A 205,277-nucleotide genomic window follows, 5' to 3' on the forward strand; every position below is an offset into this window, starting at 1 on the left:
GGGCATTCCAATCTTCCAGTCCGAGTGGGACTTTGCTCTTTTGCTGGCTGAGTAGCAGGTTTTAGACAGGAAAGAGCCACAAGCTAGGTCCACGCCATACATTTAAAGGACACCCCGCACACCCCACTCCCATAGAGAATCCTGGAAACTATAGGGTTTTTTAAGGCGCTGGGAATTGTAGTTCTCCGAGGGGGTGAACTACGGTTCCCGGGGTTCTTGATGGAGAGGAGATGCACTTTAAATGCACGATGCATACACAGCCTGGGCAGGTGCAGTTGAAGCAGCTGGAAGTGTGTGAAGCAGCGATGCTCCCATCTGTTCCCCGCAGCGTGTTTCTCATTTTGCTCTATTTTTAGTGGCGCTTCAGCACATCGGCTGCTCAAATGATGCTCCGGTGACTTGCGGCCCCCCCTCCACGCCGCCCTCTGGCTTAGAGAAAGGACAAGAGGCACTGACCGTGCCAAAAGAGAAGCCCACCGAGGCCCACACTCTTGTGTCCCTCCTTACGTAAGGCTTTGGCAAAACAGGAAAAAACGATGAAGCAGATGAAGGCATTCTTCCTCTGCCTCGGGGCCATGATAACCAGGCGTGTGCCAGGCATGCGTCTCCTCGGGAGGAGGCGCCCCAAGTTGTTTTCACCACTGCTCACCCTGGCTCGCTAAAAACAATCATTTAAAAGTAATTGAACTCTAATGGAATTAAAATAATATAAAAATAATATTTAATAATATTTAAAAAACCCAGCCTATTGAAATGTAGGTGATGAAAACAGCACAGTACTATTTAAAGCCCTTTAAAAAAAGAGGGGGGGGGGGAGCCAGTTCCCAAAGGCCTCTCGGGATAAGAGAGTCTCCACCTGCTGGTGGAAGGACCACAAAGAGGGAGCAGGTCTGGCTTCTCTAGGGAGGGAGTTCCAAAGTTGTCTGGGAGCAGCCACCACCGAGAAGGCCCTGTCCTGCGTCTCTGTGAGGATGAAAGAAGGGCCTTCCCTGAAGACCTCAGAGCCTGGGCAAATTCCTGTGAGAAACTATGGTCTTTTGGATAGTCTGGACCTAACTAGCACTTTGAATTGCGCCCAGGAACTGATCGATAACCTGTGGTTACCTGGCCTGTTCCTTACCCAGCCAAGAGATTGGCCTGTTTCTCCCTCCGGGATGCGGGGAAAAAACAGATCCCCCTTCGTTCAAGAGCAAAGATTGAACAGGGAGAATTTACTACAGTGTTGCTCGTGCCTTCCCACGGACAGACACTGACGCCATCTGCTTATTTACCATGCGCATGAATGAGACACAAGGGGAATCTGCGCTCTCCCCCAGAGCTGCAATCTGCGTCCAAACGGTTCTGACGTCGTGAAGAAAACGAGTTTGTTGATATCAAGGCTCATTTTACAAGGAGGAAGAACACAGGGGCAGGTGGGAAGAGGAATCTCCAAGAGCGCCGTTCCACCAAGCTCTGTGAGAAACCGGGTGTGCAATTGCTTCCGTTGGAGTTGTGATGGCCTGGGACTCGGGCTCGGGCTCGGAACCAGAGAAGTCTCAGTCTGCGCCGGATCCTTTGCCTCAGGCATCATCTGAACCAAGTCTGGGGCCTGATCCTGAAGAGTCCCAGTCTGCACAGGTTCCCCTGCAACAAACACCAGCTGGGCCGAGTCAGGGGCCTGAGCCTGCCCTGGCTCCAGATGCGGGGATGACCTCGTTGCCTCCAGCTGGGCCATCACTCACAGCTGCTCCACTACCGGTTGGGTCAGGGGAGGCTGAGGCGGCCCCTGGGTCTAGTAACCCACCAATGTCTCCCAAGCTGCAGAGACTGAGGTCCGAGAGAAGGAGAGACTTGAGTTCTTGCAGGAGGAGTGCTCGCCTTTGGATGAAACAGGGAGGTGAGTCACCAGGGGATCAGGACCGGCAGCTACCCCAACAAAGATAAAAGGCTGTCAGACCTTGCCCCAGGTTGCGGGAGCAACATTGCTGTATGCTAGATCCTGCCTGAGATCCTGTACCTGCCCTTGCCTGGTATCCTGCCTTGACCCTGTCGGACTGACTCCTAGCAGAACCTTTGGATTCTGGTCTGGTCCTGGACTGCGTTTCATGGGTTACCCCCGGGGCCAACACAGGAGTTTTGCTGCTGAAAACAACTGGGGAGAATTACCTCCGAGCACGGATGGTGTTCGTTCACCGTCCTACCAATTAGCTACAGGCATTGCGGACATATTAGGAATTTGGAAGGAAGTCCACGATGCACAGCTGTCCGGGGGTGTGTGTGTGTGCGTCCATCCTGCCTCCTCTTGTGGCTGCTACGCCGCTTGATCAGCAGAAATCAGCAGGCAACATTTTGCACCACTGTTTTATACTTTATGATAATTTAGAATTTAAATGTATTTTCATGTAATGTTTGATACTTCCAGCTGATGAAGGTAAATACATCGAAACACGGCCCTGTCCTGGTTTCTGATCTATAATTGACTTCTGGTCAGTGATTGAAACTAAGATCTTCACGTCAAAACTGACCATGGACTAACATGAACTTATCTCTACTCATAAACTCTTATCTTTAATACTGTAACGAATTATTGTGTTATACATATCTTTATGAGTTTGGGTTTGTAATCTCTATTTGAGTTTGAGTCAGAATACATGCATTTGAATGGATTAGTTTTTGTTACAATTGACTATGCAGGGACCGCTCCCACTATTGAAACTTATATCGGCCAGAGTTCTTGGTGTGCTTTTTTCTTGGTATATTTAATAACAAGAACTCCAACTTATTTAACGACATGGGAGATCAGCAGGATCAGCTGCTGATGCCTGAAGTTCAAGCCGTGGTTGATTGTATTTGTATTTTTTACATCGCTATATCACCTTTCCCTTCCAAGGTGTTGTACGTGCTTCTCTCCTTCCCCATTTTACCTTCACAACAACCTGGTGAGGTAGTTTGGGTCAAGAGACAGGGACTGGCCCAAGGTCACCCAGTGAGCTTCATGCCTGATCTCCGGTGGTCGAACTCTGGTCTCCCAAGTCGCAGTCCAGCACTCGAACCGTTATGCAACACTGGCTGTCTGGTAAAGACGCAGCCACAGGCAAGAGTCAGAAAGTTGGAAATCATCGGAAGAAGGCTTCCATGCAGGAAGGTGGAGTATCAAGACTCAGCTCTGGTGACCCTTGTCAGAAATTCACCAATACCTTCAGCTGTTCCCTTACAAGGGACGCAGGTGGCGCTGTGGTCTAAACCACAGAGCCTAGGGCTTGCTGATCAGAAGGTCAGCGGTTCGAATCCCTGCGATGGGGTGAGCTCCTGTTGTTTGGTCCCAGCTCCCGCCCATCCAGCAGTTTGAAAGCATGTCAAAGTACAAGTAGATAAATAGGTACCGCTCCGGCGGGAAGGTAAACGGCGTTTCCGTTCGCTGCTCTGGTTCTCCAGAAGCGGCTTAGTCATGCTGGCCACATGACCTGGAAGCTGTACGCCAGCTCCCTCGGCCAATAAAGCGAGATGAGCGCCGCAACCCCAGAGTCGTCCGCGACTGGACTTATCGGTCAGGGGTCCCTTTATTCCCTTACAGGGGTTCCTTACAGCAACCCCCGATAACTCAGTAGGTAGAGCACGAGACTTCTGATGTCAGGGTCGTGGGTTTGATCCCTGCGTTGGGCAAAAGATTCCTGCATTGCAGGGGGCTGGACTTAGGTGACCCTCGTCGTCCCTTCCAACTGTGATTCTATCTGCGATCATATTTTACAATGAGCTTGCCGTTTACTTTGGCCGCTCAGCCTGGATGCTAATGTCCATCCTGCTCTCTGGTTGTTTCAAAGGCCTGTTTGTCTTGCTAGCGGAACAGCAGAAGAGGCTTCTCTCAGGGCTCGGTTAACAAACAGGCAGCCACTGTTGCTGCAGCTCAAATAATAGAGCTCAGTCCCAACATCTGTGGCCCTTTTGCTTTAAAAATAAGATTTAACTCAGGGGCAGGGGACTTCTGGCCCTCTGGAGGTTTAATGGACTCCAACTGCCCCAGCAAACTAGGCCCACGGTCAAGGATAGGTATAGGTAAAGGGACCCCTGACCGTTAGGTCCAGTCGCGGACAACTCTCGGGTTGCGGCGCTCATCTCGCTTTATTGGCCGAGGGAGCCGGCATACAGCTTCCGGGTCATGTGGCCAGCATGACTAAGCCGCTTCTGGTGAAACCAGAGCAGCGCACGGAAACGCCGTTTACCTTCCCGCCGCAGTGGTACCTATTTATCTACTTGCACTGGTGTGCTTTCGAACTGCTAGGTTGGCAGGAGCAGGGACTGAGCAACGGGAGCTCACCCTGTCGTGGGGATTCGACCTTCTGATCGGTCAGGGATAGGGTTGCAGTATTTCAAAAAGTAAAATTCCTGACACCCACAAAGTTGTTGAGCTTCCCAGTGCTTTTCCCATCACGTTGCCTTGCAGCCGTGTTCCCCCTGACATTCTGCAGATTCGGCAAAATTCCCCACGACGCCTTTTTTACACCCGAAAATCAGGACGTGTCTGATTTGGACAGGCATCCTGGAGTCTAGCAGGCTTAAAAAAAACTAATTAAAAAACAAAACAACTTTGAGTATACATGCATAACACAACCTAGTTACAGACACACATTATATAATGCCTTCTACAGAGTCAGATGAGCTTGCAGCAAATGATTAAATCAGGCATAGGCAAATTCCGGCCTTCCAGATGTTTTGAGACTAAAATTCCCATCATCCCTGATCGCTGGTCCTGTTAGCTAGGGATGATGGGGATTGTAGTTCCAAAACATCTGGAGGGCCGGAGTTTGCCTATGCCTGGATTAAATGATCTTAGAAGAGTCGTTACCAGTTTTGTTTGATTTTTATGCATCTGTGCAGCCCCTCCAAAGTGAGGCACAGGTGTTTGGAGGGCCTGATCATTTTTTAGTCCTTTTTTAAAAGGGGAAATAATAATAACAAAACACTTCCTGGAACTGATCTTTCTTTGTTTCACCTCTGACTAATCCTCTGCATTGTGAAAGATGTTCAGACAAGGCTATGTCCCATCACTGAAGAAACATTCCTCTTTAGGGAGCGTTGCACATGACTTCCATTGCTGAGCCGTCTGAGAATCCACCACCAATAAAACGAGGCAGGTTCTTTGTGTTTAACTGTTGGACTTCAACATCAACTTCGTTGGACTGGTCATGTTGTGCAGATGCCCAGTTATCCTCTTCCAAAGAAACTACTCTATTCCGAACTGAAAAATGGAAAGCGTCATGCTGGTGGTCAACAAAAGAGATTTAAAGACTCTCTCAAGGCAAATCTAAAAAAATGTAATATAAACACCAGCAACTGGGAAACACTGGCCTGCGAGCGCTCCAGTTGGAGAACAGCCTTTACCAAAGGTGTCATGGGCTTTGAAGACACTCGAACTCAGGACAAAAGGGAGAAACGTGGGAAGAGGAAGGCATGATTGATGAATCCACACCGTGATCAACTCCCGCCTGGAAACCAATGTCCCCACTGTGGAAGGATGTGTGGATCCAGAATTGGCCTCCACAGTCACTTACGGACTCATTGTTAAAGCCGTGTTTATGGAAGACAATCTTACTCGGCTACGAGTGATCACAGAAGAAGAAGAAGAAGAAGAAGAAGAAGAAGAAGAAGAAGAAGAAGAAGAAGAAGAAGGGTAATTATCTCACATTTGATGTTGCAATGAATGTTTAATATTCGTGCATTGATGTTCTAGTACATTTTTAGAGTACATGTGAAAAGGGTCGCAGTGGTTCTCAACCTGTGGGTCCCTAGAAGTTGTTGGACTACAACTCCCATCATCCCTGAGCTCTAGCCTTGCTAGCTAGGGGTGATGGGAGTTGTAGTTCAAGAACATCTGGGCACCCACAGGTTGAGATAGGCTGGGTCTTAGTAGACCACATGTTTCACATGAGTCAACAGTGTGATGCAGCAGGAGTTCTTTGTCCAGTTATGGGCACCATAATTTAAAGAAGATGTTGACAAGTGGGAACGTGTGCAGAGTAGGGTGACCAAAATGATCAAGGGTCTGGAAGCCAAGCCTGATGAGGAACGGTTGAAGGAGCTGGGTATATTTAGCCTGAAAAAGAGGAGACTGAGAGGGGCTGTCACATGGGGGATGGAGCAAGCTTGTTTTCTCCTGCTCTGGAGGGCAGGACTCGAACCCATGGCTTCAAGTTACAAGAAAGGAGATTCTGACGAAACACCAGGAAGAACTTTCTGATGGTAAGAGCTGTTTCCAGTGGAGCAAATTCCCACAAGAGGTGGTGGATTCTCCTTCCTTGGAGGTTTCTAAGAAGAGGTTGGGTGGCCACCTGTCTTGAATGCTTTAGTTGAGATTCCTGCATTGCAGGGGGTTGGACTAGATGACTCTGGAGGTCCCTTCCAGCTCAACAATTCTACACTACAATGACTCTGTGTTCTTGACAATATGTCTGTCCCAGCTATGCACTGCAGCTATTTTTAGTTCCCACCCTGTCAGCTCAGTTTATGCTCTGTCATACCTCACTGTCATGCTCAGGAGACAGCCTGAGAGTTATTCATCCTAATGCCTTAAGCATTAGAATTTCACGCCAGCAGTGAGATTTTCTATACTTTTGGGTCCATCTTGCCCACCAGGACCGGACCAAAGATACCAGCCAGCTGCTCAGGCCAGCAAGAGATTGAGAAACAACAGCCAGGAGGTTTAAGTCTGAAGCTTATCCCAGGAACCTGGTGTCAGGGACGTGGAGTCAGATTCCTCTTCAGGTGATGTATACCACACACAGAGAATAAGATCATTCTTCTTTGGCGATCACTCATAGCCAAGTAAGATTGTCATCCATGAATGAGATCTTAACAGTGAGTCCGTAAGTGACTGTGAAGGCCAATTCTGGATCCACATGTCCTTCCACAGTGGGACGGGCGGGAGTTGATCACGGTGAGGGTTTGCAAAATGTGCCTTCCACTTTTTCCCTTGCGTCCTGAGTTCGAGTGTCTTCAAAGCCCATGACACCTTTGGGAAAGGCTATTCTCCAACTGGAGTGCTCACAGGCCAGTGTTTCCCAATTGTTGGTGTTTATACTACATTTTGTTAAATTTGCCTTGAGAGAGTCTTTGAACCTCTTGTGTTGACCACCATCATTACACTTTCCATTTTTAAGTATGGAATAGAGTAGTTGCTTTGGAAGATGATCATCAGGCATCCGCACAACATGACCAGTCCAACGAAGTTGATGTTGAAGAACCATTGCTTTGACACTGGTGATCTTTGCTTCTTCCAGTACAGTGACATTAGTTCGCCTGTCTTCCCAAGTGATGTGTAAATTTTATTGGAGACCCAGTTGATGGAATCTTTCGAGGAGTTGGAGATGGCGTTTATAAGTGGTCCATGTTTCACAAGCATACAGTAAACACACACCCACACTCACACCCACACACCGGTGCTTATGACTCCAAGCCTTAAAAATGAATCCCCTGGTTGAATTATTTATAGTCAATCAAAGCCTGGCTTGATAATAAAGTTGTTTAATAACCACTTGGCAACTCTTAAATACTTAAGCCCTCTATTCCAGGCAAGCAGTCTCGCTATCTAAAGCTTCCCCCCACCCATTTTGTGCGCTGACGGGACTTGCCAAGTGAAATCGTCAGAAGGAATTAGGTTAACCCTGCGACATAACCAGTTGATTACAAAGCGGGATGCGCGTGTGTGTGTTATCTTCTGCTAAGGGAGGGCAGGCAAGCCTCTAAACATGCCAGCCTTTTGCACGGCTTGGAATTAAGCGAAGTGCTGAGCTCCCCTCCCCACCCTTAAAGCGAATTTATAACAATAATTAAAGTCGCTCCCTTAGGCAAGGAGTGCGGAAGTTTTAGCAGGGTTTTTTATCTGCTCCAGTCTATCTGCTGACTATTAGCTCAAAACTCAGCAGGGATGTGGGCTCTGCGGTTGGGTCCAATTATTCTCAACCGTCCTTCCTCTGCCAGAATTGCAGGTTTCGCTTAAGCGCTGCAATAAGTTGTTCCCTTAGCAAAGGGGCCACAAGCTTTACCGGCCATGGGCAGTGTCAGGGAACTGCCATCAGCTCAGAGGAGAGAGGTGGAAGGGCAGTTGCGTTACAGAGAGCCTCGGAAGATCTTGGGAAGCTGTTCCTCCTCTGGCGAGGAGGAAAGCCCCACCTCTAGTGGAGAGGAGGTGCAGCGACCAGGGGATGCTAGGGAGAGCCCCAACACTGAACCTAAGCAAACCGGAGAGGAGGGAAGTCCCCCTTTGCCAGCGCCCACTCTGCGCAGGAGGTCTGGGCGCAGAGAGGGGAGGAGAAGGATGGGGGTCAGACAACTGTTATGCTGGGGGAGGAACAAAGACCGGCCACGCCCAGATTCTGCTAGCGACTGAGCAGGCATGGACTTGCGACACTCTGCACTGTAAATACCGTATTTTTTGCACCATAACACTCACTTTTTTCCTCCTAGAAAGTAAGGGGAAATGTCTGTGCGTGTTATGGAGGGAATGCTTACGGGTGGCATGCCTACGGATTTTCCTCCTCTAAAAACTACGTGCGTGTTATGGTCGGGTGCGTGTTATAGAGCGAAAAATACGGTAGTTTGTATTGATAATAAAGCCTGGAAAAGACAGGTTGGAGTCTCGCCTGTTTGCTCTCGAGCAACCACAACAGCATCTGACAGGCAGGATCACTCCCACGGAGATTGTGGGCTGGACTGGCGCAGCGCAATGCCAGAAATCGCTTCTGCGCATGCCCAGACGCTGAAAATCGCGCCTGCTCAGAAGCAATTTTCAGCGTCTGGACATGCGCAGACGCCATTTCTGGTATCTGTGCATGCGCAGACGCCATTTCCGGCGCCACTATGCGAGTCCCCGCGCTGCGACGCGCTACTTTAGCGCAGCGCATGGAGGACTTGCTGAGCGGGCGGCTTGGTTTGCAGGCAGCTCGTGGGCTGGTAAAACAGTCTTGGTGGGCCACATCCGGCCTATGGGCTGCATGTTGCTGACCCCTGCCTTCGCACAGCTTAGCCTTTCTCAGCCTGGTGCCCTCCAGATGTTCTGGATGCTAGTTTCCAGCTCTGCTGATGGGAGTTGTAGTCCAAGATTCTTGCATTTCAGGGAGCTGGACTCACGATGCTGGAGAGAGAGAAGGAAGGGGTTAGATGCTGCCTCTGAGGGCCTTCTGGCGGTTCCCTCGCTGCGAGAAGCCAGGTTACAGGGAACCAGGCAGAGGGCCTTCTCGGTGGTGGCACCCGCCCTGTGGAACGCCCTCCCACCAGATGTCAAAGAGAAAAACAACTACCAGACTTTTAGAAGACATCTGAAGGCAGCCCTGTTTAGGGAAGCTTTTAATGTTTAATAGACTGTTGTATTTTAATATTCTGTTGGAAGCCGTCCAGAGTGGCTGGGAAAACCCAGTCAGATGGGCAGGATATAAATAATAAATTATTATTATTATTATAGAGAGGAGCAGCAGCAGGGAGAGAGCGACTCAGGAGCCCCAGTGGGTGGGGTGGGTTTGTGTCTGTGTGGGGGGCAAAGAGAGGAAGGTGGTGGAGTCTTCCTTGGAACCAGAGAGACCCCCAGGAATAGGGACAAGGCCAATGGCATTGGGCAGCTGGAGAGATGCAAGATGGAGCCAGGCAGAGGTGTAGCGGTTGGAGGGCTGGACTAGGAGGACCGGGAAGAGGAGAGTTTGAATTCCCACTGAGCCATGAAGCTCCCTGGTGGACCTTGGGCCAGCCAGGCCTACTTTGCAGGGCTGCTGGGAAGATAAAAATTGGTGGCAGGGAGAACCATGAAGGCCACTTTGAGCTCCTGGGAGGAAAGTGGGCTAGGAATGTCCTAATAAAAGCGGATGATGAGAGGGGAGAGAAATGGGGAAGGCAGGGAAAGAGTGTGGAGGAGCTGAGCTCTCTGGAGAAGACAGGCCGGGTCAATTTCCAGAGAGCCAAGACTGTGCAGGGGACCCCAGGACTCACCCCCCCAGGGGAGCAAGAGAAAGGGGAGGAATCCTACTTACAGCCTGCCCATTTTGTCCAGGAAAAAATCCCACCCTCCTCTCTAAACTAGCTATCTAAAATGCCCATCCAAGCCTAACTCTGACCCCAACCCCAACCCCAGCCCTAAGCCTAACCCCAACCCGACACCTAGCCCTTACTACCCCTCTATGTACAAAATATATACCAAATATATACAAAATGTGCACAAATGTGCACAACATAAACATGTAAAATAAAAAATATTAAAATAAAGAACAAAAAAATAAAATTTAAGTGTTAAAACAAAAAACTAAAATAATAAATCAAAATGAATCAAATCAATCAAATAAATGAAATCAAAATAAGAAACTGAGAAAATAATCAACTCAACAGCTCTCCTAATCTGCCAACTGCCACCAACTCCTCTCTCCTCCACTCGCCTCACTCCTAACCCACAATGGCCTCCTGCAAGTCGGTGGCTTTTAAGGGAGAAGCAAGAGAGGTCACAAAGGAGGGCCGGTCCTTGTTACCGTGGCAACCCCCTCCTACCTGGCCCCTCCCGAGAGGTGATGCTCCTCCTTCAGAACTCGGAGGCCCCTGCTGTTCCGCCTGCAGCTGGGCTCCATCTTCCTCTCACATCCTTCTTCCTGCAGCCCCATTCCCAAAGGGAGGCCAGCCCCACATCCTTCCAGGCAGGCTAGGGGTCTCCATAGTGCAGGATTGGACCACCTGCTTTGCATGCAGGTCTTCTGTCCTGGGCGGCATCTCCGGGGGGAGGGGGCTGGGAATGCCCCCCCGTCTGAAACCTTGGAGAGCTTCTGCCGGTCAGTGCAGGTGCTACTGAGGTCGATGGGTCACAGGACTGTGTCCAAGGCAGCTTCCTAGGAATGCAGTGGATGCTCGGGTTGCAAATGTGATCTGTTCGGGAATCACGTTTGCAACCCACAGCGTTTGCAACCTGCAGCGCCACGTCTGCGCATGCATGGGTTGCGATTCGGAGCTTCTGCGCATGCGCCCAAACCTGTTCTGGTAGTTCCGGGTTTGGCGCGGTGCGCAACTTGAAATCGCGCAACCCGAAGCGTCTGTAACTGTACAGCGATACCTTGGTTTACAACCATGATCTGTTCCGGAGGTCCAGTTGTACAGTGGTACCTCGGGTTACATATGCTTCAGGTTACACACTCCGCTAACCCAGAAATAGTGCTTTAGGTTAAGAACTTTGCTTCAGGATAAGAACAGAAATTGGGCTCTGGCAGCGCAGCAGCAGCAGGAGGCCCCATTAGCTAAAGTGGTGCTTCAGGTTAAGAACAGTTTCAGGTTAAGAACAGACCTCCAGAACGAATTAAGTACTTAACCCGAGGTACCACTGTAAACCAAAACAGGTTGTAACCTGAAATATACTCAGAGTCGCAAAGTGATTTCATGCTCTTTATTCAGCTCATAGTGGTGAGGAGGAATGAATGAATGTCCCCTCACAGTATCTGCTTTATATACATTATTTACACAATGGGCTGCACATGATTGGCTAATTCTGGAATTCTACTGTAAGCCAATCAGGTTGTGGATTCACTTCTATCTGGAGCAGGATTGGGTGGTTCCTGCCAACCAATCATACTGCTGCATTGTTCTAGGACCAATCAGACTGCTGCATTCTGAATCCTATTGTTCTAGGACCAATCAGACTGCTGCCTTTTGGATCCTATTGTTCTAGGACCAATCAGACTGCTACAGTTTGGATCCTATTCAACTCAGTACATAACACCCCTCCCCTCTAAGTTCCAGTCCTGCCCGGGAGGTCGCATTCATAGTCCTCAAGGTATGCCGGCGGCCTACGTGTGCGTTGTGGCCTGGGGTGTTCCCTGGTCCGGGCTCCGGGTTCTGGCTCGTGTTCCAAGGATGCTGGCTGTGATGCGGCTGTTTGGTCTGGTGCAACCGGCTCGCTCAGTCGTGGTTCTGGTTCCGGTGTCCTTTCGGCCTCACGGGTCCTCTCTGTATTTACTGATTCTGCCTCTCCTGCTGGCCCCTCCTGCTCTATGGGCCTCACTGCCCCGCTGTTCCCTTGGGACTCCTCTGACCTGTCCTCCTCCTGGTTTTCTCCCGGGAATCGTCGCCGTATCTGGTCGCAGTGGCGGCGCCAGCATTGCCCCCCATCCGTTAGCACCTCGTACGACACGGGGCCAGTGACCCTGGTGATTGTGGCGGGTACCCATGCTGGGCCTGCCCCAAAATTCTTTGCATACACTGGGTCCTGGGCCTCGAAGGTCCGGGGGTTCCTGCCTTCCCCCACCACTACCTCATCCTGAGCTCTATCGGGGTGAAGGCGGTCCAATCTGATTGCAAGGCGCCGACCCATTAGTAGTTCAGCGGGGCTCCGGCCAGTCGTTGAGCTGGGGGTGCTGTGCTGTGCTAGAAGGAATGTGGCAAGGCGGTACTCCCAGTCCCCTTGCGTCATGCGGCGAAGGGTGTCCTTGGTGGTCCGCACCATGCGTTCTGCTTGGCCATTGGTGGCAGGGTGGAACGGCGCCGAACGGATGTGGCGGATGGCGTTCTGCGCTGTGAAGGTTTGGAATTCTCCTGACGTAAATGCAGTCCCGTTGTCTGAGACGAGAGTGTCAGGGAGCCCGTGGGTTGCAAACAGCCTGCATAGTACCCGGATGGCTGCGGACGTGGAAGTGGACGGTACCAGTGCGACTTCCAGCCATTTGGTGTAGGAGTCCACCACTATGAAGAATGTTTTCCCCTGAAAGGGGCCAGCGAAATCCACATGCAGGCGTGACCATGGTGCTCGGGCGGACTCCCAGGACTGGACTGGGGCCCTTGGGGGATCTGGGCGGGATTCTTGGCAGGCCTGGCAGTGTTTGACCCAGGCCTCTATCTCTCCATCGATCCCCGGCCACCACACATAACTCCTGGCAAGGGCCTTCATTCTTACTACCCCTGGATGTGTCTCGTGTAGGGCTGTGAGGACCCTTTTGCAGAGGGGCTGGGGAACAACGACTCTGCTTCCCCATAACAGGCACCCCTTGTGGGCCGACAGTTCATGTTTGCGGGTTGTGTAGCCGGCGAATTCTGGCCCGGGGCTGCTGCTGGGCCATCCCCTCCACACCCAGTCCAGGACCCGGGAGATGACCCTATCTTTCTTGGAATGGTGTGCAACTTCTTGTGCCTGAATGGGGCGGTCGGGAAGCAGCTCCAGGCTCATAACCTCTTGTGCAGGTGCTGGGTCAGGGCCTGTTTCCGGTAGTGGTAGCCTGCTGAGGGCGTCCGCATGGCCCATCGCCTTCCCAGGTCGGTGAATCAGTGCATACTGGTAGCTGGCAAGGAAAATTGACCACCTGAGGACGCGAGGAGACAGCACTTGGGGGGTCTGCTTTTCGGGGGCAAACAAGCCAAGCAACGGCTTGTGGTCAGTCACCACGGTGAAGGGCCGCCCGTACAAGAAATCATGGAATTTTTTTACTCCCTTTACGATTGCCAGACCCTCCTTGTCGATTTGCGAGTAGTTCCGCTCGGTTGTGTTGAGTGTCTGGGAAAAGTACGCCACCGGTACCTCTCTTCCATCCGGGAGTTGGTGCCCCAGGACAGCTCCAATGCCATAGGGTGAGGCGTCGCATGCTAGCACCACCGGCAGCCTCTCGTCGAAGTGTGCCAAGACCGAGTTTGAGACAAGCAAGTCCTTGACTGCCTGGAATGCGGCCTCCTGGCGCTGGCCCCACACCCAAGGGGCCCGCTTGTCCAGGAGTCTGTGTAGGGGCTCCGCTACCGCCGCCTTGTGGGGAAGGAAGGAATGGTAAAAGTTCAATAGTCCCAAGAAGGCCTGAAGTTCAGTCTTGCTCTTGGGCGCTGGGGCATCACAAATGGCCCGTACCTTGTCCCCAGTCGGGTGGACCCCTTCTGCGTCCACCATAAATCCCAGAAAGTCCACCTGAGGCACTCCTAGTAGACATTTTTCCCGCTTCACCTTGAGACCCGCCGTCTGGAAACGGTGCAGAACGGTGCGGAGGCGGTCCTCAAACTCCTCTGGTGTGGGGCCGGCAATCAACACATCATCGAAGAAGGGGGTGACGCCAGGAATCCCTTTAAGGAGAGAGTCCATTATATTCTGGAATATGCCTGGTGCCACGCTGACACCGAATTGCAGCCGCTTTACCCTGAACGCTCCTCTGTGCGTCACAATCGTCTGTGCCTCTGCTGTGGCCTCATCTACTGGCAGCTGTTGATATGCTTGGGCCAAGTCCAGCTTGCCAAAAATTTTCGACCCAGCCAGGGTGGCAAGGACATGGCTGACCACTGGCACTGGGTATGCGTGGGCCGTGAGGGCCTTGTTTATGGTACATTTGTAGTCTGCGCAGATGCGGACCGAACCATTAGGCTTGACGGGTGTGACGATTGGGGTTTCCCAGGGAGCATTAGGCACCGGCTCCAGCACTCCTTGCTCTACGAGTCGGTCCAATTCCTCGTCTATACGGGGTTTCAAGGCGAACGGGACCCGGCGGGCCTTGAGCCTGACCGGTCGTACTGCGGGGTCAAGCTGTAGCGCAATGGGGGGGCCCGTATACTGTCCCAATTTCCCATCGAAAACCCCTGGAAATTCCTTGCATATGGCGTCCACGTCCACTTGTAAGCTAGTGTGGTTCACCCCGGTGACAGCTAGCCCCAGTGGTCCAAACCATGCCAATCCCAGTAAGCTAATGTAGGGGCCCTTGACCACAAGCAAGTCCAGTTGCCGCGTCCGCCCTCGGTATTGCACCCTGAAGGTCCCCACCCCCATTGTGGGGACCTTACGTTTCTGGAAGTCCCGGAGGGTGAATGGGGCCGGCCTGAGTTTGGGACCCCCAGTGGGACACAGTTTCCTTAAGGTCCTTGCCGAGATTATGGATAGAGTTGAACCCGTGTCAAGCTCCATGCGGCATGGGGCCCCCTCTATCTGTACCTCTACATAAATTTTCTCTACGTTGGGGTGGGGCAACTGGTATACCTGGAAGTCCGTGAGCTCCGTCGAGTTGCCTTGGTGCGTTGGGCCCCGGGACCTGGGGCTCTTGGATTGGTCATCTGATGCCTGGTGTCGGGTGGGCCGAGCCCGACACACCCGGGCGATGTGTCCCGATTTTCTGCACTGCCTGCACTCTGCGTTGCGGAAACGGCAGGTCCTCCTCTCGTGACTCTCCCCGCAGCTTGCGCAGTTCCCTCCTTCTCGTCGAGGCAGCTGTGGTCTGTGCGCTGCTTGAGTGCGCTGCTGTACTCGGTGCACCTCCTCCCTGTCGGATCCTGAGTCGTCGGTGAGGTCTTCATGGTGGACCCTCGGTTGGGATGGCAGGCTCGGCCGTGCCTCTTGGGTCGACCTCTCGGCAGCTTCTGTTGCCAGGGCCTCCTCCAGAGCGACCTGGAACGTTAGGTCCTTCTTAGCGTAGAGGCGTCGTTGCAGCTTCTCATCCTTCAGGCCACCGACGAGGCGGTCACGAAGCATGTTCTCCAGCTCTGAGAAGTTGCAGAACCGGGCGGCTTGGCGGAGAGAGGTCACAAACCCAGTTATGGTTTCCCCAGGGGCTTGCCGCTTTGCGTAGAAGGCATTTCGACGAGCCACCACTGAGGGCTGCGGCGAAAAGTGCCCCTTCAGCTGTTCCATTATTGTTTTGTATGGAACAGTAGCGACGTCTTCAGGCGCAAGGAGAGCCTGGGCGATTTCAAACGTCTCCTCTCCGCAGACGCTGAAGAATATCGCCCTCTTCTTGGCGTCTTCTTCGTCGGTGACCCCTTTGGCTTCTAGGAGGAAGGTGAAACGGGAGGCGTACGCTTCCCAGTCTCCAGATGCTGGGTTGAATGGCGAGAAGCTGCTGTTGGCTGCCATTCTGAGTTCCTTGTGCCCCGGAGCTGAAGCCTGGATACACGGTGCGAGGCAGCGGTGCGGCAGTTGGCGGTGCTGCGGTGCTGTGTGTGGCAGTCAGCTCAGCGGGATCCCATCCTCGTCGCCAGTGAAATATACTCAGAGTCGCAAAGTGATTTCATGCTCTTTATTCAGCTCATAGTGGTGAGGAGGAATGAATGAATGTCCCCTCACAGTATCTGCTTTATATACGAAATAGAAAAATTCCTTCCTGTAGCACCTTAAAGACCAACTAAGTTAGTTCTTGGTATAAGCTTTCGTGTGCAAGCACACTTCTTCAGATACACTCAGGTGTATCTGAAGAAGTGTGCTTGCACACGAAAGCTTATACCAAGAACTAACTTAGTTGGTCTTTAAGGTGCTACAGGAAGGAATTTTTCTATTTCGACTATGGCAGACCAACACGGCTACCCATCTGTAACTGCTTTATATACATTATTTACACAATGGGCTGCACATGATTGGCTAATTCTGGAATTCTACTGTAAGCCAATCAGGTTGTGGATTCACTTCTATCTGGAGCAGGATTGGGTGGTTCCTGCCAACCAATCATACTGCTGCATTGTTCTAGGACCAATCAGACTGCTGCATTCTGAATCCTATTGTTCTAGGACCAATCAGACTGCTGCCTTTTGGATCCTATTGTTCTAGGACCAATCAGACTGCTACAGTTTGGATCCTATTCAACTCAGTACATAACATAACCCAAGATGCGCTTTCACCAATGGGGCCTCCAAAAAAAAATTGGTTGTAATCCCAAAAAAATGGGTAGTAATCCCAAAAAAGGGACACATACTTCAGGGTTTGACGCGATTGTAATCCAAAACGGTTGCAAACCAAGGTACCACTGTATTCCTCTTAAGTTACAGAGCTGAGGAGGAGCAAACTAACTTCTGCACAAGACCGACCATCAATTCCTTTCTTTAAGAGACAATATGGAAAAATCTCTTAATGCAAGTGCAAAAGTTCTGAATATAGGAGGAAGCTGAATTCCTCCCTCCCTCTGCAATAAAGCCCTAGGCCAAGGGATGCCCCCCCGGTGGACTAGATGACCCCCAGGGTCCCTTCCAGCTCTACCATTCTCTGACTCTGTGATCACAGCAACCTTCACTGGTGCACAGTTTGGGGGAGCACAGGAGCATGGGCAAGAGCACATAATAATAATAATAATAATAATAATAATAATAATAATAATAAATAAATAAAAAAATAAAAAATAGTGTATATCCTGCTTTTCTCCCTGCCAGGTACTCAAGGCGGCCTATATTTGGGATAGAAGCAGCTAAACACATTGGAAAAAAGTAATAAATACATATGAATATAATTAATAGAGAAAAACAAAACACAAACTCAGAGTCCCCTAACTTCTTTTATGGAAAATTATCAAAAATTCCAAAAATTGCCCGACTGTGAGGATGAAGCTTTGAAAATGATAACAATACGCATGCATGGAGTGGGTTTCTGGCAACGGGCAGTGGCCGGATTAAGGCCCTAAGCAGTGAAAATATGTTGGTGTCCCCATATATCTATATATTTAAAGAAAATTAGGGGTTGAGAATTTCTATTTCTAGAATCTTAGAGTTGTAAGGGGTTCGACGGCCATCTAGTCCAACCCCCAGCAATGCTGGAATCTCAGCTAAAGCATCCACAACAGATGGCCATCCGATCTCTGCTTAAAAACCTCCAAGAAAGGACAGTCCAGCATCTCCAGAGGGAAGCCATTCCACAGTCAAACAGGCTCCAGGAGGAAGTGAATCAGCAACCTGATTGGCCTGCAGGAACAGTCCAATCAGGCTCCAGGAGGAGAGTTGAATCAGCCAATCACACGGGACCTATTGTGTAAAAAATGTATATATAGCCAGCGGTTTTGGGAGAAAGAACTCACTCACTGTTTACCATGAGCTCAAATAAAGAGCATGAAATCAACACTCAACTCCGGGTATATTTCACCCTCCATCCCCACTTTTGTTGGCGAAGAAGAAGAAGAATAGTTTGGATCTGATATCCCGCTTTATCACTACCCGAAGGAGTCTCAAAGCGGCTCACAATCTCCTTCCCTTTCCTCCCCCACAACAAACGCTCTGTGAGGTGAGTGGGGCTGAGAGACTTCAGAGAAGTGTGACTGGCCCAAGGTCACCCAGCAGCTGCAGGTGGAGGAGCAGGGAATCGAACCCAGTTCACCAGATTACGAGTCCACTGCTCTTAACCACTACACCACGCTGGCAAAGGCGAAAGGAGGAGGGCCTCAGGAATGCAGAACTCCCAAGCAGGTCCATGAAGCTGTTTGAGATACCCTGATCCCAGGTCATTTCGGGCTTTCTGGGTAAAAATATGATACCCTGAGCCATTTCCTGTTGCAAGCCAATGAAATTGATTTAATATGGTCCGTCCTGTCGGCCGCAGAGCACGCATCTCGCTGTGGCCTTGCCTCTGCTGAGGTCAATGCTTGCAGAGTAGGACCGGCCAGAAACCAGACCGTCATCAGGGATCTAAAACAAAATATCAGTTTCGTCCAAGAGAATGTGGAATTTATGGACCAATGGGCACTTGCCTCAAAAGGGCACGTTTGAAACAGGGCAATAATGGTTTAAATCAGAGGGTTCAGGAGCCGGTATCACTCTTACTATATCCCTAATGAAATGATCAAGTGTTCCATATTTTATGAAGCCTTCTTTGTGCACAAATCACATTTTTTCTCTCCAAAGGCTGGTGTTTTCACATCAGCAAAGCTGCTAATAGTTTGAAACAAGCGCACTGCCATTTCTGGTGTATCTAAATGGTCGTTTGAGGTTAGCATCTAAATAAATTTGCATGCACATTTAGGGATGTTTGTGCAGGCAATCTTTTTTTCCAAGGCCGCTATTAGCATTTATTTATTTATTGGGCTTATTAGAGCACACAGAGAACACAGTCGGAGCAGCTCAGAAAATATATTCCGGAGACAATTAACACAGGAAGGGAAGCCAGAAGAGGAAAGCACTTCAGATGACTTTGCAGCCTCTCACTTAATAATAAAAATACTTGTCTGGGAGCATATGCATATGCAGTATTCAGACTTCCAACAAAGCTTTTGCGTGCTTTAAAAGGTTAACCTGAGATCAGTGGATCTACAACATGGGTAGGCAACCTAAGGCCCGGGGGCCGGATCCGGCCCAATCGCCTTCTCAATCTGGCCTGCGGACAGTCCAGGAATCAGCATGTTTTTACACGAGTAGAATGTGTCCTTTTATTTAAAATGCATCTCTGGGTTATTTGTGGGACCTGCCTGGTTTTTTACTTAGAATATGTGCTTTTATTTAAAATGCATCTCTGGGGTATTTGTGGGGCATAGGAAATCGTTCATTTTGTCTTCTTCAAAATATAGTCCGGCCCCCCACATGGTCTGAGGGACAGGGGACCGGCCCCCTGCTGAAAAAGTTTGCTGACCCCTGATCTACAACAATAAGCTCCACTCCCAGTCACCAGTCTAGCTGCTGCATTCTGGATTAGTTGTAATTTCCGAGTCACCTTCAAAGGTAGCCCCACGCAGAGCGCATTGCAGTAGTCCAAGCGGGAGATAACCAGAAGGAACAGAAATGAAACTCATGCTGCTTTGCTGAGGGGAGATGAGCAACCTGGAGCTCACCTATGATGAGTCCATCTGCCTACAACGGGAGAGCAATGGCTTCACTTTTTGAGCATCTGTTTTTTAACACCTTGTGCTAACAAGTCGCCTAAGAAGCCAACTCTTTCACGCTCTGCGACGCAGGAATCTCAGCTTTAAAATCCCTGACAGAGGGCCATCCAACCTCTGTTTTGAAACCTCCAAGGAAGGAGAGGCCACCACCTTCTGAGGGAGCCCATTCCACCATCGAACGACTTTTCCCTCAGAAAGTTCTTCCTGGTGTTTAGCTAGAATCTCCTTTCTTGCGTTCTACATAGGGCTGCCTCCAAAGACGGTTCGGAAACTTCAGCTGGTGCAGATTCAGCGGCCAGTTTGCTCACGGGAGCAAGACGGTTTGAGCATATTACACTGATCCTGGTCCAACTGCACTGGCTACCCATTAGTTTCCAGGCCCAATTCAAAGTGGTTTTAACCTATAAAGCGTTAAACGGCCCAGGACCGCAATACCTCAAAGACCGCCTCTTTCCAGATGAACCTACCCAGACCCTGAGATCACCTTCTGAGGTCCTCCTTCGTGTGCCTCCTCCTTGAAAGGTCCAGAGGGTGGCAACACGAGAACGGGGCCTTCTCTGCGGTGGCTCCCCGTCTGTGGAATGCTCTCGCCAGGGAAGTTCACCTGGCACCTTCATTACACACCTTTAGGTGCCAAGCAAAAATGTTCTTTTTTAACCAGGCCTTTGGTTGATCTTATTGACATCCTATGCCTTTTTAAAATGCAGTTCTTTTCTGGGCGGGGAGTGTTATTGGGTTATTGTTTGATGTTGTGATCTTTTCTGTGAAACGCCCTGGGACCTCCAGGTATAAGGCGGAATAATAATAATATATAATAATGATAATGATAATAATAATAATTAAAAAAAAAATTACACCCCGCCCATCTGGCTGGGTTTCCCCAGCCACTCTGTGTGGCTTCCAACAGAATATTAAAACGATTAATCAAATATTAAAAGCTTCCCTAAACAGGGCTGCCTTCAGATGCCTTCCAAAAGTCTGATAGTTGTTTATTTCTTCGACATCTGATGGGAGGGCATTCTACCGGCGGGTGCCACCACTGAGAAGGTCCTCTGCCTGGTTCCCTGTAACCTCACTTCTCACAGGGAGGGAGCTGCCAGAAGGCCCTCGGAGCTGGACCTCAGTGTCCGGGCAGAACGATGGGGGTAGAGACGCTCCTTCAGGAAAACTGGGCCGAGGCCATTTAGGGCTTTCAAGGTCAGCACCAACACTTTGAATTATGCTCAGAAACATACTGGGAGCCAATGTAGGTCTTTCAGGACCGGTGTTTTGTGGTCTCGACAGCCACCCCCAGTCACCAGTCTGGCTGCTGCGTTCTGGATTAGTTATAGTTTCTGGGTCACCTTCAAAGGTAGCCCCACGTAGAGCGTGTTGCAGTAGTCCAAGCGGGAATATACAGTGGTACCTCTGGTTGCAAACAGGATCTGTTCTGGAGGCCCATTCGCAACATGAAAAGAGCGCAACCTGCAGCGGCACATCTGTGCATGTTCGGGTTGCGATTTGCCACTTCTGCGCATGACATCATTTTGTGCTTCTGCGCATGCGGCAAACCTGGAAGTAACCCTTTCCTGTACTTCTGGGTCGCCGCAGGACATAACCTGAAAGAAGGTAACATGAAGTGGACGTAACATGAGGTATGACTGTAAACTCAATAAAAAATAAAATAAAATAAAATAGGAATAATAATTGTCATTTGAATTTGTTGGTTTGGCTATATATAACTGCCCTGGCAACATCATGAGCACGAATCATCACAAATGCACCGTAAAAAGGACTCCTGTAGCACATACGCAATCTGAAGAATAGCTATGGTGAACTAATCCACAGCAACGCACCGTGGAAAACATCACCAAGGGCGGAAAGCTTGTTGCTCCAACCGTTCTGTCCATGCGCAACTCCCTCCTTCCCATCGGCAAATCCTCCTGCTCTTCCCTGTTTGAGGAGTGGATGCAAGCAGCAGATGTTTGTGCCCAAAATGAACCGGGCTTGCTCTTGTTTTGTTCAGCGAGTAATGGCTCCCGCAGGGTTTCATTTAAATATTGCATGCCTGTTGCTTTATAAAAAATTCACACAAAGGGGGGGGGGAACATTCTTGGAGGCTACGAGCCACAGCGTGGCGCACTTAAATGACTGCTGATTGTCCTCTGTGTCTTTGCCAGGGAAAGCACCCCTGGAGTCATGGCTCTTCGCTGGTAGCGGGTTTCTTAGCAGTAAATATTTGTATTAGGAGAAGGGGATCTGATCTGCGAGAGTCACGTGTCTCCCTGCCACCACCCTCTCCATTGCACATGGTGCTGGATAGAGAGGGCAAAGAGATCTGAGAATCACAGAATTGCATAGTTGGAAGGAACCTCAAAGGTTCTCTAGTCCAACCCCCTGCAATGCAGGAATCACAGCTAAAGAATCCCGGACAGAAGGCCTCTGCTTAAAAACAGCAAATGAAGGAAGGATCACGACTAGATCCACCACTACATCCTTCAGAAGAATCTGAAGAAGGGCCTTCTCGGTAGTGTGGAACGCCCTCCCATCAGATGTCAAGGAAATAAACAACTACCTGACTTTTAGAAAACATCTGCTTAGGGAAGTTTTTAATGTTTGTTGCTTTATCGTGTTTTTAATATTCTGTTGGGAGCCGCCCAGAGTGGCTGGGGAGGCCCGGCCAGATTTATTATTATTATTATTATTATTATTATTTATTACAGTCATACCTCATGCTACCTTTGCTTCATGTTACGTTTTTTCAGATTGCGTCCCGCGGCAACCTGAAAGTACTGGAAAGGGTTACTTCTGGGTTTTGCCACTCACGCATGCACAGAAGTGATAAATTGTGCTTTGTGCATGTGCACAAGTGCCAAATTGCGCCACGCAGCTGTGCAGATACAGCGTTTCAGGTTGCGGGCTTTTCATGTTGCGAACAGGCCTCCAGAATGGATCCCGTTCGCAACCAGAGGTGTTGTTGTTTAGTTGTGTCCGACTCTTCATGACCCCCTGGACCAGAGCACGCCAGGCACTCCTGTCTTCCACTGCCTCCCACAGTTTGGTCAAACTCATGCTGGTAGCTTCGAGAACACTGTCCAACCATCTTGTCCTCTGTCATCCCCTTCTCCCTGTGCCCTCCATCTTTCCCAGCATCAGGGTCTTTTCCAGGGAGTCTTCTCTTCTCATGAGGTGGCCAAAGTATTGGAGCCTCAGCTTCAGGATCTGTCCTTCCAGTGAGCCCTCAGGGCTGATTTCCTTCAGAATGGAGAGGTTTGATCTTCTTGCAGTCCATGGGACTCTCCAGAGGTACCACAAAGGTACCTCTATATTATTATCCATAGCAAGCACAGAAACTGCCTCCTTGACCATTGGTCCCACTCTAGGTCTCATCCGCTCCATCCACTGGAGCTTGACTTCACATGCAGGGGGAGTCCTTAACTCACAGAAGGTTTGAGATGAATTGGCTACCCTCACCTGGTTTAGCTGTCCAGTCAAAGCCTTTCCCAAAGTGTGGCCACATGTTGGCAGCTTCCAGGAGCCACACGTGAGAGCTGAGTGGGCAAACTGGCAAACCCCTGAAGGAGAACAATGTGTCTCCCATCAGAGGTTCTATGCCCCCCCAACACCCCATACATATGGACAGCAGTATAATGCAGAAATATTTTCAACAAATTATCAATCATTTGTCCTTAAGGAGCAGGTGGACTTGAACTGGCAGCCAGCCTTGTGAGCTTTGAACCCCCTTCAGCAGGCTGTAGTCCACAAATACCTTGTACGCTAGAAAGGTTTAAGGTTCCACAATACCTTGGTCAGGGCCGGATTTAGGTTTGATGAGGCCCTAAGCTACTGAAGGTAATGGGGCCCTTTATATGACTAGCTGTCCTTTGTCAACAACAAATGGTTGCTGTTTTTTGTGTGGAATATATGCTAGATGGTAATTTATGGACCTAATAGGTATCTAAAGACATCTGCATATGATGCCATGCAAGCAGTCCATGCAGAATGTAAAAAGGTAAAGGTAAAGTTATCCCTGACCATCAGGTCCAGTCGCAGACGACTCTGGGGTTGCAGTGCTCATCTCGCTTTACTGGCCGAGGGAGCTGGTGTTTGTCCACAGACAGCTTCCAGGTCATATGGCCAGCATGACGCTTCTGGCGAACCACAGCAGCGCACGGAAACACCGTTTACCTTCCTGCCAGAGCAGTACCTATTTATCTACTTGCACATGACGTGCTTTCAAATTGCTAGGTTGGCAGGATCAGGAACCGAGCAACGGGAGCTCACCCCGTCGCAGGGATTTGAACCGCCGACCTTCTGACTGGCAAGCCCAAGAGGCTCTGTGGTTTAACCCACAGCGCCACCCGGGTCCCATGCAGAATGTAGGCACCCTATATATAGAAATGAGTAAACCAGTGATATTTTAGGCAGCAGGCTAGCAGGTGGGGACCATGACTTACATCATAGGAGCCTACACAACACAAAACACTGTTGCTGCATGTAGGTTTATTGTACATATTAGTTTTTTATCTTCTATTTTGGAAATGTACATCCAGTTTTTTCACCCTTTAATTTTTGGGGGGCCCCCAAGAGAGTGGGGCCCTAAGGCTATAGCTTGTTTAGCTTACACGAAAAACCAGCACTGACCTTGGTGTTTCTGCTGAAAGACTCGAACACGTTCACCAGTCAGGAAACTGATTTTTTGTTTTTGTTTTCATTAGCCATTCACTGCTTGCAGTTCTCCCCCCGCCCTGCCAGAATGCATGTATCAGCTGAGAGCAACCCTGAACACATCTTGCAAAATAAATATATTCTTCCCCATAGAAAAAACTCTTGCAGCAACTAACCCGTTAGGGTTAACAAGACTCTCTTTCCCCCCATCTCCGCCGCGATCTGACATCCTTTGCTCCTTGCTGCCGCCTATATTCTTTGTCCATCAGCCACCCAAGCAGATGAGAGACTACATTACCCAGCATATGAGGAAACCTTAAACTAGGAAAATGGGTGGATTATTCCAACTACATCTCCCATCGGGCTCTGCTCGTGGGAAAGCGCCTGAGACCACATTGGGTCTCTCGCTTGCAGCCTCTGCAGCCGGTCCATTTTATTGCATTTCAGGGCTCATTTTGAGATGCTTGCAGCAATGCTCGCAAGTTGCAAGGAGGGCAGCTCGCCACCGCTCCGCTGCCAGAAAAGAATAATGTCTTATTTATTCCTCCAGAGCCGCGCAGGGGCATCGTTTTGCAATGTTTGCAGCAGGTCCCAAACGATGGAGCCTCCGCGCAAGTTCATTTCTCTCCCCGCAAGGCATTTTCAGCTCCTGGAACATTAAAAGGTGAATAGTTTTCCGCCTAACCTTTTCCAGGTCTCGCCTCCACAGCAATTATTATTTTTCCCAGACGTTGTTTACCGTACCCACTTCGCAAGGCTCGAATAACCCGTCCTTAGCTTCCACGCGACCAGGCAGCCGCTTTATTATTAATATTATTGTTATTATTTGCATTGCATCCTCCGATTATTAATATTATAGAATGGTTCTCATTGCATGCTTTGAGCCGAACTGTGGAGCCTTCGGTCTGAAAAGCGGCAGGGAGAGAACAAACCAACCGCTCAGATGACACGTTTCGCTTATATAATAATGATAATAATAATAATAATAATAATAATCGATCTGCACAGAAAACAATAGAAGTAACGTCCTTTATCAATTCATATAAATACGAACAATATTTTCCAATAGCACTTCCTAAAAGCCAAATAAGGCTTAATTAATGAGCACCATAGAGATGTAAAAGATGTATAATAATGATAAAAATATGGATAAATGTGCAATGGTGCGACGTGGAGACTGGCAAGTGCATCTCTCTCTGTGTGCGTCTCTCCGGTCTTTTTAGCGCCAGTGAATACCATTTTTTATGATTCAAGTAGACTTTTAACTGCGTTTTAAATCTCGACTTCAAACAATTTCACGGAGCCTGGCTGCCTTTCCTTGCTCATTTTCTAAACAACAACCACAACAACGTTGTGCTTTTCACATTTTAAGCCGCCCAGGAAAACCTATAATGACGGCGATCGCCATCACCGGCGATGTCGCTTCGTTTTATTAGCTCTCCCAGCAGCTATTAATAATCTGTGATTCGCCTACTACAACTCCCAGCATGCCCCGCGGGCCCCTTCCCGCCCCTTTCCGCCGAAGCCCAAGAGGAGGAGGCGGAGACGCCTCGGCGACTACAACCCCCGAGATGCCCCGCGGCGAGGCGGGCGCCTCGCGGGGCTGATCCCTGTGCGCGCGGGGCATGCCGGGATCTGTAGTCTCGCCGCCCTCCCGGCTCTCGTAACGGCTCTGCCGGCTGGCGCCGGCCCCGCCCCCTCCTCCCTCTCCGGCTCCCTCCTCCCTCCCTCGCCCGCCTCAGCCAGGAGCCTCGGCGCTGCGCTCCCTCACAGCCCCGCTCGCCCGCCGCTCGCCCACAAAGCTCCGCGTCCTTGGCTCCCTCGCAGAGGCCTCCTGCTCCCCCCTCGACGCCGCCGCCGCCGCCGCCGCCGCCGGAGGACGCTGCTGCTGCCGCTGCTACGCGAGGGGAGGCTGGAGCCCCGGAGCCCCGCCGACGAGGAGAAGCCGGAGGCGACGAGGACGAGGAGGACCCCTGCTCCCAGACCCGCAGGTGGGAAAGGGGGGGCGAGGGGGAGGGGGACACCCCCCGCCAGAAAACCCCTCAGCCTCCCCCTCACGCGTCGTCGAGTTCCCCTCCCCCCTTCGCTGGGGGGAGGGGAGCCCCTCGAAGCCCCCTCATGGACCCCCATGGGGCCCCTCGGTAACCCCCCTCGATATCCCCCATAGACCCCCTCAGCTTCCCTCATAGACCCCCTCGATGACCCCCCCTCAGAGCCTCCCTCATAGATCCTCATAGACCCCCTCATAACCCCCCTCGATATCCCCCATAGAACCCCCCTCAGCCTCCCTCATAGACCCCCTCGATGACCCCCCCATAGACCTCCCTCAGAGCCTCCATGATAGATCCCCATAGACCCCCTCGGTAATCGCCCCATGATATCCCCTCATAGCCTGCCTCATAGATCCCCATAGACCCCCTCGGTACCCCCCCTTGATATCCCCCCATAGACCCCCTCAATAACTCCCCATATACCCCCTCGGTACCCCCCCTTGATATCCCCCCATATACTCCCTCAATAACTCCCCATATACCCCCTCGGTACCCCCCTTGATATCCCCCCATATACTCCCTCAATAACTCCCCATAGACCCCCTCGGTAATCCCCCTTGATATCCCCCCATATACCCCCTCAATAACCCCCTCGGTACCCCCCCTTGATATCCCCCCATAGACCCCCTCAATAACTCCCCATAGACCCCCTTGGTAACCCCCCTTGATATCCCCCCATATACCCCCTCAATAACTCCCCATAGACCCCCTTGGTAATCCCCCTTGATATCCCCCCATATACCCCCTCAATAACCCCCTCGGTACCCCCCCTTGATATCCCCCCATAGACCCCCTCAATAACTCCCCATAGACCCCCTTGGTAATCCCCCTTGATATCCCCCCATATACCCCCTCAATAACCCCCCATATACCCCCTCGGTACCCCCCCTTGATATCCCCCCATATACCCCCTCGGTAACCCCCTTGATATCCCCCCATATACCCCAATAACCCCCCATAGACCCCCTCGGTAACCCCCCTTGATATCCCCCCATATACCCCAATAACCCCCCATAGACCCCCTCGGTAACCCCCCTTGATATCCCCCCATATACCCCAATAACCCCCCATTGACCCCCTCGGTAACCCCCCTTGATATCCCCCCATATACCCCAATAACCCCCCATAGACCCCCTCTGTAACCACCCCCTTGAAACACCCTCATAGCCACCTTGAGTTCCGTCAGAGAAAAAGGTGGGAGATAGATAAACAGATATAATATGATAATATATTAAATATATATAATACATTATATTATATCTATATGTATGTATCTATCATCTATCGATCCGTCTATCTGTCGCCCCCTTAGCCTCAGAGAGTGTGGGAGAGAGGGGAAACCCTAGCAGGGTCAAGTGTAAGGGGTCTCCTCGGTTTTCTCTCCCTTTTTCTGTGCCCCCCCCGCCAAGTTCTTGCAGTCGTGGGGGGCGGGGTGTGTGTCTGGGAAGCTAATGTGGGGTCGGGCTTGTTAGTGGTTTTATTATTTCTGGCCTGCAGTCTCAAGGTATTGGCGTGTTTAGGGGGATGCCGAGGATGCTGGTGGTGCGTATGTGAAATGTGTGTGGGGGGGGTGTGCACAAGAGAGGGATCAAGGCAAGTTTTTTGGGGGGGGGGCGGCGGTGCAGAATCACTGAGGAGGGGCTGCCTCAGAGTGCTTGCTTTGTTAAGGTTAAAGGATTGTTTTTTTAGGTGGGGGGGAGCAGAGGCAATTTGTGCATGCGCATGTATGTATATGTATGTATATATATATATATATATATATATATATATATATATATATGTGTGTGTGTGTGTGTGTGTGTGTGTGTGTGAGAGAGAGAGAGAGAGAGAGAGAGAGAGAGAGATTGTGTACTCTTATTAATTTGTATGCACCCTTTAAAAATATTTTAGCCGGGAGATCTGGGAAAGAGATGCCATGCTGCGTGAGGACAGGGTTTGTGGGTCTGCGTTGGGACCCCTGACCTCTAGTGACATGAAGGGTGGGAGAAATTGTCAGGAGTGTGTTGGGGTTCATTTGTGTGTTGATGGCTCAGTGCATAGCTGTCAACTTTCAGATTTGAAAATAAGGGATCAGCAGCCTCACCTGTCCCGGACGGGATATCTAACAATCCGGGATAGCAGCAGGAAGCAGCGGGAAACGGCGATGGAATAAGGGAATTTCCCGTAAAAAAAGGGAAGGTTGACAGCTATGGCTCAGTGTGGTGTGGAACATGCATCCTTGCACGTGAATCCTTTTGTGTGTTGTGAGACGGTGGCGGCGGTGCAATGGGAAAATCCAGAATGGTTGACTGAGAACCAGAGAGGCTCTAGGTTCAAATCCCTGATTAGCCACGAAACTCGCTGCATGACCTTAGGCCAGCCTCTTGGCGCACACCTGCTTCACAGGGTTGAGGATCACCTTGAGTTCCTTCGAGGTGGAGGAGAATCAGGATACGTATAAATTTAAGAAGGACGGAAATGTCAAAAGGCCTTTACAGTAAGCATTGGGGGACATAGCATGTTAGCATTGGGTAGGGGCAGGATAATAAAAGGATACTGATCTCAGTGGGGTTTGGGGGTGGGTTGATGTAGATGTGATACAGGGTTTGGCAAGATGTTTGGAATCTGGCACTTCCACAGGCTGGTTGTCTTAGAAAGTGGCAGTATCCCATGGGCAAGATGGCTTTAACAGGTGGCATTGGTGTGCCTGCGATAGGGACAGAGGAAGTCCCTGTTAGAGTTAAGGGTTGGGACGAGGCAGATGATGGCAACAGGCACTGAGGCAATGGGAGATGGTAAAGGGCATTGGCTTGGCATTGACACAGGGCCCTGATATCTGGTGTAGCAGGGGCAAAGGAACATAGCAGGAGTGGGAACGCCGTGTGCTGGTACAGGGGTATCACAAAAGCCCTGGGTTTGGGAAGGGGAAATGTGTTTGTGGGTGAGACAAAAGGTATAATTAAACAAAAGGGATAATTAAACGGATTTGGGATAATTTCTGGATGCTTGCTGGGCGTTATGGAGGAAAAGCAAGATGGTAATGTGTTGCCCATAAAAGCTTTAAGGTAGACGGCTTTAGAACACTGTGGATTAGTACAGGGCCATAGCATGAAATGGGGAATCTTTCTAGGTGCTTAGCAGGATGGACCAAGAAACACTGTGGTGGAAATCATGAGGGAATCAAACAGCATGCTTTGGGGGTGGATGAGGGGGATGCACCAAAAGCCAGGGTGAGCATATGAAAGGAGTGCACAGGAACTAGGGATTGCAAGCCCGCATGCCGGCAATAAGTTTTGAAAGAATTCCAGCATGGTGCCATGAGTGAACTTGATTATGGCACTAGTATAGGTACGATATTGGCCACTGGGAGAGAACTGGATGGGCACATCATGTTTTCTGTCTTAATGAAGCCGTTGTTTAATATGATTGTTTAGGCAAAGGGTAAATTGGGGTATTGCTGATAGTGAGATAGGTAACAGCAGGTGAAGGTAGCGAGATAACAACTTGATGGGATGGGTCTGGGATGGGGTATCTAAACTTGTTCATACTCAGCATGTATATCCTGCCATCAAAGGTTAATATTTGGGGAAGAGATTGGGAGAAATTGGTGTTCGAAACTCGCATTGTTCTGCGACAGGGAATTTCATTAATGCGAGCAGTTTCTGAGCTCTGGGCGCAGTACTGAGCCTAAGATTTCAGATTGAAACTGCCACTTCTGGAAGAAAAGGAGGACCTTTTTCTGCCTCCCCACATCCAGCCACTCTCTGAAGACTGGAGAAGGGACCCTCAAGAGAATATTAGGGGGATGGGCAGGGAGAGGACTCGACCATGTGAAAAATGAACATAAGATTTTAGCTGCAGTTCATTCATTTTCAGCTTTGTATTCTTGTTATAGAAAAGCGTGCATAGACACTCCATTGCAGTGCCCATAACCTCGGTTTAAGGTGCCATTCAGTTTCTAACACTGGGAAGAATGCCTTTTGGAGCGAGGGTGGCAGTGGCAGTAGGGAGAGGACCAAATTACAGGAGTGGCTGTGAAAATAGGGAGCGTGTAAAGATGGCATACATCCAGCTGAATAGTGATCAGTGCCGTGTAATTTTGCCCATGCCCGCTCAAAAGTGCCCCTTGAGTTTGGTGGGACTTACTGTCAGCTAAGCGTGTATGGGATTGCAGCCTAAATATATGCTTCCTCAGCTGAGCTTCCGCAGCAACGTTTCATAAGCATAGCACCTCTTAAGCGTCATGAATGTTCAATGCAGAGTATTGGAATGTGCACACTTAGAGAATGACTCCTATGTGTACTATGCCAGACTGATCTGTGATGAGGTGCTGTGGGAGTTACATGCACATTTTAGATAGAGGAACGCTGCATTTTGCAAGAGCGTGGGGAAGGTAAGAACTGGGATTCTAATTTACCTCCCCTCCTCTTGGGAAGGAGAATTAAGAGCACACATATACTTGCTTAGCATCACTGCAGTTCCTGAACGGCAAATACTCTGAACCTTTACTACCTCGTCTGAGCTTTGCAAAGGGCAACTCTTGGAAGTTACTCCGGGGCTGTGCAAGAAGGATTCTTTTAGAGAAACTGGGGAATGTGTGTGTTCTGCAACGTTCCTTTTTTGCATGTAAATCACTTTGGACATTGTGTGGATGGTAGTGGCCACATAAAATAAAAATCGGCATCAGTATATTTGCCTAAAATGTAGCTAGGGCTGCCCTTGTACGTACTGGGAAAAGCAAATGGATGGGTGTTGTGTAACCCTATGTAGTGGGGAATGAATATGGTTTCTGCCTTGTCTTTAATGATGTGCTGGAACCCAAGCTTTGGATTTGATGTGATTGAAAATGTCATCATGTAACATCCGTGGGCTGAAAGCAGATATATTGCAAGACTGAGAAATGTTCAGCTGCATTAATTTTCTATGATGAATACAGGGCTGGAATGGGGATAAAAGGTTTTTTATATTTAAAGAGATTGCTGCTAGAGTTCATTTATTGGGACAGCAATAATAAGGGCAATTAAGTTTATCATTATATTGCTGATTAATAGTGTTGAGTTGAAAGTAGTCCTGTGTTCATCCTTCTTTGTAAACAGTCATGAAATATGGCAAAAAACCCCTATTCATTGCTGAAAGGCTTTTTTGCTCTAGCAGTTCCTCCCACCCCTGCCCTGTTTGGTGATAAGCATTCAGGTTATAGCTTGTATTTCCTGTTGATTGAATTTCATCCAGAAGGAATTCAGTTTGTGCTGAAAACTGTCAAATGTGGAAAAATGAGCAGGTTGAGTTTTTCCTCTCATCTGTCTCCCTGCCTTCCTTCAGACAAAGGCATGTTGTGTTAGCCAACGAGGGGGAAAGGCAATTGGTTCCATTTATGTTTTAATCAAAATATGATTTCAGATGCAGCAGAGTATTTGTTCTCACTGAGAAGTTGCGATGGTGAAAGGAAGGGCATTTCTTCAAGAAATGCAGATGATGAAAGCATCTTAAGGGAAACATTTTGCTGGGCTTGATTGAATCAACAGTGTTATTTGGTGATGAAATGTTAACTGTGAAGTGGCTGCTGATTATAGTCTGGTTAGAGCCAGAGGGGAGTATAATGAGGCAGAATACAGGCTGCAGACCAAAAATCATTCTGCCATCAAATCACATCTTGGCCATCTAATTTTTTCCCCAATTGCCACCTTTTTTTGCAATATCTGCCTGGTTTATTAAATTATACATATTAACTACTTACAGATGTTGGAACATGTATTTCAGTTACTAATGAATTCATAGAGAAATAACATTTAATATTTGTAAACAATTTTCCTGAATGCAGGTAAGCTTAATAACTCTGTGTTAATCCCTCAATAAACAATATTAATTGTTGATTGGCAATCCAGTTCTAATCTACATAATTATTTTTAACTCCTGTTTGAATCAGTGGAATTTGTTCCTGGTGATAACATGACTTACGATCATAATACTATTGGGAAGGGGGTATGGTTGAACCCAGGTTATCTGGTTCAGTAGCCTTTGTTCAGTGCTAAGCAGTTACCCTATAGCAGACTGCTAAATAGTTGACTGGGGGTTTTTTGGGCTTCATTTTGCACCTGGAAACAATTCACTCCTTCCTGGCTGGTGTTAGCTGTTGATACTATACATTCTGCCAGCTAGCAGTAGCTGGGACCTCCAGTCTCCTTTACTGCCCCGCTTTCTCTGCTTGCATCCGTGAGGCTCCAGCTCTTTCTGGTCTTTGGTGTTGCAGTCAGCCTTTCATATTTTCTGAATGCAAAGAAACAATCCCAAGCTGTTCCCTATGTGATAGTGCATAGAAGGACCCCATTTCAGGACCTTGACCCTCTGTACAGACCATGGGTAGGCAACCTAAGGCCCGGGGGCCAGATCCGGCCCAATCGCCTTCTAAATCTGGCCCGTGGACAGTCCAGGAATCAGCGTGTTTTTACATCAGTAGAATGTGTCGTTTTATTTAAAATGCATCTCTGAGTTATTTGTGGGGCATACGAATTCGTTCATTTTCTCTCTCTTCAAAATATAGTCCAGCCCCCCACAAGGTCTGAGGGACAGTGGACTGGCCCCCTGCTGAAAAAGTTTGCTGACCCCTGGTATAGACCTTGGACCTTATGATTCACCTGCTATTGTAGTATGCCTCTTGGCCCTGATCCTGCAAGGCTGTTCATACTCTAGCCTCTAGCAGATTAACTGTCAGGATAGCTAACTGATTTTCGTAGGTTGCACCTGTAGCAGAGGGTACTCTGCTGTGTCCCGTCATTGTGCACTGGGATTTTCCCCGTCTTCCCCAATGCCTTCCCCAGATCTGCTCCAGAACAGATTTTGGGTGCATGCTGGGGGTCGGGGGAAACACTCCTTTGTGAAAGCAGAAATCCTTGCACTGTCGAAACTTCAGGCGTAGTTGTTGTTGTTTAGTCGTTTAGTCGTGTCCGACTCTTCGTGACCCCCTGGACCAGAGCACGCCAGGCACTCCTGTCTTCCACTGCCTCCTGCAGTTTGGTCAAACTCATGCTGGTAGCTTCGAGAACACTGTCTAATAATAATAATAATAATATCTTTATTGTCATTGCCCCCTTCGGGGACAACGAAATTACTTGACTGCTCCCTAAAAACACTAATTAATCAATACAGTATAATACAGCAAGGGAGATTAGATGACTTTCAAAGTCCGGGCTTCCCATTCAGGGCTGAGATCGCTCTGGAGAAGAAGCTGTTCTTAAGACGGCTCTTTCTTGTCTTCATCGTCCTGTATCTCCATCCCGACGGCAAGAGCTCGAAGAGACAGTGACCAGGATGCGATGGATCTTTTACTATGTCCAGTGCCTTCCTATGGCACCTTGTGGCATAAATCTGCTCTAAGGTGGAGAGTGGGCAGCCAACAATGCTCTCTGCTGCCTTAACAACCCTGCACAACCCCATCCTGTCCTGGGTAGTACAGCTTCCGTACCACACACATAAGCCATAAGTGAGCACGCTCTCAATGGCACAGTGATAGAAGGCAAGCAGCAGTTTCTGCGGAAGATGGTTTTTCCTTAGTATTCTCAAAAAGTACAGTCTCTGCTGCGCCTTCTTCACAAGCCCCCTTGTGTTGACACTCCAGGACAGATCCTCTTGTAATTCAATGCCCAAAAATCTGAACGTTGTTACCCTCTCCACACAGACCCCATCAATCAAAAGTGGCTGGACGTTGCTCTTCTGTCTCCTGAAGTCCACCACAAGCTCGTCCTCTGTCGTCCCCTTCTCCTTGTGCCCTCCATCTTTCCCAATATCAGGGTCTTTTCCAGGGAGTCTTCTCTTCTCATGAGGTGGCCAAAGTATTGGAGCCTCAGCTTCACGATCTGTCCTTCCAGTGAGCACTCAAGGCTGATTTCCTTCAGAATGGAGAGGTTTGATCTTCTTGCAGTCCATGGGACTCTCAAGAGTCTCCTCCAGCACCAGAAATCAAAAGCATCCATTCTTTGGCGATCAGCCTTCTTTATGGTCCAGCTCTCACTTCCATACATTGGATTCCACCCAGACTGTGTTCATAGGCTTGAGCTGCAATCATCAAAATAATAGAGGTAGGGTTACCGTATTAATGTATATGTTTGTCACATTTACATACTGCTTTTTCACCGGTTTCCATTTAAAAGAATGGGCACACGAGAAAGGGAGGAAGAAATTAAAGCAAACCCATACCATGGACATTGAGGGGAGAATCCAGATGGCAGTTTATTTTATTTTTACATTGATATTCCACTTTTTTTCTCCAAGGAGCTCAAGGTGGTGAACATGCTTCTCCACCTCCCCATTATATCACCACAACAACCCTCTGAGGTAGGATAGCCAAGACTGTGACTGGCCCAGCGTAACCCAGTGAGCTTCATAGCTGAGTAGGGACTTGAACCCTGGACCATGTATTCCCCCCCCCCAATAATAATACTGGAGTAAGCAGATTCGAAGGGGGAGATTTCGTTCGATTAATAATTTGTTACTAATTTGCTAAGAAATAGCTCTTGGGAATAGCTTAAATGTTAAATCTGAGCAACACTATAGTTATGATGTGAAATGTCTATTTGATTATTTTTCTCTAGTGAGGCTGAATAATGCACCTGTCAGTTTCTTTATTCAAATGCTGCTGTGTCACTTGTCGGATTGAGCTTTGACTAAAGTACATCTAAAAAGAAAAACTGCCTGTAATGAACTTTTTTGTGTGTGAAACATATAGTGGTTGGTATGCCCCCCTCCCCCAAAAGAGAGAACAGCATTGATGGCCCTCTATACTTTTCCGACAATTGAGAAATCCCAATGAGGAATAATTGCTGTTGTCCGAGAACACAAAACATCTCTTAGGCAACAACCCAGGATGTTTTAGAAAATTGTCCCTGTTCTGACTCCCTGCAGTATTTCGGCTCAAGCATAGCAAAATTTCATCTAATCAGTCTTGGAAATGCAGGTAAGCCCTGAAATGGCCACAATTGCAGAGGCACCCTGCTTAGGCAGCCTGAGTACCCTTCAGCCTAACAATTGTTTCTGACTCATTTTTTAAAATGCTACAATCATGGTTGGATATTTTATCTTCTTTCATAAAATGCTGGGTGGCTGGAGATGATGAGCTTGTTAAAAGGGAAACACTGTTTATGTGCTTTCCCTCCCAAGCGCTCTGTCTGCCCTTCAGTCCAGTTTACAATCTTCATTTGTCTTCACTTAATGCCTTTCAGCCTTGATTATATCTGCTGGAGCTCTTGATTTGAGCTCTTTTCCAGCCCTTTTCTATGCGTCCCAGGTTTTCCATTCGGAGATCTTGCTCAGCCGAGATCTTCTTTGGTTTGATGGCTGGAAGTGAGCTGGCCCCAGGTTTTGTGGGCGCTGGGATGCAGAAATGTTTTCAACAAATTATCTATCATTTGTCCTTAAAGAGCCGGTGGACTGGAATTGGCAGCCAGCCTTGTGAGCTGTGACCCCCTTCAGCAGGCTGTAGTCCACAAATACCTTGTACGCTAGAAAGGTTTAAGGTTCCACAATACCTTGGTCAGGGCCGGATTTAGGTTTGATGAGGCCCTAAGCTACTGAAGGTAATGGGGCCCTTTATATGTCTAGCTGTCCTTTGTCAACAACAAATGGTCGCTGTTTTTTGTGTGGAATATATGCTAGATGGTAATTTATGGACCTAATAGGTATCTAAAGACATCTGCATATGATGCCATGCAAGCAGGCTAATATGATGACTACAAACATCATATTACATGTACATATTGTTTGTGGTCTTAACATAGGGTACTGTTTATTTGATGAATCACTTCCCATTGAAGCTTGAAGTGATTTCATAGTAAAAACAGTTCCACTCAGGGAAGAGTGGGGCCGTAGAAATTACGTTTTAGAAATGTGTCTGTCTTACATATAGACTACAGTTTGTAGCAGGAAAACATTTTTCAGTAGGATGACTGTGACCTGTAAGCAACAAATCTTACAGGGCTGTGTGAGGACAAGACGTGTCTTTCACCCCAGATAGTGGATGCGCTCATCCTCAATGATAGGAATCACGTGTGTGCCTCTGCATGTAGACAGATGCATTACCTGCCCCCCTCAGTCTTAGCAGCTATACAAATCATCCCTATATGTGCACACGCACACTCACCCCACTATAACGACAAACATTTTGCTAGTACTTAATTTTATTAACAAGGGACGCGGGTGGTGCTGTCGGTTAAACCACTGAGCCTAGGACTTGCCGATCAGAAGGTCGGCGGTTTGAATTCCTGCGACGGAGTGAGCTCCCGTTGCTCGGTCCCTGCTCCTGCCAACCTAGCAGTTCGAAAGCACATCAAAGTGCAAGTAGATAAATAGGTATCGCTCCGGCGGGAAGGTAAATGGCGTTTCCGTGCGCTGCTCTGGTTCGACAGAAGCGGCTTAGTCATGCTGGCCACATGACCCGGAAGCTGTACACCGGCTCCCTCGGCCAATAAAGCGAGATGAGTGCTGCAACCCCAGAGTCGGTCATAGCTGGACCTAATGGTCAGGGGTCCCTTTCCCTTTCCCTTTAATTTTATTAAGACACATTTATTTCCTTACCTTAAATGACAGCTTGGGGAAAATAGCAGGGAACTTGGTCTTCACCCTAAATCAGTATTTGCTCGAATGGGAAAAGCATAGACTCGAATGGTGCAGGTTAGTGCTGTAACATTCGTGTTGGCATTCACGCTTACTGGGAGCGTCGAACATTCCTTTACAGATGTATTAACAATGTTGTCATTTAGTCGTTTAGTCATGTCCGACTCTTCGTCACCCCATGGACCAGAGCATGCCAGGCACTTCTGTCTTCCACTGCCTTCAGTTTGGTCAGACTCATGTTGGTAGCTTCGAGAACACTGTCCAACCATCTCGTCCTCTGTCATCCCCTTCTCCTTGTGCCCTCCATCTTTCCCAACATCAGGGTCTTTTCCAGGGAGTCTTCTCTTCTCCTGAGGTGGCCAAAGGATTGGAGCCTCAGCTTCAGGATATGTCCTTCCAGTGAGCACTCAGGGCTGATTTCCTGCAAATGGATAGCTTTGATCTTCTTGCAGTCCATGGGACTCTCAAGAGTCTCCTCCAGCACCATAATTCAGAAGCATCAATTCTTCGGCAATCAGTCTTCTTTATGGTCCAGCTCTCACTTCCATACATCACTACTGGGAAAACCATAGCTTTAACTATACAGACCATTGTCAGCAAGGTGATGTCTCTGCTTTTTAAGATGCTGTCTAGGTTTGTCATTGCTTTTCCCCAAAGAAGCAGGCGTCTTTTAATTTTGTGACTGCTGTCACCATCTGCAGTGATCATGGAACCCAAGAAATTAAATCTCTCACTGCCTCCATTTCTTTCCCTTCTATTTGCCAGGAGGTGATGGGCCCAGTGGCCATGATCTTCGTTTTTTTGATGTTGAGCTTCAGACCATATTTTGCACTCTCCTCTTTCACCCTCATTAAGAGATTCTTTAATTCCTCCTCACTTTCTGCCATCAAAGTTGTGTCATCTGCATATCTGAGGTTGTTGAATAGGAATACAGTATTCATTTGCCCTTGAAGCGTGGTGATTCCTGTCTAGCGTTGTGATGAGCTTAGGTTTTCTCCCCCGCCCCCCCAAAAAATATTATTGGGACTACAAAAACATGCCTTGAGTATGAGACATCATTAATCAGCCCTTGGTAATTAAACCCAAGTAATTCAGATAGCAGAATGCTAATTAACATTTTTTCCCCATAAAGCTTGACAATTTCAGAAAGAATGCAAAGTCTGACGTCCCAAACACATTTGAAATTTGGTTGTGATCTTCGGGGTTCATCCCACTTCTCCACACCCCTGGGGCAGGAACATCTCTCTCAAGGCATAGAATCTGAAAGGGGGCTTGTGGGTCTTAGGGAGCCTGGGGCCAGGTGACTGGTTCCAGGGAAGCAGCTTGTTGTTCCAGATCAGGGGTCAGAAACCTTTTCCAGCAGTGGGTCGGTCCACTGTTCCTCAGACCTTGTGGTGGGCCGGACTATATTTTGAAAATAAAAATATGAACGAATTCCTATCCTCCGCAAATAACCCAGAGATGCATTTTAAATAAAAGAACACATTCTACTCATGTAAAAACACTGATTCCCAGACCATCCACTGGCCGGATTGAAAAGATGATTGGGCCGCATCCGGCCGTGGGCCTTAGGTTGCCTACCCCTGTTCCAAATGATAGCATAACTTCCACAGCTTCCCTTCACTAAAGGGCCGATAAACCCTTGAGGTGATGATCACTTCCACTGTAGTGTCTCTCCACTCTTTGAATCCCTGTGATAACAAAGATGCACTACAAGTGTTCCCTAGAGAGTCAGGAATAACAGGCTGTTTCATTTAGGAGGTACCAGCCGATCAGAAGCTCGGCGGTTCAAATTCCCACGACGGGTGAGCTCCCGTTGCTCGGTCCCAGCTCCTGCCAACCTAGCAGTTCGAAAGTGCGTCAAAGTACAAGTAGATAAATAGGTACCACTCCGGCGGAAAGGTAAATGGCATTTCTGTGCGCTGCTCTGGTTTTGCCAGAAGCGGCTTAGTCATGCTGGCCACATGACCCGGAAGCTGTACGCCGGCTCCGACGGCCAATAAAGCGATATGAGTGCCGCAACCCCAGAGTCGTCTGCGACTGGACCTAATGCTCAGGTTTCCCTTTCCCTTTCCCTTTAGCCCTTGAAAGCAAGTTGATTGGACTATGTCAAGGACTGCTAACTGGACTTTTGAGAAGATTGTCCAGTAGCACCTTAGAGAGCATCTAAATTTGTTCTGGGTATAAGCTTTCATGTATATGCACACTTCTTCATTAATCTTCAGATATCTTCAGGTGCTACTGATCTGAAGAAGCGTGCATGCACACGAAAGCTTATACCCAGGACAAACTTAGTTGGTCTCTAAGGTGCTACTGGACAATTTATTTTATTTTGTTATTTATTTTGACTGCGTCAGACCAACATGGTTACCTACCTGAATCTGGACTGTTGAGGAATAGGACTTTAAGATAAATGGGACACTGTTTTTGTTAGATTTCTACTAATGATTAGGCTTTCTTACAAAGGGATACTGGGGGGGCGGGGGGCGGGCACACTCCCACACAAGAAATCCATATTTTGGTTTTTATAGATCTGGTAATTGAAAGCCATTAGGTGCAGGTTTGAAACTGTTTTGAAAATACAGAGAACAATAAATTGCAGTTACGTTCAAGGAAGGATTTTAGGTTAGATTTTTTTTAAAAAAATGTAAGTTAAATGGGTGTCTTAATTTAGAAATGGGCCTTTCAAAGCAGCTAGTGAAAATAACGATGAAAGGTACCTAAAATACAAAACACTAAAATTAGCATAAAAAATAATGTTGCAAATAACAAAAATGAAGTGGCAGCCACAGTGGCGCAATCACATCTTCCCTCTGCCTTTTTCTGTTAATTGAAATGGAAGTGAAAAATAGCAGAGCTTCAGATGGCAGACTCTTTATTTGTTTTATAACACTTGTATCCTGCCTCTTGGTAAGCTCAAGGCAATTCATGACAGGAAAAAAGCATCCCAATATAATTATTAATAACTCCTTAATTACATAGGAAACCATAAATATAACACACTGTTAATTATAGCACCCAGCTCCAAAAGCAGCAGTAAAGTTTGAAACCTCCCTGCAATCTCCAGACGTTAAGCAGTGTCAACGAGCTTTATAGAGGTTCCTCAGTGAAAATACTGAGGTAAAATTTTGCAGCTCAACTCAGGGGCCACTATTAAGAAGGTCATGCTAATTCCCATCATGGTCCTTTCTTCTCTTAAAGTTAGTACTTGAGCAAGCACTTGCTAAATTATCTTATTCTCCAGCACAGGGGAGGCCTAAGAGGTCAGCAAGCCTCAGGCCATATTTAAATATTGCTTTTGCCCTGTTAAATATGATTATTTTGACCATGTAGAAATCCCTTACTAGCAAGGTTAGTGGTACGTAATTTGAGTAGTGTTTTTCCTAGGGATTCCTAAAACTGTGAACACTTGACCAGATCAACATTTCCCCCCAGGCTGATTGACTCTATACCCCATAGGACTTTGCCTGCTTATCTGTATGTCTTAATAAGCTTTCTATTTTTATCTCTCTGGGGTTTTGGTCTGTGTAGTCATGTAAAGCCTCAAGCCAGTTAATTTGTCCATAATCCAGTTAAGAAGACGTTCTTAAATTTAAACAAAGTTAAAAACTAATTGCCTGATCCTGCCATGTTAATAGAAGCACCTCAGGGTAGATTTTCCTGGTGCACACAGAACATCCACTTTATCAACAGAAAGAGTGATATGTTTGTCTACCCATTTGTTTTAGCTTATAATGAGTTACAACGTACAGAAATTACCACCTATATACCATAAGTAATATAACAATATGGGTATCTGAGTTTTCAAAATCCTAGAGTTTATATTGGATTAGAGCAGCCTTTCTCAACCTTGGGTCCACAGATGTTGTTGAACTACAACTCCCATCACCCCTAGCTAGCAAGGCCAGAGCTCAGGGATGATGGGAGTTGTAGTCCAACAACATCTGGGGACCAAAGGTTGAGAAACACTGGATTAGAGTAACATATTTATTTATTACGTATATGCCTTACCTCCCCTTCACCCTAGAGAAGGCTGGGTACAACAGTTTGAAATGGGTACACCTGGCAACCTGTAACCACCTGGGCTTCAGGTGACAGTACTGTATCAAGGACCACCCCAAATAATGCCCCTGTGCAACCCCGTCCACACCTGGTAGTATTCCTACTTCCTGTGCTCAAGAACCCCAAATACATAGCACGTCTATCTTGTCTGGATTCAGCTTCAGTTTATTGGCTCACATCCAGCCCATTATTACCTCCAGGCAATGGCTCAGCAGCTCAACTGCCACTCCTGATTCGGATGGAACAGGTAGATCTAGGTGTCACCAGCATATTGATGGTGTGCCTCATAAAAGTACATTGCCCCTCATAAAGCACATTGGAGTGGTCCATCCCTGAAATTACCAGGACATGGATAGCTGTGGCTAGGCTATCTGTACCCAACAGGGGTCAAATGCACACCATGGCATGTGGAATTGTGGATCCCCTTTTACGTATATGCATCTCTCCTGTGTCACCGGTGAATGTACCAGCCATGGAAAGCAACACACAGACTCTTGTCTTAGCCCTACAGAGAGCGGCAAAATTGTACTTGCTCTGAAGGGAGCAAGCACAGCTTCCCAAGAGCCTAAATGGGGAGTTGGTAACCATATCCCAAGAGATCTTGGCTGCCTTCCTCTCTGCCAAATTCCCTCAGCCTGACCCCTCTGATTTGTCCACAAAACAACTCTTATGGAGGGACTGATGAGATCAGAATCAAGATGTCCTTTTGTATTTACTGAACATACTAAAAAGTTTAAAGTGATATAATCTCACTTTGTAATTATTTTATTACTAAACTTTATTATGTAGGCTCTATAGATTTCTTGCACTTGGTTTTGTACTGCAGAATTGCTATTAATTTTGCAATCTGTATCACACCGTTCGCGTCACATCTGAGTGCATTAACAAATCATAGCAGAATTAAGCCCAAGGAAACAAAATGATAATTGTTTTCAAATGGGGATAAGTGATTCTCCCAGCCCTTCTTATCAAAGTTGATAATGCCCTCCCAGATATCCTCGAAGGCAAATTATGCTGATGTCTTGTATCATAACCTAGAAGACTACCAAATGTAGTCTTAGCATATTATAATGTGGAACTGATAATGAAACAGAAGTATTTCCATTGAAAATGCCTTGGCTCTGTCTCTGATCAGCCTCAAATGCAGCAAGCTGCCATTTGCAAAAGTACAGTTCTGCTATGAGCCGACTTTGAGCTACCTGATAAACAGATGGGGACAGGACAGCTGAAACTGCTGTACCAAACCCAAGAGTTTGATCTCCCATGTTCACTCTGTATTTATCTAGGAGGAGTGACTTTGAGTCATAGAATAAAGTGTAAAATAAAAACATTCAGTTGTTGGTGCACCCAAGGGTTTGCACGGCACCAATACAAGATGGGTGACACCTGGCTTGAGAGCAGTACATGTGAAAAGGATCTAGGAGTCTTGGTTGACCACAAACTTGACATGAGCCCAACAGTGTGACGCGGCAGCTAAAAAAGCCAATGCAATTCTGGGCTGCATCAATAGGTGTATAGCATCTAGATCAAGGGAAGTAATAGTGCCACTGTATTCTGCTCTGGTCAGACCTCACCTGGAGTACTGTGTCCAGTTCTGGGCACCACAGTTCAAGAAGGACACTGACAAACTGGAACGTGTCCAGAGGAGGGCAACCAAAATGGTCAAAGGCCTGGAAACGATGCCTTATGAGGAACGGCTAAGGGAGCTGGGCATGTTTAGCCTGGAGAAGAGGAGGTTAAGGGGTGATATGATAGCCATGTTCAAATATATAAAAGGATGTCACATAGAGGAGGGAGAAAGGTTGTTTTCTGCTGCTCCAGAGAAGCGGACACGGAGCAATGGATCCAAACTACAAGAAAGAAGATTCCACCTAAACATTAGGAAGAACTTCCTGACAGTAAGAGGTGTTTGACAGTGGAATTTGCTGCCAAGGAGTGTGGTGGAGTCTCCTTCTTTGGAGGTCTTTAAGCAGAGGCTTGACAACCATATGTCAGGAGTGCTCTGATGGTGTTTCCTGCTTGGCAGGGGGTTGGACTCGATGGCCCTTGTGGTCTCTTCCAACTCTATGATTCTATGAAATAGTCATAAAAAGGCTTTGCCTGGCACTGGAATGATGACAGTGGTGCCAGGCAGGCCTTCCTGGAGAGAGCATAGATGATGATGATGATGATGATGATGATGATGATGATAAGTTATTATTATATGCCGCCTATCTGATGGGGTTGCCCCAGCCACTCTGGCCAGCTTCCAACAGGACGGAGAGCTAATACAGAAAAGGACCATAATCTTGCTGCTGTCTCCCAGGCCTCCCTTTGGAGGTGATGTGCAGAGAGGGGCCTCGAATGATGATCTTGGGGTCTGGGCCGTAGGTCAAAGCAGCACTCTGCATAGGGCCCAGAGAACAGATTGTCAGCCAGTGCAGTTGGGCCAGAACCAGTGCTAAATGTTCATGCCTTCCTGTCCCAGTTAACAGTCTGGCCACCATCTTCTGCACTATAATTTCTGAACTCTGTTCAAATGCAGCTCTATAACACATTGCAGCAGTATAACCTAGAGGTTATTTGAGCATAAACAATGGAAGCCAGGATCTCCCTGCTCAGACAGTGTTGCAGCTGGGTTACAAGTCGGCTCTTTTTTCCAGACTTAGAAATTCTATCTTATGAAAACACAGGCATTGATACAGTAAAATAAGCCCTAACCGTTGCAGATGCTGTGTCATAAGAGGATAGTTTATGTATGTTGCTGTGCAATTTTTCTTCTTCTTTCCCATGGACTATATATCTGCACATCACAAAGGGAGTAATAAGATGGAGGTTTGAACTGCAATTTCCTAGAAATTGCTCCTTCTGGTAAACGATCATTCAGTCTCAAGCCCTCTGCTGCCGTGGATGGAACAATAAATACAATAATGCTCTTTTATCTTACAAATAGTTGCTTAAATGGGTTGTTTGTTTTTAATGATAGTATGATCCACAGGACTCATAAATGCCTGTGATTTTATTCTCATGGAAATAGCTCGCATATTTTGGCTCAAAAGTCTCCTGTTGTGGTTAATTTCTATAATATGCTAGCTAATCTACTCTTTTTATCCTCTGCAGATCTAGTCTAGTGTTTCCCATATGGTTTGGTACTGTAATTAGCCCAACATACAGTCCATTCTCTTTTGCTTTGGGCTGCCAGGTGGTTACTAGGTAACTGGCTAGTCTCCCTGAGTAAGAATTCATGATAGCCCTGTGATTAAAAGGTTGAGTTGCAATTTAGAAATGTGTGTTACTGTTGCTCTTGGGAAGTCACGAAGAAATATTTGCCAGTAGCAAAGGCCACCTTACATATGTCGTATGTATTTTGCTGCAGCAACTTTGCATAATTGAAGTGTCCTGCTGGTGCCAAATTATGGTTGATAGATCTGTTAGGATAGACCTACCGTTTGGGCTCTGTGAAAGGGCCAAGAGGTGGCCAGGAGAATACCTGTGCCGCTATCACAGTTTGCTAGAAAGACTTTAAAAACCTATATGTATCTGAAAAAGCTCTAAAAATGTCTATATTTTAAGAGCCTTTCCAGCTGTTGTGGCAAACCACTGCAGCAGGACAGGTGATGCCTGGCCACTTTACCCGTAATGCCAGCCTCTGAGAAGGATCATCTTGGCCAGGCATCCCCAAACTCAGCCCTCCAGCTGTTTTGGGACTACAGTTCCCATCATCCCTGAGCACTGGTCCTGTTAGCTAGGGATGATGGGAGATGTAGTCCCAAAACAGCTGGAGGGCCGAGTTTGGGGATGGTTGATCTTGGCTCTTTTGCAGAGCCCAGGCAAGGGAGGTGGTGGTGAAGAAACTGCCAGTGCTACTGCTCAGATAAAGCAGGGAGGACAGAGGTGAGCAGCTGCTGCGGATGGGAGTCTGGCCCAGTGGTGAGTGAATGGGTGGCAGGTTGGGCCAGTGAGGGGTCCTCAGCAAGTGCCCTCCATGACTGAATGCCAGTCCTGGTCCTGGTCCTGGTCTTGACACCTCGCCATTGTGAATTTCCCCTGGAAGGTGATAATGGGGAGTTGCTCATAAAAGGCTTTCTGGAGAGGATTTGCAGAGAAGTTACTTCCTTTCATGTTTATAGGGTGAATTAAATAAATGTTTATCTCCTGTGCTCTGCATGATGTGTTGGGCTGCAGCTGTTCAGGGTGTGCCTTATGTAGTCCATTATCTAGCCCGCAAGCATCTGACAGCAGTCGAGGCAGCTTAAGTCCTGAGTGTTTCAAGAATTATGTCCCCGAGATACTTTCTCCTGCAAGTCTCTTCCATTTCTCAAAGTACTGCATGCTTTGAAAAGATCATGTTCCTTGCCGTCTCTGAGGAAGATGTTGGATGCTCTCTGATCTGTGTGTTATGTAGAAAAAGAAACTAAGACTCTTTGGTTGTATTTGGTAGGCCGTGTGTAAATATGCATGTATAAATGTGTGTGTGTGCAAGCTGTTTAGTGTATTTTAATGAAACACGAGTGTTGCCTGTTTTTGTTTTTTTCAGGATAGGGTGAGCAAGAATTTAGGAAATGTTTGTATAAAGGAATGCTAGGGATTTGCCTCGCAGGTTAGGCGCCTAATGTTTGCGTGCCACTTTCCCTATTCATTTTGATTGAGTTGAACTTTTTCACGTTTTGGGTCTTTCAGAAGCATTGCCTTGCCGGAGGTGTTTACACAGTGGAAGAACAGGATGATGTAGGTTTGCTTCGAAGGATGTGTATGTATCTTACTCCTCCGTATATGCCAGTAACAATTCAATTTCTCCTGTGCTTTCTCTTATTGTAGCAAAAATGGCATTGCACACAAATAAGAAAATGGTATCGGAAGTGGCGCCAGGGTTTGCAGAATACAAAGAAATCTGCAGGCAGGGTGGGGGGAACCCCAAGGAGGATGAACTGCCTCATAAAACAGCCCCACAATAACTCAAATGGTGTGGGGTTTTGTGTGTCTGGGAGGGAAGAAACTGTCAGTGGGGAGAGGCAGGAACCGGGATAGAATGGAGGCGTTAGAATGGAACCAAAAAACATATAGATAAACAAATCTAACCCGCAGCCCTCCAGATGTTGGACTGCATCATCTTTGGTCATTGCCCATGCTAGCTGGAGCTGATCCAAGGCCATTTGGAGGGCCACATGTTAGCCAGTTTCCAGTATATGGAAAAGTGCTTAGCAGTCTGGCCATAACCGTCTGGAGCAAACTACCAGTCAACATATTATTGCAGGTCCCCCTTGCAAGCTTCCTTGTAGTAAGGGCCGTCTTACCCATAGGCGCTAGGGGTGCAGGGTGCCGGGCTCTCAGGGGTGCCAGGCCGAGAGTCCGGGGCCCAAGAGTTGAGTCCAGTGAAGAGTCTGCTCATCGGTGGAAGCACCATGACTGGCTCTTCTGCTGCGGGCGGCTCTGCGCCGCAAGTTCGGGCCAGCCAGCGAGACTGGGCAACCTGGGGGTGGGCGCCAGGCAGATCTTTGCATCCCGGCGCCGCATAGCTGCTTGTAGTGGTTGGTTGTATGATCATTAAGATTATTTAAGTGTGTCTGTATCATTGTTTTACCCGCCGGAGCCTAAGGAAGAAGGGGATGCTGGAGATTTATATAAATACATAAAATCAGATTATCTTTGGGGGCTCTCCATTCCTTAGAATTTCCAGGGCCAAGTAATAATTCCTTCTAGGCAAGTAGCTTACCTGTTCCTTCCTAATCTACTACATGTATCCATGGACCACAATGCTCAGGCATCTAATCCATGAAAGTCTGTGCCATAATAAAATTTGTCTGACTTTAACATGCCATGAGACTCTATTCTGGCTTCAACAGACTAGGACAGCTATCCCTCTGGAGATTATATTGTCTATATTTCAATGATGTGGCTTATTTTTTTATTGGTCATAGCCATTATTTTGCCTTGAATTCCTCGTGTAGCCTATTTAACGGCTGAACATTGCTGAGAGAAATATAAGCCTCTCAAAAGAATTGCCTTCACAGAGTACTCCTCCTCTGGAGTTAATTGTGTGCCACCTTGAGTGTTTTTAAAGAGGAATAAATTATCTAGTCAGCTGTCTTGGGCTCTGGTTGAGATAGTCACATGTGTATAGGCTTGTGGAGGACTTCCTTATTAATTAGGAGTGCCTCTTTGGTGTCATTACTTAATTGGGTGCCACAGGAGCTTGATGCAACAAGTAATGCTCTTAATTAGGGGAGGAGCCATAGCTTAGTGTAGAACATCTGCTCTGCACGGAGAAGGTCCCTGATTTAGCACTGGGCATCTCTTGGGTATCAGGACTGGGAAGAGTGAGACAGTGGAGGACTGCTGTCAGTTAAGGGAAACAATATTGGCTTAGAAGGACCGAAAGTATAAGGCAGTTCTGTATCTAAGAATCCAAATCCTTTACAGGGTATACAATAACTGGTGTGTATTGCTCAAGCCTAGTATTTTAGCACCTAACAGCTGTGGTCTTCTGTGAGTAAGATCTGTTATTCTGTTTGCTGAAGTGCTTCTCCTGATAACAGTTGGCTTCTCGGGTCTTTCACCGTCTAACATTGTGCAGTTGAATTTAAAGTGTGATTGTCCAGCAGTTGTACCGCTTAGCACAGGGGTCAGCAAACTTTTTCAGCAGGGGGGCTGGTCCACTGTCCCTCAGACCTTGTGGGGGGCTGGACTATATTTTGAAAAAAAAAAAAGTGAACGAATTGCTATGCCCTACAAATAACCCAGAGATGCATTTTAAATAAAAGCACACATTCTGCTCGTGTAAAAACACCAGGCAGGCCCCACAAATAACCCAGAGATGCATTTTAAATAAAAGGACACATTTTACTCATGTAAAAACACGCTGATTCCTGGACCGTCCGTGTGCCAGATTGAGAAGGCGATTGGGCCTTAGTTTGCCTATTCATGGTTAGCAGAACTGACTTTATCAAAATTTTAGCACACAGCGTTCTAAGGTTAGACTTCTCTCTGGTATGTTTGAGAATGTTAGACTCTCTAGAATATGTGCAACGTATGTTACACTAAGGACGCGGGTGGCGCTGTGGGTAAAACCTCAGCGCCTAGGACTTGCCGATCGCATGGTCAGCGGTTCGAATCCCCGCGGCGGGGTGCGCTCCCGTCGTTCGGTCCCAGCGCCTGCCAACCTAGCAGTTCGAAAGCACCCCCGGGTGCAAGTAGATAAATAGGGACCGCTTACCAGCGGGAAGGTAAACGGCGTTCCGTGTGCTGCGCTGGCTCGCCAGATGCAGCTTGTCACGCTGGCCACGTGACCCGGAAGTGTCTGCGGACAGCGCTGGCTCCCGGCCTCTAGAGTGAGATGAGCGCACAACCCTAGAGTCTGGCAAGACTGGCCTGTACGGGCAGGGGTACCTTTACCTTTATCTTTACCTATGTTACACTAAACCATGGTTTACTGCAGGGGTTGGGAAACCTTAAGGCCACAGGCTAAATGTCACTCTCCAGGCCTTGAGGCTCTACCTAGGCAATGCCTATGTCCAAGGCCACACCCACTCCTTAGGCCACACCCCTTACTAGCCCTGCCCTCTGCCTTCCTCAGGGGCTGCAAAGTGTTCTTGAGCTGTGTTAATGCCTCTTACTTGCCTGGATGGAGAGGGTTTGTGTGGGTGTGTGCATATGTGTAGAAAAAACACTTTTGCATGGCTGAAATGTAGCCCACTGTACAAAGACAGCAGGCACATCCATTGCTGCACCCACTTTATCCTCTTGCCCCACCTACCATTGGTATGTGGCCCCCAGAAAGCTGCCCACAGTGGAATGCGGCCCTTGAGCTGAAAAAGGTTCTCTGGCTCTGTTTAGTGCTATTTAGAGGAGCCTGAGCGTAGTCTTGGCCTCACACATTGTGCCCCCTCCCAAAAACGAGTACAGTGGTGCCCCGCAAGACGAATGCCTCGCAAGACGAAAAACTCGCTAGACGAAAGAGTTTTCCGTTTTTTGAGTCGTTCCACAAGACGAATTTCCCTATGGGCTTGCTTTGCAAGACGAAACGTCTTGCGAGTTCTTGCGAGTTTGTTTCCTTTTTCTTAAAGCCGCTAAGCTGTTAATAGCCGCTAAGCCATTAATAGCCGCTAATAGCCGTGCTTCGCAAGACGAAAAAACCGCAAGACGAAGAGACTCGCGGAACGGATTAATTTCGTCTTGCGAGGCACCACTGTAATGAAGCTGGCTTGTTAAACCAGCCATTGTTTGAAACAAGGCAGAAGCTTTAGCCAATCTACTGTTTTTCTCCATTTCAACCCCCACCCCACCCCCGGCCTGCGATATAAGGCTAATACTGACCTACAGTACCAAATTGTCGTGTGGATGTCAAACTTTGAACAGTGTAAAGAAGTCTGGAAATCCCACAAGCTCGTAGCAAGCATGTTGGTAGCCTATGTGAAATTCCATTGTGTATGCCTTTGTGGAACTCATGGTCATGCACCAGGTAAGTTGTAAAGTTCAAGGCTTTTCTAAAGTACTCTATATTTTAGTATTGGCTGGAGCTGGAGCTGGAGTTAACCGTTCCACTGAGTATTTCTGTATTCTTGTTCTCCAGTTAAAAAGGGCTAAATTCTGTAAAGCTTCATAGATCTAGGGTATAGATCACCCCACTAATATTGGGGTGATGAGCATTAGCGTTTGCAGATTTTGCAATTACATAAGAAGGAAAGGAAATGGCATGACGTGTTACAATTATCAACAGATATAAAAATGTTAACAAGTATATTATGGAAATACTAACATACCATGTCAGAGCATCTGTTTCGCTGATCATGTTAGAGTTTCAAAAAGAGAGGATGATAGGGAATTTTCCAGCTTAAACCTAGTTTGCTTTAACTGCTGGGAAATATACTTTTAAGTTAAAGAAATCAGTGATTCTGATTCTCTTTTTCTTTTACTACCAAGGAGAGATATTTACAAGAGATAATCTCTCCACTGCAGTGATTGATTTGTGCCATGCAAAGTCTTATTATTCCTCTGAGGAACTCTGTTGAAGACATCAACATTGGACTGACTAGTGGATGTGAATATAAATGAGCATTAGTGTTGACATAAAATCCTGCACGCAAAAAACGCAGCATTGCTACAATGACAGCAGACCATAGGCAGTCCTAGAAGTAATTTTCTCGGGACACAGAATAGCTTTCAGGTGATAAACCTCTGCGTGGATAACACATGTTGTTGCTTTATGGGGCTTTTGTCAAACTTTGAAAATAAATCAATATACAGTACTTAGTGGGACATGGACAGGTAGTGTCAAGATGGGCAGGCCTTGAATTTAGGTACTGTGGTACCTTGGGTTAAGTACTTAATTCGTTCTGGAGGTCTGTTCTTAACCTGAAACTGTTCTTAACCTGAAGCACCACTTTAGCTAATGGGGCCTCCCGCTGCTGCTGCGCCGCCGGAGCTTGATTTCTGTTCTCATCCTGAAGCAAAGTTCTTAACCCGAGGTACTATTTCTGGGTTAGCGGAGTCTGTAACCTGAAGCGTATGTAACCCGAGGTACCACTGTATTTGTGTTTCTGCAACAATCCTCCTTGCTGTTGAGATCTAGCCGTGCACAAAAGCTGCATATTAAGAGAAACTGTTTTGGGCAGAAGACAAAGAGCTTTCAAACTTTTTCTATCTGCTTCAGTTCCACTTTGGTGTTACCATTTTCAGTACTAAATACTAGAAGCGTAATGGTTGGTTGTTGCTTGTTCAACAGGAAGATCCTCTGCTCTTTTGTTCCCAAGTGATTTTGTCTGTCTCAAGTTCCCAACCTGGTGTCTCCTATTTCCATCTCTGCTTTATGTCTTCCCCCTTCCCCCTTTACTTTCCAACCCTGTGTGCCTGCCCTGCTGCAAGCTTGTGACTTCTAGCAAAATGACCCTGTCTTCCCCCCACTGCACTGTTGCACCGACCTTAGACGCTGCCGCTTAGAGGCTGCAACCTGGCACTTTAGCCTGTTGAACTTGCCACTGCTGCTCTGATAACCTGGTTTAACATCTGCCTTGGCAGCTCTGTGAATAAGCCTGGACAAGTTATTAGAATGCACCATTTTTACTAGTCCTTTTATAGACAGAGCAGAATTGCAAATTGTGTACAACACAGAAGTTAATTGCCACTTTATTCACTTGGACGAAACCCTCCTGGGATGGGATGGGAAAGTGCGTGGCTAGGCACTAAAGGGGAGGGGAAGGAAGGACTAGGGATGGAGAGAACCAGAGTCTTGATTCTTATGTTGTTGTTGTTTAGTCGTTTAGTCATGTCCGACTCTTCGTGACCCCCTGGACCACAGCACGCCAGGCACTCCTGCCTTCCACTGCCTCCCGCAGTTTGGTCAAACTCATGCTGGTCTCTTCGAGAACACTGTCCCACCATCTCGTCCTCTGTCGTCCCCTTCTCCTTGTGCCCTCCATCTTTCCCAACACCAGGGTCTTTTCCAGGGAGTCTTCTCTTCTCATGAGGTGGCCAAAGTATTGGAGCCTCAGCTTCAGGATCTGTCCTTCCAGTGAGCACTCAGGGCTGATTTCCTTCAGAATGGATCAGTTTGATCTTCTTGCAGTCCATGGGACTCTCAAGAGTCTCCTCCAGCACCAGAATTCAAAAGCATCCATTCTTCGGCGATCAGCCTTCTTGATGGTCCAGCTCTCACTTCCATACATCACTACTGGGAAAACCAGAGCTTTAACTATACGGACCTTTGTCGGCAAGGTGATGTCTCTGCTTTTTAAGATGCTGTCTAGGTTTGTCATTGCTTTTCCTCCCAAGAATCAGGCGTCTTTTAATTTCGTGACTGCTGTCACCATCTGCAGTGATCATGGAGCCCAAGAAAGTAAAATTTCTCACTGCCTCCATTTCTTCCCCTTCTATTTGCCAGGAGGTGATGGGACCAGTGGCCATGATCTTAGTTTTTTTGATGTTGAGCTTCAGACCATATTTTGCGCTCTCCTCTTTCACCCTTGTTAAAAGGTTCTTTAATTCCTCCTCACTTTCTGCCATCAAGGCTGTGTCATTCTTATAGCCTACATCAAAGATTCCTCCTTACCTGCATTCAATTCCTTATGGCTATCACCTGAGTGCTTAAGTGCAGTAACTTGTATGCCATACCTCTAGCTGAGAGTATGCTGTCCTGGACTAGATCCTTTGATGACCAATTGCTTAGCTGCTGCTGTTTAATTTTATTGTGATTGTGTGGTTTTATTTTTAACCATTTTTCCTTATGATGTTGCAAATGTGTTGTTGTAATATATTGTTGTAAGTCAGCTTGCAAGGAAGTTTCCCCAAAAGGCTGGATGTAAATTTATTAAATTAAGAAAGAAATAAATTTCTCGTTGCAGCAGAAAGTGGCAGAGCTAGTAAACAAGTTTAAAAATCATGGTTTTCTGTTGTACTCATTACAGTGCTAGAGGGAAAATTATATAGAAGGATGGTTTGTTTGGACTGTATTCTAGGTACAAACAGAGGCCCCTAAAGGGAGAAGATCTCTCTGTTCTGTGTTTTATCAATAACAGACTGAAAATACATTTAGTGCCTTATTGGAGCTGGGTTTTTGTACTTGCAGGTGGAGGATGAATTAATAATTACAGAGAAAACTGCAATTTTTTTTCATTGTCACTGTAATTTATAATAATGGTATGGCACACTTTAAAATATTGCTGAGAATGCATAAGGGATAATGATGCCTAAAACCATCAAACAATCAGTTGAGAGAACGAGCCTGAGGAGATCTGTGTGCAGAAAACAGTTGAGTTCCAAAATGAGGTTCTGATTAAGAGGGGTGACTTAAAGGATTGGCATCTTTTATGGATGACAAGAGTCTTCTCTATGGTGCTGGAGGAGACTCTTGAGAGTCCCATGGACTGCAAGAAGATCAAACGTATCCATTCTTAAGGAAATCAGCCCTGAGTGCTCACTGGAAGGACAGATTGTGAAGCTGAGGCTCCAAGACTTTGGCCACCTCACGAGAAGAGAAGACTCCCTGGAAAAGACCCTGATGTTGGGAAAGATGGAGGGCACAAGGAGAAGGGGACAACAGAGGACGAGATGGTTGGACAGTGTTCTCGAAGCTACCAGCATGAGTCTGACCAAACTGCGGGAGGCAGTGGAAGACAGGAGTGCCTGGCGTGCTCTGGTCCATGGGGTCACGAAGAGTCGGACACGACTAAACGACTAAACAACAACATGGATGACAAACTTTTCTTTCTACATCATAAACTTAAGCAATGGAAATGGTTGGAAATTTGTTGTGATGAGTAGAGAAAACACCTATAGCTCTGTTAATATTTCAGAATATTAAAAGACAAGGAAGGTTTTATGGTTGTGTTGTACAACTGTTCCATCTTAAGTAAAACACATGTTTTATTTAAACATTGGACTGCCCTCCCTTCCCCTCCTTTTGCTTTAATTGTGTATTCAACACAACAGTGGTTTTCTAAGTCCTGGATGTTCTCACTTGGGAGATGAGATTAATATGCAGTTGTAATTTCTGAAGCTGTCCGTTGGTACTAACTCACGGGTTGCATTTACATGCAGTGCTAAACCATGTTTAGTGTTAAAAAGATGAGGCTGTGTGTGGGTTGCGTAAAATTCAGAGTGGATCCTATGCTGTAGTTTGGGTATGGGAGTTGAGTCCCTGGCCTAAACAAACACATAATATAACACTGGAAATGAAGCTGTCTCTGTACATGTCTAATGCCATTATTAAAAGAACAGCAAGTCCTAGAAGAAAAGTGTGTGAGCATGTGTGTGAGAGAGAACGTATTTCTGCTTTGACTGCATTTCTTTCTCTGTCACCGGAATGTGACCACTTTGTGTAAAACTGCAGTCAGTGTATCTTTTCATGAACACATAATATATGCTCTTTTGAAGTGCTGTGTTCTGATGAACAGAATGGCCTTAGCTTTCACCTAAAACACACCAGGGTGAGTTTTTGTTGAGATTTCTGCTGCCACAACCGTCTCCTGCTGCAGATGGAAAATAAGAGCTGCCGAAGAGCAAATAATTTGGTACAACATTCATTCAGCCATAGTGTGCATTGTCTTGCAGCCCACATTTCAGGGGCTCATTATTTCTGGGAGTATGGGGTAGTGACCACATGAAAGTTAGCGATTTTTTCATTGAGATGGGCAAATTGGAATGGCTTGGAAACAAGTGGTGCTCTTCCCTCAAAAGTCAGAAAAGGCTTGTTTTTCTGAGCCAGTTTTACTCTGGAAATTGCCCCTCCATCCCTCACATTCCTTCTCCCCTTAAACCCTCTCCTCTCATCCCTTTAAATTATACTTACTGAGTGAATAGGAGAAAGATGGCGTTCAGATGTTCTTATTTCCCTCTCTGGTTACATGCGGTGGATAAGCTTGGAATTCTTCTCTGGTTGGGATTTTATTCCAAGCTGGAGAAGAATTTGGGAGCTTGAGAAGCTCTCCTCTCCTTTGAGGTAGGTTTTTAATGGGCCACAGAGCTCAAATCTGAGTCAGAGCTTTCTTTGGCAATTTTTTTGGACATCTCTACTTTTTAAGGACATTGGAAGAGCCTTCTGGATCAGACCCCTGTTCCCATAGTGGCCAGTCAGATGCCCGTAGGAAACCCGCAAACAGGATCCAAGCACAAGAGTAGCCTCCTTCCCATGGTTTCCAGCAACTGGTTTTCAGAAGCACTTGCACATCCGATTGTGAAGGCAGAGCATAGCCAGCATGGCTAGTACACAGTACATAGTATTCCAGATGTGGTCACGCCATAGATTTATATAACAACATTATGATTTGGTCAGCTTTATTTTTAGTTCCTTTCTTAATGATCCCTAGAATGGAAGTTGCTTTTTTCAGAGCCGCCACACTCTGAGACTGATGTTAAGTAGACTTCTTATTTATTATAACATTTATATCCCTTTCCTCATGGGAGCTCAGGATAGTGTATTTGGGCCCCCTTCTATTTTCATCCTCCCCATAACCATGTGAAGGAGGTTAGGCTGAGAGATAGTGGCCCAAGGTTACCCAGTAGTCTTCAGAGAATTAGAGAATTGTAGAGTTGGAAGCACCATTTAGTCCAACCAGCCTGCAGCACCCCCCATCCAATTTGAAACCATATTGGGCACCGCTTAGCTTTGCAAATGTACCAACAGTTTTATTACGAGGAATTCAATGGTTCTATGATTTACACCATGGTTACCAGACGACCCCGTTTTCCGGGGACAGACACCGGATTTACAAAGCTGTCCCCGGGCAAAATGCATCCCCGGAATGTCCCTGGATTTCATTTAATGTCCCTGGATTTATATTTTAAGTGCTGTAGATTTATTAGTAGCGAAAGAATGTTGCGTGATTGGTTCAACGGCACAAGACACATCATATGGGGACTTCCGGCAAGGCAAAATGGCGGGCACCACTGCCAAGGGGGAACCGGGGACACGCGGCGTGTCAGCTTGGGGAACCATTGACACACACACACACACACACACACACAACGGTGACCCAAATTGAGCCAGGAGAGAGAGCACCCGGCCACCAGGCTGACTGCCCAGTGGTGCTCCGGGGCCACGAAAACCCCGGAGCCAACGCAGGGAGAAGGAGGAGAGGAGAAGGAGAAGAAAGAGAGAGAAAGAGGAAGGAGAAAAAAGAGGGGAGCCCCAACCTTGCCACGCTGCTGCTGCCGCTGCCGCTGCTGCTGAGAAGAGGTAGGAGAGCACCAGGAGGGCATGGACTTGTGGCGGAGCCCAGGTCCGACCAGAGCCTACTCCATGGCAGCTAGCGCTCCAAGAGAGCAGGCCGGGCCCAGAGGAAGGCTGTGCAACAGAGGAGATCACAGAAGAGAATATATTACTTCTTTAAATTTTTTAAAATAACTTCTTTTTAAATAACTTTTTTTTTCTCCTTTCCAAAAAAAAAGTGTCCCTGGATTCTTTGGAAAAAATCTGGTAACCTTAATTTACACCCAGGTCTCCTCAGTCCTACACCAACACTAACTACTACATCTACATCTGGCAACTGTGATTGCCACAAACCATCCCTTGGCTCCAAGTCAGAACTGGCAATCTATTTGAAACCATGGTTTCCATTTCTGGTCCTAAGGCAGGTTATGACACTGGGGAATTTGGTTCACAGCACAGGGACAAGATAATGCACAGCACTTGTCTTCTAAATACCCTTATTTAAATACCTTTTGTACTCTTGGAGAACAAGTGTATTATGGTGAATATTTTTAAGCTATGAACTAGGAGGATGAGAATTTTTTTGGATTAAAGAGTACGATAGCTTTTCAGTCTCAGCCAGCAACTCAGCCACTCAGCTTCCTTCCCAGTTGCTAAGTTTCTGCGCTCAATTTAATGCTTGCATTTTTTCTCCAGTGTTGCAGCTTTGCTTGGTTTCCATGATTCTGAGCTGCATGTGTTAACATGCAAATCATCTGAGGGCACTTTCCATAAAATAGACTTTTATCCTAGTTAATATGTCCCTGGGTGTGTCACCTCTGTCCTTCCCCTTTGGTATTATATATTTTTTGTTCTCATGCGTGCTCTTCTTCCCCACCCCCAAAAGGAGTCCCTTAACAAGTGCCTTTTCATCCTCCTCAACGTGCCAGCCTGCTTCTACTGGCTATAAATCTAGCCAGACAGCATCTGTGGGAAAAGTACACATCCTCAGACTCTTGCCAATAATCGTGTCCACATCCTGCAAGTCGAGAAAGGAATTTCATTAAATTGCAACCCCCCCCCCCAAAAAAAAGCACAGGTGAAGAAACACAACCAAATCAAATATCCTTCCAGTAAGCAAAGTTTATTGCTGCCCCTGTGGAAGGTGGGGCTCAAAGGTTCAGTTGTGTTGAAGTTGAATCTTAAGTTCTCCTTGTTTAAAAAGAAAGGGGAGGATCAAACTTGGATTTGAAATTCAGTTAATATTTCCCAGTGAATGTATGCCACACAAAATACAAACCCAGAATGGCTTGCACTTATTCAGGGGTAAGCAACCTAAGGCCTGGGGGCTGGATGCGGCCTTCTCAATCCGGCCCGTGGATGGTGCGGGAATCAGCGTGTTTTTACATGAGTAGAATGTGTCCTTTTATTTAAAATGCATCTCTAGGTTATTTGTGGGGCCTGCCTGGTGTTTTTACATGAGTAGAATGTGTCATTTTATTTAAAATGCATCTCTAGGTTATTTGTGGGGCATAGGAATTTGTTCATCCCCCCCCCCAAAAAAAAACATAGTCCAGCCCCCCACAAGGTCTGAGGGATGGTGGACTGGCCCCCTGCTGAAAAAGGTTGCTGACCTCTGCACTTAATATTATTACTACTACTACTATTATTATTAATAAACAAATGTATACTTCATAGTATAAAGCCTTCAAAATGGTGTGCAGAGTAAAAACAATAAAGCTGTAAAACAATAAAATTAATTCAACAAACTCTAAAACAATAAAACTGTCCATACAAACTCTAAAAACGATGAAACAGTTTTATCAGATATAAAATTGGTCTTTCACAAATGGCTGGGTTACACCTCAGGGAATGCCTTTGTAAACAAACATGTATTCAGTAGATACCCAAACACCATCATTCTAGGTACCTGCCTGATTTCAGCCTCAGCTGCAACACTAAAAGTCTGGTTTCTTGTACAGGCTAAACGTACCTCTGAGGCTTATGGTCCTTTGAGGTTCCCCATAGCATGGACAAGGCAGTCCCTTGGATATCCTAATCCCAAGTTGTTTAGGACTTTGATTGCTAAAAGCAGAACCTTGATTTGTGCCCAGTAACAGACTGGCAGTCATTGGGACCAGTTCACTAAGAACTGTTGAGCTTACTCAGGAGTATAGTCAGGATTTTGTACAGTGAGCCTGCGTTAATTTGAAAATATGGAAAAATCCATACCTCTTAATGCTTTTTGACAACCAGGTTGTGATGACAAACAGAGTTAAGGAGCAACCTGCCGATTCGGTAAATTGAGTGATGGGTCCTAATTTGTGTGAACGGATGTGAGAACTTGCTTCCTTAAACAGTCTTGGCTATGAAAGGCAACAAGGTGTATCATGCAGGAGTTGGGATTTCATTTATTTATTGAAAGCAAGAGAACCCAGAAGACAAGGCTGGATGATAGGGGTGAAACACTGTGGCCAATGGCCACATAATATCTGTACTTTTCTCCTTCTGTGTCTTCTAAAATCACTAGGCTGCAGGTATTGCTGTCTCTCCACTGGAAGAGGAAATAACCTTCCAGCAGGCATGGGGGAAGAATAGATTGAGAAGAGGTGTGTTGTGTGTGTGTGTGTGTGTGTGTGTGCACGCGAGCATGCATGCCAGCTAGTTTAACAGATTTTAACATCAGCCTCTGCCATGAATTATTTGATGGGGAGACACTTGCCCATTTCACTTCATCTTATTCTTAGCTCTCATAAAAGCATAGGTTTCCATTCCTGCTGTGTTAGTGATGAACCTTCATTCCGACAAGAAAAAAAAGGAAGCTCTGAAAAAAAGGCATTTTTTTGCCACCCATTAACATATGAAGCATAGCTACTGACAGGCACCACAGGCTATTTTTACGTTCTTATGTAAGCTAGGAAACAAGGTCTGTTTGTGGCACAAGAAAATCCCTCCTCTGAAAAGGAGACTCTTCCCCTGGTGACACAAGAGTTGGGTGATGGGTCGAGATGTGCAAGGGATAGTGGTAGTGTGCATGATGGGGCTGAGATTAGAGGCTTAGGTGAGCAGGGCCACTCAGCTCCCTGGAGATGGTCTAGGCTCTCCTTCTCTTTGGCCTGGTTATTTTTGTTTTGTCTCTATGAGTGCCTTCAGATTATGTGTTTATGTGATTAATGTTGAATGCAGTTGTGTCCTTTCTGGTGAGCTTTGATGGGGCATTTGGCTGGCTGCTGCTAGGAATAGCATGTTGGACTAAATGAACATTGGTCTGAGACTGCAAGGCTATATGGAATCATCCCCCCAGGCCCTGAGTAATGTTGGAAAATGTCTGGAGTTGCTGAGCATCACCTAGAACCTGGGTGGCCAGAGTTGCAAAATCAACTTGGAGTCACCTGCTGAAGACTTCATAAGGCTAAGAAACAGAAGACATGGAACTTCTCCCTGTCAGCCATCTCACAATCCTTTCTCCTGCGGGTGGCGCTGTGGTCTAAACCATTGAGCCTCTTGGGCTTGCCGACCAGAAGGTCGGCAGTTTGAATCCCCGCGATGGGGTGAGCTCCTGTCACTCTGTCCCAGCTTCTGTCAACCTAGCAGTCTGAAAGCATGCCAGTGCAAGTAGATAAATAGGTACCACTCTGGCGGGAAGGTAAACAGCATTTCCGTGTGCTCTGGTTTCCGTCACAGTGTCCCGTTGCTCCTGAAGCGGTTTAGTCCTGCTGGCTGCATGACCCGGAAAGCTGTCTGTGGACAAACGTCGGCTCCCTTGGCCTGAAAGCGAGATGAGTGCCGCAACCCCATAGTTACCTTTGACTGGACTTAACCGTCCAGGGGTCCTTTACCTTTACCTTTTACCTTTCTCCTGCTGCTGGTACCACCTCTGCTCTCCTAATGAATCCTCCTTCACTTCTTAATCCATTCTTGATGGTGTTATTTGTAGCCCATTCTGTCAGTGTTCCTCAGCAGACCTTTTGTATCTTGATCAAACACCAACTGATTGATCTTCTTTGGCAACTAGATCCTTGTCCATGTATTCTAATTCATGCCCACCTCTGTGCTTTTGCATGTGTTCTCTCTTTCACTGCAATGCACCCGGCTACATATTCAAATATGTAACCTTAAACCAAAGGAAATGGAGCAAGAGTGACAGGTTATGCATTACTTCATGATCTTTCACATAAACTTCATCTGAGTCGCTTAGTACTGGGCTGTTCAGGCAGTTTGTTCCAAGAGTCTTGGATGTGAGCCTGTGTCCCTAGTTGCCTCCGCAAATGTGTGCGCGCGTTTGTGAAACAAACTTAATAAAATGAAGTTGAATAACATTAGAGATGGCTTTCTGAAATTAGGAATGCAACTTGGAATGAAGGTGCCTGAAGGGAAATATGCCAAGACATCACAGAGGGTTGATATGATGGTGTTTGCCCAGGCTGCTGCCTGTGTTTATGTTACTCCTTGAAAATGTTGTTTGGCAGTTTGTGTGCATGTGCACAATTTGGATTTTGGGAAGTCTTTGGACTGTCAGCAATACAGTACCTGGAGTCTGGGATGCGGGTAGCGCTGTGGTCTAAACACTGAGCCTCTTGGGGTTGCAGATCGGAAGGTCAACGGTTCAAATCTCTGCGACAGAGTGAGCTCCCATTGCTCTGTCCCAGCTCCTGCCAACCTACCAGTTTGAAAGCACACCAGTGCAAGTAGATAAACAGTTACTGCATCGGCGGGAAGGTAAACAGCGTTTCTGTGCACTTTGGTTTCCATCACGGTGTCCCGTTGCTCCAGAAGCAGTTTAGTCCTGCTGGCCACATGACCTGGAAAGCTGTCTGTGGACAAACGCAGGCTCCCTTGGCCTGAAAGCGAGATGAGCAGCGCAACCCCACAGTCGCCTTGGACTGGACCTAACTGTCCAGGGGTCCTTTACCTTTTTTTACCTGGAGTCTGTTAGTGCAGGTGCTGTGATTTATCTTTGTCCCATGTTAAGATTTTTTTTGTTAATAGCTGAGATCTGCCCTACTGCACTGCTATCCGAAAATATCTATTTTATTTTCCATATCATATTCATTTTACTGGAGTTAGTTTTGGACATAATTTGGTTGGCTGAATAGTGAGGTGCTTTTTTAGTAGCCTTGATTTTGAGTCTGAAGATAAACGTGGGTTTGAAAGCAAGTGATCTTGACCAGGCTGCTTCTTTGATGCCTAATGAACTTTCCGCCAAAGTTTATTTCCACCCCCCACCTCCCAGACATTTTTTGTTTTGCAGGATCTTCTATGATACTGCTTTTATATGGGAATTTGGGAAGCTGCTACTGGGCTGTCACCAACTGGTCAAAGTCTTTTTGAAAATAAGTTAAAAAAAATACTGGCAAGATTCTCCTGCTTTTAACAGTTGTATAAGAAATTCCGCAGCTGATGCTTTTCCCAGTGTGGCGATTCAGTCATGAGGAAAGTTTTTTGGCTATATGGGGAAATAAGCTGGAAAGGCTACAACTAAAAGGCATCAAACTGCTCAAGATGGTTCATGTCAGATGCTGCCTGGTTTTGAAGAAAGACTCTGTGTCAGGGAACTGCAATCAGTGCCGGAGGGAGAGAGCAAAATCCAGAGGGATTCTGGGGAGCGTCCCGGGATTGGGAGAGGCAGCCCATCTGGGGAAGAGAATCAGTGTAGCACCAGTGGAGAAGGGGGGCAGATGGGGAAAGCGGCGAGGCGGTCCCATGACTCCTTGCCGGGGACCAGCGGGGAGAGTAGGGGTCCTCCGCTGCCTACGCCCTCCTTGCGCAGAAGGCTTTCACGCAGAGAGAGTAGGAGGAGACTAGGCGTCAAAGAGCTGCTTTGCTGGAAGAAGTTTAAGAAACGCCCACTGACGGATTCTGCCAGCGATTGAGACAGCCACGGGTGAGTGGCTGTCCGGACAGAAAAGGTTCACTCAGGCAACCCAGCCAGGTGTTTGCACCGGCTTACGCACGAGCAACCCCTAGAACCACTACACTCTGCTTCATGCTTTTGCTGTTATCTACACTGTTAGATAAATTTAACCAATCGCTCTTCACAGGGCCATGTCTTGCAGCAAGTTATGGGCGTGTTTTCACCTCTTCCTTTGTTGTTTGCTGTTTTAGAGTTGTGGAATGCTGTGAAGACTTCCCTGGCCCCACAGTCATAGACGAAATACGTTTGGAACTATTTTCAGCTGAAGGATATCTTTCATCTATAAAAGGTACCAAACTTTATCCTTACTGCCTCAACAGACTTCATCTTTGTTCGGAATTTCAACCAGTTTTTCCTCCAGATCCTAAACCACACAATAGAACGTATATCTGCAGAGAAGGGCCTTGTAAAACTCTGGTATTAACTGGGCACTTTGCAGAGATTTTGAGATTATAACATGCAATAAGATTAAAACATTTTAAGAACCTAAGAAGAGCCGGACTGATGTCCAAGGCCTGTCTAGTTCAGCATCCTCTTTTCATGGTGCTCAACCAGGTGCCTACAAGGCAAGTCGGACAGGACAGCTCTCTTGCGACTTGTGACTCTCAGCAGCTGGTATTCAGATGCATACTGTCTCCAAAAGTGGTTATAGAACGTAACCAGCATGGCTAGTAGCCATCAATAGCCCTCTCTTCCATGATTTTTTCTTAAAAATATAAAGTGATGTAGAAACGAAATGAAAAACAGTAACAATCTTCTTTTAAAGCCATCTAAGTTGGTGGCACTGTGGTCTAAACCACTGACTCTAGGGCTTGCTGATCGGAAGGTCGGCAGTTCGAATCCCCACAGTGGGGTGAGCTCCCGTTGCTCGGGCCCTGCTCCTGCCAACCTAGCAGTTCGAAAGCACACCAGCGCAAGTAGATAAGTAGGTACCGCTCTGGCAGGAAGGTAAACGGCATTTATGTGCACTGCTCTGGTTCGCCAGAAGCGGCTTAATCATGCTGGCCACATGACCCAGAAATACTGTCTGTGGACAAACGGCGGCTCCCTCGGCCAGTAAAGTGAGATGAGCGCCGCAACCCCAGAGTCGTTCGCGACTGGACTTAACTGTCAGGGGTCCTTTACCTTTATGTTGGTGGCCAGCAGTGCCCCCAGTAGGAGTGAGTTCCATAGTTTGGACTATGTCCTGCTCAAATAAGTACTTTATTTTATCTTGTCTTGAATATTTCAACATGCAGCTTCCTTGGATGTCCACGAGTCCTGTTGTTAAGAGAAAGGAAGAAAAACTCTGTCCGTTTATTTCAGGATTTTGAAAAATGAGGGTTATATAAAAACACAAAAATACATAACATAGTGACAAACAAACAAAAATAGCCCACCCCCATTTCAAAAGGCCACAGATTGTTTAATTATCCAAAGGCCTGGCAGAAGAGAAATGTTTTTGCCTGGCACCTAAATATATTTCACTTCTTGGTTCTTTTTTGAAGCTCAGGAGACCATTCTCTGTGAATTTGAGATTTTGAATCTGTGAACTGAATTGAGCGTCGTTATCTTTCTATGGTTGGAGAAGACCTCTTGCCCAGGGACGGGCATGAAATAAATAAACGGGTTAGGATCACAAAGTGAACCAGGGGAGGCAGGCAGAGGGTCTTCTCGGTAGTGGCGCCCGCCCTATGGAACACCCTTCCATCAGATATCAAAGAGATTAAACAAGTACCTGACATTTAGAAGACATCTGAAGGCAGCCCTGTTCAGGGCAGTTTTTAATGTGTGACATTTTAATGTATTTTTAATCTTTGTTGGAAGCAGCCCAGAGTGGCTGGGGAGGCCCAGCCAAATGTGCGGGGTATAAATAATAAATTATTATTATTAGTATTATTTATTTGGAAAAGAACAGGAAGCCAGTGGAGCAGCAGCTAGACCACTGGTCTCTACTGGGGGATTTTGACACTTGCTGCTAGGCAGATGGTTGAATATAATATCCTAGAACTTCATGTATGGGAGAAGTAGGGGTCCAGTGTTCCTCCAGACGTTGCTGGACTCCAGTTTCTATGAGCCTCTGCCAACTTATCCAGTGATCCGGGATTAACGGGAGCTGTGGTCCAGCCATGTCTGGAGGGCCACAGGTTTCCCACCCCTGATTCATGGCTTTCTGGTGCCCAGGCTTTTCTCTTTAGCTCTGCAGGGAAAATGACTTCAGCTTAGCTCATCTGTTTGCTCTTCAGATCTTGCTCCTGAGCCTCTGTAGATCACGTGATTTGGTAGCTACTGCTCAGCGTGAAACCAAACCCTCTGAAGCAGCTCCGTCCTTTCTCTATGCGGCTTTTGAGCAATTTGCTTTGTGATTTTTTCTTCTGAAAACGAAACATTTGAAGCATAAGATTGTCTGATGGGTTTTGGCAAGGATTGGGAGAAGAGCGCGGTCAGTCCAAAACTTGAGTACATAAATATCTTCTCAAATCTAGTGCAGAATGAAGGATGCTGAGAGACCTTATTGAATAGAGCCTGGTGGGTGACCAGCTTAGTGATTTCCTATTTCCTGGAAAAGTGCAGCAGGCTTCCCAGCAGTGGGAAATCTTTAAGTGGCTGGGATGAGATTAGAACAAGAGGTTTGCTCGCTTGTACCTGCTTTTTCATGGTGCCTTCCCACTGAGCATGTCCTACATAGTTCTGCCTTCAAAAGCCTGGCTGGAAGTAGCAGCTCTTTATTTCTGATGTATAATTTACTGTGTTTTTCCTGGCGCGCCAGCCTTGTTTGTATTGGTAAGTGTGTGTTCTCTGCGTACAGCCTGCTGACAATTTTGTAGGCTGAACATGCTGTGCTTGAATATACCTGGGTCTTTGTGAAGTGCTTTTGAATCACAAAGTTGAGTTAATAAGCTGGGTCGTCTTAGTCCATAAACGCTTCCTGTTTCCATTGGCCTTACTTTTGTTAAATAGATACCAAAGTTGCAAGTCTGGTTTCCTTCAGGTTAGTCCCATGGACATCGTATGACATTGCTATCTTGGTTAAAAAAGGGAAAAAACCCCCACGAATTCTCTAAAATAAAATCCAAAGCCAGCCTCAGAACAAGGTTTTGGGGCTCCTTATAGCTTGTCATTCTTGTTTTGTGGCGTCTTTTAATGCCAGGCTGTCATGAAATCTGAAAGTTTCTGAGCCACTACAAATTATTGTGATTAAGTGCCTCCTCCAGACATGCCCCATAAATGCTGTGGGTCAAAGAAACAAGCCTTTGTTATTTAGTAAGAGGCAAATTAAGATTTCAGCTTTCTTGGCAAGTCCTAATTTAAATTTTAGACAGCTTACGTGGGAGAGCCACTGAGATGCGTTGCCTGAGAAAGACAAGCAAATGCGGCAGTGCCTGTGAGAGATGAGCGAATGCTGAAGCTTGAGTCAAGGGTGGGGAACCTTGTCCCATCTGAGGGGCACATTCCCTTCCAAGGAAGCTTCTGGGGGCCGTATGCCTGTAGTGGGCAGAGGCAAAAAGTTGGTAGGGGCTGTGATTTGTACAGTAGACTGTATTGCAGCCATGAGTAATTCAGGTTTCTACACCCGCCCACCTCTTTTCATCAAGGCAAGCAAGAACCACTATCACGTTATTAGAATACATTCTTGCCTGGCAAAAGCACCTGAAGATGTGGAAAATGACCTTTGTGGCCTCGGGATACTTCCAAGGTCTGACTAGAGAGGCCTGCATTTGGCCCCTAGGCCTGAGGTTTTCCACTGCTGTATCAGTAAATAAACCTCCTGTCTGGGAGCAAAACAGTAGAGCGGGCAGGAAAGACTTTTGGAACACTCTTGGCATCTTCTGTGGATTTTTAGATTGCTCTTTAGGGCCAAGTTTTGACCTGGGTTCGCATTCCCATCACTAAGTGCTTTGGAGGCAGGTGCAGGTAGGTAAAGGTAAAGGACCCCTGGACGCTTAGGTCCAGTCAAAGGCGACTATGGGGTTGCAGTGCTTGTCTTTCTTTTCAGACTGAGGGAGCCGGTGTTTGTCCACAGACAGCTTTCTGGGTCATGTGGCCAGCAGGACTATACTGCTTCTGGCGCAACAGGACACCTTGACGGAAGCCAGAGCGCACAGAAATGCTGTTTACCTTCCCTCCACAGCAGTACCTATTTATCTACTTGCACTGGTGTGCTTTCGAACTGCTAGGTTGGCAGGAGCTGGGACAGAGCAACAGGAGCTCACCCCATTGCTGGGATTTGAACCGCCAAACTTCTGATTGGCAAGTCCAAGAGGATCAGTGGTTTAGACCACAGCGCCACCCGCTCTGTGCATGCTCACGCAGGCAGACACAGCACCTAACTTACTCCCACATTGAGTTTTTTGGAGAAGGCAGGATAAACTAAATACTCTCTCATAATATATATTTTTTAATAGGTAAGACACTAAGGGATATAAAACAGGAGTCATCTCCAGACTGACCTCTGTGGGGAATTGTGATCTTCCTGATCCTTTTATCAGGAAATGCTGGGGATTGAACCTACATGCAAAGCTTTGCCATTGACTCATGGTCCAGCCAAGAAGGCTTATGGCCTCTTCACACACACACACACACACACACACACACACACTATGCAACAGCACATCCATCTTTTATTCCACAGGGAAATGAGGCCAATCCCAGCTTTTGGGTTTGAGTACTCCTATCACATATCTGTGAGCATCCCCCCCCCCATTTTTTAGCTATACGTGTAAAGAATTTTAGGTATCCGCCTTAATGTGTGCAGCAACCTTAATGATTTGTGTTACGATATTTTGGGAGGTGTGTGAAAGAGACAGAGCAGGTAAACTGTTTAAGCTCAGGGTGGATCAGAATACGCTTTGCTCAAAAGTGGACTTTGAGGGGAGGCTTAAGAAGAGAGAAAGGAAGGCTGCTGTAAAGAGACTGGAATTAAAGGCCGAGACAACTGGAGGAATCTGAAGTAAGCAAGAAGGGATGTAAGGGGAAGGAAGGGACACAGAGGTGGAGAGGCTTAAAAGTAAGCTGATGGGGAGTGACACGATCATAGCAGGAGCAGAGAGGTGAGCTCAGAGGCATTCTGAATGGATTAGAGATGTGGGAAAGGCAGGAGGGAAGACCAGGCAGAGAAGATGTTGCAGTGGCAGAGTCAAGAAGAAGTTTGTGGGAGGAAAAGGATTCAGCAACATGAGCAGATTTCCGAGAAAGTTTGGGCTGGAGGAAACATTTCAGATCTCTGGGTTCCAACAAGAACTTGTAAGATGCTAGCAAGGAAGAAGCCATTTAGGGTTGCTCCGGTAATGGTCCAACCAATGAACCGGTTCAGGACAGAAGGAAGACAGACAAAGGGAATATCTGTGGTATGGTATGAATGGTGCCAATACTAAAGGGATACCATTGCTTTTGGTTGATTACTACAACAAAATGAAGAGATGCATGTGGGTGAAGAGATGATTTTTCTCTTCTCACCCCTCACCATCCTTTCTAAATTGCCCTTCTTCAGAAAGTGCCCAGGGCAATGCACATCAAACTTACGAACAAAGCATAATAAAACAGCACTAAAATGCATGCATGAATTATATCTTAGTAGGTAAGTTAAAACAGAAATACATACAGTGATAAATAAGAAGTGTATTCCTCACCAGCAAACTGCAAAATCGTGGGCAGCTGTTGTCAGTTGGTGCCTGCTACCCAACAGTACCTAGTCATTTCCAACTAATTCCTTTCCAGCCAAATGAGCCCAGTCTTGCCAACCTTCAAACTCAATTGTCCAATGGCTCTGGAAGTCCATCTGTCTCAGGCCCACACCTCTTAACTCAAGGTAGTTGGGGAGACTGAGCTTGGGGTACCATGTACATGCATAGCAAGGATCCTTCCCATTCCCCTTTAACCGTTGGATGTAAAACAAGAGGTTTAGTGCTAAACCAGAAAAGTATCTAGAAGAGCTGATTTGCATGAGAGTCAGTTCAGTGGAGTTTTGTGGGGCATGTCTTAGTAGATCAGGAACATTCTGAAATAAATTTTCTAACCGTTATGCATTCCATATAGTAGATGAGATAGTCTTTGAAATTGCTCTCTATTTTTAAGCCTTAGGGCTTTTCGGTGTAATTTCCACTGTCAGCTCAACATTCTTAATTGTCGTGGCTCCTAGGTAGGAATATTGGGGTTTTTTGTAGACCTTTTCTTCAGTCTCCTAACAAAGTAGCTATTGGAATTTTGCCAGGTTGTTAGCCCCAAGTGTCTTAGCTTTCACGTGTAAGAAGGAATGGCACTGTCAGATTTGTTTAATCCCTATTTTTAGCAGACAAAGAAATTAGTTCTGTCTAGACTCTAGGGCTCTAAAGTTGCAGCTTTTAAGGAGTGCCATAATTTGGGGAATCCCCTCTCCTCATTCTCTCTTCTGTAAAGGGGCTTTGGGCTGCCAAACCTGTTCTGGCTGTATTAAGGCTCTGTATCTTACCTATTTAATAAGAATAATTTATTCTGCCTTCCCAGGTAGCAAAGCTGCTTTTAAGGCCACTAACAACATACCAGTGTTTCAACATTCAAACAACTAAACAGGTGCTTACATATGCACACACTCCAGCATGGCAGATAATTAAAACATCAGAGCTGTTGTAAAATACCAGTGTTATTAAAAAACATTGAACACAGTTATCTTCTTTTAATGGTGAAAGCCGAAAAGGAAGGAGCCAAATGCACATGGCGCTGTAGAGAACCTAAGAATGTCTTGTTCCATTCTAAACAACTATGAGGTTTTCAACCTTTCGTTTGCCCATAATGCTGAAGTACATAGGATGATGCCTTATACCAGGGGTCAGCAAACCTTTTCAGCAGGGAGCCGGTCCACTGTCCCTCAGACCTTGGGGGGGGGGGGGACTATATTTTGAAAAAATAATAATGAATGAATTCCTATGCCCCACAAATACCCCAGAGATGCATTTTAAATAAAAGGACACATTCTACTTATGTAAAAATGCACTGATTCCCGGACTAAATCCGCAGGCCGGATTTAGAAGGGGATTGGGCTGGATCCAGCCCCCGGGCCTTAGTTTGCCTACCCATGCCTTATACTGAGTCAGACCACTGGTCCGCCTAGCTCAGAATTGTTTACATTGAGTGGCAGCGGTTCCCTAAGGTTTCAGAGAGATGCCTTTCCCAGTCTTCCTGGGAGATGTTGGGATTGGACCTAGGGCCCTCAGTCAGCCGTACGGCAAGCTGCTGTATAGTGATGGCATAGCATGTAGCTGCAGTTTGTGCGTCAATGCCACAGCTATGCCATTGGAGCTGCTTTCATGGTTTCCTGGGAAGGCAGAATAAATTATTCTTATAATTTCCCCCCACTTTCATGGTTTCTCCCCATCTTGACAGGAGGGTGGTGAAGACGGGGGAATTTATCCTGCAAGTGGTTCTAGCTATGTAGTTCTGGAATTTGTGGAGCTCCAGTGGTGCTGTGGGTTAAACCACAGAGCCTCTTGGGCTTGCCAATCAGAAGGTTGGCAGTTTGAATCCCCACGACGGGGTGAGCTCCCATTGCTCGGTCCCTGCTCCTGCCAACCTAGCAGTTCGAAAGCACGTCAAAGTGCAAGTAGATAAATAGGTACCGCTCTGGTGGGAAGGTAAACGGCGTGTCCGTGCGCTGCTCTGGTTCGCCAGAAGCGGCTTAATCATGCTGGCCACATGACCTGGAAGCTGTACGCTGGCTCCCTCGGCCAATAAAGCGAGATGAGCGCCGCAACCCCAGAGTCGGCCACGACAACTTAATGGTCAGGGGTCCCTTTACCTTTAACTGCATGAGATCTCAGCCGAGAAAGCTGCTCCTGTTCACCTGGAGGCCAAAAAACCCCAATGACCTCAATCCCAAGGTAAAAGGCAACTCTGGGATTGCTTACACCAGGGTTGGCAAGTTTTACTTCGCTTGGACCGGTTCACTCCAGTGGAGATCGCTCCGTGGGCCGGATTGCATCTGCACAGAAGCGATTTTCGGCATCTGCGCAGATGCGATTTCCGGTGCTGTGGAAGTGAGTCCCTGCTCCGTCGGTTTAACACAACAGGGACTCGCCGAGCAGGCGGCTCGGTTCAGGGGCGGCTTGTGGGCCGTTTAAACGACCCCAGTGGGCCGCAGGTTGCCGACCCCTGACCTACACAGTCAGGATACAGACAGGCTCCTCTGGTGAGTTTTTTCTCCGAAAGCTTCTCCCAACACCCATCTTTCCATAGCAAATTATTTCAAACGATGTAAGAGGACTGAGCTTGTTGCTCCCTGTTCTGCTCAGTTGGAGTGGAAGAGCAAGGTTCTGTTTCCGCTCTTCCTGTGCAGCTTTTGCAGACACTAGGGAAGCCTGGCTAGTCTGCCGGCTGAGTGCAATGCATCCCTGAAGTGTTTGACTCCTGTTGCTGTGACTTTTGGTATTAAAGTCAGAAGGGAGAGGGGCAGAGTCTGTGGGTGTCAGTGCCTCAGCACCTACTTGCCAACCTCTATGCTTACCAAAGGGGCAGAGAGGGAGAAAGTACAGCTGGCTGCCGGCCCGAGAGTCCTTCTGTGTTTCCTGATTGGGAAGCTCAGCAGGGTACATCTAGTGATTGCCAGAGGGGCTGCAGCCGGCCCGTGTTGAGCTGTATATCTGGTTACAAATGGTGCAAGAGCACTGCTAGATGAGCTTCACGGTTCCAGCTTCCTGTGTCCAATGGTGTGTGCTCAGATTATTATTATTTTATTTATTGCTCGCCTTTCACTGCAAGGCCCCAGGGCGGCTTGCAATATTAAAAAGAATTTCAAAACACATCCACAAGCATATTAGCTGTGATTTCTGGAAGATCTGTTTCCCTGCCTTGCTGGCCTTTTCCCACCTGGCCTTGCAGAGTAGGGCCCTGACTGACTCCAGCTACAAAAGCTGAGGCTCCTGAACAGACGCTTGCTGTTCTATTGCATAGGGGTTTTTTTGCTGAGGAGGTGTTGTTGCTGTTATTCATATAAATTGATATTCATCCATTGATGTTTGATTTGATGATTTAATTGGTCAGTTTACTATACCTTTATTTTGTACCTTAGTCATGATTTATGTGGAAACTACAGTGGTACCTCAGGTTACAGACTCCGCTAACCCAGAAATAGTACCTCGGGTTAAGAACTTTGCTTCAGGATGAGAACAGAAATTGCACGACGGCACCGCAGCGGCAGCGGGAGGCCCCATTAGCTAAAGTGGTGCTTCAGGTTAAGAACAGTTTCAGGTTAAGAACGGACCTCCAGAACGAATTAAGTTCTTAACCCGAGGTACTACTTTGTTCAATTTGGTTGTGTACTTTTTGATGTTTTATTGTTCATGGCTAATTGTCGTGTTTGAAATTGGCATATTTTTTCATGTCGTCAGCCTCCCTGAGCGTGGTTTTAACTGTCGAAAGGAGGCATACAGATAAGATGATGTACGTGTGTAAAAACAAGATGCATCTTATGAGCCCACAAGCAGCTCACAAAGGCAGCAACCACCTCCTTTTTGTCTGCCAGCAACTGGTATCCGATCACAGGCTCGAGGTAGGATGTCCTGTGGTGGCTTGAGCCTCGCAGGGGAAGCTGACCACAGCATGCGCCATATCTGTGGTGCCAGTGGAAGCCCTCAGGAAGCAGTCTGCATTGAGGTTGGTGATGGTTCCAGAGTGCTAGCCCAGGAGGTGGACAAGCCCATTTTACCAATTCCTTGAACTGGTTGCTTTGGGCCTCAAAGCCCAACTGATGCAATGCAACCTCTCGGAAGGGAAGTGTTGGGGGTGTTTCTCCCGTGGCAGCTTGTATCCGTTCCGTTGTCTCCTGCCGGGTTGCCCTTGGTTTGAGCATTCGCTCCCTCCCGGGCTTGTGTCTCGTGTCATGTCAGCGCAGCATCCTCGGCGTTCCTTTTCCCTTTCAGCTCCGTGAAGGAACGACCAAGCTTTTCTCCTCAACGTCGCGTTTGTTTCCTTCCAGAGAACCTCGCTGTAATTCAGTTATGAATCATTGCTTTATTTGTCATGTCAAGCTCCAGGAGGATGCTTTAAGTGCTTCTAGTCGGCAGTAATTTGAGGCACTCTGCCAAGCCGTGTTCAGCTGTTGTCAGGCCTGGCAGTGGCTGCAGCTGATATGGCGATAAAAACACATTCTGACTACAGATGAGTTTGGTTGCTGCCTGCTCTGCTCTGTTCTTTTTTTCTTTTTCTTTTTGCATGTGGCAGGCAATAAGTGCTAATTAACAGGCATATGAATTGGTGCGGCTTATCCTCTGGGATTATGGAAATGCTGGGAGCTGGGAGAATGATAGTCCTGTGCTTTTTATAAAATGGCATAAAAATGATTGTTTCCCCCCAGTGTTATTTCCTTCGCGTAACTCTTTTCTTTCAGCCGAAAAAGTTGTCAGCATAATGTATGTCTCTGGAGCATTTAGTTTTCAAAAGTATTCAGAGAGAAAGAGAGCTTATTTAAAGCATTTTTACCTCGCTCTTCAGGTCACAGAATGGTCTCAAGAGTTATAATAACAATAATAATAATGATAATAATAATAATACATTTTTATTTATACCCCGCCCTTCCTGGTTCAAAAACCGGGCTCAGGGCGGCTAACAACAAATTTAAAACACTTAATTATAAAAGCAGCGTAAAATACAGTATAAAAACATGAATAACAATAAAATTCAAAAATCAAATATCAATTTAGGGGAAATAAGCATTAGATAATCCCCAGGGCTAGCTGGCTGAATTGGTCCTACTTGGGCCAGCGAGGAGGCCAGGGCAGAATTAGCTGTGGGGTCTCAGAGCGGGTGATCCTCATAAAAGGGGAGGGGGAGGGAAGAGAAGGGAAATAAAAGATCAGACTGAATTCAAATTAAAGGCCAGGCGGAATAGCTCCGTCTTACAGGCCCGACGGAAGGAGGTTAAATCCTGAAGGGCCCTAGTCTCGTGGGACAGAGCATTCCACCAGGTCGGAGCCATCTCTGAAAAGTCTGGCTTCCTTAGGGCCTGGGACCTCTATAACTATGGTTATTCGTGGACCTTAAGGTCCTCTGTGGGGCAGACCAGGAGAGGCAGTCCCCTAGAAATGAGGGCCCTAAGCCACAAAGGGCTTTAAAGGTCAAGACCAGCACCTTGAACCTGACCCTCTACTCCACCGGGAGCCAGTGCAGAGTTGCAGTCAAAAGTACCCTACACAAAAGAAGGAAGAGGGATTGTCAGGGAGGAGGAAAATAGAAAACTGTTTCTTAGTTACAGTTAAGAACATAAGAAGAGCCAATGGCCCATCTAGTCCAGCGTCGTGTTCTCACAGTGGCCAACCAGATGCCTGCAGGAAGCTTGCAAGCAGGACCCGAATATAAGAGTGCACTCTGCTCCTGGGGCTTCTAGCAACTGGTATTCAGAAGCATTGACAGCCCTGTGGAATGGCTGCTGTAGATGTAGCCTGATAGAGCTGACCTTCCAGCTGAGTGAATGGAGACGCCCTGCAGTCCCGTATCGCTCGCTTTCCTAGAGCTTGATGGAGCAGCTGCTGTAGATAATTTCTTTCCAAGAAAGCAGCTGAGCACAATGTAAGGGAGATTTCAGGGCGCTTAAACAAACAAACAAACTTACCTGGAAGTTCATCTGTGCGCATCCAGATGCTATGCTTAGGTGACAAGCCCCCTCGGAATTTGCTGGCCAGAACGATTGCCTTCAGTTTGGCGTTTAAAGGGCAAGTTGTTCAGAAAAGAACTGCAGTTCTCATGGGGCCTAACATTTTACTTGGAGAGAAATCATCTCATTACTACACCAATATCTGTGTTTGCACCGTGTAAAATTAGATGATTATTCTTTTGTGCTGTGTCCTTGTAATTTGGTTCTGCCGTCTTAATTTCAAAATAATAAAATTTTAAACAGGCCAGCTATTTTTATTTATACTTGATATAGGCTAGAGGATGGTAACACTTCTTAAATGCACGCTATGATAAAAGAATAAGGAAGAGGGCTGCAAGGGTTTATGCAGATGGTAGAGGTCTTTTGGTAGCAACTATATGTGATTTGTACAAACATCACAACCTTAAAGATGTGTTAGCAAACAGCAGTGGTAGCAATTGACTTCTTACTTTAAATAAAGAGCTTAGGAAGCCCACTCCCCCGACAAGTGTCTTGCGCAAAGGTTGTCCCACTGATCTTTGTGGCTAATTATCAACGTACAATAGGACGCGGGTGGCGCTGTGGGTTAAACCACAGAGCCTAGGACTTGCCAATCAGAAGGTGGGCAGTTTGAATCCCCGCGACGGGGTGAGCTCCCGTTGCTCGGTCCCTGCTCCTGCCAACCTTGCAGTTTGAAAGCACGTCAAAGTGCAAGTAGATAAATAGGTACCGCTCCGGTGGGAAGGTAAACGGCGTTTCCGTGCGCTGCTCTGGTTCGCCAGAAGCGGCTTAGTCATGCTGGCCACATGACCCGGAAGCTGTATGCCGGCTCCCTCGGCCAATAAAGCGAGATGAGCGCCGCAACCCCAGAGTCGGTCACGACTGGACCTAATGGTCAGGGGTCCCTTTACCTTTTTATCAACGTACAAACGGCAGACCAACCTGAATCTAGGCCTGGATAGTTTTTAGCTCGGGGGTAGAACTTGAAGGTCCTATGCTGTTGACTAGAAAAGGATATTTGCACCCAGCCTGGCCGATACATAAGCCATGTGGTGATTCTAAGCCACACACCCTTATCCTCTTCTGTGCCTGAAATGTTCTCCAACTGCTTTATACTGTGTAAAAGGCTGGATCCCAGCCTCAGATTCCCAGTTGCAAGCGCTGAGCTCCCTGGCACAGCAAGATGTGCACACAGCCTAAAAAGGTAAAGGTAAAGGACCCCTGTATGGTTAAGTCCACTCAAAGGTGATTATGGGGTTGCGGCTCTCATCTTGCTTTCAGGCTGAGGGAGCCGGCGTTTGTCCGCAGACAGTTTTCCGGGTCATGTGGCCAGCAGGAGTAAACCGCTTCTGGTGCAATGGGACACTGTGATGGAAGCCAGAGCGCATGGAAACGCCGTTTACCTTCCCGCCGCAGTGGTACCTATTTATCTACTTGCACTGGTGGGCTTTCGAACTGCTAGGTTGGCAGGAGCAGGGACCGAGCAATGGGAGCTCACCCCGTCGCGGGGATTTGAACTGCTAACCACCTGATCGGCAAGCCCAAGAGGCTCAGACCACAGCGCCACCCGCATCTCTAACACAGCCTAACTGTCTTGTGTTGTGGGAGGAGGATGTAAGCAGGTTCACACTGAGCGCCAGGCTGGATGTGATAGAGCAGCTCCGTTTCTTCATGATTGTGCCCGATTCAGGCGTAGAACAGGGTGAGGGTGAAGTCTTACTCAAGCCTCAAAAGGGGTTCCCCTGCCTTGCTTTCCTTTGCTCCCTCAACCTCAGCCTCTTTCTTTCAGCCTGGATCTATACCTGAACGGATGCTAAGCCTAGAGCAGAAATGATCTGAAGCAGCAAATCATGAGGAATTGAAGGTGGAGTGGAAAGACAGGGCTGTCCTTATGCGACCCTTTTGATGCTGCAGCAAGATTCCCTCATTTCATACGCAAATAGGGCAGATACAGGGCTTTTTTTTCAGCCGGAACTCACCAGAATTCAGTTCCGGCACCTCTCAGGCGGGCGCCATTGCTGTTACAAGAGAACATGGTGGAAAAACAGCACCAGGCAGATGTATTCATAAGGTGATACAGTAATAATAATAATTTATACCCAGCCACTCTGGGCGGCTTCCAACAAAATATTACAATACAATAGTCTTTGTTGTTGTTGTTGTTTAGTCGTTTAGTCGTGTCCGACTGTTCGTGACCCCCTGGACCAGAGCACGCCAGGCACTCCTGTCTTCCACTGCCTCCCGCAGTTTAGTCAAACTCATGCTGGTCGCTTCGAGAACACTGTCCAACCATCTCGTCCTCTGTCGTCCCCTTCTCCTTGTGCCCTCCATCTTTCCCAACATCAGGGTCTTTTCCAGGGAGTCTTCTCTTCTCATGAGGTGGCCAAAGTCTTGGAGCCTCAACTTCACGACCTGTCCTTCCAGTGAGCACTCAGGGCTGATTTCCTTCAGAATGGATCGGTTTGATCTTCTTGCAGTCCATGGGACTCTCAAGAGTCTACTCCAGCACCAGAATTCAAAAGCATCTATTCTTTGGCGATCAGCCTTCTTGATGGTCCAGCTGTCACTTCCATACATCACTACTGGGAAAGCCATGGCTTTAACTATACAGACCTTTGTTGGCAAGGTGATGTCTCTGCTTTTTAAAACAATAGTCTATTAAACATTAAAGCTTCCCTAAACAGGGCTGCCTTCAGATGTCTTCTAAAAGTCTGGTCGTTGTTTTTCTCTTTGACATTTGGTGGGAGGGTGTTCCACAGGGCAGGTGCCACTACCGAGAAGGCCCTCTGCCTGGTTCCCTGTAACTTGACTTCTCACAGCGAGGGAACCGCCAGTTGCCCTATCATCCCTGCTGCATTGTACCTTAGCCTTCTGTTGCATTGAAACTGCCCACTGGCAATACTCTGGGGCATGGGTAGGCAAACTAAGGCCCAGGCGTTGGATCCGGCCCAATCGCCTTCTAAATCTGGCCCACGTACGGTCCGGGAATCAGCGTGTTTATGCATGAGTAGAATGTGTCCTTTTATTTAAAATGCATCTCTGGGTTATTTGTGGGGCACAGGAATTCATTCATATATTTTTTCCAAAATATAGTCCAGCCCCCCACAAGGTCTGAGGGACAGTGGTCCGGCCTCCTGCTGAAAAAGTTTGCTGACCGCTGCTCTGGTGATTTGACACTGCATTTACTGGGCATTAAGGGCATGTGCAAACGGCATATTTACTTTGGACTACTCATGTAGTTAACAAATCAGTCATCACCCGTGCACCCAAAATCTAATGGATTAGTCTTCGGACTTGGAGGATACATAATTTATAAACCTGCCTTGTAGAGTATTTTGTGAAATATGAGCTATTCTTCTCCTGATTACCCCATCAGATCTCCTTAAGCTTTGGGTGGGTGTGGGGTGCATGATGCGCCATGTCCAAATGAGACAGATGCTGCTTATACAACCACTCTGTTTTGCTGTATCTGCTGTTAGTGGAACAAGAACACTGCTGAATGGTTGAGAATTCTGCAGTATCATCACACTATTGCTTGTGCAGTTCTAAAGAGATCTCTTTTCCTTCTCTCCATTTATCCGTTTAACAAAATTTATGTATCACTGGATTGTAAGAGCAACGGTCACGTGCAAGTAGAACGTAAGTGTGTCGGGGGGATGCTTGGATTGTAGTTACTGGTAAGTGGTATATGAATTGTTTAAATACATAAAACAATAAATACATTTCATTTAAAGAATAAATACATTTTATTTTTTTAAAAATCTTATCTCAAAGTGATTTTTGCGTAGACCCACACACAACCTGCTAGTGCTGTTCTTGTTGAATGCAGGTTCCTTTTTTCCACAGCTGAAATGTTCTTCGAAAAAAGTGCTTGCCAATTAAGCCTTGCATTAGTTTTGCCTAAAGCGTTAATGGCACTGGCTTTGTGTGCCTGCCTGAGTTGTCAATGACCATGTTTATTTTATTTTGGTCTTTTTTGGGGGGGAGTGCTCGCTTCCATATTAGGAGAGCTCATATTGTTGGTTTTGCTTGCGTAAAGGATTATCTGGTGTCAATTAATGTATCTCAGATTACAGCTTTGCACATTTGTTCCTGTCCAGCAGCAACTGATGGGCCTGATAGATATATATCTCTACTTTCCTGAGCGCTAGTCAGGCAAATGCTCAATTTCACAGAGAGGTGAAGTTTAAGCAATGTTGGTTGAAGAGGAGATAATGTCTAAGTAGAATGAAATAAAGAATATATGTGTGTGTGGGGGGGGGAGACTGACATTTCCCCCTCTAGCACCAGAACTCCATCTCTTATTAGCAGCCTGCAACCAGCATGGCTGATGGTCAAGGAAAATGGGATTGTACACCAGGTGCATTCACAGGGCACCAAGTGGATTATCTCTAGCTCATCTTGCCTCTAAAGTAAAAGTAAAGGGAGCCCTGACTGTTAGGTCCAGTCGTGGCCGACTCTGGGGTTGCGGCGCTCATCTCGCTTTATTGGCGAGCATGTGGCCAGCATGACTAAGGCGCTTCTGGCAAACCAGAGCAACGCACGGAAACACTGTTTACCTTCCCGCCAGAGTGGTACCTATTTATCTACTTGCACTTTTGACGTGCTTTTGAACAGCTAGGTGGGCAGGAGCTGGGACCGAGCAATGGGAGCTCACCCCGTCGTGGGGATTCAAACTGCCAACCTTCTGATCGGCAAGTCCTAGGCTCTGTGGTTTAACCCACAGCACCACCCGCGTCCCCATCTTGCCTCTAGTGAGAAACAAATCTAAAAATTTAAAACTCTACACGAAAACAGCATCTGATACAGCTAAAATACATATTTTTGAATATTTTTGTTTTATTAAGGTGATTTCAGTTAAAAGAAATAAAGTGATACAGAAAAAAAAAATAACGAAAAGTGAGAGGGAGAAAAACGACAACAAAGATACATATTAAAGCAAAAAAAAAAATGCAAAAAAGAGATCAATATTCCCATACATTCTTGTATAAATTGGTATAGTGTTATTGTCCTAGTGCTTATGTAAATGTTAATAGCCCTACTACATTTTGTATAAATTCATTCCAATTGTTATCGTATTTATCCATGCAGAGTCTGTGCCTGTAAGCAGTCCGTTCATAAATTGCCAGTGATGTCATTCCATCAGTCCATTGATTGAAGGGTATCATATTTATTTTTCCAATTCCGCAATATCAATCTCTTGGCGGCCACCATTAGGGCACAGAAAATCCATTTCCATTATCCCGTTGATAATTTCTGATACGCTGGAAGAGCAGGCGTGCAGGTGCTGAAGCTGGTCTCCCAGTGTGTGGTTTCGTATCAGTGGCATTTTGTCCGGCAGGAACCGCTTGGCGTTTCCCATTTTTAATTTGGAAAGGCAGGATGGAAATGGCGCACATAGGGAGGATTGCTTGCACCTGTAATGAGCCCCACCCTCTCCGCCCCTGAAAACCCTCTTCTCCATTTCACTGCCTGCAAATTGGGTGGCGAAATTGGGACATTTTTGTTCAGCCACATGTGTCTGACATCCTGTGAGCAGCTTGGGAGGACCAGTTTTTTCCCCCCCCTGGATGAAGCCTCCAGAGGAGTGCCATTGAGGCTCCTAGCCTGTGTATGTGTGTGTACACAAATGTGCATGGGTGTGTGTGTGTGTACCAAACTGGGTCTTGGACCCAGGTGAAAGAAAGCCTGGTTTCAACCCTGCAATTTGGAGTAGAAAAACAGGCTGGGGGAAGGAGCAATTGTCCCCTATTGACTTCCCAGACACCTGACCTGCTGATAATAATAAGAAGAAGAAGAGGAAGAAGAAGAAGAAGAAGACGAAGACATATATAAAAACATAATTGAACATTAAAAAAATTTCCCCAGACAGGGCTGCCTTTAGAGGTGTTGTACAGGTTGCATAGTTACTTATCGTCTTGGCTCGGGGGTTGCATAACTCCATACCTTCCAAAAAAAATCCAATGAAAATAATAACTAATAATAAAAATAAAAATAAAACAACAACAACAACAACAATTTATTTATACCCCATCCATCTGGCTGGGTTTCCCCAGCCACTCTGGCCAGCTCCCAACAGAATATTAAAAACATGATCAAAGAGCAAACATTAAAAACTTCCCCAAACAGGACTGCCTTCAGATGTCTTCTAAAAGTCAGAGAGTTGTTTATTTCCTTGACATCTGCTGGGAGGGTGTTCCACAGGGCAGGAGCCACCACCGAGAAGGCCCTCTGCCTAGTTCCTTGTAACCTCACTTCTCGCAGCAAGGGAACCACCAGAAGGCCCTCGGAGCTGGGCCTCAGTGTCCGGGCTGAACGATGGGGGTGGAGACGCTCCTTCCGGTATACAGGACCCGATTTCAATTAAAACATCAATTTGGTGCAGTAAAGTATTGGTGCAGGCATTTGCAAGTAGTACAGTGTTACCTGCTTCTCAAACTTAATCCATTCCGGAAGTCCGTTCCAAAACCAAAGCATTCCAAAACCAAAGTGGCCGGGGAAGCCCAGCCAGATGGGCGGGGTATAAATAATAAATTATTATTATTATTATTATTATTTTCCCATAGAAAGTAATGCAAAACGAATTAATCCGTTCCAGACTTTTAAAAACAACCCCTAAAACAGCAATTTAACATGAATTTTACTATCTAACAAGAACATTGATCCATAAAATAAAAGCAATAATCAATGTACTGTACTATAAAAGAAATAAGACAGTATTGTAGATGATAAACATGAATATTTATTTTTTTTCTTCCCTGCACTGATGATAGTCATTGTTTGGATGGGGGTCTTTTATCCATTTCTGCAGTCACGCATACAGTCAGTAGCTGAACTGGGTTCCACACAGTCACAAAAACAAATGAACCAAAAAAGCCTCAAAAACGCAAAATAAATAGCAATAACAAAAGCACCAAACTTAATCCATTCCAGAAGTCCGTTTGACTTCTGAAATGTTCGAAAACCAAGGCACAGCTTCTGATTGGTGCAGGCGCCCCGGAAAAAAATATGACAACTGCATCAGATGTTCACCTTCCAAAAATTGTTTGAAAACTGGAACCCTACTTGTGGGTTTTCGGAGTTTGAGAACCAAAGCGTTTGAGAACCAAGGTACCACGGTATATTGCTTTCCCTAAGACTCTGTAAGTCAGCCTTCCCCAGCCCAGTGACTTCCAGGTGTTTTGGACTGCAACTGTATAGCTGACTAGAGCCGATGGGGACCTGCAGTCCCTTAATTTAATGTAGGAGGACACGCAGTTTGCAGAAGGCAAACCCATGTCCCTCTTTCAAATCCTGACCCATGAATTCCACTTGGCTGGCTTTGAGCAATCCAGGTAGCTTCTGCCTCAAGTCTCCTGCCTGCAGTGTGTATATGACGACAATGACAACAACAACAGTTTTATTATTTATACCCCGCCCGTCTGGCTGGGTTTTCCCCAGCCATGCTGGGCAGCTTCCAGCACATATAAAAACATAACAAAACATAAAAAATGCTGGTGATGATGGCGACATTTCAGGGCTATTACGATGCTTGCTAAAATAACAATGCTACACATAGATAATATTCAGCAACTGTACAGTGTACAGTGTACTGTACAGCAACTGATTTTATAATGAAATGATTTTAGAATGTTGTATCATTTTACTGTTGTTAGCTGCTCTGAGCCCGGCTTCGGCTGGGGAGGGCGGGATATAAATAAATAATAATAATTATTATTATTAGTTATTTATGTTTGTAATAAAAATTATTTTAAGCCCTTTGAACATTGGAATGGCTTATACTAATGCTAAGTAAATGATGAAAGTGTGCTAATTTACTTCTTCCATTCCATTAAGTCATCCCAAGTCTCGCAGGTTACAATATTTTTCTCCTGGTTGTTAAAGAAGAGGTTTCGATCCCTGTTGGAGTAGCTGAAACTGCTAGCTCTATAGCAATTCAAAATAATTAGACCAGCCTCTGGCTCTTTAGTTTTGAAGTACAGAAATAACTTAGAAGGTTTTCTTGCCTCATTTCTTTGCGTCTGTAGCATACCAAGGTGAAGGGTTTCAAGGTGGTGATTTTTCTTCCGCAAGCATGAAATCGGCTGTGATTGTTCTCATTTAGGAAATGTGTCCATTCCAACGAACTTTGCCTGTTTGCTTAATATTCCCAATTTTTGGCAAATGCTTTTTGTTGAGATCAATCAATATTCAGCTGTAAAATCTTCCCACCTGTTTTAATAAGGCTTTAATGCTTCTTTAATGAAAGGACACAATGATGTGGGAGATGAACATCTCAAGAAATTCTCCCCTTTTCATCTTTTAAAAAGCAGGTGTTTATTGATATTTATTTATGTGTAGAATTGGCAGTCTTCCAAACTTCGCAAGACATATTGATGTTCCTTGCCGACATAAGCAGTTTTTCATAAAAAAAGAAAAATTGTGAGACAGTTGCCCTATATTTGTCTTGTATATGAGCAAATTCCCCACCTCAGACTGGTGTTCAGGTAATCGTTAAAGAAATTGGAGTTCTTGTTGAAACTACACTGAAAAGGATATATCAAGAACTCTGGCCAAAAGTTTCAATATAAGGAATAATTCCTACTCAAGAGTTGAAATGAAAAACGTGTGTATTCTGCTAAGAATAACAGTTTGAAGCTAGTAGTAGATTTAAACACAACGTATAAGTATGATAGTTTTAAAGTAATGGTAAGTTTGGATACAACGTTTAAGTGCAGAAATAATGTCGTTTCAAATATACAATGATATAGTACAAAGGTACATGAAATACCAGTGCACAACAATTGTTTTATACAAGTCTCAATAGCAGTCAAAACGAGTCCACATTATATAAAATTAGAATAAAGAATAAAGAATGAAGGATCAAATGGGGCCAAAAAGGAGTATCCGGAGTGTGAATCAGATGTACGGTTCAGTGGTGGTAACCAGGACAGGGCCCTGTTTCGGAGTACACGCTTTCTTCAGCTCGGTTTTTTGACGACTATAAATCTGTTGGAAGTCTGTATCATTTAGTTCTTTTATGTTTCTATTTCGACATGCGTCTTAGATAATTGCATCCAAGTTTTCTTGCGTTTCTCTGTGCGTTTTCAACGTTACTTATACGTTGTGTTTAAATCTACTACTAGCTTCAAACTGTTATTCTTAGCAGAATACACACGTTTTTCATTTCAACTCTTGAGTAGGAATTATTCCTTATATTGAAACTTTTGGCCAGAGTTCTTGATATATCCTTTTCAGTGGTGTTCAGGTAAAGCAAAGCATTAATCAGAACATTAATAATAATAATAATAATAGTAAATATAGCAGAATAAAATACAGAAACACAAGAACAATAAATCTTTTAAACAGACTCTGAAACAATAAAACTGTCTGTACAAGCTCTAAAAACAAGGAAACAATTTCATCAGATGTAAAAGTGAGCTTTCACAAATGACTGGGTCACAACTCAGGGAAAGCCTTCCTTAAGCAAACATGTCTTGATTCTGGTTTCTAGAATACGTGGTACTCTGAGCAGTGCTCCATAATAGTGGGCAAGGCCGTCCATTAGATATCCTGGTCCCAAGTTGCTCAGGGCTTTGAATGCTAAAAGCAGAACCTTGAACGATGCCCAGAAGCGTACTGGCAGTCATTGAAACCAGTTCACATAGACCTGTTGAGATTACAGAGGACCTGGGGCCGTCCATCTGTCTTGTCTGGCGTCCCCATAAACCCCTCTGACTCTGTCCTGAGCCCTGCCTTGATCCCTGATTCTTCCCAATTATCCCCCGGGTCTCGAGAGCAAAGGTGGTAGTGGACCCAACAGGAACCTCAGAGTTGTTGTTGGGTGGCCCAGTTGGCTGCCAAGCCGTTGTGTTGCCAGGTGTGAAGTTGGGAAGAAGGGTCTATTCAGGCAGTGACCCAGTTGCAAGCAACGGTCGAGCTGAGGACCAAGTAGAATGGGAGTTTAAGTGACAATGTGTTTGTGCCTCTGTTTCAGTCTTTTCTGAACATTTGCTCAGTTAACAGATACCTTTTCAGCTCATTAATTAATGTCCAGTTCGTTTTCTCCTGCACTGCAGTTCCCTGGCTCAGCTCCTGCTCTGACTTTGGCCTCCGTGCCTGGTGGTGGCAATGGGCTGAATGGTAATGTTTGTAACAAATTTATTTACTGGTTACTTCCTAACATACGAATCAAGTCCAGGATGTACACCATATACAATCCTTAAGCAAGGTATATAACCTATTTAATTAAATCCAACCTATTTAATTAAATCCAATCCTTTCTTATTACATTCTTGTTTGAGTTCATATATTACACAGTCCTCAAATGTGGTTAAGGAAAGCTCCCCGGAAGAAATATATCTGGAAATCTGCATTCAATTTTCTGTATCTTTCACTATTTCCCTCGCGTTTTGCTTGCTTTCTCTCCCCCACTATTTGTAAGACCTCGTTGGACAGCCACTTTGCTTTTTTGCATTTCCTTTTCATTGGGATGGTTTTCATTGCTGCCTCCTGTATAATGTTACAAGCCTCCATCCATAGTTCTTCAGGCACTCTGTCCACCAAATCTAAATCCTTAAACCTGCTCCTCACTTCCACTGTGTATTCATAAGGGATTTGATTTAGATTGTATCTTACTGGCCCAGTGGTTTTTCCTACTTTCTTCAGTTTAAGCTTAAATTTTGCTATAAGAAGCTGATGATCTGAGCCACAGTCAGCTCCAGGTCTTGTTTTTGCTGACTGTATAGAGCTTCTCCATCTTTGGCTGCAGAGAATATAATCAATCTGATTTTGATGCTGCCCATCTGGTGATGTCCATGTGTAGAGTCGTTTTTTGTGTTGTTGGAAAAGAGTGTTTGTGATGAGCAGCTGGACCCTAGATGGTATTAATGAGCAAGATGGCTGCCCAGCACTGCTTGGTTGAGAAATCCCCCTCCGCCTTAGTACCATTGACACGGGTGGCACTGTGGTCTAAACCACTGAGCCTCTTGGGCTTGCCAGTCAGAAGGTCAGTGGTTCAAATCTGCGTGACAGGGTAAGCTCCCATAGCTCTGTCCCAGCTTCTGCCGACCTAGCAGTTCGGAAGCACACCAGCGCAAGTAGATAACTAGGTACCGCTCTGGCGGGAAGGTAAATGGCATTTCCGTGCACTCTAGCACTTGTCACGGTGTCCCGTTGTGCCTTCTTGGTAGTGGCACCCTCCCTGTGGAACACCCTCCCTTCAAGATGTCAAGTAAATAAGCAACTATCTGACTTTTAGAAGACATCTGAAGGCAGGCCTGTATCGGGAAGTTTTTAATGTTTGATGTTTTAGTATATTCTGATATAGGATGTGAGCTGCCCAGAGTGGCTGGGGAATAAATATTATTATTATTATTATTATTTAATTAATTTAATTAGTGGTCTAGTCATGCTGGCCACATGAACCGGAAAGCTGCTTGTGGACTCCCTCGGCCTTAAGTGAGATGAGCACCGCACCCCATAGTCGCCTTTGACTGGCTTTAACCAGCCAGGGGTTCCTTACCTTTACCTTTTTACCTTACCATTGATTAGAAGAGGATTGTATACTTTTGGTAATATCAACACCATTTTCTGGAATCTAGTGAGATTCCATCTTTTGAAAGCATCATAAGAACTTTATTAGTTGTTGAGTTGGGAGTAGAAATCATGCCTTAAAATGTTGGGACTGAGAGAGGTAGAAATTCAGATAATTCTACTGTATGCAGGCAATCCAGATCTTGTAGTACCCGTGTTTCCTTTCCAAAGACGTTAAATGCTTAAAGGTACACATCCAGCTACCTGCTTCCCTATGGCAAATGGATTGCCTTAGGGTGAAAGTAAACTGTTGCACTTGGAAGTCTTTTAAATTACCCCCAGATAGCCTCCAGACACATTACAAAGAACAATTCTTTGCTTGTTTTTAAGATCTAGAGCTAGTAAAAATTAATACCTGCATGCAACTTTCATCATAGATATCTGAGTATCTAATCTTTAGAGTTAGTACCTTTCCAGACACTTGTTTTTGGGGAGGATAACATGACTTACCTCTTAACACTGTCCTAGTCCTAATGGTGTAGATCAATGTCCATTAAATGGGAGGAAGCAGAGGTGTGTGTGTGTTGTCTGGGGGGTGGGGAAGGCTAAGCACACATTGTCTGATGTAAAAAAGGAAACAAATTGGGAGGCTATTTTAAAATTGCAAAAAGAGGCTGGGCAAGGACTTGTGGCATTGGTGACTGTCCCCCTGCAGGAAAACATTGCAGAAGTTTCCGATTCTGGGTTGAGAATCACCTTTTGCCAGTAACAGCAGTTGCCAGTGCTGGGCTCTGGGAAACTTAAGTTACTGACTACGGCTGGGTTCAGGTGTGATGCTGAACTATATTTAAATATAATGCACACAAACTCTGTGCTCATGCATGTCTCTCTCCTTCAGTGCAGCCATGACCAAGAAATCAAATGTTTTCACTTCTGTTTTTCAACTTAGCATGGTTTGTTATGTGTAAACCAAGAACTATGGCTAGCCTCAACTATGACTTAGTGTAGACTTTCCCAACCAGCAATTTCAACGGTCAAGGGTGATACATTATGTTATGGTTTCTTTATATACTGCTTTTTGGCCTTAAATTTTTCAAAGCAATCCTACAAAAGAAAAGAAAGCAATAAAACGGGTGATGGGAATTCCTGTCATATTTGCAGGCAACACACAAAACTGGGAAGGATAGTTCACATATCAGAAGAAAAGAATGAAATTCAAATGAGCTGGATGGATTGGAAAATTGGGCTGAAACTAACACAATGAAATTCAACTGAGACTAATGCAAAGTTCATTACTTGTATGGGCAGAGGGAGGGAAATACTCAGGCATAGGATGGGGGACAACTGGCTTGGCATTGTGGTCTAAACCACTGAGCCTCTTGGGCTTGCTGATTGGAAGATTGGCGGTTCAAATCTACATGATGGTGAGACCTCTCATTGCTCTGCCCCAGCTTCTGCCAACCTAGCAGTTCGAAAACATGCCAGGGCAAGTAGATAAATAGGTACCACTGTGGCAGGAAGGTAAACAATGTTTCCGTGCGCTCCGGATTCCATCACGGTGTTCTTTTGCACCAGAAGCGGTTTAGTCCTGCTGGCCACATGACCCAGAAAGCTATCTGTGGACAAAGGCCGGCTCACTCAGCCTGAAAGTGAGATGAGTGCTGCAACCCCATAGTCGCCTTTGACTGAACTTAACCGTCCAGGGGTCCTTTACCTATTTGAAAAGGCTCTCAAAATTCCAGTTAGTCAGAAGCAGAGCACGAGTTAGCATTGATGCAACTGCATAAAAAAAGGTCTAATGAGATTTTAGGCTCCATGAATAGGACCATAGTTTCCAAGTCACTGGAAGTAATAGATCCCCTTTATTCTTCCCCGGTCCAATTTTCTCTGGAGTGCTGTGTCTAGTTCTGGGTGCTGCACTTTAACAAAGATATAGACAAATTGGAATTGATTCAGAGGAGGGCAACTGAGATGGTCAGCGATATGGAAAACCGGCCCTATGAGGAAAGGTTGAAGGATTTAGGATATTTAGCTTGGAGGAGAGAAAATAGAGGACTAACATATAACACTTTTCAAATCTCTGAAGGGCTATAATGTAGAAACGGACAAAAGTTTATCCTCTGCAGCTTGAAAGTCAAGACTAGATGTAATAGGCTTAAATATCAGAGAGTAGATTTGGCTTGAATATTAGGAGCAACTTATTGATGAGAAAGAGCAGTTTGAAAATGGAATCAATTGGCTAGGAAGGTGTTGGGATCTCCCTAACTGGAGGTCTCCATACAGAAGATGCTCTCTCTTGTTATGGATTTCCTGTACTGAGGTTACTGGGGTTAGACTAGATCAACCTTCACCAACTTGGTGTCGTCCAGATGGTTTGGACTCCCAACTCCCATCAGCCCCAACCATCACTGTTGTTTCAGAGTTGAGAACAAAGAGAGAGGAATACATCATTCAGAAGTCATCTGCTTGTGTGAACAATGTTAGTGTGGGAGCCCTAAACTCAGGGGTTTTTTTGGGTTTTTTTGCTGCAGTATGCTAGGAATCTTTAGCATACTTCCTGTATTCTGGCACCAGCAGCTGTTGTGTGTGTGTGTGTGTGTGTGTGTGTGTGTGTGTGTTCCATGTGAATGGAGACCCATGCCAGTACAGAGTCTTGCCCATAGGATCACATCCACGGGCAAAAATAATATTTCTATATTTAAATTGTTAACCTACCACATCTTATGCTCATTAGATTGTCTCCAAACAAAAGCCTAGCTATAAAAGATGAACTATCATGGATCAGAGGTGTAACATGAAGAAATTATGCAGAGGATAATTAAGTCTTTCTAGACACAATTATTACTTTGGCAGCATGTGTGAAAGACTTGGAGTAACCTATTGATTCTAATTATTAAAACTAGCTGAATCACCGAATTTTTCTAAAATTGGCTTCTGGTAATGGGGATTAATATGAAATTAAGCCATTATATTGAAAAGAAAAGAAATTGACCCCCATCCGTGCATAGCATCAGAATCTTTGATTTTTAAAAATCACTGTTGAATTTTTATCACTTGTAGTCACTTGTAGCATTGAGGACTTTGCTAGAAATGATAGTCAGATCTGTGAACTAATGAGATTTAGGTGGTTTTTGATGGTGGTAGGATTTGGGGACGATACTTTCACTGTATCGTTTGACAACTAGGCAGATCAGCTCTCTTCAAATTTCAGACAATGCCTTGTTAGGAGTGTTCCAACAGACCTTACGTTTTTATAAGGCTTATAAATAGCTGTTTGTTTCACCACCTGTGGCAAGAAAATATTCCTCCAATCTCACCTTTCCTTAAAAAAAAAAAATGTGTGTGTGTGTGTTCATTGACTGGGGAAGCTTCTGAACCCTTTAAGATTATTTGATCCACTCTTATGGCCTTAAGTCATGTGCATCTCTCTATGTGTAGATCTGCATCCTGCCCCTTATATATAAGACCTGCAGTCTCACAAGACTGTACAACATGATTCCAGGGGTTCTGAAAAGCATCATTGGAAGTGAGGTGTTTGGGGTGAGAAGCTGATAGACAATCCAGAACTGTTGCAGTGGAATTTGACAAAAGAAGGAATAACATTATTTGAAACTTAACTCTTACGTTAAGTACTGAAGCAAACCATCTCCCTGTTTTACTGTGAGAACATTAGCTTTGTGCTAAGTAGTAAAAATGCAGTGAAACCTGTGTGGATAAAGGTGTCAAGTCTTATTCATGAGTCTTTCAGATCTTGAAGAAGAAGCACATTACCATCCCTTTTTTCTCCCAAAGTACATACAGTGGTACCTCGGGTTACATACGCTTCAGGTTACATACGCTTCAGGTTACAGACTCTGCTAACCCAGAAATAATACCTCGGGTTAAGAACTTTGCTTCAGGATGAGAACAGAAATTGTGCTCCGGCGGCTCGGCAGCAGCGGGAGGCCCCATTAGCTAAAGTGGTGCTTCAGGTTAAGAACAGTTTCAGGTTAAGAACGGACCTCTGGAACGAATTAAGTACTTAACCCAAGGTACCACTGTACAGTCATACCTCGAGCTGAAAGCGCTTCGGGTTGAGCGCGTTCGAGTTGCGCTCCGCGGCAACCCGGAAATAACGGAGTGCGTTACTTCCGGGTTTCGCCGCTTGCGCATGCGCAGACGCTCAAAATGACGTCATGCGCGGAAGCGGCGAAACGTGGCGTGCCGTCGCACCGTCCCATCTTGCGTTCCGTTTGGGATGCGAACGGGACTCCGGAGTGGATCCCATTCACATCCTGAGGTACCACTGTACATAAGTACGAAATTTTAAATGGAACCAAGAACTCTTATTTAGAGGATGGATTCTCATTCTAGTCTCATGTTGGGTCATAGTGGCAGGTGGGGTTGTGGGTGAGGAAGAGGAAGAAGGGAGGCAAGAGGAACCATGGGGATTGCATAGTGGAAGGTGAGAATGTCACACAGGCAGCTCATGGGGCAGGAAACATTTAATAATCTAGGGAGAAGTACATTTTTAAAAAAAGATGCTTGGAAAAGACAGTCTGTTTTAGAGTTGCAAAACGAATCTGCCAGCTCCCAGACTCTCTAGAAAGGCCTGCTGTGGAAATAAGGGAGTGCTTTACCAGGCTATGCTATGATGTGTGGGTGGCCTGAGTCATGGTGACTTGTCCAAAGCCAACCTAGAGAGCTTTGTGGCTGAATCAGGATTTGAACCCAGATCTTCCAGATCTAATATGCTACTTCACAGTCCTCTTGTGTGAAGAGGGACAGAGTAGACTATTTTCAGGCTTGAATGTTGCCGGAAAGGGTAGAGAGGGCTTGGGGTTTGTTTCTCTGTGCTTTACTTCATTGTCTTCCCATCTTCTGATGCATATTTAGCGACCAAACCTTCAGGACAGGCATGGTATATTTTATGTTTGTGGAATGTAACGTTACTTCTCCTAAATCCTTGGAATAGGCTGCAGGATTGCTGAACTGACCATCCCATAGACACTACTTCCATTCATTGTATCTGTGTGACAAAATAGGCTCCAACTTGGACTAGTGTGTAATTATAAATACCCAATCACCATGTAATTTGCTTTTAATTATTAAATCTAGAGATGGAAAACTCTCTAATGCAGTTAATAATTCTTCTTATACAGTACTTCTAATTTCTATTAGAAATGGGCCCTCTCAAACAAAATTGTAGCACTAATAATACTTTATTTATATATAGTCCGAAAAGTACCTGGTATGGTATACAGCATAATCAGGAAATTATATAATATAAATCAATAAAAAGTGCAAATGCAACTAGCAGTCCATTTCTGAAAGCAATAACAAGGAACATAAAATGTGGCTAACACTTAAAAACAAAGCAACAACTCAACAGCGGCAAGGGTAAAAGATGTTACACATTTAAAAAGTGGAAGCAATAAAATGGGATGTTTTAGCGTTTTAAATGCCTGCTGAAATAAAGGGTCTTCAACTGCTTTATCTGCACATAACTTACCCTAATTGGAATTTTACAAAATTATACTTAGGCTGTTGTTGTTTTTTGGTTACCTCTTTACAACTCAGACGCTTTGTAAAACTAAAGCGTGGAGTGATGGGTGTTTAGCTGCACAGCTGTGATTCCAGGCAAAAAAATGTGGTCCAATTTAAGCTGGAGGACCAAATGGTATGAGATCCAACGGAAGATGGCTGTTGGTCATTCAGAGGCTGCAGGACCTTGGATAGCTCCAAGTCTGTTATCTTGCCTGTGTTCTTATATACTTCCCTAAGCCCCACATCATCAGACTGTGGGTTGCCTCTTAGGGCTTGGAACCTGGCACTTCTTTGGGGGGGGGCGGGCTCCAATGTTTGGGGTTGTTTGTATGATGGACCTCTGTTTGATAGCTTGGACATGCAGGAGATACCAGCTAGGGATGCTTGAGGAATTCTGACGTGAACAGGCCTGATCCCCAAATCCTGAATTTCACACTTCTCCAGATTTTGTAGTGCAGTGAAGCGGCCAACCTCAGATAGTGGATTTGGAGCAGTATTTGATGATCTCCTTCTTTTGCTGTTGTCGTTTAGTCGTGTCCGACTCTTCGTGACCCCCTGGACCAGAGCACGCCAGGCGCTCCTGTCTTCCACTTCCTCCCGCAGTTTGGTCAAACTCATGCTGGTAGCTTCGAGAACAGTATCCAACCATCTCATCCTCTGTTGTCCCCTTCTCCTTGTGCCCTCCATCTTTCCCAGCATCAGGGTCTTTTCCAGGGAGTCTTCTCTTCTCATGAGGTGGCCAAAGTCTTGGAGCCTCAGCTTCAGGATCTGTCCTTCCAGTGAGCACTCATGGGTGATTTCCTTCAGAATGGATAGGTTTGATCTTCTTGCAGTCCATGGGACTCTCAAGAGTCTCCCCCAGCACCAGAATTCAAAAGCATCCATTCTTCGGCGATCAGCCTTCTTTATGGATCTCCTTCTACCGGTCCACAATAGAAAGTGTCCTTTCATACTGCATCATGGTGTGGTGCGCTGGTTAGACATCAATGGATAGGAAGTGCCTACAGAGGGTGGTGAATACAGCACAAGATATTATGGGTTATCCTGTGAATCCACTGGATGACATCGTGGAAGAACGTTGCCTCCGGAGAGTGAGGAAAATTCTGAGGGATGATTCACATCCTGGCCGGCACTTTCTTGCTCTCCTGCCCTCGGGCAGAAGATATAGAAACATGATTAGTTGCACCAACAGGGTAAAGAACAGCTTCTATCCATGGGCTGTTAGGCTGCTGAGTGAAAAGATAACAACAGGGCAATTGACTTTTGGGTTTGGTGTGTGTGCGTCAGTAAACAAGGGGAATTAAGACTAAGAGAGCTGAGTGGGGGGTGCTCGTGTAATCTCACTGTATACAAGTTGTACAAGTGACAATAAAGTATTACAATTTCAATTTCAGTATGGTGCACAGCAAAACTGAAGACGGATTTAACCGATGGAGCATGGTTTGGCCAGGGATCTCCCCACTGAAATGAACCAGAGTTGTGCAAGAGTAGGAAATCGTCCTGGTGGATTGTGAAAGAGAAGGATTGGCGTTTATTTTCTTCTTTGCACAGCCCTGGTGTGAGGCTCTGAGAATCAGCTATGCCGCACTCCCTTGTAACTTTTCCCAAATGGTCTAAAAGCGGAGAGGCAACCGAACCTCTCTTACTGCCTTATGGATGCTCCTGGATCGCCCATCTGCACCTCTTGGTGATTGCTGAGCAAAGCTTCCATTTTATCACGCACAGCCTTTGAAGCGCACTATTGTTCAGCGAGGCGAGAGCATCCGAGTGTGACACCGCTGCCACTTAATAGCGTGGAAAGTTCAAGTTGAGTGTTTACGGTGCTTCCTTTCCCCTTTCTCAAGGCATATCCTTCATATCCACACCCTCACCTCCTCTCACCCCCTTTGACTGACACACGGGCCATTGAGTGATGGCGCGACCTCTGTGGTGTTGCTATTTACACTTCGTCTGAAGTAATTTCCTTTGCCGGCGACTGCTTTCACAGCAGAGATGCGATAGGAGAGTCACCAAGTTATGGCGGACAGGTTGTTGGAGGTTGCTCAACAGTAGGGGCCTCTTAGGATTGTCCTGCTGGAATTCTTCCTCCTCTGGGTATTTGGCAGTTTCTAAGCAAAAATAGCAATGGAGCACTTCTACTGTATGTCTTCTAGGTCTGTCTTTTCTATTATATTCAGTCTTGCTCTGTTTTTAGTTGTGTGTTGTCTGTCCATTCCTATTGTCTCTGCGGTGCAAAGCTGCTGTAATAAAATAAGTTTCTTTTCAAAAATTTTAAAATTTTTATTAGCAATTTCAACATAACAAATTATCAAACCATATAATCACATACCGTATTTTTTGCACCACAACACTCACTTTTTTCCTCCTAGAAAGTAAGGGGAAATGTCTGTGCGTGTTATGGAGCGAATGCCTACGGATGGCGGGGGGGGGATCTGCTGCAGTCGTGAGCAGAGGATCCATGGTTCCCCTTCCTTCCCTCCTCCGTGGTTACAAAGCATGGATCCACATGGATCCTCAGGATTTTTGCATTGGGCTACTCCAAACTCACTGTCAGATCACATGTCTGTGGCCACAGCATGAACCACAAAAATCATATATCCACTATTTCGTTTAGAATATTTTTTTTCTTGTTTTCCTCCTCTAAAAACTATGTGTGTGTGTTATGGTCTGGTGTGTGTTATAGAGCGAAAAGTACAGTACATTATTTTCCCCCTCCCCCCTCCCTCCCCCACCAAAGACTTCCCTCAGCTCCTCTCTCTGATTTCTCAGCACATATTATTCTCTGCACGTTACAAAATTTTACATATCCTTGCATTATCTATCTAACATGTTATCAACCAATAAATATGTGTATGTTTATTCAAAACCTGCCAAGGACCCCAGTTTATTTTGTTGTCTTTTTAGATAATTTGTAAAAAGCTCCCATTCTTCCTTAAAGCCACAGTTGTCCTTCTCCCGCAATTTGTATGTCAGTTTAGTCATCTCTGCATAACTCATCAATTTTTCTTGCGACTGTTCTTTCGTTGGGATTTCCTCATTCTTCCATCTTTGTGCTATCAAGACTCTTGCCGCTGTTGTAGCATACATAAATAAATTCTTTGTTTTTCTTGGCAGGTCTTGTCCTACAATCCCTAACAAAAGTGCTTCTTGGTTTTTTTTACAAATGTCATTTTAAACATTTTTTTTCAGTTCATTGTATATCATTTCCCAATAATTTTTAAGTAATAAAATAAGTTTCAAGCCTGCATCTGCTTTGGTGGGCTCTTGCCACAATAAAATGTGTTCAGACTTTAAGGTGTCCCAAGTTTATTTGCTGTGTTTGTTGCATTGAACTGGCACAGCCCGTCTCCTAGATTTTACTTGTCTTTCTGACTTGTTTCTTCTCCCTGCCTCTCCAGTGCCAATGTGAAGTTGAACTATGTATTTGACTAGGTAGAAGTGTTGCAGAAACTATTTCAGGCAAACCCCGTTTGGTGCAAACCTAGATTTTTGCATAAGCAATGTAATAATCAGTTACTGAACTGAGAAACAAATGTTTCCAGTGCAACTGCTTGTCCACATTTATAAAACAAAAATGATTTTGTAAATCCCGCTTTTAAATGGGTGACGTGGTCGCATGGTCTAGTGAAACCAGTGCAGCAAATGAACTTAGCATCTAAAGACCTGTATGGAATGAGCAAGGAATAGATTTGGATCTCCTAGTGCAGTCCTCTTCAACCTTGGACTACAACTCCCATCATTCACGAGCTGGCTACGGATGATGAGAGTTGTAGTCCATCAACGTCTGGGGACCCAAGTTTGAAGATCACCCTGCTGTAGATCACTTGGTGATTTGCAGTAGGTGGTTAAAGTAGGGGTGGCTAACCTTTTTGGGGCTAAAGACTACATTGACCCCAAGATCTACCCTTCTGGGGGCTGCGTGGTCAAAGTGGGCATAGCCAAAATGTGAAAGTGGGTGTTGCCATTTTAGGGTGGGCTTAGAAGATGGCATAATTGGAGCTGGGAGATTGAGAACTCAAAAACAGGGGGGTGGGGTGAAGGGAGGAGTAGAACAAGTGAACTCAAGCGCCAGTTCTTATAATGACTACTTTGGATGGGAACAGTGGAAAGCCACTGTACTGTAGTCTGGCAGTCCTGCCTCTCAGGTTGCAATGGCTGCCAATAGATCAGTTCTGGAACCAAATGGAAATGAGTTTGAATTACAATAGTCGAGGTACGTCTCCAGGTCTTCACGCATCCTGGTCAGCACAGCAAATAAGTGGTCTGATTACATAGTACTTGTAAATATTACCTGCTGAGGCTTGCAGCAAGAGGACATCCCTGCTGTGCTGCCTGTCATTGTACCCTGATGGTGTGCTGAACCCTTCTCCAACCTCGTAGCCGCTTGCTGGAATTGCTGGGTGTTCATAATTCTCAGACTTGGTTCACTGTCTCTATTATGGTAGATTTCTTTTTCTTTTTCTACTTTATTTTCAACGCAAAATTTCAACATAAAAGATAAACAAAATAATACATTAGTCAAAAAATCAAAGGGAAAAAAAAGAACAACCACAAAAACGTAAACAAACATATACTTTGACTCCCTCCCATCCTTTTGAGACTTCAACTTTTCATTTTATCTTAATTGTTGTGTTATATATATATTATGTTATTTCTAGCTTTAGACCTTTTATAACCATTTTTTCATTCCCTTGACCTTGCAAACTTCATTTATTACATACTGATACGTTAATTCCAGAACAATGTTTTTTCATATACTCTTTAACACAATCCCATTATTTTATTAATTGTTTATCTGATTGTCCTCTTAAGACTGCCATTAACCTTGCCAAATTTACGTATTATGGTAGATTTCATGAGCCCATGAGCTGAGGATTGGAGGTCCACCATGCAGACCTATGACAATGGCACTTTGTACTTTATGCAAATTTTAGCTTTCCTGGAATCTCATCTCAAGAAATTTGGGGGAATTGTAATTGCGGGTGGATAGGAGTTTCTTAACTGTCAATTTTGGGAGGAGGGGGCGTGACTGTTAAATTACTTTAACATTGCGTTTGTAGCATAGAAGTATCCATGATATTTCTCTTTGAAGTCATTCCTTTTTAAATCAAAAGACTCTTATCTTCAGCATTAAAAGATTCTATCTGCGAAGCACTCTGGTGGACAATTTTAAATTCACACCAGTCAGGAAATTGAGACTTATGGTCCCTGCGGCAAAAGTAACGGCCACAGTGCATACATATATTACGGTGTAAACTTAATGGCTCTATAAATACAGTAGCAAAAAAATACTGCAGACGGGCAGGAGTGCCAAGCTGCAAATGCTGAGAGGACCATAAACTTGGCATGTGTGACATGTAAATCTTCGGCTGCAACGTTGTGTGGTGGATGTGACTCACAGACAGGGAACACACATTCTTCCAGTTGCGAGGGGAGGCTTTTGCAAATATTCATTGATTTGGACTGTTGGAGTCTCTTTCCTGGCCATCCTCTCCACCCCCAGGTTCTTTGCTTTTTTATAGCCGCCATCTTCTCCCTCTTTAAAGGTAAAGGTAAAGGTACCCCTGCCCGTACGGGCCAGTCGTGTCCGACTCTAGGGTTGCGCGCCCATCTCACTTAAGAGGCCAGGGGCCAGCGCTGTCCGGAGACACTTCCGGGTCACGTGGCCAGCGTGACGAAGCTGCTCTGGCGAGCCAGCACCAGCGCAGCACACGGAAACGCCGTTTACCTTCCCACTATAAAGCGGTACCTATTTATCTACTTGCACTTGAGGGTGCTTTCGAACTGCTAGGTGGGCAGGAGCTGGGACCGAACGATGGGAGCTCACCCCGCCGCGGGGATTCGAACCGCCAACCATGCGATCGGCAAGTCCTAGGCGCTGAGGTTTTACCCACAGCGCCACCCGCGTCCCATTCTCCCTCTTTAGAGAGCCGCTAATACAATGCTAACTTAGAAGTGGCAGGAAAGCTAATTAATTAAGCACTAATTGTCAAGCCAGTTGTTGCTAGGCTTAACATTTGACTTGTTTACTATCTGGAAATAAAAAGGAAAAGAACTAATGATCTAACAAATTGCTCATCGCTCATAAATGTCCACATTGTTGTATGTATGAATGATTATTTTATGAAGTAAGCATCTTTTTTTTCTTTTCCTTTTAAAGGCAATCCAGAAGTGGTGTAAATGTGATGGGTATGATGTTTAAAATTGTCTAGGTAGCCGTGGAGACAAATGGTATGCCTAATAAAGCTTAATGACTGATTTTTCCCTCCACTAATCAGAGCTAAGAATGTGCTTCATTAAGATAATTAACTGAGTAGTTGCTTAACTGTCAGTCCTAGACACAAATTCCCAGGTTCCTTGCTTTTCTCTAAATAAAAGCCAGAGAAAAGAAAGATCCTGGCTCCCTTTAATCATCTTTATTAGTAAGATGATGGGCAAAAGGGTTATTAATTTTTTTAAAAGGCAGCTCTCTGCCTGGAGCTGCGACATTTCAGATAGTACATACTGTTGGTGTGCACGCCAGAAAGAATATTTTAGTTCATATGTTGGTCTGGCAACAGAGAGATAAATTTGAAGCTAGCTTTTTGTTATGAAGAGCTGAGCTGCATCCAGCCAGACATTTAACACAAGTAGGCCATCAAACCTCGGCACTTCCTCAGTGATGCCAAAGCTTGAACTATACAGCAGAGCCCAAAGCTCCACTCAGGATGCTCCCTGGATAGTTGGTTTAAATGTATCTGGAAATCTGCATCTTTATGTGATTTGATTATTTGTTCCACTTGTACATTCTCCGCCCCTCCCCAAGCTCAGGGTGGCATAGATACTGTTCTGACTTTTTAACAATAGTTCTAGTTACAGGTAGGTAGCCGTGTTGGTCTGCCGTAAAAACAAAATAAAAATATATAATATAATATAAATATCTGAAGAAGAAGTGGTTACAGGTTTTTGTTTCTTTTCACCATAGTTAGCCAATTTGGGGATCATTCTGTTTGCTTGAGAGCTCAACTCCCTTCTGCGGTGTGTTGCATCTATGTTGCAGCCATGTTTATCACTTCCCAGATTCTTTCCTAACAATGGCTTGCCAGTGGGATTGTGGAGCACTGAAACCATGATGCATGGCAGAATTTCCACCAGTCTCTATTTTTCCATGGATATTTTAGAGTAATAACTGGTGTAAGTGAAGGCACCAGGTGAGTCTCCCTGGGGAGAGTGTTCCACAAATGGGGAGCCACCCGTTCTAGTGTTGCCACCCTCCAGACCTCTAGTGCAGGGGGCAAAGAAAGAAGGGTCTCAGGTGATGATGGCAGGTCTGCCCGGGTCCCCATTGTTCTGCCTGGACACAGAGGTCCAGCTCTGAGGGCCTTCTGGCGGTTCCCTCGCTGCAAGAAGCCAAGTTACAGGGAACCAGGCAGAGGGCCTTCTCGGTGGTGGCACCCGCCCTGTGGAACGCCCTCCCACCAGATGTCAAAGAGAAAAACAACTACCAGGCTTTTAGAAGACATCTGAAGGCAGCCCTGTTTAGGGAAGCTTTTAATGTTTAATAGACTATTGTATTTTAATATTCTGTTGGAAGCCTCCCAAAGTGGTTGAGGAAACCCAGCCAGGTGGGTGGGGTATAAATAATAATAATAATAATTTATATTGGGGGGAGGCAGTCCTGGAGGTACTGTGGTTCTGAGCTTCATTAGGCTTCATTAGGTTTCATTAGGTCAAAACGAGCACTTTGAACTGGGGCCAGAAACTAATTGGTAGCCAGTGCAGTCAGGTCAGGATCAGTGTAATATGCTCAAATTGTCTTGTCCCAGTGAGAAAGTTGGCCGCTGAATTCTGCACCAGCTGAAGTTTCCGAACAATCTTCAGAGGCAGTCCCACATATAGCACACTGCAGTAGTTGCGTATCACAGCTGACCAGAACCTCAAGCCCAGTGTTCCAGCTGCTACACAATAATAGTGTAATGAATGTTGCTTTACGATATGGGTATGATTTATTTCCCGAGAAATGAATCTTACACTCAGTGTACAACATGCACCTGTGGCCCAAACGTGGTGGGGGTTTTTGGCCTCAACTCCCTGATCTGTCCTTTGGCTTGGACTCCCCCTGGTGGAAGAGGGGAATTGTTCTTTCTGATTTTTCCCAAGTACCATTTCATTGCAGTACTGAAAAACGCGTTTCTTGCAATTCTTTCGCTGTAATTAGGAGGACAGGTAAGTCACCCGTGAGAATAATTTAAGAGAATTAAGTGAAAGCTCCAAAACTTGAATAACTGAGTAAGCTGTTGTCTTTTCGTAAATACTTATCTTTGCAGATCTATGTCATGAATCGTAAACATAGTCCTTACCATCTTAACGTGAGAGTGGGAAATATTTTTCAGTAATCACTTTCCCCCTTTCTCTTTCAGAGTTTTCACGTCTTCCACAATGAATCCAGTTTACAGCCCCGTTCAACCTGGGGCTCCTTATGGAAACCCTAAGAACATGGCCTATACAGGTAAGGTTGCTTCTATTACCATGCTCAGAGGCCTAGTTCCCATGCAGGTCATGTGCCTTTTTATGGGATGTACCATTTCAGATGGAAGGTGGGGCTAATCAAACAATGCTCTTTAATACCCCCACCTCCACTCTCTGCATGTCGAAAGCTAGATCCGGGATGGCAGGTCTTAGCTGGGTTTTAGCCTTGTGATGTTCTCTCTGTGTGTGTTTTGCTTTGTACATTTGTTCCTGAGAGCAGCTCCTATTGGGAGCTTGAAGTGGTATAGTTCAGATACAGGTTTTCCACGCAGCAGTGTGTGTACCAGGCAGCTGGTTAATTCAGATAAGTTGAACCCTTCCAAGAAGTGCGTTGCTATAACCAAGTTTTGTTGTTCTTCTGGGATCTTGTTGTTACCCCTGGAGTTTCCTTCAGTGCACCAGCTTTTGTTTGATAAGACTTCTCTCCTCAGGCATGTTCTAATGTGATGCTTCAATTTGTGCTTAACATTTGGTATGTCTACCCAATGGGATCTCATCACTTATCTCCAGTCTGCACGCCTAAAAAAAGTCAGTGGTTTCTCTCTCTGCTGATGGCTGCTTCCTTCTGCATAAATAACTCTCTGTAGGTTACAGTGATGAACTTTGCCGTGAATTACCACTGATGTAACCTGTGAATATTGCACAACAAAACTCAATCATATGTTAGCAATTACATCTGCTGAAAATACAAAATGAAAAAAAAAGAGGCCCCAATCCAGTTATTTATTGCTGATGGTTTCTTGTTTTAGTTGCATGCCCGTGCCTCTCAACTTTATAAAGATTTCCTCATTAGGGTTCCTTAGTGAAAAACACAGATAAAATTTCCCTGTAATTATTGGAAGTTGTTTATTTTCTGCAACTGTATTGATGAATCAGCAGCTAGATTTGGAATATATGACTTTTTCTTTTTCTTTTTCTTTTTCTTTTTCTTTTTCTTTTTCTTTTTCTTTTTCTTTTTCTTTTTCTTTTTCTTTTTCTTTTTCTTTTTCTTTTTCTTTTTCTTTTTCTTTTTCTTTTTCTTTTTCTTTTTCTTTTTCTTTTTCTTTTTCTTTTTCTTTTTCTTTTTCTTCTGTGCCCTGTCAGCAACAGTAGACTTAGTAGCAGGGCAACACTAGTCACTCTTGGAAGGAACTGTTTTTCCAAATCCCTTTTGGTTCCAATTCAGGCCGGGTTGGGGGAGGAAAACTGCCTTGGTTGTTCTGTGGGGTGACGTTTGCTGAGAGAAAGATAAGGGATATGCGACCCTGACGATTATGTTAGACCAGGGGTCGGCAACCTCAGGCCGATGGGCCACAAGCGGCCTACAGGGGTCGTTTAACCACCCCATAAGCCGATCCCGAACCGAACCGAGCCGCCCGCTCGATGAGTCCCCGCCCGCTGCGCTAAAGTGGCGCGGGGACTCGCTTCTCAGATGCCGGAAATTGCATCTGCGCAGACGCCGGAAATCGTGGGCATGGGCGCTTATGTGCGCCCGCAATCCGGCCCACGGAGGAATCTCCGCTGTCGTGAACTGGCCCAGGCAAGGTAAACCTCTGCTGACCCCTGTGTTAGACCTTTTGATACATTTGGCCATGGTATCCTTCTGGGTAGGCTGTCTAGGTTAGGTGTGGGAGATGGTTTTTGGCAGTGATTCTCTTCCTACTTGGATGGCTGTTTCCTGAAGGTGGTGCTGGGAGCTTACTGCTCAGCCCCTTGGCTGTCATACAGCCCTTACAGTCAGAAAATTATTCCTGGTGTTTACTCGGAATCTCCTGTTTTGTAACTTGAATCCATTGGTACTGGTTCTACCCTCCAGAGCAGGAAAAAACAAGCTTGTTCCATCTTCTACGTAGCTTTTTATTTGTTGTTGTTGTTGTTGTCATCTACTTATCATTATCTACTTATTTAGTGTAAGCCACCCAGAGAACTTGATGTTATGGAATGGCATACACATACCATAAATAGGTACAGTGGTACCTTGGTTCCCAAATGGCTGAGTTGTCGAATAAATCGGCTCCTGAGCACCGCAAACCTGGAAGTAAGTGTTCCGGTTTGTGAACGTTTTTCGGAAGCCAAATGTCTGACGTGGCTTCCGATAAGTGCAGAAAGCTCCTGCAGCCAATCAGAAGCTGCACCTTGGTTTTCGAACTGTTTCGGGAGTCAGACGGATTCCCAGAACAGATTAAAGTTGAGAACCCAAGGTACCACTGTAATAGAAAATGGGGCCAGTATCTATATGTCCTAGAGCTTTTTGTCACTTTGCAGACAGGAGTGATGCTCAGCTGTTCTGGGATGCTGTTCTGGGATGCACCAGTTGCCACATTATAACAGACTATTGTAAGTCTTGCCAACAAAGGTCCGTATAGTTAAAGCCATGGTTTTCCCAGTAGTGCTGTATGGAAGTGAAAGCTGGACCATAAAGAAGGCTGATCGCCAAAGAATTGATGCTTTTGAATTATGGAGCTGGAGGAGACGCTTGAGAGTCCCATGGACTGCAAGAAGATCAAACCTATCCATTCTGAAGGAAATGAGCCCTGAGTGCTCACTGGAAGGACAGATCCTGAAGCTGAGGCTCCAATACTTTGGCCACCTCATGAGAAGAGAAGACTCCCTGGAAAAGACCCTGATGTTGGGAAAGATGGAGGGCACAAGGAGAAGGGGATGACGGAGGACAAGATGGTTGGACAGTGTTCTCGAAGCTACTAACATGAGTTTGACCAAACTGTGGGAGGCAGTGGAAGACAGGAGTGCCTGGCGTGCTCTGGTCCAGGGGGTCACGAAGCGTCGGACACGACTAAACGACTAAACAACAACAACAACAACAACATTGTAAGTCTACAACTACTATGTTGTAGATCTTGAAAGAAGCTGCCATGTGTCCTACAGAGTCTAGTTGTTTTGCTTGGAAGTGTCTTCATTGCAGCTGCCGCAGCCGGTAGCAAGAGACTGTCTCTGAAAAACCTTCCCAGTAGGAAATTAGGAAGATGGGCATTTTGACCAATGCCAGTTGGCATGCAGGGACCTAAAATATGAGCTGAGCATCTAGTGCATAGAAAGGTGACGGAATGGGGCAGCTTAAGAGGTGCAGATACCTGGGGAGAGAGAGACCTGAGGAGGAATGATGTCATGGCTGGTGATCCATATGAATTGCATAAGAGGCAAACCTGCACAGGATCTGGAAACAGAACGATATATTGGAACAGACAGAGTGTTCCAGCAGAAAATCAGGAAATGGCTATAAGGGAATAAGAGTTCAGGAGAGGCTGAGAATAAGCATTCATGCCATGTCTGAGCTTGGTTCTTTGTGTGTCTTTGTAATATGCATGAAGATAAATGTTGTTTAATAGCGTCAAAATATGTTAACCTCCTAAACGTAGAAGACAAGCTTATGGGGCTGTGATAATCTAATGTGTTCTGTAGCCAGCTGTATGAAAGAGATGCATTTAAAACTCATTGGGAAAAATAGGAAAATAGGAGGTTTTCTCTGTGGCCTTGGCTGCTGAAGGAGCAAAGGGTTTTATATGCTAAAATAACAAATAACCCTGTTGCATTTAGACTAACAAAGGTGCCACAAGACACATTTGTAGTTGACAAAGGTAGCACTCAGTCTCCTGGCATTTGTAAATACTTGTTTTCTCTCAAGTGATGCAATATACATTTTGTTCAGAGTTTTCCATGAACTATCTTCTTCTGGCTGAAGTTGTATATTGAATAGCCTTTTAAAAACCTCCTTATTTCGATGTGCTTTTTCCTTCAAATTCAGCATTATTATTCCTGCTGAATCTATATTGTGAGATAGCGTGCAGCAAAATGGCTGGAGCGATGCTGAAATGTTGAGTGAGCCTTATGTATTGGAATGGGTGATTGCCTTCCTTTTGCATGACTGCAGTTTAGCAGAAATGTCAAGCGCCTTGGCTTTATTCTGGCTGCATGTCAATGACAGGTAACTGCTCTGTCTGTCTTAACATCCGATGAATCAAATGAGCTATATGAATTGATTACCCCAAAGTGTTTTATTTGAGCTACCTCGTCTTTTGAAAGGGAAGGCTGCAGTTTTAGTAGCTGTTGGTCCAAATAAAAGGCATTTACTCACTTTCAGGACCAACACTGTTCCAGTGACATAGACCTGCTGAAAACCCTAGTGCTCTATCTAATTTGAATTGATTTAAAATAGAAACCCCCCCCCCCCCAAAAAAAAAAAACAGGGATAGAGAAGCTGGTATCCTCTAGATCAGCCATAGGCAAACTCTGGCCCTCCAGATGTTTGGGACTACAATTCCCATCATCCCTAGCTAACAGGACCGGTGGTCAGTTTCACTTTGCAGACAATGTCAGTGTCGTTTGTGCAGGTTCTCTTTGCTATTTGCTTGTGTTCTTTTGGTGGTGAGAGAAATTGGGGTTGGCCTAGGGTGCGGTTGCTTGTTGTGATTGGCTGTGGCGACCTTTGTTTTCATGTGTGAGTGGTGTGTGTGTGTTTTTTTGAATCAGGTTCGCCATATTGATTCATATGCTGTTGGTGGATTCTTGTCGTTGTCTTGTTGGGCTGTGAATGTACCCTTGGGGTCTTATGATGCAGTCAAATGTCACAATTATGTACCTTTGGCTAACACTATGGGTTCCTTGCTCAATCTTTCCAGGATTATGGAATATAAAGGTGGATTAATTTAGAAGCCATAGCAAAATGTTTTTAGGTATGTTAATATTTGGTTCCATTTTGTATTTTTCTATATCCTGCTTCTATTATTATTATTATTATTATTAATAGGGAGTGAAAAATTGGGGGATATGCTTTGATAAAGTATTGTGGGCAGTTACAGAAAATAAAACCTGATGCATGGATGCAAGCAAGCAAGCAAACACACACACGTACACACTTATGAGAGTTTATGTGACTATGCCATGTTTGCTGATTCAGGTATTTGAAACAAACACCATTTAAAAGTTTAGGTCTGTGCAGAGAGCTCTTTGCTTTCTTGCTTGACTCCGATTTGGATGAGCCCAAAGCTCCAGTTTACTGTCTTCTTCTTCCCATTCAGCAAATATTCTGTGGAGTATCAGCCATTCTGTTACCTAATTCTATTGCCATGGATTTGTGGCGGGCCAAAGGACTAACCTCATCATAATGAACTCAGAGGTGCTCCCCAGGGCATCCCATAATATAATTTAGCTCTTCTAGTAAGAGCCGCAATTTGATCTATTTCTCTTTGCCATTGAGTGGCGATAGTAATTAAATAGTGATGTTTTGAAAAATCAGTAGAGGTAACTTAGCTGGATAAAGCGTTCACCAATAAATGCACTCATAATTTTTTCCCTGTTGATGAAGTGTCTCCTTGATTCAACAGGAAAAGTATATTGACAGGGCTAGAAAAATAATTCTAGTGTCTAGGCAGTGCCACCATCAATCTTTCATGCGGCCGACTTGCAGAAGCTTGAATAAATATTTCAAAGTAGTAAGACTCAGCAGTAAACTTCTACGAGTTCACGCACCTGGGATTTTTCAAGCCTTGCATATTGAGCAACTGTGAAGTTCTTTTCTCTTTACATTGCATTAATGAATGTGTGTGGCATTTAAAGAAATATCCCAGCCTGATACTTGACCATATGTACGTGCTGATGAATTCACTTGCTTTAGGTCAGGGGTCAGCAAACCTTTTCAGCAGGGGGCCGGTCCACTGTCCCTCAGACCTTGTGGGGTGCCGGACTATAGTTTGGGGAGAAAAATGAACGAATTCCTATGCCCCTCAAATAACCCAGAGATGCATTTTAAATAAAAGCACACATTCTACTCTTCTGAAGGAAATTAGCCCTGAGTGCTCACTGGAAGGACAGATCCTGAAGCTGAGGCTCCAATACTTTGGCCACCTCATTAGAAGAGAAGACTCCCTGGAAAAGACCCCGATGTTGGGAAAGATGGAGGGTACAAGGAGAAGGGGACGACAGAGGACGAGGTGGTGGGACAGTGTCCTCGAAGCTACCAGCATGAGTTTGACCAAACTGCGGGAGGCAGTGGAAGACAGGAGTGCCTGGTGTGCTCTGGTCCATGGGGTCACGAAGAGTCTAACACGACTAAACGACTAAACAACAACAACACACATTCTACTCATGTAAAAACACGCTGATTCCCAGACCGTCCGCGGGCTGGACTGAGAAGGCGATTGGGCTGGATTTAGCCCCTGGGCCTTAGTTTGCCTACCCATGCTTTAGGTAGTGAAATGGTAGTTGTAATAGTGGTGGTAGTAGTAGGAGTAGTAGTGAGTATGTGGTTTTTATTATTAGTATTATATATATGCCACCTATCTGGGCAGCTCCCAGCCAAACTTGAACTTGAACTTACTATTTGAGCCTCTTTTGAGCCAGTCATGATCTCTCAGCCTAATCTATGTTGTGAGATACCTGTGAATAATCAGAGCCCTGTTGGATCAGACCAAAAGCCTACCTAGTTCAGCCTTCTTTGCACACAGTGGCCAACCAAAGGCCTGTTGGAAACCACAAGCCGTCTTTGTGCAACCCATTATCTTTGTAGAAAGCGTGGGCCAAATTTCCACAGTGGGTGGTTTTGTTTGTCTCTGACCAGTGTCACACTCTGGCTCCTTGGCACCAGAATCGGAGACAATGCAGGATTTAAGAGAGAGGAGATAACAAAGGATTATTCAGGAGAGGTATGTTGAAGGCTCCTCTTCAAATGTCTGCTAATTTCAGCTATTTGCAGTTGTGGGTTTATTATTTCCTCCCCTCTCCAGTGGCTGCAATCCACCTGAAGCATCTTTTGTTTTCACTAGCAGAATTGAGAGAGGTAAGAGGGTTGAGGTTTGATAGGTGGGAGAGTCAGCCTGCTAAGATGTCTAGGAATGAGGCTGCTGGCTCTGCTGAGTGCTTTTGAGCAAAATTGTATGGAATTGAGGGACCAAGTGAATGTGCATTCCAGCTAATCAGGTACTCAAATGACCTTTATTTGCCCTGCTGGAGGTCCCAGGGAGAGATGGAATCGCTTGAAAAGGAAATGGAAGGCAAATTCAAACACGGAAATGCTTAACAAGGTCCCCAGGAATGCAAGTGAATGCACAAAAGGCAGGGAAACTTAGATGTTGCCAGTGTGAGAACCCATACACAGAGCACTGATGAATCAATTGAACCACTAGAGTCCTTAGATGTTTGTCTTGGCTGCCCAGGAGGCAAAGAGTTGTCATAAGAGTGGCTTTTATTTTAAAAACCATGAAACAGAAAACTTCAGGATGGAGAAGAAAAGCCCAGGCACAAAATATATCAAAAGCTCTTCATGTCCTACCATTTTTCTTGCATGGGGTGAGCTAAATCTGAATTACAAAAGAGAACAGAACTATATTTTTTTTGTTGCCTAAAGATCGCTCGACGTTTTAATGAAAAAGACTCCCATTTATTCATGCGAGAAATATCTGTGCTGTTATCATAAGACTGTCCGTGCTGGGCCAAGGCAACAGTCCACAAAAAACAGCCCCATCAAGGTTTTTCATAACTCTAGGCTGGGTGACAGTTCCTGTCCGTTAGCAAGTCCCCAGAATTCTTAAAAACCAGCGTTTTGGAATGACAAAATCCAAATTAGCAAGGGGAGGGAGAAGGAGCACAACAGCACCAATGGCAGCAAGAGCAGGCAGAGGACTGGGAAGGAGGTCTTGGAAAAGCAGCATGTGCTACCACCAAACAGAGCCACATGCCATGCCCATAGCAGCAGCTCCCATCTACCCACCAGGCTTGGGGCCTGCTTTCATTATAGGCTGCAGCTGAGGATCATGTGGGCCAGAGGCAGAAGGCATAGTCATGGATGGGCTAGTGGTCAGACAGTGGATTTGGCAAACAAGAGGAGAGATGCAGTCAAAAGCATGCTTGTGGCCTAGCACCAGGTTGTATGAGCAAACACCTAAGTTCTAGACCAGGGGTCAGCAACCTTTTTCAGCCATGGGCCGGTCCACTGTCCCGCAGACCATGTGGTGGTCCGGACTATATTTTGGAAAGAAAAAATACAGTGGTACCTCAGGTTAAGTACTTAATTCGTTCGGGAGGTCCGTTCTTAACCTGGAGCACCACTTTAGCTAATGGGGCCTCCCACTGCTGCCGCACGATTTCTGTTCTCATCCTGAAGCAAAGTTCTTAACCCGAGGTACTCTTTCTGGGTTAGCGGAGTCTGTAACCTGAAGCGTATGTAACCTGAAGTGTCTGTAACCCGAGGTACCACTGTAATGAACGAATTCCTATGCCCCAGAAATAACCCAGAGATGCATTTTAAATAAAAGAACACATTCTACTCACGTAAAAACACCAGGCAGGCCCCACAAATAACCCAGAGATGCATTTTAAATAAAAGGACACATTCTACTCATGTAGAAACACGCTGATTCCTGGACCGTCCGCGGGCTGGGTTGAGAAGGCGATTGGGCCACATCTGGCCCACGGGCCTTAGGTTGCCTACCCCTGTTCTAGACCAGGCTTCCTCCAGATGTTTTTGGCCTACAGCTCCCATGATCCCTAGCTAACAGGACCAGTGGTCAGTGTTGCCGGGAATTGTAGTCTCTGAACATCTGGAGGGCCAAGGTTGAGGAAGCCTGTTCTAGACTATGGTCTGAAGGCCCATGAATCTAAGCAGGCCTGGATGGGTGACTGCCTGGGAGCCACATGTGCTATAAACATACAAATAACATGGAACGGTAAAGTATTAATACATTATCATAGTCTTCTTCTAAATGCATATGAAACAAAATTACCAAAGTGCTTTTTTGTTGAAACATAAACAGAAATGTGAAATTTATGAAATGTGTGGGTGGGTGTGGGTGTCTCAAGAAAACATATTTAACAAAACCAAAGTAAAAACAGGACGCTTAAAGGTGATACGACCCTCCAAAATTGAGAACAATAAAAACCTGATTAATAAAACTCAAAATGTCATCTTTAAAACCCTCTCTTTAAAAATATATGCAGAGATAGCTAAATCACAATCATGAAAATAAACTGACAATTTTTAGTGATGCATTGGACCTATTATATAAACTGGAATCAGCTGTCTGTGCAGTCAGGTACTACTAATGAAACCAGCTTTCTGAAGATGAGAGGTTGTAGCAGGTGCATTGTTTAAGCTAAATGGAACGGAATGAAGAGGTGATTTTAACCACTTACTGGTATAAAGTACCTAGAACTGAATAAATAGGCGGTATGTTAGAAAACCTGGAAACACGAAGCAGAGAATAAACAATGAAGGAGAAAATCCTACATGTGTGTTCACAGCAAAGGGAGGAAATCTACTTCATCAAGGAGTTAAACCGTAGGGTTGAAGCCTTATTTACCTAGGGATCCATCAGCCACGCCATCCCCGGACCTTGGAGGGAACAAAAGTACCAGGAAAGCAAAATCTTCTTTGGAGAAAAAGTTTATTGAAATCTGTGCACAGAGACAATATCTGTACAGAGAGACAACCAGCTGGATAGCTCCTGAAAATATACTGGCTGTAAAGCAAGACACTTCAGCAAACTTTCTTATACTCTCTGAGCACTCTTCCCCCCTCCCATACCTTCTCAAATTATTCCCTTACATGGCACATCTATATTGCTTGCTAAACACATTTTATTGCTTGCTAAACATTCCTGTCTTTCTATTTTGCTTGCTAAACACATTTTATTGCTTGCTAAACATTCCTCCCCTTTCCTTCGTACACGTGTCTTTTCTCATCTTTGCATTAGTAAGCATAAGACAGGAAAAGGGGCCTCTTTAGCAGGCCTGGTTAAATCTGCACTTTTGACCCGCCAGCCAAATTTAGTAGGTCTGGTTAGTTATTGCTAACAGCAGCGGTTTCTTGCTAGCTGGCTAGGCAGGAAACGAACTTTTGACCTGTCAGCCAAATTTTGCAAGCAGTCACTGGCGGTGTGCTAACTGTCTGGCCAAAATTTGCAGAAGTAAGATTAGCACAGGATTAGCACAGGAATTTACTGCAGATAGTATTTGAGAGCAACCTTTCTTAGGTACAGAGTTCTAAGCACAGAAAATATTGAGAGAAACCTTTTCCCATCTCCCTTTACTCCCTCCTCTTCTTTTGAACAATCTATTACTTAGATTCGTTCTGGGGTAGGGGTCTATATTCTCTCATTACAGCAATCACGCGAGGTCCCATCATGCGAGACATCATCTTTCCCATCATATTCTGCAAGCATTGCATCAAGCAGGGAATACAAAAGCAAAAAAGCAATAGAAGCATTATTGGGCCTATCACCATACTAAATATCCTCCCCATCCATCCACCATCGGGCAACCAAGAATATAACCAATTCCATGGATCACCTTCTGTAGTTTTTAGCGGGTTTTCAGCTATCATTGTTTCCATGTGGTCAATTGTGGCCGAAATGCTGACATTATTATCTGGGATAAACATACAGCAATGAAAATGAACTAGCACACAAACTCCTCTCTATGTTGAAGATGTTACCAATGGGAATTCCATGTAGCATCAAACCTGGCCATTTAGCATAAGGTGGCATGTGCATACACAGCCAATAATTGGAAAGATTTAGCATTGTGGTGAACTTCCTCAAGGGTGAGAGCCTACCGGTGAGCTGATGCTCCCACTATGTGGGTCAACTTTTCTACTAACCCTGTTGGGTGGATTGAACTCTCGTGCTGCCTCCCTACTGACCAGAGCATATGGAAGCTGAAATCCTGGGGTGGCAATTCTTACTGGCACTTGTTTAGCAATTTCAATGCACACCTGGTTAAGGCTCCCACCCCTGCAATACTTGCATTAAGATAGGTTCCGTCCCATCTAACGCCTGGATTAAGATTAGAACCTGGTCCATCAGATGAGGTTGGTATAGTAACCTCATCAAACCCCTGTTTCCAGTAGTCAATGAGCACGCCATCTCTTACCACCGGCAAGACGAACCAGTCGTAGCAGAGGCCAGCAGGCCAGTAAGGGCGGTATGGCTCGGTAGGGTCAGGGCTGTGGGGCATAGAGCAAATCAATACAGAATATAACAGAAAAAAAAGGAAAAGAGAAAGTCCTTATGAAAGTATTAAATGTCCTGGTGGACTTCCTGGATCAGTCCCGGCACGGGTTTTCACGTTGGGGACGCTGCCCGCGGGCGTCCCTCCCATCCATTTCTTCAGCTGTGCGTTGAGATATCAGCTTCCGGTGTGATATCAGCAGAGCGGTCATCAGCGGAGGGTCTGGAGATGGTCAGCCGAAGGGGTTAATCAGGATTTAACTGCACAGTTCAATCTATAGTGGTCACTCTGGTGTGGTGGACCCAAGGGGTGATGCCGGCGAATTTCACGGCGGTGGGTGTGGAGAGCAGGACGGTATAAGGTTCCAGCACGGTTGTAGCTGCGTCCGTGCCCAATCGTTTACCCACACTTCATCACCTGGCTCGAACTGATGCAGCCAACACACAGGGGTTGCGAGCCTGGGTCCACCTGTCGAGACAAAAGAAAACTCGGAAGAATATCTGGACTTAATTATTCAATTGCATATCCTGACCAGCATGTGGGGACAACATTCTGACATGGGACCGGTCTCCCAAGCACAATTTCAAAGGGTGACAGGTGGGTTCGCTTTGACGGGAGACTGCGGACCCTGAGTAATGCCAAGGGCAACATGGTCACCCAATTAGACCCGGTTTCCTGTGTCAGCTTGGACAGCTGATTCTTTAGAGTCCTGTTCATTCTCTCTACCTTTCCAGAACTCTGGGGTCTATAAGCAGTATGCAGCTTCCAGTTGATCTGGCGCTTTTGCCAGTCCCTGTAGGACTGCATGAACAAATGCTGGTCCATTGTCAGATCCTATGGACCTTGGCAATCCATAGCGAGGGATGATTTCCCTAAGCAGGCACCTGGTTACTTCAAATGCCTTTTCAGTCTTTGTTGGCCATGCTTCGGCCCATCCGGTGTAGGTGCACACTGCCACCAGCAGGTAGCGGTGTAGTCCACAACGGGGTAATTCAGTAAAGTCCACAACAAGATCTTCCATAGGTGCAGTTCCACTGCGCTGAACTCCTGGGGGAGCTAGTGGTCCGGTTCTGGGGTTATTCTTTTGACATAGCAGGCATTTCCTGGAAACCTGGGCTGCCAGTTGGTAGAGGTGGGCTATATAGAAGCATTTCTCCAGCTGCTTGGTTGTAGCATCTGGTCCTATGTGGGTTGAATCATGGTATCTCTGAGTAACCTGCCGAGAAAGGGACTCTGGAATCCATATCCTGTCATCAGGGGTAAGGTACCATCCTTCTTTGGACAATGTCAGCTCCTGAGCGTCTGCAGTGTCCCTTTCCTGCTTCGTATAAGCTGGCTTGTCAGTGGTGCTTAAAATTTCTTCTGGGACCAGTGCTCCAATAACCGAGGCGGGGGCCAGTTCTTGGGCTGCTTCCTTGGCCACTCTGTCTGCCAATCGGTTTCCTCTGGCCACTTCTCCTGGTCCAGTCTTGTGTCCATAACAATGGATAACTGCCACTGCCTCGGGCTCCCATACAGCATCCAGAAGGTTCAGCAAGGCTTGTGGGTGGGCCACCTGGCTTCCTCTGGAGGTAAGCAAACCTCTTTCTTTCCATAAGGCTCCATGGGCATGTAAAGTCAGGAATGCATACTTAGAATCTGTATAAATGTTTATCTTCTGTCCCTTTGCCAGGCTCAGGGCTCTGGTAAGCGCAGTTAGCTCTGCCAGCTGGGCCGATGTTCCAGGCGGGAGTGACTTTGCTTCGATCACCTGGTCTTCCAGGGCTACCACTGCATAACCTGCCTTCCGGTGTCCAGCCTCAATGAAGCTGCTTCCATCCATAAACCATGATGGCCATTGGGTATCTGCTTCATCTTTAAGGTCAGGCCTGCTAGAATACACTTCATCCATTACTTCAATGCAGTCATGCGTGGGCTCCTCACCTACTCCTACCGGTAATAGGGCAGCTGGGTTGAGGGTTGTGGTGACTTGGAATTTCTAACGCGGATGTAGTAGCATCTGACATTTCCTCATTTTAGCCTGGGAGAGGAAATAGGTGCCTTTCGGCAGATGGCACGCTGACTCTTTCCTAAGCGGCCTCGCCCTCCTCTTCTTCTTCTAACGGTGGGCCTCCCGTCTTCAGGGCCATCAACTTCTTTGCCTGGTACTTCTCCTTTTTTCTTCTGGGCCTCTTCCTCTCTCTGATTATAAGTGGTTTGGGCTATTTTCTAACATCCATTTCAGGGTGTGGCCCATCTGGATTTTTCGGCAAATATCGGGCGCTGCTTGGGCTACAAAGGCAGTTTTTATGATAGGGGCATGGATATACTGGCGGTAGGCTTCCTTCAGCTTCTTTAAGTAGGCTCCAGGGGCCTCCTCTGTTCCTTGCACTATTTCTCTGGCCTCCACAAAGTTGGTGGGTTTTCTGGCTGCCCTCCTCATGCCATTTAAGACATTCTGGCGATAAGTGGTGAGGGTATTTTGCCCTTCAATGGTCTGATAATCCCAATTCAGTGTAGTTTCAGGATATCCTGTTGCAACAGCTTGATCTCCTGCCCCCTGCGCTCTCATGTGTGCTCGGGCTTCAGCATGAATTCGCCTATCCTCCTCTGTAGCTAGCAGGGCATCCATCAAATATTGCACATCATAAAAAGTGGGGTTGTATGTTTTAAAAAAAATTCCCTCAAACAGCTTAATGATTTTGGCAGGGTTTTCTTCAAATGAAGGGTTTTGGTTCTTCCAATTACAAACATCTGCACTAGAGAAGGGGACATGTTGAACTGTATAAGTTCTATTGGGCACCACCCCGTTAGGTCCCGTGGGGGGCCGGAGGGTCATACACTCTATGGAGAGGCATCACTCTGGCCGCGCCCTCCTCCTGTGTTTCATGTGCCCTATGGAGGGTCACTCTTTTCACTGCCTTCCCCACTCTTTCTGCCACTTTCTTCTCTGTTCCCCTACACATCCCGCTGTTTTTAACATATGGGGACTGACGTCCACTTCTCCTGCATAAGGTTCCACATACTTTCTCAAATGTTCTGCCTGTTCTTATTATCACCTATCAACTTAACTAATCTTTTTACAAATTCCTCATCCTCACCATCCTCTTCTCGTTCCTCCCTTTCTCCATCCTCGCCCAGGTCTACCAATGCATTGTCCACGGGATTGGGGGCTGGGCCATCTGTTCCCTGTGGCGGGGGTGGTGCCAGGGCTGTTGCTGGGGCATGAGGTGGTGGGGCATCAAAACTTTTATCTTCTTCCCTCTCTGAATCCTGGAGGACTGGGGGGTTGTCCTCCTGTCTTCCTGACTGAGCAGATACGGCTGCCTGAGACTTTTTGGCAGCATGACTTCAGCCAGGAGGGGGGGGGGGTTCTGTTCCACATTGGTCTTCCATGTGGAAATGTAGGGGATTTGATCAGGGTGGACATTCAAAATGTTCTGATATAATGGATTAATGAGTTGCAAATCAAGGGTCCTGATGGACGGCCAATTTGTTATTTTGGGGTGGGCCAATCTAATTTACACAATGTCCTCATCCTCCCCTCTCATCAGCTTGAATCCCCAAAAGCATTTCAAAGGGGTACTTTTACTTTGGCCAGAACCCATTTCTTCCAGATACTTCACACACAACAGACCTACAATCGCTCGGCCAAGGGGACACTAAGCCCTGGCCCACACTTGACAATTCAGCCACTAGAGTATCTTGACATGCAACATACAACATACAAAACACACCAATATAATTTCAACATGTAACACACTAAACACACCAAAATAATTTCAGCATGCAATACACAAAACACACCAAAATAATTTTCCCTCCTTCTTCTGTTCCAAATTTTTGCTGGTGGCACTCTACTGCACAACCAATCCCCTTATTCCTGGTGGCTGGCACTCTACTGCGCAACCAATCCCCTTATTCCTGGTGGCTGGCACTCTACTGCCCAACCAGGTGAGGCTGATCAGACCTCGCCCCCCTTTTCCTTGGGGGCCCACGCCCTTTCCCTTGGGCTTACCTTTTTCCGCTGCGGACCTGTCCCCTCGGCGCCGTCCTCTTTGTTTTTCTCCCTCAACAAGATGTCTCCACTGCAGGACAGTGTGGCTGGCTCCCCCCACGAAACAGGTGGGGTGCGCACGGGAGCCTGCAAACGCTGCTGAGCTGTTCACCTTGGTTGAGCCTGGCCCTCCGGTCCGTATTGGGGAGAGGGCTTATCCCGGACGAGCCCCCAAAGAAATGAAGCCTTATTTACCTAGGGATCCATCAGCCACGCCATCCCCGGACCTTGGAGGGAACAAAAGTACCAGGAAAGCAAAATCTTCTTTGGAGAAAAAGTTTATTGAAATCTGTGCACAGAGACAATATCTGTACAGAGAGACAACCAGCTGGATAGCTCCTGAAAATATACTGGCTGTAAAGCAAGACACTTCAGCAAACTTTCTTATACTCTCTGAGCACTCTTCCCCCCTCCCATACCTTCTCAAATTATTCCCTTACATGGCACATCTATATTGCTTGCTAAACACATTTTATTGCTTGCTAAACATTCCTGTCTTTCTATTTTGCTTGCTAAACACATTTTATTGCTTGCTAAACATTCCTCCCCTTTCCTTCGTACACGTGTCTTTTCTCATCTTTGCATTAGTAAGCATAAGACAGGAAAAGGGGCCTCTTTAGCAGGCCTGGTTAAATCTGCACTTTTGACCCGCCAGCCAAATTTAGTAGGTCTGGTTAGTTATTGCTAACAGCAGCGGTTTCTTGCTAGCTGGCTAGGCAGGAAACGAACTTTTGACCTGTCAGCCAAATTTTGCAAGCAGTCACTGGCGGTGTGCTAACTGTCTGGCCAAAATTTGCAGAAGTAAGATTAGCACAGGATTAGCACAGGAATTTACTGCAGATAGTATTTGAGAGCAACCTTTCTTAGGTACAGAGTTCTAAGCACAGAAAATATTGAGAGAAACCTTTTCCCATCTCCCTTTAGGGTAAGGACCCAGTACAGCTCCCTCTTCATCAGCAGTTTGACAGCCAGCTGATGTACATTTTTAATGGTCTCAAGGACGCGTGCTTGTGTTGATGCTCTCAAATTCACCACCAGAAGAGTGCCAGATCTACAAGTGCAGATGTTGCCAGTGTTTTCAAAGCTCTGACCAACGTAAATATTTTCACATGATTATTTGATGGCATGAACCAATGAGGGCAGCCAAAAGTAGTGAAAGTTTTGTACATTTTAATGGTCAACTGGACTACTGAATGAATGCATCCTGTTGGTGCATTCTGAATCGAAACAGTTTCGACACTGGTGGCGTCCGTAAGGTGGCAAAGTGGACTGTTGAACTATGCACATCATTACGAACCAACCAGTCTTTGCAATTCCTGGCTCTTTTATAAGCATTTAGAGGTTTCTTTTCATGGCTGCTACATTGTGTAGCAAGTGCCAATATTTATATATATAGTCACCGCAAAGATCTGCTTACATAATCAAAAGTAAAGCAGCAAGTGACTGACTCTATTCTGGGCACTTTTTGAAGCTTTCTGAACCAAGCACATTCCTATTTGAGCTCAAAACTTGGGATTTGGCTGATGTAATTATGTTCTTAGAATAGTCTCTGCTCAAAAGAGAAACCTGTACTTGCAAGGCCTCTGCGCTGAAATCTCTTAAATTAGCACAGTTACATCGGAGTGGAAGGAATTGCCCAAAAGGGAAATTCTGTGTAATCATGATATGGTACAGATAGCTGTCAGATCTTAGATGGAAATTTCTATCTGTTTACTCCCTGTATAGTCCGATGCGGAAATGCACTCCTTTAATCAGTCTCTTCAACTGAGAGAGCAAAACATCTAAATTCCACTGTTGAACTTATAGTTCTCTATTTACTTCTCTTTTTTTGGCTAGAGCTTGGTGCTAGTCGATAGGCTAAATCCCTGCCCTGGTCAGGTTCAGATCACCAGTTCAGGATCTTCTGCAGACCAGAAGGCTAGAAACACGCTTTTCTTACCACAAGAGAAAGGCGAGGTGCTTAGGATTCAGGGACAGATTGTGCAAGTTCCAGCTTGGTGACCTTTGTGGAGAATTTCAGCCTCATTGACCTTGATTCTCTTTAGCACACGGGAGTGCATTTTTGCATCTGTTGTTCACAGCGTTACAAACCTGTGCCTTAATTCTGGTTTGCAGTGTAACTTTCCAAATGATTTCCCGGGGGAAGGTGCTGCGCTGCTGGCCCCAATTAAAACAAAGGGCGAGAGGGAAAACTGCTGGCTCTTATGCCTTCTGGTGTTCAAGCAGTCTAATCCTCTGCTTTTAATAAACAAAACAAAAAAAGATTCTTTGAGGATCTTACAAGGGCAAGCACATTGTGTTCCGTTGCTCCTTTTTAATGATAACTATGAATGACTCACAGCTCTGAGGTTTCACAGGTAAAAGCACGAGTAGGGTTTGGGGGGGGGGGTGTGTGTGTGTGTGTGTGTGTGCCTGCGTGCGTGTGTGTGTGTTCGTTCCTTGTCTTGAGGATGGCTTTGAGCAGGGTCAGGCAATTGTTTAGTATCCCCAGCCAACAAGTCCAGTCACTCTGTACTTGTTCCTTGACCTCAGGCCAGTTTTTTGCTGATATGATTAGCAACTATATTGACCCTTGTGGTGCCTTCCAGCTCGACAGTTCTGTGATTCCGTGAATTGATCACTGTAATGTATTAGAGCAGGGATCAGTAAACTTTTTCAGCGGGGGGCCGGTCCACTGTCCCTCAGACCTTGTGGGCCGGACTATATTTTGGGGAGAAAAATGAACTAATACCTATGCTCCATAAATAATCCAGAGATGCATTTTAAATAAAAGGACACATTCTACTCATGTAAAAACACGCTGATTCCTGGACCGTCTGTGGGCCGGATTGAGAAGGCGATTGGGCCTGATTGTTCGGTTCAGGTTACGTCTTTTCAGGTTGCATCCCGCGGCGACCCGGAAGTACCGGAGAGGGTTACTTCCGGGTTTCGCCGCTTGCGCATGCGCAGACACTCAAAATGATGTCACACGCATGTGAAGAAGCGGCAAATTGTGACCCGCAGACGTCGGTTGCGTTCTGCTCATGTTGTGAACGGGGCTCTGGAACGGATCCGGTTTGCAACCAGAGGTACCACTGTACCATTAGGCTGTTGACTAAAACCTATCAGTGGGAATATAAATCTCCTTGGTGCTGAAATAACTTCACTGACTCCCAGATACTTTCCAGGCACAGTGCTTTTTGACTAACCTTCAGTACCTGTAGGAATGCCTTTTCCCCAAAACAACCTGCCTGTGTATTATGGCAATCTTTGGACAGTTTCTTTCCGGGACTCCTGCTATCTGAGGCAAGGTGGCAGTTACCAGAGAGACCCATTTCTGTGATGTGACATTTCCTTCCTACGGAAATTTGCCTGGCACCATCATTGTTATTTTTTGCACCAGGCAAGGACATATTTATTCTCCCAGTCTCTTAAAGTTTTTGTTTACCTGCTGCAAGTGACTCTATGCTACTTTCAATTGGGTTTTTGTTTTTCGTTTTGCATTGCAATGTTTCTATTGTGTGTTATTTGGATCTCCCTGGAAGCATGTCCGAAGAGCAGTATATAAATCTTTAAGTAAATGAAACAATTACGCTTTGGGCAATGACACTTCAGACCATAGGTGGGGGGCACATTGCTAGCTGCTGTTCAAAACAAACCCCCTGTCAAAGAAAACCAACATGTGAATAGGAAAGGATTTTAGCGTAGCCTTTTTGCTGAAATCCTAATGTTCTATGTTTGGGAGGTGGTGGTTTGATATGGTAAAAAAAGAAAAGAAAAAGAAAAAAGGGGTAAAGGACCCCTGGATGGTTAAGTCCAGTCAATTCCAGTCAAAGGTGATTATGGGGTTGCAGCACTCATCTCGCTTTCAGGCCGAAGGAGCCGGCGTTCGTCCACAGACAATTTTCTGGGTCATGGGCCAGCATGACTAAACTGCTACGGGCGCATGGAGGACCGTGACGAGTGCCAGAGCGCAGGAAACGCCGGTTACCTTCCCGCTGGAGCGGTACCTATTTATCTACTTGCACTGGCATGCTTTCTAACTGCTAGGTTGGCAGGAGCTGGCACCAAGCAACAGGAGCTCACCCCGTCGCGGGGATTCGAACCGCCGACCTTCCGATCGGCACGCCCAAGAGGCTCAGTGGTTTAGACCACAGCGCCAGGTTTGGTATGGAAGAGCAGTCCATCACGCAAGCCCCACCTGCAGTCCAAAGTTCAGTTCAGTTTGGATGTAGGCTTACTAGTCAGTGAAAGCCAGGCCTCAAAAGTCCCTTATCTGGGTATATCATGTGGACATATAGCAGGCCTTTTACCTTTACCTTTTCAGCAGGTGAGCTGAGAGTGCCAGTGGCCACTAGGAGCAGCACTGGCAATGTCAATGGGAGCCTCAGGCTTCTTATAGAGGAACAGCAGATCAGATATTTGCTAGAGGCATACAGTAATTGGATTCATTCTTGGAAAAGGGAGCATTCCTGCCTCTGGTAATCTTCTTTTTCAAAAGAAATATTTTTATTGAAATGACAGATTATGAGTGGAGCAACGCTTGAAAATGCACACTTTCTCATATACAGTGTTAGAAACAGATATGAAAGCTAGGAGCTAAATGGCACCTTAAACCGAGGTTATGGGCGCAACAGCGGAATGCCTAGGCACATTTTTAAATAACAAGAATACAAAGCTGAAAATGAATGAATGCTGCTAAAATGTTACGTTCATTTTTCACATATATGTTCACAGCTCCGAACATATAACATTGGCGCTGGACTATCTGCACCGGCTTGCATTTGGTTTCTGAGCTGAATTTGGAGTGCTGGTTTTCGACTTACAAAGCCTTATACGGCTCAGAACCCCATTAACATGTAGCGCATTGTTTCCTTTATGAGACTTCTGGGACGCTTACTTCATCTTTTGAGGCCCTTCTCCAAGTACCAGACCCAAGAGAGGTGTGGAGGGTGGCTGTATGAGAGAAGGCCTTTTCTGTAGTGTCTCCCCGTCTTTGGAACATTTTCCCCAGGGAGGTGAAGCTTTCCCCAAGTCTAAGATCCTTCCCCCGCACCCCATGATTTTTTTTTTAATATACACTGAGTGGATGGTTTAGCTGCTTGCTGTTTTATGGTGATTGCTTGTGATGATTTTATGGCAGTGGAATGTGTACCTGGGGGATATTTAGTGTGATCACTTTTAACTGTTGTTGTGTATTTTAAATATTTATTTATTTACTATGTAAGTCACCATGGTACCTTCAGGCAAAGGGTAAGTAAGTATTTTTCTGGGCTGCTGTTATCTTCTGAATACCAGTGGCAGGAAGCCACAGGAGGGGAGGATGCTCTTGTGCTTGGATCCTGCTTAAGGGTTACCAAGAGGTGCTCGCTTGGTCACTGAGAACAGGATGCAGTCTAGATTATGGTTACCAGATTTTTTTTCGATGAATCTGGGGACACTTAAAAAATAAATAAATACAGTGGTACCTCTGGATGTGAACGGGATCCTTCCCGGAGCCCCGTTCGTATCCTGAAGCGAACGTAATCCACGCATGAGCGGGTCGCGATTCGCCGCTTCTGCACATGCGCGTGGTGTCATTTTGACCGTCTGCACATGCGCGAGTGGTGAAACCCAGAAGTAACACACTCCGTTACTTCCGGGTCACTGCGGAGCGCAACCTGAAAATACTCATCCTGAAGCTACTTCAACCCGAGGTATGACTGTAAAAAATTACATGCTTTATAATCCCTAATTACATCTATACATCAGCTGTTTTGCTGTCTTGAGAAGTCCAGAAGAGGAGAGAAACCTGGGGGGTGCAGTTGGAAGCAGAGTTTGAGAATACGACTGTGGGAAGATCACAGATTTGGAAAAGGCCTTTGAGGGGCATCTAGGCCAACCCCCTGCAATGGAGGTATCTCAACTCAAGCAGCCTCAACTTAAAAGAACATAAGGCTTCCCTGCTCCAATTTGACTTCTGCAGTTCCCGGCCGTCGGGGACACGCTCTCGTTCACGCTTTCTCTCACGCTCAGCTGCCTGGCTCCACGCCCGCTCCAGTTGGCCGAGGGGATCAAAGTTATTTCACCCCTCCACACCTTGCCCAGCAGAGAAACCGTGCCCCTTGCGCCCCTCACGGACAACGGTGCACCGACCGCCTGTGACTCCCGCTCCTCACCCGATCTCCTGCCCCCTTCCTTTTGACGGATTGGGGAAGGCTTGGGAATCTTGGGCGGGCGGCCCTTTCCCGGAAGGGGCGCGGTTTCTCTGCTGGGCAAGGTGCAAAGCTCTTCTTTTGCACCCTGTGAAACTCTCAGAACGAAGGGGGAAGGGGGCAAGAGATTGGGGGAGGCTTGGGAGTCATGGATGTGCAGCGTGCCTTTGCCCAGGAGGGGCGCAAGGCGCGCGGTTTCTCTGCCGGGCAAGCTGCAAAGCCCTTCTTTCGCACTCTTCGATCCCACCTCTGCCTCTGCCTGCGCAAAAACTATCTTCCCACCCCTCCAGCTGCATATTACTCCAGGAGAGCACGGTGTCACGTTTCCCGGGGACATTTAATGAAATCCGGGGATGGAATTTTTCCGGGGACAGATTTGCAAATCCGGGGACTGTCCCTGGGAAATGGGGACGTCTGGTAACCCTAGACTAGATGGGCCATTGGCTTGTTCCAGCAGACTCTTATTTTGTTCTTAAGGCAGGGGCGAAACTAGGCTTTATTTCACCCAGGTCAGAGACCCAGTTTGGCACACTCCCATGCACATTTGTGTACACACACACAGTGGCACCCCTCTGGGGGCTTCAGTCAGGGCAAAAAACCTGCTTAGTCCCCCGTCCTGTAGCTATGGCTGTGCTTAAAGCTCTTGCCAGACTTTTTGTGTTCGTCCATCCAGAGCTGTGTGAGCTTTCAGAGCAGTAAACCTCTGAAATCTGCACCTCTACAATCTTTAGACTTCCGTGAGTCATGCACAACAACTTTCTTCCCTGCAAAATGTAGCTTTAATAATAAATTGGCTTTCATCTGTCCTGATTTGCATATTCTTTTTTACAGGCAAGGGACTATTTTCTACCTGAAGATATAGGAACATACTGTGGAAGTTAGGTCCTGCATGAGACTTGATTCTTGACAAATACATATTTGCAAGACCAGTTTTGGAATCTTCAAAAGTGTCTCTTTGACCATCCTTCATAGAGAGGCTGTCCTTTACTGGGCTTTCACAGTTTGTAGATTCCATAAAGGAACAAATGAAAATTGGATCCTGCTAGCAGTCTGCTGGAATTACTTCTAATCTTGCATTCAGGCAGGCTTAGCAATGAGCAATTTGGGTAATGTTTGCATTGTCTGTTTCTATGAGTAGTGAATTAGGATTTTGTATTTGGAAGGGTGTATATTAAATATTGAAATTTTCTCCACCCCAGGTAGACAATTAATTTTTTTTTTTTTTTTTTACATTCTAGGCAGGCATTACAATTTTGTTGAAAGGTCAGCTTTTATGGATGGAAATCTGATCCAGTGCTGGCTGGTAAAGCCTCTGTTACAAGTTGTCAAAGTAATTCTTTTGAGGAGTTTGGATTTGATATCCCGCTTTATCACTACCTGAAGGAGTCTCAAAGCGGCTAACAGTGTGACTGGCCCAAGGTCACCTAGCAGCTGCAGGTGGAGGAGCGGGGAAGCGAACCTGGTTCACCAGATTACGAGTCCACCGCTCTTAACCACTACACCACGCTGGCTCTTTTGACTAAGTTGCCGCATGCCAGCCCCTGAAGTTGTGTGGTACCATCATGCCTGTAGCTGGCCAGCCAGATGTTTGCATGGGGCACACAGGACAGACACTGCTCTCCTTCTTAAACCCTCTACCTTTGTTGGCACAAGGAAGAAGGAGCCAAGTGAAGGCTTCCTTTCCTTTCCTTAGTAAAGGTAAAGGGACCCCTGACCGTTAGGTCCAGTCGTGGCCGACTCTGGGGTTGTGGTGCTCATCTCGCTTTACTGGCCGAGGGAGCCGCATACAGCTTCCGGGTCATGTGGCCAGCATGACTAAGCCACTTCTGGTGAACCACAGCAGCGCACGAAAACGCCATTTACCTTCCCGCCGGAGCGGTACCTATTTATCTACTTGCACTTTGACCTGCTTTCGAACTGCTAGGTTGGCAGGAGCAGGGACCGAGCAACGGGAGCTCACCCCGTCGCAGGGATTTGAACCGCCGACCTTCTGATCGGCAAGCCCTAGGGTCTGTGGTTTAATCCACAGCACCACCCATGTCCCACCCTATCTTAATTAACCCTTTTGCTGTTTCTCTTGGTCCCAGTATTCTGCACTTTGCCTTGGTTGGGAGGAAGGCTCCGTCCACAACTTTCTGTTTCTTTGATTTGCTCTGAGTGTTGCAGCTTCAACCATGAAAGAGGATGAATGTTGTGGTGGGGAGCAGGCTATCATAGATGGGTAGGCAAACTAAGGCCCAGCGGTCAAATCCGGCCCAATCGCCTTCTCAATCCGGCCTGCGGACGGTTTGGGAATCAGTGTGTTTTTTACATGAGCAGAATGTGTGCTTTTATTTAAAATGCATCTCTGGGTTATTTGTGGGGCATAGGAATTCATTCATTATTATTTTTTCAAAATATAGTCAGCCCCCCCACAAGGTCTGAGGGACAGTAGACTGGCCCCCTGCTGAAAAAGTTTGCTGACCCCTGCTTTAGCTTTATACACGATGCATGGAATTTGGCTTTCTATAATGGTTTGTTTCGTTTGCACAGAGCATGCACATCCTGCCTAGAGCATTCTGAGAAATCAGTTTCCTCCGGTGCTTTGTATCAGATTTCTGCGCTGCACTGTAATGCAGATCTAATTATTCTGAAATGTAAGCTTTGTGCTGGGTGGCTTACCATGCTGGGTCTGGTTCATCTGTCCTGGGCCTCAAAACTGCCACCTGCCGGTCCCATCCATTGCTGCCACCACCTCGAGTGACAATCTTGTTTGTGGCACCAACATTTCTGAAGAAGGGGACAATCGCAGATTCATTGAAGGAACTGGATTGTTTATTTTTAACAAAAAATTATGTACTGCTTGATTGTAAGTAAAACCTCTTAGCCATTTACAAAAATGACACAAAAATGGAAATTGTAAATAAAAGCCTTTGTTTTTTAAAAAAGCAGATATATTTTTAAAAATCAACAGTTAAGCTAAAACAATTCAAATCCTACATCTCTAGATAGATTTGCCTAAACCAAAATGTTTTAAGCAGGTGTCAGAAAGAATGCAGCGAAGGTTCTTGCCTGATGTCAATAGGCAGGGAGATCGAAGGTTTGGGTGCTGGCACACTAAAAAGTCAGTTGGTTCTGCAAACTGAAGTGGCCAAGCAGACATATATGGGGCAAGGCGATCCTTCAAGTTGCCTGGTCTCAAGGTGCCGTCGGTTGAAGTAAGACTGCTACGGTTGTAGAAAAATGGTTGCAAGATTGGATGGGGAGGTAGTCAGTCTTTTCAACAGGGCAACATCAGCTGTGGGTTTTATCTCTCCAGATTTAAAACAACTTCACTGGTTATCCATTTCTGAGCCTAATTCGAAGTGCTGACATTTACTTTTTAAAGCCTTATGGTCTGGAGGTTGTGTAGCTGTGGGACTGTTTTCATACATGATTGAGCTCATTGTCAAAGACTGTTCTTCAGATTCTCCCACCTTCTGAAATTAGATAGTTGGTGACTATCTAACCAGTGAGAATATTTTTTGGCTCTGACTCCCTGCTTGCCTAGCACTGGGGATGGAATTTCCTGAAAATCTCAATAGATTTATTCTAATAACTGTCCTGTTCCTTAATCCTAATGAGGAATTTTCCTCCCTCTTCTGCTTAAAATACAAACAATTCTCACATATTATACATAATATTATGTAGATAATACTATAGGCATTTATACTCCAGGTTTCTTAAAGTAGCCAGAAAATATACAGATACATATAACTGAATTTAAATACATATTATTAATATACTTACAAAGTCATGATGCAGAAGTATAGCATGGGGCTTGACACTTTTGTATGTATTGTATGCAGATTATTCTTATTTCTGTGCATAATTTTGCGTATAATTTGCTGGGTTTTTAAAACAACAACCCACAGTGCAGGAGTAGCACAGACATAAGTGAAGGAGGCTTGATGGAAGAGGCAGTTTGATGCAGTCAAAGCTCATCTGGGTCAGAACTACCAAAAACTGTGTATAAATCTATTTAAAGCAGATTCCTTCATTCTTACCTGGCACCAACTCTTACTTCCTTTTCTCTTCCTTTTGTTACTTCCTTTCCCCATACGCTGCCTTTTAAAACATCAGCTGAATCAGGTTTTATTTTTTTATTCTTGTTTTATTTCCTCTGTTGTCTTTAATTTTATGTTTTGCCAGCTTGGTATATATCATTGTTTTAACCCCCCCCCTTTCAATTGGGATGCGGGTGGCACTGTGGGTTAAACCACTCAGCCTCTTGGGCTTGCCGTTCAGAAGGTCAGCGGTTTGAATCCCCGCGACAGGGTGAGCTCCTGTTGCTCGGTCCCTGCTCCTGCCCACCTAGCAGTTCGAAAGCACACCAGTGCAAGTAGATAAATAGGTACCACTCCGGCAGGAAGATAAACGGCATTTCCGTGCGCTGCTCTAGTTTGCCAGAAGTGGCTTAGTCCTGCCGGCCACATGACCCGGAAGCTGTACGCCGGCTCCCTCGGCCAGTAAAGCGAGATGAGCGCCTCAACCCCAGAGTCGGCCACGACTGGACCTAATGGTCAGGGGTCCCTTTACCTTTACGCTTTAAATTGCTGGATTGTGGGCCAGCTCACAGTCTAAACAAATAGAGAGTGGAGGCTGAGGTATGAGAAGGTTATGTAAAGGAAGAACAACAACAAAACAGGAGAAAATCAAGCAGGGTAAAGCCCTGGTGGGTGGGAGGGAGAGGGTGGCAGGAGAAAACATTGTTTGGAAAAGAGAACATGAGGGGTGGTGATGCTGGTGGCACCCAGATGTTATTTAGCACATCTGGAAGGTGAGGAATCCTGCTTCTATCCCCTTTTCAGCAGTCCAGTTGCCAGGCCCAGTTATTAAGTTGCCAGGGCCCCCTGGAAATTTCCATCCCTGGAAATTGCACCCACATGCATGCCCACCCACCCCACTAAAATAATTATTTAGCAGAGGGGTGCTGCCACATTTGAGAGTTTTCTTGTTTAGCTTGCTCTCTACCGCACGACAAGCATTTCTTGTCCCTTTAGCATAACCCAAGTGCGCCTGTGTTTCTCTCGAAATCTGGAGGACGTGCAAGGCTTCATTTTGCTCTGAAACCTTCTCCCCGTGTCCCTTTCTCTCCCTGTGCTCTTGCTGGCTTTCGTCCTCATTTCATCTAACCCAGTACCGGCGTGGAATGTTAATGCATCTGCAGCCAGAGATGATTTATCAGTTCCCAGAGCTCTGGCTAGGACAACAGGAAGAAAATATTGTCTCAATGAGCTTGCTTGGCACTGTTCAAATACACGAGTCCGGAAAGACTTTCCAGTGCTTTGGCCTCCACCAGTTTTGCATTGTGCCTGTTTGAAAGGGAGCTTTTTCAACGGGGTGTTTGTCTCTCGATTCAGCACTAACCTGCCACCGTTTTTTTAAATGCAAGAGGTAAATGGCAGGCTCTGTTCCCAGACCCATAACCCTCATCTCGACCGCACTTGGTGACCTCTCCAACTCAACACAAGCACCTGCTACTGGTTTTGTGCTGAAAGAGTTCCTGGAAACAAACCCTGGTATTTCATATTGCCCATGTGTTCAGGAAGGGCAATAAAACCGAAGCATTTGTTTTTATGTTGTGCTGCTTAATGATGAGCACCTCCCTTCCCCATCCAGCTTTGCTCAATTTGGAATAGGGTTTGGTAGAAGGATTTTTGGAAAAACATACATCCCTAGCAATAAAATGGTTTATTCTTTATTTCTGAGTCTATTTTGAAGTGTTGTATCCAGCTAAGTTGAAATAAATGAACCCGTTGAAATAAATGAACTAAGTTCTACTTAGAATGGACCCGTTGAAATAAATGAACCGAGTTCTACTTAGAATTGACCCATTGAAATAATAATAATAATAATAATAATAATAATAATAATAATTTTTTATTTATACCCCGCCCTTCCCGGTTCAAAAACCGGGCTCAGGGCAGCTAACAACAAATTTAAAACACTTAATTATAAAAGCAGCATAAAATACAGTACAAAAACATGAATAACGATAAAAATAAAAAATCAATTAGATAATCCCCAGGGCTAGTTGGCTGAATTGGTCCTACTTGGGCCAGCGAGGAGGCATGGGGAGAATTAGCTGTGGGGTCTCAGAACTGGTGCTCTTCATAAAATAAATGAACTAAGTTCTACTTAGAATGGACCTGTTGAAATAAATGAATCTAAGTTGGTCACTTAGTGACTTCAACATTATTATCAAAATGGTGGCAGGCAGGGAAGCCATGCAGCCGGGCCTTTGTTAGGCCCTCAGCCCTTTTGCAGCAGCATCGTGGGCTCAAGGATCCATAAGAAATGTGGTTCCTGCTAGGACATTTCCATCATGGATTCTTGTGCCCAGATGCTGCAACAGCAATAGTAGTGCTGAGAGCCTAACTGAGCGGCTCTGTCGGTTCTTGGAAGGGAGGGGGAAGTAGTCACGGCAGTAGAGAGAGTTAGATGGCACCAAGTGAGCCTGGAATGAACTGGGTTTGGACTCCGTATGTAACAATTCAGGGAGGGAAAACCAGCAGTTTTACCATTCTAACTCGCTTGTATATCATGCATGTCCAACAGGTTGATCGCGATCTACTGGTTGATCGCGGGGTGCCCCTGGTCGATCGTGGGTTCCTGATTTTTTGGCCATAATAATAATAATAATAATAATAATAATAATAATTCTTTGGCGATCACTCGTAGCTGAGTAAGATTAAGAACTCAGAGGAGGAGAATATTCCAAGTGCAACATTGAATTCCACTCAATAATTATCAATAAAAGACAGCTAAAAACAGGTATTTCAAAACCATTCCAAGCTAATTAAAATAAACAGTAAGTGTCAGAGCTGCTTCCAGATCCTAGCTCACAGAGGATCACGCTAGCCAGCGATCATTAAATAAAAGTCTTTATTGAGTTACAGTTTCCATTCTCAAGCTGCTGCGTGCAACTCTACGTCTCATGGTTAGATCGGCGAAGCTCCGTCTGAGTCTCCGCCCCTTGTACACCAACTTAATATCCTAGCCCTGCTCCACCTTTTCCGCCTGACTGTTCTTCTCTGGGTCCCTCTGCCCCCCTGGGTCTCTTCCTTCCGGGATTCTTCTGACGCCGACCCCCCGGACCCTCCTGTCTCCTTGCGCCGGGCTTTAGGACCTGGCTCCCTTTCCGGGCTGCCTACTGCGCCACCTTCCTGTGCATTTGAACTTGGCACGCGCGCCCAACCTTCCACCTTCCGTCTGACCGTTTCTTCGCTCCCTGATGGAGGTGTGGCCACTCCTGACTCGTGCCCTCCCCCCTGTTGTGAGCTGCCAGCGCTTGATCCCTGGCGCCCTTCCTCTTCCCTGCTCTCTGGCGGTGACGCTGGTCCCGATTTCCAACTGCTCCCCTCTGAGTCCCCTCTGGCTCTATCTTCCTGGGGTGTCCCCCTAGGCTCCCCCCTTGCCCTGGCCACTGGTGCTCCTTTCTGTGAATCTTCTGATTCACTGGAAAGACTCGGAGATCTCGGGTCGTCGTCATCACTCATCTTTTCTTCTGCCTCCTCCCCCTCGCTCTCTGTTTCCTCCCTTGCCCTTGCCTCTGCTCCTGAACCCCTGACAGTAAGCTATAAGCAAATTAAGACACATGTAACTGCCTAACCCAAAATGTTTTAAGCAGGTGCTGGAAAGAATCTTCTTCTTAGGCGATCACTCATAGCCGAGTAAGATTGTCTTCCATGAACACGATCTTAGCAGTGAGTCCGTAAGTGACTGTGGAGGCTAATTCTGGATCCACACGTCCTTCCACAGTGGGGACATAGGTTTCCGGGTGGGAGTTGATCACGGTGAGGGTTTGCCAAGTGTGCCTTCCTCTTAGCACGTTTCTCCCTTGCGTCCTGAGTTCAAGCGTCTTGACAGCCCATGACACCTTTGGTAAAGGCTGTTCTCCAACTGGAGCGCTCGCAGGCAAGTGTTTCCCAGTTGTCGGTGTTTATGCTACATTTTTAAAGATTTGCCTTGAGAGAGTCTTTAAACCTCTTTTGTTGACCACCAGCATTATACTTTCCATTTTTTAATAATGATAATGATAATAGTAATAATAATAATAATAATAATAATAATAATAATAATAATAAAGCTCAACAACTCTGGGTCACCCTCCCCCCCAAAAAGCTCAACAACTCCAGTTTTTTTATAGTGAGAGTACATCGCAGTCTCTTGGAAGTTGGACGTGCCTGCTGTATATGAATCTCGCCCTGGAGCGGTATGAGGAGCAGACTGTGATGTCGGCTTCACTCAGCGCTATATCGCTGGTGAAACTGCCACCACTCCTGAGTCTCTCTTGTTAGCAGTGTCCGCTGGGGGGAATCAAGAGTTCCTTCCCGATCCCCAGCTGAGCAGTGCAAATAAGCTGCATTGTCCCAGACTGCGAGTGCCTAGGTGAAACCGCCTTAGTTCTCGAGGTGAGAGCTAGGGCAGTTTCAGCCGGTGCCCCGCATGCAGAGGCCAATGCATCTTGTTTTTCCAGCATCGTGGTATATCGCCAAACTGCGATGTTTGGCTGGCGTTACACCGCGATGTCGAAAAGCTGATCTCGCCCCAGCCCTACTCATCACAATCACTAGTGCTGCTTATAAATTTCAATCTGAACTGATTCAGACTGGAACTGTTGCAAGACAAAGTATGTTCATCTTAAATTGCAGTAGAACTGAGCTATTGCAAAGTTCTCTGGCTTGATCGAGCATTTCATTTCTTACATAGAGCCCTGCTTCTCTGCCTCCCCCCACATGTGTGTGTAATGAGATTGCTTAGGAAATTTCACTAAAGAAACCTCCAAACACCCAGTGATACTTGAGCTGAATTTTCATTGTAATGATTTAGTCTATAAAGCTAACTGAGCCCATAGAAATGAGAGTTCCTTAACCTGTCTTATCCTCTATGAAGCAGTTATTGTAGCTGGGCAGTTATAGCTTTGCGTTTGACATTATTGCCTTCCATGTCCTCTTGAGGATTATGTTTCTGCCTCTCATTTATTAAATGCCTTACATGTTGTAGGAATGAGCATTCTCCTCCTCTAGGGAGAGGGATTTAGCTGTCTCTTTTATTGGGGTCCCCAGGAGGTAAAGTGCATGATAATAACCATCAGTGGGAGGTGATAGCAGGAAGACTCATGTTAGCTTAAGGGGGTAAAAGAACCACATGGGTAGCAGTCATATGTTGCTGTCTGCCTGCCTTTGATCATTTGACTCAGAGCTGCTTTCGCTTCCGCCCCTTTCTATCTTTCCTCAGGTAAGGACCATTTCCTGCCCCCCCCCCCTGCTTTTTTATTTTGGAAGTGTGATCGATGGGGTGCAGGCAAGGAATCTGCTCAAAAGCCACTGAAATTTTACAGGCTGGTTTTATTATTGTTCTAGATTCAGGTAGGTAGCCGTGTTGGCCTGACACAGTCAAAATATATTAAAAAATTGTCCAGTAGCACCTTAGAGACCAGCTAAGTTTGTTCTTGGTATAAGCTTTCGTGTGCTTCTGCACACGAAAGCTTATACCAAGAACAAACTTACTTGGTCTCTAAGGTGCTACTGGACACTTTTATTATTTTATTATTATTTTGAAAGCAGAATAGTATTACAGTGGTACCTCGGTTTAAGAACAGTCCTGTTTACGAATGATTCGGTTTACAAACTCCGCAAAACCGGAAGTAGTGTCCTGGTTTGCGAACTTTACCTTGGTCTAAGAACGGAATCCGAATAGTGGAAGGACACCGACGACAGGAGGCCTCATTAGAGAAAGCGTTCCTTGTTTTAAGAACAGTTTCGGTTTAAGAATGGACTTCTGGAACGGATTACGTTCGTAAACCAAGGTACCACTGTCCCCAGTTTAGCAGGTTGCTTAGCTTGCATGCATTGCTTACTACTTCAGATGAACAAAAAAGTATGAATCAAGAGAATTTGTGACTGGTGAATCATGTAAGCCCCAGAGCACAGCAGTCTAAGACTCGGTTCTCAGCTTACAACCTTCTAGAACAGTTGCTAAAGTATGGAGATTACAGAGTAAACTTAGGGAGACCTGAATTTGGGTCTCACCAACATTTATACTTTTGTGTCAGGTTCTCTCTCCTTCATACTGGAAAGTGAAGGCATGCAATTTTTCTGTTGTGGTATCAGCATACTGTTTTGCTTCCTTCCCACCTGCTCATCCCAGTTCTTCCTAAGAGACTGGCACGGGTATGAACACTCTTACCATGGTGTTTCAACGTTAGTAATGGTACTTCAGGGACGCGGGTGGCGCTGTGGGTAAAACCTCAGCGTCTAGGACTTGCCGATCGTATGGTCGGCGCTTCAAATCCCCGCGGCGGGTGAGCTCCCGTCGTTCGGTCCCAGCTCCTGCCCACCTAGCAGTTCAAAAGCACCCTTAAGTGCAAGTAGATAAATAGGTACCGCTTTATAGCGGGAAGGTAAACGGCGTTTCCGTGTGCTGCGCTGGTGCTGGCTCGCCAGAGCAGCTTCGTCACGCTGGCCATGTGACCCGGAAGTGTCTCCGGACAGCGCCTCTTAAGTGAGATGGGCGCGCAACCCCAGAGTCGGTCACGACTGGCCCGTACGGGCAGGGGTATCTTTACCTTTAATGGTACTTAAGCAGTTATCGGGGGGCGGGAAAAGGAGAGAATCCAGCACAGGGCTGCCATTTGTAGTTGAGTATAGCATTTGGGCTCATCCCCATTATATGGCTTTGGCCATGTCTCTCTTTCTCAGCCTTAGTTTCCTATATGTAAAATGGGCTCTTGCAAAGGCAAAGGCAATAAAGTCTTGTGGGCAAGAAATGCTACACAAATAATATGAACAGTAGGTGTAGGCACTTAAAGCAGAAGGATTTCTAAAAAGTTTCTATTAGGAGCAAAGCCCAGTGGTTTTGTTTTGCTTTCTCAACACTGTGTAAATCCATCCCAACAAGTGTGTCAGACTAAAATCTGAAAGCGTAAACATGAAGTAGGAACCAACTGCTTTCCCATTAATCTTCAAACTTTGGTTAGCATGACAACAGGTCACAACTCTTCCATTGCCATGACAATTTGCTGTGAGATGGTTGAAATGTCATGCCATCAAGTTATTTTTAGTTTATTTGCTCTTCCCATGGAGACCAACTTCGACTGAAGTCGTGAAACAACTTCATTTTAAGCACCGTGAAAGATATTGGCAGCAAAGATCTCCCTGTCATTGGCGTTCCTCTCTTTCAAGTGATGGGCAATACTTTAGCGCTCATTTTCTCAATTATTGGTGATGTAATGGCTTTGGGTCCCTGGCCTGAATGGTGAGAGAAGATTCTGTAGTGTTAAATGTGCGTGGCTTGTACCTAAGAGAAAGGGAGGTGAGTCAAAAGCAGGAACCTTCAGAAAGAGGCCGCTCTGAAATACTTTGTATGGCTTTCTATGGTTTTATTTACTTTTCCCCCATTTATGCATGCACATTTTGCATACACATACTCTTTACATATGCCTTTTGTGTGCTGCTGTTATGGTGGGGACCAATGCATCAAAAAGTGGGTACAGATTTAAAAGAATTAAGTTATATATAGATAAGTAGATACACTCACCCCACTTTGAAATATCTTAGGTTAGAAAGCCAATTCAAAAATGTACTAAAAGTTGTTACCGTGGTACCTCGGGTTACATACTCTTCAGGTTACAGACTCCGCTAACCCAGAAATAGTACCTCGGGTTAAGAACTTTGCTTCAGGATGAGAACAGAAATCGCGCGGCGGCAGCAGTGGGAGGCCCCATTAGCTAAAGTGGTACCTCAGGTTAAGAACAGTTTCAGGTTAAGAACGGACCTCCAGAACGAATTAAGTTTGTAACCAGAGGTACCCCTGTATTTGTTCAAAATAAAATACATACAGTGTGCCCCCACAGTCTGATTGGTGGCAAGCATTATGATAATGTTGTCTATTTTCATCCAGTTTTGCAAAAGCTTCCCTAAATGCTCACATTTCAGATATTCAACTTGCTATATCAGTGTCTTCAAGTGAAAGCATTTGTTCAGTTTCACATGCAAATGTTTAGCATTTTTTAGAAGAAAAGTCGGACCTGAAACAAATTGTCTCTGTGTGGGGTGCTCCTGTTCAAAATGACAGCCACCCCTGACTTTGCACCAGGATATTCCATTCATTCCATTTCACCTCCAGTTTCCTCTCTGCTCCCCATCAAGCCCAATCAGTATTCCATGCTCAGTGAGCATGCTCACTTTTCATTGACCTGTTTCCCCTCTCTCCCTGGTGGTTCTTAAGAGTTTTTGTGCTTCTGTAAACCTTAGAATTCCTCCAAGCTTGCTGATACATCCTGCCCCTGTGTGTGTGTGTGGTTTCATTTTGGCTGCTTAAGTTTTCACCTTCTGATACTGTTGGATCAAAGACAAGAAAAATCCTGTTCCAAAGCAAAGGGAAAGAACTGCGCCTGCAAGATACAAACAACACATTGCCGCGTGTATTCTGTCGCTCTCCAGTAACCAGTGAAAATAAAATGGGATGTTTTACAGACATCTGAGACACTCAGGGGGATAATTCCGTCCGGCATTTAATTGAGGAATTTCATGCCGCTACAATGGAATTTAATTTAGATTTACAGCCTTGTTAAACGCGCAGCCTTTCTGTTGCTGATTTTATAGTGCCTTGTCAAAAAGGGTTTGTTCCAGGACCAAGTGGGATTTCGGTTGGTTACTGTAAAAATGCAGTAGCCGTAAAATCAGGGCTGCATTTAACCACTAAGGTACAGAAAGCTCTCTCTTGTCCCATTCTGTAACCTGCCTGCCACCCTTGGATGTGTCTATGGATTGCAGTGGCTGCCAGCTCTCAGTCTTGCTCACCATGTTTCTTTATGATGATGAACATGTGCACAGTGGTACCTCGGGTTAAGAACTTAATTCGTTCTGGAGGTCCGTTCTTAACCTGAAACCGTTCTTAACCTGAGGCACCACTTTAGCTAATGGGGCCTCCCGCTGTTCTGTTCTCATCCTGAAGCAAAGTTCTTAACCCGAGGTACTATTTTTGGGTTAGCGGAGTCTTTAACCTGAAGCGTCTGTAACCTGAGGTACCACTGTACAGTACATGTATGCAAGGGAAGCATAAAGGAGTAGCCAAGCCAGAGGTATTGGTGGTGGCTAGGAGTGTTGGGGAATTGGGTCCTGCTGTGAGCCCCTCGGGCCAAACTGATGTTCAGTGCACCTTTGCATTTAACACGCTGTTGTGTTAAGATACAAATTATAATTATCATGACTACTGCATGGGTGCTGGGGAAATTTAACTCCATCCCCCAAGCAGTTGCTATTTGCATTTTTTAAAGTCCACACTGAATGGATATACACATTTAACATCATATCTAGTTTGGACTCAAGTTTGGTTTTCAATGGGTGCAAATTCCTTTTCGTTACTTGCAAATTGCAATAGAAGTAACAAGTATACAGTCATACCTCGGGTTACAGCTGCTTCAGGTTGCGTTTTTTTGGGTTGCAGACTGCCGAAACCTGGAAGTACCGGAACAGGTTACTTCTAGGTTTCGGCAGTTGCACATGCGCAGAAGCACTAAATCGCGCTTTGCGCAGGCGCGGGTTGTGAACATGCATCCCACACGGATCACGTTCGCAAGCCGAGCGTCCACTGTATTTGTTTGTACTTAAACTTGCCTTTGTGTTCTATTTTCTCCATTCACCAGACAGGGAGTTGACTTTTCTGGAGCCCCCCACCCCAGAACAGTTTAAATTTGACAATGAAAACTTATTTCAAAGAACAGCTTCTGTTTCACAAGATTATTGTCTGGATGGGATCCAGAAAGACGTGGCATTTGCTGATCTCTGCACCTTTTTATTGTAGCCAAAAAGCAGCACTTGGCTGACACTGCCAGAGCATCTCTTTCCAGCAGAGCCAGCCAGACCTCTTAATCTATACAGGAGCCCTTGGGGAAGGTAAAAATTTTATGCACCCCAGGGAAGTAGCATGCAGTCTTAAAGGTGGATTGCCAGGACTCCTGGGTTTAATGCCGTAACATGCACTCCTTATCTGGATATTGAAACCTGAATGGCTGCATGATAATTTGTGGTTCAGGCCCCTTTTGTCCCTTCAGTGGTCGCACTACTGATTTAGCAGTGACTTTCCCCACTTCCATCCCTCTGAATAATCAACCTGCAAAATGAAAATACGACTGCTTGAAGATGGTTGGGTCTTCTATGAAACACCATATATTTTTTCTAAGCTTGTGCACTGTTATCAAGCAATTCCTGAGCATTATCTTTAAAAATATGCATTTATTGACCTCTGGCGACAACCTGCCTCTCGTGGAAAGAGATGTTTTGTGGAAGTGGAGGGGAACCCAGTCTGACACCCTGGAAATAATTGATTTTGTCTGTTGAGCCACTCTTCTGATCTTGTAGTAGTTCATTGTTCGTGTTTGCTTATATGCGACATGACAAATAAAGTGCTATAAAAGTTAACAAATTCTGAACAGCCTCATAAGCAAATATATGTATAATTGCTTCAGTTAAAAAAGAAAATGAGAAAGTGGCACTTGAATCCCTTGCTTGTAGGAGAGGAGGCAGTCTGATCTGTGAGGTGTTTGTGTTGCAGTGCATGCTCTGGTTATCTCCCGCTTGGACTACTGCAATGCGCTCTATGTGGGGCTACCTTTGAAGGTGACTCGGAAACTACAACTAATCCAGAATGCAGCAGCTAGACTGGTGACTGGGAGCGGCCACCGAGACCACATAACACCAATCTTGAAAGACCTACATTAGCTCCCAGTATGTTTCCAAGCACAATTCAAAGTGTTGGTGCTGACCTTGAAAGCCCTAAATGGCCTCAGTCCAGTATACCTGAAGGAGCGTCTCCACCCCCATCATTCTACCCGGACACGGAGGTCCAGTTCCGAGGGCCTTCTGGCAGTTTCCTCGCTGCAAGAAGTGAGGTTGCAGGGAACCAGGCAGAGGGCCTTCTCGGTAGTGGCACCCGCCCTGTGGAACGCCCTCCCACCAGATGTCAAGGAAATAAACAAGTATCTGACGTTTAGAAGACATCTGAAGGCAGCCCTGTTTAGGGAAGTTTTTAAAGACTGATGTTTTAATGCATTTTTATTCTTTTGTCGGAAGCCGCCCAGAGTAGCTGGGGAAACCCAGCCAGATGGGTGGAGTATAAATAATAATAATAGTAATTAATGGAATAATGCCAGCCTCTATGCTTCATTCCTTGTAGGGAGCTGTGGCTACTTGGATGGTGAGAGATATGGGCGGCTGCTGGAGAATTATCAGGAGTAGACTGGCATGCCAATACAGCCCCCTCCACTCTTCCAAATTAACTGTTAAATAAAGCTTGTTCATTCCAAGAGCGGCTTTTGTGACATCAGTCTCTTCAAACGAACACTCAGTTAATTAATATTGAGGTCCATTTGAAAAACTAGGGGGGAAACTGTTCATGTAAATGGGTGCTTTGGTCAGCTGCATGCTTGATAGCTCTGCAGAAGACACAAGCATCCGCAGATCTGGCTGCCAATTTAATACTGAATTATTGTTTTTTTAAGCATTCCTTCTTTGCTACTGAAATTTCAGGACGAGCTTCTTGCAGCTGTAAACGTTTCCACGTGACAGCTGGTTAGAGCTGAGATATTTCTCCCGTAGGCCAGTGTGCACATCTGTGCTGGCAAATGACATTAGCTGACCCCCTCTGGTGTTAGTTAGCATGGTGTGTAGCTTCGGCAGTGCAGCATTCACACTATAATGCTGCAAGGATTCTGGAAAGCACGTGGCTTGACATCTCCATCAGCTTCTTTGCCCAGTGGGCATGCTTTTTGTGGGACGTCTTTCTCGACACTGTCCGGGTGTGTGACACTGACAAGCCAGTTTTAAAATCATTATCCTGATTTTAGTTTGCTAGGCATCAGGGTGGGTTTGATTTAAATCAATTTGATTTAAATCACGATTTAAATCACTCGTCAGTAAGACTTGATAAAAGACCTCTCTTTTAAATCAGAACCAGTGAAGGCGGTGAAGGTCCTGTGCGAGTGCCTGGAGGCTGTTGGAGGATGGATGGCGGCTAACAGATTGAGGTTGAATCCTGACAAGACAGAAGTACTGTTTTTGGGGGACAGGAGGTGGGCGGGTGTGGAGGACTCCCTGGTCCTGAATGGGGTAACTGTGCCCCTGAAGGACCAGGTGCGCAGCCTGGGAGTCATTTTGGACTCACTGCTGTCCATGGAGGCGCAGGTTAATTCTGTGTCCAGGGCAGCTGTCTACCAGCTCCCATCTGGTACGCAGGATGAGACCCTCCCTGCCCGCAAACTGTCTTGCCAGAGTGGTGCATGCTCTGGCTGTCTCTCGCTTGGACTACTGCAATGCGCTCTACGTGGGGCTACCTTTGAAGGTGACCCGGAAACTACAACTAATCCAGAATGCAGCAGCCAGACTGGTGACTGGGAGTGGCCGCCGAGACCACATAACACCGGTCCTGAGAGATCTGCATTGGCTCCCAGTACGTTTCTGAGCACAATTCAAAGTGTTGGTGCTGACCTTTAAAGCCCTAAACAGCCTTGGTCCAGTATACCTGAAGGAGCGTCTCCACCCCCATCTTTCAGCCCAGACACTGAGATCCAGCACCGAGGGCCTTTTGGCAGTTCCCTCATTGCGAGACGTGAGATTACAGGGAACCAGGCAGAGGGCCTTCTCAGTAGTGGCGCCCGCCCTGTGGAACCCTTTCAGATGTGAAGGAAATAAGCAGCTATCTTCTCTTTAGAAGACATCTGAAGGCAGCCCTGTTTAGGGAAGTTTTTAATATTTAATGCTGTATTGTTTTTAACACTTGATTGGAAGCCGCCCAGAGTGGCTAGGGAAACTCAGCCAGATGGGCGGGGTATAAATAATAAATTATTATTATTATTATTATTATTATTATTATTATTAATCACTTTTTTACAGACTCATTCTTGCTGGTATAATCTTAATATTTACAATTGGGAAGAAGGGCATGGATCCATTGAACTCTTATTAGTTGACTGGCAAGCACTTCAAGGTCTCGCCAAGGACTTACAGATCCCAGTTACTATTTCCACCACACACGCATACACCCTTTGGATTTGCTTCTACATTCAGGTTCCTATTCTGTACAGTTAAGTGTTAGTGCAGTTGTTGGAACCCAGTGGGATTGGGAAGAGGTTGCCAGCCCTGAAATGCCTTCAGCACTTGCCTCAAGTCTGATTTGCACGGACATGCAACTGACTTGCACAATCATTACACAAAGATCCCAAGACTTGTGGAGTATTCTGCTCACAAGGTTGCACTTTCATTTTTTAAAATATATATATAATTTTTATTAGTTTTTTTAACATATTATTTTCAACAGTAATTAAACATACTTTTACATCTTATTCAATTTTTTTGACTTCCATCAATCCTGTCTGAAAATTTTCCAATCTAATCTCTCAGTATTCATTTCTTATCTTCCCTATTACATTTCAAACTCATGACCAATATCTCTATCTTTTTCTCCTTTGTAACACTTTGTATATTTCTCCTTACAAAACCTCTTGTAGTCCTACTAGCGTAATTTGTTGATTGCAGTTGCTCTTCAAATAATTCATATACTTCTTCCAATCTTCTGTGAATCTCTGGTCCCGCAGGTTTCGAATCCTTCCTGTCATTTTGTCCAATTCTGCATAGTCCCTTAATTGGTTGCACTTTCATTTTTACTGCTTCACACTCAGCTATTTGTGCAGATCTATTCCACCCCAAACAATCTATTCATTGAACCTCTTGGAACTTAGCATCTAAGAGGTAAGGGGTTGTTTCTGTGTGTATAAATTTGCAAAGGAACAATGGGATTAAGGTTTTTTCCTCAACTCTGTATGTTCATTTTGTAACATTTTTCCTGTGAAGAAAAGGCATGTTATCTCTGCAGACACAAATTCACACTTTTGAGAACTGCAAAAACAAGCATCTGTGATAATATCTTCTCGTTAGAAAAACTGCCCCAAATAACCTTACAGAAACCTCTGGAAGAGCATGACATTGTGAATGGATTAATGGAATTCATTTACCAAAAAATTTAAACATTGCATATAAAGCCTCATGCTACATAATTAAAAACAAATCCTTTTTTCCCCATGAATAGCCTTTGGACTATAATGTAACTTAAATAGAAAACTATCTTTAGAAAGATTTTTCCTCTGAAAGCATTTTATTTTAAAAAAAAATCCAATTTAAATAAAAAAAATCCAATTTAAATTTTAAAAAAATCTGATTTTTTAATTAAAAAAAACCATTAAAAAAACCATTTTCCACCTTGCCAGGCATGGAGCTGTATGATCCTGGGAATGGGACACACACTCATGGTTGTGGAGCTGTTTCCTGATAGGCATCTCTTTGTCTCTTCAGCTTATTTTGTTTGGCCCTTTCACCAGCTGCTTCCGATGACTCCTTGGTTTCTGCAACTGGGAAGTCATCCTGTCAGGTTAAGGGGATGGGGCAGCCCCTTACAAAATTGTGTGTGGTTTCTTCTCTCGCACAAAGCTGGAGGGCAACCAAGATTCTAAAGGACCTGGAAACTAAGCCTTATGAGGTTGTTGGATGTATTTAACATTTAACACAGAGAAGCGAAGACTAAGAGGTGATAGTCATCTTCAAATATCTGAAGGGTTGTCACATGTAAGATGGGTGTTGGGAGCACCCTACTCTTGTGTAGGAGCCTGGTAGAGACACATGCCCAACTGGCATGTTCTCTCCCTCCTGGTCAGTCATTCGGGAGCTTCAAAAGCTTTCTCCAACCCGAACATCACAGCGACTAATGCCAAAAGGCATTAGCACACTTAGGGATCCGCAGAGTATTGGCAGTTTGCATAACAGAACTCAGTAGCACAGCATTTTGGCTAATCTACTTTATTTACATATAATACACTCAGAGCATTCTGCCTTAGCTCCTGCCTCTTTCTCATTAGACAGAAAAGAGAAAACAAAGGACAATAGTCCCACTTCACGGAACACAGTGACACAAACATCCTGTCTCTGTCACTTCCCACACTGTGGAATGAAAACATACACCGTCATGTGATAGACTACAATCCCATGACTGCAGACACGGGGAATGAATCTCCAACTTTTGAAGCTGGAGGATGCTCTTTCATTGGAGGTATTTAAACAGAAGTTGGATTGGCCACCTGTTAGGGATTCTTTGGTTGGGATTCCAATTTGGACTAGATGGCCCTTCCAGCTCTACAGAAGGTTGGGGAAGGCTGCGTGAGTATCTCTTGTAATGCTGAGGGATGAGGCTTTCACTGATGGAGCCAGGGTTTTTAAGGAAGCAGTTCTGCTCTTTCCTTGCCACTGGGCTAACATGAACAACCCAGCAACAACTGCTCACCACACCAAGTTTACTGGGCGTCAGAAATAATAGATTATCCAGAGTCACCTGAAACACCTTCTACGAACTGGGATTTAAACACAGACCCACTAAAATCACAATCCAGGAAATTAAATTAGGCTGTATTTATACCGTACATTTGAAGCAGATTCTCCCCTTCTCAGTAGTCTGGGAACTGTACTTCACTCATAGAGCTACAGTTCCCAGCACCCTTTATAAATTACAGTTCCCAGAATTCTTTGGGGATGGATGGGAATGCGCTTTGAATGTAGGGTGTGAGCACGGCTTTAGGTGTGCGAATTTCTTTGGTTTCCTTTTTCCAACCTGCCTGTTGAGAAAGGGTTTGCCATTGTAAGAATCAGGATTGGGGCGATGAAAGGAATTCCTTCAGGTGAACTGGTGCCGGTGGTGCGAAATCGTGTCCTCTTGACGATGCAACCAGATATTTTAATGACAAGGGGACATGCATGCGGAGATCAGTGACTTGAGGTCCTCTTAGATAATAAGACAGGCTGAATTAATGGTGGCAGGAGGGCTGATTTTCTAAAGATGAGGTTTCTAAAGACGAGGTGCCTTCCTTTTGCTTTCAAAGATTGTGCTTTATCTCTCCACAACAGTCAAGAGCAGATTGCATGAGGGTTTTTTTAATGTCTTGCTTGTAATCTCTCAACGTACATCAAAATGGCTTTTCGCCCTCCTGAGTGTTCAGCTTTTGCATTCATATATTAAAGGCTAGAAACACAATATGCTTTCTCCCTCCGCCTCCCCAGCCCGGCTTTGATCTATAACCTTGAAAATGTAGATTGCTTCCATTGATTTTTCTTTGTTTTGTTTTGTATTTTGTTGTGTGTTATCTGTCAGTGGAGTATACGGTGGCCACGATCTAAAATTTGCTTTTGAAGCTTTAACAGTGTTATGTGAGCATACAGTGTTTTGAGCAGCGAGCAGCGGAGTCAGAATGAATTAAGGTAATTTTGTGCTAAGGCTGTGTTCCCCGCTATGGACGAAGCAATACAATCTGTGCCTGAAGGAGAGTTAATATTTTTTACATTCCGGCAGAGTGATGCAGTAATGAGCTGGTGAATGAGCAGAGTGAAAGTCATGGAGTCAAATGAAGACAGTTACAGGCTCATGCTTCCAATGGCTGGTGCAGAAAGGATATAGGAGATAACCAACACCACTCTTCTGTATGTGTATATTATGTATAAGATGTGATATCTGACCCAGAAATCACATCTTTGTATGGCCTGTTGATTAAACCATTTGGCATAATATTTTAGCTTCTTGTGAAAATCTAGTTGATTGTGTTATGGCAGAATGGGAAATGGCTGCATAATCTCTTTTGTGTATATAATTCTCTCTTTCCCTCTTCCTCATTAGTGTGTGTGTGTGTGTGTGTGTGTGTGTGTGTTTGTGTGTACACAAAGAAGCATATATTACATGAAGAGGAAGTTCTTGGAAATGAGGTGAATTCATTACCTCTCCATCATATTGCTAGATTTGAAGAGGGAGATTTCCATGCCTAGCAACATGTGACCTGCAAACAGGCAGCCTAACAGCAACTCTGATTAGCACAGGCTCGTGTGGCTGACTTGCCATTTGTGGAGTTATTCCATTTAACAATATTCATATGCCACTTGATTGTAATTAAACCTCAAAGTGGTTTACAGAAAATAAGGCATTAAGGGCTGGATTCAACTATATAGCTGCACTAGTGGGAGCCTTCATGGTGAGTCCTGCTAGTGCAGTAGGCCTTTCCTTGCTCTTCCCCGCCCCCCGCCAAGTGGCTATGGAAGGGTCAAGAGAGCTTAGAGGAGGAGAATATTCTAAGTGCAACACTGAATTCCATCCAGTAATTATCAATAAAAAACAGGTATTTAAAAAAATCATTCCAGGCTAATTAAAATAAACAGTAACCTATAAAAAAATTAAGGCACATGTAACTTCTATGGATAGCTTTGCCTAGCCCAAAATGTTTTAAGCAGGTGCTGGAAAGAGTCTTCTTCTTCTTAGGCGATCACTCATAGCCAAGTAAGATTGTCTTCCATAAATACAATCTTAACAGTGAGTCCATAAGTGACTGTGGAGGCTAATTCTGAATCCACACGTCCTTCCACAGTGGGGACATATGTTTCTGGGTGGGAGTTGATCATGGTGAGGGTTTGCCAAGCGTGCCTTCCTCTTAGCACATTTCTCCCTTGTGACCAGAGTTCGAGCGTCTTCAAAGCCCATGACACCTTTGGTAAAAGCTGTTCTCCACTTGGAGTGTTTGCAGGCCAGTGTTTCCCAGTTGTCGGTGTTTATACTACATTTTTTACATTTGCCCTGAGAAAGTCTTTAAACCTTTTTTGTTGACCACCAGCATTACGCTTTCCATTTTTAAGTTGGGAATATAGCAGTTGCTTTGGAAGACGAACCAGGCATGCGCACAATATGACCAGTCCAGCAACATTGATGTTGATGAATTCTATTGCTTTGACACTGGTGATCTTTGCTTCTTCCAGTAACCTGGCATTAGTTCACCTGTCTTCCCAAGTGATGTGTAAATTTTCTTGGAGACACTGTTGATGGAATCTTTCAGGGAGTTGGAGACGGCATTTATAAGTGCTCCATGTACAAGCATACAGTGAGGTTGGTAGTACAGTAGCTTTGTAAACAGGCATTTTGGTTTCCCTGCGAATGTCCCTGTCCTCAAACACTCTTCACTTCAATCGGGAAAAAGCAAAGGCGCCTGCCTGATGTCTTCTATCTGAAATCATTTTAACTAGATTCAGGGCATGCACACCATATGCAGCTGTTACGTTCCATGGATGGCACGTATACGCAAAAGTGCATATACTCAAACCACCGCCTTGGAACTGTCCCTATGTCCACCATCTTGCCTTACCAGATAGCTTGTAGGCTCTCTGCCTTGCTTAAAGCTAAAGGTAAAGGGACCCCTGACCATTAGGTCCAGTCATGGCCAACTCTGGGGTTGCGGCGCTTATCTTGCTTTATTGGCCAAGGGAGCCAGTGTACAGCTTCCGGGTCATGTGGCCAGCATGACTAAGCCGCTTCTGGTGAACCAGAGCAGCGCACGGAAACGCCATTTACCTTCCCGCTGAAGCGGTACCTATTTATCTACTTGCACTTTGACATGCTTTCAAACTGCTAGGTTAGCAGGAACTGGGACCAAGCAACGGGAGCTCACCCCGTCGCTGAGATTCGAACCACCAACCTTCTGATCGGCAAGCCATAGGTTCAGTGGTTTAGACCACAGTGCCACCCACATCCTTGCTTACTGATATCCAAATTGAATACTTAGAGAGAACGTTCCTCCTGCTATATGTTTGAGGGTAGGATGAAGCAAAAAGTTAATTTAAAATAGTAAGAATTTTTCTTGTTTGTACAGAACATTACTTCCACGTACCTCTGTGAAAGGCAGGCAGACATGTTGCAGTTAGCAATCCGAATAACACTATAAAAATGTGAAGTATGTTGCAGAAACGTAAATCACTGGAACCTGCATTCTCCTCTTGTCTTTTTGGAACACACTCAGAATAATTTGTAGCTACTGGGAGTTTGTGATATTGGCACAGCTCAGCAGAAGGCTTCTGCTAAATTTTTCCTGGTGTTCCAAACTATCATGAGCAGTAAATATACTCTTTTGAAAAAAAATGAATACCCTTTCCTGCCAAGGAATAACACTTCTTAAAGGTTAAGCCTATCTCCAAAGTTATTTAATCTGCTTTGATTTATTCTAGGGCTCCAGAATGCCACACCCTTTCCATCTCGCAAAATCTGTACTTCAAAATTTTCCAAACAAGAAAAGAACAGGATTAAAAAATTGCAAAATCTTCATAATGAAAATAACTGGGTATAGCATGAGCTGTAAAAATCCTGCCCTTCTGAGGGGATGCCCCGGAAGCTATATGGGAGAACAGTCAGCATTTCACTATTAATCTCTTTAACATTGTCTGTGCCAAAAATACTCCTTCGTGGCTCCTGAGGTACATGACAGCTATCACCCAGTGACTATTATCCCCTTTATGGGCAACATGCTGGAGAGAGTGATGGCAGTTCAGCTGTAGACACTTCTGAAAGAAATCAATTATCTGAACCCAGTCCCATCTCTCTTTTTGGTGAAAGTTCAGCGTTCAGACTGCTGTATCCTGCTGGTTCTTCCCCTCCACCCCTTCCCTCTTTTTGCATAAGGACTGTGAATGTCACAGCACTAAGTCGGGCAAACACTATTTATGACTATTTATTACTTACACGATGCACTATTCTCCCCTCCTGCAACCCCCTGGCATCTCAACTTTGTTTGAGTGTTAAATACAATCTGTGTTGCTTCACTGAACGCTGTGCAAGATCCTTATAGCAGCTACACCTGTCCACTTAACAATAAAACTATCTTCTATTTTTAAACCTCGGCAGCACAACTCCATCTCTTTCATTACTTGAAAGTCCAGTCAAAACTCCAGGCTCCGCTCAGAACTAAAAATAGGTTTATACAGCTAGACCACTGTGGGTCTCCAATCCTTGTTTTGAACCTCACATGATTGAAAATGCCTGCTGTTGTCATGGCCCCGGGACTGAGGTACCGGGCAGCAGTTGAGAAGTAGCGTCAGACTTGCTCCCCAATCCTTCCCACACAGGACCCTCTGCTTTCGATCCTGTGCCCCATCTGCTTAGGAAGTACCACAGCACTCAGACTCTGAAGGGTGGAACTTTGACTTTTCCAGAAAGCTAGAATGCCTTGGGGGGTAGTGTTTTTCAACCAGGTCCCCACTAACCACAACCTTCACCCACAAGAAGGAGCCAGTAACTGGAAAAGAAGATGGAGGTCCTTCAAGATGGCTGGTTGTAGCACTAAGCGTGGGTTGAATCTCCAGAAATACCTTTGTTGTTGTTTAGTTGTTTAGTCGTGTCCGACCTCCGCTTCAGGATCTGTCCTTCCAGTGAGCACTCAGGGCTGATTTCCTTCAGAATGGAGAGGTCTGATCTTCTTGCAGTCCGTGGGACTCTGAAGAGTCTCCTCCAGCACCAGCACCAGAAGTACCTTAGGGAAGCTTTTAATGTTTAACAGACCACAGTGGTGCCCCGCAAGACGAATGCCTCGCAAGACGGAAAACCCGCTAGACGAAAGGGTTTTCCGTTTTGGAGGTGCTTCGCAAAACGAATTTCCTATGGGCTTGCTTCGCAAGACGAAAATGTCTTGCGAGTTCATGCGGGGTTTTTTTCCTTTCCCCCCCTTTTCCCCAAGCCGCTAAGCCGCTTAACAGCTGATCGCTAAGCCGCTTATCAGCTGATCCGCTAAGCCGCTTAACAGCTGATCCGTTAAGCCACTAAGCCGCTTATCAGCTGATCCGCTAAACCGCTAAGCAGCTTATCAGCTGATCCGCTAAACCCGCTAAGCCGCTAATAGCGCTAATCCGCTAAGCCGCTAATGGGCTTGCTTCGCAAGACGAAAAAACCGCAAGACGAAGATACTCGCGGAACCGATTCTTTTCGTCTTGCGAGGCACCACTGCACTGTATTTTAATACTTTGTTGGAAGCTGCTCAGAGTGGCTGGGGAAACCCAGCCAGATGGGGGGGGTATAAATAAATCATTGTTATTATTATTATTACTATTACTAAAGCTACAGGGTTGCTGTCAGTGGCCTTGAACTGGTGCAAATAATATCTGGGGCAGCATCTGCAGTGCTGCAGTGGAGACAGGTTGTGTATCCCCAGTAGTGACCAGAGGAGGAATGACCACTGGGGGGAGTGCAGACAGAAGAAACCCCATGGTGCACCTGTAGCAGCGAAACTGGACACCTTCATCTCCCTCACCTGCAATAAAACATGTCTCTCCCGTATCAGTCTCTACAGCCACAGCAGGCGCTGTGACAATTCCAAAGGTTTGACATAGCCTCAGAAGGTGCACTCCTCCATTGAGACACGGATGCCAACAATTTGCAGTGCTGTCCAGGGTCCTGAACCTGCCTTGCTCCAGATCAGTTCTAGCTATATCCACCTTGCCTTGCATCTTCTGGGAACCACCACCATCCTGGAACAACAGAATCTCTGATGGATCAGGACACCAACCACATACTAAGACATTTCTTTTCCATGAAGTATCTAGATATGTAGTTGGTTTGCTTTGGTATCCCCTGATTGTTTAAAAGATGAATAGTCTTTCCCAGCAGAAATAGAAAGCATGGGTTTTTTTAAAGTATAGCAGCTGTATTTTGCAGGTGATCTAAAAACAATAAAATGATACAAATAGTGATCTGACTACCCATGCCAGAAAGACAACCACATGTATTGGTCGTGTGTTTCACCAAGACTGACTCCGGCTAATTTATTCCGCTTCTCTTTAAACCCTCATTTTACACATTTTAGCAACTGACAGCACAATCTTAACCATGTCTACTCAGATGCAAGTCCTATTGAATTTAATGCAGCTTACTCTCAGGTAAGAATTGCAGGCTAGGCCCTTCAAACTTTGGTTCTGCACACTAAGACAGAAAGGTTTTGTTCCCAAAAAAATTCAGCCCTCCTTTCACCATCTCAGGCATGGCTTTAGTCTCTGGCTAGTCTAGCTAGCTGGATTAGATACCTTTAAAGAGTTTTTCCAACTCTCGGATTCTTGCATATCCCAATGTGAAATTCAACTGTTGCCTGGTACCTATGCCAATATAAACAATCTTTCCAGACATCTACTCCCTCCATCTAGAGATTCAGCAAATACGGTTCATGTTCATAGCCTGATTTATGGGCAGTGCAATCCCCAGGAGTTGATTGGAGCTACTTGCCGCAGTAAATTAGATGTTGAGCCCTTCAGGGCAAGGTCTTGGCCTCTCATGCTTTTGTAGAGTGCCCAGCGCACTTTGCTGATCTGGAAAATGGCTATTAATTAAGCATGCATAACACTGCAGCAACAAGGACTGCTCTCAACCATTTCTTTGTAGGTCAAGGACTTACTTCTCTTGGTTGGAAGTAGGTGTGCATGCAAATATAATCTTCCCCACCTCTTTCACTTCTTCTTAAAGACTTTTTGGAGTAATAGGAGTTGGAGATTTCTGCTATTTCAGACTTTAAATTATGACAGCCTGGTGGAAAAGTCAAAGTTGGCTTTAGCATGAGGAATTTTTTGGACACCCTCTAGGGACGCAGAACTGACATTAGCTCCTTTCCCTGAGGTTTATAGAGGAGAACTTCCCAGTGTGTTGCATTCCTTATTAATTAGTGGAAGAAGATGTGCCATTTGAATGTTCTATCTCTGACCCCACCGTCCTTGTGCTAATCTTACAGATGTGCTTGAATTTACAAGGGCTTGCATAGAACTTGCCAGTGGATTGTACCCATAGGCCAGAGCTGTTAGTCTTCTACTCTGCCCCTCTTGGCAACCTCTGAGATTCAGCTCTGGAGGCAGCCACTTAGTTCACCTCATGCTGAGACTATCTTCCGGTAAAGGGTTAAGTACAGGTTCTGGTTTGTACTTTGGGAGAAATTATATGCTATGACAGGGGTAGGCAACCTAAGGCCCAGGAGCTGGATGCGGCCCAATCGCCTTCTAAATCCAACCCGTGGACGGTCTGGGAATCAGCATGTTTTTGACATGAGTAGAATATGTGCTTTTATTTAAAAAGCATCTCTGGGTTATTTGTGGGGCATAGGAATTCGTTCATTCCCGCCCCCCCCCCAAATATAGTCTGGCCCACCACATGGTCTGAGGGGCGGTGGACCAGCCCATTGCTGAAAAAGGTTGCTGACCCCTGTGGTATGCAGTACTTGACCTGCCTTGCACCTGATATTTCATCAGTATTGAAGTTGTGTCATGTTTTCCCAGGGTTTAGATAAGATGCTGGCAAATCAGTTGTGAATCTTGGGCTGCTGTGGTTCATTTGTATGGGAGCTATTTTTATCATATACAGTGGTACCTTGGGTTACAGACACTTCAGGTTACAGACTCCGCTAACCCAGAAATAGTACCTCGGGTTAAGAACTTTGCTTCAGGATGAGAACAGAAATCGTGCTCCGGCGGCGCGGCAGCAGCGGGAGGCCCCATTAGCTAAAGTGGTGCTTCAGGTTAAGAACAGTTTCAGGTTAAGAATGGACCTCCGGAATGAATTAAGTTCTTAACCCGAGGTACCACTGTAATGGTAGAGTTGGTAGACGCCAGGGGTCATTTAGTCAAAATCCCTGCAATGCAGGAATCACAGCTAAAGAATCCCTGACAGATGGCCATCCAACCTCTGTTAAAAAACTTCCAATGAAGGAGAGTCCACCATCTTCCAAGGGAATTGTTCCACTGTGGAACAGCTCTTAACGTCAGAAAGTTCTTCCTGATGTTCATTCAGCAGCTCCTTTCTTGCCATTTGAATCCTTTGGTTCGGGTCCTGCCCTCTGAAGCAGCAGAAAACCAGCTTGTGCCATCGTCCATTTCGCAGCCCTGGGTATGGTCTTGCTGAAGGTACGCACTTTAGCGAGCCAGTGTGGTGTAGTGGTTAAGAGCGGTAGACTCATAATCTGGTGAACTGGGTTCGCTTCCCCGCTCCTCCACATGCAGCTGCTGGGTGACCTTGGGCCAGTCACACTTCTTTGAAGTCTCTCAGCCCCACTCACCTCACAGAGTGTTTGTTGTGGGGAAGGAAGGGAAAGGAGATTGTTAGCCGCTTTGAGACTCCTGAAGGGGAGTGAAAGGCGGGATATCAAATCCAAACTCCTCCTCCTCCTCCTCCTCCTCCTCCTCCTCCTCCTCCTCCTCCTCCTCTTCTTCTTCTTCTTCTTTAAAATCAGAATCAGGTTGATTTCCGTGGTGCAGATCGGATGTGGTTAATTTTTTGTCATTGGAATCAATGGGACAAATGCTTAACTTTGACTGGATCACGTCACGTATATTGTTCTTCAAGATGTGACTTGCTCTTCTTGCAATGCTGGGACACAGCTGCAGAATTCACCTTCATAAGAAAACCAGTAACAAAGCCTGTCTTGGTTTGTGTGTGTTAGAATGTTATTTAACTATCCAAGCTCCACTTGCACTCTTATTTTTTCTTCTTTAAGTACTCTTCCTCCTCCATGCCTCACTGGTCTTTAAGGAAAGAATATGTCTGTAGTGCTCAAGCTTTCTAACAAAGCAATTTCGCTCTTAAATAGAGACATTAGGTTTCTCAGACCATCCTAATAGGTTGGATAAGAGGTTTCATACCGCCTTGCTTAGACGGATAAAATAAGGCTTAACCAAATCAGCATTGAGCAAACAATATATGCTTCCTTCATCAACATAATGGATCCTTCAAATGTGTGCATGCCTTAGAAGCAGAGGCCCTTTCCTTCTTAGCAATGTATTTACTTTGCTTCCCAACAGCTTTCAGGATAAGCCCTGGATTTGCTGTGTTTCTTTTCCACACTCGCTTTGTAACTGCATGCCCAAGACAAAGCCACATCCCCGGCCAGTGATTTTATCCTGTTTTTAAAAGCAAAGATGGCTTTCGTTTCACTGAATGTCACCACCTGCTTGTACAAACTGTAAGTGTTAGGGGGAAATGATTTGAAAGCTACCACTCCATGTATGCCTCAAATCCAGGCCACTAAGACGAGAGACCAGCCAAGGATGGAGAAAAGTCTTGAACCTATAGTAGCAAAATTTCTAATTAATTCTGAGTGGAGAGCTCTGAATCTTCCATAAACAAAGTTTTTTTAAAAATCTGGAATCCTGGTGAGGCAGGATTTTCCTTTTCAGAAGTTGGGCTGATTAATCCTTGGCACGCCTTGTTCGTTTGTATACTTCATAATTATTACAATGCTTATCCTGAGATAAGACAGTTGGGCTAACAGACCTAGAATTCCCTGGTTCATGTTAGATGGCTCTTTGAAAGTGGCTGATAAATTGGTTACCTTTCAATCCTCTATCAAGGAACCAGCTTGAGTGACAACATGCTTATTCCACATTACTGCTACTTTTTGTTTGAAATATCAGCTGTGTTTTATTGTTGATATGACACTTTGCAGCATGGGACCTTTTCAGTTTCCTATTTAAATTTCCATGCAAATGACCCATCAGGCTGGGCCATGTCAATTTGGGCACGTTTTACAGTTCATAGAAAACTTCATGCTCATGTGTTCCTACATGAAAGAGTAGGCTGTGCACCTTTGCAAGATTGACAACATTAGCATTATTTGGTGCTTATTTTCATTAAATGCCTTTCTATAGAACAGTCCTTTATAGAAGATTACTTGGCTTTTATAGAGAGTATTGTACAGGAATTTAGGAGTCTTCTGCTTTCATTACTTTTTTACGTTGTGATTAAGTCTCATCATTCAAGGTGGATGCAGTTCATCATATAAAATATTTGGAAAGCACAGGCAACAACATTATTATTATTTATTAAATTTATTTACTGCAGGTGTCAGGGCAGTTTTGTAATCGTAATATGCCATCTCACAGCTCCTTGTGAGGCAAGTATGATGAACCTGATTTTTACAGCTAAAGATGCTGCGGAAACAGATGACTTGCCAAAATCCACAAGTTTTGTAAAAGCCAGATTCTGGAGATGTCTGCACCAGTGTTAGTTGGCTTGTTCTGCCCCAGTCAATGAGCAACTGTTTGTTTTCTATTATTCCATTTATATCCTGCCTTTCTTCCGTCATGGAACTCAAAGTGGCAAAAACAACTGTCAGATCTAGTTAAACACCATGTCCCATTTATCTGCAAAATTCGCCTTGAAGGACTTCAGGTTAAAAATCTGAAATAGAGGCCACGATCCAGGAGATTTAAGCTGCACATTCAACCAACATGTTCCAGTTCTCAGCTGCAGAAAGGGAAAGAGCCCATGAATGTCCCACGTTCTGGTCAACTGCGGTTGGCAATCCATGTGCTCGTGATCAGAAAGACAGAAGTCTCCACTCTCCTCCTCATCCCGCTGTGAATGTTGAGCTGAATTACTGCTGCATACAAGAAACTCTGCAGCACGCAAGACATTATACAAATAATAAGCTATTACATTACTGTTTATCTGGAGAAGCATCAGTCAATTATTTTACACCCAGTGCTCATGAATGCACGGCCACTAACCCAGTGTCGACATTTGCACAATCTGAAAAGCTTCCATTGCAAGTAGAGCTGGCCGACCCCTTCCTAATTACTCGTGCTAAGTGATGCAACATCAAATATGAACCAGGAGATTATAGCCCCATGACTCTGTCATTTCCTTGAGCTGCAGAAAACTGCTGCAGACACGATCTTCTGCTTACTGTTGCAGCTCAGCTCCCAGCGATTATTAATACTGTTAATTAGAGAAAGAACCCCACATCTGCTCAGTGCTGGGGCTAAATTCAAAACGGAGACAAAGAAAATGATGTCCAGCTCCGCTTTGGTTGGCTCACTAAGCAAGGGGCTTATCGTAGGGTGTTCCCCGACACCATGTTTCCTAAGATATCATGACAGCCCCTTTCCTCAAATTCTTTTCATCCAAGTCACCACATTGGCCAATATTGACAGGTATTTCTATTGTATTGCATGGAAGGTCAGAAACTGTTTTCGTTTTGGGCCCTAAGATGGAAGCAAGAAGAGATTCCGATGAAAGAAGAGTGGCAGATGAAGTTAATGGACTATGCCAAGCTGGCAAAATTAACCTGGAAAATTCAGAACCAGCAGGACCAGACCTTTCCAAAAGACTGGAGCAAATTTTTGTTTGTATTTGAAAGACAATTGTCAACAATTAACATTGTTAGTGGGGTTCCAAGAAGTTTTGTAAGGTTAAATGTATCATTTACTATTAAATATTATTTTTAATTGATAAGATTTAAGGGTAATAATAATATTAACTAAATGCAATATCAGAGTGTAAACAAGAAAACCATTAGTCGAGGAGGTGGGAAGTCTCAGGCCGAGATGGCCAATTGGTTTTTATATATTATATGCAAGACGGATGCTATGCTAAAAAATATTTGTAAAAAATATTATTAATATTAAAAAATATTTTTAATATTATTAAAAAAAGAAAGAAACTGTTTTCATTTTAACCATTCCATCAGCCATGGGCTCTTCCCAGTGAAAAGATATAGTTAGGAATTGGAGTCATTTTTTCCATGCACGTGAGCATCCATGAGACTCTCCTCTCACTATATTGTTAATATATTAATTATAAGTATTTAAACCAAACCCAAAGACCCGTTTAGTCCAGCATCTTGTTCTCACAGTGGCTAACGTGATGTTACGAGAGAGGGAGGAAAACAAAACGTTGAACTCTCAGTTGTCATCAACCCCAGACAAGCAGGGCCTATGGTCAGGGTTGATGAAAGCCTAAAACATCTGGAGGGCTCCATGTTGGAGAAGGTTGATCTAGAAAATCTGTTCCATGCACAGACACAGAATTCATGAGTAGTGCACCAAGCAGTTTGGTACGTATTGGTAGCAGGGCAGAAGAGAAAATATTCATTGATGTAGACTAGTGGTGGTTTTTGGTCCTGCTGGGACTTCTGCTTATCTGTGCAACAGCTAATTTTATTAACTAATAATAAGTTTATTAATATGCATTCTATTTGCCTCCTTAAGTTTCCAGCCTGTCGTCTTTTCCTTTTCCTTTTGTACTGTAGTTGGAACTAAATGAAATACAGAGTTTTCTACTTCAGTGTCAACTTTTACCCAAAGGGTCATGAGGATTTGGCCATGTGCTCTTGGCTATCTATCAGCATTTAGAAGCCGTTAACCTCCCTTGATTGATAAGGTCACATTCTTTATAAATTCATCAAAGACCAAATTGTGAGACACTGATGTATTACATGAATGGGAATAATCGCACAGATGGCGGAAGGCTGGAAGTGAGATAAAAAAAAAAATGGCAGTATTATTTTCCCCCTCTCAAATTCTGTCCTTCAGAATTAATTATCCAATCTGCTTAAAACTGAGCAACCTAATGAAATTTCACACCCACTAAATTTAATCATGGAATACTCATGTGGGTTTTGATTCAGTTAAAAACTGCCTCCAATATTTGGTGACACTTTCATTAAAAATGCAGATTTTAAAATATATCTTTATTTTCCCCTTACACATGAATACCTATTGGCTTCTATGAACAAGAGCCTGGGGATGAAGGAGGTATTTGTGGGTATACTGTAAAAGTATAGATTACCTTATTTCCTCCTATAAATACACCTAGCGCACTATAAGATTGTGGTTAAGACAATTCTTTTGCTTCCTACTTGATTTTAAGGGCTTGGACTGGAGATGCAAGTTTCCTTTGTTGCAAGTTTTTACTGTAGATTAATGTTGACGTTTGAGGCTTTTTGTAACCTGCATTTTAATTGTATTGCCTTTGTTATTACGTGGAAGCAACTATATGCAGAGTGTAATGCAAGGAAACTACTCTGAAAGCTCTACTGTATTGAAGAAGAGCAGGATTCCACTCGACATCTTACCAGCTTTGACTTATCCTGTAGGTCTTCTGTCCAAACTGTACATCTTCTTTCTTCCATAAAGTGTTTGAATTCAGAAAGAAAATTGGGGAACAGCGCCTAGAGCTACGATGTACTAAAACTATGGCTTGCATCTTGGATCCCTCCCCTCTCTTTTCCAAATTTTGCAACGCCTCTAACACAAGCTTTAAACTACTCATGAATTCTAGCCTTAAATCAAGATTACCCTTTGATTTTGCTTTCTTGGAATTTTCTTGTCTTTGAGGTGAGCAACTCTCTTAATTCTGCCATTACCTTTCTGTGGTGGTTTTCCTTTAATGTGTGTGAATCTTTTTGATAGTGTTTTGTTTTATGAGTACTATATGTCTAAACCACTGAGCCTCTTGGGCTTGCTGATTCGAAGGTCGGCGGTTCGAATCCCCGCGGCGGGGTGAGCTCCCGTTGCTTGGTCCCTGCTCCTGCCAACCTAGCAGTTTGAAACCATGCCAGTGCAAGTAGATAAATAGGTGGGGAGGTAAATGACGTTTCTGTGCGCTGCTCTGGTTTCATCAGAAGCGGCTTAGTCATGCTGGCCACATGACCCGGAAAAACTGTCTGCGGACAAACGCCGGCTCTCTCGGCCTGTAAAGCAAGATGAGTGCCGCAACCCCAGAGTTGTCTGCGACTGGACTTAACTGTTGGGGGTCCTTTACCTTTATGTGTACTATATGGCTGCTGATGGCCAGTTTGGGACTCTGGTGCAAAAGTACAACGAAAACAGCCACAACATGATGCTAATGTGAAAGGAGATTTCCAGAGGGGAAATGAAAAAACGAGAGAGTAAGCAGTGTTATTATAATAACATTACTAACTTAACTTTAAATGCATGCAGATGCCAGATCAGCAGTTATGAGTATTCATGCAATTTGCTCTCTGGGTTCCTTTTGCTTGATTGCACTACTGTCTTTACAGCACAGGGTATGTTTGAAGCTGATTTAAAAGGTAAAGGGCCATTAGGTCCAGTCATGGCCGACTCTGGGGTTGCGGCACTCATCTCGCTTTATTGGCTGAGGGAGCCGGTGTACAGCTTCCAGGTCATGTGGCCAGCAGGACTAAGCCGCTTCTGGCGAACCAGAGCAGCGCACGGAAACGCCGTTTACCTTCCTGCCGGAGTGGTACCTATTTATCTACTTGCACTTTGACCTGCTTTCGAACTGCTAGGTTGGCAGGAGCTGGGACCGAGCAATGGGAGCTCACCCCATCGCGGGGATTCGAACCACCGATCTTCTGATCAGCAAGTCCTAGGCTCTGTAGTTTAACCCACAGTGCCACCCGTGTCCCTTGAAGCTGCCTTAAAGGTAAAGGTAAAGGGACCCCTGACCATTAGTCCCTCTAGCCCAGTACTGTCTGCTCTCTGGCAAATGCTCTCCAAAGTTTCAGGCAGAGGTTTCTCCCAGCTTTACTATGTGAGTGCCTTTAACCTCAGCACCCATGGGCACCCATGCACCCTTGGGGGGCCTTCCCTGGCGCCCACACAGTCCTCCCGCCCACCGGTGAAATTGGTCTTGAAATAAGCATCCTGTAGCCAGTATAATAGGTTGTGTTGTGTGCTTGGTTGCAGGGTGTGTTTGGTGACAGTAACAGTTTGCAGGGGTGGCCACAGACCCCGAAAGCTTAGTGACCCTTGCTCTAACTGGAGAGTTTTAGTTAACAGCAGCTCTGAAACTGAGACATGTACTCAGAACTCCCATTCCCATTAAAAAGGAATATAATGCTTGTGTGTGTGTGTGTGAGAGAGAGAGAGAGAGAGAGAGAGAGCACCTGACTGACTGACTGACTGACCATCTGCCACTTGTTGAACATTAAGACCTGAACTGCTGCCATGATAGATCCAGTAGATTCTCAATCTTCAAAGAGATGTGCAGAGTAGGAACTTTTGTTCTTCCCGGGGAAGAAAGAGCTCTCCTTCCAGCAGGATTACTTAGAGCAGGCATGTTCAAAGTCCCTTTTGGAGTCCTAATCTGGCCCTCTGGTCGGTTTAATTTCCTGGGGTAAAATCCTATAAAAGCCACAACAACTTCAACCCTTAAAAAAGCTCAAAAGCTTTGGGGTAAAATCATAAAAAGCTCAACAACTTTAATCCTAAAAAAAAAAAAAAACCCAACAACTTGGGTTGGCCCTTTGGTTGACCCTCACCACCCTTCACTTCTTCAAATCTGGCCCTCTTTGGAAAAAGTTTGGACACCACTGACTTAGAGCAAAGACGGGGAACTTGCAGCCATCCAGATGTTGTTGCACTCTAACCACCAGCAGCCCCACCCCAGCAACATCTGGAGAGATACAAGTTTCCTATCCCTGGCTTAGAGGCTTCATAGCATTTTAAGGTCAAAAATTGGCCGTGTTGAGTAAGTGTTGAAGAAAGTTATTTCCTCTGGAGGGGTTTTTGAAGCTTATATGCCCAAAAAGGAAAGCAGTGACAAACCTAGACAGCATCTTAAAAAGCAGAGACATCACCTTGCCAACAAAGGTCCGTATAGTTAAAGCTATGGTTTTCCCAGTAGTGATGTATGGAAGTGAGAGCTGGACCATAAAGAAGGCTGATCGCCGAAGAATGGATGCTTTTGAATTGTGGTGCTGGAGGAGACTCTTGAGAGTCCCATAGAATCATAGAATCATAGAGTTGGAAGAGACCACAAGGGCCATCGAGTCCAACCCCCTGCCAAGCAGGAAACACCATCAGAGCACTCCTGACATATGGTTGTCAAGCCTCTGCTTAAAGACCTCCAAAGAAGGAGACTCCACCACACTCCTTGGCAGCAAATTCCACTGTCGAACAGCTCTTACTGTCAGGATGTTCTTCCTAATGTTTAGGTGGAATCTTCTTTCTTGTAGTTTGGATCCATTGCTCCGTGTCCGCTTCTCTGGAGCAGCAGAAAACAACCTTTCTCCCTCCTCTATGTGACATCCTTTTATATCTTTGAACATGGCTATCATATCACCCCTTAACCTCCTCTTCTCCAGGCTAAACATGCCCAGCTCCCTTAGCCGTTCCTCATAAGGCATCGTTTCCAGGCCTTTGACCATTTTGGTTGCCCTCCTCTGGACACGTTCCAGTTTGTCAGTGTCCTTCTTGAACTGTGGTGCCCGGAACTGGACACAGTACTCCAGGTGAGGTCTGACCAGAGCAGAATACAGTGGCACTATTACTTCCCTTGATCTAGATGCTATACTCCTATTGATGCAGCCCAGAATTGCATTGGCTTTTTTAGCTGCCGCGTCACACTGTTGGCTCATGTCAAGTTTGTGGTCAACCAAGACTCCTAGATCCTTTTCACATGTACTGCTCTCAAGCCAGGTGTCCCCCATCTTGTATTTGTGCCTCTCATTTTTTTTGCCCAAGTGCAATACTTTACATTTCTCCCTGTTAAAATTCATCTTGTTTGTTTTGGCCCAGTTCTCTAATCTGTCAAGGTCGTTTTGAAGTGTGATCCTGTCCTCTGGGGTCCTGTCCTCTGGGTCCTGTCCCATGGACTGCAAGAAGATCAAACCTCTCCATTCTGAAGGAAATCAGCCCTGAGTGCTCACTGGAAGGACAGATCCTGAAGCTGAGGCTCCAATACTTTGGCCACCTCATGAGAAGAGAAGACTCCCTGGAAAAGACCCTGATGTTGGGAAAGATGGAGGGCACAAGGAGAAGGGGACGACAGAGGACGAGATGGTGGGACAGTGTTCTCGAAGCTACCAGCATGAGTTTGACCAAACTGTGGGAGGCAGTGGAAGACAGGAGTGCCTGGCATGCTCTGGTCCAGGGGGTCATGAAGAGTTGGACATGACTAAATAACTAAACAACAACAAAAGACCAGATCTGCAGAAACAATTGTATAGTAAAGGGCAACTGAAGAGCTTATGCTGAAGAGGACTAATGGAGAGTTGTTGATCAGAAGCCCAGAGTTCATAAGCTTCCCTGGGTGCCAGTCTATTATGTTGAATAGAGATTCTTCAGGGAAAATGCCCACATTCTGGGCACCAGCCTATGCCAGTTCCTTTTGTTTTGTATTACCTTTCTGTCTTGAAAAGAATTTCTGAATGTACCGTTCTCAGTTTAGATTGCTTAGTTAGCTTCAAGACTCTTTTTATTACTCTCCCGTATATTTATAATCCTCCAAAGACTAGGGTAGGGGGAGCAGTGCAAGAGCAGAAGAGTCTCAGCATTTCATATGGAAGTTAATTTCTGATTTCCATATTAATAAAACATAGCTTTATCTTTTTATTTCTCCATAATCCTTGCAACAACAGGGAGAGAAGATTATACTGGGTATGTTGAGAAAGCAATTAGAAGGCTGCATGCAAGAACTTTAAAAGGGAGGGAAGAGACATGAAATTAAGCGACAGTTCTAAATGTTGGGTTCAACAGGCGCTGCCTGTGAGGCAGAATGAACAACTTAGAGTGCAGGTGTTTGTCACCGTGGTCATCAAAATAGGTTTCAAAAGGCCTCAAGCCATTATTCGGCCACTGCACTGGTTCCTGCATTGCTTTGATATATCTTTGGCGATCACTCTTGGCCGAGTAAGATTGTCTTCCATAAACACGGTTTTAACAGTGAGTCTGAAAGTGACTGTGGAGGCCAATTCTGGACCCACACGTCCTTCCACAGTGGGGATATTGGTTTCCGGGCGGGAGTTGATCACGGTGTGGATTTGCCAAGCGTGCCTTCCTCTTCGCACGTTTCTCCCTTGCGTTCTGAGTTTGAGTGTCTTCAAAGTCCATGACACCTTTGGTAAAGGCTGTTCTCCAACTGGAGCGCTCGTAGGTCAGTGTTTCCCAGTTGTCAGTGTTTATACTACATTTTTTTAGATTTGCCTTGAGAGAGTCTTTGAACCTCTGTTGTTGACCACCAGCATTACGCTTTCCATTTTTAAGTAATAACAATAGTAGTAGTAGTAGTAGTAATAATAATAATAATAATAATAATAATAATAATAATAATAATATATTTATACCAGCTCATCTGGCTGGGTCTCCCCAGTCACCCTGGGCGGCTTCCAACAAAGTATTAAAATATAGTGGTCTGTTAAACATTAAAAGCTTCCCTCAATAGGGCTGCCTTCAGATGTCTTCTAACTTGGCTTCTCACAGTGAGGGAACCACCAGAAGGCCCTTGGTGGTGGTCCTCAGTGTCCGGGCAGAACAATAGGGGTGGAGACGCTCCTTCAGATATACTGTGGTCTTCCTCTCCCTGATATTTGGGGATACGTTTCCTAGTTGCTTCCATATGCAAATATTCCCTCCTTTATTAAGAATGTCTTAAGATTAGAGAGTCCTCTTGCTAGTGCGCTTGGAGCATGTCAGGAGATCCACTAGTGCCGTCCAGGTTTACAGCTCAAATCACTGCCCTTCTGAACTTTGTATACTTTATAAAGTTGTTATTGTACTTCACCAAATCTTAACCTATTACAGTATTTGTAAGTATGGAGTCCAAATACTGAATTTGTCCATGGCAAGTCTGTGTTTATATGCAAGTTTTTTATATGTTGCGAGTGTGTGTAAGTCTTCAATCCAATCGTAGAAGGGAGCCGCATTTTTATTTTTCCGATTCATCAGTATCAGTCTTTTTGCTGTGGTTAGGGCAAATATTTTGATTCTGGAATGGGTTCAGTGAATGGTGAAAAACTGAGCTAGTGCTTGGGGGGGAGGAAAGCAAGATTTGTGGGTGTGGCCTTAAAAATTCAGGGGGGGGGCACCCATAATTTGATATGCTTTGTTTCCAAGTGTCATTTTGCTTGTGCAAATAGGCCTGCATATCAAGGGTCCTCTGTTGTGGTTTGTGTGTCTTCAGGTTGCGTTCTGTCTTCTATGTGTTGGAAGACTCAGGCCAAACAGTTGAGTTGCATGGCCAAAGTTCCCATTTAATTTAATATGTGGGTTTTGACTTCTGACCATTGAATCGTTCATGACTCTGTGAATAAATGCAGCTTAAAAGGAAATTCAGAAGCTGAAGAAATGGTTTTTTAAAACCCTCTAATTGCAGAAGTATGATTCACTATAATTTCTACTGTCCTCAGACATGTGCCTTGATGAAGATTTATGTAAAAATGACGCAGCCAGCATGTCGCCATAATTATTCCTTTATACCTCGCCGATTTACTGTTGCCTGTTTCTGAGAGAAACTGTATTATGGATTGCCAAATCATTCTGCTTGTAATTCTTCTTAAAGTGGCGTTTGTGCCCAAGTGGGCTGCTTTAGGCTGGAATCTTGGGCCATGTTAATATGAATTATTGTATTGTTGTTTTTTGTTTTATAAAATCAATATTACAAAAGGAACAATGAAAAGCAACCTATTTTTTAACCAGTAAATTCTTCTGTGGACTCCTTTTGAAGGAATGGGAATTGAAAAGGTGTTTTGTGTATTTCACTGGGGAGTTTCTGCTATTTTCCTTTTTTTTTTTTTTGTAACATTGCATTTGTGGAACTTGGCAGCTATCCATATTTTTGATGGTGCCATACAGTTGCATTTACCATACATTGCAAGGTGTGTGCTTCTATCCATGAATATCCTAAGTCAACCAGGTTCTGTACCAGTAAGAGATGCTTAACATGTATTTCCACTTCACAAGAGCTGCTCAAGGCTGCTAACATCCATAATAAAAGCAATGAAATCATTAAAGGGTTTAAAAGCATGAGTGAACTGCAGGCTGGGAAACAAACTAGTCAGTGGGAATCCAGGCAGAATAACTTCAGGTGACAGGTAGGCTGAACTACAGTAAAGAGAAGTCAGAGATATTTCGGGGCAGGATGTGTCATCCTCATAAACTGGTTTCCTTTGCTTTCCCCTCACTTTATTTGTGCTTTCGAAAACCACCTTCGGAATCCTTCAAGCGAAGACCCTACCTAATGTCATCTAGTTAAAAATCGAGCCTTTATCTGGTTAAATTCATATAAAGTTCGAGATTTTAAGGCCGATTTTTTATTTCTGACCTAAGCTTCAGTGTTTCCATCCATCCACCCACCCTCCAACTTTTACATGCAGCGACAGATTTTAACTTTTTGCTCAGCTTAGAGTGATTTAAAATCAGCTGCAGTAGGTCACAGTAGGTGTGTACCAAGGTGTTTGCTAATTCTTAAATGTCTGTTCTCTTTCTGTATTTTGAGTGAGTGGAGTTGAGCAAATTGGCAAATGGTCCCATTTCAACTCTGTTTAAAGCATGGGCAGGCAAACTAAGGCCTGGGGCCTGGTAGCTGGTAGCTAAAAAAGCCAATGCAATTCTGGGCTGCATCAATAGGAGTATAGCATCTAGATCAAGGGAAGTAATAGTGCCACTGTATTCTGCTCTGGTCAGACCTCACCTGGAGTACTGTGTCCAGTTCTGGGCACCGCAGTTCAAGAAGGACACTGACAAACTGGAACGTGTCCAGAGGAGGGAAACCAAAATGGTCAAAGGCCTGGAAACAATGCCTTATGAGGAACAGCTAAGGGAGCTGGGCATGTTTAGCCTGGAGAAGAGGAGGTTAAGGGGTGATATGATAGCCATGTTCAAAGATATAAAAGGATGTCACATAGAGGAGGGAGAAAGGTTGTTTTCTGCTGCTCCAGAGAAGCGGACACAGAGCAATGGATCCAAACTACAAGAAAGAAGATTCCACCTAAACATTAGGAAGAACTTCCTGACAGTAAGAGCTGTTCGACAGTGGAATTTGCTGCCAAGGAGTGTGGTGGAGTCTCCTTCTTTGGAGGTCTTTAAGCAGAGGCTTGACAACCATATGTCAGGAGTGCTCTGATGGTGTTTCCTGCTTGGCAGGGGGTTGGACTCGATGGCCCTTGTGGTCTCTTCCAACTCTATGATTCTATGATTCTAGGAGGATCTGGCCCAATTGCCTTCTAAATCCGGCCCACGGACAGTCCGGGAATCAGCATATTTTTACATGAGTAGAATGTGTCCTTTTATTTAAAATGCATCTCTGGGTTATGTGTGGGGTATAGGAATTCATTCATCCCCCCCCCCCCAAAAAAATACAGTCCGGCCCCGCACAAGATCTGCGGGACAGTGGACCGGCCCCTTGCTGAAAAAGTTTGCTGACCCCTGGAAAGGAATAACCTACAAAATGCCTCCAGGATTGCTCTCCTGTACTATTTCAGATATGTGGTTTATATACTTATGAATGTATTTGCTGTGTAGATTTATGAACATATGATTTATATATATATGAGACCTTAGAATTCCTGTAACAATTCCTTTGTGACTAAATTTTTGTTTTAATTAAAACTTTAAAATGAACAAATGCAAAACTAACAGTCATCTATCTATGTATGTTGGTATTTTAATACTTGTGACTTCTGTTATTTTAAACAAGGGCTTCCTACTATTCCAGCCCATGATATTAGACTTTACTTTTACCGGATTCTTCTGCAGACACAGCTGTGTAGCTTTGCCAGTCGAGATACTGTAAATTCCCCAGTTCCCCGAAGCATCATTTTGATTCTGGCCCAGGGACCCAGGAGAGAAGCATTAAGCCTTTTTAACACTCTAAAACTGGTTTTGCTAATATTCCATGCACGCTCCATCTGCTTTTGCCTTTGTCGAAAGCTAATGGATTTGAGAGCAATTTGCTCTGCTGGTATTAGTCCAGAACCGTCCAAAATAACATAGGGACCGTCTGAAGTTAATTAGGGTGCAGAAATTAAGCACCTAAAAGTGAAAGGTGAGATGGTCTTTTAAATCTTCCTCTATGAGGATATGACCACCCTGCTCTTGACGCACAGAGATGTTGTTTTATAATTGCAGAATTTGTCCACAGTTGTTTTGAGGAATATGCATGCTTCCCCTGCCAGATTGACAACAATTTGCGACTTCAGGGAGTGTGTGCTGGCTCCCACAGCCTGCCGTATGGCATGCTGCAATGCTAAATAGCAGTTGCCTGACATTTTCAGTGGAACAGGCTGTTATATTGCAATTGAGTTTCTTCTGAAGAAGAGGCATTGCAGACTACCAATGTGTTGTCTATATTTCATTTGTGGCGAGGATGGGGTCTGAATTCCAGGGCTCTACATTTTGACAAGCCTAGCTTCTGTTCTTTCCCCTTCCTGTGCTGGAGGGTTGCTCTGAACCGGGATGGAATTAGACGCAAGAGCAGTCAGCGCAGGGAACCCACTCGCAGTATGAACCCTTTTGCAGAATGTGTTAACACATCCCAAGGAGTCAAGACCTGTAGCAGCAGGTTACTTCCCCATGCTAAGGAGATGATGATGATGATGATGATTTATTATTTATACCCCGCCCATCTGGCTGGGTTTCTCCAGCCACTCTCGGCGGCTTCCAACACAATATTAAAATAAAGTAATGCATCAAACATTAAAAACTTCCCTAAACAGGGCTGCCTTCAGATGTCGTCTAAAAGTCTGGTAGTTTGACATCTGGTGGGAGGGTGTTCCACAGGGCAGGCGCCACCACCGAGAAGGCCCTCTGCCTGGTTCCCTGTAATCTCACTTCTCTCAGGGAGGAAACCGCCAGAAGGCCCTCGGCGCTGGACCTCAGCTGAACGATGGGGGTGGAGACGCTCCTTCAGATATACTGGGCCGAGGCTGTTTAGGGCTTTAAAAGTCAGCACCAACACTTTGAATTGTGCTCCGAAACGTACTGGGAGCCAATGTAGGTCTTTCAAGTCCGGTGTTATGTGGTCTCGGCGGCCGCTCCCAGTCACCAGTCTAGTTGCCGCATTCTGGATTAGTTGTAGTTTCCAGGTCACCTTCAAAGGTAGCCCCACGTAGAGCGCATTGCAGTAGTCCAAGTGGGAGATAACCAGAGCATGCACCACTCTGGCAAGATAGGGTCTCATCCTGCGTACCAGATGGAGCTGGGAGACAGCTGCCCTGGACACAGAATTAACCTGCGCCTCCGTGGACAGCTATGAGTCCAGAATGACTCCCAGACTGCGCACTTGGTCCTTCAGGGGCACAGTTACCCCATTCAGGGCCAGGGAGTCCCTCACACCTGCCCACCTCCTGTCCCCCCAAAACAGTACTTCTGTCTTGTCAGGATTCAACCTCAATTTGTTAGCCGCCATGCATCCTCCAACCGCCTCCAGACACTCACACAGGACCTTCACCGCCTTCACTGGTTCTGATTTGAAAGAGAGGTAGAGATAGATGTCGGTCCTCAGACTTGCCCAATCTCCTCTGCTTCAGGAGGCCTGTGCTCACACACAATCCTTGATTCCCTCCTAAGGCTAAGCTCGAAGCAGATTTTGCTACTGTATTGGCCCGAATATAAGCCACACCTCCCCCCCCCCAAGTCTGATGGTGAAAAGCTAAAGTGCGGCTTATGTTTGCCACCAGAAAAAAAGCAGCGCGGCCCCCCCCCCCCCCCCGAGAGCAGCCCGGGAGTGCGGGCAATGGCGTGCAGCCTGCCCGTCGCTCCTAAGCCTGAGAAGGGGGAAGGCCAACAGCAAAGTGAGGTGCCCCCCCCAGAAAGCAGTGTGGGGCAACAGCACCCGTCCGCGGCTCCCAAGCCTCCCCCAAGCCGCCAAATTCTAAAGGTCCATGAATAACCATAGTTTAGAGGTCCCAGGCCCTAAGGAAGCCAGACTATCCTCCACCAGGGCCAGGGCCTTTTCAGTGTTGGCTCCAACCTGGTGAAATGCTCTGTCCCATGAGACCAGGGCCCTTCAGGATTTAACCTTCCTTCGGGCCTGTAAGACAGAGCTATTCCGCCTGGCCTTTAATTTGAATTCAGCCTGATCTTTTATTTCCCTTCTTTTCTCTCCCCCTCCCCTTTTATGAAGATCACCCGCTCTGAGACCCCACAGCTAATTCTCCCCTGGCATCCTTGCTGGCCCAAGTAGGACCAATTCAGCCAGCTAGCGCTGGGGATTATCTAATGCTTATTTCCCCTAAATTGATTTTTGATTTTTGATTTTTATTGTTATTCATGTTTTTATACTGTATTTTATGCTGCTTTTATAATTAAGTGTTTTAAATTTGTTCATTTAAATTTTAAATTTGTTAGCCGCCCTGAGCCCGGTTTTTGAACCGAGAAGGGCGGGGTATAAATAAAAATGTATTATTATTATTATTATTATTATTATTATTATTAGGTATTTGTGGTTAGAAGAGAAGGCAGTTAGTGCTAACCAGGTTCATGTTGGTGTGCCGTAGTGAAACTGCTCTGAAGATGGCTTGCATCCCCAATGCTGGCTTTCAGGGTTGGCAGGGGACCACTGTCACAACTGCACTGGCGTACGGGTAGTAAAGTAGACCCCTGACTGTACAGGCATAGTTTCCACCGACAGAGAAAATGAAACAAAAAAAAAAAAAAGAGGGAAATGGTGTGGATCAAAGCTATGCAGGTCATCAATGTACAATCTCAGCAGTGCTGTCTGATGGTCCGTTTCCTTGCAGTCTCTGACTGATGGGAGTTCTTGGGCTGATTAGAATCAAAATGGGTTCAGGGGAGAAAAAGGAAGACTTAATGCGCTCATTATCTGCCTAGGCTTCAGAAACTGCTGCATTCTTTGCCTCTCCCTTTACACTTCCTTCAAAAGGATGGAGTCGTTTGCACACTTCTAATCCTTTCATGTTGAGCGAATCAACACAGATTTAACAGGTAGATGAAAGAGATAAACAAATATTATTTATAGCAGCCTTAAATTCCGGCTTGAAAGAGGGCTCCATCTTCAAAGGCTGACTCAATTAATGGGCAATCTTTCTGGATTCTGAGGTCTTGCCATTCACAGGGCTGTAGGGGAGCCGGCTGTGTGTGTGTGCATACATACAGAGGTTTAAATGTCTATAGAGGATAAAATCATAGAATTGTAAAGTTGGACCCCAAGGGTCATCTAGTCCAACCCCCTGCAATGCAGGAATCTCAGCTATAGCATCCATGACTAATGGCCACCCAACCTCTACTTAAAAACCTCCAATGAAGGAGAATCCACCACCTCCCGAGGGAGACTGCCCCACTGTTGAATGGCTCTTAATAATAATAATAATAATAATAATAATAATATTTCATTTATACCCCACCCTCCCCAGCCAGAGCCGGGCTCAGAGCATCTAACAATAGTAAAATTACAATAAAAACATAGGGGGGGGAGCCAATTCTGCATATTCCATTTCTGCATATTCCATAAGCTTTTGTATCCATTCTTCTTTTGCTGGGACTTCTTCTTCTTTCCATTTCCGAACACTGTCTACCCTGGCTGGCAGCAGTTCCCCAAGGTCTTAGGCTGAGAGAGGCTTTTCACATCACCTTCTTACCTACTCTTTTTATTAAAATAAATAAATGCTGGAGCTGATGAGGTCTGCACGTGAGCAAGGCACGTTCTCTAGCTTCACATCATTGTGCTGGGGAGTAGATTGTGTCGATTGTGTTGCACTTGAGCAAGAGACCCAGGTTCAGGCATCTGAGCTCACGGAGTTGTCTGCTGCCCTGTGCCGTGGGTCGGTCAGTTTCCTTTCTGACATAGATCTCGAAACAATAATGGGTGAACGGCCCCTGAGAACCAAAAAGCAAGACGAATGCAGGGGAAGAAGAATTGATTTCATGTCAGCATGGCTGGCTTTTCGCTTACCTATTTTTACAAAAGTAATTACACCCGATTCGCTACGTGCGATAGCATCTCTGGGTACCGTCTCCGCTTTTGTTTTGCTCCACATGTTGCAGTTGCCTGCATGTGACCCTGCCAGTTGTAAAGGGCCTGTCTGTGTATCTCCTGCGCCTTTCATTTGAAGCACACTAGCAAGCGCTAGCTGGACGCCAGAGATTGGTCAGCAGCAATTCACCCTGCTGTAACATGGTGGAGGGGGTTATTACCGTATTGTTTGCTCTATAGGACGCACCGGACCATAGGAGGGGGAAAACGGGGGGGGGGGGATTCTCCCCCTCTCTGCTCAGCGCCCCTTCAGCGAAGCGGCAGGAGAAACTGAGCCCCTTCCATTTCTCCTCCCGCTTCGCTGAAGGGGCGCTGCGCAGAGAGGGAAAACAGTGCAGCGCCTCTCCAGCGAAGCGAAGCCTGGAGAGCGAGAGGGGTCGGTGTGCACCGACCCCTCTCGCTCGCCAGGCTTCAGACGGCTACCCACAAGCCTTTGGAGCACAGCAGGAACTCCTGCTGCGCTCTGAAGGCTTGCGGATAGCTGCCTGAAGCCCCCGGAGCGCAGCGGGAGTTCCCTGCGCTCCGGGGGCTTCAGGCGGCTTCAGCGAAAGCAACGCAAAGCCTCCGGAGCGCGGGGGGAGCTCTCCCTCTGCGCTTCGGGGGCTTCGTGCTGCTATCGCTGAAGCCAAGGAGCCTGCATTCGTTCCATAGGACGCACACACATTTCCCCTTAATTTTTGGAGGGGGAAAAGTGTGTCCTATAGAGCGAAAAATACGGTATTTAACTTATTGCTTGCCTTTTGCCCTAAGATGCAGGGGTGGTTTACAACAACTTAAACCACCCAGTTCAACACAGTTTAAATCAGAGGTTGGCAAATTAAGGCCTGCGGGCCAGATGTGGCCCGCTGGGCTCGTTAATCCGGCCCACGAACCTTGCAGACCCTGCCGCCCGCTAGGTCAGTCCCCGTGCTAAACCGGCGAGGAGCCTGATTTCTGTGGCACGGCTTCTGATTGGCTGCTGAAGAGAAGGTAGCTGCGGCGAGAGTAGCGGTGGTGGGCGTTCCTTTCAGGAGGGGGATGCTTTGGGGAGAGGGTGGGTCTGCCCCCCTGCAAGGTCTGAGGGACAGTGGACCGTCGCCCTCCTGAAAAATTTGCTGACCCCTGGTTTAAATCAACCAACAATCACCAAAATAGGGTGCGTGTTAAAAAGACCCAATTCCCACATTGTTTGAAGCGGACCTCCATTGTTTGCCAGAGGCCCTCATTTGCAGAGTACAGTGATCTATTGGGTATATAAGAGGTGAGCCGATTTTTCATGGTCCCAAGCAGTCTAGGACTTTGGCCGTTCCAGCCGCAGCTCTCCTGTGGATTCGGCTTGCGGCAGTTTCAGCTGTTCCGCTTCTTCCCGGGCAGTTTCCACCCAGCCATATCGAGGGTAGCAAACCAGGTCCTAAGGCCCTGCGCGACTGAGCTTCACTTTCACTGGGACGTTGCGGTGGCGTCAGGGAAGGAGCCCTCGCAGGAAAAGCTCTCGCGCCACTGCGGTAACATCTAAAGGGCACTTTTGTTACGAAACGCTTCGAGGCAAGGAAGATGGATGTGATGTGTAGTAAAAAGACAGCAGCGAATTAGTCATCGCGGCAGTGCATTTGCCTTTCCTTCTTAAAAAAAAGAAGCAGCCAAAAGAACCGCCCACCAAATCCACAGTCAAGAGCCTTCGCATGAGAAGCCAAGTGCGCATTTCTTCCTTTGACTTGGCCGTGTCCTCATTAGAATTCTGTGTGCCGTTGCTGGTTCTATAAATAACACTCAAAAGAGACGTTTGATTGCCAGAATCCTGTACACCCCACAGCCTCCTCAGTGGCATGGGCTTTACATACTATTAGCGAATCGCTGGCATCTCCGGCATTAACTGCAACCATTTTTAATTAACCTGATTTAGTAGCAGAATTGCAACGCTGATGAAAATGAGAGGTTGGAACAAATAGTTATTTATTCCAGCACAGTGGTAATGACTGTTGAAATAGATGATTCTAATTAACTTCAAGGAGGAGCTTCATAAATTTATAAAGGGGAGGCAAAGATCCCAGACACGTCCCATAGCTACTCAGGATGCCCATGGAGTTGGGTAGAAGAGGGGTCACATCCTGCAAGAAATTCTGTGGGGCGGGTGAATGCTTTCCTAGTCATCCAGTGGCTGCATTTTAATAGGACTTGGGGTTTGTCTACTCACCTGAAAAGTGCATTGGTTATCAGGCAAGAAAAACTGCTGGCAGACTGGGCAGAGGGCTTTGAAAAGCATCGTCCGTCCCCCTACAATATGCACCTTTTGCTGCTTCCACCTTTCAGGGGAGCAGAATCAGGAGCTACACTAGTTCAGCATTGGGATTGAAAACATCTGGCTCAGTAAACTTTTTCAGCCGGGGGCCGGTCCAGTGTCCCTCAGACCTTGTGGGGGGCCAGACTATGGGTTTTTTGGGGGGGAGGGGCAAATGAAGGAATTCCTATGCCCCACAAATAACCCAGAGATGCATTTTAAATAAAAGCACACATTCAGCTTATGTGAAAACCCCAGGCAGGCCCCACAAATAACCCAGAGATGCATTTTAAATAAAAAGGCACATTCTACTCATGTAGAAACACACTGATTGCCGGACCGGCCGTGGGCCAGATTAAGAAGGCAATTGGGCCGGATCCGGCCCCCTTGCCTTATTAGTTTGCCTATCCATGATTCTGGCAATGGGGGGGCTGGTGATGGGGGGATGTTCTGGCAGCAGGAAGAAGAGTTCCTTGTAACTGCTTCTCCCCCCCCCCCCAGCCTCCAACATCCTTTGCCTCTTAGGGCTTTAGCAGCAGCAATAATAATAATAGTAATAATAATAATAATAATAATAATAATTTATTATTTGTACCCCGCCTATCTGCCTGGGTTTCCCCAGCCACTCTGGGCGGCTCCCAACAAGGATTAAAAATATATCAATGGTTGGGGTATGTAGTAAACTGGGGCAGGGACCCTGAAGAACATCGCCCCCCAGCATGGTTGAATACTATCAGCGGCACCTGGTTTTCTGGATTGCTTCGGGCCAAAACAAATTATATGTAAAGTGTATTATTGTTGTTTTCCTGTATCTGTTGGTGTTTTTTAAATCATGGTAAAGGTAAAGGGACCCCTGACTTTTTTGGGGGTGGGTGGGAATCATGATGAGGACCATGGTGTGTGTCTGTTTGTGAGGGGGCTAGAGAGGGAAGAAATGGGATAGTTAAAACTTCCCCCCTCTGCTCAGTGCTAATGAAAATCTCCTTTTCACAGCTGCTATTTCTCCCTAGGAGAAAACTTCACCAAACATTTTGATTTTGTTATCATGGACCACTTGTGAGAACTGTTAGGGTTGAAAAGATGTATACAGGTGTCATAATTTTTTTTAAAAAAATCCTCATTCTTTGCACATGGAATATTTTAGAAATCAGGGGTAATTGTCAGGTAAGGGGCTATTTGTATGTCTTTATGTTTACTTGCCTTTTGCAGAAATTAAGGAGGTGGTGCAGAATCTGAGTCCCTGGCTAGTTCTCCTGCTGACCTGTCATCCTTTTATTGCTTTTAATCACTGCATTCTCTCTCTCTTTGCACAGATATTTGCTGTTTGACTTTCCCCCAGCTAAAGTACCTCATCTCTCTTCTCAGGTTATCCTGCTGGATATCCCACGGCTGCCCCCACCTACAACCCAAATATGTACCCTACCACCAGCCCAGGCTATGCCCCAGGTAAACGGAGATTTCTATTTTTCTGTTAGCCACATTTGGCGGTATGCACTTCCTTGTTTGTAAGCCACATGTTGCGGCTCTTGTGTCTGTGTGTTTTTCATCAAATCTTTCATTCTCTCAGCACCATTAACAGACCTGCCATTATCAACATGTCTTTTTTTAACAAAATGTCAGGTGAGTTCTCAGTAAGAACTGCATGCACTATGTAGCTTAACCAAATATACATGGCAATCCTGCCTGGTTTCTTTGATCGCTGGTTGTCTGTACAGTCAAACCTCGGGTTACAGATGCTTCAGGTTGCGCGTTTTCGGGTTGCGCACCGCGCCGAACCCAGAAGTACCAGAACTTCCGGGTTCGGCGCATGCGCAGAAACGCTAAATCTCACTTTGCGCATGCGCAGAAGTGCTGAATTGCGACCTGTGCATGTGCAGAAACGGTGCTCGGGTTATGAACATGTCTCCTGCATGGATCACGTTCGCAACCCGAGCGTCCCCTGTATTCTGAAAATGGGCAGCAAAAATGTACAAATGCAATTGAGAGGTGTCATAATTTGGTGGTAGTTCAGTGTAGACCGCTAGATGGACCAATGGTTTGGGTCAGTACAAGGCAGCTGCCTTAGTTCCATGATATAGCTTCCCTTGAAGCAGGATTTGGGAGGGTCTACCCCCCCCCAAAAAAAAGAGTCTAAGAAAGGGTAAAGATTGGGAACCACTGATACTAAGCTTTAAATTACAGACGTCCAGAAATATGTTGTTGCCTGCATTATGCTTGCACATTCCATCATTCCTACAAGTGGCAAGACCTTACTGATAACTCAGGTGAACTGAATTACCGTATTTTTTGCTCTATAAGACTCACTTTTTCCCTCCTAAAAAGTAAGGGGAAATGTGTGTGCGTCTTATGGGGCGAATGCAGAATGCACAGCTTTCCCAGAAGCCAGAACAGCAAGAGGGATCGCTGCTTTCGCTGCGCAGCAATCCCTCTTGCTATTCTGGTTTCTGAGATTAAGAATATTTTTTTTCTTGTTTTCCTCCTCCAAAAACTAGGTGCGTCTTGTGGTCTGGTGCGTCTTATAGAGCGAAAAATACGGTACTCAAAATGGATTCTGATTTGAAGCTATATATAGTAACAATATTTTTTAGAAAAAACTTCACTTGGCTCATTTGCATATGAGAACTTTCTAAAAGGTGAGCGCCTTTCCTCCTACAAAGGTGCGTTTTAAAAGGGAGATTTTAACCTATATTTTCCTATATTTCTGTGCTTGCTGGAAAGAGATGCAAAGCAGGTTAAAGCAATTCATACAATATTGATCAAACAAACTTAATGTGAGCCTGACTGTCAGGAAAACTTGTACTAACCTTTTAGCCCAGGGGCCCAAAATGTGTGTGTCAGGAACTTTGCAGGCAGAATGAATGTTTGATAAAATTGCTTATATTTTAATAAAAGATGGGCAAAGAATCCTTCCACCTCCAGCAGCTCCTTTAATTAAAACCTAATAATGTATCTGTTCCTCTTTAGGTTTCTTGCTTTCTGTGGAGGGTTTTTTTTTGGGGGGGGGGGTATCTGCTTTGCGATTTCCATATAAGTGTACATTTAATTTCCACAGGGGCCAGTTCCTCCTAGATCCATTTCTATTAATAATACAGCGGATGATAATGCAGGTCATCCATTATATCAGCTTCCACCCAGAAGAGATGTTTGCTAAACTCCAACCACAAAATTGGCTGTGATTGGCTTGAGGTTTCCTTCTCTCTCCATTGCACGTGCTCCCCCCCTATTTGATACTGCATCAATAATAATAATATTATAATAAATTTTTATTTGTACCCCACCCTTCCTGTTTTAGGGCAGCTAACAGCAAATATAAAACATTGATTAAAATGTGACTTAAAAACAGCATAAAACAGCATAAAATGCAATATAAAATGCAGCATCATATCAATAAAATTCTAAATTCAGGGCTCATGGGGAGGGACACCCCAGTCAGTAGACATCAAATGATCACCAGGGCTAACTGGCCAAGTTGGTCCTACTAGGGTCAACAAGACCAGGGAAGAATTTAAATGTGGGGTCCCAGAAGGGTTTCTTCATAGAAGAGGAAAGTGGGAAAGGGAATAGAGGATCAGGCTAATTCAAATTGAAGGCCAGGTGGAATAGCTCTGTCTTACAGGCCCTGTGGAAGGAAATCAAGTCCTGCAGGGCCCTAGTCTCGTGGGGCAGAGCATTCCACCAGGTCGGAGCCGTCACTGAAAAGGCCCTGGTCCTGGTGGAAGATAGTCTGGCTTCCTTAGGGCCCGGGACCTTTAAGCTGTTATTACTCATGGACCTTCGGGTCCTCTGTGGGACATACCAGGAGAGGCGGTCCCGTAAGTAGGAGGGTCCTAGGCTGCATAGGGCTTTAAAGGTCAAAACCAGCACCTTGAACCTGACCCTGTACTCCACCGGGAGCCAGCGTAGCTGGTAGAGCACTGGGTGAACATGCGCACATAGCAGGGACCCTTTGAGGAGCCTCGCTGCTGCATTCTGCACCCTCTGGAGTTTGTGGGTCAGCTTCAAGGGCAGCCCTGCGTAGAGCGAGTTACAGTAGTCAAGCCTGGAGGTGACTGTCGCATGGATCACTGTGACCAGGTCGGGGCGGGAAAGGTAAGGGACCAACTGATCCCAACTGATGATGGTTTTGAAGGGACGCGGGTGGTGCTGTGGGTTAAACCACAGAGCCTAGGACTTGCCGATCAGAAGGTCGGCGGTTCGAATCCCTGCGACAGGGTGAGCTCCCATTGCTCGGTCCCTGCTCCTGCCAACCTAGCAGTTCAAAAGCACGTCAAAGTGCAAGTAGATAAATAGGTACCGCTCCGGTGGGAAGGTAAACGGCGTTTCCGTGCGCAGCTCTGGTTCACCAGAAGCGGCTTAGTCATGCTGGCCACATGACCCAGAAGCTGTACGCCGGCTCCATCAGCCAGTAAAGCGAGATGAGCGCCGCAACCCCAGAGTCGGTCACGACTGGACCTAATGGTCAGGAGTCCTTTACCTTTTTTTTACTTTCAATGGCCCTGAGACTTTTGGCTTGCTGCTGCCCTTCCTCAGGTAAGAGCAGGACCAGCACAAGTCAAGTAGTCTCCATAGTGCTTACAGGAGCATCTTCCAGGCTTGTTGGCTTCCTGCATTTCTGATACAGTCTTCAGTCTGCAAACCATGCTGGTATTTTATTTTATTTTTCTACCAGCGTTGTAAGATTTTTCTTTTCTTTTGAGACAGGCACTTGGGGCCAGGATTAAGCTTTTAATTGGGGGTGAGGATTTGTGACATGTTATGCTTAGTGTGATGTTTATATATTTGTATTGCACCCGAAGCCCCAAGGAAGGAATATACCCAAAGTTGAAATAAATTGGCTCATTTGAACTTTTGTCAACTCGTTCCTTAGGGCTTGGGGAGGAACATGCTTGTCTAGAGTTAACACATTAAAAATACCTTTGCTTAGTCCTGGTTTGACTCCCTGGTGAGCAGTTCCATCTGTGATGGATGTGGAGCTTCCACAATTGAGTGCGATTTACCTGAAATCGGTGGTTTACTAGAATCTCGAAGGCCCCTTGATACTTCTTTAGAGGCATTCGTTAACTTTATTTATTAATTGGTTATGTTTATATGCCACCTTTTCTCGAAGGAGCTCAAGGTGGCATACATGGTCCTGCCCCCTCATTTAATCCCCTCAACAACCCTGTTAGGTAGGATAGGCTGAGAGGCAGTGACTGGCCCGAGGTCATCCAGCTAGCTTCATGGCCGAGTGGCAATTTGAACCCTGGTCTCTCCCAGCTCCAAATCTGACACTCTAACCCAGCGGTTCTCAACCTGTGGGTCCCCAGATGTTGTTGGACTACAACTCCCATCATCCCTAGCTCAGGGATGATGGGAGTTGTAGTCCAACAACATCTGTAGACCCACAGATTGAGAACCGCTGCTCTAACCACTACACTACATTGTCTCTGAATTTACTGAATTTTTAAAAATATATAGCTGCCCCATAACACAGGATCTCTGGGAAGCACCTGAGCCTCTAGACCAGGGTGGGAAACCTGTGGCTCTCCTGATGATGTTGAAGTGTGGTTCCTTGATGCCATACCATCCTAGCTGGGGCTGATGGGAGTGTGTGATGGTGTTTGTCTGTTCCACCAGTATTTCTTGCTAAAACTGGGCTGCCAGTTGTCTTGTGGCTATTCGTCTCCACCTTTCAAACTAGCCATTAGCTCAACTGCTGTGATGTCCTGGAATGTTACTTCTTGCGGCTAAGAGGAAATTATGAGAAACGAGGGCAGTGGAAGAGCAGTTTGTCTGGAGAAAACCTTCACCTGGGGTTTAGGGGGATGGCGTTGCAGGTTTTGGACAGACAAAGGATCTTTGAATATGGGGAAACTATAGTGAGGTGGGGGGAAATGGTATTTGAGTGTGGGTGGCTGAATTTCATATATTGATTTTTAACTAGCCAGCCAAATATTTGACTGCAGGTCTCTAGAGGTGTATATCTATATTCTATTCTCCTTGCTGTGTATAAACAAAGGCAGTTGCCTTAACACAGGACTATTTAAAGAAAGCCATGCATGAAATAACTTCTTCCCCAACTGTTCTACATTTCAGACTTTTTGCTCTATTGGATTTCAGCTAAGTAGTATTTTATTGGTGTCTCGGGCTTGTTCAGTTTTGGCAAGTGATTCACTCGAAGGTCAGGCAGGACTTTATTTCCTTGAAGGAGCCGTTGTGATGTTGAGATGCTCAAAGCCTTTGCAAGAGATCTAGCTGCCATTTTGCTAGACTGGCCCCTGTGTTATATCCTGCATTGGGAATACTGGGATTGGAGAACTCACTCCAGAGTTTGTGTGGCTATCAGGGAGAAGTTGGGAATGGATGAGTGGAGGCATCAAAAATGAGTTGGTGGGCTAGGCACCAGGATTTGGGGGGCAGGGATGGAAGCAAAAGAGAAGGACTGTTGAATGGGAGATGTTACGAGGCAATGATGTGTGTGGCTTCAAGTAGTCTTCCCCCCACCCTGACAGCCTCCAATTCCCACCAGCCCCAGCCAGCATGGTCAGCGCTCAGGGATGATGGGAGTTGTAATCCAAAAGAACCTGGAGCAGGGCACCACGCTGAAGAAGGTTGACCAAGAGCAGGGATGGGTAACCTGCGGCCCACCATGTGTTTATTTATCTGTTAAATTTATACATCGCCCTGCATCCAAAGATCTCAGGGCGGTTCACGGAATAAAATACAAAATAAAAATGTTGTTGGACTACAACTCCCATCATCCCTAGCCACTCTGATAGGAGCTGGAATCTGGCAGCGTCCGGAGGGCCACAGGTCCCATCATCCCTGGCTAAGGGGACAAAGGGGTTGGCCAGAGAGGAGGGACTGTTTAGGAGGGAATAATTTGGCCACTGTGGTGAGCCCTGCAAAGTGAAGATGAAGATGTTACCTTCTCGCCTGAAGTTACTGTAAAGGCCAGTGGGAGTGAGGGTATTCTTCCTCGGAGGGAGACCCTTCGCACTTAGCTTTGTGGCAAATTTCAGGGGCACCGTGGTGGAGAGAGGCTCTTGCTGGGGAGCCTCACTCTGCCAGGAACCTGCTTCACAGCAAGATCTGTTAATGCGGCCCATTCTATCAAAAGGGGCTATTTTCTCCTGCATGTCTGAATGTGCAGTCATGCTAGCAGTTGGCTGCTGGAAAGTGCTAGGAATTCAGACAAGTAAGTAAATGAAACTCGGCCACTTTCTGCTATGCTATACTCTGCGGCTGCATTTCCTATACTCTTAATGTTTCCCTTCCCTGCTTGATGCAAACTACTAAAAGTAAAGGTACCCCTGACCAGTAGGTCCAGTCATGGCCGACTCTGGGGTTGCGGCGCTCATCTCGCTTTATTGGCCGAGGGAGCCGGCGTACAGCTTCCGGATCATGTGGCCAGCATGACTAAGCCTCTTCTGGCAAACCAGAGCAGCACACGGAAACGCTGTTTACCTTCCCGCTGGAGCAGTAACTATTTATCTACTTGCACTTTTTGGGGTGCTTTCGAACTGCTAGGTTGGCAGGAGCAGGGACCGAGCAACGGGAGCTCACCCCGTCACGGGGATTCGAACCACCGTCCTTCTGATCAGCAAGCCCTAGGCTCTGTGGTTTAACCCACAGCACCAGCCTTGCAATGCGAACTACTACCTTCCCCTAAAAGAAGCACCTTCTCTGGACCTTCTCCAGGTACCCCCCCCACCTTCTGAAATCAGGTGGTATGGGATAGGGCCTTCTCTCTGGTGGCCCCTTCCCATTTGTGAAATACCCTCCGTGGAGAGCCTATGAGATTCACTTTAATGACAGAGTGCGAGGTTGAAACATCTTTTTTTAAAATGTGCTGAGCATTTGATGGATCATTTGTTTTATTACTACTCTTCTCAGTTTCAAGGTAGGATTTAACGGGTGGGGCAGAATTTTATTTTTGATGTTTCATTCATTTTTATTCTTTGCAAGCCATGCAAAGAAACCCCACAAAGCTGGAAGGAAATAGAAAAAGTAGAATGAAATGCAATGAATATTTCTGATGACTGCTGTTCACAAAGGGCAGCTTCACACATGCACGTTTGTTGCCCGATCGCTGCAAAAGCAAGCGATAACTTCCATTTGCGAACGGGCAATCCCAGTAGATATACGTAGGAGACGCATAGGATTTACACGTCGCCTCAGATGCCATCCTTTCCAGCGGGCTCAGCTGAGCAGCCAGTCATGAAATGATGGGCATGCAAACTGCATGATCAAACCACAGTCCTGAAGCAAGAGCTCAAGGTTTTGCCCCTCGCGTTCTTCAGTGTATGGGAGGTCGTTTTGCCGATAATAGCTGGCTGAAAACAAGGCTGGGAGGGCATTGGAGTCTTTGCTTTGTGCATGAAAGGACAGCACAGCCAGTCAGAAAATTGAAAACAAAACACGCACACACCCTAGTGGATGAATACACCAGTGCTTGAATTGCACTCCAGGGAAGCCTACAGCCAAGGAGAACATTATATGCAATGGCAACAAAAAGGTGGCATTTGCACAAGCAACATCCTGACCACAATCACAATACTGATGGATGCGCTTTCAGCGAGAAGGGTTGCATTTCCCAGACACCCTGTGCTGGGAAAATGCCACTGTGATCCACGCGACGGTCACCTCCAGACTGGATTATTGTAACTCGCTCTACGTGGGGCTGCCCTTGAGACTGACCCAGAAACTCCAGCGGGTGCAGAATGCCGCGGCGAGACTCCTTATGGGGTCTTCGCTGCGAGATCACATTCATCCGGTACTATACCAGCTGCACTGGCTCCCGGTGGAGTACAGGATCAGGTTTAAGGTGCTGGTTTTAACCTTTAAAGCCCTATACGGCCTAGGACCCTCGTACCTACGGGACCGCCTCTCCTGGTATGCCCCACAGAGGAACCTACGGTCTGCAAATAAAAACATCCTGAAGGTCCCAGGCCTCAGAGAGGTTAGGCTGGCCTCAACTAGAGCCAGGGCTTTCTCGGCTGCGGCTCCAATCTGGTGGAACGCTCTGTCACAAGAGACTAGGGCCCTGCGGGACCTGACATCTTTCCGCAAGGCCTGCAAGACAGAGTTGTTCCACCAGGCCTTTGGTCAGGGCCCAGCCTGACTCCCTCCTCTGGCAGCCTGCACAGAACTTTGCTTAACGGTTGCCATTAATTTGATTTTAATTAATTTTTATAATGAAATGTTTTAGAATGTTGGATTATTTGATTGTTTGATTATTTGATTGTTGTTAGCCGCCCTGAGCCTGGCTTTGGCTGGGGAGGGTGGGATATAAATAAAATTTATTATTATTATTATATTATTATACCCCTCCGTAGGCACATCGCTCAGGAGCAGCATCTGAGCTAAGTTCACGTTCACTGCAAAACACTAACGTTTCAGAAAGGCGCTCAGTTATTAGCCTGTTTCAAGATTCTCAGAAGCCAGAGCCATACCTTTCCCCCACTATATTTTCCCCTCCGTCTGTGTGCAAGCACGGCCTTGAGAAGAGCTCAAAAAGCTTTGCCGACAATAGAGATCAAACCTGTGAAAAGCCAGCTTTCACTTACGTCTGCCTCAGTGAACGAAGGAGCGCTCCCTTCCACGTCTTGTGAGCCCACCTTCTCAGAGCTGCCCGCCTTGTCTCTAACCTCCTGTTTCTCGCACCCCTGTTGCATCTCCCCACCGGCACAAAACTGCCCATAGTGAAAAGCGCAGACCATTAGCGAATCCACTACTGTTGGGGAACACAGCAGGGTGGGAGGAGGTATGTAGAAATAAGTAGGGCATTTTCCCAGAATCGCACTGTCCATTATGGCTTCAAAGGGGATGGACGCGCCATCGTTCAAGTAGCAGTTTAGAAAGATAGGAGAAGAGAGGCAATGAGAAGGATCGGGGGGCGGGGGCGTTGCTGAACATCGCTTTACGGGTGCTGCTTGGTTGTTTCTGTAAAATGGCTACTGTATTTTTCGCTCTATAAGACGCAATTTCCCCCTCCTAAAAAGTAAGGGGGAATGTGTGTGCGTCTTATGGAGCGAATGCAGGCGGGAGGTTCTGCTCAGCGCTCCCTTTAAAGAGCCGTGTGGAGCTCTTGGGGGCTTTTCCCTGAGGAGGGAGAAGGGTTGGCACATACTCTGCACGCTCTTTAAAGGGAGCGCGGCTCTTGGGGGAGCTTTAGCCGGGCGCAGCCTCTCCCATAAGCCTCTCTCATAAGCCAGGACAGCCAGTGGGATTGCTGCGCTGCGATCCCGCTGGCTGTCCTGGCTTCTTGCTTAGCCACGCGCAGCCTCTCCCGGGCAAGGGGAGCCTTCATCCCGCTGCCCAGGAGAGGCTGCGCACAGCTATCCCATAAGCCAGGACAGCCTGGCTTCTGGGATTCAGATTTTTTCCCCCTTGTTTTCCTCTTCCAAAAACTAGGTATGTCTTATGGTCTGGTGCGTCTTATAGAGCGAAAAATATGGTGCTTCGCTGTTGCGTTATTCACCCATTTCCGACCATGACATTGATAAATATTCTTATGCCGAGTATGAAGTTTCCTTTTGCAAAATCATACCATTGGCCCATCTATGCTTCAAGCCAGAAGTGGACCACATTTCCCCCCCCTGTTGGTGAGGGGTGGGGACACACATAGTAGGAGGGGCCAGACTGGAGTCAAAAGTGGATGAGGCATCTCTTTTTCTTTCTGCCCCCTCTGTCTCCTCTTCCTCCTCTCTTTCTGCTCTCCTTCCTCCCTTCCACTACCACCTTCCCCCACATTGCCACCCTCGTGAGATTGGGCCAAGGGCGGCCTGTATATGTTGTAAACAAAAATCTGCCCTTTTCCCTTATGGGGTATCCAAGAACCCATATAGAGTCCTTACATAGGTTCCCTATTGGTAGGAGAAAATAACAGAGGCCAACCAGAGAATATTGAGAAGCAAAGCAGCTAGTAAGCCTGATCTTTATTGATCTGCTGCAACAGGGTCATCACTCACCACACACAGGAGGGAGGAGGAACCCAGAACAATGGTGCACAAGCCCTTATATAGACTTTTGAAATTGCCCACCCTGGAGCCCAAGACCACCCCCAAAAACATCATACATACATCACAGAAGGGTTGTAGCTCAAGACCACCACCCCTAGATACATTATACCTACATCACAGAAAGGGCGGTCTACAGCAGAAATCTGAGTGCTTTGTCTGCCAGGTTACCTTTTTAATGGTCACTTGATTGGATTGCCTGGGGAGCCTGGCCAGTCTTGTGTAATGATAAATACTTAGTTCCTGAGTCAGGTCACAGGCTCCCACCCTATTCATATCTTAAATGTGCCCTTAAGACAGGATTTGTGAAGGAAAAGGCAATGGGGAGTCTTTTCCATTTTCCTTTGACCTTGCAGAGAAAACATTTGGTCAGTTTGGGAATCAAAAATGGCTTCAGGTCGGTCTTCCTGTGCTGATCTATGTACGTGCTTGGTTGGTACACTTATGAACATTTAACATATATCTAAGACCTCGAAATTCCTATCACATATATCCCGGGGACCACAGGTTGCTCACCTGTGCTTTCAGCGGAGATGCCAGCACCCAAAACTGGCACCATCACGCCGTAGGCCTTGCTGCTTCTCCTTCTCTGTGTTCCCAGTGGCTGCAGGAGAGGCGATGGATGGGCCCCCTCCATGTCAGGATAGGAATTCTCGTGATGGATAGAAGCGGAGAAAAAGAGAGCGAGAGAAGTGGGGGGCTGCAAGTGCGGAGGAGAAGAATAGCGTGAAGGTGGGCGAGGAAGTAACTCACCTGCCCAACCATCTCTTCCTTTTCTCAGTGTCCACTTTTGCAAAATATTCTGTATCTCCCTCCTCCCACCACAGGCAATTAGGCAATTTGAGCCAGCAAAATACCCCCTGCGTCCCAGTTTCAGATCCCCACTTCCTAGACAGCCCCAAATCAGCCGCAACCTTTAATTGATGCCCCAGGCAACTGCTTATAACAATCACCTGCTGTGTAAGATAAAATAATTTCGAACCAATCTCTCAGAACAGGTTTGGCTGTCCCTTTATATGCCTTATGTCGCCGCAGCGAAGGGGATGGCTGAACTTCACGAAAAAGTGGTTTTGGGGTTTCGTTTTTTTTACAATGGATGCTTGCGCCTTCATCATTGTGTTTGCCCCCTCGCTGTTTGTCCCATTTGTAACATCTTCTCTTCTGTCTTCACTCAAGCGACACTTCTGATGAAACAGGCCTGGCCTCAGACATCATCCTCTTGTGCCACTGAGGGTACCTTTCACCTCCCAGTGGACACTGGGACCGAGAACAGAACTTACCAAGCTTCATCAGCAGCATTCAGTAAATAGAACTTTATACTTCTGGGGATTTTTTTTCCTGGTGTTTTTCTTTCTCTCTTTCTCTCTCTGTGTGTATGTCTGTGTTTCTTTCTTGATTTGGGAGGGGGTTGTATTGCCTGCTTTGCATTTATTATTTCTATTATTATCATTATTATTATTATCGTCATTATTATTATTTTTGCAATTAGAGTTGCCAGGTCAAGAGCAGTTTTCAGGGCTCAAGCCTGAGACCTAGCAAGGGCTCCCAGGTCACAGCATGCTACAATCAGAAAACACATTACAGTGGTACCTCGGGTTATGAACTTAATTTGTTCCGGAGGTCCCTTCTTAACCTGAAACTGTTCTTAACCTGAAGCACCACTTTAGCTAATGGGGCCTCCCACTGCCGTCGGGCGATTTCTATTCTCATCCTGGGGCAAAGTTCTTAACTCGAGGGACTATTTCTGGGTTAGCGGAGTCTTTAAACTGAAGTGTTTGTAACCCGGGGTACCACTGTACAGTTATCAAGCCACCTCCTCCCATTTTGGAGACAGAAAACCGGTTTGGTTTGGTTTTTTAATAGTTTTTATTAAGGATTTTCAGGTGTGTGTGCTTTTAGATTGTTTTTTAGATTGGAAGTCAGTTGTTGTAAAAACTCCTTGCGCTGTTTTACAGAATACTTTTTGCCTTTGGCAAGTCACCAAGAAGGGTAATGATGAACAGCCTCTGAGGGTCTGTGGGCCCTCACAGTCTCAGCTATGTGCATAAAAACAGAAATTTCATTCACTTTGAGGGGCCATAAGGGGTGAGTGGAGCCCGGCACATTAAGGCCGAGAGGGGGCAGTCCTCACGTTGCTGGACTCCAGCTTCCATCTGTCACAGCCATTGTTAGGTTAGTTGAATAATTTCTGGGAGTCCACAGGTTCCCCACCACTACATAAAGCCTTCATTACCACTGTGCAGAAGAGAGCCCAGGACACAACAACTTTTGCAAGTGCTTCAGGGCTTAGCTAATGTAGCCCAGGCTGTGTAATAAACATAAATCTGCCCTTATTCCCTTATGGGGGACACAAGAGCCCTTATAGAGTCCTTTGCAGGTTCTCCATCGGTAGGAGAAAATAACAGAGGCCTGCCAGAGATTATTGAGAAGCAAAGCAGCTCATAAGCCTGATCTTTATTGAACTGTTGCAACAGGGTGTCCCCTTCACACTCAGGAGGAGGAAGACCCCGAACCAAGGTGTATCCGCCCTTATATAGACATTTTTAATTGTCCGCCTTGGAGTCCAAGACCACCCCCAGAAACACCATACATACATCACAGAAGGGGTGTAGCCCAAGACCACCACCCCAGATACATCATACCTACATCACAGAAGAGGTGGTCTACAACAGAAATCTGAGTGTGTTGTTTATCTCCTGTGTGGCAAGTTACCTGTTAATGGTTACTTGATTGGATACCCTGGGGAGCCTGGCCAGTCTTTTGTAATGACAAATACTTAGTTCCTGAGTCAGGTCACAGGCTCACCCTATTCATACACAGACATACCCTTAAGACAGGATTTGGGAACAAAAAAACAATGGGGAGGCTCCTCCACCTCCTCCCTCCTTGCAGAGAAAACATTTGGTCAGTTTGGGTGTCAAAATGGTTTCAGGGCGGTCCTCCAGTGCTGCTCCAGACATGTGGTCCACACATCTATGTATCGGCTTGGTTGGTACATTTATGAACTCCATATATACATATATATATATATATGAGATCTTATTGTTTTTAATTCAGCTGCTCAACCCACCCAAAGATTTGCTGTATCATTTTGTACCGGCTGAAGTTCTCTTAAATAGTTTGTCGTCTTTGGGTTGGTAGCTGCATACACATAGAGATTTTGGCTCGTTCCCAGAGATTTGTAGGGTAGAAGGCACACAGTGCCTCTGTGGCAAGACTCATCTCGGTAGCTTGTAGTTTTATCTGCTTTTCTGTAAGCCTGTGCAGTGCACTGTCATTTTGAAAACGGACGTGCTTGCACTCCCTCTGGGTTTTTAAGCTGTGGGTTGACGGTGGTCCAAGCGAGGTGTGCTTCTGTTCCTCTGGGGAGTTGCGTCCGTGTGTCTGTTGGTCATGGTTATTTGGTACAGTGCAGAGGAGGATGTTTCTGGGAGTTCTGGTCTGAGAGATTTGTGAGATTCTGGCTTTAAACTGGAAGGCAGCTTTCAGTTGATGTAGAAAAATTGGGGTTTGGCTTTTGCTGCCCACCTCCCCAAGGGACTGAGTCCCCTAAGTCCATGATCGGTCAGAGATGAATGGATGGAAGCGGGATCCAGAGAAAAGCAAAAGCCAATCTTTATTTTTCCGTTGCAAGAGAGCTGCCTCCCCTCCTTGCAAGAGAGACCAAGAACAAAGTGTGCAGGAACCTTTAAAGACTTTGAATTTGCCCAACCCCTTAGCCAGAGACCACCCAAAAAGCACCCAGCATACATCACAGAAGGAGGTGGTCTCCTTTGAGAGTGTTGCTTCTCTCCTGTCTGTAAAGGCAAAGGGACCCCTGAGCATTAGGTCCAGTCGTGGCCGACTCTGGGGTTGCAGCACTCATCTCGCTTTATTGGCCGAGGGAGCCGGCGTACAGCTTCTGGGTCATGTGCCCAGCATGACTAAGCCGCTTCTGGCAAACCAGAGCAGCGTACGGAAATGCTGTTTACCTTACCGCCGGAGCGGGACCTATTTATCTACTTATCTACTTGCACTCTGAGGTGCTTTCGAACTGCTAGGTTGGCAGGAGCAGGGACCACCCTGTCGCGGGGATTCGAACCGCCGACCTTCTGATTGGCAAGTCCTAGGCTCTGTGGTTTAACCCACAGCGCCACCCGCGTCCCTCAGTCTGTCAAGGTACCTGATTGCATTAACTGTGCAGCCTGGCCATTCATTTGAGAAGGTAAATACTTTGGTTCCAGAATCCCTTATTTACAAACTTACACTTATTGATAGACTGCTTAGCTTAAGAGAAACTTGCCAGGCTGGATTTGGCCCCTACATTCCAGGCAGTTTATTAACTGGATTTGCAAGTGAAAAGACAACTGGAAAGCTTTCCCCATCTCCTTCCTCCTCTTGCAGAAGAATATTTGAGGTCATTTTGGGAGAGTCAAAATGGCTTCAGGATTGTTCTGTTTCTGTGTCTGCGGTGTGAGGGCAACCCAAATTTTTACAACACAGTATTGCTGTGATTCAGACCCCAGAATGGTTTGCCTGTGGCGAGATCCATGTGGCGCTCAGTCCTGTGAAGAATGCAACATGGATTCTGTTTTGCAGGCGTTGCACGTTCAGTTTAGGGTTGCCAGACGATAGTGGTCTTGGAGCTAGATTGATGTTCTTCTTCTTCTTCTTCTTCTTCTTCTTCTGTGATCACAGATTGTCTTCCATAAACACGGTTTTAACAATGAGTACGTAAGTGACTGTGGAGGCCAGTTCTGGATCCACATGTCCTTCCACAGTGGGGACATTGGTTTCCGGGCGGGAGTTGATCATGATGTGGATTTGCCAAGCGTGCCTTCCTCTTTGCACATTTCTCCCTTGCATCCTGAGTTTGAGTGTCTTCAAAGCCCATGACACCTTTGGAAAAGGCTGTTCTCCAATTGGAGCGCCCGCAGGCCAGTGTTTCCCAATTGTTGGTGTTTATACTACATTTTTTTATTACCAACCTGATAAGCCTAAACTGGCTCCCATCCAGATAGCTTTTTAGCTATGCTTGGATATTTGGTTGACAAATGCAACCTTAAGCGGTCTTTCTCCCGCACCCACCCCTAAAAACCCATTGTTTGCTAATTATCCTCTACGAGGCAACCTTCCTGCGGTTTTGTGTTGACGTCCCAGATTGCTCTTTTCAGGCAAGGTTGCCGCTTTCTATTTTTCTGCATGTTTGCAAAGAGCAAGTCCTTGCTCTGTTTTTAATAGGAGCCGAGCAGATGCAAGGCTTCTGTCAATAATGCAAATGGGCCTGTAGAGAGAGCAGAGGTGCATACAAAGCTATCAGAGAAATCTCTGCTAGGCTAAGGTGACCTTTGGTGATACAGGACAGCCTAGTCTCTGCAAGGAGTTCAGAGATCTCCCTTCCCTACTTGCTCAGCTTGCTTTGAATTCTCCCCTGCCACTTTGACCCTGTTCAGCAGGTGTGGCTGCTTAAAGCCGAGTCCTTTGTCTAAAAGGAGCTCCTGTTAATTTCAGATGTGAAGGAGGGAATAAGGTGCTGTGTGTTTGCTTTGCTTACAGGCTAAGGCAGACCAATTAATGACTCTGCTTGCAGCCTCCTCCTGCCAAGTCTGTGTGCCTGGAAACATAAGTGTTGGAAGGGTGCCTGTTTTTAATCACGCAGAGTCTGCCGCCGACAAAACCCGAGTCCTCAAATAATAACATTGGGTGGCATGCATGTTGTACCTGGAAGAAAACATCATGTCAGATGCCTCTGCTAGCTGGCCTGCGCTCACATGCCCCAGACCACCTGGAGCAGCCCTTGCAATATTTATTTATTTAGAAAACCCCCCCTCCCCTCCAGTGCATTTGCTTCCATCAGTGCAGAGTGCAATAATAAAAAACGACAAAAGAAATAAACCAGCGCTGTGAAAATGGAAGCAGTGGAACAATGTGCCTTCTCTCTCCTTGTGGTCTGCATTGCATGGGTTGAAATTATGAATGGGGGTGGTGGTTGGTGAATGTGTGTGGTTTGAACGGCCTCGGTCCAGTAGACCTGTAGGAGCATATCTACCCCCATTGTTCTGCCCGGACACTGAGGTCCAGCGCTGAGGGCCTTCTGGCAGTTCCCTTGCTGCGAGAAACCAATTTACAGGGAACCAGGCAGAGGGTCTTCTCGGTAGTGGCACCCACCCTGTGGAATGCCCTCCCACCAGATGTCAAAGAGGAAAACAGCTACCAGACTTTTAGAAGACACCTGAAGGCAGCCCTGTTTAGGGAAGCTTTTAATGTTTAATAGACTATTGTATTTTAATATTATGTTGGAAGCCGCCAGAGTGGCTGGGAAAACCCAGCCAGATGGGCAGGGTATAAATAATAAATTGCTATTATTATTTTTTATTATTTGAAATTCAGAATACGGTAGCCTACATCTTGATTTGGTTTCATTGCGGAATAAGTGGAATGAAAGAGAATCGTTAACTTCTAGCAAGTTTGAGGACTCACCTCTCTCCTCATCCTGGGATTCCAGTAGGTTGGCAAATACCTGTCCCAGGAATGTGACTGAAGAGTGGTGTGGAAATACTTACGATAAATAAAATAGCAGGAATGGTAGTTCGGCAATATCTGGGCCAAAGGTTCCCCCCATTTTTGTGGGAATGTTCAGGGATACAGGAGAGGATATATTGTCTGATTATATCCTTTTCCAACTTGTGTTAACAAGTTCGCAATTTAGCAGAGTAACATTCCCCCTTTTAAACTTGCAGCGGATGTGTTTGCTGAGGCTCGCTAAAGCCTCTATAATAACTGTTCTGGTATTTTCCCCTTATTCCCTCATAAAAGATAAGACACGACACAGTCTTCTATAAAAGTATAAAAAGGTTTACTCACATACCATTCTGTTCACAATAGGATCCCAGAAGGCAGACTTAGCTTAGAAAAGTAACATATACCTAGAAACTATCTCATAAGAAGACAGTCCCTTTGTCCTCTCTTGGCTAGAGACAAGAGAGCATCTTTGGCTAAGCAGAGGTTGCTTCTTCGATGCATGTAGTCAAAAGAGAGAGAGATGTCTGCCCTGCCCTGTGCTTTTGTCGTTACCTGCACAGGTGAGGCCACGCCCACTTCTAGTCACATGCAGAGGAAGTCTGTCCCAGCCCAGAAGGAAACAGGAAGTTTACCTACTGGCTGGACAAACATTCCCCAAGTGTAAACATGTTCACTCTAGGAATGTTGTACTTGACTGCTCTTGTGTTTCACATCCCACAATTTTTTGTGGGGGGTGGGGATGAGGGTGGACTCAGGAGAGAAGCTGTGCAGCTCAGGCACAAGCCAGGATCCCAAGAAACACGAAGCTCTTTCTCTGAGCCTGGAGAGTTGGTTTTTTCATCCCATGCTGCTCACCAAATGCCCTTCAAACTGTGAAGGGAGGAGGAGATTTGAAACTAGTTTGTGATATAGCATGGAGCCTACGGGGCAAGCGGGGAGATAGGAGGAAGAAGCCAAACATTGCACCTGGGCTAGCACAAGCTCCCATTGTTAGCCTAAGCAGTCTTTGGATCCTAGTAAATACGTTGCAGTAGTCATTGTACTAAAAAAAAAAAATGCTGAAAGCTCAATGCCCAAGTGCTCTACTCGAGTCCTGGCTGCATGTGGAGTTGCACAAAATCCCACTTGCAAGCCTAGTAATCACCGAGGTTCTGATCCTGCCCCTGTTTCTGCCACTCAATATACCATTATTTGGCCTTTGTTGTGTTAACCTCCGTATAAGCCCCATGCCGTGCGGAGAAATAGCAGTGGCACCCACTCTGGGTTCCTAAGTGGTTTTTGCCTTGTGTTCTAATTATGCCGCTGATGGCACACACTGCAACAGATGCTTTGTTAAATACCTCTGTCTTGGAATAGCCCACTCAGTTCGTTCCAGGATGCTAATAGCACCTCCCTGACAATGTGCAGCTGCGCTCAGGGAAACAGTGCCCGTGTTCGTGGCGGCAGGATTAATCCAGCCTGAGAGGCTTCTCATGCCCGAAATCTCAAAATTGGTTTGTTAACGCTGGGTCTGACTCTGAGGTCAGTGAAAAGGAAGGCAATTATGTGCCTCTTGGAGGAAATTACTGTATTTGCCATCTGTTTCCTGCAGTTCAGTGTTCTTTCGCCTCACTATCAGATTTTGGATGAATTTTTGCATTTGCACAATTGAGCACATAATGGACATGAACTGGACGCCTTCGTCACCCTCCTGGGGGGTGGAAAGCAGCACTTAGCTAATTTGGGGCACGTTTTCAAGTCCGCTTAACTCTTGTTAGCTGCTGTATTGCTATGAAACATCATTTTGTGCTTTGGGCCTCTTTTTTTAAGAACAGTAACAGTCGCATTCTTATGGATGCAGCAGTTGCTTTTGGGGCTTTTTGGAATGAGACCTGCCTCTTTCCGAGAAAGCCAGAAACAAGCCAGGTGGTTGGTGAAAATTGCTTAACCTCCCCGATTGACGGGCCTTGCTTTTTGTTTCTCAACAGGGTATACCGCTGGAACGCCCTACAAGGTCCCTCCCACCCAGAGCAACAGCGCACCTCCCCCATATTCTCCATCTCCAAATCCTTACCAAACCGCTATGTACCCCATCCGAAGTGCCTATCCGCAGCAGAACCTGTATGCCCAAGTGAGTACAACCGGCAGCCGCGGCGATGTCAAACAGCAAGAACAAAAACAAGAGCCTAAAAGTGACCGCTGTTTGGTAACTCTCCTAATCTAAGCGTAGAAAACGAAATTTAATTCAGCTGGAAAAATCTGAACGTTCTATGTCATGCATAAAACACGGCGATTTGGCAGACCTCCCTTGGGAAGATACAGTGGTACCTCGGGTTAAGTACTTAATTCATTCCGGAGGTCTGTTCTTAACCTGAAACTGTTCTTAACCTGAAGCACCACTTTAGCTAATGGGGCCTCCTGCTGCTGCCGTGCCACCAGACCACGATTTCTGTTCTCATCCTGAAGCAAAGTTCTTAACCTGAGGTACTATTTCTGGGTTAGCGGAGTCTGTAACCTGAAGCGTATGTAACCTGAAGCGTATGTAACCCGAGCTACCGCTGTATTCTGTAATGATGGTGCCATCATTAAGAGCATAAGAAGAGTGCTGTTAGGTCTGAACAGAGACCCAGCCAGTCTAGCATCCATTTGTCACAGTGGCCATTCAGATGCCTCTTCTGGGAATCTCTTAAGCAGGAACTAAGGCAAGAGCCCTCTCCCCACCTGTAATTCCAAGCACTCAGTGTTCAGTGCTGGAGGTAGTTCCCAGCCATCATGGCTAGTAGTCATTGACAGTTTTATCGTCTATGAATTTGTCCCTTTAAACAGGCCTCTGAATCAGCTAGGGTGGCTGCTGAATTTTTGGATGACATTGGGGGGGGGGGTTCAAAGGTGTGCTAAAAGAGGGAAAGACTGCAGAGAAGCCAAATGAATTATTTGCATCTGTCTCCACAGTGGAAGGTGTAGGGGAGATCCCTGTACCTGAAGCAACTTTCTGAGGAAAGGGAGACCTCAGCAACTAAGGCTAATAGTTGTGAGATGAGATGAGATTCCTGGCCTCATTGACTAATTGAAAAGGAACAGATCCCTGGGTCTGGATGGTATCCACTGAAGACTCAGAATGTGAAATTGCCTATCTTTTAACAAAAGCGCACAAACTTGTCCCTAACATCAGCCTCTATGGCTGAAGACTGGAACGTGGGCACTGTATTGCCAGTTTTTAAAAGGGGTCCAGGGAGGACAGTGCTGGAAATTACAGGCTGGTTAACATATTGTGGGAAAGCTCATGGAATGCATGATTAAGAATAAATTACTAAGCATGCAGATAAAGGATGTGGGTGGCACTGTGGGTTAAACCACAGAGCCTAGGGCTTGCCGATCAGAAGGTCGGCAGTTCGAATCCCCACGATGGGATGAGCTCCCATTGCTCAGTCCCTGCTCCTGCCGACCTAGCAGTTCGAAAGCATGTCAAAGTGCAAGTATATAAATAGGTACTGCTCCAGCGGGAAGGTAAATGGCATTTCCATGAGCTCCTCTGGTTCGCCAGAAGCGGCTTAGTCATGCTGGCCACATGACCCGGAAGCTGTACGCTGGTTCCCTTGGCCAGTAAAGCGCGATGAGCGCTGCAACCCCAGCGTCGTCCGTGACTGGACCTAATGGTCAGGGGCCCCTTTACCTTTAAGCATGCAGAAGGACAAGCCTTGCAAAGAAGAACAAGCCTGGCTTCTGCAAGGCGAAATCCTGTCTTGCTCACTCTTTGAGAGTGTCAGTAAGCATACAGATAGAGGTGATCTAGTAGGCGTTTTGTCACCAAAGATTCCTTAGTAAGCTTAGCAATTAAGGGATAAGAGCGTAGACTGTCTTACGGATCAGTAACTGGTTAAAGAATAAGAAGCAGTGATGGAGGGATATAAGAAGTGGAGTTCCTCAAAGATCATTTTTGGTGCTTTTTAATGTTGTTCATGAATGGCCTGAAGTTAGGTCTGAACAGTGAGGTGGCCAAGTTTGCTATTGATGCCAATTTGTTTAGGGTGGTAAGAAAAAAGAAAGGAATTACAAGGAGGTTCTCTCCAAACTGGGTAAACAGGCATTAAAATTTCAAATGGGATTCAGTGTCAGTAGGTGTGAAGTGATGCACACTGAGGCAAAAAATATCCTTACAGCATATTTATACACTTAATGAGGTCTGGAGTGGTGGGGGTAGCTCAGTGAAAATGTCAACCCATAATGCAGCAGCCTTGAAAAAGGCACATTCCATGGTAAGGATCATAGGGAAAGGAACTGAGAATAAGAATGCCAGTATCAGAATGTTGTGGAACGCTTGTGTACAGTTCCATCGCATAGGATATTGTAGAGCTGGAAAAGTTCCATAAAAGGGCAACCAAAACGTTGAAGAAGTTGGAGCAACTCCCCTGGGAGGAACAGTTAAAATACTCGAGTCTTTTTAGTATATAGAAAAAGGTAATTCAGGACATGATAGAGATTATTTGTAGTGTGGAGAAGATGCAAAGAGGTAGGTTTTCTCCCTTTCTCATAACACTAGAATCTGTGGACATTCAGCAAAGCTGAATTTTGGAAGATTCAGGCAAAAGGAAGCTTTTCCACACGCCTAAGAAAACAGGCAGACAAACCACTTTCCAAAACACATAGTAGATGAGAGGAATTCCAAACTTGCTTTGTCCTTCCTCTTTCTAAATGAAGGATGTGCTGCTCTGCTACGTCCACTAAGACATGGCATAGTCTGGGGTGTGCAGAGAGATTGCTTACATGCCTTTTGGAAATACCAGTACAAATTGGAGCATAACTGCTTTACCAGATGAAAAGGTCTTTGATGTTCTCCTTGTAGGTGTGATGCACAGTATAGCTAGACAGTGGTGCTATAACCTAATGGATGTGCAAAAATTAAAAACAGCAGGCCCTGCCCACAGACATACAATTGAAAGCCAGATTAAATTCAATTGAATGAGCCAAGTGATTTGAGGACTGTGTGGCAGTGTCCGAAGCTCCCCTTGTTCCAGGCGCATTTTGCGACAGGGAATTTCATTACTGCACGAGCAATTTCTGAGCTCTGGGCACGGTACTGCACCTAGGATTTCAGATTAAAACTGCATAGTGGAAGGAAAGGGGGGCCTTTTTCTGCCTCCCCACTTCCAGCCACGCTCTGAAGACTGGAGAAGAGACCCTCTTAAGAAGATTAGGGGATGGCGGGCAGGGGAAGAACTAGACTGTGTGAAAAACGAACATAATATCTTAGCTGCAGTTCATTCATTTTCAGCTCTGTATTCTTGTTATAAAAAAAGCGCGCCTAGACATTCCATCGGGACGTGGGTGGCGCTGTGGGTTAAACCACAGAGCCTAGGACTTGCCGATCAGAAGGTCTGCGGTTCGAATCCCCGCGACAGAGTGAGCTCCCATTGCTCGGTCCCTGCTCCTGCCAACCTAGCAGTTTGAAAGCACCTCAAAGTGCAAGTAGATAAATAGGTACCGCTCCAGCGGGAAGGTAAACGGCGTTTCCGTGCGCTGCTCTGGTTTGCCAGAAGCGGCTTAGTCATGCTGGCCACGTGACCTGGAAGCTGTACACCGGCTCCCTTGGCCAGTAAAGCGAGATGGGCGCCGCAACCCCAAAGTCAGCCACGACTGGACTTAATGCTCAGGGGTCCCTTTACCTTTACCTTAGACATTCAATCATTGCGCCCGTAACCTCGGTTTAAGGTGCCATTTAGCTTCTAGCTTTCCTACTTCAATTTCTAACACAGCTGTGTTGTGATGGTCTGTCCCACATCGTTGCTGATTTTTAAAAAAGCCAACCTCTGCTGAAATGTGGTTCTCCTCCCCTACCCCCTTTCTGAACAGGGAGCATATTATACACAGCCAGTGTATGCGGCACAGCCTCATGTCATCCACCACACCACCGTGGTCCAGCCAAACAGCATCCCGTCTGCTATTTATCCAGCTCCCGTGGCTGCCCCAAGGACTAACGGCGTGGCCATGGGGATGGTAGCTGGGACCACCATGGCAATGTCAGCAGGTGAGAACTAAGTGGAAATGAACCGTGTCCTGTTAACCCTTGCGGTAGAGCAGCCTTTGCCAACGTGGCGCCTTCCACGTGCTCCCTGTGGGACTAGAGCTCCCATACAGCACAGTACCACGTTGGGCAAAGGCTACAGTACAGCTTGCATGAAACCAGGACTGTGTTGTCCTGTTTGCAACTCCTGAACTGTATTTGCAGATCCGTCTCTGTCTGCCACAGTACCAGGACATTGCGGGGAATTTGGATTTCTGAGCCTCGCGCCTTTCTGCTAAGCAAAACCCTGCCCAAAGTTCCTTTTCTTGTGGCTGTGAAAATATTATTGGAAGGCTGGCAGCCACATGAGACCTCTGAATCTGGAGTGGGAGGCAGAATAAGATTTCCAATAGTTGGGTGTTGGACTTAAACTTTCTGGACTCCTCTTGTCTCCCCACGACTAGTAAAAAGGATAAAATTATAAAGGGCTGCTAATTCGATGGAATGGGATCTCTGCCACCAGCCAGCCCTTAAGCCCATTTCAGCTGTTTCTGCCCCTCTTTCTGGAAGGATGAGCCTGGAACCAGGACAGTTGCCAGAACTGGAAGACTCTGTTATATAACTCACCCCATACAATCCTATTAAAAGCTTGCCACTTTGGGCTCCAAGTTTGGCTGAAAAGGGGGGTGCTGACAAGACAAATCGATCCCATTAAAAAGTCGAATAGATGATACAAAATTTGGAGAATCCGTGCCAGTGCATTTGATTGCTACAAAATTTATTCGGCTCGCAGGATTTAGCTTTTCCGAGTGCAGAATTCAGATAGGCCCCACTGACGGGAACCGCTTCCTTCTAAGAGCTTCTTCATGCCTGCTGCTGAGTCCCTCTTGCTTTGTCCCCAGTCCTGCATGGAACTGTAATAAACCAAAGTTCTCCCAATACACCACCAGGTCATCTTTCCTGTTAAGCGCTTTGTTTCAACAAAGTGAGGCATTTCGCTCTGCTGGCACTATTTGATTTGCTTGCCGTGCCTTCATAGAGTTTTAAAGTTGGAAGGGACTGTGGAAGTCATCTAGCTAGCTGACCCCATCAGTCAGTGAAGGATGCTGCAGCTACAGCATCCCTGACAGGTGGCTGGCCAGCCGTTGCATAAATGCCTCCAGTAGTAGTAGTAGTAGTAGTAGTAGTAGTAGTAGTAGTAATTATTATTATTATTATTATTATTATTATTATTATTATTATTTATTTGTACCCCGCCCATCTGGCTGGGTTTCCCCAGCCACTCTGGGCGGCTTCCAACAAAGATTAAAAATACATTAAAATGTCACACATTAAAAACTTCCCTGAACAGGGCTGGCTTCAGATGTCTTCTAAATGTCAGGTAGTTGTTTATCTCTTTGACATGTGATGGGAGGGCATTCCACAGGGCGGGCACCACTACCGAGAAGGCCCTCTGCCTGGTTCCCTGTAGCTTTGCTTCTCGCAGTGAGGGAACCGCCAGAAGGCCCTTGGAGTTGGACCTCAGTGTCCGGGCAGAATGATGGGGGTGGAGACGCTCCTTCAGGTCTACTGGGCTAAGGCCATTTAGGGCTTTAAAGGTCAGCACCAACGCTTTGAATTGTGCTTGGAAATGTACTGGGAGCCAATGTAGGTCTTTCAGGACCGGTGTTATGTGATCTCGGCGGCCGCCCCCAGTCACCAGTCTAGCTGCCGCATTCTGGATTAGTTGTAGTTTCCAGGTCACCTTCAAAGGTAGCCCCACGTAAAGCGCATTGCAGTAGTCAAAGCAGGAGATAACCAGAGCATGCACCACTCTGGGGAGACAGTCTGCGGGCAGGGAGGGTCTCAGCCTGCGTACCAGATGGTGCTGGTTGACAGCTGCCCTGGACACAGAATTGACCTGTGCCTCCATGGACAGCTGTGAGTCCAGAATGACTCCCAGGCTGCGCACCTGGTCCTTCAGGGGCACAGTTACCCCATTCAGGACCAGGGAGTCCTCCACACCCACCCACCCCCTGTCTCCCAAAAACAGTACTTCTGTCTTGTCAGGATTCAACCTCCAGTGTCCAACTGACCTTGTTTGACCTTGCCTGCCTTGCTACCCTCAGTTTCTGTTCATCGGCTAGAACATGCCGCCTTGCAGGGCAGGAGGTGGGATTGGCCCCACCGCGTCGGTGGTCTTTCCAGGCTGGAATGAGCAGCACAGAGAGCTCATTCGGAGTCCCTCAGCTAGGAGAACAAGCCAGGGTTCACCCAGCACCACAGTTTCCCGGCTGTCAGAAAGAGCAGCGTTGTGCAACAGAGAGAAAGCTAGGACCCTCCCTGATGTCCCTGTCCTGATGGAAAGATGGCTAGGCAGGTTTCTGTTTTGAAAGCACCCTGTCTGGGGGGTAAGATGGGCTCTAAAGTAGATGGAAGCCAAGAATTGACAGCCAAGCGACCCTTTCAAAAGCACCCTTCCCATTTGCGGGGAAACGGCAGCTCTTGAAACATCGCCTGCAAACCTAATAATAATAATAATAATAATAATAATAATAATAATAATAATATTTTTATTTATATCCAGCCCTCCCCAGCTGAAGCCAGGCTCAGAGCGGCTAACAACAATAAAAGGAACACTGCAATTCTAAAATCAATTCATTTTAAAATCAATTCAAAATCAAATTAATGGCAACCATTGGGCTAGAGTTCTGTGAGAATTACCAAAGGACTGTGCTTAGGCCAAAGGCCTGGTGGAACAGCTCTGTCTTGCAGGCCCTGCGGAAATATGTCAAGTCCCACAGGGCCCTAGTCTCTTGTGACAGCGTTCCACCAGATCGGGGCCACGGCCGAAAAAGCCCTGGCTCTGGTTGAGGCCAGCCTACCCTCCCTGTGGCCCGGGATCTCCAAGATGTTTTTATTTGAAGACCGTAAGGTCCTCCGTGGGACATACCAGGAGAGGCAGTCCCGTAGGTACGAGGGTCCTAGGCAGTTTGGGGGCGGGCAGGACAGCACTCTGCAAAAAAAAAAATCAAAAAAAAAATCATTGAAATGTACGCACTTTGTTATGTCTGATTTCCGTCGCTAATTGTGCAAAAATGCCTGAGACCAGCAGGACGGTTAAGCTGAAGTAAAATGGCCTCCTTTATCTGCCAGCTCCTGCCCCGCCCCCTCCTCCCCCAGTGAAGGTCTATTTGTTTGGTTACAACTCGGGTGCAACTTGGCACATGGTCGGAGGTAAGGGATCGGATCTTCTGCATGGCCTGTGCCCAGGGATTTCATCTGTGCCATGCTGCATCCTCGGGCGTCACTCCCCAAGTCGGACCCCGAAGGGCAAGATCAGCCGCCCGCCAGCCCCACAGGAGGAAAAACCATTGTGTCCCACAGGCCTGCGGCTGCTTCTGCAGTCTCCCCACCCCACCCTCCACCAGCTCCCAGGAGCTCAATCCACAGGTGTGCGAACGCTTGCAAGGGATTTGTGCCAGAGAGCCAATCATACAATCGTAGGATTGTCGAGGGGGAAGGGATGCCCAGGGTCATCTATTCTCGACCCCCAACCTGCCCCCGCAATGCAGGGATCACAGCCAAGCCAAGCCGCACGTGCCAGGGAAATCGTGCTCCCACTTCCTCCGGGGCCCTGGGTTCAGAATCCGCTTCTGACACCTGCTTGAGGGGCCGGGATGCAGCGCTTTGTGCCCTCCTGCCGCCTGACCCCCTCTCTTTCTGTTGCAGGCACTTTGCTGACCACCCCTCAACACACTGCCATCGGAGCACATCCAGTCTCGGTGCCAACGTACAGGGCTCAAGGAACCCCTACCTACAGCTACGTACCTCCACATTGGTAATCCCATTGGCCAAGCCACGTAAGTCGTTGCAAACGCTTGCAGGGACACCCCCAATGTCGCGGGAGGTGGGGGCTGCATTTGGAATACTTCTCTACAGGCCAGTCGGCCGTAAGCTAGTGTCTGAGACCGGAGCCGCAAAAGGCAACTTCCCCAAATGAGACTGGAAGTCCAAAACGCAACATTCGCTTTTGTACTTGCATCATGGGCTAAGGATGAAGTCAGGAGCCAGCTTTGAAGTGGCTTCTCACCAGGGTGGATTTGATTTAAACCAAATCAATTGAAATCACTACAGTGGACGCTCGAGTTGCGAACGTGATCCGTGTGGGATGCACGTTCGCAACCCGCAGCGGTACGTCTGTGCATGTGCTGGTTGAGACTCGGTGCTTCTGCGCATGCGCAACTCCCGAAACCCGGAAGTAACCCGTTCCGGTACTTCCAGGTTTCGGCGGGTCCGTAACCTGAAAAAACGCAACCTGAAGCGTCTGCAACCCAAGGTATGACTGTAGTCAGTAAGACTTGATTTAAATCATTTTTTTACAGAAAGACTCATTCTTTCTGGTATCTTCTTAATATTTACAACCAGATGAAGGTTTCGTTTTTGGAATCATAAATTTCCAGAGTAGTTTTTACAGTTACATAAAAAATTACTGATTTGGTTATATTATTAGAAATACATAGATAATTATGAAGTAATTGTGAGTAAGTTAACTGTTTATATTTGGACAACTTTTCTGCTGTGCTTTATTGGAAGGAGAAAAACAATCACTTCCTTAATAACAATTTAAACAATTTATTTAACCAAAACAATAACATTATAGCATATGCATCCATGTTTGTTGACCGAGTGGTTAAACAATTTAAAAAAACAACTTAGACTGAGTTTTAGCACACATGAAAAACTTAAAACAAATTATTATTTCCTAATGAATAGACTTTGGCCTCTAATGTAACTTAAATAGAAAACTATCTTTAGAAAGATTTTTCCTCCAAAAGCATTTTATTTTAAAAATCCAATTTTTTAAAAAAATAAATCATTTTTTTATTTTAATGATTTTTATCCACCCTGGTTCTCACCTTCAGGGTTTCAAAGGAAATATTTGTCTGTATGTGCAGGTGGTGAGGAATTGCTTTCCCCACAACCCAGCAATGAGAAGCAGCGCAAGAACTGTTGCTAGGCAGATGAGAGGAGGCCTGAGCCTCCCTTTGCAGATGCCCGAAGTCTCCCTCAGAGGCATTTTGAGACCCCATTGCTCTAGAACAGGCATGTCCAACTTTCAAGAGACTGAGATCTACTCCCACTATAAAAAAACTGGCAGTGGCTGTTGAGTTTTTTGGGGGAAGTCAACATTCGGTGGGGTCAACATTCACGATCTACCAGTGGATCGCGATCTACCTGTTGGACGGCCCTGCTCTAGAACAAGGCCCAGCGACCTCTGCTGAAGTTGGCTCTGCTCCCAGTCTTTCTGCATGCGCCACCAACCCTTTACTAGTTTCCGGGCACATCCAGCTGCTGTGGATTTTTCACAGCCCTCCCTGTGTGGAGCGGAAGACCCACTGGGCTTTCTGCCAAGAGGTGCAGAAGATCAAGGGGTGCATTTATTTATTATTTACTTGTTCATCAAAAAATATTTTTATACCACTGTATCACAAAAGAACATTAAAGCAGCTTATGGCAATAGAGTGTATTCAGGGGAAAGCGCCACCAGGAGATATAATATTCAAGAGCCCTAGCAAATCCCCCTCTCTGTTGCCTTCTGAATCATGACTGATGGGGCTACTGGTGTCATGAAATTCTACTCAGTATTGATCCAGAGCAGAACTCGCAGAGTAAAAACTTAAGCACGTTGCAGGATTCCCAAAAAAGTAGACTAGAGGCAATTGTATTTCATCCAGCAGAGCTTTACTACTACTGAAGGCAAATCAGCATAATGGTCACAAATCCAAAACGTCCAGGATTGGCACTGTCCATAAGAATTCCAGTTGCAGCAGACTTAACTTAAATTTACAATAACTTATAAGAAGACTAAACCTCAACACTGAGCATAGAAACCACACCAGAAGGAAGAGAGAGAGAGAAAGAAAGAAAGAGAAAGAGGCTCCTTATAGTCAGCATGACCTTGACAGAAAAAGATCACAGAACCAGTTTAACCCCACTGTACTCAGCTTCTCAGAAGGGATAACCCAAACATCACAAACCTTCTGCTTGTTTCTTTCACACAGAGAAGCTTCCAGAACCCTCTTGGATTAAGTAGAATGGGAAAGATCTCTGCACACTTTTGTACTAAGAAATGCAGACTGACAAGAAGATCACATTGGCTTTGGAGAGGAGAGGACCTGGACGCATTTGTGTGTGGGGGGGGTGCGCTCGCTCGCCAACACACAAAACTCTTCCTCCTGAATAGGGTCAATTTTTGCCGAGAGAAAGGAGCGATGGCGGAATTGTTTCTTTCTTTAGGGAATGGAAACAGACAGAAGCGGTACAGGCCAAAATTCCTCCACCTGCATCGGTCGGAGAGGTTTCCAATTGGTGCCACAGGGCGTGTTAGTCAGAACAGGACCTTCAGCAGAACAGGACTTTAACATGAGGCAGCAAATCGGGCAGGAGGAGTTAAATATAAGCTCCCTCTTACCAAGAGATCTTGTGTTCAGGTCACAGGCCAGCTTAGAAGAGGTTCTTCTCCTCCACCTGCCCCTTCAGCTTCTGATAGGAGTGCATAGGTGAGTCTGATCTGAAATATCGGAAGTTAGGACCATTGGTTGGTGGGAGCTGGCAGAGAGTCTTCCTCCTAAGTGCCAACTCTCCCTTCCAAAACTGCAGAACGAAGAGGGCAGATCCAGATGTCATACACAGGATGGAAATGGATGAACACCTGTAAATGTTCTTCCTAGTAGCATCGGTATTGTGGCTCACCCTACGTTCCCCTCTAGCAAACAGGTTGTGCAGGTTTTTGCCTTTTCTTTCAATAAAGCCTGCACAATCTGTTTGACTGGAGGCGCGACTGTGGGACGAAACAAATACTTGTGTGGTGGCAGGATGGGATGTGAATCCTCTTTCAGGCAGCTTTCAAAAGAATCCCACCGTTCACAATTGGGTAATACTTTTCGTAACCCCAAGCCCCTTCCAACCCCCCCCCCCTCACACAAATAAACCTGACTCTTTGGTTGTTTCTTAAAAAAGCCTTGCCCAACGGTGAGTTTGGGAGTTGTAGCTTCGCTATAGGACTGGGAAACCATGTGAATTTGCGGCACTGTCCTAAATGCTTCTGTTCTTCTGGCAGACCACATCTGACATGCAAAACTCCTCTGAGGTTGTTAAATTGAGCCTCCGCAGAGAGATGCACCAACTTAGCTGAGGTGGGGACCCAGTCTCGCAGGCAAAGGTGTCGACTGGCTGGAAGAGTGAAATCTGTCAAATGCTGGGTCCTTGATGGGAGAGATGTGAATCCAGCCTTGCCTGTCTCTCTGCGTTGCTGCTTCTAACTTCTGTCCTATTGTTTTCTTTCTCTCTCTCTTTCCGGCAGATCTGGAGTCAAACATTGTATGCAACAACTCAAGTCTTACATGGGTGCTGGAGCAACTGTCCCAAGGCACCAAGTCTGTTAGCAAGAACAAAAACAAAAGAAGTGCAAGGGTCACTTTATGCATTCTGTAGGGTTTAATTTTTTAATTATTTTTTTTAGTTGATTTTGTAAAAGCCACTTCCCTGCCATAGCCCCATTCTCTCGCTGCCACTGCCTTTCTCCTCTCGTCTTCCCCCACTCAGAATTGTTTCATGGCACCCACTGATGCTGAGCAATATTTGTGCTTTTGAACTCCCCTCTTCCTCCCCCTTCCATCCCCCAGTCTTCACCTTCCTCTCTTCCCCCAGTTCCACGTCGCAAGTGTCTCCTGATGTCATGCATTTCACCCAGAGTCTAATTTTGGTTTTTTTAATACTAGCAAAAATGATTGACTGGTGATGTTCAGGGTTTCTGAGTGGAAAAAAAAAGCACAGTGCTGGCAGGCTAGCAGGCTTCTCCCCCTCGCCCTTTCCAGTTCCATTAATATCTACCTACCTATCTGTCTATATCTGTATCTTCAATTGTTCCATCTTCCACAACATGACACGGGAAAATTGGCGTCTTCCAGATAAGGTGTCGGAATTAGATTTACAGTTCATTATATCTGCGTTGAAACGTGGAGCTCATTCCTTCATTTGCAGGAGCAGGCAAAAGGATGAATGGTGTGTCAGGCCACCCCCGCCCCTCGTGTCACAGGAAGCAGGGAAGCTGCTAACTATTCAGAGGTTTTTTTTAAAAAAAACCTGGGTTTATTTTTAAATTGTGACGTCCCCCGTCTTCCCCTGATCCACAGGAAGAGGAAATGGGGGGTGGACTTGCATACAGGCATAGAACCTTAAGTGAGCAAGAGTCATTCTGTTGGTGTTTATGGCCATCTGACCGTGTTCTGGATTCAGACAGGAGAATGATTGGGAGCTTGGTGAGGAGATCAAGTGAGAGAGGTTGGCAAATTAATGTTTGGCGTACAGGCAGGGAAGTTGGGAAGAGAGGGGATGTGTGTTTTATAACCCGTTGGGCTTCAGCAGTTGCTTCCACGGAGCGCAACAAAGGAGAGGCTGAGCTGGTCTCTTGTTTCATGGCCGATCTGCTCAGTCAAACTAAGCGAAGTGGCGTTTCAATAAAAGGAAACGTTCACCCCACCCCTCCCTTTTGGCTTCTCTAGTTTGGCACATGCGGAAGTATCCGAGGCGTTGGGTTGCACTGAGCAGCTGCCACTCCTGTTTGCAGACTCGGTATTTTTTATCACGGATTCGCACAAGACACATTCCCAGCATACCAATTCGGTTGTGTGAATTGGCCCAAGAATGTGTGGAGCTGACTGGGTCTGGGGAACGTGTGTGTGTGGCTTCTTTTTAGTATGAACCCGAATGAATGCAACTAACTATGAATGTGATTGGAGAGGTTAAGCGAGCGTCGCTGTGGGCCTGAAAGTGGAGTGGGGCAGTTCCCTTGAATTTTCATTTCTGAAGCGTGGGGCAACTCGCGGGAAGGTTGGCAGCCTCCTAGTTGGGATGGCTGCCCACAGGGTGAAAAGGGTGGGCAGCAGGTCAGGCAGAAGGGACAGACTGGGCCCATCGTGATAAGGAGCAAGTGAGGTTTAAATATGTGATAGCCCCAGCAAGGGAGGGTGTCTGGAAGTGCTGGTCACAGGACGGGCTCTTCCACTGTCACCAGGGGGGTGGGCAGAGCAAGGGAATGTAGCAAATTTCGGAGAGATGCTTATGCAGCTGGACATTGAGACTGCTGCTCCATCATCTGTTTGCTTTCAACAGAGATGAATTGAGCTAGGATTTCCTCTGCTCCAACGTGTCCTCTAGGCTCTTTAGAAGAGCACAGGCCGCAACTGGCGGGTGTGCCACTGCCCAACATCACTGAAGTTTTAGCCTGGATCCCTTTGTGTCGTGTGTGTGGCGCTGAGGTCCCTCTGGGCACATGAGGCAGCACTTGTAGGGCGTTTGGCTGGGTGGAAAATCTACTCCTCTGGCAGGATTGGGTTCTAGGTTTCCTGGGAACATCCTGGGAGATCTCCGTTCACCTAGGATGCTCCCGGGATCTTCTTTGTCAGATTAATTGCAGCCCTGGCATCATGTGGCTTCTGATGAAAGGTCTCTGGGGAGAGCATTCATCGGAAGGGAACTCCTTTCCAATGCACAGGGGGAGGGAATGCGGTGCCCTGTGGGCGCCTGTCAGCTCCAGCCAGTGTGGCCAATAGAGCACCATCTCAGCTGCCCCTATTCTAGAGAAGCAGCCGGGCTGGAGCAGCATCTGCCAAAGGAGAGAGAAAACAGAATAGTTTAAATAGAAAGCTGGTGTGGTGGAAGGGAAACAACGTATTCGCATCCGTGGAGGGCGTCATCTCGTGATGTCTGGTAGAGACCTCTGCTGGCTTGTTAGATCTGTGCCCAGGAAGCAGCCGTTGGTTCCTGACAAGTCAGCGCCCTGCCTTGGTCCCTGGGTATTGCTGGACGCAGATTCTGGGAGCGGTGCAAGCTTCAAGTAGCTGGAGGTTGGCTGGGACGGAGCTTGCAGCCCTGGCAAGGAGCCCAGGCAAACAGCCGAAGCAGAGCATGGTTTGCCAGCTACCACATCTCCCAGGGGCGAAAGGCAGGGGAGGGGGAAAGCGGGATAGGCTTGGGAGTGCAGCGGGCAGCATACGGGACATGGCAGGGGGTCTTGGCGCTCCACAGGAGACAGCAGTATGAAGCCAATGGACAGCCCTAGATGGGAAACTTGCTCACCTGTGCCATGGATCACCTGTAGCCGGAAGGAGTTAGAGACACCAAAAGTGCAAATGTTTCAGGCTGAATAAACTGGAAGGGACGAGGGTGTGTTTGGTCTCCATGTGGCTGCGCCACTGGGCTCCAAGCAGCGTCTCTGTCTGGCCTCGCCCTGAAACCTTTTGTGCAAGGCCTTGTGCTTTCTCAGCCACCCTGGCCAGCTGCTGCTGAAGCTGGAGCCATTGCCCTGTGGAATTTTTGAGGCAGGAAGGGGCCCGTAGAGCTGCGATAGCAAAGAGCACCCAGGAGACCCAAATGTCCAGTTCAAAGCGTCCCATCTTCTGAGCCAAAATACCAGGCGGGCAAGGCTAAGGGGAGCCTGTAAGGGGGCACAGTTCCATGGGGCTCTGCCCTGTTCATCTGACACTGTTTGCGCCACACAGGATGGTTGCTGGCTTGTGTCGGGTCTAAAGCACAAGCGCTTCGTTGCTGATGGGGACCTCTGCGAAGGCTGTGAGAGTTTACCAGGGGCCTCTTGGGTCCTTAATGCATCTCTTGCGGTGTGCAGAACCAAGGCAATCATTTTTGAAAACTCTGGTCCCCCCCCCCCCCCGCTAATCATTGTGGTTGTTTCATTTAACGTACAGAGCTGTGAAGAAATTGCCCCATCCCAATTTTTGGAATCCTTTCTACAAACACCTTTGGGTCCATCATTCTGAAGGCCAACTAACTTGCCTGGGTGGTCCAGGGTGTGTGGGGGACCTTTCTGTGCTGGAGAAGGAGCTGTGCCAAAGGGGGCTAGCCGCAAGCCGGGCTCCCTAATCCTGCCACCCCTTTTCCTGGGTGCCGCCCCATCCAAAGGCAAGAGAAATACCAGTGGCATTGCGGAAAGCAGCCTTCCACTCTGGGCACAGGGTGCTGCCCTGCAGGCAGTCCTCTTGGTACCTTGGCTGTTTCTGCAGTGCTTGGTCCATATAAACTTGGCTTCTGCCGTTATCTGCCCAGCAACCACCCTTCGCATCAGGAAACATTTCATGATTTATGTTTTACGGCCAAGCAGGGAAATGAACCCATCTTCCCCTACACCGAAAGGCAGGAAGCGATTATGGATCCTGCCCTTTAGATGGATCCTAGGCTCGGAGGGTCTACGCAGGGCTGAGAAGTCACTGGAGAGCCAAATTCTACCACCTGGAGCCACATGGCCTGCTAAGTCCTGTGCAGGTTGTTGTGGGTGGCGGCGGTGGGGGTTTATATTTTTAACCAATGGCCCCCATTTTCACCCTCTCTTTACTTTCTGCTCCTTCTCCTCCTCCTAGCAGTACCCACTGTGAGGCCGGTGGATCTGCTTGGCAGCAGCTGAGACTTCCTGAAAACCTGGCCTTACGAAGGCAGCTTGAAGTAATTGGGATCCAATGTTTAGATAAAGCAAGTAATCGTTGGAGTTTCTGTTTGTATATAGCTGTATAAAGTTAGAGCCTTTGAATCTTGGCTGGAAAGCATTTGGGGAGAGCAGTGCTAGGTTGGGGAAGGCAAGAGGGTCAGCGGAGGGCCAGGGAATGATGTCTGCAATGAAATTTTGTGTGTGTGTGTGTTTGAGTCGTAGCCAGATGCCATCTTAGGGCAGTCCCTTTTGCTGCTTCTGTTGGCTCTATATTGCAACACCACCTTTGTTTTTTTGCATTTCAAGAATCCATTGCACCCTCTCCCTTTCCCCGTGAATAATGAAACCAAGAAAATGTTGTGATGATCTCTGCCAATGCTAGTTCCTGCTGTTAAACTGACCCCGCAGAATAACCTTCACTTTAAAATCATGTGCTTGGAAATCGATCGACCCACGAAAGAATGCATATTAATCATTGTACTGGCCGAAGCCCACCTCAAAGCAGCCTCCCAACCGCGACTCCAGGAAAACGGAACAGTGTGTGCGAGTATTTGCTCCTGTATTTTATGAACCATAATAACTTAGTCAATTTTAATTTTTTTTTAAAAAAATTATTTGCAGTTCAGATATGTAATTTAAAAGGCGCTTTTTACCATAAGTGTTATTTAAGTTTTTGTTTTTGTTTTTAATGATTGATGTTTATTATTCTTCACTAGAGGAACTTTATGGTTGAACTGGTTGGAAGCTTCTTCAAGCTACAGGGAGCACTTCAGAACACAAGTCTGTGGGCTTTTGCTGATCAACAGTTTGTTGGGTGGCTCCCCCTAAAAAAAGAGGAAAGAGAAAGCAAAAACGTACTAATGATTTTTTGAAAACACACACACACACACACACACACACACACAATCTCAGCTGTTAATTCTGAGATGTGAATTCAGAAGACCATCATTAATTGGCAATTGCAATGATCACATGTTGGCATTGGGCACTGTGTAGTATTCTTGAGGGGTGCCCTGTGTACAGAAAGATCCATGAGAATATTGGCACCACGATGCCATCTAAACCTAGTCAGTCTCCTAACTGCAAAAAATCTGGGCCTTTCCACACCCCAAAATACTTATGTATTATTTTCAGCAATCGACTATTCCTCTGCGCCATCCCTTGGCACTGCAGCAGTATCCTTTCCCTCATTTAATTCCCGGGGGTCCAAACCACATAAGGACCACTGCAAAACGAGGAGCTTAGTGCTGGGGCTATGTCCATTTTCACCTTGCAAAAAAAAAAGCTTGCATTTTGGGTGCTGACAAAGTGTGGTTTCCCTGGAAGGAAAGTGCCCAGATTTCTTGCGGCAGCAAGCGGTTGTGCATCGATTGCATGCCCACAGACAAGACAGTCTGGGAAAGGGCGTCCTTTGTCAAATCAGTAACGTTCTTCTGAGCCCAGTCCCCAGACGTGCACACACAGGGCTCCTATTGTGGGCTGTGACAGATGGGTCTCCATGGATGTGTGCGGGAATCTTGCAGTGCGACCATCGACATTCCCATGGGAACAGCAGAGCTGACTTTCCCAGCAAACCTCCATCTCCTTGGCAATTGTTTAAAAAGACACACACACCCTCCCATTCGCTTTAGTGCCCTAGACAATTTTGTCCAGGTGAAGTCAAATCTCTGCACTTTTTATACATCTTTTTTAAACACACGCAAAAACCCTTGAGCTAGAAATTACCTTTCAAACAAATCCACCAGCTTAAAATAGCAATAAGGACCATGAAATATCACGCAGTTACCTTTTTAAAAGCTTTCAGGCAATTCCTTCGATAGAGAGAATTTGGGGGTGAGCCGCTTACATTGCACCCAGTTTGCATTTCCCATCTTGGCACCAGCCAAAGCTTTGTGGGACCATTCTGGTGTGACCTCTATTTGTCATGCCAAATTTGGTGGTGACATTCCTTTTAAACAAACAAACAAACAAACGAAACCACCATAGGTTATGGATTGTGTCTGTCCTCACTTAGTATTTTTAGGGCTTCGCATCGACCAGCCAAGGTGACCTGTGAGGATCTAGTCAATCGGGCAGAGTTCTTCATCAAGTGGGTCAGGATGCCTTTTCTCTGCCATGGGCTACGACAGCCTTCCAGAAGTTTGGGGCTCGAGTTCCCGCCAGCGCCAGCCAGTGCTATGCGAGTTGTAGGCCTCCGAGCGGGGAAGGCTGTTCTTTGCGGAGTCATTCTCAGCATCCTTCAGCACGATATCTCTCTTTGGCAAAGTACCGTATTTTTCGCTCCATAAGATGCACCTAGTTTTTAGAGGAGAAAAGGGGGAAAGCCCCAGTTTTTTTGGGATCGGCTCACAGTTGTGCAGCTTCTTTTGCAAAGGGGAAGAGCCCTGTTTTTTTCAGGATCAGCTCAAAGTTGTTGAGCTTACTTTGCAAAGGGAAAAAATATTGTTTTTATGGAGTTCAACTCACAGTTCTGCAGCTTCTTTAGGAAAGGGAGCCGTTTCTACAGTTTCCAGACAGATAATCTAATCAGCCAGTCGCATGTCTCTGGGGAAACAAACAGCCTCCATCTGCAGAACATTCAACAATGGAGGCTTGGGCAAGGGGCCGGGGCCGAAAAGGGAGCCAGCGATCAACCACACATTTGCTCCATAAGACGCACAGATATTTCCCCTTACTTTTCAGGAGGAAAAAAAGTGTGTCTTATGGAGCAAAAAATATGGTAATTTTCACTTGTGTTTCCCTCTGAGGAGCTCAGGCCGTGTTCCACTTTAATCTCACAGCAACCCTGCGAGGTTGGCTGGTCTGGCCAACCTGCATTTTGCAATTGAGTGAGGATTTGTAGGTGAGAAGGCTGCACCCAACAAACGAGGGGAACGTACACTTGCTGCTTAAAAACCATGCAGAAATGCCCGGCGCCTGCTTTTGAGGTTTCCAGAGAGGGGCCATGTCTGGGTTTCCCTCCCCTTTTGCAGGGAGAGGGGCAGCCCCTTTGAACCGTGAACATTTCCATCCCGTTAGCAAACCTAGCAGGCGCTAAGAGCCCATCGACA

The 205,277-nt window shown here is 45.9% G+C and overlaps 1 protein-coding gene and 2 long non-coding RNA genes across 7 annotated transcripts; 2 read left to right on the plus strand and 1 right to left on the minus strand.

The window, feature by feature from the left end:
- Positions 1-8,603: 8,603 nt before the first annotated feature.
- LOC308475475 lies at positions 8,604-10,472 on the minus strand. Its single transcript, XR_013985240.1, has 2 exons — positions 10,369-10,472; positions 8,604-10,095 (listed from the first exon to the last, which is right to left on the minus strand). It is a non-coding gene; the product is annotated as an uncharacterized lncRNA (long non-coding RNA).
- A 15,415-nt stretch (positions 10,473-25,887) lies between these two features.
- Positions 25,888-203,547, plus strand: FAM168A (family with sequence similarity 168 member A). Of its 5 annotated transcripts, none has more exons than XM_081002410.1 (10): positions 25,893-26,149; positions 61,560-61,657; positions 98,386-98,474; positions 168,630-168,710; positions 179,441-179,566; positions 186,733-186,875; positions 190,595-190,769; positions 193,881-193,961; positions 194,457-194,587; positions 198,091-203,547. In XM_081002410.1, exons 3-9 carry the CDS (start codon positions 98,405-98,407, stop codon positions 194,567-194,569), a joined length of 789 nt encoding a protein of 262 aa, XP_080858536.1. In that variant the 5' UTR covers positions 25,893-26,149; positions 61,560-61,657; positions 98,386-98,404; the 3' UTR covers positions 194,570-194,587; positions 198,091-203,547. The 5 variants fall into 5 exon arrangements, with proteins under 5 accessions (XP_080858539.1, XP_080858536.1, XP_080858540.1 ...); XM_081002411.1 differs by lacking the exon at positions 25,893-26,149 and adding an exon at positions 30,460-30,581; XM_081002413.1 differs by lacking the exon at positions 179,441-179,566 and having other exon boundaries at positions 25,888-26,149.
- On the plus strand, positions 119,802-134,974 carry LOC308475507. Its single transcript, XR_013985275.1, has 2 exons — positions 119,802-120,747; positions 134,843-134,974. It is a non-coding gene; the product is annotated as an uncharacterized lncRNA (long non-coding RNA).
- Positions 203,548-205,277: the final 1,730 nt, after the last annotated feature.

The sequence above is a fragment of the Podarcis pityusensis genome (assembly GCF_964106645.2).
Source record: "Podarcis pityusensis genome assembly, chromosome: 4".
Lineage (NCBI taxonomy): Eukaryota > Metazoa > Chordata > Lepidosauria > Squamata > Lacertidae > Podarcis > Podarcis pityusensis.

Bases quoted from the DNA above. Each gene is read 5' to 3' on its own strand.
- FAM168A (XM_081002410.1), top strand. From the start codon at position 98,405: ATGAATCCAGTTTACAGCCCCGTTCAACCTGGGGCTCCTTATGGAAAC. The intron at 179,567-186,732 runs GTAAATAGAACT...GTTTCTCAACAG, and splicing joins AGCTTCATCAGCAGCATTCA to GGTATACCGCTGGAACGCCC. The intron at 190,770-193,880 runs GTGAGAACTAAG...TTTATCTGCCAG, and splicing joins CACCATGGCAATGTCAGCAG to CTCCTGCCCCGCCCCCTCCT.